The sequence below is a fragment of the Mustela putorius genome, unplaced genomic scaffold (genome assembly GCF_011764305.1).
Source record: "Mustela putorius furo isolate JIRA1106 unplaced genomic scaffold, ASM1176430v1.1 tig00537248_pilon_pilon_pilon, whole genome shotgun sequence".
Taxonomy (NCBI): Eukaryota; Metazoa; Chordata; class Mammalia; order Carnivora; family Mustelidae; genus Mustela; species Mustela putorius.
The window spans coordinates 5228299-5447986 of NW_025422387.1; the positions used below are offsets into that span (position 1 = coordinate 5228299).

The 219688-nt window shown below is 49.3% G+C and overlaps 4 protein-coding genes and 2 long non-coding RNA genes across 26 annotated transcripts in view; 2 read left to right on the forward strand and 4 right to left on the reverse strand.

The window, feature by feature from the left end:
* Window positions 1-380: 380 nt before the first annotated feature.
* Window positions 381-6043, reverse strand: LOC123390150. The gene is made up of 3 exons (XR_006604774.1): window positions 5886-6043; window positions 5599-5779; window positions 381-2327 (listed from the first exon to the last, which is right to left on the reverse strand). It is a non-coding gene; the product is annotated as an uncharacterized LOC123390150 (long non-coding RNA).
* An 8279-nt stretch (window positions 6044-14322) lies between these two features.
* MORN3 (MORN repeat containing 3) lies at window positions 14323-29811 on the forward strand. Of its 7 annotated transcripts, none has more exons than XR_006604759.1 (8): window positions 14323-14466; window positions 17065-17238; window positions 22390-22547; window positions 24239-24398; window positions 27180-27364; window positions 27598-27678; window positions 28006-28147; window positions 28925-29811. XR_006604759.1 is itself a non-coding variant. In XM_045073523.1 (8 exons), the coding sequence occupies exons 3-7, from the start codon at window positions 17094-17096 to the stop codon at window positions 27670-27672; spliced, it is 723 nt and encodes a 240-aa protein (XP_044929458.1). In that variant the 5' UTR covers window positions 14328-14466; window positions 15611-15686; window positions 17065-17093; the 3' UTR covers window positions 27673-27678; window positions 28006-29811. The 7 variants fall into 7 exon arrangements, 6 of the variants coding, with proteins under 6 accessions (XP_004753262.1, XP_044929457.1, XP_004753260.1 ...); XM_045073523.1 differs by adding an exon at window positions 15611-15686 and having other exon boundaries at window positions 14328-14466; window positions 28006-29811; XM_045073524.1 differs by adding an exon at window positions 15611-15686 and having other exon boundaries at window positions 14330-14452; window positions 28006-29811.
* On the reverse strand, window positions 26214-45894 carry ORAI1 (ORAI calcium release-activated calcium modulator 1). Of its 5 annotated transcripts, none has more exons than XM_013056491.2 (4): window positions 45274-45395; window positions 33907-34072; window positions 32777-33381; window positions 26214-28351 (listed from the first exon to the last, which is right to left on the reverse strand). In XM_013056491.2, exons 3-4 carry the CDS (start codon window positions 33373-33375, stop codon window positions 28204-28206), a joined length of 747 nt encoding a protein of 248 aa, XP_012911945.2. In that variant the 5' UTR covers window positions 33376-33381; window positions 33907-34072; window positions 45274-45395; the 3' UTR covers window positions 26214-28203. The 5 variants fall into 5 exon arrangements, with proteins under 5 accessions (XP_012911945.2, XP_012911946.2, XP_012911944.2 ...); XM_013056492.2 differs by lacking the exon at window positions 33907-34072 and adding an exon at window positions 43006-43274 and having other exon boundaries at window positions 45274-45387; XM_013056490.2 differs by lacking the exon at window positions 33907-34072 and adding an exon at window positions 42971-43274 and having other exon boundaries at window positions 45274-45387.
* A 16780-nt stretch (window positions 45895-62674) lies between these two features.
* On the reverse strand, window positions 62675-74063 carry LOC101686736. Of its 2 annotated transcripts, XR_006604797.1 has the most exons (6): window positions 73930-74063; window positions 68690-68829; window positions 67517-67653; window positions 65239-65367; window positions 64807-65029; window positions 62675-64410 (listed from the first exon to the last, which is right to left on the reverse strand). It is a non-coding gene; the product is annotated as an uncharacterized LOC101686736 (long non-coding RNA). The 2 variants fall into 2 exon arrangements; XR_001179532.2 differs by lacking the exons at window positions 68690-68829; window positions 73930-74063 and adding an exon at window positions 68373-68641.
* A 52-nt stretch (window positions 74064-74115) lies between these two features.
* On the forward strand, window positions 74116-197562 carry KDM2B (lysine demethylase 2B). 10 transcript variants are annotated; one of them, XM_013056496.2, is made up of 23 exons: window positions 74116-74239; window positions 76258-76402; window positions 79365-79443; window positions 80696-80742; window positions 102255-102433; window positions 102605-102711; window positions 114036-114129; window positions 115111-115264; window positions 122726-122841; window positions 128564-128690; window positions 131155-131642; window positions 148625-148711; window positions 176312-176536; window positions 182320-182463; window positions 183692-183778; window positions 183942-184211; window positions 184414-184527; window positions 185209-185247; window positions 185392-186071; window positions 186758-186921; window positions 187003-187164; window positions 187880-188098; window positions 196251-197562. In XM_013056496.2, the coding sequence occupies exons 1-23, from the start codon at window positions 74162-74164 to the stop codon at window positions 196430-196432; spliced, it is 3987 nt and encodes a 1328-aa protein (XP_012911950.1). In that variant the 5' UTR covers window positions 74116-74161; the 3' UTR covers window positions 196433-197562. The 10 variants fall into 10 exon arrangements, with proteins under 10 accessions (XP_012911950.1, XP_012911948.2, XP_012911949.2 ...); XM_013056494.2 differs by lacking the exon at window positions 74116-74239 and adding an exon at window positions 74654-75004; XM_013056495.2 differs by lacking the exon at window positions 74116-74239 and adding an exon at window positions 74654-75004 and having other exon boundaries at window positions 183951-184211.
* Window positions 197563-201562: 4000 nt separating this feature from the next.
* RNF34 (ring finger protein 34) overlaps window positions 201563-219688 on the reverse strand; it is a 21232-nt gene continuing 3106 nt past the window's right edge. Inside the window, exons 2-6 of the mRNA XM_004753208.3 lie at window positions 209595-209813; window positions 206999-207406; window positions 205422-205523; window positions 204959-205160; window positions 201563-202533 (exon numbers count right to left, since the gene is read on the reverse strand). Coding sequence (XP_004753265.2) covers window positions 202343-202533; window positions 204959-205160; window positions 205422-205523; window positions 206999-207406; window positions 209595-209813 — 1122 coding nt within the window. The 3' untranslated portion in view covers window positions 201563-202342. The remainder of the gene's footprint in view (window positions 202534-204958; window positions 205161-205421; window positions 205524-206998; window positions 207407-209594; window positions 209814-219688) is intronic.

Below are 219688 nucleotides of genomic sequence, written 5' to 3' on the forward strand. Positions count from 1 at the left end.
TGAGAGGGGAGAGGGACAGAGGGAGAAGCAGGCTTCCCACTGAGCAGGGATTGGGATGCGGACTGGATCCCCAGGACTCCAGGACCCTGACCTGAGCTGAAAGTAGTTGCTTAACCAACGGACCCACCCAGGTGCCCAGGGCTATTTACCTTCTTTACTGTTGAGTTGTAAGGGTTCTTTATATATTCTGGATACAAGTCCCTTATCACATACACAATTGTAAATATTTTCTCCCTTTCTGTAAATTGATTACACATACATATGAAGTTTTTTTTAAGATTTTGCTTATTTGTTTGACAGAGAGAGATCACAAGTAGGTAGAGAGGCAGGCAGAGAGAGGGGGAAGCAGGCTCCCTGCCAAGCAGAGAGCCCGATGTGGGACTCAATTCCAGGACCCTGAGATCATGACCTGAGCAGAAGGCAGAGGCTTAACCCACTGAGCCACGCAGATGCCCCAAAATCTTTTAACTTATTTAACAATCTCCAACTTAAGGAAAAGCTGCAAGTACAGTACAAAGAACGGATTTTTCAGACCCATTTGGCTGATGTGCTTTGCCCCATCACCCCTGAATATTTTAGTGAGCACTTCCTACAATCAAGAACATTTTCCTAATCAGCCAAAGCACAATCATCGAAATTAAGACTAATATATCACTACCCTCTAATCCTCAGATCCATTCAAGCTTTCCAATGTGCCAACAGTGCTCTTTAGAGCAAGATCCAAGTACTCGCTAGGTTTGGCTGCCACGCCTCTGGAAGTCTGCTTTCATATGGGACACTCCCTCCATATTTCTTTGTCTTTCTTATCTTGGTATTTCTGAAGAGGACAGGACCGTTATTTTGTAGAACTGTCCTCAGTTAGGGCTTGCCTAATACATCCTCGTGATTAGACTAAGGTTGGGTATCCTTGTTTAGGACCACCACAGAAGTGATGCTGTGTTCTCATGGCAGCTCATCAGGGGGTCTGAAAACTTCACTGTGTTCCACGAGAGATGATGTTCATTTCACTTAATGTTTCCCCAGCTTCTCTACTGTAAAGTTACTCTCTTTCCTTAACTGACTTTTGTGTCCTTGCAATAGGTCCCCACAATGAGTCCTTCCTTGGTTTTTGACACAAGAAGATGTTCCAGTGGTGCCTGGCTGGCTCAGCTGGTACAGCATGAGACTCCTGATCTAGGGTTTGTAAGCTCAAGGCCCCACACTGGGTATAGAGATTACTTAAAAATAAAATCTTAAAAAAAAAAAAAAAAAGTTCCAAGCACATCTTACAATTTCCCTGTTCCAACTCTGGAATGAGCCATTTCTCCAAACATTCCTGGTTCCGGTTAGTGGAGAAAGGAATCTAGAAATCAAGTTCAAGGTACTCGATGTGTGTTCATCACTACAGGATGTCACTACTGCCAGCAGTCTTCGAGGACAGATCTAGGGACCATATGTATGTGTGTACTTAGATATTTGCTCATATTTGCACCTATACCTAAAGCTCTGTCTTTAATGTGGAAAACTACGACCTCACACCAATATCCAATTCCACTCCACAGAGTTCATTCTAGCTTTCTCCCTTTTCCATATCCTCAACTCCCTTTTCCAACAGTGGGAAACCTGGCTCCCATTATCCTGAGCATAATTATTTATCTGATCTTTCCTTCTCATCTGTAACCAATCGCCCATTACCACCATCTTCCTCTGTCAGTCCTAATGCCCACCTTGCCCCAAAGAAATGTATCTTGACAAAAGGGACAATGAGCATGGTGATCCCTTTTTTGGCTTGGTCTCCAGATTTAAAAAAAAAATCTTATCTTTTCTATTATGAATTCTCTAGTGAAAATTTCCACAACCTCCAATGGCCAGAGATGTGTGGAAGCGCTTGATAAAGGTTTAGAAGCTGAACACTTCCTAATTCATCTCAAAAGCCAAATGCCATAGCAGAATACACGAGGAGTGTATTAGTAGACACCTTTGCTCTCCTCATTTGTTGCAGACACAAAAGCCCTATATCATGAATCCCAGCCACTCCTCTATTATTTGGAAGGCCCTCTGTGAAACAAAAGGAAGAAAACATCGAGCATCTATGTTTTTCTTTGTTCGATGCATTTGGAGAATGAAGTCTGACAGTTCCCCAGTGAAGCCGTATGTACCAGATTCTTTTGTATGATGGAAGATATTGGAGGAAGATTGTAGATAGCAGGAAATTCACAAAAATGTTTTCCAATGACTAGGTGGCGTGTTGGCTGCTTTTCATGTTTTTGTCTTGGTTTGCTTTTCAGGCTCCAAGATCAAGTCTTGTTTCATTGCACCACCTGCTGGCGACTTCTCAGAATTTGTTTCTTCCAACAAAAGGCAAAAAGGCTTGTTCAACAAAGGTTAACAAATATTTTTTTTTCTCCCACCTAAAAAACTACCATTCACAGAGTTTGGGTGGTACAAATATTTCAATGCTCTTCATCTTTAATAAAACAAAAAACACTTGATTTCCAAATTTATAACAATTTTTATCTTTTTATTGTGACATATATATGCTTAAAAGTACATACTATTTTTTAAAGACTTTTTTTTTTAAAGATTTTATTTATTTATTAGACAGAGATCACAAGTAGGCAGAGAGGCAGGCAGAGGGAAAGGGGGAAGCAGGCTCCCTGCTGAGCAGAGAGCCCCTTGCAGTACTTGATCCCAGGACCCTGGGATCATGACCTGAGCCGAAGGCAGAGACTTTAACCCACTGAGCCACCCAGGCACCCCTACATACAATTTTTATATATAGTTTAAATGAAAATTATAAAGAGAATCTGTACAACTAAGACCCACATCAAGAATAAGATTGTCACCACTCTAGATAAAACTCTTCCCTGACCATAACTTTCTCCTGCCCTCCCCACGAAAGTAACCTTGATTTTGGGATAGTCATTTCAGCATGTACTACTTCTAGAACCAGAAAACAACCAAAGTATTAATTTTTTAAAATAATGCAAAAATTGGGGCACCTGGGTGGCTCACTTGGTTGAGCATCTGCCTTCGGCTTGGGTCATGATCCCAGGGTCCTGGGATCCAGCCCCATATTGGGCTCCCTGCTTGGCAGGAAACCTGTTTCTCCCTCTCCCCCTTCCCTTGCTTATGTTCCTTCTCTGGCTGTGTCTCTGTCAAATAAATAAATAAAATCTTTAAAAAAAAAGTTTAAACGCATAAACAAAGATTTTTTTAAAATTTTAAAAATAAAAAACCATTACAAATAATAATAATAATGACACTGTAATAACTTTATAGGGTAATCATTTTGTAATGTACAAAAATACTGAATCACTATGAGGTATACCTGCATAGGATTTTGTATGTCAATTAGATTTCAGTTAACAACAAAAAAAAGAACACGGACAGCCCCCAAAGACTCTCCCCTGCTGATTCGCAGTCCTCTTCTTTTCCCCAGAGGTCACTGCAATCCTAATTACTTTGCTTTTCCTTGTAGTTGTTTTTTTTTTTTTTAAGATTTTATTTATTTATTTGACAGAGATCACAAGTAGACGGAGAGGCAGGCAGAGAGAGAGGGAAGCAGGCTCCCTGCTGAGCAGAGAGCCCGATGCGGGACGATGCGGGACTCGATCCCAGGATCCTGAAATCATGACCTGAGCTGAAGGCAGCGGCTTAACCCACTGAGCCACCCAGGCGCCCTTCCTTGTAGTTTTTACTATTTATCTTTGCATCCCTAGATAACATAGATTTGTTCTTCCTAGTTTCAAAATTTTCTAAATGAAATTATACTTTTATTTTCTTTTTGTTATTTATCTTTACCCTGGTTTTCTTTTGGGCTATCGTATATTTGCACGTGACTATCATTTGTTTGTTTTACCTGTTATGATATTCTAGAGTATGAATAGTACCTAAGGTTTACTTTGCTATCACTGATAAACAATCACGCCACTTCCTGTTTGGGATTTGCAGAACAATGCTACAATGAGCTTCGTGTCTATTTATGCTGGCACACAGCTGGGAGTTCGTTGCCAGAGGCAGGATTACTCTTACTTTTTTTTTTTTTTTTTTAAGATTTTTTAAATTTCGTTATTTGACAGAGAGAGAGATCAAAAGTAGGCAGAGAGGCAGGCAGAAGGAGAGGTGGGGAAGCAGGCTCCCTGCCCAGCAGAGAGGCTTGATCCCAGTACCCTGAGATCACAACCCAAGCCGAAGGCAGAGGCTTTAACCCACTGAGCCACCTAGGCGCCCCATCATGAGATTTTCTTATTAATATTTATACTTACATCCTGCTATGGCCTAAATGCTGTATCCCCCTAAATTCACATGTTGGAACCCAACGCCCAATGTGATGGTATTAGGTAGGGGGGCCTTTGGGAGGCGACTAGACCTTGAGAGTGGAGACTTCATAAGTAGGATTAGTGTCCTTACAAGAAACCCCACAGAGTTCCCACCACGTGAGGATACAATAAGAAGTCTACAACCCAAGAGAGGGCACTTGGCTGACCATGCTGATAGCCTTATTTTGGACTTTCAGCCTCCAGACTATGAGAAAGAAAACTCTGTTACAGTTTCTAATACCAGCCTGTGGTATTTTGTTACAGCAGCCTGAAGGAAGGAAGGCAGAGCCTAACATTTTGAGTAAGGAATGAGGTCCATATTATTTGCAACATGATTTCAATTTCATTCATCAATATTTTAGAAGTGTAGCTATATATTGTTGCCATATTTATATATTATTGTTAACATGCACACGCACACACATATATTTGGCCTTCAAAGTAAAAAAATATTTATTATCTTTACAGAAAAGACTTTGCCCTCTGGCTCTGGGAGGTGGGGGTCACTTTCCCTGGACAAAAGGGAAGCTCACACATTTGGAGATCTACCATCAAGGAGGAAAGGGCACAGAATTTCTGTAGCAACAAAGAATGTCCAACCATAGCCACCTGCCCACTCTAGCTGCCCATATTATCATGGCCCAGGACATGTGTGAAGACATAGGGCAAAGTCAGTATCAAATACCATAATTATATCGTAGGAGAAAATGAAGTAGGTTAGGGAAAGGACCAGTTTTTCAACCATTCACTAGGGTTAAAGGACTGACAGTTGGCGGGGGGGAGGGGGGGGTTGCTGGCTGGCTAGTTAGTAGAGCATGTAACTCTTGATCTCACGGTCCTGAGTTCAAGCCCCATGCTGGGTGTGGAGCCTACTCAAGAAAACACACAGGTTCCTAACCACCGGATTTGGTTTCAAACATTCTCAGCTTGGCACCTAACCTCCTCTCTCCCGGACTACCCTCCCCCCTGCCCCCATCCTCCGCTATGTTCATAGGACACCATCGCCCATGCTCTTTGAGGTCACCCTCCCGTTTCAGTCAAGGCAGTCTCCAAAGCTACTTTACACTATCATTCCCAGTCCAGGACCTTGCCCAGGCTAGTCCCACTCCCGGGCCCCACGGTGTGAACTTTTCAGGGGCAGGGGCTGAGTTACATTCATCTTTGAATTTCCAGTATCCAGTAAGGTGCGTTCGTATAAAACACAAGATGCTTTCCACAAATGTTTATGGAATAAAGCCAATGAAGTGACAAGGGACTTCCAAAGCATTTACCATTTTAACGACACAAAATCACTTACCTCGATGCAGACTTGTTTCTTCTCCGACTCTTACCGCACGTGTCTTCCAGACAGTTTCCTGACTCCTGGAACGAACGTTTCTGTGGACAAGAACACGTTCCTCTCTAATTTCTTTTCATAATACTTGCTTTCAAACTGGGCACATGGGAGGCATTCAAATCTCCCCGAGCCCTGAAGCCTTCTAGAAATACAAGAATTCATGAGGAAAAAAGGAAACTCGGGGAAAATCCTCCCTTTCCCTAAACCCTTCATTTAACACACATGTAAACAGAATAATCTTGTGAAACCTTGTTTAAATCGGCAAGGAATTTCTCTGCGATCACATTCTGGTCTTTACATTTCTACATTGACTAGTTCTGCAGCAGGACATCTGGGACAGCGCCCCCAACATGCTTTCCCTTCAGCAACATTGGCATTTGCCGCGTTTTCTCCCTCCGCCCTTTAGGCTTTGGAATACGGCCCGCCCACTTCCGGCAGGGGCGTCCACGGCGCAGGCGCAGCTTCAAGACCCACTCAACAACCCCTCCTTCTAGTGCTTGAAGTATGCGCATGTGCAAAAAGGGGCGGGCTGCTTAATAGCGCGGGAGATTGTAGGTCCGCTGAACTCACGCGACTGTCTCCGCCTGCCTAAATAGGTGGGCGGAGCCAACTGCCTGCCCCAGGCTCAGGCGGCGCACGCGCATTTGAGTATAGGAACGTGGCGAGGGAACGAGGGCGAGCTTTTGCGCATGCTCATTCAAATGTGGCCTGAAGCTTTTCACGCAAGCACAGTCTGCGGCTTCCTTTCCTAACCAGACTCTGTCGTTTAAAGGGCCAGAGCTTTTTTTTTTTTTTCTTTTTCTTTTTTAAGATTTTTGTTTATTTGTTTGACAGAGATCGCAAGTAGGCAGAGAGGCAGGCAGAGAGAGAGGGGGAAGCCGGCTCCCTGCCGAGCAGAGAGCCCGATGCCTGGCTCGATCCCAGGACTCTGGGATCATGACCTGAGCCGAAGACAGAGGCTTTAACCCACTGAGCCACCCAGGCGTAAAGGGTCAGAGCTTTTCCCCACCCAATTGCTTTTTTAAAAAATTAAGCATTTATGGAGATCCTGGTATGTGCCGGGCCTAATTTACATTATCTCCTGTGTGCATTTTCCAGTTTTTCCTTTTGGAAGAATTATGCTAGTATTTATATTTTTCATAAATTTCTTCTCTTGCCCCAAGTATACTATTCCCTTGGAGGTAATTCTCTGAAATGAGAGTCAGTGCGATGTTCTGGCCAGGTTCTGGCAAGGTTAACGGGTCTGAGATTGAATCCTGACTCAGCCACTTTCTTGATCTTTTCCTCTGGGTAGCTTATCTAACTTCTGTGAACCTGAGTTTGCTGACTTTTTAAAATGAGAATAAGGATTCCTACCTATCTCATAGGATTGTTGTGAAAAGTACTTTAGGGCGCCTGGGCGGCTCAGTCGGTTAAGTGACTGCCTTCAGCTAAGATCATGATCCTGGACTCCCAAGAACCAAGAACGTGTCCTGGATCAGTTCTCCCTGCTCAATGGGGAGTCGGCTTCTCCCTCTGGCCCTACCCCTTCTCTTGCACTCTCTCTCCTCAAATAATAAATAAATAAAATCTTTTATAAAAAAAGAAGAAAAGTACTTTAAAAAAATGGGAACTCCTGGGTAGTTTAGCGGGTTAAGCATCTGTCTTTTGCTCAGGACATGATCTCAGGGTCCTTGCCCAGAGAGGAGCCTGCTTCTCCCTCTCCCGCTGCCTCTTGCCCAGCTTGTGTTCTCTCTCTGTCAAATACATAAACAAAATTTTAAAAAATAATAAAAATTTTAAAATAAGAAAACTAAAGTACCAAGTACTATGCATCACACCAGCTATATGTTAAGTAAATAAATAGTAGTCATTAAGTGGAATTAATTCAGCCAGAAAATAGTTTTATAGTTTCTGTAACGTAGTTCCAGATGGTGTTTCAAGAGGGTTTACCTAATTCCCTGGATGGCTAGCAGTATGTAATGGTGCCTCTTTCCCCACAGTGCTACCAATATTACAGACCACCATTTTTACACATTTTTCGTAGTCTAGACAGTATGTAATGGTATGTCAGGTTATTTTAACTTTCATTTATTTAATTGCTAGTGAGGCTGTGCATTTTTCTTTGGGATGATTTATTAGCTGTGTTTGTTTGCCAAACAACTATTTTCAAACCCTGTAATTTCCACAGGCTTATCCCTGCAGACATTATGTTAGGTTCTAACAGAGAATTTTGCTGATCAATTAAAAAGAAAGAAAGAAAAAGAAAAAAAGAGGATTGGATAGAAAGAGAGAAATAAAACTTTCCAAGGAAGGGATAGTGACAAGAGATAAGAGCTCATCCCTAAAACAGCACTGTCTTGTAGAACTTTCTATGGTAAAGGAAATGTCCTGCATCTGCAATGTTCCATATGGCAGCCAGTTGCCACATGTGCCTACTAAATATTTGGAATATGACTAGTGTGACTGAGAAATTTTTATTTTTATTAAACTTAAATTTCCATATAAGTAGCCACCACCTTGATAGAGTAACCCTAGAGATTAGGAAAGAAGGAGAGAAAGAAAAGGGAAAGAGGCGCTCTACAAAGTCTCTTGGAAGTGGCCTCATTTTATGTGAAAGAGACTCAGGGTGCCTGGCTGACTCAGCTGGTAAAGTTTGAGATCCACGTTGGGTGTAGAGATTATTTATAAATAAATAAATATATCTTTTAAAATTTTTATTTATTTATTTGAGACAGAGATCATAAGCAGGAAGGAGGATCAGAGGGAGAAGGAGAAGCAGGCTCCCTGCTGAGCAGGGAGCCCAACCTGGGGCTCAATCCCAGGACCCTGAGATCAGGGCCCAAGCCAAAGGCAGAGGCTTAACTAACTGAGTCACCCAAGCACCCTAAGTAAACCTCTCTTAAGATAAATATAAAGGGACTCAAACTGGACTTTTGGCATTATTGCTGAAAGAGAGAGTCCCAGAGACCCCCAGTCTTGACAAGAAGTGTGTGTTTGGGGGCGCCTGGGTGGCTCAGTGGGTTAAGCCTCTGCCTTCGGCTCGGGTCATGATCCCAGGGGCCTGGGATCGAGTCCCACATGGGGCTCTCTGCTCAGCAGGGAGCCTGCTTCTCCTCATCTCTCTCTCTGTCTGTCTCTCTGCCTATTTGTGATCTCTCTCTCTGTCAAATAAATAAATAAAAATCTTTAAATAAAAAAATAAATTTAAAAAAAAAAAAAGAAGTGTGTGTTTGGTTTGCAAAAATCTATCAAGCTTGGGGCACCTGGGTGGCTCAGTGGGTTAAGCCGCTGCCTTCGGCTTGGGTCATGATCTCAGGGTCCTGGGATCGAGTCCCACATCGGGCTCTCTGCTCAGCAGGGAGCCTGCTTCCTCCTCTCTCTCTCTCTCTCTCTGCCTGCCTCTCTGCCTACTTGTGGTCTCTGTCTGTCAAATAAAATAGATAAAATCTTTTTAAAAAAAATCTTTCAAGCTATACGTTGATGATATTTCCACTTTTCTATATATATTTTACACTTCAATAAAAAAGTTAAGCAACGTTTGCTGCACATTGTGTTGCCCTCTTTAGGCATTACTTTCTCTGATTTTTAACTTGGCAGAATGAAAAATGAGAAACAATGGTGCCCTGTGACTCGCGCTGGACGGGTGATAGCCGCTAGAGGGCACTCATCCTGCATCGGAGACTTTTTGAAAAAACACTGGAGAGACCTCAGGAATCCTACAATTCACCCATTTAAAGTGTAAAGATTCCGTGGTTTTTAGTATGTTCACAGAGTTGAGCAGCCATCATCACAGTCAGTTTTAGAATATTTTCATCACCCCTGAAAAAAGCCCCTGCCCTTAACTATCGCTCTCTTAACTCCTCCTCCTCTTCCCTCCCATGTAACCACGGATCTTTCTGTCTCTGTAGATTCTCTTATTCTGGATATTTCTGCTCATACGACCTTATATGTCTGGCTTCTTTCACTTAGCACAGTGTTTTCAAGGTTCATCCAGGCTGCAGCATGTCTCAGTGTTTCATTCCTTTTTAGGGCTGGACAATATTCCGTTATATGGATAGATGACATTTTGCTTATCCATTCATCTTTTGATGGACGTTTGAGTTGTCTCCAAGTTTTGTCTATTATATGCGCTGGAGGCTTTTGCTTGCCCTGACAGGTGGGTCCTTCCTGCCACTTCTGGAAAGATTGAGACCCAGGTTACTCAACTTCAGAAGACCCCATTCTCATTTTATCTAAAGATGGTGCTCTCAGGCAGGAGTGGCCTGCGGTGGGAATGCGCCCCCTAGAGTTGAAATCTGCAGAGCCTGCAGGCTTTCAGCCAAAGCTTTGTGCTGGGGAAAGTGAGAACAGGTCCATGCCTCCCCAAGGGGATGTTTATCTGTGAATATATGGAGGAGACCATACATACTTGGTCTGGAGACCTCAGACCACATAGGAGAGCTCTTTTCACAGCATGCTTTACAAAAGATCCTTGAGAAGAGCCCAACTAAATTCTAACCATTCAAGTCTAGCAAGTAATTATGAGACCAGGGTATTTGAAACAGGAGCCCTCAGGCTTGATGCTCTTGGCACCTCAGTGTTGGGAAATGGCCAGTCCATAGCTCCCACTCAGGAGTTTGAGAATAACGCTACCAGGTGCTGACCCCATATGGTGAAAAATCTCATAGATTTGTAACCTGCCCATCCAGCTGGCCTGCAGATGCCGATAAACCATAATCTGCTCCACAGTTTTCTCCAGGAGACCGTTCTAGCTTCCCTGCACCAGGATCTGATTAGGAGCTGGGAAAGGGCTCCTTGCAGTGGTGGGACCAGGGCTCATGCTGTGTCTTAGACTGACCTAGGAAGAGAGGAATTTCTAGACCATGAGGCACCACTCAGCAGGTGGCAGGGTGGTTCTGGATAAAGCCACAAACCAAGGGACGATTTGTACTAGGATAGAGCCTGCTGGGACTGCTGGCCAGGTATCTGAGAAGGAGAGGAGAATATTGTGAGAAAATTATAGCCATCAGCAGCGTGACTGGCCAGCATGACTCCAGACCCTAGCTGGACCACTCATGAATTTGGGATTGGAATTCAGAAAGAGCCAATTAATTTCTTTTTTTTTTTAAAGATTTTATTTATTTATTTGACAGAGATCACAAGTAGGCAGAGAGGCAGGCAGAGAGAGAGGAGGAAGCAGGCTCCCTGCTGAGCAGAGAGCCCAATGCGGGGCTTGATCCCAGGACCCTGGGATGGTGACCTGAGCTGAAGGCAGAGGCTTTAACCCACTGAGCCATCCAGGCGCCCCTCCAATTAATTTCTGTAAGTGGTTATATAACCGAGATGATCTAAGGGGCAGCCATTTTCCACCACGAGCAGGAGAAAATTGAATGGAAGAGAGATGGAGAGACCAAGAGACAGGAAGAGGATGGCTTTGCTGTTTACAGCTTTCCAACGCTCTTGTATCCTTAATAAATTTCCTTTATTAGGTAGTATGAGATGGTGCTTCTAGCTGCAACTAAAAGAAACTTGGTTGAGAAAGAATTTACCAAGGGCAAGTTCTGTGTCCATCAATTTCCTCTGCTGAGAGAGACATACATCCAACAAAATAACTATAAACGATGCAGTGAGTATGGAAATGAGAGCAAAAGTCCCATTCCAGGGCGCCTGGGTGGCTCGGTGGGTTAAGCTGCCTTCGGCTCAGGTCATGATCTCAGGGTTCTGGGATCAAGTCCCGCATCCGGCTCTCTGCTCAGCAGGGAGCCTGCTTCTCTCTCTCTCTCTGCCTGCCTCTCCATCTACTTGTGATCTCTCTCTGTCAAATAAATAAATAAAATCTTAAAAAAAAAAAAAGTCCCATTCCAAAAATGAAAACAAAAAACAAGCAAACAAAATGTCGCATTCCAATGGGAATGAAGAACAAAGCAATGAAGGAGAGAGCCTATGGGTAATCAAAGAAAAGCCTATCAAAACAGGATTTTCTTACAAGATTGTGAAAGAGATTCATTTATTTATTTATTTATTTTAAAATATTTCTTTATTTATTTGTCAGAGAGAGACAGAGGGAGAGAGAGCGAACACAGGCAGACAGAATGGCAGGCAGAGTCAGAGGGAGAAGCAGAGTCCCTGAAGAGCAAGGAGCCCGATGTGGGACTCGATCCTAGGACGCTGGGATCATGACCTGAGCTGAAGGCAGCTGCCCAACCAACTGAGCCACCCAGGCGTCCCAAGAGATTTATTTTTTTTAAAGATCTTATTTATTTATTTGTCAGAGAGAGAGAGAGTGAGCCCACAAGCAGGCGGAGCAGCAGAGGGAGAGGGAGAAGCGGTCTCCCTGCTGAGCAGGGAGTCCAATGTGGGACTCGATCCCAGGACCGTGAGACCATGACCCTAGCTGAAGACAGACACCTAACTGACTGAGCCACCCAGGTGTCCTGATTGCTAAAGAGATTTAAAAACAGCAATACTCAGAGCACCTGTGGCAAAGTCAGTGGTGTCTGGCTCTTGGTTTAGACTCAGGTGGTGATCTCGGAGTCATGGGATTGAGCCCCACATCAGGCTCTGCATTCAGCATGGAGTTCGCTTGGGATTCTCTATTCCTTTCCCTCTGTCCCTCCTGCTGATCCTTTCTTTCTCTCCCTCAAATAAATAAATAAATCCTTGATGCCTGGGTGGCTCAGTGGGTTAAAGCCTCTGCCTTTGGCTCAGGTCATGATCTCAGGGTCCTGGGATCGAGTCCTGCATCGGGCTCTCTGCTCGGCAGGGAGCCTGCTTCCTCCTCTCTCTCTGCCTGCCTCTCTGCCTACTTGTGATCTCTGTCTTTCAAATAAATAAATAAAATCTTTAAAAAAAAGAAAGACAGACAATAAATATGTGTATACACACACACACACACACACACACACATGACAGTGCTACACCACATGAAACAGTAATGAGGTTGGGGAAATAGGAAAATAGGTTGTGAAGTAAACATAGAGATTCCAGGTTTTTTTTTTTTTTATTTATTTGACAGAGAGACACAGCGCGAGAGGGAACACAAATAGGGGGAGTGGGAAAGGGAGAAGCAGGCTTCTCTCCGAGCAGGATGCAGGGCTTGATCCCAGGACCCTGAGATCAGGATCTAAGCTGAATGCAGATGTGTAACGACTGAGCCACCCTGGTGCTCCAAGAGATTCAAGGTTTTTTTGGTTTTTGGTTTTTTTAAGATTTTATTTATTTATTTGACAGACAGAGATCACAAAGTAGGCAGAGAGGCAGGCAGAGAGAGAGGAGGAAGCAGGCTCTCTGCTGAGCAGAGAGCCCGATGCGGGGCTCGATCCCAGGACCCTGGGATCATGACCCAAGCCAAAGGCAGAAGCTTTAACCCACTGAGCCACCCAGGCGCCCCGAAATTCCAGTTTTAAATACGGTGGTCCAGGCACATGTGCCTGGCTCAGTTGGTACAGCACGTGACCCCTGATATCGTCCCAAGTTAGGCATAGAGATTACTTTAAAAAAAAAAAAAAGTGGTCCAGCAACTCCTTACTGAGGTGATGATGTTTGAATGAAATCTTGAAGAAGATGGGGCTCCTGGTTGACTCGGTTGTCAAGCGTCTGCGCTCCGCTAGGGTCATGATCCCAGGGTCAGCGGGAAGCCTGCTTCCCCCTCTCCATCTGCCCTGCTTGTGTTCCCTCTCTTGATGTGTCTCTTTCTGTCAAATGACTCAATAAAATCTTTAAAAACAACAACAACAAGAAGACACCTTGAAGAACAGGAAGGAATGATCTAGACTATCTGTAGGAAGAGATGTCCTGGCAGAAGGCACAGAAGAGACAAAGGCCCTGAGGCAGGAACATGCCCAGCATTTTCCAGGAACAGCAAGGAAGCAAGTGCGTGGCTGGAGCAGATGGAGCCTGGGTGCCTGAAGTCGGGGACAGGGTCAGAGAGGAAAGGGTTGGGGGGAGCAGGTGACTGGGAACTCTGAAGGCCACTAAGGGGACTATAGCTCTTACTCTGAGTGACAGCGGAGCCACAGTAAGGATGTGAACCAAGGAGAGGAGTGAGGGGTGAGGTGGGCTGACCTGTGTGTCTAAAATACAAGCGTCTTTGGAGCGCCTGGGTGGTTCAGTAGATTGAGCCTCTGCCTTCAGCTCAGGTCATGGTCTCAGGGTATTGAGATCGAGCCCCAAGTCCGGCTCCGCAGGGAGTCTGCTCCCCCCATCCTCTCCCCGCCCCCCACCCCGCTCTCTCGTCTTACTTGTGATCTCTCAGATAAATAAAATCTTTAAAATAAAATACAAGCATCTTCGAGAGGTGGAGGGTCTGAATAGCTTCTCTTTGATTCTTAAAGGTGTCTAGGAGAGGCCCTCCCCAGCAACAGGAGTAAGAACGAGAGTGGTTAGTTTTCCCTTCAAATGTTGCCGCTTTGTGTTCCGAAAACGGCAGAGAAGTATTTAACCCTTTCCGGTCTGCTCGGGGTGCAGTATTTGCCCTGGGGATCCCCACATGGGGAGGGCAGTATCCTCCCCAGGCACCCCTGGGCGCACGCTCTGCGGATGCCGGGTCTTCGGGCTCGCCCGCCAGCCCTTTGCTCAGCGGGCCGATGAACCGGGCTGCACTGGACCTGCACAGGCCCTAAGACGTCCTTCCCCACGCCAGCGACTCAGCACCCTCCCCGCCGCGCAGCAAGCACACGGTCTCGGCAGGAAGGGGCGGGCTCTGCCGGCGGCTTTGCTGGGGCCCCGCGTTGCCATAGCGACCCCCGCCGGGCAGGGGACGCCTGAGCCAGCGCCGCGCTCTGTTATTGAGGCTGGAAGCGGAGACCCCATCGCTCGGGTCTACAGAGCTGCCGATCCAGGCTCCGCCCCGCAGGTGAGCGGGCTCAGGTGAGCTGGGGCAGGTGGGTGGGGTGGGAGTTCGGGGTGACCCCCCCTGCGTCTGGGCCCCGCCCCTCCACCTTCCACTGTGGCTGATTTATTATTTAGAATCAAAACAACCGGGCACGGTCCGCGCGCCCCTCCTTACAAGGCTTTCTTTTCCTATCGGTAGCTCCCGTATTAAGACCGTAACCTCCTCTTGAACAGAAAACCCTTGCTCCCAAGAAAGAGTGGGACAGAGGGTGATTTTATATTACCCTGATGAGGCATTAAGTAACATCCAAAGACATCATTAAAAAGTTATTAGGTTCTAGGTTGGTTCCATTACACTTCTGAGAAAACCAAGGAGAAAGTGTCAGTTCGGCGCTAATTAACACCTTTCTGAACATTGGCTAATCTCGACTGTAAGCCACTGATATCTAGCTAAGACGTAAGGTGGCCTCTTTATAGTATTTTTATTTTTACTCTGCTTCCCCCTTAAGGTATTGGATACTGGTTTTCCATTTATAGTAAGGATATGTAGTTTCTTTCTTGGATAAATATATTGATTTTTTAAAGTAAATTAATTTACATATAAAGATTCGCCGTTGTACAGGTGGTACTAGGAAATGGGAGAAAAAAAGGAAAACGTTACATTTAGGACCTGGGACGGTTTCCTTCCTCTCAGCTTTTGCCCTGACTGTTTTCTTGGCGGGGAGTGATTTACCCTGTTCGTAGGCATGATTGTCAAGATACGCGCCAGCCCTCTGGTTGGTCAGCCTGGTCAGACTCCTGGAGACCCTGCTAGAGCCCCACAGAAGGAACTCCTTGATATGTGCACCCAGTGTAAATGAAAAAGAGGGGGGCGCCTGGGTGGCTCAGTGGGTTAAGCCTCTGCCTTCCACTCAGGTCATGATCCCAGGCCTGAGATGGAGCCCCACGTCAGGCTCTCCATTCAGCAGGGAGCCTGTTCCCCCCCCCCCCTCTCTGCCTGGCTCTTTGCCTACTTGTGATCTCTGTCTGTCAAATAAATAAATAAAATCTTTTTTAAAAATTGTAAAAAATGAAGAAGGGGGCCCTCACTCCTAAAGTATTAAGAATTTAAAAACAGTGCCAGCCAAGGAGTAAATCAAGCATGGGCCCTTCTAAGTGTGGGCCCTGTTCGACTGCACAGGTTGCACACCCATGAGGCTGGCCATGGGTAGGTGGATGCCTGGGACACCATGATCTGAAACCTGCTCAGCCCAAAGGTAATTAGCTCAGCACCTCTTATGCTGATGGTTAAATATCTCACTCAGCACCTGGTGCTAGCGCCACAGGCATGTGTGTGTGTGTGTGTGTGTGTGTGTGTGTCCCAAACCCATGGAGCAGGAAACAGATACCCATGATTGGGGGAGACCATCTTTATCACCTTGCACGAGCCCCCTGGAGACAGACAGATAGACATGAATGTCTGCACTGGAGATCTTGGAGACATGAAGAACACAGGTGGGGGACTCCCAGCATAAAGAGAGACCCTAGACCACCCAAAGTTTCTCTGCAACGCCGTCAGGCACGGCAGGAAGGAGAGCCCCGGTCTGATGGAGAAACCTAACCAGGTAATAAGGCAGACAAGTAGAGTATCCGGGCAAAGGTCAGAGGTCAGGTAGAAGGATGAGCAGCCATCCTGATGTTCCTGGGACTGTCCCAGTTTTAGTACCGGAGTCCAAGTTCCTAGGAAACCCCTCAGTCCTAGGCAAATCCAGACAGTTGGTCACCCTATGGGCAGTATCTCTAGTTGGTGGGCTCTCCTGACAGCATTTTTTTTTTTTTTTTTTTAGATTTTATGTATTTATTTGACAGGGAGAGACAACAAGAGATGGAATGCAAGCAAGGGGAGTGGAAGAGGGAGAAGCAGGCTTCCCGCTGAGCAAGGGGCCCGATGCTGGGCTCCATCCCAGGACTGGGATCATGACCTGAGCAGAAGGCAGATGCTTAATGACTGACTGAGCCACCCGGACCCCCCTTCCCTGACAGCTTCTAAAGCCAGGCGCTGGCTAGAGCGCTAGAAATAGCACTCTCTAACAGATAAGGCAGGACCAAAGGGGTTGCAGTGTTGGGTGCTGGGGGCCAGGAAGGTGTCCCTGTAGGCTGTGTGGTAGTGGCTACCTGCAGGCCTAGAGTGGCCTGGCTATCCCCCCCTACCTCGGCCACCCGCTTCTCTCCTGCAGTGGATCCCAGTGCACAGCACTGGGGCCTCCAGGAAAAGCTCCAGCCTTAGGCCAGCATCCACACGGATTGGTCATACTCGTTATTAAATATATGACTGTCAACCACCGGTGAGGGACAGCTTCTTCCTGACGCCATCACAAACCCCCTCTTCTACTGGTTTCCCTGGGTTCCCAAGCAATTGTGTCATCAGACCTACCTCAGCGGGACCCTAGAGATAGATGCAAAGGAGGTGACAGGCAAGGGTCAGTCCAGCACAGAAGGGTCACCCTCAAGGGGCTGCTTGCTCATCTGCCCGGGGACTCAGAACATACATGACTCATGTCATTTGGGCTCAGACAAGTGCATCCCCAGGAAGCCCCAGGATCCTGGCACTACTAGGGGTATACTGAGCCCCTGATGTCCCTAACGCTTTGCCAGCACCCCCTGGCCCCACAGAAGCAGGCAACATGCCTATCTCCAAGTGCTTGAAGAAGTCGGAGCCCCTGTGGAAGGGATGGGACCGGAAGGCCCAGAAGAACGGACTGAGACACCAGGTGTACGCGGTCAGTGGTGACTGCTATGTGGGCGAGTGGAAGGACAACATGAAGCATGGTGAGTGGGGCCTTCAGGAGTCCGGGTGGCTAGTGTGGAGTCTGGGCCATGGTGGGTGACTGGGACTTGACTGGGGCCAAGGAAGTCACTGGCAGAGCTCCCTGGGGACATAAGATATGTCCCCAAGGCTCCCTCAAGGGTAGAATGCCACTGACCTGGGACAGCGAGGGGTCTCCACACGCTGGGGCTCTGGAACCAAACTCAACCCTGACTTCAGATGAGCAAAGACCTCAGGGACCAGCAGGGGACAAAGTGGTCTTGAGACACCATCCATAACCAGGGCTAGGGCTCTGGGGACTCCAGTACATGGCCTGACCTCTGAGACCTGGGCTAAACATGGGGCTGGCAGGAAGAAAAGGTGCCCCCCCCCCCCCGGCAACCAGCTCGCAGTAGGGATTCAAATAGCTCTGACGTGGGGGTCTCACCAGCAGGGGGTTAGGGAGGACACAGACACATACCCTCACACACAACTAGCTGGGGCTTTAACTGCAACTTTTTTTTTTCTTTTTTTAAGATTTTATTTATTTATTTAAGAGAGAGAGAGAGAGAGCATGAGCAAGAGGGAGGGGCAAAGAGAGAGGGAGAGACAGACTCCGGGACTCTGGGATGATGACCTGAGCCAAAGGCAGACGCTTAACCGACTGAGCCACCCAGGCATCCAACTTTATTATTATTTTTTAATATTTTATTTATTCATTTGTCAGAGAGAGAGAGCACAAGCAGGCAAAGTGGCAGGCAGAGGCAGAGAGAGAAGCAAGCTCCCCACTGAGCAAGGAGCCTGATGCAGGACTCGATCCCAAGACGCTGGGATCACGACCTGAGCTGCAGGCATCGGCTTAATCAACTGAGCCCCCCAAGCATCCCTACAGGCATCCCACTTTAACTGCTACTTTAACCAGCAAATGCCATGGGGTTCCTGGTGACACAAACTAACCCCTGAAGAAAAAGAAGTGGTTTTTAAAAAAATTCTATTTATTTAGGGGCACCAGGGTGGCTCAGTCAGTAGAGCATATGACTCTTGACCTTGGGGTTATAAATTTGAGCCCCATGTTGGGTGTAGAGAGTACTTAAAAATAAAATCTTTTTTTTTTTTTAAGATTTTATTTATTTGACAGGCAGAGATCACAAGTAGGCAGAGAGGCAGGCAGAGAGAGAGAGAGAGGGGGAAGCAGGCTCCCTGCTGTGCAGAGAGCCCGACGCGGGACTCGATCCCAGGACCCTGAGATCATGACCTGAACCGAAGGCAGCGGCTTAACCCACTGAGCCACCCAGGCGCCCCAAAAATAAAATCTTTTTTTAAAAGATTTATTTATTTATTTATTTCAGAGAGAGAGAACGAGAGCATGAGTGGGAGGGGAGAGGGAAAGGGAGAGAGAATCTCAAGTGGACTCCACGCCGAGCACAGAGGCCGATGAGGGGCTGGGTCTCACGGCCCCGAGATCATGACCTGAGCGAAACCAAGAGTTGGATGCTTAACTGACTCCGCCATCCAGGCGCCCCTTAAAAATAAAATCTAAAAAAAAAAAAATAGTTTTATTTATTTAAGTGATTTCTACACCCAACATGGAGTTTGAACTCATGACCCTGAGATCAAGAGTCGTGTGCTCTTCCAACTTAGCCAGCCAAGCGCCCCAAGAGAAACAAGCTTTTATTAAAAAAAGATGGTATGGCTTCTCAAGCAGGTTTTGTAATTCCAGATCCTATGCTTTTTTTTTTTTTTTAAGATTTTTATTTTATTATTTATTTGACAGACAGAGACCACAAGCAGGCAGAGAGGCAGGCAGAGAGAGGACGGGAGCTGAGCAGAGAGCCCGATGCAGGGCTCGATCCCAGGACCCTGAGATCATGACCTGAGCCAAAGGCAGAGGCTTTAACCCACTGAGCCATCCAGGTGCCCCCAGATTCTGTGCTCTTAACCACTTTTCTCTCGTGCCTTCCTGAGTGAAGTACTTTGGAGTCCAGAAACCTGGGTCAGAATCTCGGCTCCACCAACAATGACCTTGAGTGACTAATTACCACGCTCTGAGCCTCAGTGTCCCATTCGGTAAAATGAGAAAATGCCTGTTGGTAAAGATAAGAGATGACATCTACTAAATGCATAGCCCGGGGTCCGTGCAGAAGGGTCTGTGAGTGTTTGAGGGCAGAGCACGGCAGGGATCACCACTACTCGGAACCGTCCTCATCCAAAAGCACTCCGAAGCTGCCGCCGTCTAGCGTGTGACTTTAGGTAAGTCATCTCCCATTCTATGGATCTCAGCGGCCTCACCTGTGCTGTTAACTTGTGGGTTGACATGGCATACTGATGCGAGTCCTGCCTCCCCTAGGACCTCAGAGGCATAGACTGGGTTGAGGCTCTAGAAAATGGAGCTGTAGGAGAATCCTAATCGAGCCTCCCCTCTCTTCAAGACATACCTTTGACCAAGCCGACAGGGACTGCTGTGGTGTCAGCGGACTGGAAGCAGTGAAGAGAGTCGTCATCATGCAAGGCAAGGATTGGGTGGCCACGGCTTCCCTGGACTGCTCCTGCCTTCACTCCGCTAACCCCTACAGCGCTCCTGGCCCACATCAGGCTCTGTACTGGGCATCTGGCAAGATGCCAAGCCTCAGGTGGCTCCAGGCTCGCAGGGAACCTGCACAATAAATAGTATCCCATTTTACAGATGAGGAAACTGGAGCTCAGAGAGAGGAAATGACTCACTGAGGGTCACATGGCTAAAAGAGGTGGCATCAGACTGTATGGGGTAAATGACATGGAGGTAGAAGCCAGCCTCCCAGAAAAGAAAGCAAACATGCTGTCTCCAGACTTCACTGACTACAGACACTTCATGACGGAGAAGGAGGGTGGGGAGGACTATAAAGCTATGGCCTGGGGTGAGAAGAATTAGTGTCAACATACCCAGAAACAGATTCGGAGTAAGACCAACGTCTATAAGCGATTTTACCCTTCCTCGATTGGGTAAGAGTGGCAAGCCTTCCTCGATTCCTTGCAGAGGAGTAAGATGGAGATGCCTCCTCCTGGACCAGAGAGGGAAGAAGCTGTGGCTCCATCACACACACACACACACACACACACACACACACACACACACACCCCCCTCTCTCTGGGGAAGGAACTAGTCTCCCAGAGGTTTCTGAGGGCCCTGGGAAAAGCCAGAACCTGCTGTTTTCAGAGTGGGTAGTTTGTTTATATATAGTCTGCACGTAATAAAACAAGGCTATTTTACTTCAAAAAAAAATTAAAAATAAAAATAAAAGGGGTGGCATCAGGATATGAAGGGGATCCGAGAGGAGGCAGGAAAGCGGCCATGAGAACAGAGAGAGGCGATGTCTGAGCGGAGCGCACATGGGTAGGGATTAGCCCGGCAGAAGGGCCTGTCTTCTAGGTAGTGGACTCAGAATGGAAGGATTGTGGGGGAGGGGTATTAAGTCTTGCTCAAGGAACAGACTGGAAGCCAGTGTGCCCAGAGCAGAGAGGGGGAGGACAGAGAGTGGGCACACCAAGGAGTCTGACCATAAAAAACTTCATTTAAGTGGTAAATTTGCCTTTATCCCAGAGGCAAACAGTCTCATTGGACCAACTCAGATCACATGCCCTTCACTCAACCAATCACAGTGGCCCGAGCTGGTTGACTGGCGTGGCCAGGGGGAGGAGCCAGATCCACGCAAACCATCGAGACTGAGAGCTCAGGAGAGGCTGGTTGCCCAAAAGAAATAAACCTCGTAAAAGAGGGACAGGCAGAAAAACCGGGTGAGGGCTCTACCTCAAGGGCACAAATAATTGGTAATATCGTTTGTATTTGCAGACACTGTTCTAAGTGTTTTCCTTATATTAATGAATGTAGTGATCAGAACAACTCCATGAGATAGTCTCATCCCCATTTTACAGAGGAGGAGCCTGAGGCCCAGGGAGTTAAGTTACTCGGCCAAGATTAAAAAACTCACAGGGACAATGTTAGATTTGTTCCTGAGCTACTAAGGACCAAGACACGTATTAGCCCATATAGGTACTCCACAAATATTTTATTGATCTCTTTGTTCAACAAATGTCTTTGTTTTACATGTGTTGGTCACCTCCAACTTGCCAGGTCCTGTTCCGCAGTGCTGGGAATAGAGCAGTGAACAAAACAGACCAAAGTTTGTGACCTCATGGAGTGCACATTCTCATGGAGAGCTAGACAACAGACAAAAAATGACAAATAAGTGAATCATCTGATATGTTAGGAGCTGATAGGTGATATGGAAAGAAACAGAGCAGGGAAGGGGCGCCTGGGTGGCTCAGTGGCTTAAGACTCTGCCTTCGGCTCAGGTCATGATCTCAGGGTCCTGGGATCGAGACCCACATGGGTCTCTCTGCTCATTGGGGAGCCTGCTTCCCCCTTTCTCTCTGCCTGCTTCTCTGCCTACTTGTGATCTCTGTCTGTCAAATAAATACATACAATCTTGAAAAGAAAAAAAAAAAAACAGAAACAGAGCAGGGTAAGGGGGGTAGGACAGACTTGTGACTTTATATGGGATGGTCAGGGAAGGTCTCACTGAAAAAATAGATTTGAATGGAGATTTGTAGGAGGTAGGGAGTGATTGAAATTTACAGAAGAGCATTCCAGGACGAAGGACAGGTAGGTACAAAGGCCCTGATGCAGAAGCATATCTGGTGGGTTCCTTGACTAGCACGGCAGCCACAGTGGTTGGAGGACAGTCTAGAAGTTGGGAGTGGAATTCACAGTTGAGGCTGGAATGATAGGACATAGGTCTCCATGTGTGTTTCTGAGAACTGAAGAAATACGCAGAACATTTTCTAGAAAATCTGGCCATCTCGTATAACCTTTGAGTATCATTTAAAGATGAAACTTATTTTTAAAAGAGATGAAATTCATTATTATTAAGAGAAGAAGGAGGGGCAGATTTCTACTTGGGGGTTGCTGTATCAATCTGGCGTCAGGGCAAACAGCTGGAGAACTGTTATTTGTAGAAATGGAACTTTCTTGGAGTTCTCACTGGCACTGGGGGTCTAGAGACAAGGCACAGTCCCTGACTCAGCCCTTGAGAAAGTCATCAAGTCTTCTAGGGGCCCCTGAGGCCAAGGCAGACCCAGCACCTGCCCCAGCCCCATGGCTGCATGTCTGCAGTGTCGGCCCATCTGTGTGTCATCAGGAAAAGGAACACAGATCTGGAAGAAGAAAGGAGCCATCTATGAGGGAGACTGGAAGTTTGGGAAGCGAGATGGCTATGGCACCCTCAGCTTTCCTGACCAAGAGATGGGAAAGCCCAAGAAAGTATACTCTGGCTGGTGGAAAGATGATAAAAAATCGGTGAGTGGTTCCTGTCATGCCCCAGGATGTGGACCGGGCTGAAAGCAGACTGTGTGTATGTGTGTGTGTGTGTGTGTGTGTGTGTGTGTGTGTGTAGGGGGAACAGTCAGAGAGTCCTGGGAGAAAAGGGAGGAGGGTGGAGGAAGGAGAACAAGAGTACTGTGTGCGTGGGAGAAGGAAGGGGTGGGAAATCATCCAGGCTTCTTAGAACAAAACCCAGGAAACAGGAAGCAAGAGGAGAGGGCCCGGGGAGGAGCCCATGAACTCTCGTGGCACAGGAAACCAGCCAGGTTGTGTGGGGGCCAAGTCTCCTCCCCCCCGCCCCACTCGTTTCCTGGCTTTCTTTTCCCTGGGCATTCCTTTCTAAGAATCCCCCTTCTGTTGGACCAGCACAAGAGGGGGTAGGAAAAGTGGGAGCAAGAAAGCAGAGGCCACACCCTTGGCCACAGGACAAGAGAGGAAGGTCCTGGAGGTAGAAGCCAGCCAGAGGCATGTCCTCAACTGAGAAATGCCTGAACCCTCCCGGTATCCCACAACCCGCTCACAAAGTCATGGTCATCATCATTCTTATTTTACTGATAAGGAAACAAGCCCCAAGAGGTGAAGTGCCTTGCTTGAGGTCACACACTGCTGGCAAGTGGTAATTGGATTTTGGGATCTCTGAGCTCAAACTGTTTACTGGCCAGTGGGGAAAGAGAGCCCAAAATAAACAATTCACTTACAATTTGGTGTTAGGATAGAGGTTTTCCCAGGGAGCCCACTTGGGTTGAGAATTCAGGGCAGGCTTCCTACAGGAGGTAATACCAAAAGGTGCAAAGAGTTAACCAGGGAGAACAAAAAGGAGAAGGGGAAGTAGCAAAGTAGTCAGAAGTAGCAAAGAATATGTCAAACAGGGGCGCCTGGGTGGCTCAGTGGGTTAAAGCCTCTGCCTTCCGCTCAGGTCATGATCCCAGGGTCCTGGAGAGCCCCGCATTGGGCTCTCTGCTCAGCAGGGAACCTGCTTCCCTTCCTCTCTCTCTCTGCCTGCCTCTCTGCCTACTTGTGATCTCTCTCTGTCAAATAAATAAAATCTAAAAAACAAACAAACAAACAAAAGAATATGTCAAACACCAAGGTGTGTGTGCCCACAGGGCTGGGGGTGAGGAGAGGGGTAGATGGGGGCCTTGAAGGTTTTGTGAGGAATCAGGATTTTGAGGGGTAGATTTGGGGGCTGCTTAACCCAACTTCCTTAAGGTGTGCTCTGCGGGGAGTCCATGGTTCTCCGTGGTTGGACACTGAGTGTGGTGTTCATTTTTCTGGGGAGAAAGGCCATAACTTTGATCTGATTCTCAGAGGCATCTGCGACTTTTAACAGGGTCGAATCAGAGATGAGGAGAAGGGGCAAACATGATCAGATGAGCGATGTAAAGATCCTTCTAGCTGCTTCACCGAAGATGCGTGCGGAGGGGAGAACGGGAGAGTGGAAGAGGGGGACCAGTGAGGAGGGGAGAAACGGAGGTGGTAGCAGTGGGGTGGAGGGAAACGGAGAGCTTGAGGAGCTTTTTCAATGCCCGACCATCAGTTTGGGATGTAGGGCTGAGGGAGGTTAGCAGGGAAGTAGTCCAGGTGTGTGGCTTGGGTGCCCGGGAAGATAGGGGTGGCTTTTCTAGCGGTGGGGGGCGCCGTGAACAGGGACACCTTCGTGCTTTCAGGGCTATGGGATTCAGTTTTTCGGACCCAAGGATTATTACGAGGGTGAGTGGTGTGGCAACCAGCGCAGCGGATGGGGCCGCATGTACTACAGCAACGGCGACATCTACGAGGGCCAGTGGTTGAACGACAAGCCGCATGGGGAAGGCATGCTGCGTCCGGGTAAGTGCCCCGCGCCCCGCCCCGCCCCAGCCAGCCCCGCCCCGCCCCGCCCCGCCCCAGCCAGCCCCGCCTCCCCCCAGCCAGCCCCGCCCCCATGGCCTTCTGGTCACGCCCCAGGGGCAGTCCCGGTTAGGCCACGCCCCGACCACGCCCAGCCCCTCTCCAGCTCAGCTCCCGGTCAGGTGAATGACGGGACCAGATCCCTGCCCTCAGGGACTTTCTGTTCTAAAGGGGAGCCTAACAAGACACATCAATTAAAACATTTCCTTACGGTCAGTAATTCTAGCCTACGCCTAACACAGCACTGAGCTCATTTAATCCTCACTACAGTTCCATAAGATGGTACTATGACCATCTCCACTTCACAAATGAACTGAGCCACAGAGAGGTTAAGTCACTCGCTCGAGATTAACATAGTCTGTTCATTGTGAGGTCAAAAGTGCTAAGCGATATCCCTTTAAAATAGGGAAAAATAAATAAAAAAAATAGGAAGGTGTGTTGGAGAATGACAAAGGAGTTGGGGACAGGGGCTATCTAGACAGACTTAGGGTCAGAGAATGTCTCTGACCACGTGATATTTGGACATAGGACCTGAAGGAAGAGAAGGAGCCTGATAAGCACTTAGCTGGAATATTCCTAGAGAGAGCAAAGAGTCATGCGTAAACCGCCTTAGCGTCAGGACTTAACCCATTCTCTACGTAGCAACCAGCATGAACTTTGGCGATTGGACCGTATTGCTAACCTGCTTTCAACTTTTCCATAGCTCCCCCTGACCCTCAGAGTTCAGAGTGTGGTCTGCAGGGTCTGCAGTCCTGTAGTTGTGTCGCCCACCCCACGTCCCCTGGGAATCCCTGTTTCAGCCTTACTCATTTTCGTTCAGTTCCTCCCACGCTTTTTGCCTCACGGCCCTTGCACTGCTGCAATGGAAAGAAGATCCTCCATATCTTTGCACTGTCTCCTCCTCAGAGAGGCCTCCCCCGTTTTCATACCACTAGTGCATATTCTCCTCCTTATCCTCAGCACCTGCTTCCTTTCTTTTTAGCACTAGGTGTATAATCTTGGGCAAGTTTTCTCCTCTCCATGCCTCAGTTACCTCACCTGTAAAATGGGAATAATAGTACCTAAAAAGCAGTACTACTGTGAGCAGGCATGTAATAGGCTATTTATAAAGATAATGTCATTGTCTCTCCAGACTGTGACCTGGACCGCGCATCTATTTTGCTCCCCATTGTTTCCCCAGTACCTGGTACATAGTAGGTGCCCTTGATGAGGACACAAAACTGAGCTCAGTCTCCCGAAAACTGAAGACTCCAATTTCCAATGAGATTTGGCCAAACTGAGGCATTAGATCAGCTGAGGAGGGCTTATGCCAGCCACTTCTGTCATTCTCAACCCCCCATGCACCCAGCTCTGTGCCTGCTTTTAGTGAGCATCTACTAGCAATAGCCCACACTTAGTGAGCGTCTGCTGCAGCCACATGTAGTGTAAGGGTTCTTAGTGCATCATTTCTAGTGGCCTGCACTCTGGAGCCTGTCTGCCTGGGTTCAGGTTCAAATCCTGGATCAAGCTCTTACTAGCTACGTGACCTCGATGCAATGTGCTCAAACTTAAACTCTCTGTGCTTTGGTTTTCTCATCTGTAAATTAAGGATAAAAATAGGACTTAACTAGGGTTGAGAAGGTTAAATGAGGTTTGTAAAGTGCTGAGCGTGGTGCCAGACACATAATGATAAGTGCTCAGCAATATTACTAGCTCATACTAGCAGGTGTCAGCAGACTACGATCCTTGGACTAAATCCAAACTCAGCTCAACACATGTTTTTGTAAGTAAAGTTTTATTGGCACACCAGACTTGCTCATTCATTTACACATCGTCCACGGCAATGGCGGAGTTGTGGCAGAGACCCTGTGCCCCACAAAGCCGAAAATCCCGGCTGACCCTTTACAGAAAAAAGTTTGCTGACCTTTCATCTGGAGTGTATCCAGTAATCTCAGTCCTTTCCGTGAACCCACGTATTTAATCTCCACAACAATTCTATGAGGTAGGGGCCTCTGTTATCCCCATTTTACAAATGAGGAAATGAGACAAAATGCTTGCGACTTGCCCGAGATCCCATGGCTGTAAGGGTCTGAGCTGAGAAGCGCTGGCTTTATTAGTATTCCTTTTATGCCAACACCACCATCCGCCGAGCGGGAGCGTGAATTCATGATTAAGAGCATGGGCTCCTGGGATGAACAGACCTTGGCTTCAAATCTTGTCTCTGCCGCGTCCTAGCTCTGTGACCTTGAGCAAGTCAGTCAGACTCCCTGAGCTTTTCAAGCCCCATCTGTAGAAAATGGAGTCGGTTATCCTTCATAGAACTGTTTTTGGGAGGAGTGAGTGAGGTCAGAAACATAGCAAAGAACCAGGCACAGAGTGAATGCTGGAAAAACATTGTCTATTCATACTGTGAGCTATGACTTTTTTTTACAAATAGGAAAGGATGTTGTTCATCCAAGTTCAGCTAAGTCGTGGAGGCCAGACGTGGACCGGGTCTGATTCTGGAAGTCACTGACACCCCCACCCCACCCTCCACCCCACTGTGGGGGCTCTGATGGCTCTAGATCAGTCCACCCAGACCGAAGGCAGCCCAGCCCGGGGCACTCTAGTCAGCTTGGTTTCCTTCTGGCTTCCCCACGGGCACAGGGTCCGATGGGCAGAGGATGTGTGGAGGGGCCAGCTTGGTAGTCTGGTCTGGTCAGGTGTGCCCAGCACCCACGTGACCCTGTCCTTTCCCCCCAGAGAACGGGAACCGCTACGAGGGTTACTGGGAGAGAGGCATGAAGAATGGGCCAGGCCGTTTCTTCCACCTGGACCACGGTCAGCTGTTCGAAGGCTTCTGGGTGGACGACGTGGCCAAGTGTGGCACCATGATTGACTTTGGACGTGACGAGGCACCCGAGCCCACCCAGTTCCCCATTCCTAAGGTGGGCACACCCAGAGACAGAAAACGGTGCCCCCGCAGCCACATCCAGCCTGGCCAGGCCTAGCCCAGCCCAGCCAGGGAACAGACAAGGTTTTGTTCTCAGTCGGGGCATCCCCATGGAGACTGGCAGCAGCCCACAAGGCAGACAGCACCTCCAAAGTAGGCAGCGCCTCCAAGGCTGGCAGCCTGCGCCTCCCATGCTCCCCAATCCAACCCCTTATTGTTTCCCTCCAGATCAAAATTCTGGACCCTGATGGCGTGCTGGAGGAAGCCATGGCCACGTTCAGGAAGACAAAGGAAGAAGACTGATGCCAGGTGAGGGCCGGGCCTGCTCCCCAGCCTCCGATGTGGTTGAGGCAGCTCCTGGGGTCTCCTTTGGCCAAGGAACGCAGGGGCAGGAACAGAGGGTGGGTTTCTTGCCTCCTGCAATCCAGCCGGTTCGTGCTGGTTCCTTCCCTTCAAAACTCATTTCCTTGAAGACCAGTTTGCTCCTGAATGCCCTTGAGTAAGGTGGTTTGGCCCAGGCCTGCACCTCACACCTGTCCCAGCCCCTCGGGGTGTGGGGGTCAGTGCAGTTTGAGGACAGGGCGTTGGTACAGCATCTTGGAGTCGCCAGCTCCCACCAGCCCCTTGCCCCCGCAGGGAACACACCAGAGCTTTCCGGAGAAATTCAAGTCCGTCACCCAACTGCTCAAACCGGTGCAGCTTCTGCAGGAGGAGCGAGTGGTGACTCGGGGCACACCCTTGGCACCCTCAGAGGGCACCTCATTCCTCCCAGCACTGGGTAACCCTCTCTCCAGCTGGCTTTCGGGGCCCTCTTGTTACAGCCTTCATTCTCAGTCACCGTTCCTGAGAGCAGGAGTATAAAGGAGAACCTGGTGGCATAGGCCCAGGGCTTGCGCTGTGTGATTGGGACGGAGGGGGTGCAGCTCTGGGAGGGACTTCAGGTGAAGAGGGAAGACATCCCCGCGGGCTGCAGAGATTTCCCCTGGGGGAGAAAGAGGAGAAGGGCCTCTGGTCACAGTGGCCACTGAGATTTGGGGTTGAGAGCCGACTTGGCTTCTCAGCCTAACACAGGAGTGCTCGACCTTGGGATCCCGTGCGAGCTTTACAAGCTACAGACACCCAGGTCCCACGCCCAGACTCTCGTCTGTCTGGGATGAGGCCTGGGCCTCCAGAAATTTCCCCAGACGATACTAAGGTGCAACTGCATCTAGAACCCCTGATTTATTTGTGACCCTAAGCAAGTGACCTTAGTTGCCCCATCTGTAAAATGGCACTTAGGAGATCTCACAGGGGTGTTTTTGAGGATTTGGTAACAGATATAATAACAACAAATAACATGTATTGGGGTTAATTGTGCAGCAGAGATCTGGAAGAGCTTTGCATAATTCCAGACGACATTCTTCAAGATAAAAGAGACTCTTACATAATGGGTAGGAATATGAGCTCGGCAGTCAGGCTGCCTGGGTGTGAATCTCAGCAGTGATTTAGGAGCTGTGTGTTCTCGGATAGGGCACCCAACTTCTCTGTTCTCTCTGTTTCCTCCCCTCAAATACAGGGCAATCGTGGTCCTCGCCACCCCCCAGGTTACTGTGGTTAACATGAACATGAAATAAGACGTGTTCCTAATGCAAGAGATCCTGTCTCCCCTGCTTCCCCAGGGACATTTGGCAATGTCTGGAGACATTTCTGGTTGTCACAACTGGCAGGGAAAAATTTCACTGGCAGCTGGTGGATAAGCAGTTAAGGATCCTGCAAAGCACACTCTAACGGAAACACTCCTTTACTGCGATTTTCGGCCCAATGACTTAAGTGTAACCCTGTAATTCCAAGATGTTCACGAGGGCCTCGGCACGTGCCTGGCACACAGTATAGGCTCCATAATCCCTGACACTATTTCCTGTCTGCCTCCGAAATCATAAGCAGGGTGGCCTGACCCCCAGGTATGGCTCTGTCTAGACCTCTCACGCCAGGAAGCTGGGCCTGGCCCACTGGGGACACAGACCGTTCACTTGGTGCCAGGCCCTGTGCCCAGAGTTTCACCTGCCACCACCCCCGGCCCCAATGACCCTGCAGGTTCTGAGGCTGTCCTGCTATTATCATCCTTTTAGAGGGGGAAGTGGGTTCTGGGAGGCTCCCAAGTCACAAAGTGAGAAAGTAACTGTGCTTAAACGTACATCTACCCGCTCTTAACGAACAGAACAGAGCATAGGGAAGGATACCTTTTTTCTTTCTCCCCCCAGAAAAAGTAGGGTGTTTCTTGCTTATGAAATCTCCCTAGATGGGGACACAATATACTGGCAACAACGGATGCCAGGGGAGAGAACCAGGAACCTGGGAACAGGGGAGGGCGGGCAACTTTCTCACTGTTGTATTTGGAACCTGTGAATGTATTTGTGTCTGAAATACAAAGAAAACTGAAATTAAAGAGAGAGTATCCTTTAACTACTGTGCTTCCCTGAGCTGCCTAGGTTTGAGTACCGGGGATGTTAAAAACAGATTCTAGGGGTGCCTGAGTGGCTCAGTGGGTTAAGCCTCTGCCTTCAGCTCAGGTCATGATCTCAGGGTCCTGGGATCGAGCCCCACATTGGGCTCTCTACTCGGCAGGGAGCCTGCTTCCTCCCCTCTGTGCCTGTCTACCTACTTGTGATCTCTGGCAAATAAGCAAATAAAATCTTAAAAAAATAAATTTTTTTTTAAATGCAGATTTTACAGGCGCTTGGATGGCTCAGTTGGTTAAACGTCCAGCTCCTGATTTTGGCTCAGGTCATACCTCAGGGTCATGCGATTGAGCCTAGCATAGGGCTCCAAGTTGGATGTGGAGTCTGCTTAAGAGTCTCTCTCCCTCTGCCCCTCCCCCACCCCAAATACAGATTCTAGATTTACCCAGACTAACTTTCCATGGGAAAGGCTTGGAAATCTACATTTTACAAGCCAATCTGGTGACTCTTGACTTGAGGCAATTTTAGGAAGGAACACCTGGCTAGAGTCACAGGCCGAATATTTCCGCAGCCAGCTCCCAGGTCTCTGCAGAAGCAGGGAGAGGTGGAGGGGAATGCACAAGATGGCGAGGTCATCTCTGGGGAGCACTGGAGAGTTTCACACAGGGGCCCCTGCTCCCTACTACTCAGTCCCAGTTAGGGGGCCGTCCAGGCCACTCGGGGAGGTGGGTCCTGGTACGTGTGATGCAGGATAGAGGCAAGAAGCTACAACAGGAGAAAAAGGTCCTCTATCCCACTCAGCACACAAAGCTGCTATTAGCATGTCCAAGTTTGCATAGGATAAGAAGTTAAGGCCACACTTTCCCCCAACCAACCTTCACTTTGGTTAGAGGACTTTGTTTTTATAAAACCACAATCTGTATTGGGTTTCTGGGACCACGCAAGTAACGTAAACAAAGCTGGCCTGGTGTGAGACAAGAGGGAGTGGTAGGGACTATGGCAAACACATCTCCTGGGGAAGAGGGCGGCTACAACTCCACTCCTTCTCGCTGTTGCTCTTTGAGAAGGTGGACCAGTGCTGCTGAGGCTGGACCTTCCAATTTCTTAACCAAAGACAGAATTCGCATGTAAGATTTTTGTGAGAGCCTGGGCTCTGAACCAGACTTTCCAGGTTCAAATTCTGGCCAATTACTTACCCTCGCTGGGCATCAATTTTTGCCATCTGCAAAACAGAGATAAATCTTCCTGCCAAGACACACACCCTGACTGTAATTGCAGGAAAGTATCGGGAAAACCAGACTGAGGTAGCATTCTACAAAACCACAGGCCTGGACTCCAAAAATGCTGATGTTCAAAAGGACAAGGAAAGGCTGCTCCAAATTTGAAGCAACTAAAGAGACGTGACAAGTGAATGCCACACACGAGCCTGATGGGAAAAATCATGGCTAGAAAAGACACGATCAGGACAAGAGGAAAATATTCAGGAGTACTGCGTCAATGTCAAATTTCCTGAATCCGATCAGCGAATTGAGGTTAGGGAGAAGAATGTCCTCTCCTCGGTTTGAGGAGGAAGCATTTAGGCATGAAGGATGATATCTGCGGCTAAAGCACGTGGGTTCAGGAGAGAGACAGACATTGCGTCTTCCTCCTTCACTTTGGTATTTGTGATTCTCCTCCTTGCTGAGGTCAAACAGGCACCACTCTGCCTTCTTGTCTCAGCCTTCCCAAAAAGGCGTCCCTGCACCGTCTGTTTAGGGCCACGTTTTTCACACCTGGTGCCTTTTGTTGGTGATTTTGCTGCTTTTTTGAAGATTTTTTTATTTTTATTTTATGGAGGCTCCACGCCCAACAGGGGACTTGAACTACATGGCTCTGAGATCAAGACTCGCACAGTCCACCAAATGACCCAGCCAGGCACCCCGGTGATTTTGCTATTTAAAAAGAAGGCAGTGGGGCACCTGGCTGGCTCATTTGGTGGAGCGTGCAACTCTGGGTCTCGGGGTTCTGAGTTCAAGCCCCACGTTGGGTGCAGAGATGACTTTAAAAAAAAGTCTTTTTGGAAAAGCTTCCTTTAGGTACAAGAGCCTGTGCTGTTAGCCATGAGTGAGTAAGGTGTCTTTAAACAGAAATGCACACAGTGGTGCCTGGCTGGCTCAGTGAGTCAAGCATGCAACTCTCAGTGTCAGGGTTGTGAGTCTGAGCCCTACACTGTGTGCAGAGATTACTCAAAAACTGAAACAAAACAAAAACAAACACATAAAACAAGGTTACCTACTGCACACCTGGCAGAATACAAGACAAAGGCCCGTAGGAACCTAACCCCACAGGAGCAATGGTTTGACACCAGCTAATTCCTAGAACACAACTGCTGTAGATGACAAGAATTGATGATCTATGTATTTCAGTCACTATACATGCAACTTTTTCAGAGGTCTGAAAATTTTCAAAAATCAAACATTAAAAAGTTTTTTTTGGCATAGAATCTCCCCTGATTGGAGCACCAGGAAAAGGACCAGCAGGCAGTCCAGACCCAACAAATACACACACAAGAGGTGTCCCTTATGAATATATTTCTGTGTGCACGCATGCGCGCGCGCGCGCGCACACACACACACACACACACGACACTGAACGGGGCAGGGGGTGGTCAAGACAGAAAAGACAAGAAGCATCAAGTGGCACAGACACACGGGAGGGGGAGGGACAAAGGGAGCGTCTGTCTGTCCTCACTCTGGCTCCCACCGGCGGCCTCCTACTGGGAGGTGAGCCCAAAGCTGGAAGAACAGGAAAGTTTCAAAGTGCAGTCGTTTCTCTTAAAAAAAAAAAAAGCCTCTTCCCTCCACTCTCTGCCCCTGGACAAAAGCCCAATCCCCAGAGCTGGCTGGCTGTCCGCGAGGCTGGGGCAGGACGAGGTCGTGGGGAGCGGCGTCAGGCCGGGGATCTGCAGAGCCCGGGCCCATGGGGCTTACGCGTAGTGACCGGCGGGTGTCAGGGGGTGATCCCCTCTGTGGTCCAGCTGGTCCTGCAGGCGGGCGAACTCGGCCAGCTCGTTGAGCTCCTGGAACTGCCGGTCCGTCTTATGGCTGACCAGCGAGCGGTAGAAGTGGACGGCAAAGACGATAAAGACCAGGCCGAAGGGGACCATGATGGTGGTGGAGGCGATGGCGGCGGCCTGGCCCGGGGTGATGCCGCCCGTACTGCCGTTGACGCTGGCCACCACGCCGCCGGCGGTGGGCTTGCTGGTGGGCCGGGGCTGCCCCGGCTGCTTCTTGAGGGGCAAGAACTTGACCCAGCAGAGCAGCACGACCTCGGCCAGGAAGAGCAGCGTGCCGATGACGGTGGAGAAGGCCCAGGCCAGCTCGATGTGGCGGTGCATGCGCTCATGGGGTGACTCCTTGACCGAGTTGAGGTTGTGCACGTTGCTCACCGCCTCGATGTTGGGCAGGATGCAGGTGCTGATCATGAGCGCGAACAGGTGCACGGCCACCAGCACCGTGGTGCAGGCGCTGAAGGCGATGAGCAGCCCTGGCGGGTAGTCGTGGTCGGCGTCCAGCTGTACCTCCACCATCGCTACCTGGGGGGTAGGGGAGAGGCGGGCTGAGTGCCAGGGCCCTCACGGCACTCCCACTCCCATCAAGCTCTTGGACCCTGGGCAAAGAACCTGGCCTCTCGGGGCCTCAGTTTCCTTCTCTGTGTAGTGGGGATAACAGGACCCACTCACTCAGGGCTGACAAGCCTAGTGAAGACAGCAGGTCTGGAGCCCAGGCTGCCGCATCTGAATCCTTGCCAACCACATGTCCTTGGGAAAGTCACAGAGCCTCTCCTGAGCGCCAGCGTCTTTATTTGTAAAACCGAGATATTCCCTCCTAGTTCACAGGATTATTTCCACGATTAAATAAGAGTCCCCGGTACATGGTAAACCTCTCTCCCACGGTCACTGCTGCGCCTAACACCCAGCTAGGTATTCAAACCCAACCACCACTAACAGTTAAGACGGTGTGACGGATATTTTACTCAGATACAGCTTAATTTAAAAAAAAGAGAAGAAAAAAAGAAAAGAAAAGAAAAGAAAGAAAGAGCAGGAGCAGCAACCACTAACCACTGTCTCTGCTGGCCCCACGTCCGTTCCCCAGCACAGGCTTCTCCTTCATGCCCTGCTCCAGGGACAAGGAGAGGGCTGGGGTAGAGAGAGGAGGCCCTCCCAGGTCAGGCCAGGCCCCTTCTGAGAACACAGTGCGCCAACCAAGAAGGAACGCAGAAGCTTCCTAGAAGACACAGAACCCAGTGCTGCTGCAGTGTGGCTGGGAAGCCATCTCGTCCCCAGCCCCCCTAGCCCCCACTCTGGGCCCCGGGCCCGACAGCTGACGCACTAGCTGCTTCCCGGTTCCTGGAGACGTGCGGACCCAGGGTCATCGGGGACATGTTCTGGGCCTGCCACCTGCTGCTTCTCACCTGGGCCTTGCAAATCACCCTCATGTGAAGGAGGCAGCTCATCAGATCTAGGCCAGGAAGAGCGGGCAGTGGGCACAGTGCCAGGGTCTGCCTGCCCGGGCTGGAGGGACTGGGGCAGCAAGTGCCAATGATTGTACCGTCAAGTATGTTGACCCTTCCCACACAGTGTTTGCTGTGTATGCAGCAGGCGGAGTGGACCAATGCTGAGATGTATCCCCTAGCCCCGTACCAGCTACCCTAACCCTTCCTTACTCACCCTGGGAGAGGGTCGGCTCCTTCTTACCCCACTAGCTCTCCTTCTCCCTGAATGCCTGGTCCTGTTTGCTTTCACTTCTTACACCTTTCTGTACCCTTACTTTGGCCTGCAAAGACCATGTGGGCCAGTGACTGGAAACATGGGCTCTACAGCCATGCTGCCTGGCTTTGAACCTCCACCCCCTCTGCCCGTTCTTGGGTTTTAAGGCTCCAGGGCAAGCGGCTTCAACTTTCTGGGCCTTGGTTTCCTTATCTGTAAAATGGGAATAATGGTACACGATCAGGGGATTGCTGTGAGGACTAAGTTGTTTGTAAGATACTCAGGCCCATGGAAAATACTTCGAGCGTGGCCCAGAGTAAACACTCAATGAAAGTGAGCTTTATTATTATTTTTCGGCTTAGAAACCTCGTCTCCAAACCCACTACCTCTACATGGAACCCTCTGGGGTTTTCACCCTCCTGGTGGAAGAGCCACACTTGGGATGATGTCAGAACAGCAAGGCCAAAGTGGGGGAGCCTGAGTCCTGGCTCCAGAACCATTCCTGCCTCTTTGTTTGACCCTGGTCAAAACCCTCCCCTCTTGTCTGTAAGAGGAGGGAGGTGACGAGATGCAGGCCTCAGGCTAGAGCTGACATGCGGTCTGACCCCCTTGAGAATCTGGTGAAAATCATGGATACACCCTCCTTAGAATGTTCAGGTGTATATATATACTCACAGGACTTTTCAGACAGTTTCAATGAGACTCACAGACTTTTTGCCCTACGCTTGTTGCAACGGATGACCATATAACCAGTTCAGCCCAGAAGTTCACAAACAATCCCTACAAACCTGGGGCAGTGCCATCAGGATATCAACTGTTTTTTTTTAAAGATCACCGGCCTAACGCCAATCCTGAGAATTCTTAGACCCCACATGTGAGGGCAGGCCACCAGGGCACAAGGAGTTAAGGGACACATCCCAAGCCCCCCTGGTCTCTGTCACCAGGCCTGCTACCCTCGCTGGAAAAGGGGGGCACCCTCTAGCAATGTGTGCCTCCTGCCACCACCTCCCCACCCCCAGCACTTCCTCTTCCTGTTTTGGCCTGCTGTCCCGGAACCTGAAACCAGAGAAGGGACAAGCAGGAGAGCCCGCTGCTTGGCTGCCCCATGTCCCCTGGCTAAATGTATTCACTTTCTGGAAATGTCCAGATGCATTAGGTCTGTGAGGCCCTGACCTGAGCACTGGGGGGGCACACACTAGTCTGCTCCCTTACAGAACAGATGGTGTCTCCTCCTCTACGTAGCCATGAAGAATGAATGGGTTCCTTCACTTACAAAGCTCGTGGGTGACCCTGGACAGGTGTTTCAACCTCTCTGTGCTGCATCTATAAAACAGGGGCCCATTTATGGTTGTTATAAGCATTCAGCAGGCTAAAGAATATAAAACCTTAGAACAGGACCTGGTGTATCATAAGCTTAATAATTATAAGCCACATCATTGTTGTTCTTTTTTTAAATTTTATTTTATTTATTTATTTGACAGAGATCACAAGTAGGCAGAGAGGCAGGCAGAGAGGGGGAAGCAGGCTCCCTGCTGAGCAGAGAGCCCGATGCGAGGCTCGATCCTAGGACCCTGAGATCATGACCCGAGCTGAAGGCAGAGGCTTTAACTCACTGAGCCATCCAGGCACCCCACATCATTATTATTCTTTTACAAATAAGGAAACAGTCCCAGAGAGGTGAGGTCAGCTGTCCCAGAGGTTGTGACTGGTACTAAGTGGAAGCTCTGAACTCAAGTCCACTTGGCTCTAGAGCCTGGGGAACGTAGCAATGCTTTTCCCATAAGGATGCTGCAACCAATCGAACATTTATGTTCCCTCTAAATCCACACTTTAAAACCCTAACCCTGGGGCGCCGGGGTGGCTCAGTGGGTTAAGGCCTCTGCGTTTGGCTCAGGTCATGATCTCAGGGTCCTGGGATCGAGCCCTGCATCAGGCTCTCTGCTCAGCGGGGAGCCTGCTTCTCTCTCTCTCTCTCTCTGCCTGCTTGTGATCTCTGCCAAATAAATAAATAAAATCTTAAAAAAAAAAAAAAAAATCCTAACCCTGACTTGATGGCACTGGGACGCAGGGCTTCTGGGAGGTGACGAGGACACAGGATGGAGCCCTCTGAGCAGGATCAGTGCCCTTAAAAAAAAAAAGAGAGAGAGAGACAGCAAGAGCCTGGAGAGCCCCATGCCGCTCCTGGGATGGGAGGGGCACTGTGGGTAGACAGCAGCAGTGAGTCAGGAAGCCAGTCCCTCAACAGATTCTGAATCTGCCACCACCTTGATCTTGGACTTCCAGCCTCCACAAGTGGGAGGAAATAAATGTCTGTTGTTCAGAAGCCACCCAGTCTGCCCAGACAGACGTAGTCAGAGGAGATAGATGAGGTCTTGACATGTAAACATTTAACACGGGGCCAGACCACGGGAGGGACTCAATAAATTTTAGTTGAAAAGAAAAGCAGGTGGCTTGAAGCAGAAGAAAAATAGCCCAGCGGTGTCTGGCTGGCTCAGCTGGTAGAAAATACAGCTCCTGACCTCAGGGTCCTGAGTTCAAGGTCCATGCTGGGTGTAGAAATTGCTGAAATAAATGAAATTTTAAAAAAGAAAAAAGAAGGGGCGCCTGGGTGGCTCAGTGGGTTAAAAGCCTCTGCCTTCGGCTCAGGTCATGATCCCGGGGTCCTGGGATCCAGCCCCGCATCAGGCTCCCTGTTCGATGGGAGGCCTGCTTCTCCCTCTCCCGCTCCCCCTGCTTGTGTTCCCTCTTGCTGTCTCTCTCTCTCTCTCTGTGTCAAATAAATAAATAAAATCTGTTTAAAAAAAAAAAAAAAAAAAGCAGAGAAAAAAAAGAATAACCCCCCGGACACTGTCAGCTCAGGCTGGAGAGAACGGACACCATGGGCCAAGGTTCTGGCCTCCAGGATGGGTGAGGAGGTCAGATCCCCACTCCAGGCTGAGTCTGCCCCAGTTCCAAGCTGGGACATAAGGAAAGAGTGTGCCCCAAACCACACTGGGCCAGATGGCTACCTTGGCAGGACAGAGACCATCCTTTTCAAACCATTCGTCAAACTCACAGGATCAAGGATGAGAAATCACAGCTACTGGGACATACCTGGCCTGGGGGACCCCAGAACCTGCCAGCCCTCCCCGGTCTTGATCTGCGGGAAGGCTAGGCACAGCAAAGCCTGAAATGCTGGGCACTCCAAGGAAGAGGAAAGGCCTTGATGCCAAGCTCTGGAGGAAACCCCATCACCTTTATCAGCCCCGACAATTCCTGGGACCATACAGGTTGGCTGTGTGTACCGTTCCCACACCGGGGACCAAGTTCAGCGCCATGGGGTTGCAGAAAGATACAATGTGGAGAAGGAACAGACGGCAAGCATCTCGGATCCTGATAAAAACCATTCAGAGCAATACAAGCCACTGTTTTTTCCAGAATGCTTCTCTCTTGGGAGATCCCCACACATACATAGAGAATCAAGTCAAGGGGGCCTGTGGAATCCGGCAGGTGACTCCCAAGGCCCCAGCTGAGTCCCCGAGAGATCCGATCAGATCAGATTGCAAACAGCTTTGCAAGGTAAATATAGCCAGAGTGCTGGTCCGTCAACCCAAAATAAACAGCTCCCAGGCAGCCAAGGGCCTGCCTGAACCTCGCCACACGGGGCCTAACGGGATAGGAAGGACGAGAGACTGCCAGCCCCACCGCACACTGGTCCCTGGACCCCGCACAGGGGCCACTGGGATGCCAATTTTTAAGCATGAGCCAAGAAGAGGACCATGTGATTCTGCAACGGGTGGGGCCTGGCTGGCCTTGCCAAGCATTCGCCTGCTACGCCCGGATGCCAACCTCGCCTCACTCCTGCTGGGCTCCATGGAGACCCCCACCACCTGGCGCCTGGAAGTCCAGGCCCTTCGGAGGCAGCCCTCCCGTGCCTGACCCAATCCCAGTGTCCACAGTTGGGAGACCCACCTGTCCTTTCCAAGCCTGGGCTTCACTGTTCACTCTTTTAGCAGAGGGGGTGGCCCTGGAACAAGAGGGCCGCCAAGCAGTCACCCAGGGTCACTGGGAGCTGTCTGAGCCTGCTGGCCCTTCCTCAAGTGCAAACCATCTATTAAGAGATGATCGAGGCCTAGTCTAGTGGTTTACAAACTCTTTTGACCACTACAATCCAGTACTCCAAATGTTTCTATAAATAGATACACTTTTATAAAAGAAACAAAAGTTTCCCCAAACAACACTTCTCCTGAAAGGCCCCCAATAGAGACTATTCTTAAAATAAGCAATGCATGCTGCTCTTTTGTTCTGTTCTTTCATTTAAAAAAAAAAAAAAAAAGGCTGGTGCAAATCACTAAATTTATGTCATAAGCCAAACAGTTGAACCTGCAGGTTCTGGGGAGGACAGACAGGCCCAGGCCTTCTGGACATCTCGCTAATTCCAGCTTCCCCAGGTTTCACCTTCCTCCCCGCCTCTGCACTCTGGGGCCTCCCAGGTGAGGCCAGGACGCCTCACCCGCTGCTGGGAAATGGGTCCTGTCACAGGCTCCCCCACTGCCACAATTACCAAACCTGTTCTAAAGACAGAATTACAGGACTTGTTCCCCACCCCCCACTCTTATGATCGCATCAGAACTTCCAATGAGGGGCACCTGGGTGGCTCAGTGGGTTGAGCCTCTGCCTTCGGCTCGAGTCATGAACTCAGGGTCCTGGGATCGAGCCCCACATCAGGCTCTCTGCTCAGCGGGGAGCCTGCTTCCCCCTCTCTCTCTCTGCCTGCCTCTCTGCCTGCTTGTGATCTCTGTCAAATCAAGAAAATATTTTAAAAATAAAAAATAAAATAAAATATTTAAAGTAAGTAAGCTAATTAATTAAATGGCAGAATGGAGTAGTTTACCATCAAGACTATGTGGCCTGTAAAGCTGAAAGTATTTACTATTTGACCCTTTACAGAAAAAGTTGGCTCATTTCTGGGTTAGACAAAGGCTCAAAAACCAAACAGGGCTGGCTACCAAATCACAGTCCCACAAGATTCTCCTCGGAAGCAAGGAGTCTGTGGTCCTACCAGTCTGCGGCATTCCTTCTGGGGAGTATATTAAAGGCTACTCAAGGGATGCCGGGCTGGGTCAGTCAGTGGAACGTGTAGGGCTCTCGATCTCAGGGTTGTGGGTTCGAGCCCCAAGTTTGGTGTAGAGATTACTTAAAAATAGAATTTATGAAAGGCTACCCAGAAGTCCCATTAGTGAGCAACCTGGTAGCTTTTGCTCACACACAACCTTCTCGGCTTTACTTCTCCAAGGGACCCGACCCCAACTCCAAACACCGATTTCCATCACTCCACCTTGAGAAACTCTATAGAGTTCTCCTTTGCCAGGCCTGAACCCAACAACCAGCAGAACTCAACAAGGTTCCCCGCTGAAAATTCCAGAAAGTTCATGACAGGCATTTGTGAAGTTTTACGAAAGTCTTCTCAGCTAGGCAGGGAGCTCCCCCCTCCTTGGGGCACTCGACAAAGTTCCATTTATAAACAGTCTGGAGTGCACAACCCCACATCTGGAAGGATTCAAAGGCCCAGCTATCAACCAGCTACGGCAGCGGCAGCCAGAGGGCGGGTAAGTAGAAAGGGTTCCAAATCAGACCCACCAGTCCATGAATTCTACTAGCTGGGTATCTTAACCTCTGTGTTTCCATAAAACTTAGGGTTTGTTTGGTTTTTTTTTTAAGTTTTGGGGTTCTTTTTGTTTTGTATTGTTTCAAAGATCTTGTTTATTTGACAGAGAGGAAGAGAAAGAGAGCACAAGCAGGGGGAGGTGCAGAAGGAGAAGGAGAATCAGACTCTCCAATGAGCAGGGAGCCCTACTTAGGTCTCAATCCCAGGACCCCGGGATCACCACCCGAGCTAAAGACAGACGCTCAACGGACTGCACCACCCAGGTGCCCCTTAGCTTTTGTTTTTAAAGATTTTTATTTATTTATTTGAAAGAGAGCGAGAGCACAAGCGGGACAAGGGGCAGAGGGAGAGGGAGAAGCAGACCCCCACTAAGTGCAGAGCATCCTGCCCTCGAGATCATGACCCGAGATGAAGTTAGATGCTTAACCGGCTGAGACACCCAGGTGCCCTGAACCTTAGTTCTTCCATCTATAGTACATACCTTTAAGAGCTGATCTGAGGATTAAATAAGAATGAAAGAGAAGGGTCCAGGCTCATGCCTGGAAATTAGTAAACAGGAACATCATCAAAATTATTCTAGGGGCGCCTGGGTGGCTCAGCTCAGGTCATGATCCCGGAGTCCTGGAATTGAGCCCCGCATTGGGCTCTCTGCTCAGCAGGGAGCCTGCTTCCTCCTCTCTCTCTGCCTACTTGTGATCTCTGTCAAAAAAATAAATAAAATCTTAAAAAAAAAAAAAAGATTATTCTAGAACTCCTCATGTAACTCTTTCCCTCCAAAACCTTGCATGGCTCCCTACTGCCTAAGAGTTCAGACTTTTCAAGGCCTCCCAGTAACGTCTTCCCTGACTGGATTCAACTTTTTCAGCCTCTCCTTACACACTCACAACTCCAAACTACCCCAGCCCCACTGCCTTTCCCTGAGACCCTAAATTTCTCATCTTTGTAACTTTGTTCCCAACCCTTCCTCTGATCAGTGGGCTCTTCCCCATGCCCTAACTCTACGACTTCAAGGTTTAGCTGGAATCATATTCTTCTAGATCAGTTAATCCTTTTAGAGCAGTCCCAGGAGAACAGTGAGTGGGATTCCTGAAAACCTGGGCCAGGTACACCCTAAGTGCTTTGCAAATACTAACTCAAAGAATCTTCAGGGGCACCTGGGTGGCTCATTTGGTTAAGCGTCTGCCTTCAGCTCAGGTCCTGATCCCAGGCTCCTGCATTGGGCTCCTTGCTCAGTCGGAAGCCTGCTTCTCCCTCTCCTACTCCCTCTGCTTGTGTTCCCTCTCTCTGTGTCAAATAAATAAATAAAATCTTAAAAAAAAAAAAAAAAAAAAAAAAAGAATCTTCACACCAACCCTATGAGGTAGGTACTACTATTATCCCCATTTTACAGGTAAGGAAGCCCCAAGGCCCAGAGACATCAAAAAATAACTTCCCCGGGATCTCACGGTTATAAGTAGCAGAGCCGGAATTTGAATCCAAGTTGTCTGGCTACACAGTCCTCGCTCTTACTTTGCTCGGTCATTCTGGACCCTCCCACCTCTGTCCTCCTGCCACTCCGGTAAGTTCTCTTCCACAGCGACCAGGCTACACCAGGGTCACAGGGCTCTGCAGCTTACCAGCCAAGGAACCCTGGGCAAGTCCTTCACCTGGGGACAAGCACCTACCCTCACCAGGTGGTGTGAAGATCACAAAAGAAGGTATAAGTAAAACGCTTAGCACAATGTCTGGCCTATGACAAGACCCCAGTGAACAAAAGCAACGATTACTATTGGTAATCAGCCCCGTGAGCAGTGAGAGTAAGGTCTCCCTTATCTCCATGCCCGCTGAACTCTGAACATATCCCAGAGGCTCAATGCCTTACAATTTCAGCTCTTTCCTCCAATTGATGTTCACAAAAATTCCAAGCAACTTCTGAACCCAGCTCTGGAACCTGGGAACAAAGGGTGCTCGCGGGCAGAGAACTTGAGGAAGGAACTAATCCAAAAATAATTGATCCCAGGTCGTGGAAAGCATTTTGTTTACGGCAGCAGACTGACCTTCCCAATTATCTTCTGCTTAGGCTAACGTTACAGCCTGCCCTCCCCAGTGAACCAACACTGCCAATGGGTTCACCGTGATCCTGCAGGACACAGGGTTGGGCCAAGGGGGCCGCCTCTCACAGAGATAAATGGAGGCACAGATGACCCGAGTCACAGCCCACAAGGGTACCCTCGGCTCAAGAAGCATCTGCAGCAGATCATGTCCGGCACACAGAGCCCCTGATTTTGGAGTCTGGATGCTGAGCCCAGCAGGGGCCTGTTGTTTCTAGGAATGCCGTCAGGAGTGGGATTCTTGTCTGCAGACTAGAGAGGGTCCAGCTAAGGTGTATACGGTCAGATCCCCAAAATTCCTCCATATCTTGTGGGCCCGGTCAGGACTCTGGATGAATCTTCAGGCAAGTCCATGGCACTGCAGGATATGTCTCCCCTTTGTCCACATGAGAAAACGGGCTCCAGAGTACACAGCCGCTTGTCTGAGATCCCACAGCCTATCTCCCCAGTACATCAGGGCGGCTGGCCAGGCCTTTCCGCCCACCAGCAGGGAGTCTCTCAATCCCCTCCAGGCTCCTGGGAGACCCTCCCTCAATATCACCTGCTGAACAGGTGAGCCTGGCAGCCTTGCCAACTCTCCCACCCTCGGAGATCAGAGGTCACATCAGTGCCTCTCTGGTTTTCCAGGTCTCTAGGAAGGAAGCCCTCTGGGGGCAGGAAGTTGGTTGTGCTGACTCACCGGCCAAGGGAGAATAGTCCAGGAAATTCACTCACTCTGTTTCCATGGTGCTGGGTCCTGTGGCACCCCCTTCTCTCAGAGGCTCACTCACAAGGCTTGGTGTCTGTCGTAGGGGCTGGGGCACACACAGACCTGCCTCTCGGGTCTGTCTGTCCACCCCAACTCCATTTCTCCCAGACTCACAGCAAACAGTTATCTTCTCTTGTAACTGTATCCCCAGAATGGAGGCCATGATGGGGTTCAGCCCCTCCCTGCTGGAGGAACTTCGGGAGTTCATCTGCGGAGCCAGGAAGCCTTCTCCACCCTGACCAGGGAAAATAAAGGTCCCCAAGATACAAATCTGGGTGATCCAAGGCTCACCCAATGCCACTGGCTGCCCCTGCCTCCTGACTTCCTGCAGTGTTTTCAGCAGGAGGAAGAGGAATGTCTGATTAGGAGGCTGGCCTCTCGAGGACAAAGAGGGCTCCAAAGGGCAGGAAAGTGCCACCCATCCGATCCTCACTTCTCCTGGAGTGGGAAGGGACCTGGGCAGCTATGAATTTATGACCCCAAGAAAAAGGGGAACAGGTGTGCCACCATCTTAAACCCAGAGCACAGCTGTGAAAAGCTCATGGTGTCAGTCCCTTCCCCCAAACTGTAACATTTTATTTTGCTTAACTTTCCTGCTCTCTCTTTTCCTAGGAGACCTGGTCCGAACATGTCCGTGGCTGGACACTGATCAGAACTCCATACACCACAAAAAGCCTAAGTGCCCAGTGCAGTTCTGGATGCCAGCAGACTCAGGTTCAAATCCCGCTCTAGCAGACTAGCTGTACAGCTGTGGGAAAATGCTGCGGTAAAACCACCTCAATAGGTGGTTGAGGAGTTAGTGTGCAAGTTCAGGGAACTTAAACAACGCCTAGTACAGGGTGAATGATTGGTTAACGGTCAGCTAGTCTTAGAGATCCTTCAGGCAAAGGCAGAGACGGGTCTCCAAGGATTCGGGAGTGACAGAACAGAATTCCATCCTATGACCTAAAGCAAAAACCAGTGTGCCACTCCCTTACACAAACACAGATCCTCTCATCCCCTCTCAAGGGCTTCCTCTATTTAATTCTTAAAGTCAGAGCTACTTCTAAGCAGCAGCCTTCATTTACTGATTCAGAAGTCAAGATGCAGAGAGAAATGTGTCTCAAGTCACACAGGCAACAAAGGGTGAGCTCGGTGAGCTCTGCCCCTCCCCGCATCACCTGGCTTTTCCACTGAGGCCCAGTGAGCTCTGGACCCACTCAGGGCTTCTGAAGAGTTCAGACTCCACGGTCGGCCCACTTGTTTGTAGAACACAGGGAGAGTACTAGACACACTCCCAAGAAAACACTCCCTCCCTCAAGGCCAAGGGCTGAGCGCACTCACTGGGGAGGCAGGAGGGCTCTGGGCTAGAGACCTTGGGAGAGGAGGCTGCCTCACTCACACAGGCAGGTGTCACATCGTGATCACCACCAATCGTTCTGCAGGCCCTGCTGTGGAAGACTCCAGGCCTGAGGGCACCCTTAGGACCACTTCCCGGCCTAACCTGCAGCCTCACACTCCCCACCCTTCAGAGGCTTCTCACTCCAGCCTAGCCCGGCAGGGGAAGAGGAACCTGTGTCTGACCCACGCCTCCAAATCAACTGAAAGCCCATTCAAGGGGAACATGTCCCACCCTCCTCCCCCACACCCAGTGACTCAGTGGCAAGTTTCTGGAGAAGAAACTGAGAGCGGAGAGTGGTTTTCAAAACACTAGGCTGAGGCTCTCGGAAAATGCAGTGGGAGAAAGAGTGTTAGGAAATCCCCTCTACTAGGTGATAAAAGGTCTTGGCCAATACCTTTCGGCCTCAAGTGTGGGGTCACAAGAAAGACAGCTCAGGGGTCCGACTCCTCCTCCTCACCGCCTGACACCTGCTTCCACGGAGCTCAGACCCTGCACGTCCTTCCTTCCAACAATGTTGTCCCTGAACATACGTGGGACTGTCTTCTTACAGATCTACTTCCAAGATCCTGCTGTGTCTCTCCACCTGCTGCATCAAAGTTGCCCATTCAAAGGCACCTGAGTTCCCCAACCCTAGACATTTGTCTGACACCCAATCTCCCTCACCAGATGTCACTCGTCGCCCACCTCTTCTCAGGTCCAGTACCCCTGACCCCCTCCAGCGTCCACGACACCTCTCACCCAGATCTGCCCCGCACCCCCAGTCCGCCCGGCCTGCTCCCTGTGGACCCCGTCGCGGCTGCTGAGGGAGCGTCCAGGACAGCAGAGGGGGCAGGGCAGGGAGGCCCGAGCTCACCATGGCGAAGCCGGAGAGCAAAGCAGAGGTCCGGCTGGAGGCTTTGAGCTTGGCGCGACTCAAGTAGAGCTTGCGCCAGGACAGCGCCTGCATCGAGTGCTCGTTGAGGCTCATCACCTCGGAGTAACTCTGACCGATCCAGTCCGGGTAGGTGACGGCGGCTGGCGGAGGCGGCGACCCCGGGGGCTCCCCGTCCCCGCTACGGCGGCGGCTCCGGCGGCTGCCGCTGGTGGTGCTGCCGCCGCTGAGGGGAAGCTCGGGGCTGCTGCTGTTCGGGGGCGGGGCGGGCTCCGGATGCATGGAGCACGGTGCAAAGGCGCGGGCCGGCCCGGGCTCCTGCGAAGGGAGCGGCCCCCACCCTCCGCCGCACCTCCGCCTCCGCCTGAGGCAGCCGCCGCCTGCCCGCTGCGCGGGCTGGGCTTTACCCGGCCGGCCGCCGAACACGAGGAGGAGGTCGAGGAAGCGGCTGCAACTCCAGCTCGCAGGCCCGCGACGCCGCTCGCAAAAGCCGGGGGCCGCCCGGACGCGAGCCTGCGCGCTAGCCAGCGTCCAAGATCCCCCGGCCGGGACCCTCGGCGCGCGCCACGATTGGCCGCCGCCTGGGGTTGATTAGCATGTGCCCCGGCCCCTTCCTAACACCCCGCCCACGAGGAGGTGGGCGGTGCACGGGCGAGTCACGTGACTCCTATCCTCGGACGGCACCGCCCACCGTCTCGGGCGACGCTCTGCGAGCCCTCGCGGCTCTTCCTGGAAGGTCTCCAGGCCACCAGGCCCTCGCTCGGCTCCTGGCGGCCAGCGCCTCCCGACTCCTCAGCTGCTCCGATGGCCCCTCGCCCGGAGCTCGGGCTCCTGGGTCGGGCCGCCTGAGGTCACTTCACTTCTTGGCTCCTCCTGAGGCCCGTTCCCCCTTGGAACCATGTGGCCGAAGGTCTTGGGGGATAGAGCAGGCTGAGATCCAGAGTTCGTTCAGTCTGTGCTTAACTGAGCAATGACCCGAGGCCGACACGGTTCTGATCGCTGAGAGGGGCGTGGTGGTCAAGATCCCCAGGACAAAATCCCCTGCATTCGTGGAGTAAATTTTAATAGTTTAGGTGATAAATGTGTAGAAAAAATAAAGCAGGCTAATGAGGGTGAGTAGTGCAGGGGTTGCAATTTGTAAAAACTTACTTATTTGAGAGAGAGCGCGCAGCGGGGGAAGGGCGGAAGGAAAGAGAGTCCCAGGCCAACTCGGAGCTGAGCGTGGAGCCTAACTGGGGTCTCGATCTCACGACCCTGCGTTCACCACCCTAGGGAAACCAAGAGTCAGATGCCTAACAGACTGGGTCACATAGGCGCCCCGTGGGGGTTGTAATTTTACTTTTAGAATGCTCGGGACGGATTTTTTTGGTCTGTTTTGCTCAGTTTGTTCACGTAATGGTTCATCAGCGTTTGCTGTGTAATAGCCCCAATATTTTTTGAATGAATGACTGTTCAGACCCATTCGGCAAGTGTTTACTGAGAACCTTTTAAAAGTGCGAGGCTAAGGGATTCTGGGAAAATAGTAACCTTCATGGACTCTTATATTTTAGTGGGGACAATAGGCAATAAATAAGTAAGTTTACACTTTTCTGACTTGGTCACATCTGAGATGAGACCCGAACCAGCGATGCAAAGAGCCAGGAAACTGCCTTCCAGGGGAAGGGGACGGAGAGTGCAAAAACCCTGATGCAGCAGTATCTTGCTGCTGGAGCATTAGGATGGCGATTTAGCTGGGGAATAGTGGAAGGCAGAGGGGAGGTGGAGTTAGAGTATGAGGCTTAGGACTGTCCCTTAGAATGTGAGCTCCAGAGGGGGCAGGGACATTTACTGGCGGTTTCACAACTCTACCAGTATCTAGAATAGCGCTTGGCACATAGGCTGCGTTCAGTAAGCATCTGTTGAATGAATAAGTGTGGGAGAGACAGGAATGAGTGAAACTCGGTAATTAGCCCAGTCAAATCAGAAGCAAGAGGCATTCCAGGTCAGCGATGGTGAAATTTAACTCTTATCACCACTAGAGAGCGCCCCTCCACTCCCCCACATCATGGAATAAACCTGAAGGCCCTTTCCTCCCCAAAGTCCATGGGTTTCCTCAGAGGACTTTTTGGGAGTTTTTATGAAGACGAGGCAAGTTGGAATTTGAAATCTTCCCTCACTAGGCTTGTTTCTTGGATGGCCTTTGTACTTGTTACTCCTTCTACTTAACCAAGTGTGTTCAAATACCATCTCCAGAGAGAGACCTTCCCTTTCTGTCCAAAGTATCCCCATTTCACATTCTATCACCTCACCCTGTCTTATTTCTTTTGTAGTTCTGATTACCACAGTATCTGAAATCACCTAGTTTATTTATGTATTGACCTGTTTGCCCATGTCTCTGTACCCCAGCCGATGAGCACCCTGAGAACAAAGTTCCTGTCTTCTTTAAATCACTTCTCCAACATCCCATGAGCTCTCACGGGGTTAGGCACACCAGAAACTCCCATATAAGGCATGCGCAATGAATAAGATAATGAAGTGGGCTTGGGTCTGAGGAATCCTTGCTCACACAAAATTGTGTCCACACAACATTTGGAAGCTGATTGGGCCCGAGGGAGACCCGGTCTGAAAGGGGAAGAAGAGGCTGGAAGCTGGAAGGAGCGATTTGCTGATTTAGAAGGAACAATGGGATCCGGGAGGGGCAGCTCAGCAGGGGGCTTTGGGGGCTGAAAAGAAGCCAAGTTTCCTTTCTCCAACTCCTCCATCATGCCCCTCCCCCCCTTCTAAATCTCTGGAGTTTGAATACTACCATATGCACAGAGCTGGAAAAAAAATATATATATTATCCAGACTTGGAGGGGAGGCATCTGGGCAATTCCTGCTTCTGGCCCTAGGTCCTAGAGCCTGGAAGGACCTGTGGTTAGTAACCTTTCCCCACCCTTGTTAGAGCTGGGACTTGAGATGCACCAACTTCATCCCAAACTTAACCATTGGAGAGTCAGGTTTGGAACCCCAGCGGCCCATCTGAGTAGTGCCTCCAAATACCATGTACAGCCCCCTCTAGTGGCCAGGGAGTGTGCTTTCAGCCTTTAGGAGCTTTATATCCAAAAAAGCCAAATAGAATTTTTTTTTTTAAGATTTTATTTATTCATTTCACAGAGAGAGATACAGAGAGAGAAGGAACACAAGCAGGGGGAGTGGCAGAGGGAGAGTCAGAAGTAGGCTTTCCACTGAGCAGAGAGCCCTATGTGGGGCTTGATCCCAGAACCCTGGGATCATGCTCTGAGCCGAAGGCAGACACTTAACAACTGAGCCACCCAGACGCCCCCAAATAGAATTTTTCAATCAGTTCTGTGCGTGAGCATATGGAGATCCAACTAAGAGGGTTGCTGCAACCTGTCCCATCACTGTGGCTAATTGGCACAGCCCGGAGCTGACCAAAGATGGCCTGAGCTGCCTTTGGAGATGGGTAGCAAGCTCCCCATAACATCGGGTGAAAAAAGTTGACACTTAAGTAGTACTTACCAGGGGTGCCTGGGGGGCTCAGTCGGTTAAGCTTCTGCCTTTGGCTCAGGTCAGGATCCCAGGATCCTAGGACTGAGCCCCTTATTGTGCTCCCAGCTCAGTGGGGAGCCTACTTCTCCCTCTTCCTCCTACCCTGCCCACTTGTGCTCCTGCTCTTTCTCTCTCTCTCTTTCAAATAAATAAATAAAATCTTTTTTGTTAAGTTTATACTTTTGTGTAAAAGTTTTGTATAAAACTCAGGCAGAGGGGCGCCTGGGTGGCTCTGTGGGTTAAGCCTCTGCCTTCAGCTCGGGTCATGGTCTCAGGGTCCTAGGATCAAGCCCCGCATCCGGCTCTCTGCTCAGCAGGGAGCCTGCTTCCTCCCTGACTCTCTGCTTACTTGTGATCTCTCTCTGTCAAATAAATAAAATCTTTAAAAAAAAAAAAAAAACAAAACTCAGGCAGAGTTTGAGAACCACAGAACTAGATGGGCCTTAGTTTTTAAGGACTTTTAGTCTTTGACAATTGGTTGTTTATTTTTTTTAAGATTTTATTTATTTATTTGACAGACAGAGATCACAAGTAGGCAGAGATGAAGGCAGAGAGGAGGAAGCAGGCTCCCCACTGAGCAGAGAGCCCCATGTGGGAAGTGGGATGTGGGGCTCGATCCCAGGACCCTGGGACCATGACCTGAGCCGAAGGCAGAGGCTCTAACCCACTGAGCCACCTAGGCACCCTGACAATTGGTTTTACCAATGTTCCCTTGGTCACTCAGCTGCAGTGTGATCGTGGACAAATTGCTTAACCTCTCTGAGCCTCCAATCCTCTCAGCAAAAATGGAGATCAAATACTTACAAACACCTATTCATGGACCCTGAATTTGGACACCTAGTCACTTTGCACAGGCAGATTTTTAAGAGAGATAACTCTGATGTCCAGCTGAAGAGGAACTCTCCCGCCCCTTCTTGTCCAATAAGGCCTTAAAGAATTGTCCACTTTTATTTTGGTTTATTTATTTATTTACTAAGTAGGCTCCATATCCAATGTGGGGCCTGAACTCACAACCCTGAGATCCAAAGTCACGGGCTCTACCAACTGAGCCAGCAGGCCCCTCTTATTTCAGTTTAAAAAGAGAATACTTTATTAGAGCCCATCATAGTTACTAGCTTTTGTTCACTCCCTTCTCATCTGTGCCTCCCCTTCTGAATGCTCTAAGGCTTAAAACCCCTAAATTAAGGGTGCCTGGCTGGCTCAGTGGGATAAGCATCTGCCTTGGGCTCAGGTCATGATCCCCGGGTCCTGGGATCAAGTCCCACATCAGGCTCCCTTCTCATTGGGGAGCCTGCTTCTCCCTCTCCCACTCCCCCTGCTTGTGTCGCCCCCCCCCTCGCTGTCTCTCTGTCAAATAAATAAAATCGTAAAAAAAAAAAAATGAAGAAGAAGAAGTGGGTGTGTCTCTTGATCTAGAGATCATGAGTCTGGGCCCCACATTGGATATAGAGATTACTAAAAACAAACTTAAAAAAAAAACCCACCCTAAATTAATAATAATAAAAACAGACCCCATTTCTTGAGCTCATGCCTGTACAGAACAGTACTTGTACACCTCTGACAATGGGAAGCTTACTGCTTCCAGAAGCCATGCATTTCTGTACTGGTTATTTTTAACAGTTCAAAAGTTTCCCTTGTATAGAGCTGGAATGGGAACAGAGCCTCGCTGTGACTCCCACTGTGTGCCACACAGAATGTGTGAAGTCCCTCTGCTGCCCAGCCCTGCTGCCAGCTCTACAGGATATCTGGAAGGCAGCTTTAGCGAATGATCCAGAAGGCTTTCGGAATCGAAGAAGTAGGTGAAGGAAACTGAAAACAACGTTAAGTTAACTATCAGGGCACAGGTTGCACAATTCAGAATTAGGATTTGTGGACTCCGGTGTTGATCTCCAAATAATTCTCTGGGCCTGGAGCCCAGAGACAGTACTGGGGAGTTCCTGCTCTGCCTCCCTGGTCCCCAGTTCTTACTCTTGTGGGGCTCACTACTCTCCCCGGTCAAAAGCTACTGCTGGATCCGTGTGTTTGTGCCTATGCCTTTTATGGTAGTGCTTTTTATGTCCCAGCTAAGAAATTATTGCCAACTTCAAGGTCATGAAGATACTCACCTATGTTTTAAAAACTTTAAGACATAAGGGCGGTGGCTCAGTGGGTTAAAGCCTCTGCCTTCAGCTCAGGTCATGATCCCAGGGTCCTGGGATTGAGCCGCAGCGGGCTCTCTGCTCAGCAGGGAGCCTGCTTCCTCCTCTCTCTCTCTCTCTCTCTCTCTGCCTGCCTCTTTGTCTACTTGTGATCTCTGTCTGTCAAATAAATAAAATCTTTTTTTAAAAAATAAATTAAAAAACTTTAAGACATAGGTAAACAAATCTTAACAACAAAAAACTTTAAGACATTGGTTTTGAGGGCGCCTGGGTGGCTCAGTGGGTTAAGCCGCTGCCTTCGGCTCAGGTCATGATCTCAGGGTCCTGGGATCGAGTCCCGCATCGGGCTCTCTGCTCAGCAGGGAGCCTGCTTCCTCCTCTCTCTGCCTGCCTCTCTGCTTACTTGTAATTTCTCTCTGTCAAATAAATAAATAAAATCTTAAAAAAAAAAAAAAAAAAAAAAAAAAAAAAAAAAAAAAAAAAAAAAAAAAAGACATTGGTTTTGAAAAAGATCTAGAGATTTTGTTTATGTTTAGGCATGTGATTCACCTCAAACTGACTTTTGAGAGAATTGAGGTTTTCCTATTAAAATGCATGGAAGGGGCGCCTGGGTCACTCAGTGGGTTAAAACCTTTGCCTTCGACTCAGGTTATGATCTCAGGGTCCTGGGATCGAGCCCCGCATCGGGCTCCCTGCTCAGCGGGGAGCCTGCTTCCCCACCCCCTCCACCTACTTGTGATCTCTCTCTGTCAAATAAATAAATAAAATCTTAAAAAAATAAAATGCATGGACAGAGGGGTGCCGGGGTGACTCAGTGGGTTGAGAGTCTGACTCTTGATTTTGGCTCAGATCATGATCTCGGGGTCATGCGACAGAGCCTTACACTGGGCTCTGCGCTCAGTGTGGAGTTCACTTATCCCTCCCCCAGTGTGCACGGGTGCCTGTGAGCCCATGTGTCTTTCAGATAAATAGAGTCATTTAAAAGAAATGCATGGACAGTGTTGACAAAAACTAAGTGGCTACCCGTGAAGGTCTGTTTCTGGCCCTCCACTTCTATCCCATTGCTTTGATTATTCTAGCTTTAAAGTAAGTCCTGAGAGGAGTCTGGGTGGCTCAGTCAGGTAAGCATCCTACTTTTTATTGTTTGTTTGTTTGTTTAAAGATTTTATTTATTTGAGAGAGAGAGAAAGCAAGAGAGATCATAGAGGGAAAGGGAGAAACAGACTCCCCACTAAGCAGAGAGTCCGATGCAGGGCTTGATTCCAGAACCCCAAGATTATGACCTGAGCCGAAGGCGGCCACTTAACCAAAGGAGACCCCCAGGCACCCCAAGCGTCCCACTCTTGTTCTCGGCTCAGGTCTTGATCTTAGGGTTGTAAGTTTCAGCCTTGCATTGGACTTCACACTGGGCATGGAGCCTACTTACAAATAAATAAACAAAGAAAGAAAGAAAGAAAAGAAAAGAAAAGAAAAGAAAAGAAAAGAAAAGAAAAAAGTCTTTCTTTTTTAGACTCCCAGCCTTGAGCTGAGATCAAGAGTGGGATGCCAGGGCACCTGGGTAGCTGAGTCAGTTAAGATCCGACTTGTGGTTTCTGCTCAGGTCATGATCTCAGGATCCTGGGGTCCAGTCCCATATTGGACTCCCTGCTCAATGTCCACCTCTCTCTTCCCTTCCCCACTTCATGTGGATGAACTTTCTCTCTCTCGCTCTCTCTCTCAAATAAATAAATCTTAAAAAGAAAGAAAGAAAGAAAAAGAAAAAAGAGTGAGATGCTTACCTGATAAAGCTACCCAGATGTCCCAATAAAATATGTTTTGAAGTCAAGTAAATTAAGTCCTTCAACTTGGTTCTCCTTTACCAAAACTGGTATGGCTACATGAAGTGATTTATATCTCTCAATATATTGTGGAGTAAAACAGGATAAATTTTGTAAATGTATACATGATTTGAGATACATCTCATCTCTTAAATGGGCTGGTTGTCAGCAAGATTAAACATCTTGGATGATCTAACATCCTCTGTAGGTAAGACAGGACCAACCAGGCCTCACTCTAGAGCACCTGAGATCAGGGAGGACTGTTATGAGTTGAATTAGGACCCTGCAAAAAGAGATGTTGCCCAAAAAAAAGAAAGGAAGGAAGGAAGATAGATAGATAGATAGGTAGGTAGGTAGGTAGATGTGTTGCAGTTCTAACTTCCAGCACCACAGAATGGGAGCTTACTTGGAGATAGGGTCTTTATAGAGGTAATGAAGTTAAAATGAGGTCCTAATCCAATATGACTGGGAAATAAAATGGGTAATTAAGACACACACAGAAGGGGGGAAGGTAATATGGAGATACAGCAAGAAGATCAGTCAAGGAATGCTGAGGTTCCCAGAAGCTAGGAGAGAGGCCTGGAACAGAAACTTCCCTAGAGCCTTCAGAGGGAACATGCGCTTCCGACACCTCGATTTCTGATTTCTGGCCCTCAGAACTGGGAGACAACACGCTTCTGTTGTTCTCCGTCACCCGGGATGCAGCCTTGGTGACAGCAGCCCTAGAACCTAGCCCTGAGGTGGGCTCTCGAGTCAGCCGAGGTTGCTGGGTTCTGATGGGTTTGTCAGGGAGAGGCAAGTGTGTTCAAGATGTCAACAGAGGTTAGAGCTGGGGACACCTGGATCTGAATCCCAGCTTCTCCAGTGTGTGACTGTGCCGCTTTGCAGAAGTACCCCAACCTCTCTGAGTCCCATCTGTCAAACAGCAATAGGACTTGGCAGAAAGGATCGTCCCATGAAAGACCGTCTGTCTGGCAGTGAGCACGGCGCTCCGTAAGCTGGATGTGCTGTTCACGATGAGAGAGGTCTGTCTCACTGCACACCCAATGAATGAATCGGCTAATCTGTGAGTATTGATGAAAGGCGGAACATGGGTGAGAATCCAGCTGGGAGAAATAGACACGGGAGTAGGGGAATCTGTTATCCAAGGAATGGCTTCAGAGTCCGCGGGAAAGGAGAGGCAGGAAATGCAGCCACTGTTGAAGATGTCACCCGACGCGGGCAGAGGGCTTCTCCCTTCCTCCCATCCACGAAGCTGGTCTCACTGCCTCCCGCGGGCCAACCTGTGCAGGAAGCCGGTTGATCCGGCAGCTCGCTGTGTTGGCAAAGCAGAAGAAGGGCAAGGAATGAAGTTGAGGGCAGACAGGCCCAGGCTCAGCCCCAGGGAGTGGGCCTTGTGTTTCATCTCCGTGAGCCTGATTCCCCATCTAGAACGTGCGGATAATGGCACTGTCTCTGCACAGGCTAGTTGGGTGCTTAGAACCCTATAACACGTGTTAACAGTTGAGCCCAGTCCCCGGCTCAACAGGGTAGGGCATACCTTGTAAATGGGAAGGACAAACGGGCTGGCCGTTTTCTGCTCGGAGGATGCAAGAAGGAAAGATGACAGAAGCCTGGGAATAAATTCAAGGTACGGGAACAGTCCCGGTGCTGGGGATATTTTTATCTCGGACATGTGCCCATCTGTCCCCTCTCCATTCTAAGCTGGTGACTCTGTCCGTCTCCTTTTAGAAACCCTGAGTCAGGGCTGACCACACCGAGCTCAGGGGAGTTGGGAGTTTGGTCCCCGCTTTCCTTCAAAAGGATCTCAAACCCTCTTGACTTTGAGCTGATGTCTCTGCCTCCAACGGCTGCCAAACCTTCTGGGCCTCCCCCAGCCCGGGGCTGAGCCATCTCCAGGCACGCTCTTTATGTAATTAAAAAGAAAAATAGAACAGCCGATGTTGCCAAACATGTATTTAAAGTGACACCCGGGGTTCAGGGAGTGAAAAATAAAAATGTTTGAGGTTTAGATTAAAAGTCTCCATGCTCGGCTGTCTCTTGACCCTGGGATTTCTCCTCAGCCGGACCGCCTTTAATCCCCTGCCCTGGCTTGTAAAAGCCTTTTAGACTGAAGGCATTTATTTCCCACAGAAGTGTTCCAGCCTAATCATGTAAAAATGCCCAGCATCCCAGGAACAGCCTGTCCAGGGCAGTGTGGTTCGGTGAGGCCCCGGGGAGAGTGGGGAAGTTGGGGGGTGATAAGTTCTTGCTTTCCTTGACCGTGCCTGTCCCCCTTCACCTCTAATCCATCAGAAAACCCAGTGGACCATAGCCCTTCACATCTTAAAACCTGAGCTCTCCTGTCCAGGGCATCCTTTTCATCTTTCCTGGGCGCCCACCTTCACGGGCTCAGAAGTCCGCAGTGACCTACTCTGCCTGGTGTCTCTTGATCCTCCCAAAGCCATTCCGTAACAGCAACCAGGAAAATCTTTCTAAAACCAATCTGATCCCGGCCCTTGTTTGGCAGATGAGTTTCCTACGGCTGCTGCAGCAAATTACCACAATTTTGGTGGCTTAAAAACATACAGATTGGCACCTGGGTGGCTCAGTGGGTTAAGCCGCTGCCTTCGGCTCAGGTCATGATCTCAGGGTCCTGGGATCGAGTCCCGCATCGGGCTCTCTGCTCAGCAGGGAGCCTGCTTCCCTCTCTCTCTCTCTCTCTGCCTGCCTCTCCGTCTACTTGTGATCTCTGTCAAATAAATAATAAATAAAACCTTTAAAAAAAAAAAAGACATACAGATTTATTCTCTCACAGTTCTGGAGATCAGAAGCCCCAAGGGGGCCAAGATGACAGTGCTGGCAGGGCTGGTTCCTGCTGGAAGCTCTGCGAGGGGAAACACATCTCCCTGCCTTTTCCAGAGTCTAGTGGCTGCCTGGATTCCTTGGTTTGTGGCCCCTTCCTCCTTCTTCAAAGTACATTTGTCCAGTCTCTTCTGTTGCCACATCTCCTTTGCTCTCTGACCCTTCTGTCCGCCTCTGATCAGGATTCCTGTGGTTACACTGGGTCCATCTGGCTCATCTGGGATAATCTCCCCATCTCCAGACCCCAGACTTGATCACATCTGCAAAGCCCCTTCTGCCATATGCAGTAACATAGTCACAAACTCCAGGCATTAGGATGTGGAGGTCATTGGAAGTTTGTTATTCAGGCTACCGTACTGCTTAAAGCCCTCCAGTGGCTTTGCATCTGAGTTAAGAGTAAAACCCAAGCTCTTCACCCTTCCTGGGAATGCCTTGTCTGATGTAGCCCCTTCCGCCCGCCCCTTGGCCCACTTGCTTTTCACTCTTCCCTCCACAGGCCAACTCCACTCTTGCCACAGTGCTTCTGCCCATGCCTTGCCCTCTGCCTAAATGCTCTTCCCCCAGACCTTCATGGGGTTGACTGCGTTGTCCCTTTCCCACATCAGCTGCAGGGTCACCTTCTCAGAGAGGTCTTTGCCTGACTAATCTGTCTCACCCACTCCTCCCGGCAGTCCTTCATGTCACTTGGGTTCCCTTAATGTCACCCAGGTTTACTTATTACCTTTAAAAAATAGATATTATTTATTTATGATATTAATTATTTAAAATTAATATTTTATTAATTTTAATTTAATTTAATTAATAATTAAGATATTAATTATTTAAAAACACTTACTTATTCACTTATTTACTGTCTTTCTCCCCCATCAGAAAGAGAGCAAATGAGGGGCGCCTGGGTGGCTCAGTTGCGAAGCGCCTGCCTTCAGCTCAAGTCACGATCTCAGAGTCCTGGGATCGAGCCCCACATTGGGCTGCTTCTCCCTCTCCCAACCCCCCTGCTTGTGTTCCCTCTCTCTCGCTGTGTCTCTGTCAAAAAAAAATCAAATCTTAAAGAAAAAAAAAAAGTGAACAAATGAGAGGAACATACTACCTTTCCTTGTGCACTGATACATCCCCAGTGACTGTTAAACTGTAGATCCTTGAGAAATGCTTGTTGAATGGATGAATGGATGCATGATGGGTAGGACATCCAATTTGGTCTCTGGGTTTCAGTGCCCAGGATTCAGGTTCAGAGTGGAGGTAGGTCAGACAGGCTGGGGGAGGAGGTGTCTGTTGCAACATTTAATGCGTACTTCCTGTGTACAAGGCCCTGTGCTAGTCCTTCCTTCATGCGATTCAACATTTATTGAACACCTGCTGTGTGCCAAGCCTGGTGCAAAATTATTTATTCACACATTATTTATTCAAGTCAAAAAGCATCTACTGAGGGGTGCCTGGGTGGCTCAGTGGGTTGGGCCTCTACCTTCGGCTTGGGTCATGATCTTGGGGTCCTGGGATTGAGCCCCGCATCGGGCTATCTGCTCGGTGGGGAGCCTGCTTCCCCCTCTCTGCCTGCCTCTCTGCCTACTTGTGATTTCTCTCTCTCTCTGTCAGATAAATAAATAAATAAAATCTTAAAAAAAAAAAAGTAGATGAGAATCAGTTAAAAAAAAAAGCATTTACTGGGGCGCCTGGGTGGTTCAGTGGATTAAGCCGCTGCCTTCGGCTCAGGTCATGATCTTGGGGTCTTGGGATTGATTCCCACATCGGGCTCTCTGCTCAGCGGGGAGCCTGCTTCCCTCTATCTCCCTCTCTGCCTGCCTCTCCATCTGCTTGTGAACTCTCTCTGTCAAATAAATAAATAAAATCTTAAAAAAAAAAAAAAGCATTTACTGAGTGTCTACTGAATGCTAGGCAATGTACAGTCATCAAACATCTATTGTATACCAGTTGCCTCAAATCAGTGCGTGGGTACACAGTCGTTCAATAAATGACAGAATCAATGAATGTCCTCACGGAGCCCCTAGTCTTCCCGCTAAAATGGCCTGTAAATAAATAACTCTAACACACAAAGATAAGGCAATAATGTGGGTGTGTTCAGAGCGCGGAGGGGCCCCTTATCACCTTGTACTGGCAGGTACCTTTCTCAGAGTCTTATCTTCTTACCTGGGAACCAGCTCTTTGAAGGTCAGGTAGACTCGCCCCTCACTCACCTGCCTCTCCATCCCCTGGGCACCTGGGAAGAACCTGGCCGGCCGCGCATGCTCAGTCAGCGCCTGTTAGCTGATTACAGAGGTTCCCCTACCGGCAGTTGCTCCTTCATTCAGACGCCAGGCAAGAGGGCAACAGCTGGATCCCAACCCTTGCGCTGCTGGCCCGGAGCCCGGAGCCTCTCACAGGCTGCCCACCATCCATTTGGCCTGCCTTTTCCAGATTTAAATGAAGGATTTAGTCCTCCTCCCTTGATACGGCTCTTTGACTCGACTTCTGTGGAATCTAGTCTTTCTTTTTTAAGATTTTATTTATTTATTTGTCAGAGAGAGAACAAGAGAGCGAGCACAAGCAGGGAGAACAGCACACAGAGGCAGAAGCAGGCTCCCCACCGAACAAGGAGCAGGATGTGGGACTCGATCACAGGACGCCAGGATCATGACTGGAGCCGAAGGCAGACGCTTAACCGACTGAGCCAGGCATCCTCTATGGAATCAATTCTTATAAAAATTCAGGCAATGTGTAGAAATTGTTAAAGACGCCATAGCTCACCAGTCAGGAGGCTTTGCCTGATCAGACGCTTTCCTTCCCTCTTTTTTTTTTTTTGTTTTAAAATACACACAACATAAAATTATAATTTTAATTATTTTATTTATTTTGGAGAGGGAGAGCGGGAAAGCAGAGGGGCAGAGAGAGAGGGAGAGAGAAAGAATCTCAAGCAGGTTCTACACCCAGTGTGAGCCCGATGCGGGGCTTGATTCTACAATTCTGACCCAAGCGGAAGTCAACAGTCAGATGCTTAACCAATTGAGCCACCCAGGTGCCCCTTTATGATTTTAGTTTTTAAGCAGACAGCATGCCAGATGGAGGGATCGAACTGACAACCCTGAGCTCCCCCCTTTTTAAAAAGAAATCTTTACCCCCAATGTGCGGCTCAATCTCATGACCCCAAGATCATGACCCAAGCAGAAACCAAGGGTCAAATTTTGCTCAACTAACTGAGCCACCCAGGTACCCCTATTGCGGTATTATATTTAATGATCAGTTTGTTTAGAACAATTACAAATATAACTTCAATAATGTACCAATTATCTTGGTAAGATATGGCAAATACAGTGTTTGTCATAGTAAAACTGAGTTTTTAAAAATTTTTTTTTGTTATTGTCATGAAAAGTAATAAATTGGGGTGCCTGGGTGGCTCAGTGGGTTAAGCCTCTGCCTTTGGCTCAGGTCATGATGTCAGGATCCTGGGATCAAGCCCAGCATTGAGCCCCACATCGGGCTCCCTCTTTTCCCCGCTCCGCACCCCTGCCTGCCTCTCTGCCTACTTGTGATTTCTGTCAAATAAATAAAATCTTTTAAAAAAAGAATATTATGCAGTTCTAAGCTTTAAAAATAGGAAATAAACATATATATGGTTTAAAAATGATTATATATTATCATCATGAGCGATGTAAGAAACAGAACTTAACCACTTTTATAGAAGCTTTATTCACAATAGCCAAAAGGTAGAAACAACCCCAATCAGCAGATGAATAGAAAAACAAAATGTGCTCTATACATACTATGAATTATTATTAAGCCTTAAAAAGGAAGGCAATTCTAACCCACACTATACTATGAAAGAACACTGAAGACATTATTCGAAGTGACAGAGGCCAGACACAATGGGACAAACATGGTCTTATTCCACTTATTTGAAATCCCTGGAGTAGCATATTCATGGAGACAGAGAATAGGATAGTGGATGCCAGGGGCCAACTGGAGAGGGAATTTGGGGGAGTTGTTTGCTGGTTATGTGCAGGATTTCTTTTTTTTTTTTTTTAAAGATTTTATTTATTTATTTGACAGAAAGAAATTACAAGTACACTGAGAGGCAGGCAGAGAGAGAGAGAGAGAAGGAAGCAGGCTCCCTGCTGAGCAGAGAGCCCGATGCGGGACTCGATCCCAGGACCCTGAGATCATGACCTGAGCCGAAGGCAGCGGCCTAACCCACTGAGCCACCCAGGTGCCCCATGTGCAGGATTTCTGTCTGTGATTGTTATAGGCTGGATATGTTTTCCCAAAACTCATTACGCTGAAGCCCTAACTCCCAGTGTAATGGTGTTTGCAGGTGGAAACGTTTGGGAAGTGACTGGGTTTACATTAGATGTCAGGAGGGGCACCTGGGTGGCTCAGTCAGTTAAGCATCTGCCTTTGGCTCAGGTCATGATGCCAGGGGCCTGAGATCAAGCCCCACATCGAGCTCCCAGCTCAGCCGGGAGTCTGCTTTTCCTTCTGCCCTTCTCCCTCTTGTCCTTTCTCTCATGCTATCTCTTAAATTAAAGAAAACAAAAACCCATTAGAGGCCAGGAGAGTGGGACCCTCTTGATGGGATCAGTGCCCTTATAAAATGGTCCCTAGATAGTGCCCATTCCTCGTATGAGGTTACAGAAAGGAGATGACCATCTATGAGGAAGAGGGCCCTCCCTGACACCACATCTGCCAGCTCCTTGACCTTGAACTTCCCAGCCTCCGGAAGTGTAATAAATGCCTGATGCTGGGGCGCCTGGGTGGCTCAGTCGTTGGGCATCTGCCTTCAGCTCAGGTCGTGATCCTGATCCTGGGATTGAGCCCCGCCTCGGGCTCCCTGCTCCGTGGGGAGCCTGCTTCTCCCTCTCCCACTCCCTCTGCTGTGTTCCCTCTCTCGCCTTCTCTCTGTGTCAAATAAATTAATAAAATCTTTAAAAAAAAATGCCTGATGCTTAAGCCACCCTGTGTATGTATTTTGTTATAGGAGCCCAAGCTAACTGAGATGGTTGAGGGAAAGGTTCTAGAGTTGGAAGGTGGTGATGGTTGCAGAACAAAGTGAAAGTGAAGGCGCCTAATGCCACTGAACTATACCCATAAAAATTATCTAAATGGGGGTGCCTGGCTGGCTTGGTCGGTAGAGCACGAGACTCTTGATTTCGGGGTTGTGGGTTCGAGCCCCAAGCTCGGTGTAGAGATTACTTAAAAATAAAACCTTTAGGGGCAGCTGAGTGGCTTAGCTGGTTAAGCATCTACCGTCCGTTGGGGTCATGATCCCAAGCCCCTTGTTGTACTCCCTGTTCAGCGGGGAACCTGTTTCTCCCTCTCCCTCCCATTCTGCCTACTGTGCTCTCTCAATCTGTCAAATAAATAAATAAAATCTTAAAAAAAAAAATCTTTAGGGCACCTGGGTTACTCAGTTGGTTAAGCATCCATCCAACTCTTGATTTCAGCTCAGGTCATGATCTCAGGGTGGTAACACTGAACTCTGCATTGGGCTCTGTGCTGGGCATAGAGCCTGCTTAAGATTCTCTCTCTTCCTCTCCATCTGTCCCAACCCCTGCCTATGTATACATGTTCTCTCTCCCTCTCTAAAATGAATAAAAAAAAATCTTTTAAAAATGATTTAAGTGGGGTGCCTGGGTGGCTCAGTGGGTTAAAGCCTCTGCCTTCAGCTCAGGTCATGATCTCAGGGTCCTGGGATCGAGTCCTGCATCGGGCTCTCTGCTCAGCGGGGAGCCTGCTTCCTCCTCTCTCTCTCTGCCTACTTGTAATCTCTCTCTGTCAAATAAATAAATAAAATCTAAAATGAACAAGAAAAACTTTTAAAAATGATTTAAGTGGGGTGCCTGGGTGGCTCAGTGGGTTAAAGCCTCTGCCTTCAGCTCAGGTCATGATCTCAGGGTCCTGGGATCGAGTCCTGCATCGGGCTCTCTGCTCAGCGGGGAGCCTGCTTCCTCCTCTCTCTCTCTGCCTACTTGTAATCTCTCTCTGTCAAATAAATAAATAAAATCTAAAATGAACAAGAAAAACTTTTAAAAATGATTTAAGTGGGGTGCCTGGGTGGCTCAGTGGGTTAAAGCCTCTGCCTTCAGCTCAGGTCATGATCTCAGGGTCCTGGGATCGAGTCCTGCATCGGGCTCTCTGCTCAGCGGGGAGCCTGCTTCCTCCTCTCTCTCTGCCTGCCTCTCTGCCTGCCTGTGATCTCTCTCTTTCAAATAAATAAAATCTTAAAAAAAAAAAAGATTTTATTTATTTATTTGACAGACAGAAATCACAAGTAGGCAGAAAGGCAGGCAGACAGACAGGAGGAAGCAGGCTCCCCGCTGAGCAGAGAGCCCCATGCGGGGCTCGATCCCAGGACCCTGGGATCATGACCTGAGCCAAAGGCAGAGGCTTTAACCCACTGAACCACCCAGGTGCCCCAAATAAATAAATTCTTAAAAAAAAAAAAAAAAAAAAAGATGACTGCTTGTGAAGTTCCATATTTCTTTATTTTTTATTTGTAAATTTTTATTATTATTATTTTTGTGTGTGTGAGTAAAACAATAGAAGTTTATTAAGTGAAGATACAGATGAAGCTCTCAAAGGTGAGAGGGGTCCCAACAGGGTTGCCAGTGAGGGCCTTTAGGGTTGGTCTTTTATAGAAAGCTAACCAGGGAATTTAAATACTGACCACTAGAGACTGGAAGGGCCCTACTCCAGGCAAAGTCCCTGAGGTGGGAGCAAGCCATTGAAGAAAAGCCAATGCACAGAAAACAGAACTGGGTAGGGTTAGGCCAACATTCCCTTCTTTTGAGGAAGGGGGATTAACCAAACTTTGGCCAGAAGCCTGTCACCTGAGACTTAAGCCTGGTGGCCACACTATTCACCTTTAATTGGCCAGCAGGTGCCCAGTTTTGCTGTTTCGGAGAAAAGGTCATCTAAGGGAGAGATGTCTCCCAGGAAAGAAAAGAGCCCACTTTTACTTACCCTTCGCTGGAAGTGATCCCAGGTTTCTGCACCGAGATGAAGCGGGACACCTAGGTTCTTGTCTCATGGAGTCGAAGAATGAATCTCTCAGACAACACAGAGTGAGTAAATCAACAGAAGTTTATTAAGTGAAGATACAGAAAAGGCTGTCAAGAGTGAAAAGGGTCCCAACAGGTTGCCCTATTTTTAATTTTTTTTTTTTAAGTTTTATTTTTACTTATTTGAGAGAGCCAAGAGAGAGCCCACATAGCAGCAGAGGGAGAGGGAGAAGCAGGCTTCCTGCCCAGCCGGGAGCCCGATGTGGGGCTCGATCCCAGGACCCTGGGATCATGACCTGAGCCGAAGGCAGACACTTAACCAAGCATCCCAGTACTACGTTAACTTTTCATTCAGCCTTTCCTGAGGAATCTGAGGAAAACATATTCTGCAATTTTTACCACTCTCCTGTTGACGAACAGTTGGGTTGTTTCCCATTTTTTTGAGACTGCATATAATGCAGCGCGGGCTGACATCCTCGCTCATGCCTCCCGGGGCCCTTGTGGCTGTTTTTCTAGAATGTTCCTAGAACTGGAACTGTTGGATCCTAGGTTGCACACTTTTTCTGCTTTACCATATACGTGGCCCACTTAATTTCCAAAGTGCTGACTTACTTTCCCAGTTGATTTCTCCCCGGGGCCCCTGTCCTCAGCTCACTGTACTGGGGTCACTAGGCCTTCTTTCAGTTCCTTTAGCTCATATGCTCCCCCATCACGAGACCTTCGCATCTGCTATTTTTTCTGCTGAGAACACTTCCCCTACCCTCAGCTTAGCTAAGACCTCTTCTTTCCGCAGTGCTCAGCTCTTCCCTCCTCAAGCCCAGCCCAGGTCAACCCCATCTTCTCCAGGCCCACATTATATACCCGAGAGCCCTGTGCCCCTCTCTGTTGTGATACACTTCTCAGTTGCAATGTTCCATCTGTCTGTGCAACGATTGACACAAAGTCAGTCAACTCTGCTAAGTTTCACCAGCCTGAAAGGAGTAGCCGCCATGTTTGTTTTAAGCTTGTTGCCATATCTCCAGCATCCAACACCGTGCCTGGCGCCTAGTAGGCCACGGACATTATGATTCTAGTAGCTGTTCTAGGTTTTTACTCATATTTAAGTCCAGAATGTGATTTTTTGAGCATGTCTCAGTCTAACTACTGAAGGCCAAAATCAGGACAATGTAAGCACAATCTCTTTCCTTGAGGAGCTCACGGAGGGAGGTCAATAAACATTTATTGAGCCTGCTGGACCCAGACATATGTGAGTGCTTAGCAATGGTTTAATTGACTTGGATGTCACCTCTAGTGTGAGGAGTACTACTATAATGAGGAATGCTGATCATTGTTTATTGAGCATTCATTATGTGGCAGGAACTCTACTAAATGCTTTACTGTTACCATCTTATCCTACCTTTGCATTCTACCTGGGAGGTACTGTGATTATCTCCATTTTACAGGTGAGGAAACAGCCTTAGAAAAGTGAAGTCACTTCTTCCAGATCACACAACTAGTAAATGGAGTCGACAGGATTTCCCAGCCAGAATGCCAGCATTCCACATGATGCTAAATTTCTCCCTCCCTAAGTATACTGCTTTCAGTTGGATTCCCAAGACAGAGTTTTTAATCACAATAATAAATTAGCAATAGCTACCCCATGATGGGGTACTTACTGAGCGCCAGTCACTTTATATCATCCATTCATTTATTCAACAAATATTTTATTGAGACTCTCGAGGGCCAAGCTCTAATAGACATGTGTGGGGTTACAGAGGTGGACAAAAGAGATTAAAATTGCTGCTTTGTGGCGTTGTCATCCTAGTGGGAGGAGAAAACAACAAATAAAATCTGTGATTGAGGGGCGCCTGGGTGGCTCAGTGGGTTAAAGCCTCTGCCTTCGGCTCAGGTCATGATCCCAGGGTCCTGGGATCGATCCCCAGATCGGGCTCTCTGCTCGGCAGGTAGCCTCCTTCCTCCTGTCTGTCTGCCTGCCTCTCTCCCTACTTGTGATCTCTGTCTGTCAAATAAATAAATAAAATCTTAAAAAAAAATCTGTGATAGATGGTGACCAGTGGTACAGAGAAAACGAAAGCAGAAAAGGGAACTAGGGCGCGTAATGACTGGGGTTTCTGTGGTCTCATTTCATTCTCCCAAACATCTATTATTTTCCCACCGTAGAAATGATAATGAGATTCACTTGGTGAAGTCACTTACCCACAGCACACAGCTCCCAGGCTGAGAAGTCGGGACTCTGGTAGGAACATCCAACTTTCCAACCCTGTAGGAGCATCCAGCTGTCCGCGCAGGCAGGTAAGTTGACCCAGGCGAGTGAGGACTTGCGAAGTTATGCTGACGGGTCCTTGCCATGCCCAGGGCAGACATTAAGCACGATTCGCGGTGGGAGACACGGATGCAGAGGTTGATGTCAAGGCGCAGGCTGACGAATGGATTCCCGAGTTCGGGAGCAGAAGTCAAAGGCACGGGAGGTCATTCTGGGGGTGCCTGCCAGCCCCTGCCCCGCCCCACAGCACGCTCTGTGCCCCGCCCCCTTCCACTCGGGGTGTCTGGACTCCAGGCCCTTAAGCTGGGATAGCAAGTGGCAAGTGACCATGATATATCGCCTCGCCCTGGGGAAGCCCTGCTCACGTGCAGATAGCGGTCTCCCAGACCCTGCGGCGAGCACGCAGGGTGCGCGTTCTCAGGCCTCAGCTGCGGGCGATGACAGCTGACTCTCTCGGTTTCTGCCCAGCAGATCACGTGGACCCGGGATGCAGTCTGGAAAAGAGTAAGGGAGAACCTGGGCTTTGGAGCTAGAAAGGTGTCAATTACCACCTCCCCGAGGAACCTCACATTGTTGCACTTTAAGAGGGCCTCTTAGAGTCTTTGCAACTTCTTCAAAGAGGTACACTTTAAGATTTAATCAAGCTGAAAATACACTTATTTGGGAGTTTGAGGAATTCATTCCTTCGACAAATTCATTCACTCATTCGAGAGATTGAGTATTTTATGAGCCAGGCCCTAGGGGCTGAGCATAAGCAGTAAATAAGACCAAGGTCAGTCACCTCAAGGACTTTTCCTTTTTTTTTCTTAAAAATTAAAAATTTAAAAAAAAAAAATCTCTAGGGGCGCCTGGGTGGCTCAGTGGGTTAAAGCCTCCGTGTTCCGCTCGGGTCTTGAGTGATCCCGGGGTCCTGAGATTGAGCCCAGCATTGGGCTCTCTGCTCAGCAGGGAGCCTGCTTCCCTTCCTCTCTCTCAGCCTACCTGTGATCTGTCTGTCAAATAAAATCTTGAGGAAAAAAAAGTCTCTAAACCCAAAGTGGGGCTTGAACTCATGACCCTGAGATTAAGAGTCCAGTGCTCTGTGCTCTACCGACTGAGCTAACCAGGTGCCCCAGGGACTTTTTTTTTTTTTTTTAAAGAGAGACCCTGACAATGGGCTGCTAACACTTTCGTATTTTATTAAGTATTCTGAATGAGAGTTTTGCGTTAGGGTAAACTGGGCAAACTCACCTGCTCTCAGTTTGCAAGGGGTGGTCTCAGATTTCTCTCCTTGGGCTGGGGTTAAGAGCCAACTGTCCATCCTAGCCTCACCAGGGAGAAAGGCCTGCTCTCTGCCTTGAAAAGATGCTATCGGGTGAAGAGGAGACTTTCCTACAAAGGCAGTGAGTGCTCTGTGTGTATCTGAGCGCTACTCAGTAAGCAATTGGTCAATTAATGAAGGTCATTTCAAGGAGGGCAAAAGCGACCGATTCCATCTGCAAAGGATGTTATAATGGCTAGCTAGGAAAAAAGAAAGATCGCAGTAAGGTTACTCCTAGATCTCTGGAAGAGTGAGTAATTTGGGGACTAAGTGGGGCATAGTAGGGATGCAGGACTTTCATTAGAAAGGCACTTTTTTTTTTCTTTAAGATTTTATGTATTTGGGGTGCGCCTGGGTGGCTCAGTGGGTTAAGCCACTGCCTTTGGCTCAGGTCATGATCTCAGAGTCCTGAGATCAAGTCCCACATCGGGCTCCCTGCTCAGTGGGGAGCCTGCTTCCCTCTCTCTCTCTCTGCCTGCCTCTCCATCTACTTGTGATTTCTCTCTGTCAAATAAATAAAATCTTTTAAAAAAAAAGATTTTATGTATTTGACACACAGATCACAAGTAGGCAGAGAGGCAGGCAGAGAGAGAGAGAGAGAGGAGGAAGTAGGCTCCCTGCAGAGGAGGGAATCATGGAATCATGACCTGAGCTAAAGGCAGAGGCTTTAACCCACTGAGCCACCCAGGTGCCCCTCTTTTATTTATTTATTTATTTTAAGTAGGCTCCACACCCATTGTAGGGCTTGAACTTACCACCCGGAGATCAAGAGTCACAGGCTCTACTGACTGAGCCAACCAGGTATCCTTAGACATGTACTTTTAAACGGGGTGCAAAAAACCCCACAAAAACAAAAACAAAAAAACAAACAAAAAACTGAGTGCTGGCATCGTGCTAGGTAGGAGATACATCCACGAGGCAGACAGGGTCCCTATACTCCCAGGACTCCCAGTCAGCCTAGAGCACAGGCAGCAATAAGATAATATGATCAGCGTTATGAGCAGGGCGGGGGGGGGGGGGGGGAGACATCAAAGCCTATTCCAAGAGGGTGAGAACTCTGGAGAGGAGGGTAGGCAGGATTGACTGCTCCCAGTGGAAGGATCACCATATGCAAAGGTCTGGGGGAGAGAAAGCAGGTTTATTCCAAGAGCTCAAAAGAGTTGAGTCAGACTTTGAAGGCTTGTTGGGGAGAGAACCGATGTTGGAGAGAAAAGCAGGGATATTCCATAGTTAGGAAGCCTTCCCCTTGGAGGAAAACATTCCCCCACCATCCAGATCCAGAGCTAGGTAGGGATATGAAGTCCAGAAGGTCAACTTCATTTTAACAAAGAGACAGCACTTACCAGCCGCCCAGTTGTAGAACAGTGGTTCATTGAATCCTCATAGAACTCTTAGACGGTAGACATGACCCCCATTTTATAGATGGGATAACGGAGGCTCGGTTTGGGCACCTTGTCCAAGGTCCTCTAGCTCACCAGATCTGGAAATTTAGAATGTCTTTTTATGGAGATGCTTTTGTTCCAGCAGTTCCTTTTTACCCGAGGTAATGCAATGTGAAAGCTTCTTTGTAATCGAGCCATGGCCGCAGGAGGCATTCTTGTTTAACTCAGGTAGACCCAGTGCCTCCATCCCGTTCAACCCGCAGCGGAGCCCAGGAAGGGGCAGTAAAGAAAGCCCAAAGGCCCAATGGCCTCTCTTAAAATTTCCTCCTGTCTATTTTGATTTCCCCTCTGGGAGTACTTCCAGATACTATCTTCTGCTAAATAGAGAGTTTCTCCGAAGTTGCAAGACGTGGGAGGTTTAAAAAAAAAAAAAAATCGGCAGCATCTAAGACAAAAAGGCCGACACAGAGTTTGAATTTTGAACAAAGGGCAGGGTGAGACCCGAAAGTAAATGCTGACACATCCTCTCTCCAGCTGTGAACTGGGGGTCTGAGGGCTGCTGCAAAGGTCATCAGTCTCTACATCTTTGGGGCAGGAAATGCAATTCAATCCTCTCAGTGACTGATCGCTCTGCAAGATTAATGGAATCGTCTCCAACACTGGTCTCTGTTCTGACAGGACAAAAAGTGAATCAAACTTCTCCCCTCCCCTCTCTTCTCGTTAAGCAAGGTCAGCTGATTCCCCATTTTAAAAGTTCAAAACTTTCTCTCCAGGAAATTTGTCCCCGGGGTGTTCTTTTGGGGGTGGGAAACTCTACCTGCTGGGGTGAGGGCCAAAGGCGACGACGCTTGAAGGTCTGAGGAGCTTTCTGGGCTTTTCATCTGTTCCTACTTCATCTTTCAAAATAAAATTAATCTCGAGGGCAAAAATCGTCCCTGAAAGGGTTAACCGCCAGCCCTGCGGTCCGGCCCTCGGGGACTGACAGCCAATGATAATTTAGCATGATGAAGTAATGCCTGGGTTTTGATTTCCATTGGTTAACACATTTGTCCATCAATCGAAAGATGCAAGTTTTCGGAGTATCTTTGAACTTTTATGACTCGCCTCCTGGAGTTAACCCCTTAATTAACTCACCTGTTATTTTCAAGTTTCCTTAGGGTTTTAGCACGGGAAGATGCAGAACTTTACACCAGAAGTCTTCCCCAAATGCCCAAAGCCAGACACTCAGGCTATATGTAAGCTGCTCTGACTCTGGTAATTCCATCTACACAGCCCTGGTGAAAAAATTAAAACATTAAAAAAAAAAAAAAGTCTTTGGGAACCCCAATCACTCTCTTTCTCAAATAAATAAAATCTAAAAAAATAATAAAATAAAATAAATCTAAAAAATAAATAAAATCTAAAAGTAAATAATAAATAAATAAAATTATGGTCTGTGGGTTCCCAAAATGTTTTTTAAAATTGCAAACATAATACAAAATATGGCAAAAATCTAGGATTTGGCAAAGCTAGCAGGTGAATACACAAGTCCTTGGTATATTTAATTTTGGTGCCTTTCTTTATGCTTGAAATACCTGATAAATTTAAAAGGGCAAGTAATGCATGAGATGGTCTGTGTATAACCCCCTTAAAATTTTCTCTCTCCTCAGAAGTGATCAAACGTAATGGTTTGCTGGTCCACTGAAGTTCTTCTCCCTTCTTTTTCTTCTTCTTCTCCCCCCCCCCTTTTTTTTTGGACTTAAATGGGATCACAACATATACATTATTCTGACTTTTTTCTTAGCCAATCTTGAACTTTTTCTGAATCATGACATTCAGATTTACTTCATTTTTACCTAATATTTTAGAATGATTCAGTTCTACAGATAGTACATGGGAAAATCTCCAGGATCGTACTAAGTGATGAAGGAAAGGACAGTGGGTATATTTGTGTGACATCGTCATAATAGAAAATATATAGATGTGTGTAAATGCATAAACTATTTCTGATAGGATACCCAAGGCACATTGTTAACAAGTTTTCCAGGGGGGTGGGCCCGTGAAGGAGAGAAACTGGGTGGTTGGGCAGAGATACAGGAGAAAGACATAAAGCAATTTTTTTTTTAAAGATTTTATTTTTAAGTCATCTCTACACCGAAAGTGAGGCTCGAACTAATAACCAGGAGATAAGAGTCACATGCTCTACTGACAGAGCCAGCCGGGAGCCCCAAGACTGGAAGAAAATTTAAAACAATTTTTAAGTCATGGAATATTTCAGAAGTACAACAGAATTTGTAAAATTCTAAAGTTCATTTTGAAGAATTACACTCAGGTGCCCACCATCTAGATTAGGAGACAGAAAATCACCTGCCCCTTCTCTGTTCACATTCTCTGTTCTAGAATGGAGGAGTCTCTTCTGCACTTTGTGTTAATCATTCTTTTGCTTTTATTTACGTCTTACTCTTATGTATATATAGCCACACAATATTTAGTGGTTTAGATTTACTTGATTTTGAGACTTATAGTCTTAAAAAGAATGAATAAAAATTAAATTCCTGTTTGAGTAGGATAATACAGGTACATAGTATAAAATTCAAAAGGTACTACACCTTAGAAAATGAAATTAAGTCTATAAGATCCCAAGCCAGGCAACTCTAATGCATGCGTGTGTTAAAAATGTCACATTGTACCAAAGAATACGTGTTCGCTTCTCTTTTCCCAGTCTCTCCCCCCTCCCCCATTTTTTGGTTCTATTTCTTTCCAAAGAAAAGCCTGTACATCCAAAAGAATAAAAGTAGACATAAATTTGTCCCCTTTGGTTGATGTAAGTGGTAAGCACAATTCACTGTAAGTATTCCACACCTTGTTCTGTTTTGTGTTAATTTTTTTTTTTTTTAAGATTTTATTTATTTGGGAAAGAGAGAGAGAGAGCAAGCATGAGCAGGGGGAGGCGCAGAGGGAGAAGTCAACTCCCTGCTTTTTTTAAGATTTTATTTATTTGGGAAAGAGAGAGAGAGAGCAAGCATGAGCAGGGGGAGGCGCAGAGGGAGAAGTCAACTCCCTGCTGGACAGGCAGCCTGATGCAGGCTGGATCCCAGGACCTTGAGATTGTGACTGGAAAGGAAGGTAGATGCTTAACCGACTGAGCCACCCAGGTACCCCTGTTCTGTGTTAATGTAAGGATATCACGAAGTCATCCTCATCAGTATATACAGAACTACCTTATTCTTCTTGATGATTTGATAATATTTGAATGGATAAATGGTCCAAGAATTATTTAATCAGTTCCCCAACTTTGGGATCCTTTTCAGTCTCTTTCTGTTGCAAACAGGGCTACAATGGATCGCATCTTTGTTTTTGTGTCTATCAGCAGGATATATATCAGGAAGTGGTTACCCATTTCTAAGGCTTCCTGCCTCAACACCACTTATCTGTCCTTGAAAAGTCTATTTGTCAGATCCGGGCAGGTGGGACAATCTTGAATCTAACCAGTATCCCCAGGTGCCCACCGTGCTAAGCTCTTGGCAGACCCTCAGAGTGAGTGGTTTAAGGAACAGCACTTCGAACATTCACACGGTCCCTTCGAGGAAACCTTTGCAGGCATCCCTGTCCCTCTCATCATTCCAATACTTCATTTTCTCAGGGTCCCTTCGTTCATTCCACAAATATTTCCAGAAGGTTGATTATAGAGACACAGAGCCAAATCAGACTCTGAGATGTATCTAGTCCTGTAGGTAAAAGTTAAGACAAATTCTGGGAAACACTGTAAGGTTGCACTGTCCAATAACAGACACCAGCTATGCACAACTATTTATTTATTTATTTATATTAAAAAGATATTTATTTATTTGACAGACAGAGAGATCACAAGTAGGCAGAGAGGCAGGCAGAGAGAGAGGAGGAAGCAGGCTCCCCACTGAGCAGAGAGCCGGAGAGTGGCTGGATCTCAGGACCCTGGGATCATGACCTGAGCTGAAGGCAGAGGCTTTAACCCACTGAGCCACCCAGGTGCCCCTATGTACAACTATTTAAATTTTAATTAAAATTAAACTTAACATTCATTTCCTTAATCTCACTACCCACATTTCAATAGCACATGCGGCTAGAGGCTCCTGCATTGGACAGCACAGACATAGAATGTTTCCATGACCATGTCCTAAGGGACAGCCCCGAACGGGAGCATAGTGAGTGGTAAAGCCTGTGAGCTCTGTATTCCTGCAAACCCTGGGTACAGATCCTGTCTCTTATTTTACGGCTGTAAAATTTAGGCAAGTACCTTGACCTCTCTTCGAGCCTCAGCCATAGCGGTGGGGAATTATAGACCCTCCCTCATTAGGGCTTTGGGAAAGATTCAAGACAGTAACAAACGTGAGTGACTTTGCTTAAAGACATGGTAGGCACTCAGAAATCCAGAGCTCTTATAATTATGTATGAGGGTGAGAACGGCTTCAGTTTCTAAGAGTTTTTAAAATCTTGGGGATTCCTAACTCCCCTGGGAGCCGTCTGTCCAGTCCCTGTCCAGGCTGGAGTATGTCTACAATCAAAGCTGGTTCTTCCATATCCCCTGTGTGTTAAAGCACAGAGCTGCTCAATCAACCTTTGATGAATGAAGAAATGAATGAATGGAGCCAACACAGCCAGGGTTTGACTGGGTCTTTTGTAAGAATGAGAAGGAGGATCCGGGAAGTCATTATTACTAAGTTTCAAATACAACTGGCCTGGTCTCCCCCCCCCCCCCCAAGAAATAATACCTCTCTTGGAGAAGCACCTTCATCTCCCCTCCCCTTTCTCACCTACTGCCCACCCCTCTGGGACAATTAGCCAGCACTAGGAGCTCAAGGGTCTTGGCCCATCCCCCTTTGGCCCAAAATAACCTCCTCCCCCACTTGGAGCAAATGCCTGGAATTCTTTCAACAGGAGGACAAAGCCTTTCATCTGCCAATTACTGATAAAGGGAAAATGCAAATATCGCTGGGGAAGGTGATCCATCACGAGCCCAACATTTACTGAGTGACCACTTAGGACCAGGAGGTAGGGTAGGCATTCTGGGGGAGTCCGAGGGAACAAACACCCCAGTTGGCCCATTCTTCTCTCTGGTCTGTAGTTTCCTCAGGGTTTGTAAAGAGAAGGGATTCAATTAGGTGACTACTCAAACCCTTTCCACGCTGACAGGCCAGGAACTCCCCATTGGGGTGATATATGGACTTAACTTTTGGCACTGAGGTGCTTGCCATCGGATTTTTTCCTGACACCAGCGTTTGGGGACACCCGCATGGGGAGAGAAGTGTCTCTGGGAGTAAAGGAGAATTGGGATCAAGCATTCTATTTTGGTTTTGCCTTATGGCACTTAACTTCCTTTTCCTGACCCGCCAGCTGCAGAGGCCCTCCCTTGAACATGTTCATTTCATTATGTGGGAACAAGGAAGGTGGTCAGTATCCATAAAGGCTGTGATGAAAGTAACTACACTTACAAGCTTGTGGCCTTGAACGGCTTTGCCTTTCTGAGACTCAGTTTCCTCATTTGTAACATGAATCCTCTAACAAGACTCTTATTCTTCAAGGGGTCTTCTGTGAGAGAAACTAGTGAGATGGGCCCTGATTCTTGACAGAGGCTGAGGGCAAAACCTCCTCATTCCCACTAAGCTGAAATAAGTTTTGGTATTTGCCAGGACTGGGATTAAAACAAACTTAAAAAAAAAGCAAAAAAAAAAAAACAAAAAAAAGTTTTTAGGGGTGGGTGGAAAAAGAATATAGAAAGACGGGACAGGAAACTTAAAGGTGTGTTAGGGGGAAGCTGTCTTTTAAGGTGACCAATACAGAGCTGATGGTTCACATCCGATCTCTGATGGGAAGCCACTTCCTCTCCACACATCTGAATGGTGTGTCCACTAGGGAGGATATTGGCTTGGGCAGAGGAACCACCGCGACCGATCGTGTCTCTGAGCCTCAGTTTCTCTATCTGAAAATGACTATCCTAGAGGCTTAATGGCAGAAATAAAAATATGTTAAGTTTTTTTTTTGCCAAGACTGCTATGAGCATCTATGTTCTTTTAATGGAGCTGTGCCCTGTCCTCATCTCCTCCTGATCCTTACCCCAAAGAGCAGGCCTAGTTGGATTTGGAGGAATGTTTAGGGCCAGCTTTTCTCATAGTCAGAGCTGACCTGACTGTTGTTCATAATGGAATTAATTACAGGACAGCTGCTTTTAGGGTTCCACTTTTGGGGGTGGTCGCGGCCATCCAGGTATACTGAGGGAAAGCAAGAGAGAACCAGTCCCTCTGCTAAGAATTCCTAAGAACTCATCAAGGGGCACCCAAAGGTCCCCGCGCCCCACCCCAGAGCGTCTTGCTCCTTTCCACCGACTTTTCTCCTATAAACGGCCAAAAAGGGCTTACCCTTCGCCTGCTTGCCAACTGCGTTAGGAGGCGCCAGATCGGATTCTCTCGGTGTTTCACTCTTGAGCATCATCTATTTCCTTCTCTTGGCGAGCGCAGGGACCTTTAAAAACTGTCCAACTTCTGTTCCAGGGCTCGTCGCCTAGTGAAGGACTCCACAGACGCCGGCAGGATGAATGAATGAAAGGCAACGTCTTCCGGTCAGCTCGGCTCGGAAAAGGCTCTGGTCTGGATGTATTTCCTGTACCTGCGTTTGTGTGGGTCCATTATCTTTGAGTCCGGGAGTTTAAAAGTTATGCAGTCCGTACAGGTATGGAGCTGCGCTAAATTCTTCCTGAGCCCCCAGATGCCTCCTCCATATGGCAGGTCTTCATATGGGGGTCTGGAGAGGATCGCTCCCTGCCCCCCCGCACCCAAAAACAAGACATGCAGCAGAAAAAAAAAATTACATATACAAAGCGCTTTGAATTTGGGTCGGCCACGTAGGTAAAGGGGTGGGGTGGATGAAGGAAGAGGAAGAGGGGTGGCCCGTGGGGACCGTGGGCAATGGGGGCAGGGATGAAGGTGGGGGGTCGTTTTTGGGGGGTGCCAGCCCTCGGGGGCTTTCTAGCCAGCAAGCTCGGCTTGCATTTCCGCGCCTCCCGCTGAGGCCAGCCGTGCAAATCTGCACCTCCTTCCCCACCCCCTCCCTCCTTCCCTCCCTCCCTGCCCCGCCATCTCCGGGATGCGCCCGCCGCCTGCAACTCAGCCCTCCAAAAGTCAGCTCTGCACACAACTCCCGGGCGGCGGCGGCGCCTGCGTGCAAGGCGCACTCGTGACCCAACAACAAAACAGCGATGCCAGGGCGCTAACGGCGCCCGGTGCCTCCCGGGCGCCCTCCCCGCCCCACACCTCCTCCGGCAGCCGCCCCCGCCCCCCCTATGCCGGGCCGAGTGCCCCCTCCACTAGCCCGGCCGCGGGCTCAGAGCGCGATCGGCAACAATGTTTACGTTCCGGGGATTATGACGTCGACGCCTCCCCCCCCACAACTGCTGAAAATGGTTTCCTAGGACTTTGCAAACGGATCTGCTTAAGTGTTGGTGCAAAACTTTGTAGATCTCGGCTGTGGCTTGCTTTATTTATTTATTTTTTGGTTTGTTTTCTTTGGTCTTCCCTCCTTTCCCCCTCCGCCAAAATGCAGGGGGCAGGAGTGTTGACAATTAATTGGTGAACTCTCCTAAAAAAATGGAGGCAGAGAAAGACTCTGGAAGAAGATTGGTGTGTAGCTTTTTTTTTTTTTTTTCCAAATCTGTATCTGGTAATGATAGATCTATTTTTTTTTTTTTTTTTTGGTTGTTGTTTCTTGCTGCCTTTTCTTTCCTTTTCTGTATTTTGCAAGAGGACCGGAAAAAATATAATAAATTGCATGCAAAAGGAAGCAAGCAGCTTACTCCTCCAGTCCCTTGTGAGGCTCAGAGTCTCAGACACTTGAGTGGGGAGGTGGTAGCGGGGAAAGGCGTGGAGAGAGGCTGAGCGGGCTCGGGGTTCGCCCGGAATCTGGGGGGCTGCAGGGCCCGGCGCTGGGCGGTTGAGGGAGGAGGCAGGGGATGCGGGGAGTGGTGGGGGAGTCTCCTTAGGAAGTGAGTGTGCGCGCGCGCTTGTGGGGAGATGAGGCAGCTGCTGGTGCGTTTTGGGGTCTCCGATGGGAGCTTTGTGGCGGGCCGTCTGCCTCTCCCCCTCCCAAGCCCCGACCTCCCCCTCCACCTCTTCTTCTAGCACTGGCGGGCGGTCGGCGGGGGCGGCTGGGGTCTCAGCCCTTCCATTTCAGCTTTCCAGCTTCCCGAGTAGCTCGGGGGCGGCTCCAGTCTTAGAAATGCCGCCGGCCCCCGGTTCCGGCTTCCCGGCTCTGCCGCGGCGGCCGCCGGGGCTACTGTTAGCGCCGAGCAGGGCGCTGCGGCGGCTCCTCCCGGGGCCTACAAATGCCCCGCCAGCCCGTGAGCGGAGCCCCTTTCGCGGGTTACATAACCAGGCTCCCGGCCGAGTGGGCAAAACTCAACACCTATCGGGGGTGGGGGGGGGCAGGGAGAGCCCCCCAGATGTCCTTTCCACGGCCTCCAAAGATGCAGGAGGGGAGTGTCCTGCGTAGGACACGGCCGGACCCCGGGGTGCGGGCCCCTCTCGTTATCCTGATTCTCAGCATCTTTGGCATTTGCGCAAAGTTGCTCGGGTCGCAGTGGTGGGGTGCGGGGGGCGCGCAACTCCTGCACCTGCTTGAGCTGGGCCTAGGGTAAGAGGCGACCCCCAGTTCCCCCAATAATGCCTCGGGCTCTCTGGTTTGGGTCCCCGCAGCGTCCGATTGACCGCCAGAGATACGACGAGAACGAGGACTTGTCGGACGTGGAGGAGATCGTCAGCGTCCGCGGCTTCAGCCTGGAGGAGAAGCTGCGCAGTCAGCTGTACCAGGGAGACTTCGTGCACGCCATGGAGGGCAAAGGTGAGGCGCCCCCTCCTCGGGCCGCCCTCCGCGCCGCGGGCCGAGCGCACGTGGGGAGGGAGCTGCCGGTGGCTGGGTTCGTATTTCGCGCCCGCGTCCCCCATTCCAGGGGATCCGGTGACGAAACGAGGCCGAGCACTGGGGGGGTGGGGTGGGGTGGCGAAGGAGGAGGCAGGCGGGAACGGGGGCCGGGCGTGGGCCTAGACCCGGCCGGCGCCCACAGTCGGCCGCAGGGTGGGCAGAGCCAGGGGACCAGCGGTCCGAGGGACCTGGGGACTGACGGGTGGACGGAGGGAGGGCGGGTGCGCCGCATTCTACCCCTCCCGGAGCCAGCCCGGCTCCTTGTGCTGGATGAGGTGCGGCTGCCTGACTGGGAGAGGGGCTCAGGTGCCCCTGGGGCTTTGGGATGAGGACCCCCCTAGGCCTGAAGCCTCCCGAACCCTGTCCCATCTCAGGCCCTGCCAGTTAGGACCTGGTGCTGGGGATGCTGGGGTCCCTGAATGATGCCTCCTCAGCCCCTGGGGTCTGCGGAACCCTGTAACCTTCTGGTCTCTGCCAGATTTGAGCAGGGGCTGGATGAGTTTGAGAGCTCTTGGCCGGTGCCCCCACTTATGCCTGAGGCCTCTGACCCTCCAGCCTTGACAGTTTGAAGTAGGGACTGGGGATAAGTAGAGTTTTACTCCCTTAGGCTTGTGGCTGAGATCCCTGACCCCTGTGGTTTGAAGTGAAAATGGGGGTACCCCTCTGGGGAACAAAGTCTCTTTTCAGCCTGAGACCTTGAGAGCACTGTCCCTTATAGGCCCTACCAGTTTAGAGAAGTTGGGGGAAACCTCTGTGGTCTGGGGGACCCATCCCAGCCTGAGACCTTCAGGACCTGAGTTTCTCCCTGACCCTAGTATTAGGAAGGTGTCTGGTGCTGTCCTGCCAATGTTGGGGTGATGCTCTGGCTTGGGTCTGAGGCCTCCAGAGGCCCCATGTGACCTGTGGTTCTGCCTGTGGGGTTGGGGTTTTGGAGATGCCCCTGCCTACCTAGGTATTTCCCTGGGCTCTCTGGGGTTTCTAAGTTGCTTTTTGTTTTTTTTTTTTTTCCTCCTCTTAGATATTCAGGTTTCCTTTATAATACACCGTTTTCATTTCATTGACTCCCCTAACTCCCTCAGTTGACAACAGGGACAGTGCTTTCCCCTCCAGGTTCTGGTTGAGTGCCTGGAGCTGAAGGTTAGCCCCCAGAAGAGACAGTCCTCCTGGCTTTGCATTTTTGAAGTTTCTCTTTTGTGCCCACTGCTTCCTGGGGTGCAGTGCTTCAGGGGTAGGGGGGTAGTCGTTGGGGGAGGGAGCAAGACATTTCTTCCAGCCCGCCAGGTCCGAAGAGCGTTGCACCTTGACAGCAGAGGGTGGTGGTGGGGGTGCTAGTCTCAACTGCATTTAAATTTCCTTAGCGCAAATGGGATTTTAATTCCTTTGGTTTCCTTCCCATTTTACTGAGTTTGGTGGATCCTATGAGAAAACAACATGCAAACTCTTCCTAGTCATTGGTGAGGAATTCTCAGCCCAAGATCAGAGTGTTTTCTCAAGCTCATTTGAGGAAGTTGAAGCTGAGGAGAGTGGGGGTGGGGGGCGGGCTTTGGGTATGGGTGTGGGTGCGTGGGGGGTGGCTTCCAGCTAGGGAGAGCCTTTAAATCTTCTGTCCAGGCTCTTTTCAAAGGAGAGGGCCCTAGCGATTTGGTAGTTAATTCAGATCTGGCCCCAAAACTTGGAGGGAGGAGCTAGGAACAGAAGGAGCCCTTAGCCGCGATTCAAAATAGAAGCTTCTTAAACTTCTCTGCCTTTAAATCCTTAGGAATCCCCATTCACTGTGAGCCCCTGGGGATCTGAGCTGCTAAGGTCAGGGCTTTCCCCAGCGTTGGTTTTGTTCTCTTCCTCTGCTCTGAGTAGAGTCTCCTTGGCCTCCTCCCCCACCGAGCTGCCCTGCCCTGATGAACCGTTTCCCCGGGGCAGGGGCTCCCGTGGCCTGTGGTCTCTCCTGTCTCTCCTCTGACCTGCCAGGGAGGGCTTGTGTCCGTGGGGATTGCTTTGGGTCACCTGAGGATCTGGGGATGTGATGGTTTATCAGCCTCCCTCCATTCCATATTTTGGGGTAAGGTTGGGTCAGATCCCCTGGTTTTGGAACTCGAGGAACATCGAAACGAAGGCCTCCTCCGCTCTTCGGGGCTTTCGATAAGGGCTTTGGGGGTCTATGCTAGACAAGCCCCAGACGGGGAGCACTACCTTGTGAATTGGCTTTGGGCCTCACTGTGTCCCCTTCACCCTGTCTTCACCTGGGGGGAGCGTCCGGGTCTGTTCCCCGGTGGAGACAAGGATGGCAGTAGCTGGAGCAGAATTACACTATTAAGACAACAAAGCTGTGCCCAGTTCTCTAGTTATTTTGGCACCAAATACACAGTTTCCAGGGAAACCAGCTTCCCCCCCCCTCCCCTTCACTATGCAGGATATTACAATAAGATCTTCCCCGATGCTCAGCTACAATGAGAACCCTCTTCCCAGCCCCCTCTCTGGGGCTTCAGATCCTCCCAGGTGGCATTCTTGGATTTTGCACTGCCTTTACTTTCTGAGCTCAGCTTGGGGTGCATTCTCTCTGTCCGTCTTTCTCAGCGATGGCTGGGGCCTTTTCTGTGTGGGGCCCTTTCGTGAGTCTCCCTCCCCAGCCTCCCTGGCCTTGGGCTGTTCATTGACAAGTTCTGACCCGTGGGGCATGCGGGGAATGACTGAGTAGGCAGAGGAGCTGATAGTTGGCAAGGGCTAGGCCTGCTCCGTTTCCTTGTCATTGGACGGGGATCGCTTGCCCTAGCGAGGGAGCCTGGTAGAACCGTATAACCCATGTTCTTCCCTCCGACCGATCGTTCATGGCTCATCTGCTCCTTCCTGACTTAACCAAGCTGTTTTCATTCCAATATCCAAACAGATTTCAACTATGAATACGTGCAGAGAGAAGCTCTCAGGGTTCCCCTGATATTTCGAGAAAAGGATGGACTGGGGATTAAGTAAGTTGGCGAAACAAATTGTGTCTTCCCATGTCTCTCTCCCTGGTAGATTTTGTTCTCCCCACCTTGCATGATCACAGAGAAGGATCTTTCTTTATTGTATGGGGAGTGTATCTCTTTGTTCCAGGCCTGACCAAGGGGAAAAGCTCTCCAACGATGGGTCTTTTTCAGAGAATTTGGGCAGAGAGGACAGAGGGTACTTAAACGGTGCTGACTTTTTCCCCCTGACCCGCCCCAGTTACATGCAGTGGGTTCCTAAGGAGAATTGTGTCCCCCTCCCAAGTTAGGAAACTGAGGCAGGGCCTGAGCTGTGAAGGGATTGGCCAGTCACTAAGCCCAGAGGCAGGACCCCTAAAAACATATTTTTCTACTCAAGACTCCCACGGTGTGGGAGATTGGTTCTTTTCTGTAGAGGGCCTGTTCTAGGATGCTAGGCTCCAAGTCTCCTGTTTCTCTGCCTGCCCCAGCACCTGCCTCCCCCACTGTGTCTTGTTTGGTTTACATTCTCTTAGAGATCTGTCAGAGCTCCAGGTGGGGTGGGGGAGAGATCCGGGAGGGAGGCTGGAAGAACAGGTTTCCGCCCCTTGGGCAGGGGTGGAGAGGAGCGGGCTGGGATCATCCAGCCTCTCCTGCCAGGCTTGCTCAAGAGTCTCGTTCCTCGGGTAGAAATCAAGCCTTTGACATCACTGTTAATTAATAGTGAAGGTCATCACCGTCCTTCTAGCCAGTGTTACCAGATCCTTGGAAATGGAATGATGTGTGTCTTTTTTTTTTTTTTTTTTTTCCCTTTGAGCTTAAAGGGATCTCTGCAGCCCTCCATACAATTCCTTTTATGGCGAGTGTTTGCTAGAAGAAGAGACACAGAGCTGCCCACCCTAAAAGAATGCAGGTGTTTGAATGCCCAGCTCTGGGACTTACCCTTGACACCACAGTTCAGTCTTCCCCTGAAGAGTGGGGTGGACGGTGGTGTCACATCTTTTCTGCAGCAGTGTTAAGTTCATATCGGGGAGAGTGAGGGGGTTGGCTTGCCTACCGGGATGAGGAAAAGGCTCAGGGGTTGGAGAGTGACCCTCCCTTGGGACATTGACTAGTCTATCACTCTCCCTCTGGATGTTGTCATTTTGGGTTCCCAAACTGAGAGCAAGGAAGAGCGAAAACCCTCTTGGAAAATGGCCTTCCCCGGCCCCCAGAGTTGGGTCGAACTCTTTTGTCTCTGGCCTCTCAGCAAACGCCTGTACTCCTCTTTTTCCAGGATGCCTGACCCCGATTTCACAGTCCGAGATGTCAAACTCCTAGTGGGTAAGTCGCTTGCTGTGTGAGCAGCTCAGAGCTGCCCAAAGTAGGGAGGACAAGGGGCAGGAGGTCTCTACCACCCGCCTGTTTAGATTTTTAACTGCCCCTGAAAAGAAAGTTCCCCGTGGGAAGAGGCAGGAGCAGGTGCGAGCTGCAACCGTCTCGTTCTGGAGAACAGGTCAGATTGCACAGTCGTGAGAAACCGTATGGAAGGGTGTTTGCCAGTGCGCGGTTTTATGAGGCCAGTTTGGACCCTCGCCTCCATCAGCAACACAATCTTAGATCTCTCCTTTGCGTTTGTTTGTGGGTTGCTGGGTAAACACTGGGTGCTTGGTGACCCCTGAAAGACTTTCAGACTTCCAGGGGCGGGATCATTTTTCCTGCTTCCTTGGGGTTCTAGACAAGTCTAGGGTGGGGTTTGCCACTCTAACCGGAAAATGCTCGTTAACTCCCTGAGCACCTGCAGAGTGTGGCTGATCCCTTAGGGGTCCGGACACCTGACCAGGTAGCAGGTGGCGTTTCAGGTGTTACGGAAGTCCTTGGATAAACCCATTCTTCCCGGAGGTGTTTCTCAATTAGCTCCTTCATGGCAGGCACGTTCAGAGCTGTGGGCGTGACAGACCAGATCCCTCTCCTCCTGCTTGGAGTGACAAGGCAACAGAGATGTAAACAGTTTTTTTTAAAAAGTCTGTATCTTTTTGGAAGGTCATTAGGCCTGTGAAGAGATAAAGCAGGATATCAGGATGGAGCTGTTGATGGGATATTGATGGGAGCTGTATTTATTTTATTTTTAAATTTTTATTTATTTGTGTTTTTAGAGAGAGCGTGAGCGCACGTGTGCTCCTGTGGCTGGGGGAGGGGCAGAAGGAGAGGGAGAGAGAGAGAGAGAGAATCTCAAGCAGACTCCATGCCCAGTGCAGAGCCCTGCTCAGGGCTCTGTCTCATTACCCTGAGGTCATGACCTGAGCCAAAATCAGGAGCCGATGCTTAATAGGATACCAGTTGAGGAACCCAGGACCCCCTGGGAGCTGTATTTCAAATGAGGTGGTCAGAGAGGACCGTGTGTGTGTGTGTGTGTGTGTGTGTGTGTGTGTTTACACATTTGGACAGAGACTTGACTGATGAGAAGCCAGCTGTGGGAAAGAACGTGCCAGATTGAGGGACAGGCCAGGGTGAAGGCCAGGAGGTAGGGGGAGAGTAGGAATAAGGGGGTGAATAGAAGGAGAGGGAGGAGGTCACAGGGCTGGGGCCATGTGGGGCCTTAGAGGCCCTGGCAGGGAATTTGGGGAGGATGCCTGGTGTGATGGCAAGCCAGTGGGGAGTTTTAAAGGAGGGAGCAGGGGTCACTAAGCTATCCGATCATTTTCTTTGGGAGAGGGTGAAAAAATTTTTTTTTAAATTGACATAAAATTCATACAGCAGGAAGCTCTGTCTTGAACCACTGTAGAGTGTGCAGCTCAGCGCCCTGAGTGCATGTACGGTGTCATGCGGCCGTCACCACGATGGGATTTCAGAACGTGCGTCACCTACACAGTCAACCCCCGACAACCAGGGGTATGCTTTTTGCCTCTGTGGGTTTGTCTATTCTGGACGTCTCGTGTAAGTGGAATCGCGCACCGTGTGGCTTTTGTGACTGGCCTCTTTCCCTCAGCCTCTTGGTTTTGAGGTTCATCTATGTGACAAGTGGGGCCCGGGCTTCGTTCTCTTTTATGAACGAACAAGATTCCACTGGACGTGTGTGTATCCACCCCGTTTTGATTATCCGTTCGCCAGGTGATGGGCGTTTTGGTTGTTTCCATCTCTTGTGTGATGGAATAAGGCTGCCGTGAGCACTTGCGTACGACTTTTTGTGTGGACATACGTTTTCCTTTCTCTTGGGTCCATACCTGGGTAAGTGGGTCATATGGTAACTATATTTAACCTGAGGAACTGCCAGACTTTTTCAAAGCAGCTGGCCATTTTGTATTCCCATTAGCAGTGTACGAGGGCTCCGATTTCTCCACATCCTCGCCAAAGCTCGTGATTGCCTGTCTTTTTGAGGATCCCCGTCCTCGTGGGGATGAAGTGGTGTGATACGATTCATAAGAGCCGACTCGGGTGGCCGTGTGGGTGAAGACCGCTGGCCGGCCAGGGCTTGTGTCAGATAATCCAGCTGGAGTAATTGACCCCAAGTACTCGGAAGGGAGGACCCATGGGCTAGAAGGAGATGCTGGTGATGGTGGGTGGTGGAATCTTAGGTAAAGCTGGATTCTAGAAAGCTGAAGGAGATGAACAGCAGAGCAGAAGGGGCAGACTTCCCAACACTGTGCAGAAGATGGAACGATGGACCCCCAAAGTTAAGTCTTGGCACCAACAACCCTTTTCAGTGCCTCAGCCCTACCCAGGGCGTTTGCGTCTGAGGCCTAGTTCTGCCGGCTGACCGATTTGGGGCAAGCCGTTTACTTCAAGCCTCAGTTTTCACATCTGCAAAATGGAGCTAGTAGCAGAATCTACCTCAAAAGAGGATGAGATTGAATGAAGGCTTCGCATTACATTGGCTGATGGGTACTTGGTGAATGGTCCCCGATGTTACTTGTTTATATGGCAAGATGCGGATCAGATGGAATTCCCTTGATGCGTAGGGATGAAAGCCAGATTCTCAAGTCAGGTTCAGGCAATATCAGAGTCTTCATCATGATGCTCTTGGCCCTTTTGAGGAACTTAAAAGCTCTGCGAAGTTTTACTATACTCTAGTCGTATGCTGGCTGCTGCTACTTTCTTTGTGCCTTTGTTCTGGTTGTTGGAGCAAGAGGACGCAATTAGATGGTCCACACATCCTTGCCAGTTCTCGAAAAGTCTGGGATGGCAAGGAAAAGGGGGTAGTGATACCTGCACCCTGTCTCGCTTGGCATTTCTGTGACGATGGAATGGATTAGTGGGTATTGAAGTGGTTTGGAAGGTGTACTGTGTTCCGACATCAGGAGGGGTGCACTTAGCATGGAGAGTTATTAAGCCCATTCTATTTAATTAATTAATTAATTAATTTTTAAAAAGATTATTTATTTATTTATTTGAGATAGAGAGAGAGAGAGCAAGCACGAGCAGGGAGAGGTGCAAAGGGAGACAGAGAAGAAGCAGACTCCCTGCTGCCCAATGTGGGGCTCGATCGACCCCAGGATCCTGGGATCGTGACCTGAGCTGAAGGCAGATGCTTCACTGACTGAGCCATCCAGGCCTCCCTACTATGCCCATTTTAGTCTCTGAGAGTGCAGTGAAAGGACACATACTTCGTAGTGACAATAAATGGCAGATGTAACTCAAGCTGGCTTAAGCAAAACAGAATTCACCGGCTTACATAATAAATGTAGGGTGTGACCTTCAGGAACCTCTTGATCTAGGTGTTCCAAGATCTCGAGAGGTTGACTCTCATTTTTCTGTTCTGCTTCCCTCTTTTGCTTCTACTTTCTGCTTCATTCTTGGGCTAGCTTCTCCCAAGCTTCTCTTAGCTTCTTTGGGCTGGCAAAGATGGGGAGCCAGCAGCTCTCCACTTCTTTCCTGCCGGCTCAGGGCCTCTCTCGCCACATCTACCAGTGATTCCATCAAGGGTCTCTAGATTGGCTCTGGCAGGTTTAGTACAACCCGGGTCTGCTGCAGCACAAGCAGGTGATCTGGGAGCGGGGAAGGGGTGGTGCTGCGGGGTTGCTAGATGGCATAAACGTGCCTCTTATGGAAATGGACCACATATGTGGTCGGCATATGATCTCAGCCTCTGTCTTCCAGGCCTCCCTCCCCAGGCCTCGAATCTTGGGAGGCAGCTATTCGAGAAGGGGCCAGCTATGGAGGCTGAGGCTCCAGATTCTCCTCTGATGCCCTAACATCAGGCTTTTTTGTATCAGCCCTATTTATATGCCTCCTGGGAATTCAGGCACCTGGTCTCCGTTCTTAGCTCCTCGCCTTTAAAAAAAAAAAAAAAAAAAAGAGGCACTTTCCATTTTTAGGACACTGTACACTTAAAATAAAAGCTTTTTATTGAAGTATAATTTACATATAGAAAAGTGCACATATGGTAATGATACAGCGCGATTAATTTTAACAAACTGAACATATTACAGTATCCGGCACCCCAGAATCTACCCGCATGTTCCCATGCCGTCTGTGCCCTCTGCTGTCACCCTGACTGCTACCAGCGTGGATGATTTTTGCCTTTTCCTGCGTTAAATGACAGCAGAATCCGGCAGGTGACCTCTTGTCCTTTCTGCTTCTTTTGCTCACCTTGGTGTTTACGAGTCTTCCAGATTATTGTGTGTAGTTGTAGATGGTTTATTTTCACTGCTGTGGTTTTCTGTTATGTGATTATTTCACAACGTGTTTATTCACTGCTATTAATGGGCTCACGGATAGCTGCCAGTTTTCTATGTCTCGTGCTGCTGTGAACACTCTAGAACGTGACTTTTGGGGAACACAGGGATGCATTTCTGTGGGGCATATGCCTGAGCGTGGAATTGCCTGGGTCACAGGGGAGCGCATATGTTCAGTCTTAGTGGACACCGTCAAGTCATTGCCCACAGGCGTGGGTCTGGTTCTGATTGAGCCACATTCTCTCCGAGAGTTGGTGTTTCCATCCTGTTCGTTTTAGTCCCATTGCTGTGTTGGTGTATCGCATGGTGGTTTTAGCTTGCCTTTCTTCCCGCATGAAATTGAGCTCCGTTCATATGTTTGCTTGCTAGTTGGATATACTCTTGTGAACTCTCTGATCGAGTCTTTTTTCCATTATTTTGTTGGGTTGTCTTCTGTTGAGTGTAAGATGAATTACTGGCTAGGGCCGCTGCAACAAAGTAGCACAGACTGGATGATTTAGACAGCAGAGGTTTATTTGCTCACAATTCTGGAGCTAGAAGTCCAAGATGGAGGTCTTGTAGGGTTGCTTTCTCCAAAGGCCTCTCTCCTTGGCTTGTAGATGGCTGTAGTCGCCCTATGTCTCCACCATGGTCTTCCCTCTCACTTTCTGTGACCTAATCTCGTTTTATAAAGACATCAGTCTTGTCGGATTAGGGCCTACCCCGAGAAAGACCTTATCTTAACTTAATTACCTCTTTAAAGACTGTTCTCAAATATAATTACACGTGGAGGTCCTGGAGGTTAGGACCTCAACATAGAAATTTTAGGGGACACAACTCAGCCCATAACATAAAGTTTCTTGATGTGTTCTGGATATGATAATACGTTCCAAAATCACCTCTTACTCTCTGGGTTTGTTGCCTTATCACACTCCCAAAGGTGTCTTTGAATGAACAGACGTTCTTTGTTTTAACATAGGCCATTTGGGTCTTTTCTTTGTGCTTGTTTTGTATCTTAAGAAATGTCTGGACATTCCAGGGTTAGAAGATGTTTCTCAAAAAAGCTTTCTTGTTTGAACTTCCACATTGAGATTTATAGTTTACCTGGAATTGGTTTTTGTGTTTGGTACGTAATGGGGATTGAGAATCCAGTTGATTCCAGTACAGTTATTGAGAAAAGACCCTCTGGGGCCCCTGGGTGGCTCAGTCATTAAGCCTCTGCCTTGGGATCAGGCCATAATCCCAGAGTCCTGGGATCGAGCCCCCCACATTGGGCTCCCTACTTAGCGGGAAGCCTGTCTCTCCCTCTGCCCCTGTTTGTGTTCCCTCTCTAGCTGTCTCTCTCTCTGTGAAATAAATAAAATCTTTAAAAAAAAGAAAAAAGAAAAACACCCTCTCCTCACGGCACCAAAATGTTGTCTTTGGCATAAGTCAGTGACTGCAATTGTGTGGGTCTGTTTCTGGATGCTCTAATGTGAATGTCCCCTAAGCAACTCCCCTCATCCCACAACCAATACTCTCAACCCCAGATAATTCATTTAGGAAGCCTGGGATGTTTTCACGTTTGTGGGCTGGGAGCTGGGGCGACGGGGAGACTGGGAAAGAATTCTAGTTGCCTCTAAAGATGCTTTAAACCTTCCAAGAGGACATATCCATAAAGAGCTGGGTCCCTAGTCCCTCTCCACCATTATGTCGCTGAGGGATGGCTTACAGCCATGTGTCCTGTATAGTCTCTTTTTATCGTATTTCTTTTTTTAAAGATTTTATGTATTTATTTGAGAGCGAGTGAGACAGAGTACGTGAGCTGTGGGGAGGGGGAGAGGGAAAGGGAGAAGGAGACGTCCCGTTGAGCAGGGAGCCCTGTGCGGGGCTCGATCCCAGGACCCCAAGATCATGACCTGAGCCGAAGGCAGATGCTTCACGGACTGAGCCACCCAGGCGCCCCCTCTTTACTGTATTTCTCTCTAACAAGGATACCCAAGCGAACTGATGTTTTCTTTGGCCTCTTATCTTGAAGAATCTTCACAACAAATCGCCTCATTCACTATTCATTTATTCATCAATTATAGTAATCATCACCTATCTTTTACTGTATGTTTACTATATGACCTCATTTTGTCCTCAACGGTAATCATATAAATTAAGTGTGACTGTTCACTACCCCAGTGGGGGATCCGAGGCTCAGACAGGACAACCCACAGGGCAGGTGGTCGAGTTCGGATCTGAACCCAGCTCTGGGCATTTCCTCATGCTTCTGTTCCTTGACTTTCTCCTCCTCCTCCGTGTCTGTGTTGTGTCTGGTGAAGGAGGCTCACCAGACATGCGCGTGCCCTTGACCTGCGGTGCTTAGTAAATTCTCCACTGCTTACAAATCAACCATAGCTGACTCGCCTCCAGATCTTTTCTAAAAATTGGTTTAAAATCATAGACATTTTACATTGTAAACCCCAGAGAAGTTCTTAGACTTCCTCTAGTGTTTGTTTGTTTGTTTGTTTTAAGATTTTATTTATTTATTTGACAGAGATCACAAGTAGGCAGAGAGGCAGGCAGAGAGAGAGGGAAGCAGGCTCCCTGCTGAGCAGAGAGCCCGATGGGCGGGGCTCGATCCCAGGACCCTGAGATCATGACCTGAGCCGAAGGCAGAGGCTTAACCCACTGAGCCACCCAGGTGCCCCAATTTCCTCTAGTCTTGCTTTCCCCTTTCACAGGTGGTAAAAAATGAGGCCTGGAGAGAAGGGACTTGCGGGTTGCCCAGACAGCAGATGGCATCTCAGATTCAAATGTGGTTTGAATTTCTGAGGTTGGGAGAAAGTGATGCTTGTAATGCAAACTCAGAGGAAGGGGGGCCGTGGTGTGGATGGGCTCCTTTCTGGCCACATTGAATGGAGCTCAGGAGAGAAATCCGGGCTGGATCGACAGGAGGCATTCACCTCGCAGAACAGAGATGCAAGCGGGGTCGGGGGGTGCAGGAGCTCAGCTCGAAGGAAGGAGGGGTCCAGAGGAGTTCAGTTGTGTTTCCTTTTTTTTCTCTCTCTTTTTTTTTTTTTAAAGATTTTATTTATTTACTTGAGAGAGAGAGAGTGAGAGAGAGCATGAGCGAGGAGAAGGTCAGAGGGAGAAGCAGACTCCCCATGGAGCTGGGAGTCCGATGCGGGACTCGATCCCGGGACTCCAGGATCATGACCTGAGCCGAAGGCAGTCGTCCAACCAACTGAGCCACCCAGGCGTCTCATCCTTTTTTTTCTTTTTTTTTTCTTTAAGATGAACACCCAGCTCACTGGTTTTTTGTCCTATTTCCCTTTTCCTGCAAAGCCAGTGTTCTGAAATCAAAATCTTGACTGTGTTTGGGCCTTGGGGAACTGAAGTTGCGTCTGCCCCCTGTTTACGTAATAGGAATCACTCCCCTGTGGGGTAACTCCTTAGACTGGAATCACAAACATTAGCTGCTTAGATTTTGTAAGCCGGGGACCCCTCCCGTATTCTTTTGTCTGATCCGTATAAAACTGGGTTTCTCGCAATCCCCATTCCATCAATGTCACATTGAGGCTCAGAGTGACTTGTCCAACAGTCAGAGAGCTAGGTGTGGAATCGCTGAGATTTATGCCCATATCTGTTTGGACACGGAGCTGTTCTCTTAACTTCTGCACAGAACTGTGGCTGGCTCCCAGCGTCCTATAATCTAGAGCTCTTTCTTGGTTTTGGCCCGGATGTCTTTTGGGTTTTCTTGGCTGACTGGGTTTAACCCCACTTTGTTAGTGTGGGTTTGTGTCTTCTTCTGCTCATCTGTCTGTGAGCTTCAGGCAGGGTCTTGAACCCAGGGCACAGAGGACATCCTGGCACGTGATGTGTCCTGGGGACCATTTCTGAAGGTTCAACGGTACGGAGCCAGAAGATATCAGTGCTTAGGGAGAACCCAGCGACCTTTGCAAGCATCTCGTTGCACAGTGAGGAAACTGAGGGCTAGACCTGGGATAAGGTTTTTCTCCACCTTAGAGATGAGGAAACGGAGACCCAGGGAACTTTGGGGCTGTACATCCCCAAGGCTTCCCTGCTACGAGAGAGTGGAGTGAGCTTTGAACTGTGGCCAGCGCTTTTGTGATTTCACACTACCTCTGTGAAATGGGTAGCAGAATAAAAAGAAGGAGCAGAATAAAAAAACCAATCCAGAAACTGGAGGAAGACGGAGATGGATGGTGGGGGACAGTCTCCAAAGAGTGGGCTCAGCAGCAGTTTGGGGTCATCGCCCGTGTATGCCTTATATCAGCGTTCAAGGTGACTTTCAGCAGCCTCTTCCCGGCTCTGAGCCCACAGTTCTTGGAGCTGACGGATGCGGCCTTCAAAGCAAGGGCCATGGGGCCACGGATTAATTTCTGCAGCTGGAATTTGTTGGATGCGTGTGTAGCCCGTGAGCCCAGAGCACCAATGAGATGGGGGGAGGAGAAAGGAAGGGAGGGGGGCTGAGCTGCTGGCCTACTTAGGAATGCCAGGCACTGCTCAATGTGGAAAATTTCTCCTGTAACCCATTGACTTCAGGAGCCCGAGAGTTGCAGGGCGCTGGGTCCTTTGCAGGATCCAAAGGGCAGCTTGTCCCTGTCACCTGGTCCAGGGATGGCTGCTCCCCAGAGCGTGGAGGGCCACATTCCATTCTTAGCGCTTGTCTGTCCCTTCTGTCCCTGGGGGGCACATGCCTCCTCCCTGAGCTTCCTGCTCAGACACCTGGCACTTAGGCTCGGCTCTTCTTTGCCGTCAGTGGCAGACCTGACTGGGAACCCGAGAAGATGGAGGGCTAATTCTTAATCTCCCAGCTCAGACTGAAAAGGACTGGCAGGCCCCAGTGTCCCCAGTGACCCCTGGGGCAAGCCTCGGGGTCTCGTCTCCCGCCGACTTCTTCCAAGTTCACGTTTAAGGGATCTGATCTGAGTATTTGAATACGAGGCTAAACATCAGTGTGTCGGTCCTGGAAGAGGACCTAAAAAAGACCTAACCCAGTGGTTTTCAAAAGGAAATCCCTGGAATCCGGATCTGGGTTCTGAGCGCCATCTCCCCTCCCCGCCGCCGCCTCCAACCTGAGCTGCCTGTTTTTATTTATGCTTTTGGCTCTTGTCGAAGCTTCTGTTTGAAGAAAGAGTTGTATGGCGGTGAAAACAGAAGTATAAAGGTCAGTTCTTCCTGGCTTTTGCACACGAAGCAACTGAGGCCGAGACAACAGGGGTCAGTGAGGGTTGCTGGGACTGGAACACAGTCCAGGGCTCTTGGCACTGTCCCGGGTGCCCCGGAGGCGTCCACCGCTCATTGCGTGGCCTCCTGTGGGCCGTCGCTGACCGAGCAACAAACAAGCCAGGCACCGGTGCCTCTGGTGTGGTTCTTCCAGACAGAATGAAAGACCCTGTTATGGGGCTGTATCTTTGGGGTTAAACTCAAAAGTGCCTGAGAAGTCCGTCTATGGGGCAGGGGAAAGAGCTCCCTTTCCCTGTCTGTCTAGTCTGGACACTGCATTTCAGAGCAGCACAGTGGCGGGTGGTGAAGCGTGTTGCAGACCTCACCCTAGGCCAGAAACTGTGCTGGGTTGTCTTGCATCAACGGGCCCCTTTTGCAAATAAACACCCTCAAAGTCTAGAAAGGGTATTTGAGGCCCCGAAGCCGCGGAGCGAGTAACAGAGCTGGGATTTATAAAAATCCTTTTTGCTGGAGAGAATTTTGAAAAGGAATGAGTAGACAGAAAGTCATAATGCATTCCCGTGGACCCAGCCCCCAGCCCCCACACATGCGCCTTGCATACGTCCGCCCGCTTCCTATCCTCCTGTGATGTTTCCGACATATCTAAGCATCATACCATTTCATCCGTAAAGTTTTTGGTATATGGTTCTAAATGAGAAGGGATTTTTAAAACCATAGTCATAATAGTGTTATCACACCTAATCTTTTAAAAACAGTAATTCCTTGGGGCACCTGGGTGGCTCAGTGGTTTGAAGCTTTTGACGTCAGCTCTGGTCATGATCCCAGGGTCCTGGGATTGAGCCCCACATGGGGCTCTCTGCTCTATGGGGAGCCTGCTTCCTTCTCTCTCTGTCTCTCTCTGCCTACCTGTGATCTCTGTCTGCTGGATAAAGGAATAAAAAAATCCTTAAAGAAAAATTAAAAAAAAAAAAAAACAGTAATTCCTTAAAATGAGTAAATATCAGTGCACCTGGCTGGCTCGGTTGGTAGAGCATGGAACTCTTGATCTTGGGGTCCTGAGTTCAAGCCCCACAGTGGGTGTGGAGCTTACTTAATAAAGAAAAACAAAAACTTAAAAAATAAATAATGTGAGTAAATACCCACATTTATTGTGCAAATGTCCAGTTTCACATTAGCATACATGTTACTTCTTTTACCTTTTCTTTTCCTGATTCTGAGAGTCAGAATGTAAACACAGTCTTTATGCTGCGATTGGTTGGGATATCTTTTAAGTCTCTTGTAATCTCTGGCCCTCCCACCACCTCCAGCCAATCTGAAGTTGGATTCTTTGACCTGTAGGGTTTTTCCATTGTCTGGATTTTGCCCATAGCATTCCTTTGGAGTGGTCAGTGTTCCTCTGTCCTCGGTAGTTTCTGTAAGTTGGCAGTTAGATGGAAATGCTCGATCAGATTCAGAGTATGTCTTTCTCTCTGCATAAAAATGCACCATTCATTTATTCATTCCTTCTTCCTAGCAAGACTGCTTCATGGATGATGTTCTACTCTTCCATCAGGAGGCACATAATGTCAGGTCATCTCTCTCTCTCTCTGTCTGATGTGAGTAGGTATTGATGTCTGATGTGTAGCTTTGTTATTGTGTTAGAGGCTGCAAAGTGGTGATGGTCTCGTGCTCTCGTCCTTAGTCATTTGGTGGCTGTGATACACCTGGACATTATCATTTCTGCCCCTCTCGCTGCCACCTGGGGCTGGAACCCAGCAGAGTTTCATTTTCTGGCTGCTGGTACAGTTGTGTTTTCCTGGGGGTTTAGGTTTATGGAGCCCAGGCACCTAAAAGAATGGACTTCCCTTCCCCCTCCCTTTCTTCCCGCTTCAACCCCTCCCACAGGCTGTGGTGTCCAGGACACCTGGGGAGCTGGACGGAGCTCCCTGCGCACCAAGAAAGCTATTCTTAGAACCAAGTGTCTTGACCTTGCACGCCAGATATAGTCCGTCTGTCTCTCCCATCCTTGGGCCTCTTTCCTGTACACCCTTTCTCTCCCGTCAGCCCCAGAGGCTCCTCACTGGTCTGACCATACCAGGCCTTGACTTCCCTTTCCGTGTGAGGACGGGGCAGGCTGAGGTGGGGTCAGCCGGGGACGTGCATCTGGCCAAGAGCAGAGGGAAGCGAGGGTGCGTCAAGAGCCCTGGGGATTGTGATGGGGTGGGGGTGGGGGGCTGAAAGCCTGGTTTGTGTTCAGAAAAGAAAGAACAGGCCTCTCTCACCCACATCCTTCTGTGTTCAGCCATGGTCGTGCCACCGATGGGGCTCCTGAGTACTCGGGATTTCCAGATGCTTCTTTCCAGGTTGTGGGGGCTTTATCTTCTCTAGAACGGAGAGCGTTACACGTATCCACCTCCAGGTACCCCCAGGTCACTTGTCCAGTTCAGCTGTCATTTCTATGTGAGGTCCTATGTCCCATGCTAGGAAAAACTTAGGATCGAGAAACACCTGACGTGACTTACTCATCCCACAAACATTTAGTGAGCTCCTGCTGTGGGCCAGGCTCTCCGTTTTAGATCCGCGGGTTAGAGTCGTGAGCCAGAACTCTTCCCTTAATGATGCTTACAGTGTAGTAGTGGGGAGAGATAAGACACAAGCTGGTCGAGGATGGAGCGGTGTGATGTCCCCCGTGGATGCCATTTTCTCTTTGCGAAGCTTCTGGTCAACGGCACAGTTCTGTATCGTGTCTGTCCTGTAACACCTTGTACTAGGCCCCATAGGGGAGGCCAGGTGTGGGTAAGCCCTTCTCGGCCTTCAGGGATGTTTAGGGAGCCCTGTGGGGTTTCCCAGTCATTTTCTGGTCAGCCTTCTTGTTTGCCGGAGCTGCTGTAGCACCACAGTCCAGGTGGCTTAAAACCACAGAAATGTATTCTCTCATCATCCTGGAGGCCAGAAGTCTGAAATTTAGGTGCTGGGAGGGCTGGGGCGCTCTCGAAAGGCTCTAGGTGAGAATTCTTCGGTGTCTCCTCCCACTTCTGGTAGCTTCTGACTTCTCTGATGTTTGTTGGCTTGTGGCTCCATGTTCCATCATCTGGCTCCATCTTCACGTGGCTGTTTCCTATGTGTGTTTCCGTCCAAGTTTCCCTTGTCTTATAAGGACACCGGAATTGGCTAACGGCCCACCTTCATCCATCCTGACCTCACTGTAGCTTGATCACAACTGCGAAGACCCTACTTCCAGATAGTGCCCGTTCGTAGGTGTCTTGGGTTAGGACTTGCACATTTCTTTTGGGGGACACAGTTCAACCACAAGAGCCCTTGAGGTAAGCCTGTTAGTGGGATAGAGAGAAGTAGAGCTAGGCCAGGGAGAGGAGGGAACCAACGCGGAGCTATGACGTCTATGCCTCCCATGTTTTATATGGGTCACCTCTGTTGACTCCGTACTTTTGGTTTTTCCTTTGTGTTTTTACCTTTTTTTTAAAGATTTATTTTAGAGAGATATCATGAATGGGAGAGGCAGAGGAAGAGGGAGAGAGACTCTCCAGCAGACTCTGGGCTGAGTGTAGAGCCTGATATAGGTCTTGATCTCACAACCCTAGGATCATGATCTGAGCTGAAATCAAGAGTCGAGCACTTAACCCAACTGAGCCACCCAGGCACCCCCACATGTGTTTTTAAATTTTATTTACATACTTTTTAAAAAAGATTTTGTTTATTTATTTGAGAGAGAGAGAGAGCGAAAGCAGGGGGATCAGCAAAGGGAGAGGCAGAAGCAGACTCCCCACTGAGCAGGGACACCCCCCCCCCCAATGCAGGACTTGATCCCAGGACCCTGAGATCATGACCCGAGCTGAAGGCAGACGCTTAACCGACTGAGCCACCCAAGCACCCCTCCGGGGATTTAAAAAAAAAATTAATTTAATTTTATATTTTTTCAGTGTTCTAAAATTGTTTGTGCACCACACCCAGTGCTCCATGCAATACATACTCTCTACAATACCCACCACCAGGCTCACCCCCGTTCCCCCTCAAGGGGATTTTTTAGAACTAGATTTGGGCTGTTGGTTTTTTGTTTTTTGTTTGTTTGTTTGTTTTCATGTTTTTATTATAGTCTTAGACTTGGTTGTATATAAATTGGCATCATACATAAAACCAACTTTATAGAATAGTATTGACTTACCATTTTTGGGTTGTCACAATTGTACATTTATTTATTTATTTTATTTTTCAAAGATTTAATTTGTTACTTGAGAGAGAGTGAGAGCAAGAGAGATCGTAGAGGGAGAGGAAAAAGCAGACACACTGCTGAGCAGGGAGCCCTATGTGAGGCTTAATCCCAGGACCCCAGATCGTGACCTGAGCTGAAGGCAGATGCTTAACCGACTGAGCCACCCACACACCCCAGAATTGTACATTTATTGTGCATTAGTTTTATTGTGAATACAATACAGTTTGCGAATCAGGTTAATGAGTCAGAAGTGTTCTGAAAGAGAAGGGGTTTATATAGACAATCTTGTCATTTTTTTAAAAGATTTTATTTATTTATTTGACAGAGAGCGATCACAAGCAGGCAGAGAGGCAGGCAGAGAGAGAGGGAGAGGGGGAAGCAGGCCCCCTGCTCAGCCGAGAGCCTGAGGCAGGGCTCTATCCTAGGACCCCGAGACCGTGACCCGAGCCGAAGGCAGAGGCCCAAACTCACTGAACCACCCAGACGCCTTGATCTTGTCATTTTAAAAATTTTATTCATTTACTTGGGAAAGAGAGAGCGCGAGCTGGGTAGAGGGGCAGAGGGAGAGGAAGAAGCGGACTTGTTGCTGAGCAAGGAGCCTGAGGCTTGATCCCATAACTTGGAGATCATGACCTAAGCCTAAGGTAGACCCTTAAACAGCTGGGACACCCAGGCGCCCCTACAATCTTGTTTGCATGCAAATCTTAACTTATGTGCCATGAGATGCCGTGGCACCTCTGATACCCTTAAGGGCCTTTCATTTGCCTCTAGTGTTAATTGTCTGAATTTGAAATCAGTTTTTAAATGAAAAGCAATGGTTTTGTTTCTTTTTTTTCCCCCCACAACTGTTTCTTAGGTGGATGGTCTTATCTCTCTTGCCCACTGGGGTAGTGGGGTACTTTGCCTACAGGTCTTATGCAATGGAGAAAGACTGGAACCTGAAACATTTCGGTCCTTCGATCCGTTTTTGTATGTGGAATGTACTCTCTGTGCTGAAAAGTTTAAAGAAGCATGATGAAATGAGCACCTGCCACCCAGGTTCCCATATAACCCTCTGCCCCAGAAGTGGCCATTGTCTAGTATTGGTTTTCTGGGGCTGCTAAGCCAGGTACCAGAGACCGAGTGACTTAAAAGTACAGAAACTTAGTCTGTCAGTTTCTGAACCTAAAGTCCAAAATCGAGGTGGTGGCTGCATTGGTTCCTTTCTTCTGGAGGCTCTGAAGGAAACTCCTGCCTTGCCTCTTCCAGCTTTTGGTGACTCGAGGCATTTCCCGGGCTTATAGGAACACTACTCTACTCTCCTTAGTCCTTGGTTCCGGCTTTCCCTTGACCTTGACTTTCTTCTAAGGACTCTAGTGATTGGATTTAGGGGCCCACCCTGCGTCTAGGATGATCTCCTCTTGAGATCCTTATATTAATTACTTCTATAAAGATCCTTTTTCCAAATAAGATCCTATTCAAAGGTTCTTGGTAAATCTTCTGGACGGTCACCATCTCACTGCCATCCTGTATTGTGTTTATCATTTCCTGGGCTCTCTGCAGTGTTTCCCCATCTGTGCCTGCATCTGTAAGTCAACTAAGTTGTGAGGAACTGAGCCCAGGCACACACCTAGCACCTAACAGCTCCCTGCGGGGAGGGAAGGGCACTGGGAGAAGTCGGTGAAGGCTCTGTGGAGGGAGGAGCTGGGCACTGGCCCAAGCTCCTGATCCACGAGGAAGAGACTCGCCAAAGGAGTAATAGAGTTTGTAAGTTCTTGTTCTGGTCGATTAAAGGAAGTAATGTCTTATATTGCTTTGAAACATTATTTTTTAAAAAAGATTTAGTTATTTATTTGAGGGGCGCCTGGATGGTTCAGTGGGTGGAAGCCTCTGTCTTCTGCTCAGGTCATGATCTCAGGGTCCTGGGATTGAGCCCCCGCATCTTGCTCTTTGCTCAGCAGGGAGCCTGCTCTTCCCCCGCCCTCCCCCCCCACCGCCCTGCCTGCCTCTCTGCCTACTTGTAATCTCCGTCTGTCAAATAAATAAAATCTTAAAAAAAAAAAATTATTAGTTATTTGAGAAAGAGAGCACAGGTGTGTGGGGGGGATGCGGGGCAAAAGGGAGAGAAAGTATCCCCAGGAGACTCCTGGCTGAGCTCGGAGCCTGACCACAGACACTGAGATCAGGACCTGAGCTGAAATCAAAGACTTGGACCCTTAACCCACTGAGCCACCCAGGAGCCCCAGAAAAATAATTTCTTGAAGTGAAATTCACATAACAAAATTCAGTCATTTTAAGGTAGAGGATTCAGTGGCATTTAGTACATTTACAATGTTGTGCAACTATTAGTTCTCTGTTGGTTTTTTTTTTTAAGGTTTTATTTATTTATTTGACAGAGCAAGAGAGAAAGCACAAGCAGGGGGAGTGGGAGAGGAGGAAGCAGGTTTCCCGTTGGGCAGGGAGCCCAATGCGGGGCTCGATCCCAGGACCCTGGGATGATGACCTGAGCCGAAGGCAGATGCTCAACCTACTGAGCCACCCCGGCGCCCCTTCTCTCTTGGTTCTAAAACATTCTCATCACCCGAAAGGAAGCTCCTATCCCTTAGCGCCCCTCCTTCTTGTCACCTGGTCCCAGGCTCCCACTAATCTACTCGCGTGCTGTCTGGATTTACCTATTCCGGACATGGTATGTAAATGACTTCATGCCACGTGTGACCATTGGACACTGGCGTCTTTCACTCAGCATCATGTCTTTCAGCTTCATCCATGTTGCAGCAGGGATCGATGGTACATTCCTTTCTAGGGCTCAAGGATGTACATTTATTTATTTATGTATTTTTAAAGATTTTATGTATTTGTCAGAGAGAGAGTGAGAGAGCGCATACAAGCAGGGGGAGCAGCAGGCGGGAGGGAGAGGGAGAAGCAAGCTCCCCACTGAGCAGAGATTTTTTTTTCCCCCCAACTTGGGGCTCCATCCCAGGACCCCGGGATCATGACCTGAGCCAAAGGCAGAGGCTTTAACCCACTGAGCCACCCAGGCGCCCCCAGTTGTGACTTTTGAAAGAAAATGTTACTTTTAGAAAAACCAAATTTTTTGGTCATTTAGTGCCCAAGTTTTTGTATTTAATAACATCTTTATCAAGATATAATTTATATACCATATAATTCAAGTATTTAAAATGTCCGAATCAGTGGTTTTTCATCTGTCTACATAGCCGGGCAAACATCACCACAGTCAATTTTAGGACATTTTTATCACCCCCTACCCCTCCCAAAACGTCTCCACACCCATTTAGCCATCCTTATTGTGTTTTAGGATCTTAAGTAGTCAGTCCACTGGACTGGCTGGCGGAGATTTAAGTGGCTCTGACTTTCTACTGCTTCACTTTTTCCACCTGTAATTATAGATGAAATCGGCCAATTCTCTAACACTACCTGCCTGCGGGCACTTAAAGGAAGTGTTTCATGGGCATGGTCTCATTTAAAGCTCAGATCAGCCCTATGGGCTAGCTGCTGTTTTTGTCCCCAGGTCACAGATGGGGAAACTGATACACTCAAAGAAGCTAGGAGGCCTGAGGCTCGGGAGGATTTGAACCACAAAGTCATCCCTTAATTTTGTTGTGTTGAGGGGCACCTGGGTGGCTCAGTGGGTTAAAGCCTCTGCCTTTGGCTCAGGTCATGATCCCAGGGTCATGTGATCGAGCCCGGCAGGGAGCCTGCTTCCTCCTGTCTCTCTGCCTGCCTCTCTGCCTACTTGTGATCTCTGTCAAATAAATAAATAAAATCTTAAAAAAAAATTTTGTTGGGGCACCTGGGTGGCTCAGTGGGTTAAGCCGCTGCCTTTGGCTCAGGTCATGATCTCAGAGTCCTGGGATCGAGTCCCGCATCGGGCTCTCTGCTCAGCAGGGAGCCTGCTTCCCTCTCTCTCTCTCTCTGCCTGCCTCTCCATCTACTTGTGATTTCTCTGTCAAATAAATAAATAAAATCTTTAAAAAAAAAAAAATTTTGTTGTGTGGATAGGGGCGACGGAGCTCAAGTTTTCTAGGCTGACTTGCATGCTGGAGCAGCTAGGGCTGTGATTCCCAACCACCTGCCCAGCAGTCCTCGCACAGGGGTCATTGCACATAGGACCTTGTGCCAGGGTTGGGAGGAGAGGCAGAGGGACGAGGGAGGCTGGCCAGAGAGGGGGAGGGGTTGGGTTCTGTTCCCCTCTCACCTCCCCCACTGTCACAGCAGGTTCTCTGCCAACTGGGCTTCCGCTAAAAGCTGACCAGAGCCCACCTGTTGTTCCAGGAACCCTGGTTAGGGAGGAGCCAGCGCTTTCCAGAGCAGGCCAGGACTTTCAACAGAGTTCAGGGATGCCCCCTGGTGGATCTGCACTCCCGATGCAGAAACAGAGTTGTTCTCCGTGTCCCAGGCGCGGAGGGTGGCAATCTTTTTTTTCCCATCCTAGCGTGTGACCACAAGTCAATGGCACAGGGGTGGGAGTTGGGGGGGATAGGAACCTGGGCTGTGGATTAGATTGAATTGGCTTCAAATTCTAGTTCTGTGATTCATTCACTGGGCATTTTGGGTCTAGTTAGTTGTCTGAGCCTCATTTTCTCATCCATCAAATGGGTATAAGTGAAGTTCTACCACACAGAACCGCAGTTAGCTTAAGATAAGCTGCGTGGAGAGCTTGCCTGTGCTCTGGGAACATTAGCTCTTCTAATTGTAGAGGATATTCTGGAGGATTTGAGCCAATCCCATCACCTCTGGGGCATTGGTTTCCTCATTTCTAAGATAGGGACAGTCCTACCTTGCGTCTGGGGTGGTTGTAAAAATTAGATATTGAATCTGGAAGATAGTTACAGGCGAGGGTTCCTATGTGCATAAGGGGCTGCTTTTATTATTCAGTTCCTGTGATGTGAAGGGCACTGTGTGTTTATTCAACAAATATTGACCCTGGGCCTGTTACAGGGCAAGCTCTGCACAGAGCTGGCGATAGAGCATCGAACCAGATGGGAATAGTACTCACATCAGCATGTAATTGTCAGGAGGATTTTGTCTAGTTCAAGGGTTGGCAAGCTTTCTCTGGAAAGATCTAGAGTAAGTGTTTTGGGCTTTGCTGATCGTTCAGTTTCCTGTCGGCTTTGCAGCTCACCTGGTGCAGAGTGGAAAGAGCCAGAGACGACATGGGAACCGGAGTGTGGCTGGGTGCTAATAAAACTTTATCTGTAGGGGCGCCTGGGTGGCTCAGTTGTTAAGCTTCTGCCTTTGGCTCTGGTCCTAATCCAGGGTCCCGGGATCGAGCCCCACATGGGGCTTCCTGCTTGGCGGGAAGCCTGCTTCTCCCTCTCCCACTCCCCCTGCTTGTGTTCCCTCTCTCACTGTCTCTCTCTCTCTCTGTCAAATAAATAAATAAGATCTAAAAAACACAACAAAAAACCGACTTAAAAAAAATACAAAACTTTATCTGTGGGTCCAGAGATTTGAGTTTTGTATCATTTTCCTATCACAAAGTATTCTTCTTTTGACAACCCCCCCCCCCCCATGTTCCACCACTTAACAACATAAAAACCAGGGCACCTGGGTGGCTCAGTTGGTTAAGCATCTGCCTTCAGTTTAATGATCCTGGGGTCCTGGGATCCAGCCCGAGCCCCGTGTTGGGCTCTCTGCTCAACAGGGAGCCTGCTGCTTCCTTTCTCTATCCTGCGTCCTCTGCTCGTGCTCCCTTGCTCTCTTTGTCAAATTAAAACAAAACAAAACAAAACAACACATAAAAACCATCTGTAGCTCAGGGGGCATAGAAAAACAGGTGGGGGGGGCATATTTGTCCGTTGGGCTGTCATTTCCTGGCTCCTTTTGTTTAGTTTGTTCTTCATTCTTGGAGTTGCTTCGAACAAGGTGATTACCTGTTTCTGGTTTTTCTCTTTCTTTTTTTTTTTTTTTTTTGGCTTACATATTCCCCCCTCCCCCCCCCCTTTTTTTTAATAGGCTTCATGCCCAGCGTGGAGCTCCATGCTGGGCTCAAACTCATGACCCTGAGACCAAACCCTGAGCTCAGATCAAGAGTCAGGTGCTTACTCGACTGAGCCACCCAGGTGCCCCTCATTTACACATTTCTAAGTTTCTGTGGACTGTGTATTTGTCATTGAGCTAATGGGGGAATTGTGGTCTTTCCTTACCAGATGGCAGACTTCTCATTCTAGTCATGATGCTTATTTTGTGTCCTGACAGACGGGAGGTGGCAGCTTTCATCATAAATCACCATGAATTTGGCAATCTGCTCTGTGTCTGTCTGCTCCCCTTTCACTGCTCTTCCACTGGACTTTGCTTGTTCCTTCTCCATTGGCTGAAGTTCTCAAGCTATTATTCCCATCTTTTTTCTCTTTAATTTCTATCTTACAGATGGGGACGCAGAGTCCCCAGGAAGTTGTGATTTCCTTGAAGCCTTGTTTTGTTTTTTTTTTTTTTTAAAGATTTTATTTATTTATTTGACAGACAGAGATCACAAGTAGGCAGAGAGGCAGGCAGAGAGAGAGGAAGGGAAGCAGGCTCCCTGCTGAGCAGAGAGCCCGACACGGGACTCGATCCCAGGACCCTGAGATCATGACCTGAGCCGAAGGCAGCGGCTTAACCCACTGAGCCACCCAGGTGCCCCAAAGCCTTGTGTTTTTATTTGTCTTGCTTTTGTTTTGGAAAAAGAGAAAGAGAGCAAGGTACAGGGAAAGGGGGAGAGGGAGAGAGAGACAGAGAATCTGAAGCAGGCTCCATGCCCAGCATAGAGCCCAAAGCGGGGTTTGATCTCAAGACCGTGAGATCAGGACCCGAGCGGACATTAACAGTCAGACGCCCAACTGACTGAGCTGCCTGAGCACCCCATCTTGAAACTTCATTAGTTGCTGGTGGCCCCAGGGCTGGCACTGAATGCTCCTGTCTCCCCGTCCTGAGCTTGTTTCCTTCTCTCTGGGAAGCAGTTCATTCCTTTTAGTTCAGACGTTGTTCGTATGAGAAGTCATATGTCACACACTGTACAGGACAGCCAACTTTTGTTTATTTGTTCCATAAATAGGTACTGAGTTCCCCTCTGTGCCGGTCTCTGTGTAGATACTACGCGGGGCAAAGTAGTGAGCAAGATAGGTAGGACTTCTGCTCTGGTGACAGTTGCGGAATGGTAGGGAAGAACGAAAACCGAGCAGACAAGCATTACTTAGGAATTATGGTTACTGTCGGGGGTAATCGGCGGGGGGACCCATGCATTTATGCACCAGACACTGGGCCAAGGAGTTCGGTGACCATCATCTGATTTAATCCTCGCAACTAGCCTATGAAAGCAGATGGAAGGATGAAGACACGGAAGTTCAGAGAAGACCAAGTGGTTTTCCTGGCCCCATAAACTGGGGAGGGAGATGACCAAACAGCTGATTTTCTGTGGAAATAAGGACTATCGTAATGCTGAGAATAAGCAGAAAGACCTTGAGGGCCATGCCAGGAGAATCTTCGGTAGGCCGTGGGGAGCACTGAAGGGGGGGTGTCCGTGGTCAGGTCTCTGTTTCAGAAAGCTCACGCTGGCAGCACTGTGGAGGATGGATAGGAGGGGGGAGCCTGAGGACCTGTTAGAAAGTTCTGGAAGTTGTCTTGAAGAGTAGTAGTAAGGGTGGACTGGACCAGCGCGGAGTCTGTGGTGTCCGAGGGAAGCAGATGGCTTGTAGAGAGAGTCAGTGAGGAAAACCGACCGGACCAGGTAATAGAGCAGACGTGGCGTACGGGGGAGGCAAGTTTCGTTGACGGGGATCCCCAGTGGCCTCCAGCTCCTGAGCCCCCAGGAGCCACCAGCATGTGGATTCTGCCTCTAGGTAGCCGGCGGCTGGTGGACGTGATGGACGTGAACACCCAGAAGGGCACGGAGATGAGCATGTCCCAGTTTGTGCGCTACTACGAGACGCCGGAGGCCCAGCGGGACAAGCTGTACAACGTCATCAGCCTCGAGTTCAGCCATACCAAGCTGGAGCACCTGGTCAAGCGTCCGACTGTGGTAGGGCCCCCGGCCACCATCCCCTCTCCGATGCCACCCCCCTCCTCTCCTCGCCCAGCTTCTGGGCCTGTGCCAGCCCCGGGGCGGGGTGGGGGGGGGCAGGTGGTGAGGGAGCCCGGCGGACGGGCGCGGCCCGGGGCCAGGAGGTGCTGACGGCGGTCCGGCTTTCAGGTAGATCTGGTGGACTGGGTGGACAACATGTGGCCCCAGCATCTGAAGGAGAAGCAGACGGAAGCCACGAATGCCATCGCCGAGATGAAATACCCGAAAGTGAAGAAGTAAGACTGCCTGGCCAGTGGTGGGAGCTGGGCGGGCAGGGACATGGGGCGGGGGGGTGGGGGGGGTTGTCTCACAGCCCTGCGGGCGCTGCTGGGACATGAGGAAAGGGGGTCCTTGGCATCGGCAGCCTGGCATCTTGCTGCCTTGGAACGCTGGGGCTCTGCCTTCCCCCTCCAGATGGGCCTTTGGCCTCCCTGTTGGCTCTCCCCAGGAGCATGTGATCTGGGGTGGGGGGAGGGGGAGGAAGAATAATGGGACCATCTCTGCGTGCGCGTGCGTGTGTGTGTGTGCGTGTGTTTGTGCATGTGTGTGTGTCTGTATGTGCTTGTCGCACCCTTATCTCCTCCCACCAAGGGACAGCATGGCCTGGGATCAGGCATCTTCAGAGAGACCCGCTCACCGTGGACACTTTGCTTTTGCTAGTGTTGCGGGGGCGGTGTGTGGTCTGGTGTTCTTTTGTTCTTTGCTGCGGAGACCCAGGGCTTTTCCCAAACAAAGAGTGAGGGCTACTTATTCATCATCAAACACCTCTTAGACGGTGTCTCCACGCAGCAGCTGGGCTCTGGGCTGGGAAGGTGGCTGTGTCTAATGCAGAGACATCATTCCATGTGGACCTGTAAGTCCTGACACCCATTGTTAAACTTGGGCAGAGGTACCTGCGTTCCCCTCCACTTTCTAGAATTTCAGTAATGGACCCTTGGGACCCCTGGGTCTGCCTTAAAGCTCTCACCATCCCGGGCCGTCTGTGTTTCCGTCTCTGAAATGGGAAGGAGATGCTGTCCGTCCCGGGCAGCACTGCTGCTCTGGGCTTCCTAGAAGAGTTGGCCGGGGCGGCTCCAAATCCATTAGCATCTCCGCTCTCAGCCCTGCTGCCAGGAGTGCCCCCGGGAGCCTGAAGGCTGTGAGCTTTTCATTCACTGCACCCTTCATTCAGGACGCAGTGAATATGCAGACTTCGTGCCAGACTTCGTGAGGGAAGCCAGCGCGCTGGCCCCGAGCTGCTCGAGGCTTTGCTTTCAAGCTCTCTTTTTCTTTAATTATTTCTCAAGCATTTTTCCTCCCCTTGAAGCTGAAGCTCCTTACATCCCTTGGATCTGGGCTACATCAAACACAAAGAGTGGGCTCAGGGTGGGGAGGGAGGGGAGGGGTTTCAGTTCTCTTCGTTTCCCATACCACTGCGGCAGAATTTCCCGAGCCCCTGGGATGGGGAAGGAAAGGATGAACGAGACTGGGAGCCCTTACCCTCTGGAGGATGTGTCATAAAACACACGAGATGAAGTGCAGCTTTCATCCTAGGTGGAAGGAGGCAGGCTCTGGGGAGGGGAGCAGGGAGAGGAAGAATCATTTTTGGCTGGTGGCATTGCGGGACATCGGACCCGGGCTTTGAAGGGTAGAGGGCATGGGAGGAATGTGAGGAGGGATGGGGGTAGTGAAGTGCCAAGGGCCTTGAAGGAATCCTGAGGGGACAGCTGGAGGAAAGAGTGTGGGATGCAGAGATTAGTGATCACAGCTGCCATTGATTGATTGGGTGATTGATGGATTGATTCATTCATTCATTCAACATGTGTGTTAAACATCTGATTGGTGCTGGGCACTGGACATATGGTGAGGGGAAAACCAAATGAGCTCCCTGCCCTGACACAGCTTACAGACTCTCAGGAGATAGATGTTCATCCCACGATCTGAGCGACAAATGGAAATTTGCAGCCGTGTTGAGGCCACAAGGCAGAGATCTGTGGGGGTAGGGGAGAGCGTGTACCCTGGTACTCGTAGTCAGGGAGGGCAGGGCAGGTGTCCCCAAGATGGGATCTGAAGAGAGAGGGGTTACTTAGGAGAAGAGACCTGGGAAGAGCTTTCCTGGCTGCCTGCGGAGAGCCTGGTATGATGGTTAGGAAAGGTGGGGAGAGGGAGACAGGTAGACCTGTGGAAGGAAGGTTAGTGGGGCTGGAGCAGAGGAAGGCGAGAGGGTCGTGGGTGCAGGGTGGTGGGTGGGCCAGGCTGATCGGGGCCCAAGGTGCCATAGTGAAGGGTCTGTGTTTCTCCAAAGACCAGTCAGAAACATCTGTGAGATCCTTTTTTTTTTTTTTTTTTTTAAGATTTTATTTATTTGACAGAGCAAGCAAGGGAGAGAGAGAGCACAGGAAGGGGGAGCGGCAGAGGGAGAAGCAGGCTCCTCGCTGAGCAGGGAGCCCAGGGCAGAACTGGATCCCAGGACCCGGAGATCATGACCTGAGCCGAAATGAAGAGTCAGTTGCTCAACCCGGTGGGCCGCCCGGGAGCCACTCTCCATGAGATTTTAAGCAGAGATGGGTGTGTTCAGATTTGCTTTATGCAAGTTCTGGAGCTGTGTGGTTTGTAGGAGCTGGGAGTAGAGTGATAGGAGAAACCGGTACATCACCTCTATGAGGGCAAATGATGGGCCAGGAGGGAGCAGGGACAAATAGGACATGTATCTAGGAAGGTAAAATAGTGCTGGGGGACATCAATCTCAATTACTTTGCCTCCTTCCGATGTTTGATATATTCTTGACTTTATTGAAAAACTCCTCTAAGTAGTTTAATTTCTATTAATACATTGAGAATCCTATCTAATTACCAAAAAAGGCTCACACACAATTTTCTAGAACCACCTGCTTCAGCCCAGTGGTTGGATCGTGTGGCAAATTGATTTACAAGCCCTGTCCATGGCTGTGGGAACTTGTTACAGGATTTGAACCTTGTTAGGAAGGAAGTTGTCACCTTGGAAATAGTCCATTGGTTTTGCTGAAAAAAAAAAAATGCTGATTTCAGTTAATCAGGAAGGTAAAAATCCCACAGTGATGAAGTCCTCTGGGGCTGTAGAGTGGTTCTGTGGAATTTAATTAATATGACACTGTTTCTGGAAGTCAGAGCTTCTACCCTGATGGGCCACCTGAATTGAGGTTTGCAGGAGGGAAGAGAGGAGGGTTACAGACCCATTACTGCCTTGTCTCCGGCTCCAGAATTGTGCCGTCTGATCATGGCGAGGGGTTCAGAATTTTAATGGGGTTGGTTGAGATACTTAAAGCTAGGAGTGCTGACGTTTGTCAAGGGGGTGGTAGCTGTAACTTTGTGGGAGACAAAAGATGTAATGGTTACATTAGTGTATTAGCTATCTGTTACTGCCTTTAATGAGTGCCCATAAACCCAAGACCCTGTTGTGAGTAGTTGGTAGGCTACAGTGACTAAAGCAAAGGCCCCATGCTCAGGGGGCTTATGTTCGGGTGGGGAAAAGAGATGGGCAAGCAAACCCAAGTGGTAAGTATTTTTTTAATTAAGGAGGTTATAAGTATTAGGAGGAAACATAAAGCAAGATAAAGGAGGGCAGTGCCTGGCTGCTCAGTTGGTGGAACATGCGACTCTTGATCTTGGGGTCGTGAGTTCGAGCCCCATGTTGGGTGTAGAGATTACTTAAAAAAAAAAAAGACAAGATAAAGAGAAAAGAGGATGACAGGGCTGGCTGAATATATCTCGGCTGTCCTGGGCGCTTCTGCTGCCTTTGCCTTCTCTCCGTCTTTCCCCTGCAGGAATGTTCTGGCTGACTAGAGTTATTTGTCTTAGAATATTCCTTATAATAGATAAACAGCGACAACTGTTTGGGAATATTCCTGTATCAGCTTATTAATGCATAAAATTATCCTAAAACCTTATAGCTTAAAAAAAAAAGAAATCTTAACAGTTTAAAGCAACAAACATTGCCTCCCAGTTTCTGTATATCAGGAAACTGGGAGTGGCTTACCAGGCTCATAGTGGCTGGTGAGCTTGTCTCAAGGTGGGGGCCGGGGCTGCGCTCATACGAAGGCTTGACCGGGGCTGGAGGGCCCACTTCCAAGAGGGTGCGCTCTCATGGCTGTTGGCTAGAGGGCACCGTTCTTCATTGTGTGGGCCTCTCCATAGGGTGACTTGAGTGTCCTTGTGGCATGGCAGCTGGTTCCCCTCCACCACCACCCCACAAATGATTGGAGAGAGAGCAAGGAAGAAGCCAGAGTGTCTGTGATGACCTAGTTTTGAAAGTCACATGCTGTTTACTTCTGCCATATTCTTTTAATTAAAAGTGAGGCACTTGGTCTAGCCCACACTCAAGGGAAGGGGAATTTGGCTCTATATCTGAAAGGGAGGGTGGTCTCAAAGACTCCCGTGGACATGTTTTAAAGTCTTCATAATCTCCTAGGTCTATGACATGGGCATACCTTTCTCACTTAGCATTGCTGGGTATTATGATGCATTCCAGAAGGAAATTAGCGAGTCTTTTCTGTCCTCACATGTTGATTCCAGAAATGAGGCTTGTGGCTTAATGGAGACAAGCTGTGAACTAATGGGCAGGAGAAGGAAGGGGACCCCACATAAGGCATATGTTGGGCCTCCAAAGAATTGGGAGTCAGTTGTATTTTTTCTCCCTGTACTTTCTGGGGGTGGCGGGAAGAACCAGGAAAAAATTGGGGGATGCAAAGCTGAAACCCCGACAGGATGAAGCAAGTTTTAAGGCTGCCCCTGGGGATCCCTGGTGGCCGCGGGAAATCCTTCCATCTCCTCTCAGGGACTCAGTTTGCCTTTCTGCAAAATGGGGATCCTGTCATTCCTGCCCCACCTGCCAACCATGCTGTAGGGAAATGGAGCCAATAGTGGATGTGCGGTGTGGGAAGGATGTTTGTCTCAGTGCCCTCATGTAGACACAAGGTCTCCAAGTGCCATTGGTGTCCCTGGCTTTTCAATCTATTCGGATCACATTGCACAACTGGGCTTTTTTTTTTTTTTTAAGTTTTTTTTTTTTTTATTTATTTGAGAGAGAGAGAGAGAGAGCACAAGGAGAAGGGAGGGAAGGGGGAGAGGGAGAGGGAGAGGGAGAAGCAGAATCCACGCTGAGCACAGAGCCCAGTGAGGGGCTGAGTCCCTGGACCCTGGGATCATGATCTGAGCCAAAGGCAGATGCTTAACCAACTGAGCCACCCAGGCGCCCCTGCATTGGGCTTTTATCTTGACAACCTTATTTACTTTCCCCTCTCAGTAGCCATGTTTGCTGGTACTAGAAATGATCATCCCTGTGGGATAGATCACCCTGGAACACGGAGGGACTAGAGAGGTTGCTGATGTCACACAGGGGCGGAGCTGTGGGCCCGGCAGCACACCCCAGGCCTCTGGATTCCTGGCTTTTCCTCTCTACCTCTCTACCTCTACAAGAGGACCAAAGAAAGCCAGCCTTTTCTGTGCTGCCACGTATAGACATAGACACTGTGTTAGACACTTAACACGCATATCTCAGCAGTCTTGGAAGTAGGTGTTACTATCCTCATTTTACAGAAAAGGAAACTGTAGTTCCTAGTGCTTCCATGCAGATAACAGGTGTACAGCTGAGTGTAAGACAGTGGGGGCTGCTGCGGCTGTGGATAGTTTCAAAAATTCTTCTTTTAAAAAATGAAAAAAATACAAAACAGCAGCAACCCAGTGCCGGCCAAACGAAGCACATCTAGGGCCTGGTTTGACCCCTGAGAACCACATTTAGAGGCCCCTGACTAGCTCACCAAATGGGGATGCTGAGTTCCAGGAGGGGGAAGGATTTAGTCCAGTGTCACACAGTTGATCAGAATAATTATAGGGCTGTATCGCTGGGTGCTATACTTAACACAGATGAATCTGATGTGATCCCTGCTGGGGCTCGAGCTGAGGCATTTGTGACCAAAAAAGTAATAATTTTCCCATGTGGCCAGCCTGGTTCAGCTGTCAGAGCCTTCTCTTAGCTCACTCAACTTCACTTATATTTTGTGTGTGTCAGGAACTTTGCTCAAGGGGTGTCTGGGTGGCTCAGTTGGTTAAGCATCTGACTCTTGATTTCAGCTCAGGTTGTGATCTCAGGGTCCCGAGATGAAGCCCCACATTGGCTTGGCCCTGGGCTTGGAGCCTGCTTGGGATTCTCTTTCTCCCTCTCCCTCTGTCCCTCTCCACTTACCCTCCCTTAAAAAAAAAAAAGAGTGCTTAAAAAACCTTGCTCAAGGGCGCCTGGGTGGCTCAGTGGGTTAAGCCGCTGCCTTCGGCTCGGGTCATGATCTCAGGGTCCTGGGATCGAGTCCCGCATCGGGCTCTCCGTTCAGCAGGGAGCCTGCTTCCCTCTCTCTGCCTGCCTGCCTGTCTACTTGTGATCTCTCTGTCAAATAAATAAATAAAATCTTTAAAAAAGAAAAAGCAAAAAACACCTTGCTCAAGAACACCCACCCAATGACTGGTGCTCAAATCCAAGATGGGAGATGTTTCTTGTACTTATAATTTTTTTTTAAGTAGGCAGAATATATATATATATATATATAAAGTCAGCCAGTTCCAAAGAGTTCACAGTGTAATCTCATAGCAGGCCTTTGGAGAGGCACTAAGGACCGGCTGGGCATCCTGTAAATGACCCTGGGAAGCAGCACTCTAACCTTGGGCATGGACCACCTTGAAATGGCTTCAAGGTTCACCTCCCTAAAATGGGGATTATAGGTTGTTTTATTTTTTTTAGATTTTATTTATTTATTTGACAGAGAGAGTGAGTGAGAGAGGGAACACAAGTAAGGGGAGTGGGAGAGGGAAAAGCGGGCTTCCTGCAGATCGGAGAGCCTGATGGGGGACTTGATCCCAGGATCCTGGGATCATGACCTGAGTGGAAGGCAGACGCTTAGCGATTGAGCCATCCGGGCAGCCTATAGGTTGTATTAAAGGTGAAATGATATCGTACGTGTAAACAGCTATTATCATTAGCGCTCATTAGGGACTATTAGTTAATGTTGGAGGATAGCTCCAGTGGATGGAGTTAGGCAAAGAATGGAGAAGCTTGAGTTCTGCCCCTACCAAGGCTATACCACTGTCTCCTGACCCCTTGTGGTTTAGGGGAAGGGTGTGGGGATAGAGTGGGAGAAGGGCTGTGGCCCTGGTGAGCCTGCCCTGGAGGGTGGGACTTCTCATTTGAGCAGGACCATCTCCTGCAGCCTGATGGGGGTTAAGTTTGTACACAACCTGAAGACATCGATACTCTTCAGTCTTGGGATTTGCCAGGTAGACCTGGGAGAAGAGCTGAGAAATTCTGAGCCAGGCTGCTTGGGTAAGCACTGTCACTGATTAAAGCAGTGACCACTGTGCCTCCGCTTTCTCATCTGTAAAATGGGGGCAGTCCTGGGAGTGATCTTGGAGGGTTGAAAATCCGATTAAATTATCAGTCTTATGGTGCTAGGTACTGTGTTAATATGTACATGTCTCTGAATTCCCTCTGAATTCTATGATGTAAGGTCGCACAGCTACTAAGGGGGCAGGCAGGGAAGGGGCAGCACAGGCCTGTCTCAGAATGCAGAGTTGAACTTCAAATCACCTGCCTGCCATTAGGATGAGATAACCGGCTCAGGGAGGGGAGGTAAGCTGCCCAAGGTCACACAGATAGTCTGTTTGAGGGCCAGAGCATCATCCCTGGGCTCCCAGCAGCTCTACCTGGGATTTGACACTCTCTCCCAACCCCAGCCATGCCCCGATGGGCACATTTAAGGAAGGTGGCTTTGCGTCGTCTTGGGTCGTCACCTCCAGGAGCAGGACGGCGCCCACACTCCCTGAAAACGGGGTGCGCGGGTGTTGCTGAGCGCCCGCCTGTAGAGCTACCCTCGTGTCCCCACCCAGCCGGGGGCGAGGGGGCGGCCGTGGGCGGCGGCGGCGTCCCCTGGCGCTGGCCGGCAAGCTTCCCTGTCGCCGCCGCGGCCTCCCTCCTCCTTCCTGGCGGCCGCCGCGCCGCGCGGGTGTTCAGTTTCAGCGCGGGGATGAGCGCAGGCTGCGCCGGGCTCCCGGAGGAAGGAAGGAGGAGAGAGGGCTGCACGGTCCTCCGCCGGGGCCTGGCAGCGCCGTGGAGGGGGCTCGGCTCCGGTCGCCGGGGCTGGGCGCGCGTCGATCCTGCGCTGCCGAAGGGGACGCCCGGGAGTCGCGCTGCCGCCGCCGCCGAGGGTAACCGCGGGCGCGCCGGGCGGGGCCGGGCGGGCGTCCCTGCGCTGCGCCCCGCGGGCCCGGGGCTGCCCCGGAGCCCCCGCTCCTACGGGGCGCGCCGGGGCGGGGTGTGGGTCGCCTCCCGCCCGCGGGCAGCGCAGCCGGCGTCGCGGAGCAGCTCTTTGTGTCTCCCCGGGCTGCGTGTAAGTGTGTAGTGTGTGTGCGCGCGCGCTCGGCGCCTCCAGCCCCGTCTCCCGGTGCCAGCTTTCTCCAGGTTACCCCCCGCCAAGACCTTTGCCCCAGGGGATGCTGCCGGAGCTGCAGGGGGAGTTTCGCTAAGTTGGAAGGAAAAGGGCGGGGTGGGGTCGCCCCGCTTCCGCGGATCCCAGGCAGCGCCCCAAAGTTGGTGCTGCAGGTGCAGCGCCCCCTCCTACCACGCTCCTCCCAGCCAGCCCGGGCCTTGGGAGGCGGGAACCCCCCCAGAGGCTTAGTTCGGGGGCTCTTGATTCTCATCCCCCAACTTGGAGGGTGCACTCCTGCACGGAAGCCACCGGGTCGGTGGGTGGGGGGGTGTCGAGGGGCGCGGCTTTCCGGGCAAGGGGCAGCCGAGGCGGAAGCCAGGCTGGCTGGCCGGCGGGAGAGCTTAGCGGCCGTGGCACCGAGCCGGGGTGCCCATGTGACTGCGGTGTGCTTTGGAAGAGGAAGCTGTAGAGGTCAGTGCAAAGGCGTCACGCCAGAGCGAGCGGGAGCAGGAGTGAGGGGGGAGACCCGGAATGAGCGCGGGGCGGGCGGGCGGGGGTGGTGGCTGCAGGGGCCCGGACAAAGCGGCCCTGTCACAGCCACCCTAGCGGCTCCAAAGCCTGCAATTGCCCGGCGGGAGGGGCGGCCCGGGCCCGGAGGCCAGGAAATGAGGGACAAGGGAGGAGGGGCCTCTTTAGGAGAGGCGGGGCTGGAAGTGGCGCCCCCAAGCTCCGAAGGGCCTCAGAGGATGCTGGAGGGTGACTGGGAGGACAGATCAGACGCAGGCACAACTTGGAGAACTTTCCTTGCACACAGCTCCTAGTGATCACGTCCACGCGTGCTGGGGAGGTTGGGGCTGGGGGCAGGAGGTTGAAGGGTAGTGACCAGGCCAGTTTGGGGCCTGGTGCCCAAGAGGCAAGCTCCTTGCCTCTCCTCTGCCGGCACCTGGGTGGTTATCCAGCTGCAGACTAAAGGAGACACATCTCCCTCCACCCCACAAACACTTAAATTGCTTTCCCTAGGCTGTTTTCTGCTGAGGCCTGAAGGAGGTGGAAACCAAGGTTAGATTAAAAAAAGGAAAGAAAAGAAAACCCAGAGGAAGAGGTGGTTTTAGGAAAACGAGGACTAATATTTTGAAGTGGTGCTTGGAGAGGAGGCCGGTGTGGTCTGTGGGGGGTGGGGTGGGTTAGGGCATTACCCTCACTCTGCACCCCCAGTTCCTTGGAGAGAAGAGGGTCACTGGTGTCTTCAGCCTGGGGGACCTGACCGGTCGCGTGGGGCAGAGGCGGGAGGGAGCGGGCCTGAGCCTGAGCTGGGACTTGAACAACCCCAGCGCCAGCCCAGCAGCCCGCGCCCGTCTTCGTGACAGGGCTGCGTCCTGTGCTGTCAACTACACCCCTCCGATGGGGTTGCTAGGCAGCGGGGCTCTGATGTGGGGGAAGGCCTTCTGATTTGTCAGCCTCCTGCAGACACATGGTTAAGGCTCCTTCCAGCCTATCCGGAGGAGGGACGCGGGGCACGCCGCCTGCATACTCTGCCGAGCCCCGGGTCCACCTGAATGTGAGGTGCAAAAGGCAGCCAGAGGGAGGGGGCGCCTGGAGCCCACCAGCCTCCAAACCAGCTCAGCCCCACGCCCCCCATTATCTCCACTGGGGCTTGCTGCTGGCTCCTCCCTGTCTGTCCCTGCCCCATTCCTCCCCTCTTCCCCAAACCATGGAAAAGCAAAGTGCAGCAGGGAAAAGAGGTCAGTGGGGTAAGCATGTGCGTGTGGGCCTCTGGAGTGCCAAGGTGCATGGGCATGAGCTGTGGGGAGGCCTCCCCATCCGTGCCGCCGGTGGCTCTTGTGGGAAGGGGTGGGAGGGAGAGAGGGGGCCCTGACATCGCTGCCTGCCAGGCCTGGACTTGGAAGCCTGCTCTGTGCCCCCCCCCCGCCCGCCCCCCTTAAGCTCTGTCCGCCCCTAGGAGGGCAGCATGTCAAGGGAGGAGGGAGGAGACTGGTGAGTTCCTGAAAGGAAGGGTGGGTTATCGAACTCAGAAGGGGGGCTGCTGGCGGGTTCCTTCTCCTGAACGCGCCTCCCCCGCCCAAGCCTCTGAGGCCCAGGTTCTCCCCTCGGCCTGTCCCCCACCCCACCCCCAGCATCCTCTCTTAATCCTTTTACTTTTTTTTTTTTTTTTTTTTTTAGCAGTTCTATGGAGATAGAATTCACGTACCATTCATTCATTTGAAGTGTACAGTTCAGCGGCTCTGTATGTTTACAGAGTAGTGCATTCACGGTCAAATTCAGAACATTTTTATCACCCCAGAAGGAAACCCTGTGCCCATGATCAGCCCCTCCCCAGCCCTGCACCCCACCCCCGCCCTCAGGCCCTGGCCACTCCTCTACTCCCTGCGTCCCTAGGTTTGCCTACTCGGGCCCTTTAATATCTGTGGGATCCTACGCGGTCATCTTTGGCGGCTGGTTGGAGCCTGTGCTTGGAGCTCGCTGCTCACTTCTCAGTCCGTTGCAGTTTGTCCTGTTTCACTCCCCCCTGTGCGGGCCGGTTCATGTCCCTTCCCAGGGGGGCAGGGGGCTGATGCATTCTGACACGCTGCTCTGAGCGCGGTGCCTAGCTCTGGGCTGGACCGTTGGTGGGCTCTCCGTAAACTCTTGCTGAGCAAACGGAGAGGAGAAAATAGGGACTGGTAATTGGCAAGCTTTGCAGGTGGTTTACACTGAGAATTCCAGGGTTCCAGCTGCTGCAAAGGGGACTAGCGTCTTGGGAAAAATGCAGGGCCGGGCGCTGGGAGGGAGCAGAAAAGGAGCCTCTCCTCCCTGGGGTGGGCGTGGGGGTGGGGCAGGAGCCGAAGCCGCCTGTGAGGAAGGAACCCAGTGGCCTGTGGGTTGCCAGCTCTCTTCTGGGGACTTGAAAACCCAGATGCCTCCCCCAGCCTTGGGGGCAGGTGGCCAATGCTTGAGATGCGTCATCTGATCACTGGGGCTTCCCCTAGGGGGAACTCCGGTTAGAATTGGGTTTAAAAAGAAAAGAAAAGTCCCCAGTGTTAGCATTTATAAAAGGGCAGCAGGTCAGACACCTCCAGTGATTCAGGACCTGAATGATTTTTCCTGCCCTCCCCATCCCCCGCTTCTGTGCCGCAGGTACTGTCTGATGAGCGTGAAAGGCTGTTTCACTGACTTCCACATCGACTTCGGAGGCACTTCCGTTTGGTACCATGTTTTCCGGGGTGGGAAGGTGAGTTGAGCCGAGTCTCCTGGACTTCTGCACATCCCTGCCTGTTTCCTTCGTGGAGGGGCTCTCGCTCCGCCCTCTGCATCTAGGGGCTCCTGCCCCGCCCACTTTCAGGACCACCTCCCCACTCCCTGTCTCCTCCTGGAGGGGAGGATTCCGCTCAGCCCTTCTGCATCACATCCGGTTACCTGTCCTACACCTGCTCCCCCAGTCCAGTGTTCCAAGCACCTCCAGCCAGATCACAACTCCAGCCTGGGTGCCCAAGAGCTCCCAGCCTTCCCTCTGTGCGCTGTGGTTTCCAGCCCCAGCGCGAAGACCGACCATTTAACTTAAAAGTCTAGTTGCCGGCACCACCTGCCTCCAAGAACATTTTATCTGAGGGACAGACGTCGCCCAGAGAGAGGAGGTGGTGGTGCGTGCTTTCAGGATGTTACTGCTGCTTTTGCTTCTGAGTGTGGCCCGCACGGACGTGGGCGCTCCTTCAGCGGACGCGTGTCGCCCTGCTTGTCTGGGTTTGTGTGTGTGCGTTTGTTTTAACCAAACATGTTGGAAGAAATTCTGGGTAGGAAGTCATCCTACTTGGTTCCAGATGTTTTTCCTCCCTCTGCAGAGTGAGCACAGGCTGAGTTTATTTATTGGACCGTTTTTTCATACAACTTAGGAAATTCCCTTCCTCTCCTTCCCTTACCTCCCCAGCGAGCCTGTGGCTCGGGAGAAAGAATGTTCCACCCGGTCGAGGAGCTCTACCCACCCTGATGTTTGAGCGGGAATGGAGAGTCCCTAGAGGCAGGCAGAGGGTGTTCCAGAAGGGTGGCACAGCCTCCCCGCCATCCCAGAGACCCTTTGGGCCTGGGCCTGGAGGCGGTCCCCTCTCCTCCCTGCTTCCAGGCAGGTAGGGCTGTCTCCTTGGGCTGTGGCACAGCCTGGAAGGAATCCAGGACTTTGGCCCGGATCTTCAGCTGATTGCCTCCTTTTCCTCCCAAGATCTTTTGGCTGATTCCTCCAACCCTGCACAATTTGGCACTGTACGAGGAGTGGGTGCTGTCAGGAAAACAGAGTGACATCTTCCTGGGAGACCGCGTGGAGCGATGCCAAAGAATTGAGCTGAAACAGGGCTACACGTTTTTCATCCCTTCCGGTAGGTTCCGGCAAGGCTGGCGCCGGGCTCTCTCTCGGCCCCTGGCTCTCCTGTGGCCTCAGCCAGGGTTCTGGGCCAGGCGACAGGGTTTTGGCCACTGGGAGTCCCTGAGAAAAGCAGGCCTTGGGCTGCAGGGAGAAGTAGCCCCTGTCTCTCTCACGTCTAGCCTGTGTCTCCCTGCCTGTGGGCTAGAATTCACTCTTGGGAAAAAGCCTAGCGTCCTTCCTCAGGGGAAGGTGAGTGGCTCCCCCCGGGACGTCCTGTGGAGATTCCTGTGTGACGGGGTGATGTGGTGCTGTGGGGAGGGGGGTGGGCTCACCCCCTTGAAGGAGGAATTGGGTTGTTTTACCCAAAGAAGCAATGTATGGTAATGGCAGTCCCGGGCAGGTTCTGGGGAAGGGCGGGCCCCGGAGTGGGGTGTCTTCTAAGGGCGCCTGAAAGCCTAGGGAATGGGCAGAGGGGAATCTAGCTTTGGGCAAGGACCCAACGTGGCAGCCTCCTTCTGCAGCACAAGGTGAAAAGTAGTAAAGGGTCAATGTCCACTCTTGTACTTGGAGTCCCACCCCCCACCCCCCACCAAAAAAAAAAAAAAGAAATTAAGAAGAAAAGAAAAAAAGAAATTGCGGCTGCAAGTATAGTGGGGGGCGGTAATTCAGAGCACTGGCCCCGGAGCCAGACTGAACGGCTTTCGTTTGAATTTCAGCTCTGGTGCTTATGAGCTGTGAGTTTACGGGAGTGAGTTAAGCTCTCTGTGCCTCGGTGTTCTTGTCTGTAAAATGGGAGTGAGACTTCCCAGGGTGGTAGTGAGGACCGAGTGAGCTGAAACCTCCATGCCTCAGCTCTCTGGTGATGGACTGAGGGCTTTTGGGCAGCTACAGGCTGAGGCACCAGTGAGTATGACAGATGCCCTAGGGGTCAGGGAGTGCAGCTTTTGGTGGCATTAACAGTAAAATTTACCCAGGATGAGGGAGGTGACAGTCCCGCTGTATTAAATGAGGGGGTCTGGTCACATATAGGAGGTTGTGCTCCTTTTGGTCACTATACTTTGGAGAGTGAGTTGACCTGGATATGGGAGTCTGGATGTCACATCAGGTGAGATGAATTTGAAGGAGGAATTGGATGGTTTGATCTGGGGAAGTAATAGTGAATGGGAACAGCTGTCAGCTGGTTGAAAGATCTTCTCCTGGAAGAAGAGATACAGCCAAGTGGTGGAATGATTTGCTCTGCTAGGTAGTGAGCTCCCTGTCACTGGATGTATACAAGCAGAGGCTATGTATATGACTGTGCTAAGGAGCCTGCAGGGAATTTGCCACTGAGTGGGGACTTGAACCTTAGGAGTATCCTTTGAAGCAACTAAGATCCATGATGGAGAATCTGGTCACACTTAGGTTTCTGAGAGTGGTCTTGGAAGCTGGCCTTGGGTCTGGATGTGAAGCACTAGTGTCAAGTGAAGAGGGGGCTGTTATGGTAGCATCTCCCACCGAGGAGATGGGGTCTGCACACTTGGGCTTTTCCAGAAAGTTGAGCAGAAGGCAGAGATTTCACTATTAGAGAAACTGGGGGTTTGGAAGTGGCAGGGTTTAGTGGGGGAGACTTTGTTACCATGGCCCCAGGTCCATGCTCAGACTTGGGGAGGGGAGTGACCGCTCCTTGAGACAGGAAGGGGTGGTGCAGTGGGTGGGCAGAGAGGCACAGAGACCTCTTAGGTGTGTTCAAGCCACTCTTCATGGGGGGTTAGCCATGATGGATGCAGGGGAACCCTGTCATGTTCTTGGCTTTGCTGCTGACTCTCGTTGTGCCCTGGGGCAGGTCTCGTCCCCTCTCTGTGCCTTAACCATCCCATCTGCACAATGGGAGCAGGATGGCGCTGAACTCTGGACCCTTCCAGGTGCCTCCCAACCTGGTCCCACTGAGTGCAGGCCTCCTGCCCTCCCCGGGAGGACTCCAGGCCTTCTGCACAGCTGGGAGGTGGCTCATTGCTTTCCCTCAGTCCTGGTTGGGACGGGTGTTCATTTTGGTGACTTAGCAGGTTGGAGAAAGTCTTGAGAGGCGGCCTCTGAGTCCCAGCAGGGGTGTGACTGTTTGTTGAAGGCAAGAGGAGGATTTGAACCGCAGCAGCCGGTTGAGTTAGATCCCAGCAAAGACTCCTGGCCCTGAGGGCTGTGAGTGAGACCAGGATGTTCAGGAATTGAAAAAAGGACAGTTAGAACTTGTCCCCTTCGCAGAGGCAGGGGGTCCATGTGGTTCCCAAGCACTGATTTCTGCAGGGACCAATGAAATTTAAAAAAAAAAAAAAAAGTTAGGAGTTTATTGTTACAAACTTGCAATTTTACTAAAGATGGGCGTTAGTTTAAAAACAAAACAAAACAAAAACTACCTGGCATCCACTACTGCTGATTTTCACAAATAGGAGGTGATCCCATTACTAAAAAAGTTGGAAATCCATAATTTTGGAATAAAGGATGGTGGTTTGTATTTGATGGTTTTGAGTTTATGACAGTCGGTGTCATCTTCCATTTTCTCATTTTCTTATCATCCCAGTGAACACTGAAGGGCCAGAGTTCGCCATCGCAGAAGTAGTCGGGCACCTGGGGATTCTCTCCCGAGTCCACACCCCCTGACCTGTGGGCAGACACACAGCTGGGGGTCGGGGGAGCTGGAGTGTGGCTTTGGGTGGAGAGTGGAGAGCTGGCCTTGGGGAACAAGGCCTGTCTGCATGTGGGTTTTTCTGTGTCCGGAGTAGAGAATCTAATGCTGGCATTTCTCACTTCTGACAATGATTTTTGTCCCCACAGTGCGATCTTAGACAGGTGTCCTCCTACCTCATGCTGGCCTCGTGTCTCCCTGTGGGTCATTCAGCAGGTCTTCAACTCTGAAGGCTAAACCGGGAGGCTGCTGGGTTGGGAGGGTTTTTAAATGTTACAGTAACTTTGTGAGATGCGATTTAACTCTTCCTTCTTGTGTCTGGGGTGAAGAGCTGGGTAAAGGCTGTGCTGCAGGGGGTCGTGGTGCTCAGGACTCATTCCTGGGTGGTCCTAGAAAGCTGCCTGGAAGAGGAAGACTTGAAGGTGGCCGAGGCCTCGCCAGGGCCCACAGTCAGGGTCAGGAGCGGCTGGCTGGTCACCCAGATTCAGCCTGATCGCGAGGTGGATGGAAAGCTAGAGGTGGAAATCATCCCCAAGGAATTAGAGGTCAGATGGACTCAGTGACATCTTTTTCCTTCATGTGATGTGTGTGGCCAGTGCCCTGACCATGTGGATGGGCTAGCCTCCCCTGGCTGCACCAGCTTAGGTGAACTATGGCTAATGGTCATAATAACATACTAGCAAGCCGCAAACATTTTGCGTATATTACTTACCTTCTTCATAAGCATAGGGGGAGAAACTTATTTCCTCCTGCCTTTTCTTTAAATAAAGAAAGTTCATGGGGGCGCCTGGCAGACTTAGTTGGTAGAGCATGCGACTCTTGATCTCGGAATTATGAATTCGAGCCCACAATGGGTATAGAGATTACTTTGAAAAATGAAAAAAAAAAAAAAAAACTTAAATAAAGAACGTTCCTGAGGCCCAGAGAGGTAAACAGACTAGTCCAAGGTCACACAGTTAATAAGCAACAGAGCAGGGCAAGAACCCAGGTGTGTCTAGTTTCAGAGTTCACCTGGTTCCCCGTTAGTCTGGGAGTCAGTAGACTTAGGATTCAGTCTTCCTTCTCAGCCGTATGGCTTTGGGAGAATTATTTGCTTATTTAATAAATTCCTTAAGGGCCTTCTTGGCAGTGTGGAAGGTCCTAGGGAGGCTGTAAGACACATTCTCTCTGTCCTGAATGTGTCCAGCCAGGTAGCAGCCAGGAGGGGGATTCTAACATAGGGACCTGGGGTCGGTGGCTTGGACTGGCCTGAAAGTATTTTCCATCCTTGCTTTGTGGTAAGATTCACCCATGACCAAGGGTGCCTGGGTAGCTCAGCATCCAATTCTTTTTTCTTTTTTTTTAAAAGACTTTATTTATTTATTTGACAGAGAGAGATCACACGTAGCAGGCTGAGAGAGAGGGGGAAGCAGGCTCCCTACTGAGCAGAGAGCCCGACTTGGGGCTCGATCCCAGGACCCTGAGATCATGACCTGAGCTGAAGGCAGAGGCTTTAACCCACTGAGCCACCCAGGCGCCCCAGCATCCAATTCTTGATTTTGGCTGAGGTCATGATATCTGGGTCATGGGATTGAGACCCAGATTGAGTCCTGCCTCAGGCTCTGGGCTCAGTGGGGATTCCCCCTCCCACTGCTCTCCCTGTTGTCTGTCTCCCTCTAAAACAAGCAAATAAATAAATAAATAAAATCACTCATGACCCCAAATTCATGGGTAGCCCTAGATGTTTCTTAGACTGAGGCCAGTCTGAGGAAAAAGTAACCTGAAGCTACTTAAAGAGTGTTACATGACTTGGGCCTCAGATGACCCACCTGTAAAATGGGTACAGAGCAGGGAGAGGGTAGCAGTGAAGCAGGCTGGAGAGGCAGAGGGTGGGCGGGCAACACTGGGCAGTTGGTATGCGTCTCCAGCCAGTGAAGGCCAGAGGAGAACGGCCTGGTGGGCCCGTCTTCCTGTTTTTTCTAGAGAAGGAAGCAGTTCAGATTGTCTTGTGAAGTTTCCCCTTTTTTGTAGCACAGGTGGGTCAAACTAAACACGCTCTTGAGTCTGCCGCAGCCTGTGGCCTGTCAGTTTGGGTCCCTGGTACTAGCTGGGAGGTCCTAGAGAGGAGAGGCTGCACCTTGGCAGCTGATCTGCCCAGCCTGGAGCCTGGCTCAGCTCAGGGAGTTCATGAAGGAAGCAGGCCATGGCCCTTCGTGAGGTGCCCCCGAGTTCTGTGACTTCTGGGTTTACCCCTACAGCAGCCACAGAGACAGACAAATGTGGATGGCGGGGTGGGAGGGGGACTTTGGTTTCTGAATCCTGAGTGTCTGGATTGTGTGATCCACTGTTCCTCAGGTCCCAGAGAACACTTGTCAGTAGGCTCTGTGGGTTGCCTGCTTTCCTTCCTTGACTGGATCTGTCCTTTGTCGCTTGTGTGGAATCACCCCTGTTATTGCCTTCATGTTGTTGGTGATTCTGTTCTGGAAGCAAGAGGCAGATGTCAGCCTCCCCAGCTCAGTCACCAGCCTGGGACACCTGCTCTCTTGTGCAGCCAAGGAGACATCATCAGGAGGGTGAGGATGGATGGAGCCTGTGAACGCTCTTGTTTCTCCTTCCTGGTTCTTCCTGAGGGAAATGCTCCAAAGTCATGGAGCAGATCTGAGGAAGGCTACGGGGAAGAACTTGGCAGTGACTAACTCGTTTGAGGCGGCCTGGCCCACCTGTGAGGCCCTGGCTTGGGGATTAGAGAAGAGTGGGTAGAAGCTTCTAGAATCCATTGAAATGCCTGGGGGTATAGATTCCCTGCCACTCTGCTTGAAACAGAACCTCTCTTCCGTTTCCCTCTTGGCTCACCGAGTCACTTGCTGGATGAGTTACTAGGGTAACAGGTGTAAGTCAGGTGTATCTGCGTTTCCACCTGATAGGACAGAAGGGAGAGTCTATAAATGCAGACTGACGCGGGCACCAGTGTTTGCAAAGTCTTCAAGATGGACGAGACCACCACGAGTATCAGTGGCAGTTGCTTACATGGACTGAGTTCTTGCTCACCAGGTTCCCCGCATGGGAGGTAGTGATCTCCCTCATTTTACTCGGGCAGATAGAGGCCAGGAGAGGGGGTGGTCAGCTACCCCATAGCACATGGTGAGTCGGCCACGGGACAGTTTCCAGCCCAGGTGTGAGGGGCTGGAGCTTTCTGTGTGGCCCTGGGTGAGCATGTAAGGAGCATGGGAACGGGGCCCTGGATTCTTGGCCCCATTCAGGCTTCATCCTGCCACGTGCATCTCTTTGACCCTGGCAGTCCTGGGTCCCAGTTCAGGAAATGTTGCTTAAGTCACGTTGCTTAAGCCGTAAGAACAGTCCTGGGCAGTGTAGCTCTGCTCAGCAAAGATAGAAAATGTACAGCCAAGAAAATCAGCTGGCACACAGCTGAGATGGAGAGGCCGAAGCAGATGCAGAAGCCAAGCGGCAGCCACACTTGTCCTGCACGGAGGGGCGAGGGTGATGGGAAGGCGCCCAGGGAACGCGACAAGAGCACACCTGCCCAGCGGAGCCCGAGGTGTGGGGAGCTAGACAGAACCAGGTTACACAGAGCCTTTGTTCCTGTGCTCTGGGCTGGTGCTTGTCCCCGCCCTCCCCCAGGACCGCCAGCTCATCCCACTCCCTGCCCTACAGGACAGCACCAGCGCCCCGAGTGTCCCGCAGAGGGCAGCAGTGGCCTTGTACCTTTGTTCCTGGCCGCCTTGGACCTGGGGCTGCCTGTGACCCAGGACTGGTGCGTTTGGGGTGGGGGTGGGGCTCTGTAATCGTCCTCCAGGCAGACAAACTAACGCACACAGCTCAGAGAAGAGGGGTCAGAGGAGATGTGGATGCCTGGGCCGGGGATCTCGGGGTTGGGGTTGCCCTGTCTGTCCCCTTTCTCCTCTGCCGATCCTGTCTCTCACTGTGAGTCTGTCTGCCTCTCTCTGTCCTTGTCCTACCTCTGTCTGTCTTATTCCCTCTGCATGTCTCTTTTTGCCTCCCTGGCCTGGTCGTGGGACCCGCAGGCCTGGCGGGCTGAGCCTGTGATGGAGTGGCCGGCGGCGTAGGGGTTCCGAAAGGAGGCACTGCCACCTCGTCCAGCAAGTGACTTGGTTGCAGCATCTGTCCATGGGCGGGGATTATCCTCCTGCCTGTCCCCTAGCTCTGCGCTGTGACTGTGGGCGGGAGCACATGTGGGTCCGCTGAGCCCTGGAGACATGTACTAGTTACATGTGAGGGAGTCGGGTGGCTCGATACGTCCAGCCTTCAGGGACCAAGCGAGGCCACCGCCCTGGGTTCCAGTCCTTACAGGTGACTTCGGTCTTCTGCACTGCAGACAGGGAAGTGTCTGGGTCCCCCGCAGTGTTCTGGCGGGTGTCACTCCTTAGCTGTGGTCCCAGGCGGTCCTTTGTGATTTCTCCTGAGACTGATGTTGTCTGGGCAGCTGGGAAAGAGGCTCAGGGCCAGCCTGAATGAGAGGGATGCGGCTCCCTGGCCAGCATGGGGAGGGGAGACGGGGCCTGTCCCCACTGGAGGCTGCAGCAACATGAGGAAGCCTTTGTCGAGGCCCTTCCGCTGACCACCACTGTCTCGCGCCACCCAGGGGTCAATGCCTGTGGTCGTCCTTCGGGGCTGTGTGTCCGAGCCCTGTCGGCCAGCCTGGAACTGTGCCTTCTGGGTCAGGCAGCCCAGGGATCCTCAGCTGTGGCCCTGGCTGCCCCCCTGGGCCTCCTGGGCCCTTGTGCGTGCTTCCATGGATGACCTCCCCAGGGGTCCGGGAGCCCGCGGCTGACCCTGCCTGTGCCCTCCCCGCCCCAGGTTGGATCCATGCCGTCTACACCCCTGTAGACTCTCTGGTATTTGGCGGAAACATCCTGCACAGCTTTAACGTGCCCATGCAGCTGCGGATCTACGAGATCGAGGACAGAACACGGGTAAGGAGGCTTCCTTCTCTCCCGGCGGGATTGCCCAAGCCCCTGAGCCCTGCCTGGCGCTCGGGGTGTGTGGGGACAAGTCGTTCCAAAGTCCTCCGTGGTTCCCCCCTCCCTCCCGTCCCCTGCCTCAAGCAGGGCCTTGGTCCTTGCGGGGGGGCTGTCTGTAAGAGCCCCACCCAGAGCCCCTGGAGTTTCTGTTCATCTCCAGGCCAGTGGCAGCCAAAACCCCCTCGTCAAAGAGGAAGCATCTAGTGAGGAAACGCTGTGAGATACTGGGAACCCTGCCTCTTCCTTCTTCTCGGGTGTAGACAGGGATGCACAGGAGTTGGGGGGGATTTTGGGGTGGTTATGGCTGTGGTTCGGAGGGGGGCTTAGAAAGGTCAGCTCTTGGCCATGTGTCGCCTCCCATCCAGGGACCCCAAATGTGATATCACGCCCCGAGGAAGCCAGTATCTGTATGGTCTCCGAGCTCTGTCCCCATGTCTGCTTGCAGGCGGCGGGGGCGGGGCTTTTCCTTGTGACTGTGATGGTCACAGCTTCTCAGACATAGGGTCTCCCCCACTCCCATCCCCCAGGACCGGGACTGAAGCTGAGACACCTGATGTGTGCCCCGTGTGCCCTCCACGTCGCTCTGTTCCACAAGCTTCCCCTGGGGAGCACTGGCTGCTCGCGTCTACACCCGCTTTCCCACTGTGGAGCTGGGCCAAGGGTCCCAAGACAGTTGAGAGGCAGATCTGAGGGCGGGAAACTGGGGTCAAGAGGGCCCCTTCTTTCTCCTTTTTCCTTACAGTTGTTCACATATTCCCTTTTTTCTGTTGAGCTATAACGCGCATAGCACGTGAGCGACCGGTTACGCTGTGCGACTCCACGGGATTTAGCCCATCCACAGCCTTGCGCAGCTGCTGCCTCTAACTCAAGGACATTCTCATCACCCCGGAAGGAAACCCCCTACTCATTAGCAGTCACCTTCCATAGCCACCCCTCTCCCCCCCATAAGCCTGTGGCAACCAACAGTCTGCTTTCTGCCTCCACAGATTGGCCTGTCACTGGACGTTGCACAGACATGGAATCCTGTCCTGTGTCCTTTTGGGATTAGTTTCTGTCACTTCTCACTTCTGTCTTCGGGGTTCATCCGCGATATAGCCGGGGTCATTGCTTCATCCCTTTTTATGGCTGAGTCACAGTTCCCCGTGTGGACGGACCACACCACATCTTCCTGGGTTTTGCCTCAGAGGAGGCTTTTTTGCCCCAGAGAGGTGTGGTCGTGTCTGGACTCTGCAGAAGCATTCCCTTGAGGCAGATGCCCTGGGCCCAGGGTCCCCACTTTTCTTGGTCTAGTTTCTAGGCCCAGGGCTGCCAGAATCACATACGTGAACCAGAACTTAGCTACTGTGTTGTGTCTGACTTCTCAAACTGTCCTGATGGCATTGAGGGACTGTGTCCAGGGGTTTCCTGGGAACAACCTGAGCTCTGTTCAGTGGTCAGGTTGTCGTCCCAGAGCAACTGTGCGTCTTCAGTGATGGGTTTGCTGCCAGGTCTGCAGAGACTGGGTCTTGTTTTGTGGATTTTCGCACCTCTTTTCTCTGTTGCCCGCCCACCATTCCTTTCCAGGTCTGGGGGAGGCTGCCCTGGGGCATCCTGGGTGTGAGTGGTCCTCCCATAGTCTGGGTCAAGTGCTGTCTGGGGCTCCGGCCAGCTGTTCCCTGGCCAGCCCTGAAGAACGGGCCATTTTGCGTTATGAGCAGACTAGGGAGTATGGGAGAAAAAAAGGAGAAATCCAGAAGTGAGGCCCATGACTTTCCAGCCAATTCCTGAAAGCCAGAATCAGGCTGGGATTTCTAAAGGCTTTGGCAACTTGCTTGGCAGCTGTCCCCCTCCCCCAGGGGATCCGGATTGTCCGCTCTCAGTGGATTTGGGCCCCATCCTTCCATCAGGAGTCCAGCTCCCCTCCTCTGCTCGGAGGGAGGGAGGAGGGAGAGTAATAGTGTGGAACCCTCGGCATCACAGTGGGCGCCTGGAGACTCTCAGGTCCATGTTGAGATGAGCACGGCAGGGTCCCCTCCCCCAAGGCCCACTCTCCCTGTCATCTGAGTGGGCGCCCCATCTGGTTTCCCTGAAGCAGGTTTCTGGGCGGGGGGCTGGCGGGCAGGCTGGTCTGGAAGCAGCAGCAGGCTGTTTAATCTGCTTTGATTTCTGGTCTTTGGAGAGGGCTTGGCTACAGGGCCCAATTGTTTATGTCTTAGGAGCCAAGGCAGACAAAAGATGCTGGGGAGAGAGCACTGGAAGCCAGATAAAATGCCAGGGCTCCTTGTCAGCTCGCTACAGCTTAATTCCTTACATCCCTGTGAGCTTTCTTAAGAAGGTTATGGCCATTTAAAAATAGTTTTTCAAGAGTCCCTAAAACGGGGCTTTGCTTGGAAACCAAAGGCGGGGGTGGGGGGGAGGGGGCGGGGGTGGGGGAGACAGGAAACTGTCAGTCTTTAAGCCCTGCGGTGTGGATTTGTCTTAGAAAAAGAATTTGCCTTTGTGGCCCAAGGGGGGGATCCCCCCCTCCCATCCAGACCAGGGGAACCCCAATGGTCTCCTATGTTTAGGAAGCTGCATCTCTGCTAGCTAGGATTTGAATTTGGGTGGGGGGGGGGTGGGTGATACTGCCGCTGGGGCCCTGCCCTTCCCCGGGCCTGGTGGTTTCCAGTGTGTAGACACCCACACGTATCTTCCCCTATGCAGAGTAAACCCTCTCATTGTAAAGATGTGCGGGGGGAGCCACACCAAGGGACCGGATGTGTTGCATGTTTATTATGTGAAGAGAATGTCTCGACAACTCTCACTACGTATTTTTAACGCCAGTTAGCTTGATAAGGGACAGGGATGGTCCAGTTGATCATTCATTAAACTGCCGTCTCTCTTACGTTTATCTTTTTTTCCCCCCCAATGGCTCTAGTGAAGGCAGCTTTCTCAGGAAAGGTAACGCCGCACGCTCCATTCCGTCTCAGCCAGTGAATCTATTTGGAAATTGCAAATAATTTTCCCTTCCTCTCCTCTTTTCCTCCGCCATTGGATTTTTTTTTTCCCATTGACTTTTTTTTTTTTCCAGGAGAAAAACAAATTTTAAGATACTTCCACCCACCCTCATATTTTAGTTTTTCAAGTCCCCTGAGACCTGGGAGTTCTCAATGCACCAAAACGCCTTTGGTTCTGATCTCCCGAGGTCGCTCAGCTGTAAGAGGAAGGGCTAAGGCCAAGTGCTACTCGCAGGGGCCTTTGGGAACTCAAAGCTACCCCTTGAGATCGGCTCATAGACTGATCATCCCCTAGGCTGGGAGCGCTGCATGCTTTCTGAACTGCCTTGCCTTTTGGTGAACAACTCAATTTGGTGAGGCTCCGAATCTGTCAACAAATAATGTTGAGCAATCGTGTGTTTAATGTTCCCAGGCATGTGGCTGAGACCTTTTGAAGGCGAAGGGTGGAAGGCGACAACCCGTTTGTAAGTCAATTCTTTGCCCATTTTGTTTCCTGCCGTGCTCTCTTGGAAAAAAAAAAATAAAAAGAAAAGAAAAAATTTGAATTCCTTCATCAGCATTTGTTTTCACCCAGCGGGTTTCCCTTGGGTTCAGCAACAATGAGGGAGACTTCTCTTCCTCTCCTGATAGACAGCCAAAAAATATATTTTTTTTTCCTGATCTAGAAAAAGTCTCAGGCGCCGCGGTGCCCTGCCGTGTGGAGTGGCTCGCACGGTTTCCCAAAATTTGTAAGGTCAAAAGCAACTTCAGAGTCTTACCAATCAAATCTGAAGCCAGGAGATGTGAGTAAGGGTCCGTCCGAGAAGAGGCGGGCTTGCCCGTCCTCAGCCTGCTCTGTAGGTATTGGCAATTGGTTTCAAAGTTTCTTGGTCCTTGCTCTGGAGCGGGGGTAGGGCTGAGGCTCCTGGACCCCTCCTCACAGGAGGTCAGGGTCTGTCTCAGTCTGAAGTGACCCTCTCCTTTTTAAACTCCGAAGGGCACTGATTCAGTGACAGTGAAAAAGGATTACTGCTATCCCAGCATTCAAACCAGGGTTCTCAGGAAAGTAGCTGGAGCCAAGGAAACCGCTAGATGTTCCCAACTCCATGCATCCCCCCGGAGGAGCTCAAAAGCATGCGGCGGCCAGGATCTCATTCCAGCACATACCATCCACCAGAGGTGGGGAGGTCGAATGGACCCAATAAGCAGATGGGAGAAGTGAGACCGCCCCAGACATGGGAAAGGGGCCTCACGGTTGAACACTGACTGAGTCTCACGGTTGAACACTGACTGAGTCAGCGGGACCTGGGGTGGCCGGGGGACTGAGCTGGGACTCTCAGAGAGGGCAGAATTGGGACCTTTTCCAGGTGGGCACTGTGAGAGAGGCAGGAGACTGGTATTTTAGGGCAGAGGACTGAGGTCTGCTTGTTTTTGCCTTCATCCCACACGTAGAATGTTGCCTGTAGACTGTTGCAAGAAAGTTGGGACCTTGTCCTTGGCTTAACGTTGAACTCCCTGGATTTCTGGAAGGTAGGAGAGGTGAAGAGGGGTCTCTGGCACCCGCAGAGATCCCGGGAGGCAGACACACCCTTGGCGAGAGGGCAGGAGAGCAGGTCCGGAGTGAGTGTGGACCTGTAGGATCTAGCTTTGGAAAAGAGGGCTCAGTCCCTCTGGGGGAGACAGGGACTAGCCACTCACTGCCCTCATTCCTCACTTACCCGCTCAGGATGAAGCTTCCGGAAGGTTCATCTGTGCAGGGCCGTCAGTGTAATTGTAATTGCTTCCTTTGCCATCTTTCTCTGCCATCTCGTCCATATAGACCCCGTGCTTCCACCCATCAGAATTCTCTTGGAGCCCAGGCCTGGAGCCCCGGCCTTTTCCCGGTTCTGATGCATAAAGCTCTCTGCACCTGCACTTCCTCCCCTATAAGAAGTGGCCCGAAGGGGATCCCCATCTGGACCCCTGCTCCAGACCCGGGCGTGTGTCTCCTGGTGTTAGAGCCACCCCAGGTCACCCTGGGGACTTTTGTCAGAGGGAATCCTCTGGGGATACAGACTGGGGAGTGCCAGGTGGTTGTCTGGGAGGAGCCGGAGGTGCAGGAGGTGGGACCCTCTAAGGCCCCGCCCCTGGAGGTAGGCGAGGCCACACCCCTCCCTCGTCATTGGTCCTCCCGGTGTTGCCTCCCTCCCAGAGTGCAGGAGATGCTTGATAGCCGGTCCGCGATCTAATGGAGGGGGGGGGGGGTCGATTTCTGTCTTTCAAGGGGCAGGGAGGGATAGCAGAGTCTGTTCAAGAATTTTTGAGAACAAGGAGGAGCCTGTGTTTGTTGTAGCTGGAATCAGGCTCACATCCGCAGGTACCCGCACCCTCCGTCAGCAGGTCAGGGGACAACTGTTTCTCTGCATCTCACAGAAGCACAAAGCGGACCCCATCCGCCTTCCCCTGGCGGCCTGCAGCTCAGGGAGCTTTGAAATGATGCTCTCACACAGGCCTCTTTCTCCCCTCTTCCTCCTCATTTGTGCATGCTACTGGTATCTTGCCCCTTCCAGCGCCTCTCTCCTGCCTTCTAGCCCGCCTCCCCCATTTCCCCCTCACACCATTTGTGCTCTTGTTAAGATGGTGAGAATAACTCCCGCAGAAACCCCCTCCCCCCTGTTTTCTCCCTTGGTTCTCCTTTGCCTCCCAGAAACTGACTTCCACCCCTGGGTCTTTGCTTTCAGGTGCAGCCCAAATTTCGCTACCCCTTCTACTATGAGATGTGCTGGTATGTCTTGGAAAGATACGTGTACTGTGTGACCCAGCGGTCCTACCTCACTCAGGAATACCAGAGAGAATCAATGCTTATTGGTGAGTGAAATGTGGGCCCGGCCGTCTCCTCTGCTCAGCTGGGCAGGAAGAATGTTTTCAGTGTGGCCCTTGAGAGTCTCTGGGTTTCTGGAATACTTTTGAGCCAGAGTGTCGGCCAGACTCCTGGAGACCCCTTAGGAGGGGAAGCCATCCTTCTCAACTTCCCATGTGGAATAAAGAGTCCAAGAAAATGAGATCGTGACCTCCGACGGAGTCACCTTGGTGGTCTCCTAGGTCTCGATGAGGAACCAGTCCCAGGCGTGGTTGCTGAAACAGGATCCCTATGGAACAAAGAATCCTGGTGGTTTTAGTCCTCTGTGGCCACCAGCTAGCTGATCCCACAGCCCCAGTCCTCCCCTGCACCTAGGGATGGGTTTTTGTCTCTATGGGAGCAGGCCCGTGAGGTGCAGCCAGTCTCCAAAACCCGAGACCAAGCTTTGAGCTGGGGGAGAGGGGGTTGGAGACACAAACTTGGCAGAGCTTTGGGTGGTTCTGACAGAGGCAGGAGAGAGCATGGCTGCTGCGGAGTCCTGCCTTACTGCCTTTACTTAAAGGGACATCACCCCTGAATGGCTCAGTCCTTGAGTCTTGACTCTTGGATACCCAGCTGACTTTGCCTCTAGCTGTGACTCTGAGCACTGAGGAACAATCTGGAAGAACACCCCCAACCCCCCTCACCCCTGCCTCTGAGCTCTTCCTGCTGGGGGGTTTCCCGGGGCAGAGTTTGCTGAGACTCATTCACTGCTTCTTTCTAGAATAACACGATCAGTTTGTCTCCTTTAGGGTCTGCATGGTTTCTCCTGCGATCCCCAGGATTTTTAGATTTTTTTTTTCTCACTGTAAAAAAGCCTTTTTCCCTCCTTCCCTGTCATCCTTAGTGACTCTTAGTGGTTTCAGACTGGGCGTATGATGGAGAGCAAATGTTTCCACTGAGCTCTTTATGGGGAAGTGCTTATTTCCCTCCTAGAAATTCAGTTTTGCCTGGGGAGTCTCTTGTGAGTCTCCAACGTGTCAGATGTGCAATAATCGGGTATTGAGAAGTCCTGAAACCTCACAGCCTGCTCTCTGGAAGCTTCCAGCCTGGTAGGGAATGGGAAATTAGTCTGAAATAATGGGGTGACCCCTGTGGTTGTAGTAGCTTACACATTCCTGTGGGGGCCAGGGGCTTGACTTTGTGGCCGTCCTCACGACCAGGAAACGGAGAGGCGCTTCTCTCATTTGGATATTTAGGGCTGTAGGAGAACGTTCCCGATTCCATTCGCAGGCACAAGAAGAAAGCTTGAGGCAGCGTTGGGGTCATTGAAATTGCTTGTCTGTTTCCCCCACCGCCTCACTGCTTCTCCCGCCAAAGTAAAGCAGCAACATCAGGACAGTGGCTCGTGCATCAAGTACTGGTTGTGTGCCGGGACCGTACTCAGTGAAGTCTTAGCCGATCCTCGCTGCAGGCGTTCCGAGGAAGCATTTTTTTGCCCTATATATCTATATATTTTTAATATTCTATTTATTTGACAGAGAGAAATCACAACTAGGCAGAGAGGCAGGCAGAGAGAGAGGAGGAAGCAGGCTCCCTGTGGAGCAGAGAGCCCGATGTGGGGCTCGATCCCAGGACCCTGGGATCACGACCTGAGCCGAAGGCAGAGGCTTTAACCCACTGAGCCACCCAGGCGCCCCGCCCTATATTTTTAAAAAACAGCATTATTGGGATATTGTCCCCATATCATACAATTTAATGTGTAGAACTCAGTGGTTTTTTGCATATTTTCAGAGCTGCGTGACCATCACCAGTCGATTTGGGATCGTTTTCTTTACCCCAGAAAGAAACCTGTACTCTTGTGTTAGAGCCTTCTCTTCCCCAGCCCCAGCCTAGGCGCCCACTAATTTATTTTCTGGCTCTATAGATTTCCCCGTTCCGGACATTTCAGGTGACTGGAGTCCTTATGTTATATACGCGTTTTGGGCCTTATTCTTATTTTTTTAAAAAGATGTTTATTTATTTATATGACACAGAGAGAGAGATCACAAGTAGGTAGAGCAGGCTCACAAGTAGGAGAAGCAGGCTCACCGCTGAGCAGAGAGCCCGATGTAGGCAGGGCTGCATCCCAGGACCTTGGGATCGTGACCCAAGCTGAAGGCAGACACCTAACCAACTGAGCCACCCAGGCGTTATTTTTATATGGCCTTATTTTTATATGTTGAAAAATAAAATGCCAGGGGTATTCAGAGAGGTAAAGCAACCTGTCTGAGGACACACAGCTGGGAAGAAAGCGAGCTGGGATTTGATCCTATGTCTGGCTGAGCCCAGCCTTTCTAGAGGCGGAGGGAGACATAGACCATGAGAAATGTCCAAAGAAGCTTGATGTCCAGAGTAGAGGGGAGGCATAGTGTGTGGACATTCCAGGGCCTTCCAGCAGGGAGTCTGGGACGTTCATCTCAGTCTTCCCTGTGACCCTTATGCTCCCCGTAGATGCCCTGAGAAAGCCCAGCATAGACGGCTTCTCATCTGATTCCTGGCTGGAGATGGAGGAGGAGTCCTGTGAGCAGCAGCCTCAGGAGGAAGAGAAGGAGGAGGAGGAAGAGGAGGAGGAAGAGGAGGAGGGCGCAGAGAAGGTGCCCAAGCCACCTGCCGATGGACCTCCATCGCCCTCCAGCACCCCCTCAGAGGACCAGGAGGCCTCCGGGAAGAAGCCGAAAGCACCTGCTCTGCGATTCCTCCAAAGGACTTTGTCTAACGAGTCGGAGGAAAGTGTGAAGTCCACGACGGTGCCCACCGACTACCCCAAGACGCCCACCGGCTCCCCTGCCACGGGGGTCTCCGCCAAGTGGACCCACCTCACTGAGTTTGAGCTGAAGGGCCTGAAAGCGCTGGTGGAGAAACTGGAATCCCTCCCGGAGAACAAGAAGTGTGTCCCCGAGGGCATCGAGGACCCCCAGGCACTCCTGGAGGGTGTGAAGGTGGGCAGGGGGTCGCATCTGGGCCTGGGCAGCTGAGAAGGTCCGGGTGGGTTCCCAGGGGCATCTCAGCTCAGGGCAGCTTGGTGCAGACTATCCCGGGGGTATGTCTGTGCACGGAGAGGGGCTTCTGGTCCAAGCAAGCCTGCCCAAGCCTCCCAAGCTGAGGCCGCCGTTGAGAGCTAAAGGGGAAGCTGCCTCTGTGGTTGGCAAGGAGTTCTTCCTCAGCACTTGTGGAAAATCTGAGGCTTTGCTAGCAGTGGGCATTATGGGTAGTGCTGCTGTTAGGTCTGGGGACAGACCTCTCCGTCCTGCTCAGGAAGACTTGCTGTTCTGGGCTGGCTTCCCCTGGGGCACGCACCTGTTTCATAGGAGCAGGTTGTACCTCCTGGTGGTCCACTAGGTCTCCCGCAAAGGTGGGGCACGTAGCCACCTGTGGTTCAGAGGTCTCTAACTAGAGCCTAACTATCGAGCAGTGCTCACGGAGCAGCATCTGGGCTGGCCACGGGGGGAACAGGAAGCAGGAGGGCACAGTCACTGCCCTCAGGCAGCTCACCAGTTATTGGGTGAAAGACACTCATCAGCCACACTGGGTGCCAGGGCTCTGGGACAGTTATGCAGAGGGCATTTGGCTTGGGTTTTAGAGGCTGCATAGGAGTTCTCTAGATGGACAAGGCTGTTACAAGCAGAGTGCAAACGTGCAGTGTGTCTGTTTCCCAGGAAATACATGGAGAGGCCTTCCCCTCTAGTAATTGTCATCATAACATTTGTTGAAAACTCCACTACTGGTCAGGTACCAGCTCTGGGCAATGTACCTGAGTTACCTGCCCTTAACCGACGTGGAAGTAGGTTCAGAGAGGGTAAAGGATATGCCCGAGGTGACAGAGCAGGTCAATGCAGGCAGCTGGGAAGAGGACCCCGGACCGCTGTCAGGTGGCCTGACAAGGGCCACCAACAGAGGGACGCGGCGTACAAAATCATTAATCCAGAGGTGTTTTACTTTATTTAGAAGGTGTGCCCTTCTGGATGCTGGGAAGTGAAAAATATCATAATGGGACGGGGAGGGGGGGTGCAGATCGCCAGGTAAAAGAACTCTGTGGTGACCATTCCCAGAAAGCCAGTCTTTACTAGCTTTGGGCTCTTTTCATTGACTCTTTTTTTTTTTTTTTTTAAAGATTTTATTTATTTGACAGAGAGAGATCACAAGTAGGCAGAGAGGCAGGCAGAGAGAGGAGGAAGCAGGCTCCCTGCTGAGCAGAGAGCCCGATGCGGGACTCGATCCCAGGACTCTGGGATCATGACCTGAGCCGAAGGCAGCGGCTTAACCCACTGAGCCACCCAGGCGCCCCTTTCATTGACTCTTGACTTTTTTGGAGGTTGATCTCTCTTGAGAGTTCTAGGAAAATGTGCTTATACACACAAAATTTTGCATGCTGGCCCAAGGGGTCTTAGACTTCTGAGCCTGATCTTGGACCACAGGTTCAGAATGCCTGATCTCATGGCTTGGAGTTTTGTATGTGAAGTTTCCTTTTTTTTTTTTTTTTTTTTTAAAGATTTTATTTATTTATTTGACAGAGATTTCAAGTAGGCAGAGAGGCAGGCAGAGAGAGAGAGGAGGAAGCAGGCTCCCCGCTGAGCAGAGAGCCTGATGTGGGGCTCGATCCCAGGACCCTGGGAACATGACCTGAGCTGAAGGCAGAGGCTTTAACCCACTGAGCCACCCAGGTGCCCCTGTATGTTAAATCTCCTAAAGGAAACCTTAGAATTCTGTCCTGAGGCTCCTTTTTTCTTCGGAGGTCCTTTAAAGTAAAAACAGGGAGTTTTCATCAATAACAAAACCATTAATAGTATGGGGACCCAACCCAGAATGTTATAAGTGGATTAAAAACACATTCATCTTATAAGGAAGTGTTCTGTGCTGTGGAAAGCTCTTTTTTCCTTTAAAAGCTTCTTTGTGTCTCTGATCTGTTCGTGTGTAGTGTTCCTGGTTCCTGGTTGGTCTGATTTCTTTCTTTTTTTCTTTTTTGATCAGGTTTCTTTCTGGGGATAGAACTTGGCCCCTCCAGTCTCCCCTAGACCCACCTGATGGGCCCTGAGGCGGGATTCAGCCTAGGCCCGTTGATGGTGTGGAGGAGGGGCGGGGGCGGGAAGCCCAGCTCCTCCCTCTTGTCTCCACCGTGGGGTTCAGTGGCAGGTTGTGAGAAGGCATTTCAGTGGCTATGTGCTCTCACAGGTGTTTTCCATCTATAAACTCATTTAAACCTCCGGACAACACTTGGTAGTACTTTTATGATCCTCATTTTGCAGATGAGAAAATTGAGGTACGGATAGGTTAAGTGATTTGCGCAATATGTGCTGCTCAATGGGGGAGGCCCTGTGCTCACCCCCTACACCGTACTGCCTTGTTGGGCTGCGATAGAGACATGTTCTCTCTTCTCAGAGACCATCCTACATTTAGGGAGAAAGTAGGAAGGGGATTGCTTTGGCTTTCTTCATAGAGCAAGCAACAGATCTGGCCTTGGAACAGAGGATGTATATTGGCAGCCCCGGCCAAATCCAGCCTCTAGGCTTTATGTTTAGCCTGTACAGTATTAAACATATTTTTGTAATTACTTGCCAACATTAAAATATCAAAAGAGGAAAAAAGAAATCCTAGCTATCCTGGCCCATGTTCCCGACAGGCTACAAGCAGCAGGAAGTGAGTAGTAGCTGACCTCATACACCCCAGTCCTCACCACTCCCTACTGCCTCCCTGAGTGTGTATATATTATTAGACTCACACATCTCTTTTTAGTCTAATCTAGTTCACTTATTGAACTTAGCTATCTTGCTTTCTTCTTTTTCTAAGACCCCAGAAGAGATGATTTATTGTACATGTGTTATATTCAGCCACACAAGAAAACAGAATTAGTCTGGAAAGTCACAGGTCCAGGGCAAAGGGCCCAAAGGGGCTATGTTTTGGTATGAGCAAGGTGGGTCTTTCAGCGGTGGTCATTGTGATCAGATGGCAGTTGGGTGTTCTAGGTTCATTGACTCAAGTTCTAGAAAGTAGACATGCTGTCCAATAGTTTGTACCGCGTCAATGGCCTCTGGCTTTCCTTATTTCTGCTCCTGTGGCTTCTGTGGGTGCCCAAGGCAGAGCTTTACTAGGACCTCTCTTTCTCATCTTTTTCCCTTCAGCCTGCACATTCCCTTCTTTCTCCACTTGGCTGTCATGGCGCGGAGGTTTCCAGAAGATGGCGCTAAGGCCAAGAGAGCCCCAGTTTACCTAGCTTCTAAGAGATGTCTATTCTTGAGCCGTGTCTGGGGAGGTCTTTTGTAGGTAGCTTAAAGACCTTGTAAATTGGGTAGACAGGTCTCCTTAGAGCCCCAGGAGAACTGGAGGGTCTGCTCATGTCTCTAAATGCTGTGTGGCCAGGGGTCTGTGTAGAGGAGGTGGGCCAAATGTCTCTTCTGGAACAAGAGGGTTCTTGGCTGTGCAGCCTGGCCGTGAGCCCCTCACAGTCGAGACCCAAAAGAGAGGTTGAACCCAAGACTGACCTTCAGAGTGAGAGCGTTGTCATAGAGAATGAGCGGCTTTGTCCTGGCTGCCCTCTGTGCCTTGGCTCTCTCTCCTTAGATATTGGGGTTTTGTTTACACTGTCTGAAAAATAAAACACAGCTCAGGAATGTGGGTCCAGAACAGAAATCTTAGCCAGCGCCTAGTGCTATCACTACCATTGAGTGATTCCTGTTTCTGGTGGGTGGTGGTTCCCCCTTGGTGACTGACCAGTTGTAATCTTTGGTCTGCTTTGTTTATGTATTTGACAGAGAGAAACATAGCGAAAGGGGGAGCACAAGCAGGGGGAGTGGGAGAGGAAGAAGCAGTCTCCCTGATGAGCCACGAGCCTGATGCAGGGCTTGATCCCAGGACCTGGGATCATGACCTGAGCTGAAGGCAGACACTTATAACTGACTGAGCCATCCAGGTACCCCTGTAATGTACTTTTTAAAAATTGTGGTAAAATGCACATGGCTCCATTTTGCTTTAAAAAAAATTTTTTTTTTGCTTACTCGATCACCACTTTAGAATCTTTTTTTAAAAAAGATTTTATTTATTCATTTTTTCAAGAGAATATTAAATAGTTTATTGATTACACATGATAATGGATGATACACAAGCTTTAATCCCATCTATAATTTTATCTGATACCATAATTCAATTTAGATATATTGCATAGGATGTGCCAACAATCATATTATATTTTATTTATTCATTTTTAACAGAGAGGGAGAGTACAAGGAGGGAGAGCTACAGGCAGAATAAAATGTTGAGGGAGAACCAGGCTCTCGGCTGAGCCAGGAGCCAGATGTGGGTCTCAATCCCAGGATCCCGGGATCATGACCCGAGCCGAAGGCAGACGCTTAACTGACTGAGCCACCCAGGTGCCCCTGTAATATACTTTTTAAAAATTGTGGTATAATGCACATGACTCCCATTTTGCTTTAAAAAATTTTTCTTTTTTTTTTTGCTCACTAGATCACGACTTTAGAATCTTTTTTTATTTTTAAAGATTTTATTTATTCATTTTTAACAGAGAGGGAGACTATAAGCAGGCAGAATGGGAGGGAGAACCAGGCTCTTGGCTGAGCCAGGAGCCAGATGTGGGACTCGATCTTAGGGCCCTGGGACCATGACCTGAGCCGAAGGCAGACGCTTAACCGACTGAGCCACCCAGGGGCCCCTGCTTTTTGTCTTTATAGGTTTACCCACTCTGCATATTTTTTCTCGGTAAAAGCTTTAAGTGTTACATGATCAATGTAAGAAAAATTAAACATTAGAGGCTAAAGGTTAGAAAATGTCCCCTGCCTCAGTCCCCGCCCCCAGAGGTAACCCTGATGTTCATCTGCTGATCATAGTTCTGGAGATTTCCCCTTACCCCACCTATACATAATTTTTAAAAAATTAGATGATTCTGTTTTACAACTTGCTTCTGTCCCTTAAACTTTCTTTTTTGTGTCTTCCTGTAAGTCTGGCTCACTCTTTTCATGGACAGAACTTTTGAAAGTTGAGTTTGTCCTTCTTATGACCCTGTGGTTTTGAAAGTTGAGTTTGTCCTTCTCATGACCCTGTGGTTTCTCCAGGTCCGAGAGAGCTCATTTGTGCCTTGAAAACTTGTCTGCATGTAGATTCAAACCAAAAGGAACACCCCCACTTAATTTATTTTGTGGAAAGAAGGGCCTCTGGTAAAAATCCAACTAAGAAAGTCATTTCCAAGGCGCCTAGGTGGCTGAGTTGGTTAAGCGTTCGACTCTTCATTTCGGCTCAGCCCGTGATCTCAGCATCATGAGGCTGAGCCCCACGTCTGGCTCCATGCTCGGCGCGGAGTCTGCTTGGAAGTCTCTCTCTCCCTCTCCCTCTGCCCCTCTCCCTCCTCAGTCTCGTATCCTCTCTAAATAAAGAAATAAAATCTTAAAAAAAAAAAAAAAAAAAGGAAGGAAGAAAGGCATTTCCTTTCCCTGTCTTTGTGAAACCCTTGGGTTTTGGCACTGAGATACCTTCAGTGACTTCCTTCTTTCAAGATACTTCTTCAGCTGCAGGTGCAGGATGTTGGCCTGAGTTGGGAAGAGTAAGAAATCAGGAGACGAGACCCTTGAGTCCAATTTTGGTTTCTGTTCTTTGCTGCTTGCGGTGTGGTCGAGTCACTCTGCCTTTCTGTTTACCTGCAGGTGAAATGTGGGTATTGGACTAGCTGTGCTTTATCTTTCTGGGGACCAGTTCTATAGGCCCTTGGCCGTCCTGAAGTTCTTAACCCTGAGAAACCTGAGCGTCTTTCCCATAAAATGGGAGTAATAACAGGGATCTGTGTCACTGGGACCGTGAAGTAAAGAACACCGAGCACTCCTAGTAAACCCTTGGAGAAAAATTAGATATTCTTAGGTAAACAGTCAAAAGAGACTAGCTGGTTTTGCCCGTCTCCCCAGCGTTCCCAAGCTCTGCCCCCACCTCTCAGCTCCCCTCCATCTGACTTCCAGGCTAATGATCACCACTGGTGTAAGTTTCCTAGGGCTGCCATAGCAAGGAGACGCAGACTGGCTTAAAACAACAGAAAGTCACTTTCTCACCATGCTGGAGGCCGGAAGTCTGAAATCAAGGTTGTGCTTGCTCTGAAGGCTGTAGGGATGGAAGGATCCTTCCTTGTCTTCTCTAGCTTCTCGCCATTGCCAGCAATCTTGGGCATTCCTTGGCTTGTAGCTACATCACTTCAATCTCTCCTCTGTGTCAGACAAACATGGTTGTTTGTCTTCCCTATGGGTCATCTTCTCTTACCAGGACAGCGGTCATTGGATTAGGGCCCGCCCTAATCCACCATGACCGGGTCCTAACATGGTTATGTCTGCAAAGATTCCATTTCCCAGTAAGGTCACATTCTGAGGTTTTGCCCATGAATTTTGAGGGGCGCACTGTTCAACCCAATGCATCATCATCTTTTTTCTCTTCTATCCTGGATTGGGAACAGTGAGGTGGGAGTTGCCCTGGGAGTAGCCATTCCTTCTAGAAGAATCTGTCTACTGGAACTCAGGGAGAGCGCTGTGGCTCCTGATGGGAGGAAAGGAAGGCATGTGGCTACTGGGGGGCAGTCCTCATATGGACTGTAGATGACTTGAAAATGCCTGGCAAGGTTGTGAAGGGTTTGGGTCTAAGTGGGTCGTGACCACTGAGGTTGGCAGTAGGAGGATCTTTGTCAGAGAACCCTCCAAGGTGATTCTGCAGTGGTCCTTGTTAATTAAAATAATGCCAGGCTCTCTTTCCCACAGTGCCATGCCCCCCTGGTTGTGAGAGTGTCAGCTGGGGATGAAAATACCAGCTTGCAGCAGACAGCCACCTTTCTTACTGCACAGAATTGTGGGACTCTGGAATTAGGGGGCTGGAAGAGGCCTCGAGGGGCCGTTATTTTCAGGTGTCATATATATATGTGTATATATATATATATATATATACACACACACACAATATACAACAATACAACTGTATGTATACAAATGTATGTATATATATACATATACTATACAACAATATACATATATAATATACATATATATGTATCACCACATATATATATACATATATACTATATATATATATATATATATATATTTAAAGAAAGAAATCAGTTGTATTGTTGTTTCATCAAAACCCAAATATAAAAGGAAAGAAAATAATCCTAAATGAAGAGTACATTATCCAAATAGGTACTGTCTTTTAAGACCAAAATTTCTGGAGTCAGGCTGACTCCCAGATGCCGTGCATCAGGCAGTCGAATGCTCTTGGGGAAAGTGAAAAAATGGAGAAAGAACATGTGCCTCATCAAATTCAGCGAGGCAAGAGGCATAAAGCCTTACTTAGCACAGGGCCTTTAAGTGCTTGGAATCTTGAGATGATGATGATGATGATGATGGTTTCAGACAGTGAAAAATGAAAACAGGTCCGTTTAGGGTCAAGTGTGAGAGTCTGACCCATGACCATGGAAGGTGTGTGTACAACTTTACTCTCAGGGGGCCATCAGCCCGATCCTGGAACACACCTGCTTGTTTAAGCACCGCCCGCCCCGCCGTCTCGCTGTTTTACAGAATAGTGAGGTGTAGGGCCCAGACCTCCAGCACTATTAGCTGTTTAGTTTACTTCTCCCCCACCCCCACCAGCCTGCTTCAGAGGAACCAAGAAGCAGGAAGCCTGGCTTGCTCCCACCCAAAAGATGACCCAGAGCTCAGACAACGGCATAGTCAGGTTCAGGCTGTCCTGCTGGGGCTGCGTGTCAGACTGAGCCCTGGGTCGTTTGGGCAGTGAGGGGCCAGAGGGTTGATACAAGGATGAATGAGACAGGCCTCTCACCTAGCGAGCTCCGGGCGTGATGGTGGAACAGCCATGGGTGCTCCCAGTTCTCTGCCTCTCCCACCTCAGGGAACGAAGGAGAACAGCAAAGGGCCAGATACCCGAGTTCTAGACGTCTGGGCAAAGCCTAGACCCCAAAAATGGGTAGGTCAAGCCGTGTCCCTTGGGACTATTTTTTGGCTTAAAATGAAATGGTGGGCACCTGAATCGCCTCCTTACCCCTTCTCGTTAGGTAGCTAAAGGAGCGCTTAGACTGCCCTTCCGACTAAATACACTTTTAAAATTTCTATTTTAAATTTCCCTGTGCTTAGAGCTTCGGAAGTGGTTGAGTTCTGTGAACGGAGGACAGGGGCAAGGTATCCCAGCAGAAGATAGGACAGAGGCCACAAGAGAGCGGCCAACACTTGTGGATCGTTTACTGTGGACCAGGTGCCTCCAGAGCACTGCCATTCTCGCCATGAGCCGGTGCAGTGGAGACTGTCATCTTCCCATTTCATAGATGAGGAAACTGAGACTTCAAGAGGTCTAGCTACAAATTATGTAGCTAACAGGCTTCTGACCACACTGTGCTCTGGCTAGTGTAGGGTGTTGGCCACCGTGACAAATGCCTGTGGACATGGTGGCTTGAAACAGCGGAAACTTACTCTCTTCCAGTCTGCTCTGCCCCCTGGGGAAAAAGCTCTGGTGGGGCGGGGGGGGGGATGGGGGGGTGGGGGAGCTCTTCCAGCTTCTAGTGATTTCTGGTGTTTCTTGGCCTGTGGCCACGTCACTGCGGTCTCTGCCTCGGTCCTCTCAGGACCTTGTTCCTTGTGTGTCTGTTCAGATTTCCCTCTTCTTTCTCTTACTCAGACACCAGTCACGGAACGCCGAGCGGCACAGTCCGTTAAGTGTCCGACGTGGTTTTGGCTCAGGTCATTATTTCAGGGTTGTGAGATTGACTCCTGCCTTGGGCTCTGGGCTGAGTGTGGAATCTGCTTGGGATGCTCTCCCTCTCCCTCTACGCCCCTGCTCCCACCGTGCAAGCACATGTGTGCTCTTTCTGCCTAATATATAAATAAGTTTTCTTTTTTAAAAAATAAAGGATCTTATTGTTTTATTATAATATAGCATGATTTTATGAAGATTCTGATAATCAGGATTCCTTAATCTACACAATTACATTGATTTAATTAAATTCTAATTAAATTGGAATTCTTGGTATTCCAATTGATTTACTGATAGCTACAAGTCTTCTTTAATGATTTAGATTTAATGATTAATAATATTTAATGATATAATAAAATAAAAATTATTTTATTTTATTTTAATTTATTTATTTGACAGAGATCACAAGTAAGCAGAGAGACAGGCAGAGAGAGAGAGAAGGGGAGGCAGGGTCCCCACCGAGCAGAGAGCTCGATGTGGGGCTCGATCCCAGGACCCTGAGATCATGACCTGAGCTGAAGGCAGACACTTAACCAACCGAGCCACTCAGGCATCCCAATAAAGAAATTTCTTTTTTTTTTTAAAGATTTTATCTATTTGACAGAGAGAGAAAGATGACCAGTAGGCAGAGAGTCAGGCGGGGGCGGGGAGAGGGGGAAGCAGGCTCCCCGCTGAACAGAGAGCCCGATGCGGGACTCCATCCCAGGAGCCCGGGATCATGACCTGAACCAAAGGCAGCGGCTTAATCCACTGAGCCACCCAGGTGCCCCCCAATAAAGAAATCTTAAAAAAACAAAAACAAAACCCCCCAAAATACTAGTTACTGTATTTGGGGCACAACCCTAAAATCCCAGATAATTTCATCTGGATATTCTTAACGAATTACATCTGCAAAGAACCTTTTTGCAAATAAGGCCACATTCACAAGTATCAGGGTTTAAGATCTGAACATACCTACTCGAGAGATACAGGTCAGCCCAGTACAGGTGGGTTTTTACAGGCGGTACAAGCTGCCTGTGGCAAGGGCAGGGTGCCTCCGTCTGCTGAGCCCAGAGCCGTGGTCTGAGCTGCTCCATGCCTCGGTACCGTCCCTTGACTGTTGGTTTGGTTGATGGTTGGGGATTCTTAATGCCTGTCTCTGTTTTATTATCGTCAGTTATTGTTAACACCCCTCCTTGTGGAGCCGTGGGGCCTGAATCCGTTGTTAGCCAGTTAAACCTGCCGAGAGAGTTGGCCTAACAGGGAGCAGAGAGGCCCAGCACATCTGTTGTCTGTGGTGATCTTGGGGTCAGGTCCCAGCAGAAGGGGCCTGGTGGCCCCAATCTTTCCCTTTTATTTATTTATTTTTTTGGAAAGATTTTATTTATTTGACAGAGAGAGAGATCACAAGTAGGCAGAGAGGCAGGCGGGGGGCTGGGGAGCAGGCTCCCCGCTGAGCAGAGAGCCTGATGCGGGGCTCGATCCCAGGACCCCAAGACCACAACCCGAGCCGAAGGCAGAGGCTCAACCCACTGAGCCACCCAGGCATCCCTCTTTCCCTTTTAGAAAGCCTGGCCTAGGCTCTTCTACTCAGAAGGTTTATGGGTGTAACCCAGAGAGCCCTGGGCTGGTCCCGGCACCCAGGCTTCCTAGTCTCTGTTTCCAAGAGCCCCAGGGAGTGTATAAATAGAGGCAGGACGTGATTCTCTTCAGCACAATTTATTTCGCAGAGAGTCCATCCCCAATTAGAAAAATCTCTTCCTGTAACCTGTCACAAACAAACGAAAATAACTTCTCTGAGGGACGGAATCCCGAGCGCCTCCTGGTGGCCCCCGAGGGCTGTGGAGGGGGACCATTTCCTGCGGGGAGTGTGTGAGCGAGATACCCACTCCAGGGCCCTTGGGGAAGTCTGTTAATTTTCATTTTTATTTACTTATTTTTACAATGACTTTTTTTTTTTTTTTTTAAAGATTTTATTTATTTATTTGACGAGAGAAATCACAAGTAGTTGGAGAGGCAGGCAGAGAGAGAGAGAGAGGAGGAAGCAGGCTCCCTGCTGAGCAGAGAGCCCGATGCGGGACTCGATCCCAGGACCCTGAGATCATGACCTGAGCCGAAGGCAGCGGCTTAACCCACTGAGCCACCCAGGCGCCCCTTACAATGACTTTTTAATGACTTTTTTTCAAAGTAGGCTTCACACCCAGCTTGGATCGAAGCTTGAACTCATGACCCTGAGATCATGACCTGAACTGAGACCAAGAGTTGGGACTTTTAACTGACGGAGCCACCCAGGCGCCACCCAGCCACCCACCCTTCTATTAATTTTTAATTATTATTTATCATTACTAATATATTTATTATTGATAATACTTACAGCTTCAGTAATAGCTTTTTGTAACCAGACATTCCTGAGGCCTCACTTTGCTTGTGAGGTATGGACTCCAGCTCTGATATCGAAATGACAGGAAGTCTTTTTTTTTTTTTTAAAGATTTTATTTATTTATTTGACAGAGAGAAATCACAAGTAGATGGAGAGGCAGAGAGAGAGAGAGAGGGAAGCAGGCTCCCTGCTGAGCAGAGAGCCCAATGCGGGACTCGATCCCAGGACCCTGAGATCATGACCTGAGCTGAAGGCAGCGGCTTAACCCACTGAACCACCCAGGCACCCCGAAATGACAGGAAGTCTTGAGGCAGTTCAGAAACTCCGGGAGAACCAAGGCGAGTGGATATGATGTTCAGACTTTCACAGAGTGGTGTTGGCATGCTGGTGGCCTGTGGCCCGAACTGGCCCACAGATACTGTTTGGCTTATAGTTGTTTTTTTATTTTCGTTTTTGAGGTTTTTTTCATTTTTATTTTTGTTTTTGTTTTAAGTTTTCTGTCAGTTGCCAGCATTTAAGAGATTTCAGATAACACTCTGGATCTTTGATTTCTTCTGAAAAAATCAGAGAGCAGGTGGGGGCTTTCATTCCCACAAGAGGTTAATCATTTGGAACTGAGTAGCATTTGCCCTCCCTGAATGGGGCCTGTGACCTCCGGTGTGCCTGAGACCACACCACTCTCTAGGGCTCTAGTCTGTGGATACCTTGCTTTTTTAAAAAAAATATTTTATTTACTTATTTGACAAACCGAGATCACAAGTAGGCAGAGAGGCAGGCAGAGAGAGAGAGGGGGAAGCAGGGTCCCCGCCGAGCGGAGACCCCAATGTGGGACTCTGTCCCAGGACCCTGAGATCATGACCTGAGCCAAAGGCAGAGGCTTAACCCACTGAGCCACCCAGGCTCCCCGATTCCTTCCATTTTATCTGCTTGGTTCCTGGAAGCATTTGAGTTTGTCGACCCAGCCTAGAGTTTGAGATTGGGGTAAGGGGACAGGAAGTCCCATGGAAGTGATGGGCTCCCCTGCTCCCACCATATGGTGAGATAGATCTGTCTAGATCTATATAAGGTATCTAGATCTAGGGGGAGGGGGTATTGGGAGAGGGTGGCTGAGTTATGGACATTGGGGAGGGTATGTGCTATGGTGAGTGCTGTGAAACCTGGTGATTCACAGACCAGTACCCCTGGGGCTAATTATACATTATATGTTAATAAAAAATAAAAAAATTTAAAAAGATATCTAGATATAGATATCTGTGAATTGAAAGGTTTTGCCTAAACATAGAGCTTCTTCCTGGGGGAAAATATATATATATATATATATATATATATATATATATATATATATATCAAAATTTTATGCTGTTTTGGAGGTAGGGAAACATTATTAGAATAAACAACAGAAAATCCTGGTGTATTGTAGAAATTCATATGAATTTCATATGGACTGTTAGGAACCATGAAATGTCAACAGAATTTTGTGCTTGTGCAGGCCCTCACTGGGCACATGTGTGTCTTCCCTCTGTGATGGGGGCAAAGTTTCAATAATGTTTTGTAGAGTTAGTGGTTGAATGAGTTCTCTGTTTTGTAAGGAATAGGCGAGGATGACTCGCTTCTGTATTTGTTCATCAGATGGTGAATGTGAGCTCAGATTGTCTCCTGGTTTTTCAGTAATGGGGTATAGGTCAGCCCCAGAGTTTGCTGGAATGGTTTCCTGAGGCTTTATTATCCGACGTTACTACCTGGGCTTGTAGTTAGATGGACCTGGTCAGTGTCAGGTTTGGTCACCTTCCAGCTGTGTGACCTTGGGCACGTCACTTAACCCCTCTGAACTTTAGTTTCTGCTTCTGGGGAGAAAGGAGGAGATTCAGCCGTATCCCACAGAGAAGATTAGTCCAGAGCAAGCATGAATGCTCCTAAGAAGGGTAGTAAAATCACATCTCACTTCACAGAGTAAAGTCAAGGGTCGATATTACTGTTCTAAGCTGTGGCTTCCTCAAGGTCATATAGTCTGCAAGGTACAGAACTTGAAGCCATGTCTTCTGACTCTGGGACCAGTGTTGTCATAGGCATAAAAGTAATAGCTTAAGTTGTGAGATATTATTTCTCCCATGTGTACTTTCTAGAACCTCTGAGTCCAGTCCTTAGGGATTACTTTGCCCCACTGTCTCCTCCCTTTTTAAAAAAAAAAATTGTGGTAGGTGTGGGGTGCCTGGCTGGCTCAGTTGGTAGAGCATGTGACTCTTGATCTTGGGGTCATGAGTTCCAGCCCCACGTTGGGTGTAGAGACTATGTAAACAAAAATAAAACCCTTTAAAAATTTTAAAATTATGGTAAATCATACATCACATAAAATTTATCATTTTAACCATTTTTTAAGTTCCCATTCAAAGACATGAAGTACGTTTACAGTGTTTTGCAGCATTTTTTTTTAAAGATTTTATTTATTTGACAGACAGAGATCACAAGTAGGGCAGAGAGAGAGGAGGAAGCAGGCTCCTTGCGGAGCAGAGAGCCCGGTGCAGGGCTCGATCCCAGGACCCTGGGATCATGACCTGAGCCGTAGGCAGAGGCTTTAACCCACTGAGCCACCCAGGCGCCCCTGTTTTGCAGCATTAAACAACTCCCTGCTTTTCCCTCCCAGATCCCTGGCAGCCCCCACTCTGTTTTATGCTTGTATGAACCTGACAGCTTTAGGGAGCTCATGTAAGTGGAATCACATGCTAGTTGTACCTGACTCAACAGAATGTCCTCCAGGTTCATCCATATTATAGCAATGTCATGATTTCCATCCTTTTTTGAGCTGAGTAATATTCTGTCACGTGGATAGACCTCATATTATCTATCCATCCATCCTCTGAGTTGTTTCCAATTGTCCTTTGGCTGTTGGGAGTCATGCTGCTAAGGAATGTGGCCCCCTCTCTTCTTGAGGGATAGGTTGAGTACGACCGTGGTTGGAGAACAGGTTGTGGAATTTGGGGGTCCCTACCTCTTCCTGGCTTAGTGGTCTTAGACCGTTCCCTCACCCCCTACACCCCAGTAGTCTCTTCTGGAAATGATGGCAGTCCATTTCACAATGTGTTTAATAGCGTTGGATGAGAGAGTAGATATGGCGTATTTATTACGGTGCCCAGCCCAGAGCTAACACTCAATATATCCTACCCTTGTACATTCATTCAACAAAATACATGGTGCCTGCTTCCTGATGGTTCCATTTCCCCCCCACACCTAGCCTGTCCCACCCATCCCAAGTGGCAGACCAAGTGGGAATGACCCACTTGGGTCCATGTACTAATGGGTACAATGTCTGGGGTCCATTTTTTTTTTTAAAGATTTTATTTATTTATTTGACAGAGAGAGACTCAGTGAGAAGGAACATAAGCAGGGGGAGTGGGAGAGGGAGAAGCAGGCTTCCTGCAGAGCAGGGAGCCCGACGTCTGGCTCCATCCCAGGACCCTGGGATAATGACCTGAGCTAAAGGCAGATGCCTAACGACTGAGCCACCCAGGCACCCCTCTGGGGTCCATTTAATTCAAAACCAAAACTGCTAAAAAAAAAAAATTTGGTCTACTTTTTATCATCATTGGGAAATGGCAGTTCTAAACAATGTCAGTGGTGAAACAGTCCTCCTCCCCCCACGCATGGATCGTTCCCCCTGCCCATATCCCCAGCCTTCGATAGCCCCTTTCATGCCCCCACGTGTAGCCCACAACTGAAGCTGAATCATGCTTGTGTTCTTGGTTCGTTTCTGTCGTATTTCTTGTTAAATATGCGGCATGCACGTTAGGAAAATTGGCAGCCTACTAATTCTGTTCTCCTTTATGGTGGCTGTTACTGCTGTCTGATTGGCATTTGAGAGGGTGCCTGGGTGGCTCAGTCGGTTGAACATCTAACTCTTGATCTCAGCTCAGTTCTTGATCTTGGGATCATGAGTTCAAGCCCCATGTTGAGCTCTACCCTGGGTGCGGAACCTATTTTTAAAAAATTGCTTTTTATGATAGGATTTTATGTCTCAGAATGGTGTTAGATTGACAGGAAAATTCTGCAGATAATATACAGTTTCCACTCCCCCGCCCCCCACAGTCTCCCCTAGGATTAACATGGTATATTAGTGGAGCACATTGGTTACAATTAAACCAACATTGATACATTATTGCTAACTAAAGTCTAGAGTTTATTCACACTTCCTTAGTTTTTAATCCAGTGTGTATTTGGGGATCCCACCCAAGAGAGCACTAGCACTACCTCTGAATTTGTCATTTCTCCTTTTCTCCTCTTGGCTGTGACGTTTCTCAGACTTTTTTTGTTTGTTTTGTTTTGTTGAGCTTGACGGATTTGAGGAGTACTGGTCAGGGATTTTGTAGAAAGTCCCTCTTTGGGGATTTGTGGCTTTAAAGTTATTTACTGGAGGCCTACTGTAGGTTAGTCATTGTGCGAAGCTTGGGATATAGCAGTGAAATGAAGACATCTATAAACGGCGTTTATAAATCAGCTAGACTTGGAGAGAGCTGTGTGGGCTGAGGATTGAACCCAGACAGCGCCAAGTTTGACCCTTGATCACCGTCCTGTTTGCCACCTCCCATGGGCAGAGGAGAGTTCCACAGGTGGATCCAGCGTAGTAAGCACATCTTGAAATATCTGGCAACCGTGGAATGATGAGAAAGCTAAGACAATAGAACAAAATAGAAGTGAGTTGCTTTCATTTCCGGTGAATAGATTAGGAAAAGTGAGTTTAAGTAATCTTTACCTATATTTCTCTTTTGATCTCTTCTGCTCCTTCTGGTAAGTTCTACTATGCAGCTTTCTCTGCTTTTAAATGTCCCTGTAGGAATGTTTTTGCACAATGCAGACACCCATGGTCAAGTGCAGAATAGGCCAGTGGAAGATCTGTTTGTCCCTAAATGCTCTTTCATGGCATGTTGTGGGTGTATCCAAAAAAACCACATGTGAAATGGTCATGGGGTGGGAAGTCTGGTGCTGGAGAGTGGGGTTCAGGGGCTCTGCCCTCCTGGTCTAGAGCAGCACCCAAGCCCTTTGAGTCTTTCTGAGCCTTGACTGCCTCACCTCTAACTTAGGGGTAATTCGTTGGAGTGGAATCTTACACCTGGTTGAGGTTCTAAGGCCAAAATCTGGTGGAGTCAGCATTACCCTTGGAAAGCCTTCGGTCCACCCACAAAGATATGAACACCGTTGCCCATGTGGGAGACCCCTGCACAGCCCGGGGGTATGTCTGTCATAGCCCACTTTTTGGTCAGATGGCTCCATCCTTGGTCACACCAGATTAAGGATCTACTTGTGTTTGTGGCCCCTGTTGGAATAAACAGTGACATGTCTTTACGCACCAGGATTAGAATACACATGGCTTGCTGGCTCATGGAAAAAAGAGGTCTCACAGGTGTCAAGACCTCATGGTTGGCTTTGTTTTTCATTGCCCTGCATATGTATTTAAGTTTATGTACATTAGAGCCTCTCAATGCCCTGGTCAGCCCAGTCCAAGGGCTGTTGGTAGAGACTGAATGAGATCGTGGGTGTGAGGACCCATGGTGCTCTAGACAAATGTTTGAAGTTGACAGATGTTTAAATATGATCAGTGAGCGATACAGTCATGGGAGTCATAGGGAGGCGCGTGATTTGCTATTTAAACATTTTGGGGGGAATGCGGGATACTGCATGTCTTCTGGCCTCTGAGGAGCCCTGGTGACTTGGTTTCTACTAAGTGTGAAGGTGGTTGTTGACTCAGTAGAGGGCTTTTTTGGGTTGGGTACAGTCTTCGCCCCCTTCAGGAACCTCCCCTCTACTCCGGGCTAATATGACTCCTTTGTTTGGCCACAGAATGTCTTGAAGGAGCATGCGGATGACGACCCCAGTCTGGCCATCACTGGGGTCCCTGTAGTCACTTGGCCAAAGAAGACGCCAAAGGTAAGACGCAGATCACCTGCAGCCGGGAGACCACTCCCACTGCCTTTCCCATCTCCTGTAAGATGACTGTCGGCAGCTTTTCACTGGGGACTCCTGGCAGAGGGCACCCCAATGAAGATGAATGGTTTTGGTGATTTGTCTATTGCAAGTTTTTGTTTTTTGAAAGCAACGATTTTCCCTAAGCTGTGGAAACTGCAGGCAGTGCCCCCTGGTGGTCATTCAGAAAACTGTAGGGGAGCGATGCCTCCTCACCTTTCCCTATCTTAGGTGGGAGTTCTTTCTCTTCTTCCTTCTCTCCTTTCTTTTTTTTCTCCTTCTCTTTTTCCTCCAGGTGCTTCAGGGGCTGTTTCCTCTCTTTTGAAAGTAACTTTTTTCTCTTTTACTTTTCTTTTCCTCTTTTAATTTTCCCCATTAATTTTGATTGAGCCTGGAAAAGTCTAATCAAATAGGAAAGGACAAAGACCCTAGGGAGAATGATAGTAACGATAGAATGATAGGGGACTTACCAGAAGCAAGTTGCTTTCCCTCGTCATCTGCATCCCTTAATCTTCTTTAGACGCCAGCAACCCTGTGGGGCAGACACTGGGGACTTCTCATTTTACAGATGAGGAAACAGAGGTTTACAAAGGTCAAGTCACTTATGAGGGCACTTGGCAGAGCCGAGTGTGGGATGATCAGTCTGCGTGACAGCAGAGACCAGACTGTTAGCCAGTGTCCATCTCAAAGTCCGGAGAAATCCAGTAAGATTTTGGTGTGCCTTCTTCCAAAGACCGTGCTAGGGTGGGACGTGTATGTATCAAACCTGTCTGTCCACACTCAGACCTACCACTTTCTTGAGCAAGTTCTAGAAACGTCCTGAACCTTGCTTTCCTCATCTGTAAAAAGGGGTTATGCCAGCAACTCCTTCAAATGGTTGTTGGGACGACTAGATGAGATAGTGCATTATTGAATTTGTTTCTGGTTAATTGTAAAAAACAAAAAACAGAGCAATGCATGCAAGTTCTTAGGACAAGGACTGACCAGTAGTTAGTGCTCTTTAAACGTTGTGACTTAAGTGGCCTCTCGACTGATGGGTATTTTTTCTGATTTTTTTTTTCCTGTTATAAGAGACATATAGAGGAACTTTCTAGATCTGTGCTGTTTCAAATGGTAGTTGCTGGTTATATGGCTGTTGAGCACTTGAAATATGGCAAGCCCAAACAAGATGTGCTCTAAGTGTAAAATACACAATAGATTTCAAAGATTTAAGTGCAAAGAAGAACACTGTAAAATTACTCATTCATTTATTTTTTTATGTTGATTGCTTGTTGAAATTAGGGTTGCCAGATTTTAAAAAGAATGCCTATTTAACTGAATATCACATAAACAACAGGTAAAACTTCTAAGTATAGCTCACATACCACATGGGATATACCTATGCTGGAAAAGAGTATTCATTGTTCATCTGAAATTTAACTAGATGTCCTGTATTTTTTTCTTTTTAATATGATGTTAGTCACCCTACAGTACATCATTAGTTTTATATGTAGTGTTCCAAGATTCATTGTTTGGATGTCCTGTATTTTTATTTGCTACCTCTGGCAACTCTAGTGGAAATTATAATATTTTGGATATATTGGTTAGACAAAATGGGTTTTTAATATTAATTTCATCTTTTTCTTTTTGCTTCTTTAAATGTGGCTACAAAAAAGTGTAAAAGTACATGCATGACTTTATATTTTTGTTGGGCAGTGAAGTTCTAGATTATTCCTTCCACCCTTGTTTGATTATCTTCTTAGGGTATATTCCTAAATGTGGAACTGCTGGGGAAATGGGTCCCTCTTCCTTGCAGGTAAAATCTAATTCTCTTTGAAGCTTAGTAGGAATTTAGGTGATAGGAGAAGTGAAAAAGGATTTGCCCTTCTAGCCCCTGCCTTTGGTTTCCAGATCTGTGGAAGTGTATAGGGTTTTAATGTTCACTTTCTCCTCCATGGGCACTAAATGCATTTGGCATTTCTGAGCCCACAAACTGCTTGCAGACCTAGCACCTTGCAACAATGCCTCAAGGCCCCACAGCTGCCCTGAACCCAAAGAGGAAACCGTGGCTTTGCCTCACTGCCTGCTTCCCTCCCAGTTGAGGAATTGCTCCAGGGGAGGGATTAGGGTTTGCAGAACATGGGCTTTTCAAAAAACAAACTTGCCACTACCCTGTGTAATCCCAAAATCCATGGATGGATCCAGATGAGCTTCTCAGGGGGAAGTCACTTCAGGACTGCTAAGGTGTCCTGTCCTCCGTGGTGGAGACCCTCCAGTTTACTCCTGAGAGGCTGATTGGCATTTTAAAAAGCAAAAAAGACCACACCTCTGCTCCTTTCCTCTAAAGGGCTGGAAGCAGGAAGCAGGCTGGGGGCGGGGGTGGGGGGGTGGGGGGTGGGGGGAGCCCTTACCTAAGGCTTTCTTGGAGGATCAGTGTGTGTCTATACACGTACTTGTGTCTACAAGTGAAGGATGAAGAGAGAGCATTTGCTATTTGACAGTACTTTGGGGGAGTACCACTGTGGGTCTTTTTGAAACCTTATAATGAAACAGACATAACATGCTTACCGTACAGTTCTCCCACTTAAAGTGTACAACTCACTTTTTGGTAAATCCAGTATATTCAGAGAGAGACGCAACTATCCCACAATCTAATTTTAGAACATTTTCCTACCCTCTGAAGGAGATCCCATCAGCTGTCAGTCCCCCAACCTCCACCCTCAAATCTTCCCCTCCCCCAGGCCCTGGCAACCACTAATCTCTCCATCTCTGTGGCTTTGTGAGCTCTGGACATTTCATGTAAATGGAATTATCCGATATGTGACCTTTAGTGATTGGCTTCTTGCACTTAGTATAATATTTTTAAGCTTCACCCACATGGTCACTTCTGTCAGGACTTCCTTCCTTTTTATGGCTGAATAGTATTCCATTATGCTTGTCTACCGTGCTTGGTTTATCCATTCACCGGTTACAGGACATTTGGGCTGTTCCCACCATTTGGCTGTCGTGGGTAATAATGCTGTGAACATGCATGCACACGTTTTTACATGGCACAGGTTTTCATGTCTCTTGAGCAGGTGCCTTGAGCACTGACTGATCCCACAGTAACGCTGTGTTTAACTGTGTGAGGAACTGCCAGACTATTTTCCAGAGCGGCTGCGCCCTTTTGCATTCCCACCAGCAACGTGCGAGCCTTTCAGTTTACCCACAGCTTCGCCAATGCGTATTATCCGTCTTTTTGTTGAGAGCCCTTTTTCTTTTCAATTTACTTTATGATTTCTCAAACTCACTGGAAGCTTCTCGTAGGAGTTTGCAAGGGCTGCCCTCACAGAGAGCTGCACTCCGTGTGCGTGGTTCAGAGGGCAGAAGTTCATTTTCCCACAGGTCTGGAGGCCAGAAGTCTGAGAACAAGATGTCAGTTGGCAGGATATATGTCTTCTGGGGACCGTCTCCTGGACTTGTGGATAGTCGGTGTCTCTATATTGTCACATGGTCTGACCTCCTGGGCGTCTGTGTCCTAATCTCAGAAGACACCAGTCCCGCTGAATCAGGACCCACCCTAGCTTTAACTCCGTTACTTCTGGAAAGACTTTATCTCCAGGTGCCCACATTCTGAGGTCCTGGGGAGGGTCAGGGCTTCCATGTGAGAATCTGGTGGTGGTCCGGGCGGCAGGAGGGGCGGCGGTGGGGAACACCATTCAGCTCTTAGCATTTATCATACATGATTTCAGAGCCACAAAATGATGTCAGTAATATAATAACGAATACCGTGGACCCCCACTCTAGAAATAAATGACCACCAGTGCCATCCAAAGCCGACTGGGCATTCCACCTGGATGTATGCACCCCTCTTTATTTATTTATTTATTTATTTATTTTTAAAGATTTTGTTTATTTATTTGACAGACAAAGATCACAAGTAGGCAGAGAGGCAGGTAGAGAGAGGAGGAAGCAGGCTCCCTGTGGAGCAGAGAGCCCGATGCGGGGCTCCATCCCAGGACCCTGAGATCATGACCCGAGCCGAAGGCAGAGGCTTTAACCCCCCCAGGCACCCCTGCACCCATCTTCAGATGCCTTCTTTCCATTGTATTTGATCCTCCCAGCGAGGCTGGGAGGCACAGATAGTGTTACCTCCGTGGGTGCGGCTGAGAGGGGGGACCCAGAGAGGGACGCTGGTACGCCCTGGGCCCTGCAACTTGTGAATATGCGGTGTTGGTCCCCAGATCTGGGGAACTCAGGGGAATGTGGCAGAGGGGAGGGGGAGGGGGAGGGGAGCCGCGCGGCTCTAGGTCTGCGTTTCCCGGCTGGTGGGGTTAAAAAGTTAACAGGAAAAGGAGAAGTGAGTGAACGACTGACTGCCCGGGCCGCCGGGGTCTCACCGTTCCCAGGTCTGCAGTCGCTGGCTCCCAATTTGATGCAGGCTGGGTTGAAAGATCAAGGGTGCTCGTTGAGGCTGTCAGGATGCGAGGTAGGGAGCGGCATTGGGTCTGGGTCAGGTTACTTAACAAGTAATTAATGCTAAATGATGATTAGCAAGAAATGCTTTGATCTCCCACCTTGCCTCCCGGAGAACAAAGTCCTTTTCTGGAACTGATTAGGTGCGGGGAGGTCATTTCTGATGCCGCGTCTCTCAAAGATGCTACTGAACCTCCGTCCGTCGTCATTGATTGGCTGTTTCCACCAGCGGTGATGGATTTGTTTTGATCCATCTACACTTCTTTTATGACCAGGTGGCAGGATTTGGGGGGCCTGTCTGTGACCTTAGAACCAAGCCAAGGGGAACTGAACTTATTTGAGGCCCGACCTCTGACCTCAGCCTTATTAAGCAAGCCAGCCTTCTGCTCCCCAGCCAGACACTTCTACCCAGCTAGCTTGATGGGTCATTCACAGAGAGGGAAACTGAGGAAGGAGAGGAGAACGGGGCACAGCCTTCTCTGGAGGTCTGGAGGGTGAGCCCATGGATATGTCCTGCTTCGTCCTTTTTTTTTTTTTTTAAAGATTTTATTTAAAATCCTTCTCCCTCTCAGAGAGGGAGAGACTGAGCATAAACAGGGGAGCAGCAGGCAGAGGGAGAAGCAGGCTCCCCACTGAGCAGGAAGCCCGATGTGGGACTCGATCCCAGGACCCCGGGGTCATGACCTGAGCCGAAGGCAGATGCTTAACCAACGGAGCCACCCAGGCATCCCTACATCCTGCTTCTTATTCTTTTTTTTTTTTTTTTTAAAGATTTTATTTATTTATTTGACAGAGAGAGATGACAAGTAGGCAGAGAGGCAGGCAGAGAGAGAGGGAAGCAGGCTCCCCACTGAGCAGAGAGCCCGATGTGGGACTCGATCCCAGGACCCTGAGATCATGACCTGAGCCGAAGGCAGCAGCCTAACCCACTGAGCCACCCAGGCGCCCCCTGCTGCTTATTCTTAATCCATTATCTCAAGAGGCCAAACCTGGCTGCCACTTGAATTTCAACTGGCAGTTTTTCTGGACGGTAGGAGCAGAGGCTAGAGTAGGTGTGAACAAGTGCCCAGATAGGGGACATGGGACAGCCCTTTTCAGTTATAGGACTGGCTTCCTTACAGGGACATTATGGGGCCACACGGGAACCAGGGCAGGAAATCACACACACACACACACACACACACACACACACCTGATGCCTTATTACCCCTGATTCTACTTTGTTTCTCTTCCTCTTCCTCTGTAGTTGGTCATTGAGATCTGGGAAGCCTGAGAAGTGTGGGGTCCCCCTGGAGTGACACACAGCCTTTACCTGAAGGCGAGGCCCATAATTCGGTAAAAAGGGGCCCGTGTACTTCCTGTTCTTTCTCTGCCCTGCTTTCAACTCCTGTCACCCCTGCAGTAATGAAGTTGGGGAGGAGGAGGAGGAGGAGTAGGAGGATGAAGATAAGGAAGGCCTTTTATTGTTGTCACATTGGGGCCAGGTAGTTTCCCAGAAAGGCTTCTAAGGAGAGCCAGTCCTCGGGCTAGCGGCATCAGCGGCATCAGCGGCATCAGCGTCACCTGGGGAACTTGGTAAAAAAACAACAAAAAAAGAAAAAACAAGCAACCAGCTTCCTGGGCCTGGCCTGGATTCTGGAGGTTTGGGGTGGGGCCTGAGAACCTACCCTTTCTTAACACTTTGCAGGTAAGTCTCATGCAGGACTAGGAGGGGCTCTGGGGCCAGGGGCCTCTGGGGATTAAACCCTGGCTTTGCCACAAACTAGCCCTGTGGTTGTGGACAAGTCTGAGCCTCAGTTTACTCATCTGTAACAAAGGACTCATAATGCCCTTCCTGCAGAATTGCTGTGAGATGCGGACTGTAGGCCATTGGTCAGGGATACCTGTTGTCATTTTTTGTAATTGTGACTTAGAGGTTAATGGTGACCCTGCGTCTGCCCTCCCAGAAGGTTCGTGATGCTCCCTGTAGAAATAGAGGACACAGGAGGAAGGGCCTGGAGCGGGGGAGGGGAGTGAATAGTTTAGACATTTCCCATGCTTCCGTGATTGTTGGCTGGTGCAGCAGCTCCATCTCAAGCAAAGACCTTAGTGGCTTCATCTCCCCAAAGTAGTCGTGGCTATGCCGAAGTGGCTGGTTTAGGAAAGGGCTTCTCCCGTGTCCGTTCCTTACTCCCCCGAAAGGAGAAGCCCTAGGCACTGTGGGTGACTGTTGCCTTAGACTATCGCGTCAAGGGTTTGAAGCTGCTGAGGCTACAGGGGAGGGGGAGGGGGGGGTCCAGTCCTTCCAGCTTCCTGAGAGCAGGACAAATCCAGGGGAGGGCAGCTTCCAAGATTGGGCATGTGTAATGCTCAGGGAAGGACGGGGCCAGCCGTGGGAGCTCCAGCACCAGCAGAGCAAAGGAAGGCAAGAGAAGCAAGTGGATGGTGGAGAGGACACAGTGAGAGGAACCAAGGGAAAAACAATCTGGGGCCCCCGTCTGGAATCCCCGGGGTTTTCCTCGGTGACTGCTGAGTCATTTGTGAAGTCCAGCACCTTCTCAGGAGGGCAGCAAAAACCTGTGATCAAAGAATACCCACAAACGTGGCCTTCTTACTCTGAAGAGTGTTGTATACAGCAGCAACAAGCAGAAAAATCCAACTGGAAGAAAATCATCGAAGGTGAAGGGGGAAGCTGGGACCCAGGGGTCTGGACCAGTTTTTGGAGCTCCAATTCCAGATTTGTTAGTGGCCGAACCCGAGTGTCGTGGTCCCTATGGGTGAGCTGGATGACAAGGATCCCATCGGAGCCCTCCTTTTTTGGTGGAGTAAACCCAAGCCAGACAGTAGAAGTTGCTAGAGAAACACCACACATGAGATGTAGGCAGGACAGAACTGTGGCTTTAGCTGCTGGCTTTTAGTAGCCAAGAGTCCTGTCTTCTTGCTGTGTCTTCACATTTTTTCTCTGCCGTATACGTGTCTGTGTCCAAATTTCCTTTCTTTTTTTTTTTAGATTTTATTTATTTATTTGTCAGAGAGAGAGAGAGCGAGAGTGAGCACAAGCAGACAGAGTGGCAGCAGAGGCAGAGGGAGAAGCAGGCTCCCTGCCGAGCAAGGAGCCCAATGTGGGACTCAATCCCAGGATGCTGGGATCATGACCTGAGCCGAAGGCAGCTACTTAACCAACGGAGCCACCCAGGTGTCCCCAAATTTCCTCTTTCTATAAAGACACCAGTCTTTAGAGGTCTTGAATTGGGGTCCTAATAGCCTGTTTTTAACTGAATCACTTCTGTAAAGCCGCTGTGTCACCTTTTGAGGTCCTGGGGGTGGGACCTCGTCATACGAATTTTGGGGCAGATACGATTCAGCCTATAAACCTGTCAGGCCTTCAGGGAGTCTCTGTCTTCTCGAAATCATGTCCCAAGTCCTTGTGGCGTGCCCAGGCCCTCAGCTGTGGTTGTGCTTTAGAATCTCAAGATTTTCTCTCCTCTGTTCAACATCACCGGGAACTGAATGACTCGAGATTTTTCCATTTACTTGGTCTTGGCTCATGCTAGTCCCCTTCTAGAAATGCCCTTCTTATTCCCCAGTTACAGAATTTCCACCTCTAAGCCCAGCCGACCCCCTGCTTCACCAGGAAGCTTCCGGGGCTGGACGTTTTCTAGTTATCTCTCTAGAGATCCTCTCTCCAGCTCTCTCCGGTCTTCTCTGGCCTTCTCTGGCCTGTTCCGTGGGCTGCTTCTCTGGCTTCTGGTTGGGCTCAGCCAATGGGAGGTTCCAGCAGGAGATGGGAATGTAAGAGAAGAAAGAGGTTGGGGTATTTAATAACCCCAGCTATTTCTCCATGAGATCATGTCATGTTGGTTCTTTCCTCCTTCTGAAGGCCACAATTTCTATTTTGTGGACTTCTCCAGCTTTTTTTTCTGCATTTCCAGCAACTGGTCCCTCCTGTGGCCCATCAGCCAAAGGGAAGTAATGGCTTGTGGCTGTTACTAGGCTCAGAGTGTAACACCACACCTTGTAGGTTTCTCTAACCCTACTTACACTCTGTAGATGGAGTCTGTTAAACTCTCCTCCATGACCCAGTGTGAGGCCGCCGGGGTGCCATCAGTTTCCTGCCAAGATCCTGATGGCTGTACTTCCCCAGTCTCTCTTTCCACTGGACGTCTTTATGCTACTCTGCATTTTATGGCCTCCACCAGCTTCCCGAGACTAGATCTCATCTTATTAATTTTTTTCCTTCTCCATTTTTGTTATCCCGTCATGCATGCGTGCTCCCAGATTGCGAGGGCCCAGGAAATGTTTGTTGAATGAATGAACTCAATCACAGGGTTTTCCTAGCACTTCTAAAAGATGAAATTGGACCGAATCCGTTTCTGGCTCTTGGCTGTCTTTCTCTGGCTTGTGTCTCTTTGGTGAGAGTGTGGATCTCTCCTTACTGTAACTTTTATATCCGAGTCCCAGCCAACTGTTGAAGGAATGCTAAATGGGATGTTCAGTGCTCCTTGGTACTCCTGGACCCTTTTGTCCCTCAGATTTAAGCTTCCTTCTTTATCCCTCTGGACTTAGAATTCACCTGAAATTTCTCAGCCAACATCTGTGTCATTTTAGAACCGCTTTATTGGAACTTAAAAGTCAGCGTTCAGCTGAAATAACCTGTAATTAAAGTCTGCAGCCGAAGATTTCTTTCTTAGTCTGATAACCTGCTCAGCTGTCTGTGTTAATAATGCCAAAGACAAATTCTTGGAAAGCAATTGAAATATTGTGGGCTCCTGCCTTTGGTGGGGTAATTAGAAAGCCAGGCAGCCGCTGTAAGTGATTGCCTGCCATTATCATGGTTTTATTTCTGGAACAATGGCCTATCCTTCAGACTTTTCTTTTTGTCGAATGTCATCATATATTTCCCGTTCTTAAAGGAGGATACTTGATCATTGACATGGGGAATAAGTTGTCATGCCCTTTAATAACCCTCCTGGTCCTCCCCGCTCTACAGTTTGCCTTTGTTAGAAAGATGGATGTGCGTGTTGTCGAATGACAATGTTGTCAGGTAATGTGTTCTCCAAATTCAGATGTTCGAGAGAAAAACGGGGCAGAGTAGGTGAATACAGGTGAAATATTTGCACTGTTTAACGTGGCTTCTTGTTCTAAAGGTGATGAGGGCAAGTGCATTTGCTGGGATGAGGGGAATTTTAATTACACGTGAGGAAGGTAGGTGAGAAGTGAAAGCTATAGTAAAACCTGCTCGAAACCACTGACCTTCTCCACCAATGCATGTAAATAACGAAACAGCAAAACACTTTGAAGGGAGTTGAGATGGTTTAGATTCAGTTCTGTCTTGGTTAATGTTTATGGGACGGGATGGTACCTCCCAGAGGCTTGTGGGTTTCAGTGTTCCCTCTTGATCTGTCCTTCTGGGGGAGGGTGTGCTTTCTTTTTTTTTTCTTTGATTTTTTTTATCATATTTTTAAAAAGATATTATTTATTTATTTGCAGAGAGAGATCGCATGTAGATAGAGAGGCAGGCAGAGAGAGAGAGAGACAGGAGGAAGCAGGCTCCCCACCGAGCAGAGAGCCCAATGCGGGACTCGATCCCAGAACCCTGAGATCATGACCTGAACCGAAGGCAGAGGCTTAACCCACTGAGCCACCCAGGCACCCTGACTTTTATCATATTTTTTAATTGTGGGAAAAAATATATAACCAAATTGACTGACCCTTTTTAAGGTATACAGTTCAGTGGCATTAAGTACATTCTGATGGTTATGTAATCATCATTCCTGTCCCTCACCAGAGCTTTTTTTGTCATCTGCAAGTAAAACTCTAGACCCCTTGAACACTCAATCCCCATTCCTCCTCCCTCAGCCCCTGGCAACTCCCCTTCTGCTTACCATTTCTATGAATTCTGTACCTCATGTTAGTGGAATCATATCTGTCAGTCCTTGTGTGAGTGGCTCATTTCACTCAGCCTAATGTCCTCGAGGTTCATCCAGGTTGTAGCAGGTGTCTGAGTCCCCGTCCCCTTTCATTTTATTTTATTTTATTTTTATTTATTTGCCAGAGAGAGAGAGAGAGAGAGATCACAAGTAGAGAGGGGAAGCAGGCTCCTCGCTGAGCAGAAAGCCCGATGCCAGGCTCGATCCCAGGACCCTGAGATCATGACCTGAGCCAAAGGCAGAGGCTCAACCCACTGAGCCACCCAGGTGCCCCCCCCCTTCCCCTTTCAAGCTAACAGTATGCATCAGTGTCTGGAAAGACCACATTGTGTTTGTTCGTTCATCGACCCGTGGGCACTCGGGTTGCTTCCAGCTTTGACTACTGTGAATCGTGCTGCTGTGAACCTCATCTTTGAGAGAGGTACACCCAGAATCGGAACTGCTGGCTCATATGGTCATTGTACATCTCATTTTTTGAGGAACTGCCATACCATTTTCCATAGTGGCCGTATGATTTTTTCATTTTATATGCTCACCAAGAGTACACAAGGGCTCCAGTGTCTCCACATCCTTGCGGAGACTTGTGACTTTCTGGTCTTGAGAACAGCTACCCTAATGGGTGTGCAGGGATGGGCATCACTCTCTTTGAACTCACTTTATTTTTTTACGCAGAAATATTCTTTAGAAAGTTATGGGCGTCATGACATTGTGTCCCCTACCTAACCTGATACTTAGTTTGCATCTCTGCAAAAGACTAATTATTTTTCTACACAGCTAAAGTCCGTGTGATTACACGTTACCAAAATTTACAGTTCCTTAATGCCACCTAATGCCTGGTCATACTGAGATTTCCCAAATCATCCTTCGCAGATGCTTTATACAAACCAGGCTCCCATCCAGGCCCGTACGCAGAATCTGTTTTCAATTCTCTCTCAATCCAGACCTTTCTCAGGACATTGATTTGTAGAGAAGACAGAACCATCTGTCCTGCAGAATATCCTGCTCTATGCATTTGTCTGATTGCTTCCTTGTGTCATGTGGTTTTCCCACTATCTCTTGTAATTTCTGTAAACTGGAAAGTAGATCTGAAGGCTTGGTTCAAGTTCAGTGTCATAGGTTGTGGATTAAGGTGATGGTGATCTGATACCCCATTATTAGCTTTGTCCTTCTTTCCTCCGGAGAATAGTCTGGAAAGGGAAACATGGGGCCCCTCCCATCCTTCCCCGATGGTTTTAGTACCAGCTGATCATTCGATAATTTTATCAGGAGATGAGAATGAAACTTTAAAGTCTATCATCCCTCCCTCGTGAATTCGCTGGCCCCTCCCCCTCCCCCCTCCTCCTCTCCCCAATATTACTGAGAAAAAGTTGGCTTACATCACTGAGTTGGATTTGGGGGGAGGGGCAGGGTTTTCCCTTATGAGTTGCAGCTACACTTAAACACAGTTATTCCTGAAAAGACAGTAGGCATGCTCAATTCCTTCCCTCTTAAATACCAATTCTCAAACTAAGAAGTTGGTTTAATGGCCGCCTCAAATGGTGACAGATGAACTTGTCAGGCTTTTTCTGCACTGAATGTCATGATAAACTCATGGCTTTTCATAGATCCAGGGGGCTTTTCTAGGCAAATTGGCCTGCTGGAAATGAGCCATTTTTCAAGGAAAGCAAGAATGGTAAATGAAGAGAGGCTATGGCTCTAGTCAAAGCGCGCGTGCGCGCGCGTGTGTGTGTGTGTGTGTGTGTGTGTGAGAGAGAGAGAGAGAGAGAGAGAGAGAGAGAGAGTTCCTCTATCCCTAGATCTCAGCAAACCAGCCACTGTACATTTGCATTTCTCAGGCTTCCCTAAATGAAAGGCATCAGAGCTCCATCAGAGCCCATCCCACCCCCACAGTGCCTGTTAGCAGCTCCTTTAAGAGGAGATCCAACTCTCTGGTTTCCTTCGTTTCAACACACCCCCAGTTTGAGGGCCTACATTTCCCAGCCAGGTTACGTTTCAGGAATAGGAACTCTGTCTACTTGTGATCTCTCTCTCTCAGCCTAATAAATAAAAAATCTTAAAAAAAAAAAAAAAAAGGAATAGGAACTTAACATCACTCTTAAGTGGTGGCCAGTGAAAAAATATATACATATGTATCCCCTTGTATAGCTCTTCCGCATTTTGTCCTCCCATTCATCAGTGAATGGAAGTTCGGCAGTCGCAAGCAGAGCGACTCATTGACAACAAACACACTTTTACTCCATTTTTGCGCCTTGTCTCTCTGTTGACTGCCCTGTCTTGAGTGATCTTTGGATTTAGTGTTTTCCTTTGAAAACTCTGAAAACACAGAACTTTGCATCCCAATTCTCAGCTGGATGCTGGTGAGACAGATGATGGGAGGGGGATTGGGTCTTGTTAATAAGAAAAATGTTTTTAAGTTACCGAAGTACCAGAATGATGCTGGCATTTTATGTATTTTTAGCCCCTCCGATGCCCCCGCCCCAAGACCCAGGGGAGAGGGGCTTGTCAAGTGAACTCATTTATCGCATCCAAATGGAGTGCTCAGCCTTAGCCTGGATTTTTGTAGGGCAATGAGTAGAAAAGGGAAGTAACTTCCTTAGGTCAGCAAATGACCTGAAAATGGGGTGGATGGTGGGGAAAATATTTCTCAGATCACTGCCTATCACCTGTTAAATTAGCTAATCTAAAAAAAACCAAAAACACTCGTGCCCCATCACAAATCTTCCAGTGAATGTAAATATTTGTTGTTCGATTTTGGTAACGTAAAGAGACATTATAGGAGAGGAACCCCACTGGACAGAAAGCTCAGTCTGTTTAAAGGACCCCTATGACAAATATGCGTGGTTTTTAAATGCTTGTGGAATGACTCTCCAGGGGGAAAATAGAAAGCAATTAAATAACATTAGTAATTTCCTCAGCAGAAATCACTGCAGCCCTTGGTCTGTCACCCAGACAAGTCTTTGAACCATAATCCAGACGACCCTGGAGTCCCTCCTAAGCTGCACTGTGACACAATGTAAAAATTTCTCTTATTTACATTTTATTAGAAAAATAATTCTCCAAGAGACCGTTTGCCATTAAGGGGGGAAAACCCTATTGAAAGAGAGACAAATGGCAAAATACAGTAAACTAACTGAAGCAAGCATTCTCTGTTGCTTGTTAAATATAAATTATTACTTGCAGTAGGACAGTAGGAAGATCCTCTTAGCGTGCCTGTTCTGTCATTTCTGTTCCTTCCTTAGGGACATGTTTACACAAATGGGGTCCTTTGGTTCAGGAGAATGCCAGCCAGCTGCTGGTCTGGACAGAGAGAATCCATTCTCTTTTTCTGCCCCGATCCTCTGGGGAATCACGTTCCCAAGCTTTAGCCATGCCCTTTTCGACATGGGCCCAAGGAAAGGGGCCAGGTGTAGGAGAGACCCTTGTCCTAGGGAAGTCCAGAGCCTCGGGGGCAGCTTGTCCCTTGTCCCCAAGGACCTAAACTCACCACCTGTGCTCGCACTGGAGACAGCGTGGCTGATTCTGGGCACAATCTCTCGGCCAACAGGGGTCATTCCTGGTGTCTCATGATCTGATAGGCAGACCAGAAAATTAAATGACACTCGGAGAGAAAACAGAGAAATGGGTGCTCACTGTGACCAAGGCTGATTGGGCTCCCATGTGTTTTTGTTTATTTCCTCACCACTTGGTGGAAGTTCTGGATCCTCCTGGCTCAGGGCGGGCACCAACTGCCCGAGTGGCATGAGCTTCGGGAAGCTCTTTCTAAGAACATAAGCCTTAGCTAAGTGGAGCTGGGAGAGTTTTCAGCTCCGAGGGTCACTCAAAGATGAGGTCAAGAGGGAGGAAGGATAAGCCTAAAGCACAATGTAAACACTAAATTTTCAGATCACAATCCTACTGGGCCATGGCTAGCATAATGTATTTTAAATATGGTTCAGCATATTATTAAGACAAAACAAATGTCGGATAATTGTGTGTGCTGATTAGCTAAAGGAAACTTGATCAAGGGAAGCAGATTAAGAAGTTCTTCGCAAGGTCAGAAGAGAAATTTTTAAAAGGTGTTAGGATAGTGGCTGGCACGAGCCTCCTTACGTCTGGAGAGAACCCACTGCATTATCGTGTCTTAATCGAGTTTTCCTACTTTCAGAGTTGGCCCCTGACAGATGATCAGACAGCAGTTTGGTTACCAAAGATTACCAGAACCATACCTACCTGCTTTGAAACTGAATTTGAACCGGGAGTACAGAGTTTACAAAATTTAATAAGGGACAGTTAATTTAATTCAACATTAAGTTTGAATTTTTACTTGGATTCTTACATCTGGTCTCATTTGGCATCTTTTTCTTTTGTCCATGGCCGGAGGCATTAGAGGGGTGGAATTAACAGCCCAGGCTCCAGGCTCCGGACTCCAGCTGCCTGCGGGTTCGGATCCAGGTCCTTTCATTTCTGAGCAGCGATATGCCTCAGTTTCCTCTTCTATAAAACAGGTGAACAGTAGTACATACCTAATGGGACTGCTTAAAGGGATAAATGAGATAATGTACAGAACACTCAGCACTGGCTCTAGCCCTTCAACCATGGTTAGTAAATATTAGCTGCTATTACTCTCTGAATCCTTGGAAGGTGGTGGTGGGGGGCTGTCTCTCGGTGGTGGTATTATTATATAAGGGACCCTGGGCTTAAGAGCTACTTCCTCATTTTCTTTGGGTCTCCATTTCCTCACTTGCGAAGTGAGGGGGTCTGGTTGAGGCCCCTTTTAGTTCAGAAATGGTGTGGTGGAAGGAAGTCTGCGTTACCCCAGCTTCTGTTTATCAACATTTTCCCTTTCTCTTCTTTGTGCCATGATAAATGAGAACCGTGTCTTTTTACTTCCTTAAATACAGAAGAGAGCTTTGAATTGTTCAGAAGAAATCAGCCCAAAGACAGGTCTAAGTAATCTTGCACTCCTGATAAGCAATGCGAGAGACCTTCAAAAAAAAGTTCCACTTCCTTACCTCTCTCGATGGATTATGGTATTTGGGTATCTTTGTACCTTTGCCATTCTGACCACAGTGAATGACAATGAAGTGAAAGCATGATTAGCATTTTATCAGCCCCTCCCCTTTTTAAAAAAAGGGGCTTCCTCCCCGGTAGAATGACTCCTAAGAGGTCATCAGTTACACACTTCCGTCTATCACCATAGCTTTTTCTAAAAGCTGAGATCTTTGGGGATGGAGTAAGGTGGAGGAGGGGGATATGCTTTTGCTTTTTGTTTTTGTTAATCTTGAGTGGGTTGTGAAAACTTTAAGAAGGGAGGAAGGAAACTCGGAATAGATATGTTTCAGTAAAGAGCAAATCTCCTGGGATTTCTTCCCATAGTGTCAGTGGGTGTATAAACTTCATACAGACTTCAAAATGCACTCGGTAAAACTGACATCCCTGTTCACTCCTTCCTGCCGACTCCCTGCTGGAAGCCTCCTGAGTTTTATTTACAAGGTCTCTGCCACACGCATTCTGACTTCCTTGAAAGCCCAGGCCATGACCTGCCTATGGGTCCCTTCCGTTCTCACAGTGGATTTCATGGCCAGTGGCCTGGGCATGAATAACAGTTGGACAACACTGCAGAGTTGATCACCAGATTTCACAGCTAATGAGCTTTTTCTTGGGAAAGCCTTTGATCTCTTTGCAGAAGGATGCTCATCCTTGGGTTGGGCAAACCTTCCCATTTTCTAGATGAAGAAACTGAGCAGGTACGGGTATGCCTGTTTAGTGTTATCTTGAACATTCCTGGTTAGATGATAGCTGCACCAGCTGCCCAGCTAAGCCCTCCCACTCCTTGTCTTGAGTTTAGCTGTGGTTTTGATGCTTGAAGCAGCATTGATCCCTCTAGTTAATGGTCAGAGCACCTTCTTCAGGATAAGGGCTGTGGGCATAAAACCCATACTTTTTTTTTTCCTTAATGAACCTCAGTCTGGATTTCCAGTAACAGTTTTCTGCAGGAGTGGGCTGCTGTTGGATTAAGCATTAAGAGGAACCTTTACAGTCTAAAGAATTTAGAAACCCACACCTTCTGAGCCAGCCTCCGGGTGCTGCTAATCTCCTAGGAGAACTGGGTTCAGGCCTGTAGCTCTACCCCTTCTGAGATCGTCTCCAGCGCGCATCACCTCCAGGACACCACCGGAAGGAGGGTTCCGGTCCAAGAGGGTGGGGCACCCACCTCGGGGCAGAGTGCATTCAGGGCGTTCTCTCTCTCTCAACCTCAAAAGTCAGGCAGCGCTATGGGAACTCCCACCAGCACCACCGTACGTTTCACGCTGACTCCCTCTCCATCTGCCAAGGCAAACCTCAGGGCAGCGAGGACCGTGTCAGGGGACCGGCCCAACCCAACTGCCCGCTTTCCGGGGGAAACTGGGCCCCCGGACCGGACCGTATCCAAGGCCAGCGGGCCTGCAAGCTCCGGGTACGGGACTCCCGGGTTCGCGGACATCAGGTCTTGGTCCCAGAGCATGTGCAAACCCGGGAGCCCGTGTGCCCGCTGCCGGGTGCACAGGGACTCCTGCCCGGTGTCGCGTGCAGAGCCATCCCCCGTGGCCTGTGCGCCCCCGGGCTCCCGCGAGACGCCCCGCCGGACCACACAAAAGACCCCACCCCAGGTCGGGCGTGCATTTCCTGTTAGAGCGGCGGCGGCGTGCAGCCACCCATGTGCATCCCGTGGCGCGCGGGCCGGGCGGGCCGTGGGGCACGCCCCCACGCAGTCCCAGTCCCCGCGCGCCGGCCGCGAGGGGCCGCCCTCGGCGGGCCCGCCCCCATGTCACCGCAGGCCGGGCTCCCTTTGTGTGCGGCCCGAGCGCCGCGGCCGCGCCATTGGCCCGCCGGCCCGGGGGGCCAGCCCCTTCCTGGCTCGCTTCATGCATATGCATGAGCGCCCCGGCCCCCCCCCCCCACCTCCCGCCGGCCCCTCCCCGCCCCCTCCCGCGCGGGCGTGCGAGGCGCGCGGCGCGGCTCCCTCCTCGCGGCAGCAGGCGCCCGAGCCCGAGCCCGAGCCCGAGCCCGAGCCAGGGCGAGCCGAGCCTGCTCCGGGCGGGCGGCGGCGGCGGCGGCGCCGCTCCAGCCATGTCAGCGCGCGCGAGCCTGGGCCCACCATGAGCCATGGCCATGTCCGTGAGCGCCGAGGACGACGACTATGAATCGGAGCCGGACCAGGTCGGCGGCCCGGGGTGGGGCTGAGGGAGGGACCCGCCGCCCGCCCGCCCGCCGACCTCCCGACCGACCGACTGACGCGCCCGGGGCGGCCGCGACGCCGCCGCCGCGGCGATGAGGAGAAAGTTTTGCAGCCGCCGCCGGCGGGGCCGCCAGGGCCGGGCCCGAGCGGGGCGTGGAGGAGCGCGGCAGGCCGGCGGCCGCCGGGGCGCCGCGGGCCCCGCAGCCGGCCCGGGCAGGGGGCGTGTGCGAGCGGCGGTGCGGGAGGGTGGCCGGCCGTGCCGCGGGGACAATGTGGGCCTCGCCGTCGGGCGGGCCCTGCGGGGCGCGGGCCATGGCCCGCGGGCAAGTTGCGGGCGCCGGCGCTGGCGGCCAGGGCTCGCCTCGCCCTCCCCTCGCGCCCTTGCCCGCGGCCCACGCGCGTGCCGGCCGCCCCGGGCGCACCCGGACCTGCGGCCGCCGGCGCCTCCCTCCTTTCTGTTTGCAAAGTTGCACCGGGACCCTCGGCCTCGGGGCTGGAGGACGCCGCGGCCCGGGGCCCGTGGGCCCGACGGCCCGAGCTTTTGTCTGGGCGCCGCGCGCCCGCCGCCCGCCGTGGGCAGACGGAGACAGGAAGGGGTGCGAGCCTCGGGCCGGCGCGGGGAATCCGGAACCCGGCGAGTGCGCTCCGCCGCGGCCGGGCGGGAGGAAGCCGTGACCCCAGATGGCAGTATTTGGCCTCCGTTGGGTTTAGAAGGGAAAGCAGCCTCTCTTGGGACCTGGGGGGAGAAATCTGTGTATAAAACAAAGCCCTGGGTGTGTTTACTGCGTGAATTTACTCCGGGAAGATTCGTGTTTAGGAAGCGAGGGAAGAAAGTTGAGGATTTACGGAATGTAATCAGCGCAATATTTGCAACAGGGCACAGGCTAGGTAGACTTGTCCGAGGAATTAAGCATGGGGTGGGTTGAGTTATCATGCGGGCACGGGACCAGGTGAATAAGATGCTTATTTATAATCCTGGATGTCTTTCCTCCCTGGAATAAAGATATTTTGGAATGTTCAGGCCGCGATGTGGGAGCGTTTTTCTCTTCCATGAGGAAGTGCTGTGGGTGCTGCACATAAATTGTATCACACACATCATTAAGTGGTTTTATCTAACGAAGTTAGATTTTATTCTTTCGTTACACTTTATTGTTTTCTGAGTTTTGCTGGGTATTTTTCAGGCACATGCATCTACCTTTACGGTGTTCCTGAATCTCACTGGTTTTACCAATTGGATTAACCCGGAGACAACCCAAGTGGTTTTGTCTTGGAACTTTTATCAAGTTAGTATAGCACCGTGTGGGAATGGTTCTGGCGTCCTGGTTTGCACCAAGTCTTGGTTTGAAAATTTCTCAGTTCGGTTTGGATCTGCCTAATCCTTCCTGCATCTTCTCATTCATAAGTCACTTGTGTTCAGTGTTGACTTCGCATTGGTGTTTCAGGATTGAGGTTCCTGTTACCTGTTTTGTTTTGGTTTTTTTTAATTTGGCCACACCCTGCGGCCTATGGTAGATACAATCTTTGACAGTGTATGAGACAAGACTTCATATGTCTCTGGGCTAAAAAACCACGTTTTCAGGTCTGCCACTCCTGAGAGAGACTCCCATCAGGAGAGGACCTGTACTCCCTGCAGCCAGATTACTTTCCTCCTCCACCCATCAGTCAGCTCTGTGTGGCTCTTCGGGAGCTGTCAGCAGTGTTCTCAAGGTTTGCTTTAAGATGATTTGTCCCACACAGGAGTATTGAGGTGACCCCTTAGCCAGGTCAAAGGGCAGCTGGTTTTTCCCATATTAACAACAGAGGATGGTTGTCAGCAAGGGACCTTGCATTTGCAGAAGCTCCAGGCTGTGGCTTAGGGCTCCCTGCCTCTTCCTCTTCCTTCCTCACTAGTTTTCCCAGCCTCCGGGTTTCATAGGCCTGAGAACAGGGACTTCCTCTAAGGATCTCAAAAGCATTTATGTCTTCCACAGGTGAGTGAGTCTCTGGGTGGGCTCCAGACCCCACTGATCTGTAACATGTCCTTCAAAGAGGGGTAGAAGTCTTGGATTATAGGCACACAGGCACACTCCCCGCCTGCTGTGTGAAGAGCCCAGTGGAGGCCCTGTTGGGAAATTACTACTGCCCAGTTGTAATTTCCAGCAGCTGCACCTAGCCCCTCACTACCACCCCTCATCAGAATTTTGCCTGTCCATCTTGACATTCTGTGCAAGTCTTTTGTCCCCACCTGGGTAGCATCGGGCTTCCTTAGTCCTGTCTGCCCCACTCCTTTCCACAGCAGCCAGTGTGTCCCCCCTGCTCCCAGGAGTGAGGGGGTGATGGTGCGTGGGAGGAGACCCCTTGCATGCCCTTTGCCGGTGCTCACTCTTAGCTGGGCCTTCTCCCATGGACTTGATTTGCTTCTCCAGTGCAGAATGTGTCAGAAGATTCTTTAGCTGTTTTCAGTTTAAGGAGATGCCCCTTAAAGAATGGCTGTTAATGAGAATTTCTTGTTCCATCTTGTTGTTTTATTTTTAACCCTTGAACTGAAAGTAGCTTCGTTCCTTATTTTAAACCAAAAGTGATTGTTGGGGCATCTGGGTAGCTCAGTCAGTTAGAATCCAATTCTTGGTACCAGCTCAGGTCTTGGTCATCTCAGGGTCATGAGTTGAGGCCCTGAGTTGGACCCCATGCTGGGTGTGAAGCCCACTTAAAAATAATAACAATAATAATAACAGATTGTTGTTCGTTTCAAAAAAAAGTAACAATTACAAAATTATGAAGAGGAAAATCTTTCAGAAGTATATGCTGCCATAACTAATGTGTTACTCATTATAGCTTCTTAGTGAGATTTTAAGACTGGGATCCCTGAACCTTCCTGAAATTTTATGCAAAGGTTGGTGACTTCGTGTGCGTTTTTCTGGGAAAAGGTCCTTAGCTTTCCTCAAATTCTCCAGAGGTCTTCTCCTCCCCTGGGTTTCTGATAACTGTTGTGTTTTTATTCTCTTGCTTCTTACCCTTAGTATATAAACAAAGCAAAGCCCTCCCTGGAGTCTACAGGTGTGTGTGAAGAGACCCCACGAAGCTGCTAAAATCTGACTCTTCCTGAAATGTCCATGATGCACGAAGATTTGGGAACAGGCATATGTTGAGATGAATCTGTTATGCAGTGGAATATGACATTAGCATGTTTGGGGGGCTGTGGCTACCCCTTGTGGGGGCTCAATGTCAGTGTGCTGCTGTTGGGAGTAGCTTGCTAGGAAACCTGGAACTGTCTTAATTGTAAAAACACAACCATGTTTCACTGTTCTTCTCACTGACCCGTCTTGACAGTCTTCCCTTCTTGAAATTCTTCCCCGGTTCAGTGATGACACAACCTTCTGCCTTACCCGCCTTTCTGGCCATTCCTCCACAGGTTGGTGATTTGCGCTGGTCCTTGAATATTTGTAGTCTTGAATGTAGTGTCCAGGATCCTCTTTTCACTCTGCCTTTTCTCCCTGGACAACCTCGTGGATTTAACTAGTTTAACAGTACTGATGCTGACTCCCAGTTGTGTACGGGCTCTGGGCCCTCCTGCCTGCCGGCCACTTTCCTTGAACATCCTTTGGCCCCTCAGAGTCTGCGTGTGGATGATGGAGTCATTGATCTCTCCTCTCCTAAGCCCCATGTTCTCCTGTTGCTCAAGCCGGAAACCTCAGAGCTTTTCAGGACTCTTCCTGCCTGCACACCCCATGCTCAGGCAGCCTCATGGGTCTCCTTCTAGAACATCTGAATCGTCCCCGCTCCGTGCCTTCATCATCTTCAGCCTGGGCTCCTGTAGTGTCTTCATCTCTTCTCCCCGCCTTTCACCTTGCTCAGCCTCCCAAAAAATACTCACACACGTGCCAAAATGTGATCATGTTGCTCCTGAAGGGGACACCATTTCTCTGTGTCCTATGAGGCCCTGCAGGATTAGGCTCCTGCCATCTCACGGCTGTTTTCCAGTAGCCGTATCAGGCTACTGAATGTGCCGTGTAGTTTCACATCTCTATCTTACTACTCTTCCTTCCGCCTAGACTATCTGCTCTCTACCCCACCCCTGTCCCAGTGCAGAGGCCTGTTCTCCCTTAAGACCCTTTGTCACTACCTCCTGTGTGTATGACCCTCCTCCGAACCTCCTTTCCTAGTGAGATGAGGCTCAGCATGTCAGGGTCCAGGCTTTAGAGCCCCTGCTCAGACTCCTATCTTGGCTTCTCGTTCATTGGCCATATAACATGAGGCAGATGACTTAACTCTGCTGTGCCTCAGTTTCCTCACTTCTGAATGGAGATAATTTCTTGTAGATTACTGATGGCAAATGTTGAAAAGAGCAATGACTTCAGTCAGTGTTATTTTTAAATATCATCATCCTATCACATCACATTGCATTGCATTTACATAGTTACCTTTTTTCTCTCCCCACTCCCCACCCCCTCCCACCCCACCGTAATGCCTTTAAGAGTAAGGAACATATTCATCTCTGTAGTCCCAGCACCTAGCACTGACTCGGGTACATAGTTCTCAACCAGCAACCACTTGGGTAGGCAGGTGGGTGAATGTGTGAAATGAGTCTCCAGTGTGGATTGTAGGCTCTGTTGGCTAGTGACGTCGAGCATCTTTTCATGTGCTTATTCCCTATTTGTATATATGGGTTTTGGGGCTTTGTTTTGTTTTAAAGCATGTGGCAGGGGGCGAGGCGGGGGGAGGAAGAGAGAGGATCATAAGCAGGCTCCATGCCCAGCGCCAAGCCTGCCATGATACTCAGTCTCACAACCCTGAGGTCAGGACCTGACCTGAAATCAAGAGTCGGATGCTTAACTGACTAAGCCACCCAGGCACCCCGTATATGTTTTTGAAGAAATTCCTATTTAAAACCTTTGCCCATTTTCAAATTGGGGTGTTTGTCCTTTTGTTGTTGAATTGTTGCAGTTCTTTATATATTCTAGGTACTAGTCCATTACTAGATATACTATTGGTAGTAAGTTCTCCCATTCTTTTCACCGGAGTGTGCCCCCTTTAAGCACAAAAGTTTTTAGTTTTGAAGTCCATTTCTTCTGTTTTCTTTTGTTGCCTGTACTTTTGGCGTCCTATCCAAGAAATCAAGGTCATAAAGATTTACCCTTTTGTTTTCTTCTAAGTTTTATAATTTTAGCTCTTACATTTAGGTCTTTGATCCATGTTGGAGGTCACTTTTGCATATAGTATAAGGTAGGGTCCAGCTTCATTCTTTTTGCATGTCCCTGCACCGTTTGTTAAAAAGACTATCTTCCCCCAACTAAATTGCCTTGACACAGTTGTTGAAAATCACTTGGTCACTGAAAATTGTTTGGTCATAAATACTAAAAGAGTTTATTTCTGGACTCTCAATTCCATTGATCTGTGTGTCCTTATGTCAGTACCACATGGTCTTGTTTACTGTAGATTTGTACTAAGTTTTGAAATCAGGACTTATTAATCCTTCAACTTTATTTTTTTTTTAAGGGCTTGTTTTCTTTTTTTTTTTTTAAAGTTTATTTATTTATTTGACAGGGATCACATCACAAGTAGGCAGGGAGGCAAGGCAGAGAGAGAGGAGGAAGCAGGCTCCCCGCTGAGCAGAGAGCCCGATGTGGGGCTCCATCCCAGGACCCTGGGATCATGACCTGAGCCAAAGGCAGAGGCTTTAACCCACTGAGCCACCCAGGTGCCCCTCTAACTTTATTCTTTTTTCAAGATCGCTGTGGCCTTTCCAGGTCCCTGGCATTTCCCCTTGAGTTTTAGGATCACCTTGTCAGTTTCTACAAAAATCCAGCTGGGACTTTGATAAGGATTGCATTGAATCTATTGATATTTTGGGGAGTATTGCCATCCTGACAGTATTGTCTTTGAATCCATGAACATGGGATGTTTTTCGTTAATTTAGGTTACTCCAAGTAATTTTAATCCCAGAGTTTTAGAGATGAGGGACTGAAGAGGTTCTGTCCATGAATATTCAGGAGAGGATCTGATGGGTAGGAGGGACTCCGTAAGTATTTGTGGAATGAATAAAAGAACTACTGGACTGATGTTGCCTTTAAGGAAGATGCTTACGAGTAGCTGGTGGAGAAGATTGTTGGAATACTGTGATTTGTGTAGGGGGGCATGTGGACTGCAGATTACCTTAACAGGTGGAGCTGGGCTGATAAAATCAACATGTGGCCTTGGGATTGAGAAGGCTGGTTTGTAAGTGAAAGTTGGTGGCTGCCATCATTCCTTTTTGCTGAGAAAATCAGGTCATGCCGAAATTAAGAAAGTTGCCTTCTGGGTTACTTGAACAAGTAGGGGCAAAGGTGGGATAGAGTGGGGTTTAGAATTGGGCTGTGAACCTTAAGATACCATGCGGAAGAGATGAGGACAGAAGCTTGATACCAGAATGATAGGGCTTTCGCTTGTTTATCTTCCTTCTTAGAGACCCTCCAGTGTCTTTCTCACCTGTTGGTTTTCTGGGTGGTCTGTCTTAGGATCCTGTACTTCAGGTGTTGCTCAGCTGACTCCTGACAAGCCACCTGGCGCCCACTTCCCACAAAAGCTGGCCATGAAGCTGCAGGCGGCAGCAGCTTCTCTTGGCAACTTGAGACTTAGCTTGGCAACCGGCTGGAGAGGGCCTGAGTCGAAGTCTTCGGAAAACAGGGCCTCCTCACACCTCTCCCAGGATGTTGTCTGTCATTGGCTCTGTCATTTTCCAGGGTGGCTCAGCTGCCATCAGAACCCAGGAGGATTTGTTTTTTCCATGGGTTGGAGAAGTGCTTCTCTGGGTGGGAATGTGCGTTGGAAAGCACTGGAAGGTAGGCTCATCTCATAGTCACATACGAGCTTGGGCTGGATCGGCCCAAGGTTTTTTCTCGGAGAGACACTGTCCTCCCCGTCAGTTAGGCCAGAGGCGCCCAGAGGCTATTTATACCTGATGTTCCTGAGTGGGAGGGAAGAGCCAGGTTTGGACTCTGGGAATTTTTTTCAGTCTTTCACCAAAGCAGCTGGTCCTTAGAATCTCCTGCTCTGGGGGTCATAGTTTGAGCCCTTCACCCCCGGTTTGTCCTTGGAGGTCGGACAGGGCTGCCCTCTGTCTCCCCGACTTGAGGTTCAGAATTGTCCACCTTGTCGCTTGTGTTTTGGGGATTAGAGGAGTGAGTTGCTTCCAGGACACGTGCTCTTTATAGGGGTAGAGTCTGATTCTTACGAGCTGTGAAGAGAGGAAAAAAACTCCTGGTTTCGTTTCTCTGGAAGTGAGTGTGCTTTTCCATACCTGTTTTTGGCACCTCTCCTGCCACGGGCGTGGAGGAAGGTGCTAACCTTGGACCCGTTCCAGGGCTGTGTGATCGTCCTCGGCGGGCTCTGTCACCTAGGACAAGTCGCTTTACCTCTCCCTCCAGTCTCCTTGTCTGAGAAATGGCATCTCTCACGGGGTTCTTGTTGGGAAAATAAGGTCCTGTCTTACGTAAAATGATCACAGTAGGAGGCACTCGGCAAATATCCACTGTCACTGCTGCCGCCATCCTTACGGGGCTGCTCCCGTCTGGCACACTTGCTGTTCTATGGTCAGCTGCTTCGCGTTCAGGTCCATGGCCCCTTTGTACCATTCTCAACTCCAGACGTTCTGGAACACTTTGGTGTTTAACCACTCATCTGGCAGCAGTACCTGACCTGAATGGACGCGTGTGATGTGTAGCCTGATCATCCCTCTCCCGGTGTCAGGGCTGCTAAGCTCCTCCTGTGTGTGACAGGGCCCTCCCTGGTACCAGGGCCGCTGGCCGGGCCACCCTACAGCTGAGGGGGGCCCTGACTGAGTGAGTGTGGAGCGGGCTCTGTGAGAGCAGCAGGGGCCAGGTGGGGTCGACGAGGACTGATGGGCCACTGGAGCCAGGTCTCGCTTCTCCCTTCTTCTTCGGAATTGAGAGCAAGTTGAGGGGGATAACGATCTAGAGTAGCCGGGCTCCCTTGAATGTCGCAGGGTGCTAGGAAGACAAATTGGAGGGAAGGATCTAAGGTGTCAATACCAAAGCGGGGTGGTGTGAGATTTTCAGCTCTCTGCAGGGACCACTGCACTGCAGAAGAAATGGCTGATGGCGAGGCGTTATTCACAGGGGAAGGTGGACTGTGTTTCTTCCTGATGTGGTTATAGGTTTCTAGATAGCCCCTGTGGTGGCGCGTAGAGGGGTCACTGGAAGGAGGACCCTTTACACTGTTGTGATACAGAGTAACAAGAGGGGCATTTGTTAGGGATTCAGGTGTGGCAGGCAAGTAAAATTAAAAGGCTGGGACCGGGGCGCCTGGGTGGCTCAGTGGGTTAAGCCGCTGCCTTTGGCTCAGGTCATGATCTCAAGGTCCTGGGATCGAGTCCCACATCGGGCTCTCTGCTCAGCAGGGAGCCTGCTTCCTCCTCTCTCTCTCTGCCCGCCTCTCTGCCTACTTGTGATCTCTGTCTGTCAAATAAATAAATAAAATCTTTAAAAAAAAAAAGGCTGGGACCAGGCTTGAGATTAATTGCCCGCGAAGGGGCTTTTGTAAGCTATTAGATGCCAACCCAGTCATAATTTGGGGTAAGGAGTGTGTCTCCCTGACCGATGAGCCATTTTCCAGCAGACTCCTGCTGCTTGGAAAGGTGCTTCAGACAATACACACTACCGTCCTGGTCCCTCCCACTTCCAGTCCCAGGTGCACGGGGGACCTGAGTGAGGGTGTCCTCCGCTGCTGGCCTGGGAGCTTTCCCACGGATCCTGGCTGGCAAGGGGCTCTGAGGCCCCCACCCCAGACAGCAGGACTCTGGGCAGGACCTGTGGCTGACTGGTTCACTGTTCCGCATTTTAGCACTGCTCTTCTGTTCATCTCTGTTTTCTTCTGAGTGCGGGAAAAGAGTGTTTGGAGCCTATTTAGAGAAGAGCTCAGAAGCCAAGGCTCCTTAGGCTTTCTGTCTCACTCTGCGAGACTTTGGTTTACTGAGCATATCCTGTGCTAGGCAATCTTGTCAAAGGACACTGGTGACAAGACATATTTTTTTAAAAAGATTTTATTTATTTATTTGACACAGATCACAAGCAGGCAGAGAGGTGGGGTGGGGGGGGTTCCCCACCGAGCAGAGAACCGGAGGTGGGACTTGATTCCAGCACCCTGAGATCGTGACCCGAGCCGAAGGCAGAGGCTTAACCCACTGAGCCACCAGGTGCCCCGACAAGACACTCTTGGTAACTGCCTTCCTGAGCATTCTGTCTCAAAGGGAAGGCCCCTGAGAACACAGCCCATAGGAGGTCCCCAGAACGCAGAACACGAGAGGGCACAGAGGGCTGTCAGAAGAAAGCAGAGTTGTAGACTGGGGCCTGCAGAATGATTAGGTCTCAGCCACCTGGAGTAGGGAGGAGGTTTGTGTTCCTGGCCAAGGGGACAGAGGCCTTCCGTGTGGCCCTTTGTGGCCTCATGGGGACGCAGAACCTGGCACGAGGCAGGAAGGGGGGCCTGTGCTGAGATGTGGCAGTGGCAGAAGGGTCTTTGAACCAGGATGTGCTCTCAGAAGCGGGGTGTCCTCTGTTCACTTTCTGGGGCTGCTGGAATGAGGTACCTAAAACCGGGGCGCTTAAAACAGCAGAAACTTTGTCTCTCAGTTGGGAAGCCAGAAGTCTGAAATCAGGTACTGGCAGGACTGTGCTCACTCCTAACACCCCGGGGCCATCCCGCCTTGTCTCTTCCAGCCGCTGGGGGCTGCTGGCTTCCTTGGCCTGTAGACTCTTCCAGTCACACGGCAGTCTCCTTCCTGTGTCTCCACACACACTCCCTCTGTTCCTGGGCCCAGGAACTGAGGCCCACACTCCCTCCGTTTCATAGGGACGCCGGTCCTACAGGAGTAGGGCCCACTGCAGTGACCTTACTTCAGTTGGATCGCCGCTGTAAAGGCCCTGCTTCTCCGTAAGGCCCGCTGTCCGAGGTCCTGGGGTTGGGAGCGGAACACGAGCCCCCGGGCCCCCGCCGTGGGGTCTGGCCGGCCCTGTGGCCCATCTCACCATCCCGTGTGCTCTCCCGCAGAACCGGGCAGTAGGTCGGCCCAAGGGGAAGCTGGGCCCGGCCTCCGCCGTGAAGTTGGCCGCCAACCGGACGACGGCGGGAGCTCGCCGACGCCGGACGCGATGCCGCAAGTGCGAGGCCTGCCTGCGGACCGAGTGCGGAGAGTGCCACTTCTGCAAGGACATGAAGAAGTTCGGGGGCCCCGGGCGCATGAAGCAGAGCTGTATCATGCGGCAGTGCATCGCGGTGAGTGCGGTGGCCACGCGCCCCGGGGCCGCCCTGCGTGCGCCCCCCAGCGCCGGTCCGCGCCCCCAGTGCCCGCTTGTCGGTCGCCTGGCCTCTCTCTTAGAATGGGTGTTCCAGCAGCAGAAACCCCTCAGAGGTGCCCCCGGCGGCAAGAACGGGGGCTCTGAGCCGCGCTGTTTCAGATTCCACATTGCAGGACTGCAGGGCCCACTTCGCGGTCCTGGGCCCCCTTTTCTTCCTAGGCTGACGGTCCTAGAACTCCTTCCTCCCCTCGGTGGCTGAGTACTTTGAAGTCTCTGCCATTAGAGATGTCAGCCTGTCCTGTCTGTGACCCCGTTGCCAACATTTATGGTCCAGTTCATGATGGTTCTAGGCCCTCCCTTCCTTCCTGTCCTGCTTTCAAAGTCAGAGGTCTCGGGGAAAGGTCAGTGCCCCTCCTGAGGGGCCTTCCCCGGGAAAAAGAGGACTGATTGATGGTGCCCAGGAGCTTGGGCTGCCAGAGAGTCTGGCCAGCCCCTCTGGACCCTCTCACTGCCCCCAGCCTTGCTCCAAGACAGTGCAGTGGATGCAGACTGACAACTTGGCGTGGTCCCGGGGTCTCTCTGTGGGTCCGTCCGGCACATACGCACGCTCTGCCTTTCACAGGGTGCTGCTGCCGGCCTCGGGGTCCTCCCTGTGGGAACAATGTGATCTCTCTGCTCCTGCGGGAGAGCAGGCTTAGCAGGAGGGACAGGATTCCTGGGTGAGCTCCGAAGGCCCAGCCTGGCATCGGGTGCGCCTTTCTCTCTGGCTGCGGCTGCCCCTCTGAGGCCAGGGGCGCCTTCCCCCTTCTCTCTCCATGTATACTGTGTGTGTTTTTGTTTTAGTTTGGTGGTTTTTTGTTTTTCTTTTTTTACTTTGGTCAAAAACACAGAACAGAATTGACCGTTTTAACCATTTTTAAGTGTCCAGTGCAGTCCTATTACCTATATACTCATTGTTGTGCAAGTTGATCTCTGGAACCTTTTCATCTTGCCAAATGGAAACCCTATATCCATTGAACAACTCCATTTCCCTTCCCCCAACCCCTGGCAACCACCTTTCTACTTTCTGAGTGTGACTGCTGTAGGTACCTCCGGAAAGTGCTATTTCTTCTGCAACTGGCTTATTTGTCCGAGCGTAATGTTCTCAAGGTTCATCTATATTGTAGCATGGGTCAGGATTTCCTTTCCTTTTTTTAAAAAAGTAAACTCTGTGCCCAACGTGGGACTTGAACTCATGATTCCGAGACCAAGAGTTGCACGCTCTACCAACTGAGCCAGTCAGGATTTCCTTCTTTTTAAAAGCTGAATAATATTCACCATTTGTATATGCTGCGTTTTTGTTACCTGTTCCTCTGTTGATGGATGTTTAAGTCGCTTCCATCTCTTGGCTCTTGTAAATAATCCTGCTGTGAACACAGGGGGGCCCGGTGTCTCTTTGAGATCCTGTTTGAATTCTTTTGGATATATACCCAGAAGTAGGATTGTTGGATCATATGGTACTCTATTTTTTTTTTTTTTAAGATTTTATTGATTTAGGGGTGCCTGGGTGGCTCAGTGGGTTAAAGCCTCTGCCTTCGGCTCACATCATGGTCTCAGGGTCCTGGGATCAAGCCCGGCATCGGGCTCTCTGCTCAGCGGGCAGCCTACTTGTAATCTCTGTCTATCATATAAAACAATAAAATCGTTTTAAAAAAAAATAAAAGATTTTATTGATTTTTTTGAGAGAGACAGAGAGATTGCATATGCACACACAAGTGAGGGGAGGGACAGAGGGAAAGGGACAGAGAGAGAATCTCAAGCAGGCTCCGCGCTGAGCACGGAGCCCATCCTGGGGCTTGATCTTATGACTCTGAAATGGTGACCCCAGCCAAAATCAAGAGTTAGATGCTTAACCCAGCTGAACCACCCTGTGTCCCAGTAGCTCTATTTTTAATTATTTTGGGGACCCCCATACTGTTCTCCATAGAGGCTGACCACCTTACGTTCCCCCCAGCAGGGCACAAGGGTTCTGTTTTCTTCACATCTCACCAACACGTGTGGTTTTCTGTTGTGCTGGTAGTGGTTACCCGTATGGTTTTGATCTTCGTTTCCCTGATGTTTGGTGACTTTGAACATCTTTTCATCTTTTTGTGTGTGTTGGCCAATAGCTTCTTTGGAGATAGGTCTTTTTAAGTCCTTTGCCCATTTTTTAAATTGGATTGTTTGTGTTTTTGTTACTGAGTTGCCGTTCTGCATGTGTTCTGCGTATTAACCCCTTATCACATACACGGTTTCTAAATATCTGCTCCCATTCCGTGGGTTGCCTTTTCACTCAGTGGATTATCTCCTTTCCCATATGGTTTTTGTTTTGTTGCTTCTATTTTTGTTACCTGAACCCAGGTCGTTTCAGTGGATTTCAGGAAATTTGGGAGTCCCCTTGAAGTTAAATACAGCTTTTTGTCTCTGTGCATGCCTGTATATATACATTTTTTTGGAGTGAGGGTCCGTGTGACCTGTTGCATTCTGTCAGGATTTAAGGGTTGTTATCTGTAGGGACTGTTGGTTTTGAGAAGACTCAGGACCCTGGGCTGTGACCCGTAACTGTCTCTTCCTCTTTAGCCTTGCTCCGCTCCTGCCCCGCATTCTAGGAGCAGGTTCAGAACCTGTCTCTGCCGTCACCGGTGCTTTGCAGCTTTGGTGCCTAGCTCAGTGCCTGGCACAGTGAGTGTTGGAGGAAACCTCACTGCTGTGTGTCTCTCCAGTCTGATGGGAGTGCTGGAGCTAACAGTAAATGTGGTCTTGGCCTGACCCTCGGCCGCCTCACTCTTCCTCCAACCTTTCCACTTTGTTGGGACTCTTCCTGCCGTGGTTTACCCACCTCTGACACACGCAGGCCACCTCTCTTCCCTTTCCAGGCCCTTCTCTCTTGATGTGCCAGAGTGTCTCTCTGTGACCAGCCTTCGCCCTGCTTCTCCTCGTGAGGCTTCATCCTTTGCACTGCGCAGCTCCTTCTCCCTGCTGGCTTGGGCCTGGGTTCCCCTCCTGAGGCTCTGCAAGACTTTGCCTGTGGTTCTGCCTGCTGATTTCAGAGTCAGTCCCCTACCCTTGCCTACCCCATCACAGACCATCTTCCAGCCACCGGGTGTCCCCCACCCAGCACCCCCAGCTTTGGGTTTGCTGCGCTCCCCTTCCCCGGCTGGCCTGGCCTGCCCCCTGTTGCTGCACATGTCTGGCTCTGGCTTCTCTGTCCCCTGTCACGTGGGTTGGAGGTCTCTTTTGCTTTTCCTGCTCCCCACTTTGCTCTGCCTGTAGGAGCCCAAATTCCCTGTCTTGGGAGTCCTCCTGAAATCAGCCACTCGCTGCTTCCCAAGGCACTTGCACATGACTTTTCCATGTTTTCCTGGGATTTCAATGTGTTCCGTCTCCTGGACGGCTTGAGGGAACAGGGGCCTTCCCTGTTCCCCTTTTGGTTCCTTGCTTCAGGCTTGAGTAGATGTTTATTAAGTATCTGTTGAACAAATGATAGCTCTTTTGCCTTTGGTGTTATTTGAACTCAAATGTTTGTGCCATCTTATAGGCTTTCATTTAGTGGAGCATATATCCCAGCTTACTTGAAGCTTTTCTAATTCAGTGTAATAAAAACTGAGTGTTTCGTCCAGATCCCAGGTACTGGGAGGGGGGTGTGTATGAGGGAAGGGAGTAAGTGCTGGTGCACCGACAAAGGGCTTGTAGCCCAGTCGCTCCGTCCTCCAATGTTTTGGTCTTGGGAACCTTGAAAACTATGAGGACCCCAAAGAGCTTTGTTGATGTGTATTATTTATTAGTATTACTGTATTCAGAATTAAAATGGGGAAGTTTAAAAAAATACTTTGAATTCATTGAAAAAAACAGACTTAATGACATTTTAAAGAACTTTTTTTTTCATGAATGACATTTTTATGAGCAATAGCTCCATCTTCCAAAACAAAAATGATTAGGAAGAATGGCATTGTTTTACGTTTTTGTAAATCTCTTCTTTTATGTTTGGTTCGTTAGACAAGACCTGCATTTCTTTCATTGTGTCTGGCTTCATTCTGTCTCAGTATGTTGTTTTGGAGGAACTTGTAAGGAACCGCGGCCTCATGCAGATCTGTAGTTAGAAAGGAGGAGGGGTATTGTCATAGTCTTCTCAGGTGATGGTGGGTATCTGAGATTCTGCCTGAACTCAACAGGTGGTAGTTTCTTAAAGGTTAGTTGCAATGTGGAATCTGAAACTGTATCAATGAACTTTTCATACTGTTACATTAAAATTCATTAGTCTTTCTTGCACCTGGAACAGCTCATTTGCTCATGCATGATGTTACAACATCATTATTTGGGAAACGCTGGCTCACTGAGTTATACAGATTTTCCAAATATGGGCACACAGTGTTATACAATGTTTAAAAAAAAAAAAGTAATCACATTTGTTAACACCACCACCAATCTCCTTAGAACTAGGTCTTTAACTCTTGGGAAGCTATCCAGTTCACTGCGGCTAATGTCAGTTTTCCAAAATTCTAATTTTTATTTTAAAATCTGAATTTTATCCTCTATAACAAATGCTATAATTTTTTTTTTCTGGAAGTGACCAGTTCATTTCATCTTTGAGAAATCTGCCAATACTCCTGTTTTTTTTTTTTTTAATAAGGGATGTTTTTTTAAGATTTTATTTATCCATCTGACAGAGAGATCACAAGTAGGCAGAGAGGCAGGCAGAGAGAGAGAGAGGGGGGAAGCAGGCTCCCTGCCGAGCAGAGAGCCCGATGCGGGGCTCGATCCCAGGACCCTGGGATCATGACCTGAGCTGAAGGCAGCGGCTTAACCCACTGAGCCACCCAGGCGCCCCAATACTCCTGTTTTTGTTTTTGTTTTTAAATCAGTTACTCTGTCAAATAGAATGATGTCCTATAGAGAAAAGGACCGAGTCAGGTCACAACTTAGTCACGAGTGCCTTTCCTTTAGATAACCATCGTCCTTTGGTATGCAGCAATAGTGCTTTATGCATACTTATTTTGTCATACAGAACATTAAAAAGAGAGGTACTCAAATAATTTTTTAAAAATTAAAAAAAAACTGCATACTCAAGCGTCAGTTTTAATAACGTGAGTAGTGTCAAAGCCCTTCCTCAGTGAGACCTGGTGACCTTGGTCATGAGCGTGTGGCAGTGACAAACCCTGGGGCGCCCTGATGAAGAGTGCCAGAGTTTCACTCACCGGAGCAAATGTCAACATAGTTGGAAAAGGCAGATAACATCTTGGTGTTACTCTGACGATGGTTTTGACCTCGCGGACCTCCCTGGACAGGTGGTGGGGACAGCACAGTGATAGCGCTGGTGACGCGCAGCCTCAGTCCCCTGCGGGTCTGGGCGCAGTTCACGCCCCACCCCCCCTCAGGTCCTTCCTCGCCCCGGACGCTGGCCCTGGCCTCCGGAGCCCGCCTGCCCCCCTCACCCCTGGACCTCCCTGCTGTGTTTTTCTCCATACATATCCCTTGTCACAACATACACTGTCACTCTTAATCTGTCTGCGTCCCTCCACTGAAGGGTGGGCTCGGGATGGCAGAGATTTCTGTCCCGTTCGGTGCCCTTCCCAGCACTGAGTGTCTGGCACACTGAGACAGCGGCCTGATGACTGTTGGAATGAATGAGTGAATGGACGATGGGCAGGGCCCGGGCCAGTTCTCTGCTCACTCCTGGCCTGTGACCTGCTCCCCGCGGCCCCAGCCCCTGCTCACGCAGCTGTGCTCTCTCCGGCTCTTTAGCCAGTGCTGCCCCACACTGCCGTGTGCCTGGTGTGCGGCGAGGCAGGGAAGGAAGACACGGTGGAAGAGGAAGAAGGAAAGTTTAACCTCATGCTCATGGAGTGCTCCATCTGCAATGAAATCATCCACCCTGGATGCCTTAAGGTGAGCAGTCCCGGGGGCCTCTGGCTGTGCCGCTCAGCGCCCCCACTGAGGGCCTCGGGGGGTGTTGATGCTGGGGGGCCGGCCAGCTTCCTTCCGCAGAGGACCTCCAGGTCTGCAGGGCTCTGTATGTCGTATAATGCGCTGAGGCCCAGAAGGGTCTGGAGTAGTTCAGACCTCCCCCACCCGTGTCTTCGAGGGACAAAACACATATCCCCCATCTCCCCCAGAACCACAGACAGTTCCCAGAGTCTTGCCCCCAAACCAGAGGGAGAGGCTGGGTGGTTGTGCCGCTTGCTGGAATCCTGGCTTGGGTTTTCTGGGAGAACAAGGCCCAGGCCAGGGGAGGGCGGGTCCTGTAACAACAGGTGCTTGCGTTAGTGTTGCTGTGTGCCAAGAACCTGCTCCCTTGGTGTGCCCGGGGCAGGGCTGCCTTCTTGTGGGGACCACATGCTCTGCCTGCCTGTCTTAGGCAACAGGTTCCACTGCTGAAGGGAAGAGACTGTTCTGGGCTGTCCGCAGAGAATGTCCTCATGCCTGGCACCTCCCCGTCATCCCAGGTGTCAGCCTATGTGTATCTTTGTGTCCCAGCACGATGGAGGTCTGCCTGCCGCAGATGTTACCTCTGCTCTGAAATGTGTCTATTCCTCTGTGGCGGTGGCAGGGGTCTCAAGGTTCCTCCTCCTGCACACACCTCCCACTCTGACGGCGGCACTGGGATTTTCCCTGCCTTTGGAAGTCAGACCTTCATGGTTTAGTTGCCTGGTGACTTTGGTCTTCCGGATCAGGCACAGTGCCTCGGAGCTGCTCACACTCCGTACCCAGGACAGTGCTACTCAGTGACTGAAAATTTGGTGGGGTCCTTTCTGGGTGCTGCCAGGCCCTGAGCCAATCGTTTTACCGAGGTTAGCTCACTGAACTGCAGAGTGGCTGTGAGACAGGTATGGTCCGTTTTATGGTCGAGGGCACTGGCCCACGGAGATGGAGTGATTTGCCCTCGATCACTGAGCTAGTAAGAGGCAAAGTTAGGATTTGACTGCTGGCCAGAATCCAGAGCCGCCTGTCTTAGCCAGCTTTGTTTTCTCTTGGTCAGGGATGGGCTAGAAATACCATTGCGGGGGGTGGGGTGGGGGGTGCTGTTGCTGCTGCTGGAGGTGTGGCATCTTCTGCCCGGTCCCTGCCTGCTGACTGGCCCGGTCCCTGCTTGCTGACTGGCGTGTGTCCTTTGCAGATTAAGGAATCAGAGGGCGTAGTCAACGATGAGCTTCCAAACTGCTGGGAGTGTCCAAAGTGTAACCACGCCGGCAAGACCGGGAAAGTGAGTGTCGGGCTCCAAGTCCCGGGGGTCAGCCTGGGAGGGGCGGGCCTTGGCCTTGCCAGATGCACCCTGTCCCTGCATTGTCGGCCAGTGAGGTGCTGCGGGTTCCCGGAGTGGGGCAAGTCCAAAGATATACAGTAGGTTTGTTCCTTCTCTCTTTTTGGCCTACAAGCAAAAGCGTGGCCCTGGCTTTAAGTATGCCTCCAACCTGCCCGGCTCCCTGCTCAAGGAGCAGAAGATGAACCGGGACAACAAGGAAGGGCAGGAGCCTGCCAAGCGGAGGAGTGAGTGTGAGGAGGCACCTCGGCGCAGGTCAGACGAACACCCCAAGAAGGTGCCCCCGGACGGCATCCTGCGCCGAAAGTCAGACGACGTGCACCTGAGGAGGAAGCGGAAATACGAGAAGCCCCAAGAGCTGAGTGGACGCAAGCGAGTACGCACTGGGAGGAGCGGGCAGCGAGGGGTGGCCTGGCTGGTCCCGGGTGTGGGGTGCACGGGCGGGGGCGGGACGGGCAGCAGGGACAGCTCGGGGGCCTGGCCTCTGGCTGCCCTGAGCAGGTCACATAAGTCCTGAGAACCCGGCCCAAAGAAAGGAGGGGGAAACCAGCGAGTCACTCCTCTTCCCACCCCTTTAGGCCTCGACGCTTCAAACGTCCCCCGGTTCCTCCTCTCACCTCTCGCCGAGGCCCCCTCTAGGCAGCAGCCTCAGCCCCTGGTGGAGATCCAGTCTCACTTACTTCCAGCAGCAGGTGCTCCCACGTCGCCCCGCCCTCCTAAGGTCCTGGGGACTTGTGAGTCCCGGGCCACCCCCCCCCCCCCGCGCCGCTCCCCCCCCTCCCACCCCCCCCACCCCCCGTCCTCCAGCCCATTGCCGTGGCCGCTCCGAGGCATCTGTGCGCGCCGCAGCGTCCCAGGCCCCAGTCGCGGATGGCTGGCTCGTGCTTCTGGCGTGGGGCCTGGGAAGCTGAGGCTGCCGCGGGGAAGCCCTGTGGGTCTAGGAACCTCGGAGGATTCTGGCGGCCAGCTCCGCCCACCTGCCCTTCCCACTTCGGCCACGAGGTGGCGCCTGGTTGTCTTCCCAGCTCCAGCCATTAAGGCTCTGCTGGGAACCCCGCAGGCCCTGCCTCCAGGACTGGCTCCCAGGGCCAAGTCCGACCTCAGTGGGCCAGTGCACATCTCAGGGTCTGTCTGAGGGTGGGAGGTCAGTTGGGTGGGAACAGCTTGACCATGCTTATCCCCTTCCAACTTCTCTCTTAAAAGCAGCAGGCAGGGCCCACTGTCTTTCAGTCACAGTAGATGGGATTTGCGGGGAAGGTGATTCTCCAGCCCCTTCTCTAGAGACTGTGGACTCATGGTGGGGTTGGGGGTAGAGGGGTCCAAATCCCATGAACCATGGGAGCAAGATATACATGCTTTTTTCCCTGTGACAGCTAAAACCTGGCAAAGAAGATAAGCTTTTCAGGAAAAAGGTACCGTCTTCCATTCTCCTGTCTTCCCCTCCCCCCACGCCTGCCCTTGGGTCAGTGGGTGTTGCCAGGGAGGGTGGAGAGGCCTGGGTGGGTATAGTCCTGAGCCTAGGGGCTTAGCTGCCCTTGCTCCCCCTCCTCCCTCAGCGGCGGTCTTGGAAGAACGCGGAGGACCGGATGGCTCTTGCCAACAAGCCTCTGCGGCGCTTCAAGCAGGAGCCAGAGGATGACCTGCCTGAGGCACCCCCCAAGGCCCGGGAAAGCGACCACTCCCGCTCCAGTTCCCCCACCGCGGGGCCCAGCACCGAGGGGGCAGAGGGCCCCGAGGAGAAGAAAAAGGTAAAGATACGCAGGAAAAGGCGGCTTCCCACCAAGGAGCTGAGCAAGGAGCTGAGCAAGGAGCTGAACCAAGAGATCCAGAAGACGGAGAACAGCCTGGCCAACGAGAACCACCAGCCCATCAAGTCAGAGCCCGAGAGTGAGAGCGAGGAGCCCAAGCGGCCCCTGGGCCTCTGCGAGCGCCCCCACCGCTTCAGCAAGGGGCTCACTGGCCCTCCCCGGGAGCTGCGGCACCAGCTGGGGCCTGGCCTACGCAGCCCACCCCGTGTCATCTCCCGGCCCCCTCCCTCTGTGTCCCCGCCCAAGTGCATCCAGATGGAGCGGCACGTGATTCGGCCACCCCCTATCAGCCCCCCGCCTGACTCACTGCCCCTGGACGATGGGGCGGCCCATGTCATGCACAGGGAGGTGTGGATGGCCGTCTTCAGCTACCTCAGCCACCAAGACTTGTGTGTCTGCATGCGGGTCTGCAGGACCTGGAACCGCTGGTGAGGGCGCTGGCAGAGCTTGGCTGGGGAGGCATCGAGGGACTGGCCCGGTGTTGGGCTCCAGGCTCAGGCTTAGACTAGACCAGGAATGGCACATGTGTGCTATGTGTCCCCACTTTAGTCCCCCGTGATGATCTTTCTTTCCTTCTAAGCTCAGTCCAGCTTAATTCTTCTCAAAGAGTTCCAGGTGGTTACAACAACCTGGTCATGCTGGTCTTCTAGAAGAGGTTAGCGGTAGCTGATTGCCTGGTTCAGCTCTAGGAGGATGAGCTAAGAACCAGGTGGAGTCCTTGTCCTTGAAGAGGTAGCCCAGGTTCAAAGCAAGGGTTCCAGTTACTGATCTTAATTTCAGCTTTGGTATTTCTTAGCTTTCTGGCCTTTACCAGGTTACTTACCTTCACCTGTAAAAGGGCATCATAGGATGTCTGCCTAGAGCGGTGTTGTGGGAAGTGGCCTGTAGGGGGAGTAGTAGAGCTCCCAGTAAATACTTCGCGGAGAGCAGGTCCTGGCATCTTTGTGGGGGCCTGTTGCAGTCAGAGCAGAGGTGCCCAGGTGTGGGCAGGATAGGTGTTAAAGGATCCAGAGGGTGGAGTTAGGGAGCCCCCTCCCACCCCCAAACTTGGTCGTGGGGGGAGTTGCCACAGCCTTGCAGGGGGCTCACCCCCTCTGCTGGGCCTGGCCCCCAGGTGCTGCGATAAGCGGTTATGGACCCGCATCGATCTGAACCACTGCAAGTCCATCACACCCCTGATGCTGAGCGGCATCATCCGGCGGCAGCCTGTCTCCCTGGACCTCAGCTGGACCAATATCTCCAAGAAACAGCTGAGCTGGCTCATCAACCGGTTGCCTGGTGAGCACTGGGCCAGGGACCCCAGAGGTGCCGTGGTGGGGGCTGGGCTGCATCTTCTGACCTGCCCCCTCTGTCCCCCAGGGCTCCGAGACCTGGTGCTGTCGGGCTGCTCATGGATCGCGGTCTCAGCTCTCTGTAGCTCTAGCTGTCCACTGCTCCGGACCCTGGATGTCCAGTGGGTAGAAGGACTAAAGGATGCCCAGATGCGGGATCTCCTGTCCCCACCCACAGATAACAGGCCAGGTGAGTGGCCAGGCCCATGCTGTGCCCAGGGGGGTGCCCAAGGGGGTCAGCTTGGAGCGGCGTGACCAGGCTGTGCTGTTGGATGTGGTTTTCACCACAGCCCCCACCCCCATCCGGTACATGTGTTCTCAAGCCTTCTTGGTCTCAGCCATTTTCCAGAAGATGCAGAGATTGTCCCGGCTGATGTGCTCTCCGGCATCTTGAGGCGTAGAAACGATGCATGAGAGCAGAGGCTTCTTTGTACACCCGAGACTCCACTGGGGGGTCTTGGCATGCATCTGACCGCTTCTCCGTTCATTTGTACTTTGTTGGCTTTAAGCCTCCATGAGCACGGGGGTCAGTGTAGTTAGTGACAAGCTCCCAAGAGGGAGCTTTCCTGGGCCGGGTTGTGAGGCCCATCGCTCCCCGCCTGGCGCTCACACGAGAAAGTGCTGTGACCCGGAGATGCCGTGCTGGCCTGCCTGGATGGGCCGAGCACTGCGGGGTAGAGTATGGGCTGTATTTCCAAATGTTCTGATTTTTCAGGACTGCAGAAGCTTGAGATTGGCTGTGGAATCTGGATTTTTAAATGTAGGAACCAGTTTGGGGAAAGACTCAGTGGCCAAGTGAATCCCAAGTGTGACATGTGGCTGGTCAGCCTTCCCGTGTTAGGTCAGTGTGAGCAGATCTCCCCCATCGGGTCCACATGCTGCCTCTTTCCTTCCTGACCCCTCAGGTCAGATGGACAACCGGAGCAAGCTCCGGAACATTGTGGAGCTGCGTCTAGCGGGCCTGGACATCACAGACGCCTCCCTGCGGCTCATCATCCGCCACATGCCCCTGCTCTCCAAGCTCCACCTTAGTTACTGTAATCACGTGACCGACCAGTCCATCAACCTGCTCACTGCCGTGGGCACCACCACCCGGGACTCCTTAACTGAAATCAACCTATCAGGTCAGTCGGGGGCACCCGGCAGGCTCAGCTTGGGGCCCTGGGGGACAGGGACAGTTGTGGGGAAATACTTCGTGTGCCGGCTCTCGGAGGGTCCCGGCGTGAGGGGGAGGACAGATCTGTAAATACGACAGACACACGGCTAGAGGAGAAACATGAAACACGGCAGTTATAGCCAGATTGGTAGTACTTGCTGACAAAAAACAGTGCTGGTAGCAGCCAGAACAGAGCGCCGTGGTTCCTGACCCAGAATACCGGCTTGCGGAGCTTCTCCGGGGCGGTGCGGACAAGCGAGCTTGCGCCGCAGGGAGGGGAGCAGGGCATCGGCGGGCAGAGGGGCTGGGCAGGCTTGGACCCATGAGGAAGCTTGGTTTCTGCGGCTGTTGTCTGTACTTCATGCTCCCCACCTGACCCGCTGTTGGGGGCCTCTTGGAGGGGAGAAAACTCTCCGGCTGGTGCTGCTGGGGTTCTGCGTCTGCAGGATCCTCAGTCCACGTGCTGGTGGGGCTGGAGTGAGTTTGGAAGGCCCTGGGGTGTGACCGGTGGCGAGGTGGACAGAGAGCACGGCCTGTCTCCGCCCAGCTCGACCAGGTCTGATCTCGTTGCTTAGGATGTCAGATCGTGTATGTAAGACTTACACAAGACCTAGAAAACACTTTTTTCCCTCCAGAAATTAACTAATAAAGGACACCTTCACTTCACGCTTGGTAGACACACCTTCCTGCCAACGGGGCCAATCTGAGGATGAATGGGGAGGTTTGAGAATTTGGAGAATTTAGAGAACTCTCTACCTAGGAAGCCATTCCTCCTTCTTGGGGAGTTTCGGTGGCAAGGGCTGCCCGCCCTGTGGAGACAGAGAAGAGGGAGCCCTGCTGGGCTGAGGATCCCAGCTCCAGGCTCCGCTTGTGGTCTCACACGGATGCTGGAGCTGCCCCGCGGAGGAGGGCCTAGACGGCTCTTGCTCTAGTCCTGGGCAGGGCTGGGTGCTGCGGTGACTCTATCCTAGAAGTTCTGCCGTACATGCGGCAGAGATCCCGGGGCAAGCCCTCCCCTGCAGTGCCGTCCAGGCCGTGCTTGTGTGTGTAGGAACCCGCTTCTGCATTTGTTTTTCCACAAAGGTCTTCCCTTCCTCTCAGTAGAGAGGTCGCTGCGTTCTGCTTAAGAGCTGTGCTGTACACGGAGGCAAACCTCTACAGCCGATCTCTTTTAGATTCTTTTTTTTTGTATTTTTTTTTAAGATTTTATTTTTATCTATTTGACAGAGAGTGAGCACAAGCAGGGGGAGAGGCAGGCAGAGGAAGCAGCAGACTCTTTGCTGAGCAAGGAGCCCAATGTGGGGGGTCAATCCCAGGACCCTGACATCATGACCTGAGTGGGAGGCAGTTGCTTAACTGAGCCACCCAGGTGCCCCAGATTCGTTTCTTTTTAAGGAGTTTCCCCTTGGGGCGCCTGGGTGGCTCAGTGGGTTAAAGCCTCTGCCTTTGGCTCAGGTCATGATCCCGGGGTCCTGGGATTGAGCTCCACATTGGGCTCTCTGCTCAGCGGGGAGCCTGCTTTTTCCCCCCTCTCTCTGCCTCTCTGCCTACTTGTGATCTCTATCTGATAAATAAAATCTTTTTAAAAAAAGAATTTATTTTTTAAAAAAAAGTTTCCCCTTGCCATCAGTATAACTAATGATAAAAATAACTCTGTGGCACAAAATAGATGACAGCGGACATGCCTCAGGATCCATGAACTTGAAGGATCTGCTCTAGGGACAGAGTGAAGTCCGTGGTCCAGCTTTTGTTACTTAGCCTGAATTTGAGGCCAGCCCTTCCCTTCTCTTCCCCTGATTCTCACCACTGTCTCCCTGCTCCCTCCGCACTCCCCACCTTAAATTCTTTCTTCCAGAGTCTGTCCCTGTGCTTGCACACAGCAAGCCTGCGTTACTGTTTCTTGATTTTCTTTTTCCACTCGGGCATTCTGTGCTTATTAGCTTGCTGTGTAGAGCACGAGGATTATTCCTACTCTTACATCTTCCCCCTCCCTTATCTTTCCAATTCACAGTTAAGTCTGTTTTTACGGCCTCAGAAAGACTGTCCGCTGCTGTGCTACTAGCGTATCGGAAGTACATTTCCCTCTTGCACACATTTTTTTTCCCCCTGGAGTTAATGGCCTCTTTTTCGCTTAGTCTCTAGGCAGACTCTGCACCAGACTCCAGTACTGTTCTGCCCCCCCACAGACCCCTCTGGCCCCGACCAGTTTTTGCAGGAGGCTCCCTTCTGGATCTGCTTCCTTCCAGACTCCTGCCTACTGTCCCAGCTGTCAGCCTGAGACAGTGTCCCACTGCCATCCTGGAAATTTTCTTGGTCTGTGTGTTATGTAGGGTCCCCACCTTCTGTGATCCCACATTTTTTCTTGGCTCCTCTGGTTTCATGGAGGACATTGAGACATTGATTATTCCCTCACATTGGTAGCTCAGCTGGATCTGGGAACCATGTTTTTACAGAAGGTTGGGAGGCATTGCTCCATCCATTTTCTTTGCCTTCCAGAGTCTAATCCAGAACCATTTGATACTTCTTCCTTCAGTGAGTATTTTCTCTTATCTGAAGTTTGTCAGGATATTTTCTTTGTTTCTCGTTTTCTATAATTTTTTTTTTTAAGATTTTATTTATTTGCCAGAGAGAGAGAGAGCACGTGCACAAGCAGGTAGAGGCAGAGAGAGAGAAGCGGGCTCCCCGCTGAGCAAGGAGCCCAATGTGTGGGACTCGATCCAGAACCCTGGGATCATGACCCAAGCTGAACAGTGGCCCAACAGACTGAGCCACCCAGGTGTCCCATCTGTAATTTTTTTTTCTTAAGATTTTGTTTGAGAGAGCAAAGGAGGAAGGGGGGAGGGAGAGGGAGAAACAGACTCCTCGCTGAGCAGGGAGCCCAATGTGGGGCTCCATTTGGGGACCCTGGTCATGACCTGAGCTGAAGGCAGAGGCTTAACCCACTGAGGCACACAGCCACCCCTGGTCATTTTTGATGATGAGCCTTCGTTTGAATCTTTTCTTCCAGGACACTCACACGTTCAATCTAGAAACAAATGTCCTTCAGTTCTGGGAAATTTCCTTTAATTATTTCTTAATTTCCTTTTCTTCTGTTTTTTCTTTATTAACTAGTACTCTGATGCCTTTTTTACTTCCTGTTTTCCATCTTTGTGTCATCTTTTTTCTCGCTTTTCTGGGAGTTTTCTTCCAACTTTATCACACAATTCATACAGTGTTTGTTTTTTAAGATTTTACTTTTTATTTGAGGGAGAGAGCAAGTACAGGGAGGAGCAGAGGGAGAGGGACAAGCAGATTTCCCACTGAGCACGAGCCCAGGGCGGGGCTCGATCCCGCGACCCTGAGATCACGAGGACCCGAGCCAAACCGAGAGTCAGATACCTAACTGAGTGAGCCACCCAGGCGCCCTGTTTTTTTTTATTGCTGCTGTTAATGTAGCTCAATACCAGCCAAAACATGGGCAGCTTCATACGGTTCAACCTCTATTTTTAATTTTAGAGCTTTCTTTTATTCGCTGAACTCCTACCCTCCTGCTCCATCCCCTTCCCATCGTCCGCCCTCTCCTCTTCTTTGTACTCTTGTAAAGAGCCTGCTCCTGCTCCTGTTTCTTAGATCCATCCTGAGGACCTTGTTTTATTGTTTTCTCCCTGCGTGTACTTTTTCCTTCAGACACTAACTAATGATAAAAAGCCGGTGGCCCTCTTGAGACAGCCTCCTCGGATTTAGCGTCAGTGCGTGCTTGTCCACTCGGGGGCGTTCGGAGGCTGTGGACATCAGTGTGTGGTCAGCATGGGTTGGTTTTTTTGCGGGGGTGGGGGGCCCAGATCTGAGATCTTCCAGACTTTTCTCCTGAGCTGGTCAGGGCTGCCAAAAGTATTCTTGACCTCCCAGCTGGAGGGTGCGGGCTAAGCTGCCCGGTGTCGTAGGGCCTGGCAAGGGAAGGAGGCTGGGGGGATCTCAACAGTCCGCAGGTAAGTGTTCCCGTAGACCCTGATTTTGGCTGGGTGCCCCCGCCTGCTGGGCCAGGTGGTGCCCAGACCAGAGACTTTCTCTCTCACCATCAGAGACTGAAACTCTAGTGTTCTGCAGCCGCGGAGAGGCTCTGACCCCTTCTTCAGCTCCATTTCCTGTGATTGCTGCTTCCATTACCGGAACCTTGAGGGTGTTCATAGAGTAAATCTGAACTGTCTCTGCTGTCCCTTCAGCCAGTTTATTTATTTATTTATTTATTTATTTATTTATTTATTTTTTTTTTTTAAAGATTTTATTTATTTACTTGAGAGAGAGAGACCGTGAGAGAGAGCATGAACGAGGAGAAGGGCAGAGAGAGAAGCAGACTCCCCATGGAGCTGGGAGTCCGATGCGGGACTCGATCCCGGGACTCCAGGATCATGACCTGAGCTGAAGGCAGTTGTCCAACCAACTGAGCCACCCAGGCGTCCCAAGCCAGTTTAGGTTAAGCTTTCTCAAATCTACCAAACTGCTCTCTCTTCTCCAGCTTCCAAAGTTGGAAAAAAAAAAAAAAAATTGTGGTAAAACACCATAAAATTTACCATTTAAGCATACAGGTCGCTAGCATTTAAGTGCATTTACGTTGTGTAACCACCATCACCACCATCCATCTCCAGAAGCTCCTCTTCACCCCATCGGAAGCTCGACCTACAACGGAACTCCCCATTCCTCCTCCTCCCCGCCCCTCACAATACACATACTGTTTGTGTGAACTTGACTTCAGGGACCTTACGAAAGTGGAATTACGTCATAGTGTTTTGTTGAGAGGCTTATTTAATGAATGTTCTCAAGGTTCATCCATTTTCTATCATAGGTCACAATTTCCTTCCTCTTTAAAGCTGAATGGTATTCCATTCTGTGTATACCAAATTTCCTTCATTCATTGATCAGTGGACAGTTGGCTTGCTTCTCCCTTCTGGCTCTCGTGAGTAATGCTGCCAGGAGACCATGGGGGACAAATCCCTGTTCTCGGTTCTTAGGCGCATATACCCAGCAGTGGACAAGCTGAATCATACGGTTATTCTAGGTTTAATTTTTTTTTTTTTTTTTAAAGATTTTATTTATTTATTTGACAGAGAGATCACAAGTCGGCAGAGAGTCAGGCAGAGAGAGAGAGAGAGAAGCAGGCTCCCGCTGAGCAAAGAGCCTGATGCGGGGCTCGATCCCAGGACACTGAGATCATGACCTGAGCCGAAGGCAGCGGCTTAATCCACTGAGCCACCCAGGCGCCCCCTAGGTTTAATTTTTATTTTTGAGAAACTGCTATATTTTTTCCCATAGCTGCTGCACAGTTAAATTCCTACTGACATTTTCTCCACATTTTTGCTATCATTTTTTTTTTAACTTAGAGCCGTTTTAGCGGGTAAGAAGTAATATCTCAATGTGGTTTTTGAAATACGTATTATTTTATTTTTATTTTAAAGATTTTACTTATTTATTTGACAGATGGAGATCACAAATAGGCAGAGAGAGAGGAGGAAGCAGGCTCCCCGCTGGGCAGAGAGCCCAATGTGGGGCTTCATCTCAGGACCTTAGGATCATGACCTGAGCCGAAGGCAGAGGCTTTAACCCACTGAGCCACCCAGGCGCCCCTGAAATATATATTATTTTAAGTAGTCACACGAGTCGCATGCCCTATTGACTGAGCCAGCCAGGCACCCCTCAATGTGGTTGTGATCTGCATTTTGATCTGCATTTCCCTAGTGATGTTGAGCATTTTCTCATTTATTTTCTATTTATCTGTCGTCTTTGGGAAATGTCTATTCATGTCCTTTTCCCATTTTTTAATTAGCTAGGTTGTGGGGTTTTTGGTTGTGGTAGTTGTTTTGTTTTTGAGAGAGCACGAGCACAAACGGGGGTGGGGATGGGCAGAAGCAGAGAGAGGATCCCAAGCAAGCGCCATGCTCAGTGGAGAGCCCAACGCAGGGCTCCCATCTCCCCACCGAGATGACTGACCTGCGCTGAACTCAAGAGCTGGACGCCTGACTGAACCACCCAGGCAGCCCAAGTTGTAGGAGTTCTTTTATATAGACTCTGGACATGAATCCCTTAGCCGATACAGGATTTGCAAGTCCTTCTGCCCATCTTGTGTGTTGGGACTTTCACTCTCTTATAATGACCTTTGCATAAATGTTTTTAACTTTGATTTGGTTCAGACTCTTTGTTTATGCTTTTGGTGCGGTGGGAAGAAACCACTGACAAGTTCAGGGCCACCTGGGTGGCTCAGTCGGTTACGTGTTTGCCTTCAGCGCCAGTCATGATCCCAGGGTCCTGAGATTAAGCCCTGGCTTAGTGGGAGACTGCTTCTTCCCCTGCTCGTGCTCTCTCCAAGTCTTTAGAAATAAAGAACAAAGAAACCGTTGACAAATCCAATGTCATATAGTTTTAGGTCTAAATAATTTTGAGTTAACTTTGTGTATGGTATGAGGTAGAAGGTCTGATTTTCCCAGCAGCGTTTGTTCAAAAGTTTGTCTTTTACCCACTAAGTGGTTGTGGCACCCTGTCAGAAATCTCTGAAGATTCAGGGGTTTAATTTCTATCTGGGGTTTCGGTTCTGGTCTCTTCATCTGCATGACCTTAGTGCCAGTAAGACATGCTGTAGTGAGTCAGGAGGTGTGAGTCCTCCAGTGTTTTCTAGACTGTGTTGGTAATTCAGGATCCCTTACACTTCTCCCCGAATCTGAGGATGGATTTCTCAATTTCTGCAAAAAAATGTTGGTATTTTATAGCAACTTCATTGAATCTGTAGCTTGCTTTGAACAGGGTTGACATTTTAACAATACTAAGTCTTCCCATGAATATGGGGCAGCTCTCCATTTATAGCTTTAAATTCTTTTTTTTTTTTAATTAATTTTTTTTTATAAACATATATTTTTATCCCCAGGGGTACAGGTCTGTGAATCGCCAGGTTTACACACTTCACAGTATAGCTTTAAATTCTTAAAGCACTTTTTTAGTTTTCAGTGTACAAAGTCATTCACTTTGTCGGTTAAATTAGAAGTATTTTATTTTGTTCTTTTTGATGCTACTGTAAGTGGAATTATTAATTTTGATTGTTCATTGCTAGTGTACAAAAATGCAACTGATTTTTGTGTATTTATTTTGTATCCTGCAACTTGGCTAAACTTGTTTACTTCTTTATGCCACCTCCAAACCTGGCACTTGGACAGTCATGAGGCCTGCACTAGGGCTGTCAGTATTTTGACAGTTTGCCTGTCTGGTTTTCATTCCGACTTACCTGAATGGAGAAGGGAAAGTACAGATCTAGTGAGGACAGAGGGCTCTGGCTGACCGCCACTGAGATGAAGGAAATCTATCTGCCGGGTGGGGGCGCTCTCTGAGCTTCAGCTGGCTTCTAACTGGCATTGAGGCCAATCGACTGTGGCTGCAGCTCTAAAACAAAAAAGGGTGGTAAAAGCAAAGTATAAATTCACAAGAGCAGGGGCAGAAGAGTGTGTCTCTTAAGTGAGGGCATGATGAAAGACTCCAAATCCTGGGTTTGCTCGTTGTCAACAGAATCTCGCCAGCCTTGGTAGTAGCTTGGTCTTCACAGGTTTCCGGTAAGCATTTAGCAAGGGGCGCGCAAGCCTGCTCTGCCTCACTTGAAAGCCCCAGTGCCTGTGTTGGCCAAGAGGAGCCCAAGATGACCATACAGATGTTCTCACTCTCACCCTTTGCTTCCCCCTGCCCCCGCTCCCCAAACTGATCCGTAGGGAATCAGCAGATAAGTGCACCATCACATAGATCGGGAGGTAGTTATCGACCATAAATTAGATGGGAAAAGCAAGCTATTTAACATATTGTGTGAGCCGGTCTTTGTTAAACAGCATGGACAGAAGACCTAGTTTATACATACAGAGAGGCAACGGTAAGCTTGGAAGTCTGAACGCTTTTCAGGCATACATTAACCTTTATCATTGGTAGATGGAACCAGTCCCCGTTTAATGAGAGCTTTCCAGCAAGTGCAGTTTTCCCAAGGGCATGAGGGGCTGGACAGTGCTCAGGGGCCCTGTCCTGTTTCTTCATTGCTCGGTGCTGGGGTTTGGCGGGGGCGGGAGGGGCCTCTGGCCTCTGCACTTCCTTCACCTCGTGCTGTCTCCTCTCCCCTGCAGACTGCAATAAGGTTACTGACCAGTGCCTGTCCTTCTTCAAACGCTGTGGAAACATCTGTCACATTGACCTGAGGTACTGCAAGCAGGTCACCAAGGAAGGCTGTGAGCAGTTCATAGCTGAAATGTCTGTGAGTGTCCAGTTTGGGCAAGTGGAAGAAAAACTCCTACAGAAACTGAGTTAGTCCAAGGACAAGTATGTAAATAAGGGGTGGGGAGGGGGAGGGAGCCTGGCAGGGGAGGGGAAAAGACTTTACAGAAACTAGGGCTTTTATTTTCCATTTGGAACTTGAAACAACGGACCCCACGATTCCATTCTGCAAGTCTTGCTGAGGGAGAAGCCGTCCGTCCGGCTCCTGTTTGGGGGAGGAGTGAACTGGACACTCCCCCTTCGGTCCCTCTGAATGACAACCGCACTGCTTTCTGGACCATTTCTAAAGCGGCCTTTACCAAGAAGACATTCCCGCTGGAGAGGAGGACAGACTGAAGAAATTCTCTTCCTGAAGCATGAGCTTAGGAATTTCGTGGGTGGTGGGGTTTTCCTTTTGGACACCTTGTTCCTTGCAGCTCCGGGGGTCGGTGTCGACATTCAGCGGACCACACGCCACATCTGCTGCCGTCGTGACATATTTTGTTTGTTTGGTTTTGTTACATCTTACATTATGCAGAACTATTTTTGTACAAATTGTTTAAAAGTTATTTATGCAAGGTTTGAATGCATACCTGTGTTTTTATTGTTTTGAGATTGCCAACTTCCCTGGTTTCCTAAGGTAGGAGAGAACTGAACCTGTACTTCATCCACACAAATAATCCATCTATACACATGCCCAGATCTGGCAGAGCAGGCGAAGACCTTCCAATTAAAAGCATGTTTAACTGGAAGTTGAGAGCCTGCTTTGTACGTCGTCAAGAATTACACAAGCATGTGGATATATGTCAATTATAGTCGAAGTAAGACACTTTGCCAAGTTTCCTCTGTATAAAATTCACCCATTTCTCGAAATTTTAAAATTCAGACTTCAGCCTTTGCACTCAGGAGAGTTTTGCGCCAGCATGAGCTCTTGTATTCTACACGGATCTAATTTATACAGTGGGTCAAGAAGTAGAATAAATGATCCAACATAGCCTTTCTTTTCCTTTTTTCTCTCCTTTGAAGTGAGTTGAGTTCTCGTTCAAGGTTTATAACACGGCTGTTTTCCTAGTTGTAAAGTTATGCCTTCATAAGTGCCATTGTTGTAAGGTGTTGTTTTCCTAGACCTTCCCTGATGCGGTTTTACCTTTGTTGAATTTGTATAAACAATTGTACAAAAAAGCACTCTCGGTCTTGCAGAGTTTCTGTTCTGGGGAGTGGGGGTGCTAGAAAGCTGACTGAGAAGTCCAGGGACAGCAGTCTCGACACTGGTATAAACTACGTTAGTTGTCAAAGATCCGCAGTGGCCCTGTGGTGCCCGCGGTTTCCCGTCTGCAGAGTTTCCGGCTTGCGGAGAGAACTGCGTCGCCCTGCTGGCCCCCGGGAGGTGGCTTACCTGTGCGGGTGCCTCAGAGCCCACCTGTGTGAAGGAACAGCCATGGCCCCTTGGTGTTGCCGCTGCCGTCGTGGGGGGCAGGGGGCTTCCAGCTCCTCAGCCTCTCCCTGGTTCCGCTCCCAGAGGCCACATGCTGTGCTCGGGAGTCTGGGGCCAGGGCCGCTGCTGTCGCCAGCTGGTGGACACAAACCAGGGGAAAGTCATTTTAGATCACAGAATTATTTTTAAAGAGGGTCCTGCAAACTTCCACTCTCACACAGATACGGCTGCTGTACTGACTCTGAAAATGGATGCGATAACCCACCTCGCTTCCTCAGGACTTTGCTGCCTCCCCTTTCTTCTTCTTCTTCTTCTTTTTTTTTTTTTTGCCACAAAATGGTTTTAAATCCCACCCAGTCTCGTGCCTCCTGTTAGCTTAAACACAGAGATCCTTTGACTCAAACTGGAAACCAGAATTTAACTCAGGAGATGCACCTTACAGAGGTAAGATTAGTTTAACACTATGTTTTGTTTTTAGATTTTATTTATTAGAGCACAAGCAGGGGTGGGGGCAAAGGGAGAGGGAGAAGCAGATTCCCTGCCAAGCCGGGAGTCTGACATGGGGCTCGATCCCAGAACCCTAAGATCATGAACCGAAGGCAGATGCTTAACCAACCAAGCCACCCAGGGGCCCCAACACTGTGGTTTATTTATAAAAATATGGCTTACCTTCGCAAGCCTGTTCGTACATCTATGGAGACCCCCACAGACCCCAGCTTGAGTTCCCTGAACTTCTGAGTAAGCCTTATCCTGATGCCTCCTCTTTGGGAATTGCTTTAAGAATAACAGTGTTCTGGGGTGCCTGGGGTACCTCAGTGGGTTAAAGCCTCTGCCTTTGGCTCAGGTCATGGATCCCAGGGTCCTGGGACAAAGGCAGAGGCTTTAACCCACTGTGCCACCCAGGTGCCCCTGTCAAATAAATCTTTAAAAAAAAAAGAGTAACCGTGTTCTCCAGGTGAACAGTCATTGGGGCCAGAGGGTCCCATTTCTCCTGTAATGTTTGCAGGAGTTCGCAGGTCTGCCAAGAGGAGGCAGAGAGGGCTGCCCGGGCTGGGGAGCCAGAGCTACCATGGGACATGCCTCAGAACCCAAGACCCTGGTCTCTCCAGGCCTGAGGCAGGCCACCACCCTGCAGTGGCGGCATATCCGCTCCCCTGCATGCACTGAACAAGCCAGTCTAGGTTATACTCCACGGTTTCTGTGCAGACCTGTTATTTTTCAAAACGAGTTTCAGGGATATTTGGGTGGCTCAGTTTGACATTATCCCGGGATCCTGGGATGGAGCCTCGCGTCACAAGCTCTCTCTACTCAGCAGGGAGCCTGCTTCTCTACTTGCCAATTCCCCCGGCTTGGCTCTCTCCCACTTGTTCTCTATCAAGTAATTAAGATTTTTAAGGAAAATTTAAAATATATATATATAAATAAGGGCACCTGGGTGGCTCATTCATTAAGCATCTGCCTTCCGCTCAAGTCATGATCCCAGAGTCCTGGGATCGAGTCCCGCATTGGGCTCCATGGGAGCTCTGCCTCTGCCTGTCTCTCATGAATAAGTAAAATCTTAAAAAAAAAAATAAAAACAAAAATGAGCTTTAGATGAGGTAGACCTGAGCTAAATACTTACGAATAGTTGCTGAGTTCATAGACTGTAACTGATGAAGCAAAAAAAGGAGCATAAGCCAGAGGCAGTGCTTCATGGATCAGAGGCAGTGCTTCATGGATCAGATCGCAGTTTCCTAATCCAGAAAAGAGGCTCCGCTCCATCCCTGCTTCCTCTGGGGAACCTGGGGTTTACAAAGGATGAACGCCACCACGGCATGTCCAAAGCATCGAATGCCATCCTTGCATGTTGTGAGGATAAGAGCAGGGGGACAGCATCGTATTCTGCTATAGACCTTCAGACCTTTATCCATGTATGACCTGTTCAAAAACTTCAGGAGCCAGAGCACGCCAGCTAGGAAATGTACGTTGTGGGGGGAAATGTCTGCCCTCTGTCAAACAAGGGCAGTCGGCACCCTGTGAGTTGTCAAGCCTGTTAGACTAAAAATTTCTGTGATTACTTCAAGATTACTTCAAAACACTACCTTTAAAAATCCACCACTAAGGGATGCCTGGGTGGTTCAGTCAGTTAAGCGTCTGGCTTCAGCTTGGGTCATGATCCCAGGGGTTCTGAGATCGAGTTCCGTATCGGGCTCCCTGCTCAGTGGGGGGGACTGCTTCTCCCCCTGCTTATATGCTCTCTGACAAAATCTTTAAAAATCCACTATTGAGGGGCGCCTGGGTGGCTCAGAGGGTTAAGCCTCTGCCTTCAGCTCAGGTCATGATCTCAGGGTCTTGGGATCGAGCCCCACATCGGGCTCTCTGCTCAGCAGGGAGCCTGCTTCCCCCTCTCTCTCTCTGCCTGCCTCTCTGCCTACTTGTGATCTCTGCCTATCAAATAAATAAGATCTTAAAAAAAAAATCCACGATTAAAGAGTTTTTGTTCTCTTGCTAAAAACAAATACCTGAAACAACCTCTATAAATGGAAGAGGAAACACCAAATGAGCTATTTGAAGCTGAGGCCACGTACAAATGATCTCAATTTTCTAACTTAAGGCAAACCAGCACCTTCTACTCAGCTTCTATTTCCGTGTTTACTATCACCTGCTGGCCTGGATTTGAAGACTTCTTTCCACCGAATTAGCAGTTTGTGGGTAAGGTTGGATTTCTGGAGTTCATGGTCTCACGAGAGGTACAGACCGGGTAGGCACTCCTACCGCTTCAGCAGGGCTGGGTTTTATTGTTTCTGCGGTGGGGTAAGGATCTGCTCAGACTGCTTACCATGAACTGTGGCCAGCACCCACCCTGTGCTCTGTAGGCAAACAGGAGAGAAAGTTGTTTGAAATACCCATAAGGCCTGGGTTTGCATGCAGTGTCCCTCAAAACCAGTAGACACAGGAAGGCATGCTTTTCTTCACAACTAGGCAGACTTTCTCCCTACACCTGGGGCAGACATCTGCCTCCCTTGCTATAATCTTCAGATTTGTTGACTGACTTGGGGATCCTGAGCACTTGCAGGCATCTGTGCTATCCACTGCAGTCAAAAACATAAAACCCAACAGGACTCGGCTGAGAAGTTAGGCATTTCTTAAAAAAAAACATATCTGCCGTAGGAATCATTTCATAGTCGGTTTCAACCAAAACACCACCCTGGTTAGAGTTAGATGTGAAAGTGAAACGATTTCAGATCATTCATGTTCTAGGAACTGTTCTGCATAAGCCTATGTCTGGTTTCTCTTTGCTGGGTGATAGCGGAAGAATTAAAAAAATATTAGTGTCAGAGCCAGGTTCACGTTCTGATGTTAGCCACTTCCTTTTTAAAGTATTAAATATTTTATTGCCACTTTTTTGGGTAATAGCTCTATTAAAAGATAGTCACATACCAAATAATTCACCCGAGTTTTAAGAAACCCCTACCCCCAACGTGGGGCTCAAGATTTTAGACAAGTTCTTTAATTTCTCAGAGGTTTCCCATCTGTGAAACAAGGCAACCGATTTCAGAATGCTAAAGAGAAGCAGAAAGCACCCAGCATAATACCTGGTCATAGGAGACAGCAAGTCCGTAGTTAAGCTTACTGGTACATCAGCAGCAAAGGTAGATCACTGCAAGTCTTTGAAGGTGCTCCCCGTCTCCTGTGAAGAAGGGAGCCAGACCAGGTGCAGACACCCATTTGTGCTGTACCCAAGTGAATTAGGAACGGACTAGGACAATGTAAGCAAAACCATTTCTTAAAATCTAATTTTATTCCTAAAGTTCAAATTAGCTAGCGGTAGCACTGAAAATACACTTTCACTATACAAAACAGTGTAAACTGATTACACGTTAATAAAGGATTTAACACACACACACTTCTCTAACGAAAAGAAGCTAGATGCAGCCCTTGCTCTAAAAAGCTGTACCTGAACAGAAACGGACATGTCGAGTCTAAGGCCCCGGCAAGTTGACTACAGAATGTCGGTTGTTCCCAGTTATGTTTAAACGCAGAAATAGCAACAATGTGGAAACTTACATTCATCAAATAGTAGCATTTAAAATCTACATGACTAATAAAGTGAACATTCAGAGGGGCCACTGCTCAGTGTGTACATGTGGGCCACTTGTGGACAGTGACGTCACCCAAAGAGAACAGAAGTTTCAAACATCTGAGTAGTTTAAGTTAAAAATAGGATGAAGGAGAAATAAGAGAACAGGGTAACTGTTCTCTAAAGAGAGCAACAGCTGACGCCACAAGCGGTCTGACTCCATCAGCGATCACCGACCACGGACACGGGATGGAGCCTCGCGGGACCTGCGAATCTGGCGCGGCCACGGGCTGGCACAGACCAACGTCACCACCACTTAGGAGGGAGCTTTCTGTCCCCAGTTAGTAGTGAAAATAATTTTTAAAAATAGTTTTCGGCCTTTGAACAGTTAAGTTTCCAGTCGCTTCCATACATTGAAATGTCTGGGATGGAGCTTGGGGGCGAGTGTGCCGTTGGGAGGCGCCTGGGCTTCAGGACTTGAACACGTGCACGGTGCGCACCACGTACTGCCGGCAGATGGGACACTCGCTCATGCGCTTGCCGCACTTGGTGCAGGTGACCATATGCCCGCACTCGAGCAGGACGCAGTCGATGACGGCGTCCATGCAGATGCGGCAGAGGCGGTCATCTTCCTCATCCTGCAGCTGCAGCCGCTCGCCATCTGAAAGGCAACAGAGAGCTGGGCTGCGGGCACCGCACTGCCTGGCGGGCGCTAAGCCCCGCAGAGCCCGGGGCTGTAGGAGACTTAACCCAGCTTCTCCGCACTTCTGGTCCCTCCACTAGAAATGGCAGTGATAAGGATGCCCACACTTCATGAAGTTTTATGAAGAAGAAATGAGAAATGCTTAGCTTATGGCCAGGTAGGAAAGGCCCAACAAATGTTAGCTACTTACTTCTATTTTATAGCTGTAACTCAAAGTTTACATGATAAGGAGAGATTACTTCTGTAAGTGCAAATGAAGAAACCCAAGGCTGTCCTATACCTGGGCCTCAGAGCACACGAATGGAATTTCCAACCCAACTGTGTGGCCTCGGGAAAAGTCAGTTTTCAGAGCTTCATCTCTACACTGACAGGAAAGTTCTGAAGAGTCATACATCAAGTAGCCTGTACTTGGGGGAAAGTTTAGAAGGATCTCAGAAGCCAGCTGAAGTCTGCCTAACTGTAAGCAGATAGGCCATCCTGGCTCTGTGGCCCAGATTTAGGTTCTAAAAAGATCCAAGCTCTGAATAAGAAAGGTGCTGAAGGAGTTTCAAGAGTTTATGTCGGCCTGAGGTTTGGTCCTAGAGCTACAGACATGGAGGCGTCCCTTTTTACAGGTGGTAGAGGGGACTGATGGGAATGTCATGATTTCAGTCAGAAAGAACAGAAATTCAACCCTGATGGGCCAACGGTCTCTGAATTTAAGAGAAATAACAATGCCATGTCCAGACGTTCTTACAAACCGGCGACTGGGGAGAAAGAATTCAGGGGGTAAGACAACGGATGGGCCAGGAGAGAAGACACGGGAGGGCTCCTGAGTAAAACCAGAGTCTAAGCTGTGGTCTCCTCTCCTGCATGGAAGTTTCCTTCCAACTCTTACAAGCTCTGAGCAGAAAGCAGAGGAGCCAGGGTCTGTCAAGGCTATTAGGGAAGGCTACTGGGGTGAATCACACCAGAAGTGCCCGAAGCCAGTCAAACTAGGGAAGATTCCAGCTGTGATCAAAACAAAAGGAGTTTTCCACAGGCCTGGAGACTGGACCCGGGACAGAGTAAGCAGTGAAGTAACTGAAAAAGGCACTTTGGCAAACGTGCGTGTCTTGGCCGCCTCTACCATAAACCCCCGGAGGGTGGGAATGGCCATGCACAACCAGTGCGCGCCCCACACAGTTGTACACACTCTATGCTTACTAAGCAAACGGACCTCTCCCCTCACCGCCAGAACACCGTTTCCCAGCCACAGCCTGGAAAGGCTCCGAGGATTAAGATTCCTGTGTCTACCCTTGTGGTATCCTCTTAGAAATGGATATGCCAAAATACTTCCTGCATATTCTGGACATAAGTGTTTATCAATAATTGCTGTATTATAACCAGATTTGAAGGGAAAAAAAAACCCTCAAGGTGATAAAAGTTAATGATGGGGGCGCCTGGGTGGCTGAGTGGGTTAAGCCGCTGCCTTCAGCTCGGGTCATGATCTCAGGGTCCTAGGGTCGAGGCCCGCATCGGGCTCTCTGCCGGCAGGGAGCCTGCTTCCTCCTCTCTCTCTCTCTCTGCCTGCCTCTCTGCCTACTTGTGATCTCTCTCTGTCAAATAAATAAATAAAATCTTAAAAAAAAAAAAAAAAGTTAATGATGGGAGAACTGTTTAGATAGTAACATAACAGGGCACCTGGGTGGCTCAGTCGGTTGAGTGTCTTGATGCAGGCCGTGATCCTGGGGCCTGGAATCTACCCACGTGGGGCTTCCTGCTCAGCAGGGAGTCTGCTTTTCCCTCTCCCTTTACCCCTCGCCCTGCTCCTCTCTCAAAACAAACAAACAAAATAGATAGGAACATATTTGTCAGTCTGAACACCACTGAAATCTTTTTTTCTTGCCTATAAACGCTCTATGGCTTGGCCCTAAGGACTTCTGCTCCATGCCTCATCAATACGTAGATCAGGAATTCTTAACCTCAGCTTCCCCAACTCACACAGAAACCTAATACCTGAGGCTAAGAACTACTTCATTTCTTTGCCTCTAGGGAATTTTTTTTTCCAGTGAGGATTTAAAAGCTACAATTGAGAGAACCTAAGTATTGGCCTGCCAGAAGAATTAGCAGGAAAGTATGCATTTTTACAGAGACAAGGAATTTCATTAGGGTTCTAACAAATTATGGCCAAGAAAACCAGACTGAACAGATGATGACCTAACTCACATGGCAATGGCGGTCTGAGAGCCAACATCACATAATAAACCTACTACCTAACAGCGACCAATTCAGACGTCCAATTCATTCAATAAAAGGATATGTAATTTTCTCAAAAAATGTGAGTGACCTCACTGTGACCGAAACAGTTCAATTTGTAAAACTCTGAAGAAGTATAGGGGGAAGAAAGAAAAAGGAAACCTACATGACTTTTGGTTTTCTTCATTCTCTTTGTATAACCGGTTGACTTTCTCCACCAGCTCCCATTTTTCACAACAGCCAGAGTAGTTGACAAAATTCCGAGCCAGGATTTCCTTCAGCTGGCGCACGCTCATTCCTTCTACATCTTCAAGGCTTGACAGGTCAGAGAGCGAAGCTCTTACTCTCTTCTTAGAGAGCCCAGGCGTCTGCGATCACAGAGGGCTTCCATCAGCTCCGCTCCCGCAAACCAGACCTTGCACAGCGAGGGCAACCGCACGCTTCCCTCACCCTCCCGTCGCCACTGGATACTCTTCCCAGACTCATCAGTTCTTCAAGCGCCGTCTCTATCAGGCTACATTCAAACCAGAAGAAAACAGCCCGGGCTAATCTAGCAAGAGTCCACATAGGCACTTTCCCTGCCTGCCCGGCTGGCGTGTCAAGAAAGCGAACTTTACAGGCGCACTCACCTGCTCCTCCAAGTTTTCTTCGTCCTCATCCTCCTCATCATCTTCATCCTCATCCTCTTCATCCTCCTCTTCGGTGTTTGCTGAAGCGATTTCACTTTGTACCTACACATATCGATTGGATTAGGTCAGGAATCCTATTTTCCTAACAGGATTCATCCTGTTTGTCAATATTCAACACTGGAGAAAGACCCTTCCCCCAGATCCTCCCCAAGAATGACCCCAGCACCTGGCGTACTCCATGATGACCTTGGACCTGGAGCACTGCTGCTCCTCCCAAAGAGCTGGGCGCCACATGGTTTCATCAACAACTTACCTTCCGTGAAGTTATCTCAGAAGCCAAATTCCTGTGTGTGTGTGAAACCTGACCAGAGTATTAACTCCCTGAGAAAGGCCCCATCGTGAAACACCAAAGCCGTCAGTGTATACAGCTGCCCTGCTTCGTCATCGAGAGCCCTGCGCGAGGCTGGTCTACCCAGAGCCTCGAAGATACTGACAGAAGCTAAAGCTCTAAGTTCAGCCCACTCGATCTGAAAGACACCAATCCTACTACAATGCACCTAGACGTTCTGATTCCAAAGAAGGCTTTCTAGACCTCTCGCTGATGGCTGATGCTAGTTCTAGTTCTTAGCAATTCCTCAACAATCGGAGGTGCTCTTTTTCATGAAGACCTTCAACTTGGGTTATGTACCTTCTTCCATATCCTTCTCTTCAGACTTTGACCAGAGCTCTACAATAGTTTAGGTCAGTTCCCAATTTCCAATATTCCACCGCACTGGGTCTGAAGCACCATGTTGCAGCACCCAAAGACCCCGACCTTCCAAGAATGGTCATCTACCCAAAAGTGGCACCAAGGTCAGATGTGTCTTGTGTTTGCAAGGCTGTGATGCCAGATCTCATTTGGGAAAATAATATAACTCCCAGGCTGAACTTCTCTAATTTATGACTATTTGGAAAGCAACGAGATTTCCCCTCTGCTTTTAACATCTTTCTTCAGGGAAGAGAATTAAATGTGAAGAGAATTGTTCAAAACAATCCATTCTGCATTTCAGAATCATTCATACATACAAACTGAATTATTAATTACAAGCCCTTGTGTGTTATTCAATCAGGATGCCCTGATGCACGGGGACAATATTCTGCCCTGGCATTTCTTTGAAATTAGTAGATAATCACACTGATGAATTCAGATGGCTTTTTCCCATTATCTAAGTTGGAACAATTTTACTGTAGCAAGCCAACTGGGCATTAGGTTTACTTATACTATTGTGTCCACGGTCACGGACAAATAATCTTGCAAACATTTATACGCTACTTTTCACAGTCATTCCTTCAGCAGTTAGTATTTCACTTAGGAGGAAACTGAAGTAACTAGAGTCAAGAGACCGATGAGCTTCAGACAGCTGACTTTGGGGCTACCCAGCACCTCGGCTCAGAGACTCACAGCGGGAGAGCCTGCACGCACAGTGTGCAGCAGCGTGTGGTACCTCTGCTCCCAAGGGGTTTCTGAAGCCCTAAAGGTCCCACCCTATATGGCCAATGAGCAGTGTCAGGCCCTTGACATAATTATACCCTCATACCTGTGCCAGTGCCCCAGATCCTAAGGTCCGGTCTCCACCCATAAGGTCTCCCTGAAATGAAGACATGGTAGCAGAAGGGGCTGTATAGTTTGAAAAAAATGAATGTGTAAAAAAGCTAGAAGTCTGGGACCGTGAGGAATTCAGGCTGCTCGTGTCCAGGTCATCCTCAGAGCCCAGGCCGTGGTGGCAGAGAACCAAATCTACCAAGTCTTCTTTCTCTCGACAGGTATCGATTGGGATGTTTCGAAGAATGAGATACTGCCGGAGATCCTTGACTTTTAGTCGCATTAACTGAGGGCGCTGAAAGGCCGTCTCTTGTAGTAAGTGACACGTGGAGCATCTACGGAGATTTTCTTGTAAGACTGAACAAACGGAGCAAAAATCCTTCTTGCAGTCACAACACACATGCTAAAGAAAACAGAAAGAAAAGCAGCAGCTAATGATAGCCAGACGCAGGCCACTGTGAAAGCACTAGTGTTCTTTTTGCCTTCTACTGAAATTCAATTTTAGTTTCTTTTTTTTTTTTAAATGATTTTTATTTATTTATTTGACAGAGATCACAAGTAGGCAGAGAGGCAGGCAGAGAGAGGAAGGGAAGCAGGCCTCCCGCTGAGCAGAGAGCCCGATGCGGGGCTCGATCCCAGGAGCCTGGGATCATGACCTGAGCTGAAGGCAGAGGCTTTAACCCACTGAGCCACTCAGGTGCCCCTCAATTTTAGTTTCTAACTGATGAAGTCTCCGAGGGCCCCTGGCTATTCTCAGAGCCACCTTCGTGTTCCAAAAGCCACAAAAATCATAACACGCGCTGCTGAAGCAGTTTGGATGCACAGAAGTTCAAATACAGCCCTTTAAGAAAAACATACACTCTTGTGTTAGTGAATTAAAACCTTTCCACCCCTTGACGCAAACATGTAATTAGCAGAACAGAGAAGACTTGAACCACGTGGAGCAGAAAGCACAACCACAAACTCTTCCTACTCTTTTCCTATGTCACTTTCCCCACTGAAAGAGAAGCTGAAGCTGGGGTGGGGGGGGCAGGGAGACCACAGAGGGAAAGAGAAGGGCAAATTATCTCTCAAGGTCATTCAAAGCAAACAAAGGATCTCACTAGTACAGTCATCTGTATCCAACTGAGCCTTCATCACGCTCAGAGCCACAGCGCTAGTAAAGCTCGAAGATGACACTAAGCTGTGGTCCGTTCTGATCGCCGCATTGTTCCCACAAGCGAACACCTTGTTCCTGCCGTACTCAGGAGGACTGAACTGACAATCAAAGACTGTGAGACAGGGCGCCTGGGTGGCTCAGTGGGTTAAGCCGCTGCCTTCGGCTCAGGTCATGATCTCGGGGTCCTGGGATCGAGTCCCGCGTCGGGCTCTCTGCTCAGCAGGGAGCCTGCTTCCTCCTCTCTCTCTCTGCCTGCCTCTCTGCCTACTTGTGATCTCTCTCTGTCAAATAAATAAATAAAATCTTAAAAAAATAATAATAATAAAAAAAAAAAAAAAGACTGTGAGACAGCCTCATAATTTTCTGAGACTGGATCTCAGAAAAAATGACTTTCTTAGAGAAAATAACTGTTTTAGCCCAAGTGTTTTATGCTGAATCCCTACACAGTGGTTGTCTTTCACTAATTTCTTCACTTCCGGTTACGAATGTGGGTAGGGGGCACCTGGGTGACTCAGCTGGTTGAGAGTCTGCCTTCAGCTCAGGTCATGATCCCACGATCCTGGGATCGGTCCTGGGATGGAGTCTTGGGCTCCTTGCTCAGCAGGGAGCCTGCTTCTCCCTCTGCCTGTCACTCCCCATGTTTGTGCTCTGTCAAATAAATACAATCTTTAAAAAAAAAAAAAAAGAGAAAGAATGAGAGAGAATGTGGGTAGGGGAGCACCTGAGTGGCTCAGTTGGTTAAGCAACTGCCTTCAGCTCAGGTCACGATCCTGAAGTCCGGGTATCAGGTCCCCCTGCTCAGTGGGGAGCCTGCTTCTCTCTCTGACCCTTTCTCCTCTCATGTTCTCTCTCACTCATTCTCTCCCTAAAAAAAAAAAAAAATGTTGGTGGGATACATTTCTTGAAACCTGAGGTCAGTTATAATAAATCATCTCTGAACAAAATTGCAGACTAGTTAAATCTCTTGTTCCAAAACATAAGCATCATCAGGAAGAATCAAAGTATACAGAGCTCAGAAGACAAGAGGCCTGAGCAACATGTGAAACACAGTCAGAACATTTGAGCAGTAATACAGTCCCTTCAACTGAGTACTTTTTTTTTTTGTTAAGGATACTATTTATGTATTTGAGAGAGAAAAAGAACATGAGTGTGTGGGGGGGTAAGGGCAGAGGGAGACAGAGATGCAGACTCACCACTGAGCAGGAAGCCCAATGTGGGGCTCGATCCCAGGACCCTGGAGATCATGACCCAAGCCAAAAGCAGACACCTAACTAACTGACTGAACACCCAGGCACCCCCAGTTAAGTACTTTTCTGAATGGGAAATGGTTAATAACGATTTTTGGTAATTTTAATGAAAAAAAATGATTCGTTAGCATTCAACATATAATTAAGTAATATGTCTTTTGTATATAACATTTCATCCAACTTACCTTCTTTCTAAAGACTGAAAATGAAAGTCCACAGGCTTTGCAAACTATATTGGGCCCTTCCGTAGGTGCTGGTGGGTAAGCGGAAAAATCAGAGTTTGGTGCAAATCTGAATGGACCAGTGCCTCCTGCAAATCCTGACTGCTGGCCTCTGACAGCTCCTGTTCCCATGACTTCATTCAGCAGTCCACAGCATGAAGCCCACATAGATGTGGCACCCGCCTGGAAAGGAACACAAGACCACAATTTAAACCTGAGTGGAACCTGGGCTCTCTGGGAACTCAGGGAATGCCGATCTGGAGAAATACATTTGCCCTAAATAACTAAGATGATCCTTCTAAGGAATGAAACTGGTTCATGAATTTTAGGTGTCCATTATAATTCAACATTCGTATACACTACGAGGTGATCACAAGTCTAATTCTCACCCGTCACCATACGGCTGAGCCCCTTCAGCCATTTTACCCTCCTCTTATCCCTTTCCCTTCTGGTAACCAGCAATCTGCTTTATGACTTTGTTCGTTTGTTTTTTAAATTCCACATATTAGTAAGATCATGTAGTATTCTTCCCTCTTTGCCTGACTTGTTTCACTTGGCATCATTCCCTCAAGGTCCACCTGTGTTGCTACAAATGGCAAGATTTCCTCCTTTTTGAAGGCTGGGTAGTATTCCGTTACATGCACCGACCCCCTCTTTTTTATCCGTTCATCCACCAAGGGACACTTGGGTTTTCCTATCTTGATTATAGTGAATAATGCTGCAGTGGACGTAGGGAATGCATAGATCTTTTTGAGTCAGTGTTTTCATATTCTTCAAATAAATACCCCAATGGAATGGTTGGGTTATGGTAGTTCCATTTTCAATTTTTCAAGGACCCTCCATACTGTTTTCCACAGTGGCTACACCAATTTACATTCCCACCAACAGTGCACAAGGGTTCCCATTCCTCCACAGCCTCGCCAACACGTATTATTTCCTGTCTTTTTTATAATAGCCATTCTAATAGGTGTGAGAGGATATCTCACTGTGGTTTTGAGATTATTCTTTGAAGCACTAAAATTTTAAGCTCTTTGGAAAGGTAATTTCTGGTTTTTCGTAGAGTATTTGGAAATGGGGAAACTTGTGACATCATTAAGTAAAAGGAAAAGATACAATATGAACCCAATTTTGTAAAAAAAAAAAAAATCCACATAACACTGAAACAGAGATACATGCACACAGAGAAAAATAACTGGACAGAAATACAGGCTGTGCAACATGCGGGATATGCGCACACCAGCACAGCTGTTTGCTGTTTATCTGAAATTCAAACTTGACTGAGCACCCTGTACTCTACCTGGCAATCTTTACCTGGTGGTGATCACTGTACTAGATAGCACCGTCCTACAGGTTAAGGGAGATTTTCCCAGTTATCACTTAGCAAACAGAATATAAATTCAAATTACTTAATTTCATTAAACGTCTGTCCTCTCATTTTTAGCCATGCATAATAAACTATGGCACATATAAATTTAATTTTGAAAAAGTGACTGGGAAAACATCAAAATGTGCACTGAAGCTCTAGGGTTTAATATAACTCTTATAAATCTATTTTCTTTAACCCACTGAGCCACCCAGGTGCCCCTATAAAATCTATTTTCTTGAGTTTTTCTCTACCGCCCAAGCTCTTTATAAATACATTACTTTGATGTTAAAAAACTATTTTTAAAAAGCAGTGATCCTATCTTTTCAAACTGAAAATACTAAACATAATTTCTGATGACTGGATAACAGTAATGACCTTCCAGGGCGTAAGGGCTATTTGTCAACCCACTAAATGACTGGAAATTAGTGTACTGCCTTTGTTTTTCTCTTGTCTCTTGCCTCCTGTCTCTCACCACTGCTCACCTTATACTCACCTCCAGCAACCAGTTTCCTTTTTTACTGCAGACTCAGCAACCGGATAACCAAGCTGGTCAGAAGTACATATGAAAATGTATTTTCAGTGAGCACTCAAGGCACTTTCCCATGCGAAGGTATAAGAGCTATAGTGTTTGGAACTAGTGAGCTTTTACTCCTTGTCCTGATTCTTAAACACATTCTAGACTCTAGATTATGCGATAGGTAATGAAGTCCAGGTAGGTGAGATGTGATTTAGTTAAAATGGCAACATAGTTCCAGACTTTAGTATCTAACTCTATCAAACATTTACTCTGTCCAACAAGTTCTTCAGAAACTTTTTTTTAAAAACAACCTTTAAGGGCTATTCAGAATGCTATAGAAGACTCATGCTATTCTTGCTACTTCCCACACATAATGCTATATTAAATATAGGGGAAGGAGAAGGTAAAGCAATAAGAAACCACAATACAGGGTTCAAACTGTCTCAAGTCTCAGGGTCACTGACTTGAGTATTACATAGCTTCGTACCCTGTAATTCTAGAGAAACAGTGATGCCTTTAAAAGTCAGGTTAAATTATAATTAATAGTTCACACCTCTAAATAAATATATACCTCAGACTCTAGAGACATGATGTTTAAACATAAAAGCATGAAAATCCAGATTAAGTTCGTTTAAAGTGGGTGTTCTTCTTTGCGGTGAGCACATAACGTACAGAGGTGTCGAGTCATTACATTACACACCTGAAGCTAAGGTAATGCTCTATGTCGACTACACTTCAATAAAAACTTTTAAAATTAATTTTTTTTTAAAGTGTTCTTTTAGGGGCGCCTGGGTGGCTCAGTCGTTGGGCATCTGCCTTCAGCTCTGGTCATGGTCCCCAGGGTCCTGGGATCGATCCCCGAGTCAGGCTCCCTGCTCAGCCGGGAGCTTGCTTCTCCCTCTCCCTCTCCACCTGCTTGTGCTCTCTCTCTCCACTTCTCTCCTGTCAAATAAATAAATAAAATCTTTTTTTTTTTTTTTAAGTGTTCTCTGGAGGGCCTGACTGACTCAATCAGTGGAAATATGTGACTCTGGATCTCAGGGTCATAAGTTCGAGCCCCACGTTAGACAGAGAGATTACTTAAAAATATTTAAAAAAAAAGGGTGAGCTCTTAAAACTGAAAATGTTTTTACAAATTCAATTTGTGGGGCACCTAGGTGGCTCAGTTGGTTAAGCATCTGCCTTGGCTCAGGTCATGATCTCGGGGTCCTGGAATCGAGCCCTCTCCAAATCAGACTCCCTGCTCAGGTCGGAGCCTGCTTCTCCCTCTCCTTCTGCCCCCCCCCCAAATTGTGTTCACACTCTCCCACTCAGTCAAATAAATAAAATCTTTAAAGAATAAAATAAAAATTCAATTTGCAGTACACCTGAAACTAACTAATATAACACTGTTAATTATACTGGAACTTAAAAAAAAAATGGTTTTCAAGTTTGCCATTGTGGGGGGGATTCAACTTATACATATCATTTTTGGGGGTGAAACACCTCAACTCCAGAAACTACCACTGGAATAAACTCTTCTTCATTCTAGTTTAAAGTAGCAGTTTTTGGTGCGCTTCAGCTTCCTGCTGATCTAGGTAGTAAACACTACCTAAACTAACACTACTAAAGCTGTGTTGGCTTTTATCCCCTTTCTGATTCCCAGTGATGCTGCCTCCCGGACTCACCTGCAAGTTCCTTGTGAATACAACTCCCTTCTTCTACAACATCTAGCTCGATCACCATGACTAATAAGAACTGTCTAACAGGTTTCTTTGCATTACCTTTTTACGGTAATATAACATCAAATTTTGCATGCCGCCTAGAAAGATCCAATTGTGACTAGTCGAGAAAGTATTACAGGTAAAAAGGATTCTGGCCCAGCAGGCATGAAATCTCAAATGATACTTACAAGCAGCACTGTCACAGCTCGTTCTACCAGAAAGCAGTTTTCCAATGAGAGTTAAGGAAGAATACACATTTTCAAACTCTATTAATGAGTATAATCATTAAAACTCTAAGCTGAAAATATTCACAGCTCTAGTAAAGGGAAAAGAAGGATTTATTTTGGGAAAACAGGTAGAATCTCTATACAGGCATCAATACTGGAGAGTCACAATTTCATCCCATTCCTTGTTTCTATAAAGGGGAGAGAATTTCCTCTTCAGAAGGAAAGGAAGTGAAAACAGTGAAAGGAAAAACAGTGACAAGGAACACTCCTATCTTCTTTCGGGCATCTCATTACAAAATAAAAAACAAAGCTCAAGCCAACTCCTAAAGTGTTGTCCCAGGCAAAAACATGTTGCTACAACCTAATATTTGGCATAACTCAGCCAAAGACCATAGCAAAGGGAAAGAGGAAACACATGAAAAGACCTAGGTCTCAGCTTCATTAGATCTGTGAACTTAGACAAAATCTCCCAATATGAAAATACTCTTAACATCACACTCACGGGTAAACCTACGTATGTGTACTGTTACCCTCTAATGACAGCGTTTGCAACACCCCAGTCTTCTTCTAAGTTCAGAAATTTGAAATTGTGGAAGCTCCAGTCACTAGTTTTATTTGAAGTACCTTTCTTTCACATCCAGCATATTTTATTTTTATTTATTTTTTTTTAAGAATTTATTTATTTATTTGACAGAGAGAGATCACAAGTAGGCAGAGAGGCAGGCAGAGAGAGAGAGGAGGAAGCAGGCTCCCTGCTGAGCAGAGAGCCCGATGCGGGGCTCGATCCCAGGACCCTGGGATCATGACCTGAGCCGAAGGCAGTGGCTTAACCCACTGAGCCACCCAGGCGCCCCCCACATCCAGCATATTTTTAAAAATCCATTCCATTCCCTGCTAAGCCTCTTGTTTTCTGGCAACCCAGTGTTAAAATGAAAGTGATTTCTTTGGTGATTTGAGCCTTCCCGACTGCTTGGGAGCAAGTATTTTCAGGTACCACAGCAGCTTCTGTCAAGGTCTCTTGATAGGAAATTACACAGGCCTGTGAAGTGGCTCACAAAGTCATGGTTGGCCTCAACAAGGGAGCCTTAAGAAATCCTGATGCCTGGGTCCCACCCCAGATACACTGACCTAACTGGTCTGGGGTATATAGCCTGAGGCATCAGATTTTTTTTTTTAAGGAATTGCCACCCCCAACATGGGGCTCAAACTCACAATCCCGAGACCAAGAGTCCACATACTCCACAGAGTGAGCCAGTTGGGTGTCCCCAGAATTTTTTTTTAAAGTTCCGCAAGTGATTTGTATTACAGTGAAGGTTAAAGGGTGAACAACCGCTCGGTTTAGGTGCCCTCTTCCTGCCTACATGGTTTTAGCTGAAGACCACTCAGCAGAATGCCGATTAGAAGGGGCTGTGGTTACTTCCTGTTCCTCTTAGAGTTCCAGGAGCAAGACGTTAGCCAAACGCTCCCCACAACCTGTCGACAATTTTTCCCCATAGGAGTGGGTCATGTCTCCAGTGATGCTTCTCCCTCTATAGTCTCCCCTAATCCCTTCAGAAAGGCTTGGCTGTGGGCGTCTGGGTGGCTCAGTGCATTAAAGCCTCTGCCTTCAGCTCAGGTTATGATCCCAGGGTCCTGGGACTGACCGCATCGGGCTCTCTGCTCAGCAGGGAGCCTGCTTCCTCCTCTCTCTCTGCCTCCCTCTCTGCCTACTTGTGATCTCTGTCAACTAAATAAATAAAATCTTTAAAAAAAAAAAAGAAAGAAAGAAAGAAAAGAAAGGTTTGGCTGAGTTTCTAACCATCTCATGGTTTCTTAAATTAGTTCCTTTCCACATATTGGCCTGGAACTTTTGCTTAAATTAGTTCCTTTCCACATATTAGCCTGGAACTTTTGCTGAAATTGGTACCTTCCTTCATTTTTCATTTATTCCCTCATTTTATTTACTCTTTGCTTTTGGGCCTTAACTTTTTATTTCCTAACTTATTCCTCTACATGTTTTGTGTGATATCTCTGATCCTAGGAAAGACAGTGATTTCTGGGACAAAACCCACCATCATTCAAACTATTTTTGTCCTTCATCTCCAAGTTGAAGAATCCACTCAGAAGAGGGCTCTCACTAGGTCTGGTAGGGCTCCATCTCTCTGCCACCCCTTTAGTAGGTTTCATCTTCTAGCACTTCCCTGTCAAGTCCCAATTTCCTAAATGTTTTCTGCATGTCCCCTCAGGGCACAGGTATCCCTACCTCACAACCATCACCTTCACATTCACTTAATAAGAATGCTTGAAGTGTCCTATACCAATCTTTCCCTTCTCAACTGTCCAAATTTTGTTACTACTTGACATGACAGTCCCAAATTTCAAGTGACAGAATCTATTAAAGCAATTAGGAAACTATTTCAGAGAGCACTGACCCAAAAGTTTACTGAATGTGGGATCTTCAAGGGGGTGTGGAGAGGGAACCTGCCAGCTGATCCTCTGAGCTCCTGACTCTGCCTCTATTTCCTTGGAGCCCAGTTACCAGATCTTGTAAGGTAATAGCCAAAAAGCTTTTCCCCTTTTGCATCTTCCCTTTAAAAGTTTTAGAGACCCGGGTTCAGGTTCCTTCCCTCTGTCTTTCCCATGCTTTAAGACCTTCCACCAGTTGGGGCGCCTGGGTGGCTCAGTGGGTTAAGCCGCTGCCTTCGGCTCAGGTCATGATCTCAGGGTCCTGGGATCGAGTCCCGCATTGGGCTCTCTGCTCAGCAGGGAGCCTGCTTCCTCCTCTCTCTCTGCCTGCCTCTCTGCCTACTTGTAATCTCTCTCTGTCAAATAAATAAATAAATCTTTAAAAAAAAAAAAAAAAAGACCTTCCACCAGTTTAAGCAGCCTGCATTCCCTTCTTTTGTCTTTTACTCACTCTCTGCTCACCTTCTGGTGGTAAGATTGAAACACTTTCCAAACTATTCCATTTCCTCCTAGATTTTCTGGGCAAACCTAATTCCTTAGACAGTGCAGAAGGCTTCTAAATTTGTAGTAAATTGAGTTGTTTCCCTGCCCTGATTCCAAGCACAAGGTATGGTGACCTTTGTGTGATTAAAAAAAAAAGCTACACCCTTTCCTTGAGTGATCCAAAACCAAAGTTTGGATCTCTAAAAACTACAGTAATGATCTGGGCTTATGTGACTAACAATTCTAAATCCTACTTGGAACCATGGCTGACAGCAGGACTTGACGGGCTAAACCACATGAATCTAAGAGATTGGAAAGAACAATCTGTAAAGATGGCTACGTTTCCTTCCTTGACCATAAATGTAGTTCAAAAATGGAGAATAACTGAATAAGGCAACCATCTACCTATGCCTGGCACAAAACTAACTCAGGGAACTTAGTGGTTTGCAGTTTATTTTCTACCCACCAATGACTAGTGAAAAATAAATGGATTTTCATAATCTAATTTCCTACATACCACCGTAGGCCAAAATTGCTCTTGAATAATTACGGGACATGGCCTGCCTGGCTTGTATTAGTCAGAACAAGGTATCACATTAAAAGCACACATGGCCCATGGTAAAAAATCAAATTCTAAAGCTTCCTGTCCAGTCTGGCCCAGACACCTAGATGTCCTCAAGTTATTCTGGGATCCAATGCCAGTTCTTGTGTTTTTTCCAAAGCCAGTGCACCAAGATCATAGGGGGGCAGTAACTACCTTTTTTTGTACTCCCAGTTTGAAACCAATTAAGAAATAATGCAAACAGTAGTTTAAATGTGAAAGCATACCTTTAGCTCTATAGCCCATCAGTCCTGATAACAGACCAGTAACCAGCAAAACTGACCAACAGAAGCTTAGCATGGAGTTGACCAGAATGCTATCACCCCATAGGAAGACAGACCTGAGTAGGTCCCAGAAAGTGCTGTTTGGCTCCTATACTAACACTCAGCAACATATTTCTCTTCTTTCTCTGATAGCATAAAGGCTGAAAGTGTTTGTCCTATATTGTTTCTTCCTAGAGGATGAATCAGAAAGTCTCTCCCCTCTGCAGGAATATAAAGGAGGGAAGGGAATATATTCACAAGCCTAAACAATTTGCGTGCGAGTGGGACTGAGTTTCCACTGCTGTGACATTTGTTTCCATGATACACCACCAATATTACAAGCACTCTCTCAGATTCCTCGGTCAGATTCACACAACATAAGTCCATTCTGAATCACCATCTTAGTCAACAAAACCAAGAGAAAATGTGTTGTTTCTTTGCAAGAATGATAACCAAGCATCACTCTGGCACAGTGCCAGTTTTCAAATGGCCTCAAGGTTCAACCATCTTTTTGTGTAGGTGTGTGTGTTTGTGTGTGATCTAATATGCTTTATTTTTTAAGATTTTATTTATTTATTTGACACAGAGACAGCGATCACAGTAGGCAGAGAAGCAGGCAGAGAGGGGGGAACAGGCTCCCTGCTCAATGAGGGGCTCGATCCCAGGACCCTGAGATCATGACCTGAACTGAAGGCAGAAGCTTAACCCACTGAGCCACCCAGGTGCTTTTAGAATCCCTATGGGGGGGGGGGATAATTCCAAAACGCTCAATTTTTAAAAGTTTGCTACAAATTTTGAATCCTATTCTAAACCACATCAGGATGTGATCCCTTTTAATAATTCCACCAAATATTATAATAACCAGGCAAACTAGAATGAGTAAGAAAAGCCATGCTGGGGAACCTGGGTGGCTCAGTTGGTTGGTTAAGTGTCTGCCTTCACCTCAGGTCATGATCCCAGGATCCTCCAACAGAGCCCCATGTTGGGCTCCCTGCTCTCTGCCTGCTGCTCCCTCTGCCTGTGCGCTTGTGTGCCCATACTCTCAAAAATGGATAAATAAAATCTTTTAAAAAAAAAGAAAAAGCCATGCCGGTTTCCATGAAGATTAAATGACAATCAATGAGAAAGTTCATGGATTTGAAAACAGCAGAAAACTAATGATCATATTCTAATACTTTTTTTTTTTTAAGTAAGCTCTCCACCCAATATGGGGGTGGAGAACTCACGACTCTAAGAGTCACATGCTCTACTGAGCCAGCTAGGTGCCCCTATGTTATTTCCTTTGATTAAAATAGGTAAAGAGGAGCGCCTGGGTGGCTCAGTGGGTTAAGCCGCTGCCTTCGGCTCAGGTCATGATCTCAGGGTCCTGGGATCGAGTCCCGCATCGGGCTCTCTGCTCAGCAGGGAGCCTGCTTCCTCCTCTCTCTCTCTCTGCCTGCCTCTCCAACTACTTGTGATTTCTCCTGTCAAATAAATAAATAAAATCTTAAAAAAAAAAAAAAGGTAAAGAGCAATAATAATAATGCCATCTCCTAAGAGTTGCTTGTCATAACTCTAAATTAAATATAATACCATATACAGCTACCTTAAAGAAAAACCTCCAAATTTCAAATTCAAGAGTATTAATTTTCTTGGATGTTGTATGAAGCTTCTAGAACCAGGCAGGAATTCAGTTCTTCCAATAATGAAAGCTTCCTTGGAGAATTCACTCACCATATGTGTTATTTTCAATTCCAAACAACTTTGTTTGCTAAAAGTCAATGTCCTTGTGTTAAGCAACATGAAAAGATGTTTCAAACCTTAGCACCAGTGATAGAAAAAAATAAATTTTAAAAAATAAAGTTGAAATTTCAATTAGTTTAAACTTTCCTACAGAACTTAGGAATAACAAAAGAAACAAAGCAAAGCAGAAGAAACAGTTGAGAAATTGAGATAATTATAAAAAACGTTTAACCTATTTAGAGCCACTTTTTTTTTTTTTTTTTTTTTAAGATTTTGTTGATTTGACAGAGACAGCAAGAGAGGGAGTACAAGCAGGGGGAGTAGGAGGAGAAGTAGGCTTCCTGCTGAGCAGGGAGCCTCATGTGGGGGCTCGATCCCAGGACCCTGGGATCATGACCTGAGCTGAAGGCAGGCGCTTAATGACTGAGCCACCCAAGTGTCCCTATTTACAGCCACTCGAGAAGAATATTCTCCTTAAAATGTGAAAGCATCTCTTATTGAAACTGCTGCCTCAACTGAAATAAAATTTGCAAAAAACTCTACCTTTTACATTACCAAATAATCAGACCATATACCACAAACGAGGAAATTCTACATCGTAAATTCTTTCTCTCCTACAATCTGGACATTAAGCAGGCTGCAAAAACAGATGTTGATCTTAAAAATGCATATTTTTTGGTAGGAAATTTGGCCAAACTGGTAGATGGATTTTTAGAGTAAGGTGTTCTGGA

Excerpts from the sequence above, each read along its gene's own strand:
- MORN3 (XM_004753205.3), top strand. The coding sequence starts at position 17,094 with ATGCCTATCTCCAAGTGCTTGAAGAAGTCGGAGCCCCTGTGGAAGGGA. Across the intron at positions 17,239-22,389 it reads GAAGGACAACATGAAGCATG|GAAAAGGAACACAGATCTGG; the intron begins GTGAGTGGGGCC and ends GTGTGTCATCAG. Across the intron at positions 24,399-27,179 it reads GGAAGGCATGCTGCGTCCGG|AGAACGGGAACCGCTACGAG; the intron begins GTAAGTGCCCCG and ends CTTTCCCCCCAG.
- ORAI1 (XM_045073519.1), bottom strand. The coding sequence starts at position 45,573 with ATGCATCCGGAGCCCGCCCCGCCCCCGAACAGCAGCAGCCCCGAGCTT. Across the intron at positions 33,382-45,273 it reads TGCTCTCCGGCTTCGCCATG|GTAGCGATGGTGGAGGTACA; the intron begins GTGAGCTCGGGC and ends CCTACCCCCCAG. Across the intron at positions 28,352-32,776 it reads ACACCCGCCGGTCACTACGC|GGGAAATCTCTGCAGCCCGC; the intron begins GTAAGCCCCATG and ends TTTCTCCCCCAG.
- KDM2B (XM_013056494.2), top strand. The coding sequence starts at position 74,654 with ATGCGCCCGCCGCCTGCAACTCAGCCCTCCAAAAGTCAGCTCTGCACA. Across the intron at positions 148,712-176,311 it reads GGCCAAAGAAGACGCCAAAG|AACCGGGCAGTAGGTCGGCC; the intron begins GTAAGACGCAGA and ends GCTCTCCCGCAG. Across the intron at positions 183,779-183,941 it reads ACGCCGGCAAGACCGGGAAA|GCCTACAAGCAAAAGCGTGG; the intron begins GTGAGTGTCGGG and ends TCTCTCTTTTTG.